Source organism: Lycium barbarum, chromosome 8 (genome assembly GCF_019175385.1).
Source record: "Lycium barbarum isolate Lr01 chromosome 8, ASM1917538v2, whole genome shotgun sequence".
In the NCBI taxonomy this organism is placed as follows: domain Eukaryota; kingdom Viridiplantae; phylum Streptophyta; class Magnoliopsida; order Solanales; family Solanaceae; genus Lycium; species Lycium barbarum.
The window spans coordinates 75,137,913-75,426,270 of record NC_083344.1 but is presented as its reverse complement, the minus strand read 5'-3'; positions in this window follow the sequence as shown (position 1 = coordinate 75,426,270).

Below are 288,358 nucleotides of genomic sequence, written 5' to 3'. Positions count from 1 at the left end.
TGGCATGAAGAGAGACATAGCGGAATTTGTAGCGCAGTGTCCAAATTGCCAACAAGTAAAGATTGAACATCAAAAGATAGGAGGCTTATTGCAAGCAATGGAAATCCCTACTTGGAACTGGGAAGTGATCAACATGGATTTTATTGTGGGGGTTACCTCGTTCCCGCGGCAGGTATGATTCTATATGGGTGATCGTGGATAGATTGATGAAAGCAACCCATTTTCTTCCAGTTAGGACTACCTACTCAGTCGAAGATTATACGAGATTATATCTCAAGGAAAATGTGCGCCTCCACGGTATACCATTATCCATTATCACAGATAGAGGAGCACAGTTTACAACCAAGTTTTGGAAGTCCTTCCAAGAAGGTCTAGGCACTCAAGTGAAGCTTAGCACAGCATTTCATCCGCAGACGGACGGGCAAGCCGAGCGTACTATTCAGACCTTGGAAGATATGCTACGAGCATGTGTGCTGGATTTCGGTGGAAGTTGGGACGATCATTTGCCGTTAATCGAATTTGTGTATAATAATAACTATCATTCCAGTATTCAAATGGCTCCATATGAAGCTTTATATGGAAGGAAATGTAGATCTCCAATCGGATGGTTCGAAATAGGAGAAGCACAACTAGTAGGTCCTGAATTGATTCAGCAAGCGGTGGAAAAAGTTAACGTGATCCGAGATCGATTATTAACAACCCAAAGTCGCCAAAAATCTTATGCAGACAATCGCCGACAAGACTTGGACTTTCAAGTTGATGATTGGGTATTTTTGAAAGTATCGCCAATGAAAGGGGTGATGAGATTTGGCAAGAGAGGGAAGCTAAGATCTAGATACATTGGACCCTATAAAATTATCCGCAAGGTGGGTCATGTAGCTTACGAATTGGATTTACCCTCAGAGCTTGAATCAGTCCATCCAGTCTTCCACGTCTCGATGCTCCGCAAGTGTGTTGGAGATCCCACAAGGATTATCCCGATAGATGATGTGCAAGTAACAGAAAAGTTAACCTATGAAGAAGTGCCTATTGCTATTCTAGACAGGCAAGTACGAAGACTTCGAAATAAGGAAGTGGCTTCAGTCAAAGTATTGTGGCGAAACAATAACCGAGAAGAAATGACTTGGGAAGGAGAAGAAAGTATGAAGTCCAAGTACCCGCATTTATTTCAACCCCCAGAAGAGACTCAAGACGGAACGCCAACAATATAAGGTAAGTATGCAATAAATGAAGTGTAATAATTAGAGTATCTGAATACCTCTATTTCCATCATTACTCAGATATTATATCCCCTGCTTTCGAGAGCTTTCGTAAGTCTTTCTTAGAATTTTATTGTGTTGTGGCCCTGTGAGGCAATGATATTATGGGTTGTTGTGATAGGATGGTAGTGCCGCATTACAGAGGAAACTCTGGTGAAATTTTCGTAGTATCCCGAGTGTTTAACATTCGAGGACAAATGTTCCAAAAGGGGGGAGAGTGTGTTACACCTCGTAAATTTCCCCGTGAACGTACCACGAATAGACTAACGAAGAATACGGGTTTATGATGTTTTAATGAGAAGGGAATGACGTTTGACGACCTTAAGTAAGATTTCAAAGGCAATGGGAATAAGAGATAGGTTATGCTCCACAATGACTAATTATAGTTTTTGAAGTCTTGAAAGTCGCAGATTTGCACTTTGGCCCAGTCGACCGTAAAGTGAAATACGGACCGTAAAGTGGTATACGGCCCGTAAACCACCATGTCGTATTCCAACTTACCAAACTTCAACTTTCTGTCAAATGTTTAAATGGTTAAATACGACTTGGAATACGGACCGTAAATTGAAATACGGCCCGTAAACTGCGGTCGTAATCACCATGATCCTCAGCATACCTTTCTGGTTTTGATATGCTTAAAGACGACCACGATATACGGACCGTAAACTGGGTTTACGACCACTGTACACTTCAGCTACTGTTCATTCCGGATCAGATTTTAAGTCATTAAAAGAGGACCCAAGCTTATTAAATTCATTTCATCTCCACGACATTTCTCTCTAGAAACCTCTAGAGTACTCTCTACTATTCATTACAAGAAAATCAAAGGAAATCCATGATCAATAACACCAAATCCATGAGACAAATTGTGTGAAACCTAGCTAAAGTTCATCTCTCTCAAGAAAACCCAAAGGAAGTGAAGTAGGGTTTTGATGCTAGAGGAGTAATTCCATCCAAGGCTTGTTAAACCATCATCTAAGGTAAGTTTCATGACTAAACCATGTTGTTTAAGGTATTGGAAGGTTAAGATACTTGAATTGTAAAAAGGCATAGGAAATGGGTCATTCATGAGTGAATAGTGTCATGGTTGGATGGTAGTTGGGTTGAATTATGAATGTTGGGGTGTTGTGATTATGAATGACTTATAAATGACATTTAGACCATGAAACAAGTATTATATATAAGGAAAACGCGATAGTAAGCTATAACCATAAATGTGGAGGAATTGAAGAGAAATGGTGGATTGTGGTCAATGTATATGAATGATGATTGTTGATTGCGATATTGTGAATGTTGTTGTGAACGTGTGGGAGTTGATATAGAATATGGGAAAAGTAGTATAAACAAAGGAAGGGCTGCTCAATTTTCCCTAGAAATAGTCACGCGTTTTTATAGTCGAATTGACTAACGTTTGTGCGAATTCTGTCTTGAAGGTAGAAACGCGATATCGAAGGAGAACAAGCAAGCGATAGCTTAGTTAAACGTCAAAGGTATGTGAGGCTAGTCCCTTTCTTCTAATGGCATGAATCTTCTAGCATGATTTTCCTTCCTCTTCATGAGTCCCTATATCCTAGAAAGCTAAAAGCCTATGTCTATGAATAGCTATATAAGATAGAAGATATGACATGATGATTCTGTAATGTTGATGATGTTATTTATTGCTTACACTCACCTTATGTGCTAATTCCTTCAAGGTGTGGCAGAATGTCAATGATTACTGCATAATGAAATCGGGGGAAATCACGACCTTACTGTCACGACCCAACCCCGTAGACCGTGACTAGTGCCCGAGCTGGACACTCGTATACACCTATTAACTATAATCATCCACAGCTAGCATAATAGAGAACTTATATATATAAAAAGACAAGACGTCGTCTTAAAACTGTCGCATATATGCATATCATAGCCACCTGTCTCCTGAATAGTTACAACTTTCAACAGATAGCATCGCACATAAGCCGACAAGGCTGCCATGATATAGGGGAACGTCCCAGCTATACACGAGCCAACAAGGCTACCATAATATACAGCTTCCAGAACATATATATATATATATATATATATCTACGCAAGCCGACAAGGCTGCCACTACGAATGGGAACGTCCAAAACATGATTCATATAGACACGACTGAACAGTAGCTATATACAACCCACACATATGTCTACAGACCTCTAAGAGTGACAGCAGTATCATATGATGGGATAGGGCCCCGCCGTACCCATGGATAAACACATATAAGCAACAAAAGGATCTGTACCAAAAGCTAGGCTCCGGGACAAGGGAGCACTCCAAGATAGCTTAATAGATACCCTAAGCTGGCGGATCACCAAAACGAGTGTCTGTATCTGCGGGCATGAAACGCAGCCCCCCGAAGAAAGGGGGTCAGTACGAGATATGTACTGAGTATATAAAGTATAGAATATCATAAGAAAGATCATAACTGAAGTAGAGGTTCCAGGAGATAAGTATGATAATCAAGAAGTCACTATACCTGATCCTTATGAAACATAATCATGCATATCATTATCATATACCGTACCCGGTGTTATATCCCGTATTTTTGAACGTCGGATTATTTGTAAGCTGAGGTGGGGCCCACACGTCAAGATTTTTTTTTGGAACATGTGACAAGTTATATGAATCATATATGTAAAATTCAACACAACTCATGAAGGACCCTTGGGCCAAATCAAAGTGGAAGCCCTCCAAACTAATATTTTTAAGAAAACGTTTTCGGGTGACCTGACTTTGAGGGGCAAAAACGGTATTATAAGTTTGGAATTTGGAAAAATACCAAGAGATATAAGTTATAGATAATTGAGTTAGCTTTCCAACCATAGGTCGTAGGTTCCCAGGTGACGTCGGTACAAGGAGATATGGACGTTTTAAGGTCGAAAGGTAAGTGGGCTAGGCCCAACTCGGGACCAACCGGGTTAGGCCCAAAAAAAAGAAAGAGAAGATCAAGCCCAAAAGAGAGGGGTGGCCGGCCATCTTATGGCCCAAGTCCACAAAATTAATAAATTCTCCATGTGCCAAATTAATATAAGGATCATTATCCTTAGAAACTTCAAGAAAATTAGAAGAGGAGAAAAACAAAAGATGAAGAGCAAAAGAAACAAGGCATTCGGCCATGCCCTTCAATTTTTGCCCCTTTGAAATCTTCCTCCAAAAATTATTTTCTTATGGTATTCCTACTAATTCAAGGGTCCTTTACAACTTGGTGTAGTTATTTTGGAAGATAGAGAGCTTGTTTCATCAATTTGACAACTTGGTCAAGTGAAGAAGATTGGAGAAAAAAGTAAGAATTAATTCCTTTTTATTATGTTATGAAGGTTTGTTTATGTTGTAGTATGTAGAAATGAGTAGAATTTATGGAAATATGGAAGTTTGCAAAGTGGGTGTGTATATATGTAGGTGGCCGTATATATGTATTGTTGTATAGACAATATGAGTTGAATTTTGTGTAGTATTCTAGTTGTGGTTATGATGGACTTTATATTGGAAATGAAAGTTGAATGAATTTGGTTGAAGTTGGAAATATAGCGTGTTGGCCGTCTGGTGTGTGGAAGTAGAAAGGAAATGGATTAATTTTGTTTAATATGTTAGTTGCGTTGTTGTGATCCTTATGATGTAAATGAAGGTTAAATGGTTTAAGTTGGCATTGAAAGTGATTATGGAAGATTATGTCATTTTAGTATGATTTTATGATATTATGGAAATGAAGTTGTTTAAGTGTGGATTGTTGTTGTTGGTTATGAATTTGTAAGTAGAAAATGTGTTGTGATGGTTTTGTTGCATATGTAGAAATTTTGGGTGGAATATGTAATTGATGGAATTGTTGAATATTGAATATATGGCTTGGAATGTTCTTGGCCTATGTTTAAATGGTCTTAAATTAGTGTATGAATATGGAAATATTGATATTGATTTGAAAGTGTAAAGTTGGATTGGAAGTTGTTGCACTATTCGGAAAAGAAGACAATTTATGTTAGAATGCGTTTCAAATCGAATGTTGATGTTATTGGTATTGTTGTTGGTATGGTTGTTGATATTTGAGCCGAGTTAAATCTCGGGGATGTTGTATATATAGGGGAGGTGCTGCCCAAATTTATGTAGACAAGTATTGGTTAAGATTGAATTCTTAAAATCTTATGATTAATATTTGGTAAATGTGACCAATTGTAGATTTTTGGCGAAACGGGATTCGAATTTGGAGAAGCGTAAGGAGCGAATAAGGTATGTAAAGCTTTGCTTTTCATTCTCTTGGCATGTCCTAGGTATGATAGGCTTGGATACGAGCCCTGAGGACGACTCTACTCTTAGAAATCCGCACCTAAATTTGCCCTTTTTTCATTCAGTAGAATTGAATTGAAAATGTTATGAATAAATAGAAAAATTGCCTAAACATCTAGAACTTGCACAAATAGGACCCGATTACTTTAAAACTCTCATAAGTGATGTTATGAAGTGTAACATACGCAAATTAGGTACGCCACCTCATTTGACCCGAGGTGGGCCCACTATTCCCGGATTTTTTCTGATTTGTTCCGTTTGACTTATTTTGAAGTAGAATTCAAAGGAAACTCTTGGCTACTCGTCTAACTACTATATGGCATTTGTTTGAATTATTTTGATAAGTCCCATAATGTATTTTGAAACATGAAATTTTCAGAAAGCTTATTTTGACATATACTATTGTGATATCCGAAAGGCATACACTATGATTACTGCTCCGTTTCTGTTATATGGTTTGTCATCTAAGTTATGCTATTGAGTCTCCGTAAATGTGTTATATTTCATATTGCATTAGTTTCTCACTACTCCATTCGTGGATGCCTCAATGTTTCTTTCACTGAGCCCGGGCCAGGATATGTTATCACACGTATTCCACTGCATTGTTCGCCGTGCCTCGATGTGAGGGGGCAGGTATACATGTACATGGGTTGTGGAGTATGTTGTGCCATGTACACACATTCTGATATATGATGATATGATATGATATGTGCACACTCTGATATTTGATATGATATGGCCATCTGATATGTTATGATATGTTACGGAGATATTCCCTACTCTGGATTTATGCTGTGTTGTGGCGCCAGTGACGGGGTGGCGACCACGTTCTGTTCACCGAGTCCCATAATGGGGCCGGATATGGCATATGTTTTGACATGCATTACCTATGTTGTATGAGTAAGCATTTTTGATACTCCGGTTACTACATTTATTTTCTGTATCCTCTGTTCAGATTATGATTCTGTTTATTGCACCTTATGCTTTACATACTCAGTACATATTCCGTACTGACCCCCTTTTCTTCGGGGGCTGCGTTTCATGCTGCGCAGGTACACCCAGACGATGTGAAGTTATTGTAGAGGATGTTCCAGCAGAGTTGGCAAGCTCCATTTGCTCCTGGAGTGTTGCCGAGTCAGAGTTTGTATGCTATGATTTTCTGGATTGATGTTAGAGACTTTGCAGACAGAGTCGTGGGTATAGTATGTCAGTTGTGTATGCGGCTTCATCAGCCGATATGTCATTCTGTATTATGTGTTAAATTCTGTATGATTATAGATTCTGTTTGATTCGGAAAGCATCGAACAAGCATATTTTGTGAGTTTATTATATATTTTATTTTTATCTGATTTAAAAAGTCTACTAAGATTATGAGTGTCCCAAAGGTCTGTGGGTTTCGCTCGGCTTCGGATATGTGGCCGGGTGCCCATCACACCCTAGTGGAATTAGGGTGTGACACCCGGCCCCTTATGGGACTCGGTGGATAAAATCATGTCATCATGTCAGCATACTATCATATCATCATATACATATACCGTACCCGACCCTCTAGTGAGGGACTCGGTGAATAAAGTTGTGTACACGTATACCGTACCCGGCCCATCATGGGACTCGGTGCCATAATCATATATCACATCATCACATCATCATATCATCATATCATCATATCATCATACCATCATATACCGTACCCGGCCCTTTAGTAAGGGACTCGGTGAATAATGCAGTGACACTGTGCACGATAACATACCCGGCCCGGGACTCGGTGAAAGATGTAACAACTGTATGCACGAGCAGAGTAATGAGTAACCACACACATATAAATCATCTTTTAAGACTCAATAGATAAGTAGACTATTCAGCTCTCGAGTATCAGGATAATAGCCATATTAAGTTATCTCTAAATGTCATTAAGAACTACATTAAGGAAAGTCTCAGGGATCGTAGACATGTATCAAATCAATACGAGATAGCTTATGAAAGTCAAGGACACCACTCATTATAGAATTCTTTAAGAATAGGAAATTTTATACATCATATACTAGCCAATCATATAAAAGACTCGAGGGCAATAGCTCGACTATCCTGAGAGTTCTAACATCAAGAAACGAATAAGAATCATAAATCATGCTCGAAACTAGTGAATAGAATTACCTCAAGGCTCATATCATATCTTAATTACATCTAGGACATGCCAAAAGAAAGAAGGGATAGGCTTTACATACCTTTAGCGTTTATTCGCAACACAACACGTATACGCTGCCCAATAGCACTTCAACCTATATTAAGATGTCAAGAACTACGGTTACGCTACGGGAAGATTCAAAACGTATTCTAACGTTAATAACCCCTTTCTAAACAATTAGACGACGTTTCGTTCGTATTCAAATCAACTAATACAACCAAGCCAATATCACTAGTCATGCATTCAAGTATCAACCCGAGACTATTCAAATATGACTCGAGGACACTTCGGACAGCCCGTACAATATTCAAAACAGCCCGACCAACATACCATACAACCCGCAATCTTTCAAACTCAACAAACACCACAACAACACATTCTTTTCTTCTAATTTCACAAATCCTACCAACAATCAAACGTTTAGCAACATCATTTATATAATCGCAAGGAACTATATTAACGACATACTAACTTCTACAACAGCCCACAACGACTTCAACTCCAATTTTTAACCCTCATATATCCTCATTCTTACTATAGAACCCATGACAATAACAAGCAACATTCAAGGTAAAATTTATCCATCATTTTTCTTAAAACAGTCCACGGCTTGGACTGTTTTCCAACATCAACATATACAATTTTTTTTACACATCCAATTCACGTTTATACATATTCACAACGCATCCAACTCACCATAAAACATATGAGAAGTGATCAATTCTTACCTTGGCACTTAATCCTTCAATCGGCTAGAATCTACAATTAAGATAACACTTGTTCTTGTTGCCTTAATGAATACTTCCACATCACAATTGTCCTTCTAATTCAGCTAGAACACCTTGAAAATTAATTTAGGATCAAGATCACAAGCTTGCAAAAAGCTTAGCCATGGCCGAGAGCCATGCTCTCTCTCTATCTCTAAGTTTTCCTAAGTTGAGAAGATGAAAATGAGTTGGATAGTTGATGAATGAATCATCAATTTACTATATATAGGAAGCTCATGGGCTGGACATGTGTCCCACCCAATGTTTAGGCCAATTACACTTGGCCATGTCACGGGTGGGGCCCACACGACAACTTATGGCTTAATTAGTGAATAATTAAACTTTTAATCCCACTTAATAATATAATCATGGTTAATTAATCCCTAATCTCCATTAATATTTCTATACCAAGTAAAATTTATAAGCAACTTGTGTACTAAAACAAAATCGGAGGTTAAAAGTCTCTACTTCGTACCCCCAAAATAGTCTTGTCCTTAACTTGTCGCGATTAGCTTGAAGTATCCCAATGTACAAAAATACGGGATATAACACTTATGTCACCCCGATAAAGTAAAGTTGTTCATAAGAATTATGCATGTATTATGATAAGTGTATGATGATATAACACCGCGCCTATTTGGCCGGGCAGTCACCGCTAAGGCGGGTAGCTATACGATACACCATGGCCAAATGGCATGGGCAGACACCACTAGTGGGCGGCATGAGATGACACCCTGGACGCGGGAGGCCCAGACGCAGGATAATGTTATGATTATCACACCGATCCGATATGGATGGGCAGCTTATATATTACTACACCGTACCTATATGGGCGGGCAGCTTATACATTACGCATTTATGACATGATGATGATTATGAGTAAGAGCATACATTATTTCTTTTACACTTGACAGTCAGATACAGTTATTCCATATTGATACTTCATTTATATCATTGCCTTATTTCTTTGTTTATGCCTCTCGTACTCAGTACAATGTTCGTACTGACGTCCGTTTTCTTTGGACGCTGTGTTCATGCCCACAGGTAGATAGGGAGGAGAGCTCGACCCAGATTCGTAGTAGCCTTCAGCTGATTTGAGAGCACTCCATTGTTCCGGAGGTGCTTATGATTATTATTTTGTGTATATTCATATATATGTATTTTTGGGCATGACGGGGTCTTGTCCCGTCCTTATATGTAGCACTCCAGTAGAGGCTCGTAGATGCGCAGTGTGGGTTAGATGGTCTCACGAGATGCTATTATAAGTATATATTATTTTGATGGCCGAGAGGCATATGTATATAAAAGTATTTATGTTTCCATGTACAATATGATTTTCCTACAATTTGAGTATAAAGTTGATAAAAGAGCATTAAATGAGTAAGATGGGTAGTAGAACGAGTGGTGCTCGGTGGCTAGCCCCGGGTACCCGTCACGGCCCCTAGTTGGGTCGTGACAGTTACGATGGTACTAAGTTGCTCATATGATGAGTGTTCCTATAAGGATTGATGATAGTGATAACGATAATGATAACGACGATAATAGTGATGACGATAACGATGACGATAATGATAGTGATGAAAATAGTAAAGATGCTTATGAGCTATTATGTATATGTATCTATGTATGACTATTATGGAACCCCGAGCTTATCTAGCCGGGTAGAATATGTATATATTTATTTAGGTAACCTTGAGCCTTGGTTGGCCAAGTATGTATGAAACACCGAACCTTTGTGGTCGGGCATGCTATGTAAATGTTATGTATATGCTATGGATATGTATATGAATAACAATATGTATATAAATACGACTATGCATACGAAATGTAAATGAGTACGGATATGAGTATGGATACGAATACGAATGTATGTACAAAATCTCGCAATAGAAATGGAAAGTCCCTATGAAAGGAAAGTAAGTGCTTATGACGTTGATACTGCTATCTCCCCTCTTATGCTATTTCTCATGTTGCGTATTATGCTTCTATATTGATATTGATCATGCTTTACATACTCAGTACATTCTTCGTACTGACGTCCTTTTGTTTGTGGATGCTGCGTCATGCCCGCAGGTGCCCGAGGAGACATAATTGATTCATAGCTACATTACTCAGGGACTATATAGCGGAGCTCCATTTCTTTCGGAGTTAAAGCTTTTGGTACTTATTATTTTGTGTATATAATTATGGGCATAGCGGGGTCCTGTCCCGCCTATACGATATGATATACTCTTCTTAGAGGCTCATAGACATGTGTATATGGTTAGATGTGTTTAGCCTTGTCGGCCTATATTTTGGATTTCATTTTGTTAGCCTCGTCGGCTGATGTATATTGATATGGGCATAGATGCCAATGATGATATAATGGTATTGTTTTCCAATGGGACTTGTATGATTGATGAATGGAAATGTACGATTTAGTATGTGGCTCACCTAAATGTAAGTGTCATGGTACACTAAAGGGTGCCCGAGTGGGCTAGCACCGGGTGCCCGTCGCGGCCCTCCGGTTGGATCGTGACAAAAGTGGTATCAGAGCCAGGTTCTGTCCTAGGGTGTGTCTATGAGTCGTGTCCAGTAGAGTCTTGGTTATGGGTGTGTTGCGCGCCACACTGATAAACAGGAGGCTGCGGGCATTTTAGGAATGATTGACCTTCTTTCTTCATAACATCGTCCGATAGAGATGCGATATAAGAACTTCCTTCTCCTTAACCGCGTATTGTGTATTTTAGAGATGCCTATAAAGAGAAAGGATACAACAGCCCAAAAGGGCAAGACAGCGGCAGAAAAGCGGGCCGAAAGAGCACCGCCAACAGTTGTAGAGGAAAGTGAGTCCCAGAATGCGGCGTAATCTCAGTCCTCCCAGACAGTGCCTATTTCTGAGGAGCGTGAGGGAGCCTCAGCTCCAGTTCCAGCACCTCCAGCTCCTCCACCAGACGCTTCAGGCCAAGATGTAAAAGAGGCCATTCATTTACTTACTCAAGTGGTTGCTGCTCAAACTCAGCGGCAAAGTACATGGAAAGGTGATAGGGCTGTTAGTGCAAGGGCCCGTGACTTCATTAGCTTGAACCCTCCGGAATTCCTTGGATCAAAGCCGAATGAGAATCCTTAGGACTTTATTGATGGGATGTTGAGGACGCTTCAGTTGATACATGCTTCGGACACCGAGTCGGTGGAGTTAGAGTCCTATAGATTGAGGGATGTCTTGATCCATTGGTACATGGTTTGGATGGATTCATGGGGAGCCAATGCACCTCCCCCGGTATGGCAAGATGCTTTCCTCCGACACTATATGCCTCCAGAAGTTCGGTGAGCTAGAGTCGATAAATTCTTGAATTTGAAGCAAGGTAGCATGAGTGCTCTAGAGTATAGTCTCCGCTTTAACTCTTTGGCTAGGTATTCTTCGGCCATGGTAGCGGATATGGGCCACCGGGTACACCGATTTGTGAAAGGCCTAGGGTCACATTTGATGGATAGGTGCTTGACTGCATCCCTTCAGGACAATATGGATATTTCTCGCATTCAGGCCCGTGCTCAAAATTTAGAAGAAAGTCTACAACAGTAAAGAAGTGAACGTGAGCATGATAGGGGATATAACAAGAGGCCTAGATCTTCGGGTCTGATGAGTGATTATAGAGGGGGCACTGAAAGCAACTTTCTAGGCATTCAGGCTATTCTATGACTAGTGCGCCTCCGCGGTTTTCATGCCAGAGATTTTATAGATCTACTCATTTCGAGCCAATTCAGAGCTTTTCGGGATCTCAGTTTAGAGGTGATTCGGGTCAAGCAAGGTCGCACGTGCCACGATGTTTATAGTATGGGAAGTTGCATTAGGGTCCATGCCGATTGGGTTCAGAGGTTTACGATTCATGTGGTCGACCAGGCCATATTATGCGTGATTGCCCCTCAGTTCATGGTAGAGGTAGGACCCAGCCTTCAGGGTCAGTAGCCGGATCTTCAGCATCTGTACACCCAATGGGGCCAGGTTCACGTGCGCCAGTCGGCCATGGTAGAGGCAGAGGGAGAGTCCCCAGTTCTAGAGGTCCTCAGCACCGTATTTATGCTTTGGCTGGATGCCAAGATCTTGAGTCTTCTACTGATGTGGTCACAGGTATATTATCTTTATTTTCTCATGATGTATATGATTTGATTGATCCAGGATCCATATTGTCATATGTTACTCCGTATATTGCGGGCCGATTTAGAGTCGAACCAGATACGATCAAACCTTTTGAGGTGTCTACACCTGTTGGTGAATCGGTAATAGCTAGCCGAGTATATAGAAACTGCATAGTTGTGATTTTCATGATTGACTTGCATGAGCTAGAAATGGTAGATTTTGATGTTATTATGGGCATGGATTGGTTGGCTTCTTGCTATGCCAATGTTGATTGTAGAATGAAAGTGGTTCGTTTCCTATTTCCGGGAGAACCACTTTTAGAATGGAAAGGGAATACTGCATCACCAAAAGGTAGGGTTATTTCCTTTCTAAAGGCAAGAAAAATGATCACAAAAGGATGTATGTATCATCTAGTTCGGGTTCAAGATGTAGAAGCTGAATCGCCAACTTTTCAGTCAGTTCCCGTGGTGAATGAATTTCCGGATGTGTTCCCGGAAGAGCTTCCAGGCCTCCCTCCTGAGCGGGAGATTGACTTTGCTATTGATGTGTTGCCAGATACTAAGCCTATATCTATTCCTCCTTATAGAATGGCACCCGCAGAATTGAATGAGTTGAAGGAGAAATTGAAAGACTTGCTTGAGAAAGGCTTTATTAGGCCTAGTTCATCCCCGTGGGGAGCACCCGTGTTGTTTGTCTGAAAGAAAGATGGCTCCTTGAGAATGTGTATTGACTATCGGCAATTGAATAAGGTGACGATTAAGAACAAATATCCTCTTCCAAGGATTGATGACTTATTTGATCAATTGCAACGTGCCAAATGGTTTTCAAAGATCGATTTGAGGTCCGGGTATCATCAAGTGAGAGTTAGGGAGAAAGATATCCCTAAGACAACCTTCAGAACAAGATATGGCCATTTTGAGTTCCGGGTAATGTCATTTGGGTTAACTAATGCACCGACAGTATTTAGGGAATTGATGAACAACGTGTTCAGGCCCTACTTAGATCTATTTGTGATCGTATTCATCGACGATGTCTTGGTGTATTCTAGATCCGAGGTAGAACATGTGGATCACTTGCGTATTGTCCTTAGAGTTCTTCAAGCTCGAGAGCTGTTTGCAAAATTTTCTAAGTGTGAGTTTTGGTTGAACTCAGTAACATTTCTGGGGCACATTGTTGCAGCCAATGGTATTCGGGTAGATAGTCAAAAGATTGAGGCCGTGAAGACTTGGCCGAGGCCCACAACTCCTACGGAGGTTCGTAGCTTTCTGGGCTTAGCAGGTTATTACAGGAGATTTGTGAAAGGTTTTTTCTCTATTTCTGCACCACTCACAAAGTTGACCCAGAAATCAGCAAAGTTTCAATGGACAGATGCTTGTGAACATAGTTTCCAAGAGTTAAAAGATAGATTGACTTCTGCCCCAGTCCTGACACTTCCAGAGGGATTGGAAGGATATGTTGTTTATTGCGATGCTTCAGGTGTTGGGCTGGGTTGTGTGTTGAAGCAACATGGTAAAGTGATTGCGTATGCTTCAAGGCAATTACGGAGACATGAGAAATATTATCCAACCCATGATCTAGAATTGCCTGTAGTGGTTCATGCTGTCACACCCCGACTTTAATAGGGTGTGATGGGCACCCGACCCTATATTCGGAGCCGAGCGAACTCGCTGACTCTTATTACATGCATAATATCTTTGGACTCTTAAATCGAATAAGACTGAAATACATAGTAAGCTTTCAGAATCTTTCTTTTCCCTCGTACTCAAATCAAATGGAATCTGTAATCACATGGACTTTATAACATAACATAAGATGACACATCGGCTGGTGGAGCCGTTTACAATACCGACACTCTATACCCACGACTCTGTCTGCAAAGTCTCTAACTTCGAACAAGACATCATAGCATAGTACTCTGACCTGGCAACACCCCAGAGCAAATGGAGCTTGCCAACTCCGCTGGAACATCTTCTATAATAGCTTCTACTCATCTGGGTGTACCTGCGCGGCATGAAACGCAGCCCCCGAAGAAAGGGAGGGTCAGTACGAGCAATGTACTGAGTATGTAAGGCATGAATAGTAACATAGTAAGGGATATAAATATCAATAATAACAGAATGGAAATATAGAGCATATCATGAGGTCGAAGAGTAACCTGTACATATGAGTGCCTCTTAGGGCGGATGCCATGCATGCTTATCTTTCCTTTGAAAACATTTCTTTTTCATATACATGGAAAATAGAACATGTCATACCGCCGAACGACGTCGGCTCCCCCACATACGTCCCGCGTCCGGGATGATAAATTACGCCAACTGACCAGGTGGCAATGTGTCTATAGCGCAACATATGTCCCTTTTCCCCATCTTCCCCATATACATATACATATACATATATCATATAAGCAGCATGCAGGAGAGCCCAAAGAAAGTCATGTATCTATCGGAGTGACGTAAGGTCGGTATCCTCTGATTATATTATGAAATAATCATCATGACTTTGTCTCACCTTGAAGGAACAATTATTATAAGGTGAGACTAGCAACGAATAGCAACGTTAAGACTCGATGGGTACGTACATAAATCGACACATGAAGGCTCAGAAACAAGTTTCGGGTCAATCGACTTAGTATAAGAAAGTTATGAGCGTTTGAAGTACGAAACCTTCTACGAACGTTTCGGAAGCCATTTTTGGAAAATCAAAACAATAATCATATCAAGTACTTTTCGAACATGAAATCGTTCTTATCATAGTTATCATAGAAAAATTATCATCCTTGACATCATCAACGTCATTGTAAAACATATCCATCGTTATTGTCATGAGATCTTATAAAATGATAAACCTCTGTTTCAGTAGAATACAGACACTTTGAAAAAAAAAAACATTTACGAGTTATCGGGAAGAGAGTCATGCCTTGGAATCATAAACATCTAACTTTTGAAAAACAAGTAAGATATGGAAACAATTTTGAAATCATAACATCGGGATCATGCCTTTGAAAGAAAGGGACAAGCCTTAACATACCTGTTCCACGTCCTATTAGCTACGCTTAATTGTCCAAGCTCGTTATCGCTAGTCTACATTCAAGAAGATTGACGCAATCATTAGATTCATCATCATATACTTGTCTTAATCCTTCAAATGAATTCATTTATAATCTGCCGAAATTTCGGCAGCATCTCCCCTGTAATTACACCATCCCCAAGAATCTAACTCGGCCCAAATCATCAATCAACAATCCGAGAATTCAACTCGGCCAAACTATCGACAACAATACCAATAATCATGCCAACAACATCAACAACCAATTCAAGACGCATTCTAACATTAACAACCTTTGACATACAATTCAACGAAATTTCATTTATATTCAATTCAATCGCATATAATCAAGTTAACACCAATGATCCCACATTCAAGTATTAATCCGAAATCTTTCTAACATGATTCAAGAATACTTCAAACAATTCACATAACATTCAAACAACCCAACCAACCTACTACTTCACCCGAACCCTTCCAATTCCGACAAAAACAATAACAACCTATTTCCTTCTTTCAAATTCAATCACAACAACCCAACTTACAATATTCCAAACAAATGTCTCACTTCCAAATTCATGAATTCCGCCAACATTTTACATTAACAACTTCATTTATACAAACATAAGAATTCATGCTAGTGTCACATTAGCTTCCACAACGACACCACAACGATTACAACTTCATTTCAAGCCATTAAATCCTCATTTTACATCATGGAATCCATACCACAACAATCAACTACTAAATAAAATCAATTCATCACATCTCACCCACCTAGCTACTATTCGGACAACACCCACACACATATATATTACATGAATTTCATCCATTTCTTCATACAACAACATGCATAAACCACCCATAACATATGTAAAAGAGGCTTGAACACATACCTTTCTCACCCAACTTCTTTACTCGGCTAGGGCTTGTGAACTACACAAATAAAGGCTTTGCTTCCTCCAACAACTCCTTCATGTTAATGAGGGCCTTCAAATTTGTTGGAATACTAGAAGAAAATATTTTTTCTTGATCAATTCCATGGACTCAAATTTTTGGCACCATGGCCGAACACTACTATATTTCTCTTCTTTCTTTTCCTTCTTCTCCAAACTTCTTGTCTTGAAACATGATTATGTATTATTTGCCGCCACCTATTTATATATATATATATATACTTAGCCCTTCCAATACCAAGTGGCCACCTACCCTTCTTCTTGAAGCTTCTTTAAATTAAAATAAAGATGACTAATGTCTTGCCTTGTAAGCTTTGGTCTATACACATAATTTAGCTCCACCAAATAAAAATATGGACACATATTCCCTCACATGTCACACGGCCCTAGTAACTTCATGACCATTTTTTTTAAATTCCCCATTTTGCCACTAGCCTTCCACAATATTACCATGAGCCATTTTGTGAATTTTCCTCTTTACCCTTAACCTTTCTCAATATTTCCATATTAATAAACAACTTGTACATTAAAATAATTTTGAAAATAGTCCTACCCTTAACTTACCACGACTTCCTTTAAATATCCGAATGTACAAAATACGGGCTATAACATTCTCCCCCCCTTTAGAACATTCGTCCTCGAATGTTCAACTGGTCTTATGGGGTCTTGTAGCACTTCGGGGGGTCCCTTTTTATAGTTATCCTTTTCTTCATGCCCATTACTTATCCTTTCCCCTATTTTCTTTAGCATCGAACTCCTCGGTTTTTACATGAATCTTCATTCCGTGTCATGGGTTTTCTAATCCACTGCACCAACTCGTTTCTACTTCTTTCATGTATCCTCTTGATATGCTGATATGTTTTGAACCCTGGCCCTGAACTAATAAATTTCCTTTTCTGGCGCTTGAAATTGTTGTGATTCCTTTTTAAGCCTAATATAATATGGTGTCCCCCCCCCCCCCCCCTTTAAGGGGCTCCTTATGTGCCAACAGTCCTTTTGTGAAGTCTTCATTTATACCTTACTCCTCATCTTTCTTCCCAACTCTGTGCCTAACATATCGAAAACTTCTTATCCTACGTTTTTCTTTTACTTTCTGCCTATGTTATCATTTTGTCCACATTTCGCAAGCGTTCCGCTACTTTTGTTCTTAGCACAGAATCCTTACAATTTTCACTCTCCCTATCCTTATTCTTTCCTTGATGCGTAATCGGATTCCTATTATTTTATCCCAAACGTTCTCCTCCTCCTTCGACTAATATGTTAGTATACTTTTCCTATTTTCATCCTTAACCCTCCTCGGGTTTCTTCCTACTTGAGCACTTTTCTCCCTTTGCCATTTGTGGCATCGGCCCTGAAGTGCGCAATTCCGCTCTACTCTTAAATTGTCCTCTTGGAAAGCTCTCCCATGCTCGAGGCAGCCATATTAATCTTATCCTACGCTCTGTTCTTTATATACCTCTCAAGGGCCTAAATCTCCTAACATCGTCACAAGGTCTAAACATTCTTTTCTTGCTTCACATCCCTCGTTATGGTCACTATTCCCTTGGCCCTACTTATTGGAATCGGTTCTCGAACTCCACACATTCCTCCTTTGGTTCATATGACTACACTTTATCCTTTTCACATGCCTATCTTTGAATTTTTGCTCAAGTCGTCCTGTGCTTTGTCGGTAGTTTCTCTCGGGGCTTCTCTCACTGAGGTTTCTTACCTTTCACCTTCTTCCGACACTTGATCTCTTTATTTTCCATCTACTTACTCACTTTCTTTCCCAAATATCATTGCATTAGAATTTTCCAATCTTAACCTGTAGTGAAAGTGACATCAACTTACCTTGTAACACTTGTACTATTTATTTTGCTGTCACTAGAACTTCGATACCCTTCCTCGATCAATGCCTTCTTTGCCGTAGCACCGGCTGCTGAGACATACACCACATGCTCGTCGATACCATCCCATATGAGATATCATACGCATTTATATATAGATACATAATTACTATCAACTAGCCCACAAAATACTTCCAAACGCTATTCAAGCCTATCCTAATTCCAAACCTGTATTGCACTTTCTTTCTCTTTACCGATCTAGTCTGTCTCGTCCTACGCGACCTCTCATGGCCTCTAGCCATTCCGTATACTCTAGGTTCCCTTAGGTTACTCTATCTTCTCATTTGTCTCTTATGTCTGGATATATAGAATTTCTTGCATACTTCCCAGGGGGTCACCCATCCTAAAATTGCCCCTACCTTAGCACGCTTAACCTCGTAACTTTGATGAAATCCGGTGCCTTACTGCTGATATAACCGCGTCCACTTCCTCGCATGACCTTTATTACATGATCTGGAGCAAGTCGAGGTCTTATAGATTCCGAGACATTCCCATAACACGTCCTTCCCTTTACAATTACTATTTTACCCTTCACCTTCGTCGCCATTATTTACGCATACCCGATTATCAGCCAGTTCGGACTTCCACTCACCATCCTTACCTAATAATCCACAGCAAAACTAATTGCCAACTTTCTCTGAATCCTTTAGCAGACCTTACTCCTACTAAGCCTCAAACGTTATCCATTTTAATCCTCTGGGCTGCTAATCGTCTTTCTCACTATTGTTCTTCGTGTCATACCAAATCCATAACCTTTCTGAAACAACTCATCCCACTTATCGTCCGTTTACGATATTTCCTTTCCACGCTTCCTTCTATTAGACGTACTTAACTAAATGACCTGATTTTTGAACAATTCCGACAGAATCTCCTTTGCAATCCTTACTATTCCAAATCTGTACGCAGCAAATATCAACAATACCTTACAGGGCATACATATGTATACGACGCATCTCAGCCATCCAGAGCCTCCAGTTTCAGGTAACAGAACAGAATATCAATACTTACCCCTGTGACTTTCCATATCGCTTCTCACCTTCTTCCGTCGTAGGTAAGGCTTGTATAAGGAATTCCATTTTCCTATGACTTGGCTCTATCGTACAATCTAAGACAGAAAGAAGGTCAACAATCCCTAGATGCCCCGCAACCTCCTGTTTATAAATGTGGCCGGCTTCACACCCATAAACAGGACAGTACTGGACACAACTTTGCAGACAACCCATAGAACGACCTGCTCTGATACCACTTTGTCACACCCCGACTTTACTAGGGTGTGATGGGCACTCGACCCTATATTCGGAGCCGAGCGAACCCGCTGACTCTTATTACATGCATAATATCTTTGGACTCTTAATTCGAATAAGACTGAAATACATAGTAAGCTTTCAGAATCTTTCTTTTCCCTCGTACTCAAATCAAATGGAATCTGTAATCACATGGACTTTATAACATAACATAAGATGACACATCGGCTGGTGGAGCCGTTTACAATACCGACACTCTATACCCACGACTCTGTCTGCAAAGTCTCTAACTTCGAACAAGACATCATAGCATAGTACTCTGACCTGGAAACACCCCAGAGCAAATGGAGCTTGCCAACTCCGCTGGAACATCTTCTATAATAGCTTCTACTCATCTAGGTGTACCTGCGCGGCATGAAACGCAGCCCCCGAAGAAAGGGAGGGTCAGTACGAGCAATGTACTGAGTATGTAAGGCATGAATAGTAACATAGTAAGGGATATAAATATGAATAATAACAGAATGGAAATATAGAGCATATCATAAGGTCGAAGAGTAACCTGTACATATGAGTGCCTCTTAGGGCGGATGCCATGCATGCTTATCTTTCCTTTGAAAACATTTCTTTTTCATATACATGGAAAATAGAACATGTCATACCGCCGAACGACGTCGGCTCCCCCACATATGCCCCGCGTTCGAGATGATAAATTACGCCAACTGACCAGGTGGCAATGCGTTTATAGCGCAACATATGTCCCTTTTCCCCATATTCCCCATATACATATACATATACATATATCATATAAGCAACATGCAGGAGAGCCCAAAGAAAGTCATGTATCTATCGGAGTGACGTAAGGTCGGTATCCTCCGATTATATTATGGAATAATCATCATGACTTTGTCTCACCTTGAAGGAACAATTATTATAAGGTGAGACTAGCAACGAATAGCAACGTTAAGACTCGATGGGTACGTACATAAATCGACACATGAAGGCTCAGAAACAAGTTTCGGGTCAATCGACTAGGTATAAGAAAGTTTTGAGCGTTTGAAGTACAGAACCTTCTACGAACGTTTCGGAAGCCATTATTGGAAAATCAAAACAATAATCATATCAAGTACCTTTCGAACATGAAATCGTTCTTATCATAGTTATCATAGTAAAATTCTCATCCTTGACATCATCAACGTCATTGTAAAACATATCCATCGTTATTGTCATGAGATCTTATAAAATGATAAACCTATGTTTCAGTAGAATACAGACACTTTGAAAAAAAAAACATTTACGAGTTATCGGGAAGAGAGTCATGCCTTGGAATCATAAACATCTAACTTTTGAAAAACAAGTAAGCTATGGAAACAATTTTGAAATCATAACATCGGGATCATGCCTTTGAAAGAAAGGGACAAGCCTTAACATACCTGTTCCACGTCCTATTAGCTACGCTTAATTGTCCAAGCTCGTTATCTCTAGTCTACATTCAAGAAGATTGACGCAATCATTAGATTCATCATCATATACTTGTCTTAATCCTTCAAATGATTTCATTTATAATCTGCCAAAATTTCGGCAGCATCTCTCCTGTAATTACACCATCCGCGAGAATCTAACTCGGCCCAAATCATCAATCAACAATACGAGAATTCAACTCGGCCAAACTATCGACAACAATACCAATAATCATGCCAACAACATCAACAACCAATTCAAGACGCATTCTAACATTAACAACCTTTGTCATACAATTCAACGACATTTCATTTATATTCAATTCAATCGCATATAATCAAGCTAACACCAATGATCCCACATTCAAGTATTATTCCGAAATCTTTCTAACATGATTCAAGAATACTTCAAACAATTCACATAACATTCAAACAACCCAACCAACCTACTACTTCACCCGAACCCTTCCAATTCCAACAAGAACAATAACAACCTATTTCCTTCTTTCAAATTCAATCACAACAACTCAACTTACAATCTTCCAAACAAATGTCTCACTTCCAAATTCGTGAATTCCGCCAACATTTTACATTAACAACTTCATTTATACAAACATAAGAATTCATGCTAGTGTCACATTAGCTTCCACAACGACACCACAACGATTACAACTTCATTTCAAGCCATTAAATCCTCATTTTACATCATGGAATCCACAACACAACAATCAACTACTAAATAAAATCAATTCATCACATCTCACTCACCTAGCTACTATTCGGCCAACACCCACACACATATATATTACATGAATTTCATCCATTTCTTCATACAACAACATGCATAAACCACCCATAACATATGTAAAAGAGGATTGAACACATACCTTTCTCACCCAACTTCTTTACTCGGCTAGGGCTTGTGAACTACACAAATAAAGGCTTTGCTTGCTCCAACAACTCCTTCATGTTAATGAGGGCCTTAAAATTAGTTGGAATACTAGAAGAAAATAATTTTTCTTGATCAATTCCATGGACTCAAATTTTTGGCACCATGGCCGAACACTACTATATTTCTCTTCTTTCTTTTTCTTCTTCTCCAAACTTCTTGTCTTGAAACATGATTATGTCTTATTTACCCCCACTTGTTTATATATATTCTTAGCCCTTCCAATACCAAGTGGCCACCTACCCTTCTTCTTGAAGCTTCTTTAAATTAAAATAAAGATGACTAATGTCTTGCCATGTAAGCTTTGGTCTATACACATAATTTAGCTCTACAAAATAAAAATATGGACACATATTCCCTCATATGTCACACGGCCCTAGTAACTTCATGACCATTTTTTTTAAATTCCCCATTTTGCCCCTAGCCTTCCACAATATTACCATGAGCCATTTTGTGAATTTCCCTCTTTACCCTTAACCTTTCTCAATATTTCCATATTAATAAACAACTTGTACATTAAAATAATTTTGAAAATAGTCCTACCCTTAACTTACCACGACTTTCTTTAAATATCCGAATGTATAAAATACGGGCTATAACACATGCATTAAAGATATGGAGACATTATTTATATGGTGTCCATGTAGATATTTATACAAATCATAAGAGTCTTCAGCATATCATCAAGCAGAAAGAATTACATTTGCGGCAACGATGATGGTTGGAATTGCTAAAGGATTATGATGTTGATATCCTATATCACCCCGGAAAGGCAAATGTTGTGGCCGATGCTCTTAGCTGTAGATCTATGGGAAGTTTGTGTGATGTACGACCAGAGAATAGAGAAATGGCTCGTGAACTCCAGCAGTTAGCTAGCCTAGGAGTTCGAGTAGTTGACTCGGGTAGCAGGGAAACTATCATTCAGAATTCAGCAGTCTCGTCGCTAGTAGCGGAAGTGAAAGAGCGACAATACGAAGATTCTATGCTAATGCATTACAGAGATACACTCCCTCAGAAGGAAGAGTCATTATTTGAGATTTCAGAAGACGAAGTTCTTCGTTGTCAACAGGTTATGTGTTCCCGATGTGGCAGGTTTACACCACCAAATATAGAGAGAGGCTCATTGTTCCCGTTATTCTGTTCACCCCGGAGCAATGAAAATGTACCATGATCTTAAGTCTATATATTGGTAGAATGGGATGAAGAAAGATATAGCGAAATTCGTAGCTCAATGTCCCAACTGTTAGCAAGTAAAAATCAAGCACCAAAAGCCGGGCGGATTGTTGCGAGCTATAGAAATTCCAACTTGGAAGTGGGAAGTAATTAACATGGATTTCATTACAGGCTTACCCCGTTCTCGACGTAAGTATGATTCTATATGGGTGATTGTGGATAGACTCACGAAGTCGGCTCATTTCTTACCGGTCAGAACGACATATGTGGCGGAAGATTATGCAAAGCTTTATGTCAGAGAGATTGTGCGACTCCATGGTGTCCCAGCATCTATTATCTCTGATAGAGGGACTCAGTTTACAACTAATTTTTGGAAGTCTTTCCAAGTGTGTTTAGGGACCCAAGTGAACCTTAGCGCGACATTTCATCCGCAGACCGATGGACAAGCTGAACACACCATTCAGACTCTTGAAGATATGTTACGGGCATGTATGATAGATTTTGGAGGTTATTGGGATGATCACTTGCCACTCATTGAATTTGCTTATAACAATAGTTATCATTCTAGCATTCAAATGGCACCGTATGAGGCTTTATATGGGCGAAAGTGTAGATCCCCAATTGGATGGTTTGAGGTAGGAGAGACTAAGTTGATAGGGCCAGACTTGGTCCAGCAAGCCATAGAAAAAGTCAAGCTCAAACAAGATAGGCTATTAGCAGCCCAAAGTCGTCAAAAGTCCTATGCGGATAACCGTCGAAGGGACTTAGAGTTCCAAGTGAAAGATTGGGTATTCTTGAAAGTGTCACCAATGAAGGGTGTAATGAGATTTGGCAAAAAGGGAAAGCTTAGTCCCCGGTACATTGGACGTTATGAGATTGTACGCAAAATAGGCAAAGTGGCCTATGAGTTAGATTTACCTTCGGATTTGGAGTTAGTTCATCCAGTTTTCCATGTCTCGATGCTTCGTAAATGTATTAGAGATCCTAGTAGGATCGTGCCAGTAAATGATGTTCAAGTGACGGAAAAGCTGACTTATGAAGAGGTACCCATTGCCATACTAGATAGGCAAGTACGGAGGCTTAGAAACAAAGGAGTGGCCTCAGTTAAGGTGTTATGGAGAAGCAATAAATGAGAAGAAATGAAATGGGAAGCGCAAGAAAGTATGCGATCCATGTACCCACATTTATTTCAGCCCTTAGAAGAAATCCAAGATGAGACGTCAAGATCATAAGGTATGTATGTTTTCCTTTTTATGCTTTTGGGTCGTGTGTGGCCAAATGCTATTGCTGTTATGTTGTGCCCCTGTGAGGAATTGTTCTTGTGGGTTTTTATGATAGATGGTGGTGCCATATTACAGGGGAAACTCTGGCGAAATTTTCGTAGAATTCCCTAGTATTTAACATTCGAGGACGAATGTTCCAAAAAAGGGGGGGGGGGGGGGGGGAAGAATGTTACACCTCGAAACTTTGGGTTGCCGAGTGGTGGATGGACTAATGTAAGTTAAGGTGTACATGATGTCCCTACAAGTAAGAAGGGATGCTTAATGATTCTAATTAAGATTCCAAAGAAGTTGAGGCAAGGGAGAAAAGTTCGTCAAATGAGACTTCACTGTAGAGCTGCGAAAGGGGGGTTCGACGGTCGTTCTTTGTACCGTCGGACGGATCGACGCTTCGTCGATTGTGTCGTAGAATTGAATTAGCGCGAAGATCATTCGACGGATCCTATCGACGCTCCGTCGATCAGTTCGACGGACCGTCCTTCTCACTGTAGAATGAAAGGAAACGAAAGGCTACTCACTGGAAATTTAACGACTTCGACGATCAGATCGATGCTCCGCTAATCCGATCGACGCTACGTCGATCGTACCGTATATCTCGTCGGGACAGAAATGGGTGTATTATATGAGGGATCAAGTCTTATTTCATTTATTCAACAAGAATTCAAGAGGTGTTAGTGATCAACAACATTAACTAAGTGAATCATGTGTAAGAAAACCCATTAAAGATCATCCAAGTCAAGAAATCTCATTAGAGATGAACTAGGCTTTTTGCTCAAGTGAAGTATTTCTACCTAATGCTTGTTCCCACAACATCTAAGATAAGATTTATGGTATTTCCATGTTATTTAAGGTGTTTGAAAGTTGAAATACTTGGATTGTAGAAGGATATAGAGAAATGGGTCTTGAATGTGGAATAGTGCCATTTTGAGTAATAGTTGGAATTGAGTCATGATTCTTGCTGTGTTGTGATATGGGTATGTTATAAATGATGTTAAGAACGTGAGATAGACATTGTATATGACCATGGATATGGACAATTGAAGTGAATTGAGAGGTATGGATAATGTGGATGAATAGAGACTATTGTTAGGTTATTGTGAATGTGTTATTGACGTTTGAGAGTTGATATCCGATATGGAGGAATGTCATATAAATAAAGGAGATGCTGTCCGATTTTCTCTAGTTTTAGTCGTGTATACTAGCTATTGATTTCTAATGATAGTATGACTTTAATAAAGGTAGAACGTGAGCGTTGAAGGAGAACGTGCAAGTGGTAATATAAGTTACATCCCGTATTTTTGAACGTCGGATTAATTGTAAGTTGAGGTGGGGCCCACACGTCAAGATTTTTTTTTGGGACATGTGACAAATTATATGAATCACATATGTGAAGTTTAACACAACTCATGAAGTACCCTTGGTCCAAATCAAAGTGGAAGCCCTCCAAAAGAATATTTTTAAGAAAACGTTTTCGGATGACCTGACTTGGAGGGGCAAACACGGTATTATAAGTTTGGAATTTGGAAGAATACCAAGAAATAGAAGTTGTAGATAATTGAATTAGCTTTCCATCCATAGGTCGTGGGTTCCAAGGTGCCGTCGGTACAAGGAGATATGGACGTTTTAAGGTTGAAAGGTCAGTGGGCAAGGCCCAACTCGGGACCAGCCGAGTTGGCCCAAAAAAATGAAAAGAAAAATTTAGGCCCAAAGTGAGGGGGTGGCCGGCCATACCTGGTCCAAGCCCACCAAATTGATTAATTTTCCATGTGATTGAATTAGTATATAGTGGTCTTTATCTCATAGAATGTTCAAGAAAAATAAGACAAGGAAACAAACACAAAGAAGAGCAAGAACAAGAGCAAAAAAAAAAAGACCATTTCGGGTTGGCCATAAAAAAAAAATCACCCTAAAAAATCTTGACTCTAAAATTATTTTCTTGTTGAATTCCTACTAATTCAAGGGTCCTCTACAACTTGGTGTAATTATTTTGGAAGAAAGGACACTTGTTTCATCAATTTAACACCTTAGCCAAGTGAAGAAGTTTGGAGAAAAAGGTAAGAATTAATTCCTTTTTATCATATTATGAAGGTTTGTTTATGTTGTAGTATGTAGAAATGAGTAGAATTTATGGAAATATGGAAGTTTGCAAAGTGGGTGTGTATATATGTAAGTGGCCATATATGTATATTGTTGTATAGGTAATATGGGTTGAACTTTATGTTGTATTACAGTTGTGGTTATGGTGAAATTCATATTGGAAATGGAAGTTGAATGACTTTGGTTGAGGTTGAAAATATGAAATATAGCCATGTGGTGTATGGAAGTAGAATGGTGAACCTTATGATGTAAATGAAGGTTAAAGAGCTTAAGTTGGCATTGAATTAGAATGTAGAAGATTATGTCACTTTAGAATGATTTTGTGATATTATGGAAATGAAGTTGTTAAGATGTGAATTATGATCATGGTTGATGAAATTGGAAGATGGAAATATATTATGAATATGTATGTTGAAGATTAGAAGTTTTGGATGGATTATGGTTTGGTGGAAAATATGTATATTTTGTGAATATTTTGTAAAATGATATGAAATATTTCCAAATTGTATTATAATGATCTTGATTAGTAAATGAATATGAGAAGGTTGGTATTGATTTAAAAATGTGAAGTTGGAATGAAAACTATTACACTATGTTGGAAAGGAGACTAGTTATGCTATATTGTGTTTTGTGATGATTGTTGGTGTTGTTGTTGAATTATTTTGACCGAGTTAAATTCTCGGGGGTGCTATATGTATAGGGGAAATGCTGCCCAAATTTTTGTAGAAAAGTATAAGTTAAGATTCAAGTTCTAAAGGTTTGAAATTGATAATTGGTAAAAGTGACCAATTGCAGATTTTTGACGAAACGGGAATTGAATTTGGACTAGCGTAAAGGGCGAAAAAGGTATGTAAAGCTATCCCGATTCTTCTTTTGGCATGTCCTAGGTGTACTAGGATCGGATTTGAGCCTCGGAAAGTACTCTGTTCATCGGAATCCGCATTTGAAAATATCCCTTTATCATTCAGTGGAATTGAATCCTTTAAGGATATTTTGGTTGAAAGAATCACGTAAACTTTTACAAATTTTCTAGAAAGTTATGGAATGTCCCTAGGACCTCTATAGGTGATTCCATAGGCATAATATACGTAATTCGCGCCCTTCGCTTCGGTTGTCCCGAGGTGGACCACTATTTCCGATTTTACCCTTTTGTATCTATGATTTGTCTTCGAGCGGTTCTAAAGGAAATATTTTAACTACTCTTATAACTACTAAATAAAAATTGTTTTAAATGCTCCCTTAAGTCTTATAAACTATTTTGGAACATGGAAACGATCGTAGAAAGGTTATTTCTTCATAATCCATTATGACATTCGAAATACACTCACTATGATTCTGTCTGATTTCATTATTTCGATTTGTCATCCGATAGGTCTTATTGAGTCTCTGGAAATATATGACATTCGTTTGAATTATTTTGATAAGCCCCATAATGTATTTTGAAACATGAAAATGATTACAAAAAGCTTATTTTGACATATGTTATTGGGATATCCGAAATGCATACACTATGATTACTGCTCCGCTTCTGTCATACGGTTTGTCATCTGAATTATGCTACTGAGTCTCCATAAATGTGCTATATTTTATTTTGCATTAGTTTCTCACTACTCCATTCGTGGATGCCTCAACGTTTCCCACACTGAGCCCGGGCCAGGATATGTTCTCAAGCGTCTTCCACTGCATTGTTCGCCGTGCCTCGATGTGAGGGGGCAGGTATACATGTACATGGGTTGTGGAGTATGCTGTGTCATGTACACTATTCTGATATGATATGATATGATCTGATATGGCCATCTGATATGATATGTTATGTTACGGGGTTATTCCCCTTCTCTGATTCCTTATGAGTTGTGGCACCAGTGCCGGGGGGGTGACCACGTTCTGTCTGCCGAGTCCCCTGGCAGGGGCCGGATATGATATGGCATATGTTTCTGTACACACTTTTCATGTTTTGAAAATATGCATTTGATACTCTGGACATCTCACTCACATTTATGTACGTTCTGTTCCGGTTATGATTTTGTTCCGTAATGGGACCAGGTATGACATACGTTTCCTGTAAGTACTATTTATGCTTTATGATCAGCATTTTGCTAATCTGGATATTCCGTTCATTTTCTGTATCTCTTGTTCCGATTATGACTTTGTTTACTACGTTCCATGCTTTACATATTTCGTACTGACCCCTTTCTTCGGGGGCTGCGTTTTCATGCCGCGCAGGTACAGACTACAGATTTGCTGACCCACCTGCCTAGGACACCTATTCTGCTATTCTGGAGCGCTCTTTTGTCCAGAGCCTATACTCTGGTACAGTCTGCTGCTGTTGTATATATGTACGCTATTCAGGGGTACGACGGGGCCCTATCCCGTCTTATGATTCTGTTATGTTCTGTAGAGGTCTTTAGACATACATGTGGGTTTTGTATATGTTTTGGGCTGCTATGATTTGTGATAGCCTTATCGGCTTCCATGTGCTATATATGTTCCTCTGTGACACTAGTAACGTCGACTGACTTTTATATTTATATAATCTGCTAGTCTGCTGGTTTGGGTTATTGGGTACGTTTGGGTGTCCAGCACGGACACTAGTCACGGCCTACGGGGTTGGGTCGTGACAAAAGTGGTATCAGAGCAGTTCGTCCTCGGAATGTCTATAGGCAGTGTTAAGTAGAGTCTTGTTTATCGGTGTGTTGTGCACCACATATATAAACAGGAGGCTACAGGACATTTAGGGTGTTACCTTTCTTTGACTCTTAGATCGTGCGATAGAGCGGGTTGTAGGAAATGAATTGCTTTTTACTAACCTCTGATTTCAGCTGGAGAACGGTATCGACGTAAGACAGCGACTGATGATATTGGAAGCTACACAGTACACAGGTAAGCAATGGAACGAAAGACGCATTCTGGGTAAGGTATTTGAAGTACGAATGACACATAAAGTTGAATATCGAAAGGGAAAGTAAACATAAAAGTGTAGCAGGTGCAGTTTGAGCTGGGCATGTGAGGTAAGCCTCGGCATCTTTATACTTTTATTTGAAATTGTTAGCCGTGTGTGGCTATGATGTGATATGATATGATATATATATACGTATATGTGTTGGCCCTGTGAGGCATGGTTGGCATTTCCTGTGCGCAGGTTTTGGGATAGTAAGAAATACAGAGGAACCTCTGCCCAAATTTTTCTAGAAATACGGAGAGGAAAATGAGATATAAATTCTTAACGTGTCTTGAAGGTCGATACCGGTAGGGTAAATCTATTATGTTGGATTAAAGTTTAAGAGATACCCTCCATGTCATTTGTAAGAAGCATTATCCCTATTTTGAAAATTTTATCTCGAGAAATCATTTATGAGTAGCAAATTCTCAATTTATTTAAACGGACTGGAAATATGTTCCAACCCCATTTTGCTTTAGAACAGCCTAGGTTGAGGGGCAAAAATATGTGTAAGGGCAAAGATGCCCAACGGTTAAGTTTCCTCTAATTGGAAGAATACAAAGTGTATGACAGGCAGTTGAGGATTGAGTGGTCCGCTTACGACTCAAAAATATATATATACAAATATGGAGGTAATTATGTGAATTAAGTACTAAAAGATTCTGCGAAGTTCGTCGGACTCTAGTTTTCTTTTGGTGGTGGTCGGAAGATGCCTTACAGTAACATTCCATCAGTTTTCATCGACTGATTGGAGGTGGAATTTGTGAAATAAAAACTTAAACTCGTGGGCTGTCTAGAATTATATATATATATATATATATATATATATATATATATATATATATATATATATATATATATATATATATACATGAAGGTAAATATTGAGGATTTACAGGGGGCGACATGGTAACTATAGAGTCAGAAAAGTAAAAGAATCCCCTCTAAGTCGGGGTGGGACCCGCTACGAGGGTGTTTTGAAAGTTGTTAAGACCCCGATTTGCCTTAAATTACGTGACCAAGGTCGCGCGGGGCTGTTGACGTGATTATACCGGCCTTAACGCACCTAAATGCATTAAAGTTGTAAGGTTAAGCGTGCTAGGGCCAGAGCAATTCCGGGATGGGTGACCCCCTGGGAAGTAAACTAAAATTTTCACAAGTATAGGAATAAGGGACGAATGGGAAATTTGGGGTAACCTAAAGGAAATTAGAATATGTGGAATGATTATAGACCTTAAAGAAGTCGGGGAGACTAAGGCAAAATAAGCCGGAGAAGAAGAAGATAGCGCAATGCAGCATGGGAATAAGAATAAGTTTGAATAAGCGTTTGAGAATTGTTTTGTAAGCAAAATGGTAGTAAATGTGTATGTGTGCATATGACACCCCATTCATGACTGTACCGACCGACAGGTGGACCTCAGCAGCCAGTGTCGCGAGGTATGAAAGATATTAACTGAACATAATTTGAGAAACAAAGCGAAAGACATGGTACAGATATTACAAGTAAACTAACACTAGTTCCGTCGCCAGCTAAGGCCGGGACGTTCCAGCACAACGATGTTCGGAAATAGAAAAAAAGGGCGAGTACGTAAAGGGGGACAGTAATAGTAACGTTTGGGAAATTTTGAAGGCAAGAAAGAGACCTCTCCGACATATTATAATACTCCATAAGGCTAGTTGAACATTCGAGGACGAATGCTCTAAAGGGGGGGAGGATGTTACATCCCGTATTTTTGAACGTCGGATTAATTGTAAGTTGAGGTGGGGCCCACACGTCAAGATTTTTTTTTGGGACATGTGACAAATTATATGAATCACATATGTGAAGTTAAACACAACTCATGAAGTACCCTTGGTCCAAATCAAAGTGGAAGCTCTCCAAACGAATATTTTTAAGAAAACGTTTTCGGATGACCTGACTTGGAGGGGCAAAAACGGTATTATAAGTTTGGAATTTGGAAAACTACCAAGAAATCGAAGTTGTAGATAATTGAATTAGCTTTCCATCCATAGGTCGTGGGTTCCAAGGTGATGTCGGTACAAGGCGATATGGACGTTTTAAGGTCGAAAGGTCAGTGGGCTAGGCCCAACTCGGGACCAACCGAGTTGGCCCAAAAAAATGAAAAGAAAAATTTAGGCCCAAAGTGAGGGGGTGGCCGGCCATACCTGGTCCAAGCCCACCAAATTGATTAATTTTCCATGTGATTGAATTAGTATATAGTGGTCTTTATCTCATAGAATGTTCAAGAAAAATAAGACAAGGAAACAAACACAAAGAAGAGCAAGAACAAGAGCAAAAAAAAAGACCATTTCGGGTTGGCCATAAAAAAAAAATCACCCTCAAAAATCTTGACTCTAAAATTATTTTCTTGTTGAATTCCTACTAATTCAAGGGTCCTCTACAACTTGGTGTAATTATTTTGGAAGAAAGGGCACTTGTTTCATCAATTTAACACCTTAGCCAAGTGAAGAAGTTTGGAGAAAAAGGTAAGAATTAATTCCTTTTTATCATATTATGAAGGTTTGTTTATGTTGTAGTATGTAGAAATGAGTAGAATTTATGGAAATATGGAAGTTTGCAAAGTGGGTGTGTATATATGTAAGTGGCCATATATGTATATTGTTGTATAGGTAATATGGGTTGAACTTTATGTTGTATTCTAGTTGTGGTTATGGTGAAATTCATATTGGAAATGGAAGTTGAATGACTTTGGTTGAGGTTGAAAATATGAAATATAGCCATGTGGTGTATGGAAGTAGAATGGAAATGGATTAATTTTGTTTAATGTGTTAGTTGTGTTGTGGTGAACCTTATGATGTAAATGAAGGTTAAAGAACTTAAGTTGGCATTGAATTGGAATGTAGAAGATTATGTCACTTTAGAATGATTTTGTGATATTATGGAAATGAAGTTGTTAAGATGTGAATTATGATCACGGTTGATGAAATTGGAAGATGGAAATATATTATGAATATGTATGTTGAAGATTAGAAGTTTTGGATGGATTATGGTTTGGTGGAAAATATGTATATTTTGTGAATATTTTGTAAAATGATATGAAATATTTCCAAATTGTATTATAATGATCTTGATTAGTAAATGAATATGAGAAGGTTGGTATTGATTTAAAAATGTGAAGTTGGAATGAAAACTATTACACTATGTTGGAAAGGAGACTAGTTATGCTATATTGTGTTTTGTGATGATTGTTGGTGTTGTTGTTGAATTATTTTGACCGAGTTAAATTCTCGGGGGTGCTATATGTATAGGGGAAATGCTGCCCAAATTTTTGTAGAAAAGTATAAGTTAAGATTCAAGTTCTAAAGGCTTGAAATTGATAATTGGTAAAAGTGACCAATTGCAGATTTTTGACGAAACGGGAATTGAATTTGGACCAGCGTAAAAGGCGAAAAAGGTATGTAAAGCTATCCCGATTCTTCTTTTGGCATGTCCTAGGTGTACTAGGATCGGATTTTAGCCTCGGAAAGTACTCTGTTCATCGGAATCCGCATTTGAAAATATCCCTTTATCATTCAGTGGAATTGAATCCTTTAAGGATATTTTGGTTGAAAGAATCACGTAAACTTTTACAAATTGTCTAGAAAGTTATGGAATGTCCCTAGGACCTCTATAGGTGATTCCATAGGCATAATATACGTAATTCGAGCCCTTCGCTTCGGTTGTCCCGAGGTGGACCACTATTTCCGATTTTACCCTTTTGTATCTATGATTTGTCTTCGAGCGGTTCTAAAGGAAATATTTTAACTACTCTTCTAACTACTAAATAAAAATTGTTTTAAATGCTCCCTTAAGTCTTATAAACTATTTTGGAACATGGAAACGATCGTAGAAAGGTTATTTCTCCGTAATCCATTATGACATCCGAAATACGCTCACTATGATTCTGTCTGATTTCATTATTTCGATTTGTCATCCGATAGGTCTTATTGAGTCTCTGGAAATATATGACATTCGTTTGAGTTATTTTGATAAGCCCCATAATGTATTTTGAAACATGAAAATGATTACACAAAGCTTATTTTGACATATGCTATTGGGATATCCGAAATGCATACACTATGATTACTGCTCCGCTTCTGTCATATGGTTTGTCATCTGAATTATGCTACTGAGTCTCCGTAAATGTGCTATATTTTATTTTGCATTAGTTTCTCACTACTCCATTCGTGGATGCCTCAACGTTTCCCACACTGAGCCCGGGCCAGGATATGTTCTCAAGCGTCTTCCACTGCATTGTTCGCCGTGCCTCGATGTGAGGGGGCAGGTATACGTGTACATGGGTTGTGGAGTATGCTGTGCCATGTACACTATTCTGATATGATATGATATGATCTGATATGACCATCTGATATGATATGTTATGTTACGGGGTTATTCCCCTTCTCTGATTACTTATGAGTTGTGGCACCAGTGTCGGGGGGTGACCACGTTCTGTCTGCCGAGTCCCCTGGCAGGGGCCGGATATGATATGGCATATGTTTCTGTACACACTTTTCATGTTTTGAAAATATGCATTTGATACTCTGGACATCTCACTCACATTTCTGTACGTTCTGTTCCGGTTATGATTTTGTTCCGTAATGGGACCAGGTATGACATACGTTTCCTGTAAGTACTATTTATGCTTTATGATCAGCATTTTGCTAATCTGGATATTCCGTTCATTTTCTGTATCTCCTGTTCCGATTATAACTTTGTTTACTACGTTCCATGCTTTACATACTCAGTACATATTTCGTACTGACCCCTTTCTTCGGGGGCTGCGTTTTCATGCCGCGCAGGTACAGACTACAGATTTGCTGACCCACCTGCCTAGGACACCTATTCTCCTATTCTGGAGCGCTCTTTTGTCCAGAGCCTATACTCTGGTACAGTCTGCTGCTGTTGTATATATGTACGCTATTCAGGGGTACGACGGGGCCCTGTCCCGTCTTATGATTCTGTTATGTTCTGTAGAGGTCTGTAGACATACATGTGGGTTTTGTATATGTTTTGGGCTGCTATGATTTGTGATAGCCTTATCGGCTTCCATGTGCTATATATGTTCCTCTGTGACACTAGTAACGTCGACTGACTTTTATATTTATATAATCTGCTAGTCTGCTGGTTTGGGTTATTGGGTACGTTTGGGTGTCCAGCACGGACACTAGTCACGGCTTACGGGGTTGGGTCGTGACAATATAGTTGAACGGAAAGGTATGTAAGGCTAACCCTTCTTTCATAAGGCATGGTTCTTTGGCCAATCTTCTAAATCTTCTATAAGTTTATGATGTCCTTCAAATGATTCTATCTTCAAAAGGTACTAAGCTTATGATTCTCGATATGTTACGATGGTACTAAGTTCCTCATATGACGAGTGTTCCTATAAGGATAGATGATAGTGATAACGATAATGATAACGACGATAATAGCAATGGCGATAATGATGACGATAATCATAGTGATGAAAATAGTAAAGATGCTTATGAGCTATTATGTCTATGTATCTATGTATGACTATTATGGAACCCCGAGCTTATAAGGCCGGGTAGAATATGTATATATTTATGTAATGCGCGCACACCTCTGCAGATGGTACGGATAACCCTGAATGCCTTGGTAGGGCCAGGTTTGTGTAACCTTGAGCCTTGGTTGGCCAAGTATGTATGAAACACTGAACCTTCGTGGTCGGGCATGCTATGTAAATGTTATGTATATGCTATGGATATGTATATGAATAAGAATATGTATATGAATACGACTATGGATATGAAATGTAAATGAGTACGGATACGAATACGGATGTATGTACAAAATTTTGCGATAGAAATGGAAAGTCCTTATGAAAGGCAAGTAAGTGCTTATGACGTTGATACTGCTATCTCCCCTCTTATGATATTTCTCATGTTGTGTATTATGCTTCTATATTGATATTGATCATGCTTTACATACTCAGTACATTCTTCATACTGACGTCCTTTTGTTTGTGGACGCTGCGTCATGCCCGCAGGTGCCCGGGGAGAAAGACTTGATTCATAGCTACATTACTCAGGGACTACATAGTGGAGCTCCATTTCTTTCGGAGTTAAAGCTTTTGGTACTTATTCTTTTGTGTATATAATTATGGGCATAGCGGGGTCCTGTCCCGCCTATACGATATGATATACTCTTTTTAGAGCCTCGTAGACATGTGTATATGGTTAAATGTGTTTGGCCATGTCAGCCTATATTTTGGATTTCATTTTGTTAGCCTCGTCGGTTTATGTATATTGATATGGGCATAGATGCCAATGATGATATAAAGGTAATGTTGTCCAATGGGACTCGTATGATTGATGAATGGAAATGTACGATTTAGTTTGTGGCTCACCTAGATGTAAGTGTAAAGGTACACTAAGGGGTGCCCGTCGCGGCCCTCCGGTTGGGTCGTGACAAGTTCTTTATAATTCATTATGATTATTGAGAATCTGTCTGTAATCCATGAAAACCCATACTTTGCATTCCATGGGTTCTTACATGCAGGTTGTAATTTATTATGTCGATTTTCAAGAAAATACTCTACATGTTTTACATGTTTTCATGCAAGAATACTATGAAGTGATATCCATGTACATGCAAGTTATGATTTATGAAAACCATGGGCTCAAGTGCTACCTACTTTCCGTGTTCATGTTTTGGGAGTTGCACAGATTACCGAGAAGGCTTCAAGCAGGCTGAAACTACGTTAGCCACCGTATGATAAGGATCGCTCCGCCCATGTTTAGGATGATTCCTTAATAATGATTGGATACTTTCATGTTATATTTATATCTCATATCCATGGAAAGGTATGGGAGCTCTGCTGGTAGGGTGCAAGTACCAGAACCATGGTGTCGGTTATATTTATGCTCTTCCTACTTATAATATTTTTACTCATGTTATATCTACACGTATTCATGTTCATGACCAGACTTCAGTTTCAGTTTTATTTCTAACATGTTATTTCATGTGCCATGTCTATTTCATTTAGTTGCTTTACATACCAGTACATTCAATGTGCTGACGTCCCATTTTATTACCCGGGAGCCTACATTTCATGATGCAGGTATGGATTTACAGGACGACGCATCTGCTCAGTAGGATTTGCTCGTATCAGCCTATTGGTGAGCCCCATCTCCTTCGGGGTTTAGTCATTCATTTATCTTATAGTAGTTGTGCATTAAAGGTATGCTGGGTTCCTTGTCCTAGCAAGTATGATTTTCCCTTTCAGACTCACGATAGAGGTTTCATAGACTAGACTAGTCAGTTAAGTCATGTCAGATATTCAGAGTTGTATAGCCATCTTTGGATCATTCATGTTATTTCCGCACTCATGTTTAAACAAGTATTTTATTAAGTGTTATGACTTATTATGTTTTATAAAGGTTCATCATGCATTCACGTTATATTCCGGTTATGCTATGCCTCATAATGATTCTACAAGCCATGTGGTTCGCTCGGTCACATGTCATAAGGCACCGAGTACCGTGTTTCGCCCAGGCCATGGTTCGGAGCGTTACAATAGTTTCTTTTGTATTCTGTATATTGGGGGATTCTTCAGTTTCTTAATGTTCATGCCTTTCTGTCAGGCCAATTTCTATGTCTTCATTGTTGTCATATTGGGTACCTATATCTTTTGGTCCGTCTGATTCAATGAAGGTTACATGAACACTTTCTTCTATGCGCTCAGTCCATATATTTAGAACTTTGTATGCCCTGTTGCTTGATGCATACCCAAGGAAGATTCCTTCTTCACTTTTTAAATCAAATTTTCCAAGGTCCTGTTTTCTATTATTGTGGATGTAGCATTTTGATTTGAATGGCCTGAAGTGTGTGATGCTGGCTTCTCTACCTTCAATAATTTGTATGGAGTTTTTTCTAGTATTGACCTTATTAGGCATCCATTGTAATATAACATGCAGTGTTAACAACTTTGTCACGACCCAACCAGAGGGCCATGACGGGCACCCGGAGCTAAGCCACTGGGTACTTCTTATCATACTTTCACAATCATATCTAGGTGAGCCACATGGCTAACTCGCAATTCCCGTGTATCAATAGTACAAATCTCATCGGGCTAAGGTACTTTTATATCAACATCATCGACTATGCCCATATACATATACACAAGCCAACAAGGCTAACAAAATGATATACCAAAAATATGAGCCGACAAGGCTAAGAGACATCTAGCTATAGACAACTGCCTACGAGTCTCTAGAGTGAGTATGTAACATCATAAAGACGGGAGAGGACCCCACCATGCCCATGTATGTACACAAAAGAATAGTACCAACAGCTGTAGCTCCGAATCAAATGGAGCTCCTCTAAGCAGTCTCTAATAAAGCAACCTAAGGGTCGAGTCTGTCCCCCTGTCTACCTGTGGGCATGATGCAGCATCCACAAACAAAAGGACATCAGTACGAATAATGTACTGAGTATGTAAGGCATAAGTAATAACATGACAAAAGCATGAAGGATAACATGAGATAGAAGAGCCATTTACACCTCTTGAGACGTTCATCATATTTGCTTACCCTTTTTCTAATGAAAACCTTTCATACATACACATATACATATAGTAGTACTATACCCGACCATGTAGGTTCGGTGTCATACATACCAGGCCATAACAAGGCTCGGTGTTATACATACCCGGCTATAACAAGACGGGGTGTTATATGTACCCAGCTGTAGCGGTGTGCGCGCAGTAGATACTATACCCGGCCACATAAACTCGGTTTTACAAAATAGCCATACATATATTTATACACACATAGGAGTACGTGGGTATCATCAACATCATCATCATCATCACTATGGCTTTCCTTAGAGAGGCAACTATCTTAGGATGAGATCAATGGTATCATAGGAGTATCAATACGTTTTTGTATTTCTATGAGAAGCTCGACAGAACCCACGATTCCCAGTAGTAAGTCGTCGGCATATCGCGCGTAACAAATCCTTATTAATTAATCAGTTTTTAAGGCCGAAGCCTTCGAAGTATCTTTTTGATAGGTGCCTCTATTTGTATGGGGAATTTGCTGCTGATAGATCTCGCCCAGTGTCCCCCTCCTTCCCCTTTATGAGCTTTAGCATTTCTAGAAATGGGAGCGCCATAGAAGACATAGTAAATTTCATGAATAGGTGTACAACAATGGAATCATGCCTTAAGAAAGAAGGGTTAGCCTGACATACCTTTATGTCTTTTTAACTACTTCAGGTTTACCTCCAAAGCCCGAGAAATCTACATTCAAGAGGGATCACACTAAGGTTAGTCTTCAAGGACACTCTCAAGTCCAACTAGTATAATTCGTAAGCTAGCGAAATTTGGGAAGCATTTTCCCTTTTTCATCGACTTCTACCATATTCCAAAACAACTCCCAAACAATAATAACAACATCCACAATATCGTAATCAAGTAGTTATATTCAATTAAGTCTCAAAATTCATTCTCACAATCAATTTACATGAACAACTTCAACACAACCCTTTTGTACACTTGTGCACAATGCTTCCTCATTATCATTACCAATATCCATAACAATACTATACTCATAACATGCCAAAGATTATAACTTAAGTTAATTTATAACTCAAACCCTTGAACTCTATTTTCATTCTTCTTCCTTCAACCAAATGGTACAATTATCAAACAACCTTAACCATATGCAAGAGATGTAAAAACTTACTTTAATCACACTAGAACAAGCCTTGGATCAACTTACTCCACTAAAGTGAAATTTCCATTCATCAACACCAAAGGAAATCTTGAGCTTCAGAAACCCTAGTAAGCTTCTTAGCAATTGAATCTCTTGATTCTCTTGGATTTAGCTTGGATTAGTTTATAGACTTGGAGAGAGGGTTTTGGAGAGCTCTAGGATCTGCTTTGGGGAAATAATGAATCCAAATGAGGTGAAACAAAATATATAAAGCGTAACTTAAAAACCTGTCGGGCATTTTGACGGACCGTCAATCTGGCCAGCCCAACATGCCTCACTGTGACTGTTTCACGGTGGTGGCTCCACCATTTGATGGGCCGTCAAACCCCCTACGGTCCATCAAATGGTCCGTCAAACTGTCCCTCTTCGATAAATTGCTCCCTTCAATTTGTTTGACTTCTAATACTTATGGAACCTTCTTGTCACTTGTGTAACATTTCATTAACCATCTAAGGGGCCCTATGGCTCCTCCTTAAGTCATTACTAAAAAAAAAGTATAATTGAATCATTGCAAAATCTTCCCGAATATGACTCAAATTCTACTTTACATACCTGAGGATAATGGCGTCTCTGCGTGAGTCTCTTCTGGGGGTGGAAATAATGTGGATACCTGAACTTCATATCTTCCTCAGCTTCCCAGATCATTTCCTTTCTATTATCGTTTCTCCATAATACTTTTACAGAAGCTACATCTTTGGTTCCGAGTCTCCGAATCTTCGTATTTAGAATGGCAATAGGAACTTCTTTGTAAGACAATAGCTAGGTGACTTGGACATCATCTTCCAGTACAATTCTGGAAGGATCTCCAATGCACTTGCGAAACATCGATACACAAAAAATCGAATGGATCGACTCCAAATCCGAAGGTAGATCTAATTCATAGGCCACCTGGCCTACCTTGCGGATAATCTCATAAGGACAAATATACCTGGGGCTGAGCTTTCCCTTTTTACCAAACCTCATGACGCCCTTCATCAGTGACACCTTCAAGAATACGCAGTCCTTCACTTGGAACTCCAAGTCTCATCGATGGTTATCTGCATAAGATTTCTGATGACTCTGAGCTATTAATAATCGATCCTGTATAAGTTTGACCTTTTTTCTATGGCTTGCTGGATCAAGTCTGGCCCAATTAATTTGGTTTCTCCCACTTTGAACCACCCAATTGGCGATCTGCACCTGCGCCCATATAAAGCCTCATACGGGGCCATTTGGATGCTAGAATGATAACTGTTGTTGTAAGCAAACTCAATAAGCGGTAAGTGATCATCCCAACTACCTCCAAAATCCAACAGACACGCCCGAAACATATCCTTGAGAGTCTGGATAGTACGCTCAGCTTGCCCATCAGTCTGCGGATGAAATGCTGTACTACGGCTCACCTGAGTCCCTAAAACTTCTTGAAAAGATTTCCAGAGGTTGGCTATAAAACGTGTCCCTCTATCGGAAATAATAGATACTTGGACACCATGGAGTGGCACTATCTCCTAGACATAAAGCTTTGCATAATCTTCAGCTGCGTATGTAGTTCTGACTGGTGGGAAATGAGCTGACTTCGTAAGTCTATCCACAATTACCCATATAAAATCATATTTATGCTTAGAACGAGGTAAGCCTGCGATGAAGTCCATATTAATCACTTCCCATTTCCAAGTTAGAATTGTCATGGCTTGCAACAATCCGCGAGGCTTTTGATGCTCAATCTTCACCTGCTGGCAGTTAGGACATTGAGCCACAAATTCCGCTATGTATTTCTTCATTCCATTCCACCAATATATGGATTTAAGATCATGGTACATTTACAGAATAAAGGGAACAATGGGCTTCTTTCAAAACCTGATGACATAATCCTGCAATATCGGGAACACACAACCTGCCTCGACATCGGAGAACTCCATCTTCAGAAATCTCAAAGGATGAATTTTTCTTCTGAGGAATTGTATTTCTGTAATGAACTAGTATGGGATCCTTATACTGGTGCTCTTTCACCTCAACTACCAGTGACGAAACAGCTGAATTCTGGATGGTGGCTCCTATATTGCCCGGGTCTATTACACGAACTCCGAGGCTAGCTAACTGCTGGAGCTCACGAGCTAACTCTCTTTTCTCTTGCTGAACATCACATAAGCTACCCATAGATCTACGGCTAAGAGCATTGGCCACAACGTTCGCCTTCCCAGGATGATATAGAATGTTAACATCATAATCTTTCAATAACTCCAACCATCGGCTTTGCCGTAAATTCAACTCTTTTTGCTTGAAAATATACTGAAGGCTCTTGTGATCTGTATAAATATCAACATGAACACCATACAAATAATGTCTCCACATCTTCAACGCATGAATCACCGCAGCTAACTCAAGATCATGGGTTGGATAGTCTTTCTCATGTTTCCGCAATTGTCTCGAAGCACAAGCAATCATAGTACCATGCTGCATCAACACACATCCTAACCCAATGCATGAAGCATCACAATAGACGACATAGACTTCCGCTTCTTCTGGAAGCATCAGAACTGGGGCCGAAGTTAATCTATTCTTTAACTCTTGAAAACTCCATTCATAAGCATCCGTCCATTGAAATTTAGCTTCCTTCTGAGTCAGCTTTGTTAGTAGTGCAGAATAGAAGAAAAGCCTTCTACAAATCTTCTGTAATAGCCTGCCAAGCCCAAAAAACTATGAACCTCCGTAGGTGTTTTAGGCCTTGGCCAAGTCTTTACAGCTTCAATCTTCTGGATATCCACCCGAATATCATCAGCTGAACTAACATGCCCCAAAAAGGTCACCGAATTCAACCAAAAATCACACTTTGAAAATTTCACAAATAGCTCCCGAGCTTGAAGAACTCTAAGAACAATATGTAAATGATCTGCATGCTCTGCCTTAGACCGAGAATATACCAGGATATCATCAATGAACACAATCACAAGCAAGTCTAGGAAACGACTGAACACATTGTTCATCAAATCCATAAATACTGCCGGCGCATTAGTTAGCCCAAACGCCATTACCCGGAACACGAAATGACCATATCTAGTTCTAAAGGTCGTCTTAGGAATATCTTCCTCCCTGACTCTTACCTGATAATACCCGAATTTCAAGTCTATCTTTGAAAACCATTTGGTACCCTGCAATTGATCAAATAAATAATCAATCCTTGGAAGCGAATATTTATTATTGATTGTCACCTTATTCAGTTGTCTGTAATCAATACACATTTGCAAGGAGCCATCTTTCTTTCTTACAAACTGTCATGACCCAAACCAATGGGCCATGACTAGTTCCCGAACTGGACACCCGTATACGAACCTGCTCGATATGATCAGACCGAAACTGGAAACAATATGGCAATCTGTCAAAGCACGCTGTAAACTCATCATATCATACATCAAAAAGAACCTGTCTCTTGAAAAGCCACAGCTAACCAAACATAACAAAATATGCAAGCCGATAAGGCTGCCACTATGCACGGGAATATCCAAAACGAACTACATCTGCATAGCTGATCAAACTGTATATACGCAACCCACAAATGTCTACAGACCTCTAAGGGTATAACAAAGCCCATGTCAAAGGATCTGTACAAAAACGACTCGAGCTTCAGAACACAAGAGCCCTCCAAACAGCTGAGCTGAAGTCCTAAACCAGAGGATCACCAAACTGAGTGTCTGTACTTGTGGGTATGAAACGCATCCCGCAAAGAAAGGGGGTCAGTACGAATAGTGTACTGAGTATGTAAGGCATGAAATCAACATGTACAAAAAATCCTAGCAAACATTTGAGACATGTCAACGAATGGGAAAAAAAATGCGTCAGTATAGCTATATCAAAGAAACACATATATCCATAGAAATATCACAACAAAGGACACAACGTCACCCCCTGTCAATTGTGCCATCTATATACACACCACCACAAAGGCCACAACGTCACCCCCTGTCAACTATGCCATACATATACACATCACAACAAAGGCCACAGCGTCACCCCCTGTCAACTGTGCCATACATATACACATCACAACAAAGGCCGCAGCGTCCCTCCCTATCAACTGTGCCATATATACACACAACAAAGGTCACAGCGTCACCCCCTGTCAACTGTGCCTTATATATATATACAACAAAGGTCACAGCGTCACCCCCTGTCAACAGTGCCTTATATATATACAACAAAGGTCACAACGTCATCCCCTGTTAATTGTGCCTTATATATACATGAAGAATGAAAATGAGTGCAGTGCATAACCAAAATGAAATAATAGAACTCTGTAATGTCACATAGTAGCTATATACATATATTATACACATGACATGCATAGGAGTTCAACTAAAAACTATCGTTCTATCCCATCTTGAAGGAACAATTTATAAGGTTAGATAAACAACAATGAAATTAATCGAGAAAATCATGAAATATCTTAACATTTTTTACATCATTGTTGAAATCATATTTGAGACCTTTAAGCATAAAATCATCCTCAACGTAATCCTCATAAAAACATTCTCATTTTTAACATCATAAGAAGCTTTAAGAGTCATAAACTTCTAGCTTTTGAAATCAAGGAGGTTATGGAAACACTTATGGACTCATACCATAGGAATCATTCGTTTGAAAGAAAGGGACGAGCCTTAACATAACTTTCGGTCACCTTAGTCGTTCAACGTTTATCCTTCCGAGCTCCTACATCTACATATAAACCATTCATACTATTATTAGGCTCAATGTCATAAGCTCATCTTAGGCCTTTAATTTAATTCCGTTTAGAATCTGCCGAAATTCGGGCAGCACCTCCCCTGTTTATATGCCTAGCCCGAAATCACAATCCAACAACCAACAACAACAACAACAATACCAACATCACAACAATATTATCAACACCAATAGGCTCCACAAAACATCCCACACGATGTTTTTCAAATTTCTCAACTAACCATAACAATATCCATAATACCATAATCAAAGAATTATATTCAATTTAATCTCAAATTAATCCAAAATCTCCTTTCAAATTCATTCCATAGTCATCGTCTTCACTTTAATAATTTGCAACTTCTATACTATGATTCTCTTCTTGCTAAACCTTCAAATAGGATGGGGACTTGCTAAACCTTCAAATCAACTTAATCATGAGAAATAGGATGGGGAACATACCTTACACTAGAAGAACTTCACCCCACTCAACTTCTTCCAAGACCAAATTTATCACAACATTAAGTGGAGACAAGAACAATCCTTCTCCATGACTTAGCTTGGGGCTTTGGAGTTTAATTCTCTTTTGTGATGGTATCGAATGTTTCAGAATGGTGGAGAGCCTTCAAGAATATTCTTGTAGTGGAGAGAGAAGTGTGGAAAATTCTAGAGAGGTGTGGAGAGGTTAGGGGGGGTTCTAGAGGATTATGGAGTTGAAGAAAAATGGCTAAAATGAAGTGTAGAGGCCCTTTTATAGGTGCCAAATTCGTATTGGGCCGGGTCAAAACATAAGTGGGCTTTTAAGTGGATTTTCCGGATTCCCGCCCAGGTTCGGGTTCCTCTGACTGTCCATTTTAAAATGCCCATAACTCCCTACTCCGATGTCGGATTGATGAACGGTTTATTGCATTGGAAACTAGACTCGATGAACTTCATTTTAGGCTTTTCAAAAACCTTAAAACTCTTCATATACTCGGAGATATACCCCTCCAAAGTCGACCCAAAATTCTGTCCAGAATTCTGCCAACTTTTTTTTTCTAAATTTTCGACAAACTTATTTTCTTCGCTTTGCTTGGTCCCAGAATCTTCTAAAACTCTCTATACATGGTATTTATAATTAATAATACTTGATAATTGTCATTTCCTTTGGTTTCAAGGCTGTACTTCCCGGTTACGACTTATGAGATCGTAATTCATCATTTACTTCATTGTTACGAACTTCCCATGGCTTGTACCTTCCAAAACTTCATGGAACGTCTCCGATACTCCATTAATATGGTGAAGTACGTGGAATGTTCATGCTCTAAGAATGCGAGGTGTAACATCCTTCCCCCTTAGGACCATTCGTCCTCGAATGTTGTAGCTTGCGAGCTTACGACGCTTTTATTAGTTTCTTGAAATGGTTGACCTCCTTTAGTTCCTGATCTCCATGCTCTTATCCTATGGGCTCATTAGTATTCTTTCATATCCTCCAAATTCTCTATCGAACGCATTCATTAGTTCCATATCCTCATGTTCTTATGTATGTTCTTAGTGGTCAACTGATATCTAGTTACTATCCCGGGACCTGTTGCCATTAAGATGGTCTTAACTCATGATTGCTATGGCTCCCTGCCAGTCTATGAGCACTCTAAATTGTTGTACTCTTTTGCCTTGCTCCTTATTTCTCTACTAGTAGACAAATTCCCTTGTTCAGATATGACACTCTTCCTTGCGTGCTTCTTGGTGCTATTTTCGATTATCCCTTTTTGTACTCGTCGACCTTATATACGTACCACATCATCTCCTTTTTAATTCCTTGGTCGAACTCTTTAATTCCTTACAATATCATCCTATTCATACCTGAACTTTTCCTACAATTTCCCCTCCTCAGTTTTAGCATAATTGTAATATAAACTCATAAACATAGAACTAAGATAAAATCCTACTTAATCATAACTTCCTTTTGATACGAGTATGGTTTCTTCTTATGTCCTTGATTCTTTTGTACCGGTGATCATTTGAGACTTAAATTAGCTGATGTTCTTCTTTGACTCCCTATCGTTGTTCTTACACCATTTTTGTCGGCTATTGCATTAAGACGATTGTCTATATGGTTCTATAACATATACTCTCACATTTGATATGACCAGCGACTTGTGACTCCACGACTTGCGAGGTACTTTCTAATCTTAGGTAGCACTGCTGTCTTGCTATTCATAGGCACACTATCTCCTTTTCCTTTGGAGATCATTGAACTCCCTATACTTATTCCTCTTGCTAAAACTGTCATCTCTTCTAGTGCTAAGATTTCCCTTTCTTGAGCTTTGGAATATTGTAGCTCATCTTAGAACTGAATTTGTTCTCCCCCCCTCCCCCTTTTAAAGGATGTTTTCATATACTATAACCTTTGAGTGTTAACCGTCTTTGATAGTCATCTATCCGACCTTAGCGATCCTTCAACTCCTCTATTCCATATAACGCCGGAGTTCTTTTCATCGCATGGTTTAACTTGTTTTCCTTTTTGCTAGTTGAGTTCTTGTATCAAATCAAAATGGTTATACATATCGGATACAATCCAAATGCATTCTTTATTGTCTTTTCACTTCTACCTCTCATGACTAGTAGTCCCTTAGGTTAATGAATTAATGGGGACATCGGAATTCATTAAGCCCCTTATGGACTGTCCGACTATACCACGCTCTTTTAGCCGTAGTCTTTCTCCACGACTAGCTTCTTAATATCCTTGAAATTCTCTTTGCTCTAGGTTCCGAATTTCTATTTATGTCTATATTATACCATTGAAAGTTGATATTCAACACCATCCATTCCCACGACTCGTCCTTTCATTATCTTAGCTCATTTGCCCCGCAATTCTCCTTAACTACTCGTTTGCATCGCAGCTATGCATCATAGTCCTTCTAGTGTTCTGTCAGCTCTTGTTCTTAACATGAAATCCTCACAAAGTACACCTTTTCCTTTCTTCGTTCGTCGAGACTTCATCTTCCTTTATGACACTACAACTTGTGCACACACATATAGATATATAACTAAAAAAAAATCGGTTTTCTTCATGATCGCATATTTTGCATCTTTCACATAACTATTATCTTATAATTTCAATTTGTTTTCCCTTGGGCAAGCCTACTGATTCACTAACCTTCTCCTTGTTGTCGGCGGCTACATAATTCCCTTTAACCATTTCATTGACACCTTCCCCTTCCTTTAGTCCTCATAGTTTCTTTTACTTGTACAATGCCTATTTCCATTAGTCATCCTTTATGCTTAGGTTAGGAAACTTTGGAGTGTTTCGTTACGAGTGTGAATCCCTTTTAACACTGAAAATCTCTTTTTGCCCTAAGTTCTCCTTCCATTTAGGTCTATACCGTACCATCCCGTCACTATTCCATGCCCTTCCATCTGCTGTTAGTCCTTCCACCCGTTTAGCTCATTTACTCGCAATTCTTCCTAACTATGTGTTCGTGTTACAGTCGTACATCAAGTTTTCCTAGTATCCTACTACTTCTTGCTCTTAGCACGGAATTCTTACAGTTTACACTCTCTTCATGCTTCATTCATTGAGCCTTTATCCGTCTTTCTAACGCTACGGCCGAGTTGTCTTCTATACACGTTCCTTACATTTCATTCTACTCCCTCTATGATCGAATCTCTCGGCTTCTACTGGAATTCTTGTCCCATGCCATTAATTTTCTAATCATTTGTGTCGTCCCATCATTCTCGTTCTTATTTTGATGATTGATCGGTTTCTTACAGCTAAATCATTAAAGCATCCTATGTACCCTCGGGGTTAAAGATTTCCAGTTACTCTCCTCCTTTCCTCATATTATAACATTGACCCTAAAGTTCATAGAATATCCTTTTAGAGTTGCAGATCTGTTTTATTTCCAAATCATCTTTTAGGAGGGCTTCCTCCCTTTCCAAGGTGATTATGTCTGCTTGGCCGTGCCTTTAGTTCCTCAATTGCTTCTCAAGAACTGGGAATCCCCTAACATTGATACCGAACCTGCTTAATCTTCCTCACTTCCCCTTCCTCTTCGTGGTTACTTCCCTTCAGTCCTACTTACTAGTATTTGTTCTCCTAATTCTGTACGTTCATTTCCTGTCCGTACTATCATACCCTATTCCTTTCACACACCTACTCCTAAATTTTATCCAAATAGTCCATTGCTTTGCCCGTCATCTCTCTTGGAAGCTTCACTCACCCTCATTTCTCACTTCTCTCTTCTTTTCTCAAGACATTCTAATCTCTTCTCTTCATATATATACTCACTTTCTTCCTTTCCCCGATGTTATTGCATTAGGACCTTTCACTGTAGTAAGAATAACATTAACTTACCTTGTAACATTCGTACCATTTTTGCTACTTGAACTTCGTTACCTTATTCGATTAATGCCTTCCATATACTGCAACGTTGGTTGCTGGGATACACATACCCGTTGGTACAACCACATATGATATATCATACGCATACACATATATTTTCAAACGCCTTGCTCACAAGTACATCCCAATACTTTTCAAACCTATCCTAATCCTAAAACTATGATGCGCCTTCCTTCTCTTTGCTGATCTAGTCCACCTAATTCTTCACGATCTTTTAGAGTTTCCAACCACTCCGCATACTCCATTTTCCCTTAGGCTACTCTAGCTTCTCATTTGTCTCTTATGTCTAAATTTATAGAACTTTTAGTACGCTTCCCAAGGGGTCACCCATCCTAGCATTTCTCTTACCCCAGCATGCTTAACCTTGAAACTCTGATAAAATCCGGTGTGTTAGTGCTGATATAATTGCACCCACCTTACTGCATGACCTTCATCACCTAATCTCGAGCAAGTTGAGGTCTTAACAGATTCCAAAACATTCTCGTAACGCATCTCCCTCCGAATTAGAAAGGATCTCTTACTCTTCCGACTACACAATTACTACCTTGGCCTTTTTAATCCTCAATATCCAACTTTCACCTGTATGTATGACTACTTTCCATCCTAGATTTCGAAATTCCCCATGGTGACGAAAACACCTTGGTCGCCGTTACTTATAAATACTTGGTTGTTGGCCCCTTTTGATTTCCGCTCGCCACTATTAAGTAATAATCTATAGTGAATACACATAGACATGAAATTCCAATAAAGGCTTATATACCTGTAGTCGATCGGTCTCTAGCCTGATCTGGTGGACTATAAGGTGAAGTGTGCTCCTCGTTATCGTCTACCCACTATCCGCTCATCTGGCCTTTATCATCTCTCTCATTTGAGTCCGAGGAATGTAGACAACCGGGCAACTCCTGGTTTACCAACGACCAGGATAGGGGGCTGGAGTAATCCTTAACACTTACCGGGGAAGCTGGTGTGACGTAGTACTCTACCATAGGAGTAGCTGGTACAACCTTGGGGATCTTCTCCTCTGGTGTCCCAGACGAATACTCAGACAAATCTGTGTCATAATTGTCCTCTGGGGGGTCCTCCTCCCTGGGAGTCAAAAACTCTGGAGGAATCGTCGATGGGTTCTCCGAGGGATCCGTCTTAATGGAATAACTGAGGCTCCTCCGACTCGGTCCTAGAGCCTAGGGTTCTGGATCTACTCTAGGGGCCTTCTTAGCACCCCCACTATCTGAAGCTAGTCTCTTCATCTCTCGTCAGTCTGCACTTACCTGCAGAAAAAAGGATCAGAAGCGGTCTTTCCTACACTCTAGCTCTATCGCATGATCTAAGATAGAAAGAAAGGTCAAAGATTCCTAAATGCCTCCTTGTTACATCCGACATTTTTGCTTATTCGAAAAATTCGAAATAACTTGACTTGCAATGAACAAGGCCACATTTGGACCTTGCTTGATATGAATGTGTAGGTTATGAATACGTTGGTATGGAAATACGAGATGAGGCCAAGGGCAAAATAGGAATTTTGAAAATTAGTCTTGGGAATTACAAAATAAGAATCTTGATGAATTGGGCTCACAAAATAATAAGGAAAATGAGGCCCAAAGAGATAAGGTGGCCGGCCATATACAAGGCCCAAGCCATGGTTTTTAATTAAAAATTTCCATGTGCTAAATATAAGATAAGATCTATATATTCATCTATATCCCTTGGAAGCTTCAAGAGAAAGGAAACAAGAGCAAACAAAAAAAAAAAAAAAAAAGGAGGTTCGGGTGAGAGCAAGAAAAGAAAGGAAAGAAAGAAAAAAAAAATTGGCGCCTAATCTTGGATTCAAAAATTCATTTCTTGTGAAATAACTACTAAGTGCAAAGTCCTCTACAACTTGGTACAATTAGTTTGGCAAGAGGACAAGTTTGGTGGCAAGTGAAGAACTTGAGGAAAAGGTGAGAATCAATCTATTTTCTTATGCTATGAAGTGTGATTTATGTTGTAGTATGTAGAAATGAGAAGAACTTGTAAAAATATGGAAGTTTGCAAGTAGGTGTGTTGCATGTATATGGGCCGAATGCATGCATATGTTACATGTCAATGATGCTTTGAATTCATGTTGGAATCTAATTGTAGTTAATGTAGAAATTATATTGGGAGTGAATATTGAATGAATTGTGGAAGTTGGAAAATATTAGGTTGTGGCCGTGTGGTGTTGTGTGGTGATGGAATATGAATTTAATCTTGTTAGTATGTTAAGTGTGTTATGGTGAAATGAATGGAAAAATAATAGTCCTTGTTGTCATGGAAAAATGGTAACTAAGTTGTTGAAGGAAATTATGCAACCTTGTTATGGTTTATGTAAAAATGGAAATGAAAGTATCAAAAGGCAATTATGATTAATGTTGATGAATTTGGAAGATGGAAATGTGTTATGAACTTGTATGTTAAAGATTACGAGAATTGGGTAAATTGTGGCTTTGATGGAAAGTTTGTATGTTTGTATATCTTATGTATATCGTGTGAAAATGGTAGGGTATGCCTCCGATGTATGTTGTAATGACTTTGATAGGTGATGAACATCAAAAATAATATGTTTGGTTTGGAAGTGTAAGGTCGGAACGGAAAATGTAGGTTATGACGAAAAGTTGGCAAATTGTGCCCTATTATGTATTTTGAGCTACTTGTCGTTATTATGAATATTGTTGTTGGGTTGTGTTGATTGTTTGGCTGTGTTTAACTTTTGGGGATGTCATATATACAGAGGAAATGCTGCCAAAATTTCGGTAGGCAAGTATGTGTTAAGGTTGGACTATTGAAAAGTTTGGAACTAACAATTGGTAAACTTGACCATTTCTAGATTTTGGACGAAATTGGAATCGACGCCAAGCGAGCGTAAGGCGCTATCGAGGTATGGAAAGCCTTCCCCTTTATTCTTAGGCATGTTCTGGAGGTGATAGGCTCGGCCGCGAGCCTTAAGTACGACTCCGTTCCTCAGAATTCGAGATGGAAATCCGCTCCAATTCCTTCAGTACAATTGAAACCCTTTTCTTATAAAATGCCTTCAAAGTGAACTTTTGCACAAAACCTTCCCAAACGGAGTCGGAACACTTCCAAATTGTTATGGATGACCTCATAAGGTCTATTATCGGTAATTTACGTAAGTCGCCTCGAGTTGGTCCGGGGCGGGCCCACGAGGCCCGATACCTTCTGTATGATCTTAATTACTTTAGTTCTATCCGATTTTCTCAGAAAACATCTGGACTACTACTCTGATCATGATATGACTGTTTTTATACAAATCTCACAAAATAACTTTTGACATCTGGTTATAATCTGTCGTGCCTCCCCAAGTGACGTGTAGGCGCGTAGTTTGAAGACTATCCGAATACTTTGGTTCGATCGGCCAGTTGGCCTACTTCTGTTCTGTTGAGTATGTATGACGATCTGTCTGTATGTGGTTTCTTATTAATCAGTCCGTGCACATGTTATGATTCCTTTCACCGGATCCCGGGCCGGTACGTATATCGTGCGGTGGGCCGCCGAGCCCCATATGTGAATTCCGAAGTATGACGTGTCCGGTTCTGGGGTACTGTGTTATATGTCCGTCCCCGGTTACCGAGGATATATTACGAAGTATGATGTGTCCGGGCTCAGGGTGCTGTGTTATCTGTCCGCCCCCGGGTACCGTGGTTATGTTATGATGTGTGACGGAGGTCGGAGAAGAATTTCTGATATCTGACGTGTTGTGGTGCCAATGGCAGGAGTGGCGACCACGTTCCTGCACCCTATGTGTGATTCTTTCTGTCTGTATGACTTATGCTTCTGTATGTCCGTCTGGATTATCGGATCGACGGGTTATGCTTCTGTATGTCCGTCCGGATTATCTGTCCGACTGGTTATGATTCTGTATGTCCGTCCGGATTATCTGTCCGACTGGTAATGATTCTGTATGTCCGTCCGGATTATCTGTCCGACTAGTTATGATTTTGTATGTCCGTCCGGATTATCTGTCCAACTGGTTACGATTCCGTCTGTCTGTCTGGATTATCTGGCCGACGGGTTCCGATTCTGTATGTTCGTATTGATCTCGATTCCGTATGTCTGTATGAATTCTGATTCTGTCTGTCTGGACCATGATTCTGTCCGTTTATCGGGACTATGACTCTGTCCGTCCGGCTTATGAGCCTGTCTATTAAATTTCTGTGCTTCCGGTCCAGATCATGATTATGTTTGATATATTTCTGCTTTACATACTCGGTACATTTTTGTACTGACCCCCGTTTCTTCGGGGGCTGCATTACATGCCCGCAGGTACAGGCGCACTTGGTGATACGCCGCCAGTCTAGGGCTCGGATTCTGCTATTCTGAAGAGCTCCTTCGATCCAGAGCAAATACTTTTGGTATATATCTTCTGTTATCTGTAGACTCTGTATGTATGGTATTTTGGGGTACGGCGGGGCCCTGTCCCGTCATCTGATTCTGTATGTCTGTAGAGGCCTGTAGATAGATGTGTGGGTTACGGGTTTCATCTGTTTGGTAGGTACGAACGATTTTGTGACTCCGTCTGTATGTTAGCCTCATCAGCTTATCTGTAAATTTCTGTATGTTCAGGTACCAGTCGCGGCCACGGGGTTGGGTCGTGACAGAAGTGGTATCAGAGCGGTTAGTCCTCGGAATGTCTACAGGCCTTGTCTAGTAGAGTCTTGTTTATCGATGTGTTGTGCACCACATCTATAAACAGGAGGCTACAGGGCATCTAGGATGTTACCCTTCTTTGGATCTTAGATTGTGCGATAGAACTGTAGTAGTAGGATGATCCTCTCCTAACGATCTGTTATGTTTTCAGCGATGCCTCCGAAGAAAGCAACAGCTGCCCAGAAGGGCAAGGCGGGGGTTGAGGCAGGAGAGACCAGCCGGGCCCAGAGAGTTACCAGGGCCAGTGCGCAGCCTGCACTTGAGGATGTGCCCCCATCATCTGGATCTGTTACACCCCCCTTGCCGGAGGATATCGGAGCAGCAGAAGCTGCTGATCAGGAGACGGCTCCACCGCGAGATCCCGAGGTTCCAGTGCCCGAGCCTCCAGCTCCACAGGCAGGGGCGGAGGGCAGGGCTATGCGAGATGCGGTCCAGTTGTTGACCACGCTGATGGCAGAGCAGGTTCGTAGACATGGATTTAGGGGTGGTCATGCGGACAGATATGAAAGCTCCAGGGCTCGTGAGTTCTTGACATGTAATCCTCTAGAATTCTCCGGGACAAAACCTGAGGAGGACCCCCAGGAGTTTATTAGAAAGATGGAGAGCACGATACGGTTGATTAAGGCTTCGCCGACTGAGTCCGTTGAGTTGGCTTCGTATCGGTTATACGAGGTAGCGGCGAACTGGTATGAGTCTTGGCAGCTCTCCAGGGGTGACGGAGCTCCCCCAGCAGTATGGGCCGAGTTTACTAAGGCCTTCCTTGAGCATTTTCTACCTCCAGAGCTACGGAAAGCCAGGGTTGATCGATTCTTGCATCTGAAACAGAACGGTAGGAGTGTTCGAGAGTATAGCCTGGAGTTCGACTCATTGGCTAGGTATGCACCCGCTATAGTAGCAGAGATGGCCGACAGGGTGCACCGGTATGTGATGGGGCTAGACCCCTATTTGATTGATGGTTGCCTGGCGATGGCTTCCCAGCCAGGGATGCATGTTGCCCGGGTACAGGCATATGCCCAGGGCATGGAGGACCGGCGTAGGGAGCGTCGGCCTGATAGGGGTCCCGACAGGGGCCGGCCTAAGAGAGCCAGATCGGCCGGGTATTCAGGGGGATTCCAGGGCGAGTTTTCTCAGTGGCAGGGTAGCAGGTATCCGTCCCAGCCAGCATACAGTACGCCCCCACAGTTTTCGGGACAGAACTCCATGGCTTCGAGTTCGCGAGTAAATGGGAGTTTCAGTCAGATGGGGCCATCCGTACCTCGGTGTCCTCATTGCAGGAGGCGCCACCCCGGTGAGTGTTATCGTGCCACTGGTGCCTGCTATTCTTGTGGCCGGCAAGGCCATACGATGAGAGAGTGTCCATATAGGGGTGGTCCAGGTGGTTCAACCCAGCTTACCGGGTCAGTTGCTGGCTCATCTCCTCCTTTGGCAGCCATACGCCCCACGGGGCGAGGGGCACCAGCACCATCACCAGCGCCAGCAAGTCGTGGCAGAGGTCGTGGTGCAGCTTCTGGTTACAGCGGTCCTTCGAACCGCGTATTTGCTTTAACCGGCCGGCAGGACCCAGGAGCGTCTTCTAGTGCACACCCAGGTATGCTACTGATCTCTTTTGAGGGATGTGTGTATGAACAAGTCTGTATTTTGTTACGTCATGTGATTTCCTTCTTCCGGGTACTAGTAACGGTAAGGTAATGTCTAACTCGATAGACACCGAGGATTCGGAAGGGCAAAATGATAATTGTACGGTTTAGCCCGGGGTGGGACCCACTATGAGAATTTTCCGAAAATGTGCCAAGATCCCGATTTGCCCTAAATTACGTGACAAAGGTCGTGCGGGGCAGTCGACGAAATTATACTAGCCGTAACGCATCAAAATGCATGAAAATTTCGAGGTTAAGCGTGCTAAGGCTAGAGTAATTCTGGGATGGGTGACCCCCCTGGGAAGGATACAAAAAAAAAAAAAAAAACTGTGGTATAATTGTCGGGATTAATAATGAAATATCGATAAGGGAAATTTTCATAAACCACTGGAGCCTTAATAAGAGTGGTCCGATCCTGATCAAAACTCTGTATGTTATACTTCTGCACTTCTGATTCTGAATACGTTTCTGTTTGACATACCTCTGTACGACTGACTCTGATTACGAATCTGCCTGACACGCCTCTGTATGTCTGACTCTGGATGTGGATCCGTCTGATACATCTCTGTACGTCTGGTTTTGATCACGCGTCTGTCTGATACATCTTCGTATGTCTGACTCTGATACGAATCTGTCCGCTACATTTCTGTATGTCTGATTCTGACTACGAATCCGTCTGATAAATCTCTGTACGTCTGCCTCTGATCTCGGATCTGTCCGATACACTCCCATACATCGTATTTTGACCACGAATCTGTCCGCCATAGCTCGGTATACCTGACTTGATTACGAGCCTGTTCAATACACTTCTATGCGTCCGATCCCAGTTATGAATCCGTCTAGTGTGAGGTATTTGGTATGAAGTGCTATTATGATAACACGGCAAAGAATCTAGGAGTGGAACAAGAAATGATGTTGATTATGATGTCTGAAAAGCATCCGTCTGTTACGAGAATATAGTTTATGGTCCGATGATTATGTGGGGTATGAGGAAATACATTATGAAGGCATTTGAATCAGTGACGTGAAGAATTACCCCATCATGTTGGTAAAGAAGCCATGACGGAAACTCAACAAAGGACGACTATAAAAAGAGCCCTCCCGAAATGGTATAACGCCCCATAAGGCTGATTTAACATTCGAGGACGAATGTTTTAAAGGGGGGGAGGATGTTACATCCGACATTTTTGCTTATTCAAAAAATTCGAAATAACTTGACTTGCAATGAACAAGGCCACATTTGGACCTTGCTTGATATGAATGTGTAGGTTATGAATACGTTGGTATGGAAATACGAGATGAGGCCAAGGGCAAAATAGGAATTTTGAAAATTAGTCTCGGGAATTACAAAATAAGAATCTTGATGAATTGGGCTCACAAAATAATAAGGAAAATGAGGCCCAAAGAGATAAGGTGGCCGGCCATATACAAGGCCCAAGCCATGGTTTTTAATTAAAAATTTCCATGTGCTAAATATAAGATAAGATCTATATATTCATCTATATCCCTTGGAAGCTTCAAGAGAAAGGAAACAAGAGCAAACAAAAAAAAAAAAAAAAGAGGAGGTTCGGGTGAGAGCAAGAAAAGAAAGGAAAGAAAGAAAAAAAAAATTTGGAGCCCAATCTTGGATTCAAAAATTCATTTCTTGTGAAATAACTACTAAGTGCAAAGTCCTCTACAACTTGGTACAATTAGTTTGGCAAGAGGATAAGTTTGGTGGCAAGTGAAGAACATGAGGAAAAGGTGAGAATCAATCTATTTTCTTATGCTATGAAGTGTGATTTATGTTGTAGTATGTAGAAATGAGAAGAACTTGTAAAAATATGGAAGTTTGCAAGTAGGTGTGTTGCATGTATATGGGCCGAATGCATGTATATGTTACATGTCAATGATGCTTTGAATTCATGTTGGAATCTAATTGTAGTTAATGTAGAAATTGTATTGGGAGTGAATATTGAATGAATTGTGGAAGTGGGAAAATATTAGGTTGTGGCCGTGTGGTGTTGTGTGGTGATGGAATATGAATTTAATCTTGTTAGTATGTTAAGTGTGTTATGGTGAAATGAATGGAAAGATAATAGTCCTTGTTCTCATGGAAAAATGGTTACTAAGTTGTTGAAGGAAATTATGCAAGCTTGTTATGGTTTATGTAAAAATGGAAATGAAAGTATCAAAAGGCAATTATGATTAATGTTGATGAATTTGGAAGATGGAAATGTGTTATGAACTTGTATGTTAAAGATTAGGAGAATTGGGTAAATTGTGGCATTGATGGAAAGTTTGTATGTTTGTATATCTTATGTATATCGTGTGAAAATGGTAGGGTATGCCTCCGATGTATGTTGTAATGACTTTGATAGGTGATGAACATAAAAAATAATAAGTTTGGTTTGGAAGTGTAAGGTCGGAACGGAAAATGTAGGTTATGACGGAAAGTTGGCAAATTGTGCCCTATTATGTATTTTGAGCTACTTGTCGTTATTATGAATATTGTTGTTGGGTTGTGTTGATTGTTTGGCTGTGTTTAACTTTTGGGGATGTCATATATACAGAGGAAATGCTGCCAAAATTTCGGTAGGCAAGTATGTGTTAAGGTTGGACTATTGAAAAGTTTGGAACTAACAATTGGTAAACTTGACCATTTCTAGATTTTGGACGAAATTGGAATCGACGCCAAGCGAGCGTAAGGCGCTATCGAGGTATGTAAAGCCTTCCCCTTTATTCTTAGGCATGCTCTGGAGGTGATAGGCTCAGCCGCGAGCCTTAAGTACGACTCCGTTCCTCGGAATTCGAGATGGAAATCCGCTCCAATTCCTTCAGTACAATTGAAACCCTTTTCTTATAAAATGTCTTCAAAGTGAACTTTTGCACGAAACCTTCCCAAACGGAGTCGGAACACTTCCAAATGGTTATGGATGACCTCATAAGGTCTATTATCGGTAATTTACGTATGTCGCCTCGAGTTGGTCCGAGGCGGGCCCACGAGGCCCGATACCTTCTGTATGATCTTAATTACTTTAGTTCTATCCGATTTTCTCAGAAAACATCTGGACTACTACTCTGATCATGATATGACTGTTTTTATACAAATCTCACAAAATAACTTTTGACATCTGGAAATCTGGTTCTGGTTATAATCTGTCGTGCCTCCCCAAGTGACGTGTAGGCGCGTAGTTTGAAGACTATCCGAATACTTTGGTTCGATCGGCCAGTTGGCCTACTTCTGTTCTGTTGAGTATGTATGACGATCTGTCTGTATGTGGTTTCTTATTAATCAGTCCGTGCACATGTTATGATTCCTTTCACCGGATCCCGGGCCGGTACGTATATCGTGCGGTGGGCCGCCGAGCCCCATATGTGAATTCCGAAGTACCGTGGTTATGTTATGATGTGTGACGGAGGTCGGAGAAGAATTTCTGATATCTGACGTGTTGTGGTGCCAATGGCAGGAGTGGCGACCACGTTCCTGCACCCTATGTGTGATTCTTTCTGTCTGTATGACTTATGCTTCTGTATGTCCGTCTGGATTATCTGACCGACGGGTTATGCTTCTGTATGTCCGTCCGGATTATCTGTCCGACTGGTTATGATTCTGTATGTCCGTCCGGATTATCTGTCCGACTGGTTATGATTCTGTATGTCCGTCCGGATTATCTGTCCGACTGGTTATGATTCTGTATGTCCGTCCGGATTATCTGTCCAACTGGTTACGATTCCGTCTGTCCGTCTGGATTATCTGGCCGACGGGTTCCGATTCTGTATGTCCGTATGGATCCCGATTCCGTATGTCCGTATGAATTCTGATTTTGTCTGTCTGGACCATGATTCTGTCCGTTTGTCGGGACTATGACTCTGTCCGTCCGGCTTATGAGCCTGTCTATTATATTTCTGTGCTTCCGGTCCAGATCATGATTATGTTTGATATATTTCTGCTTTACATACTCGGTACATTTTTGTACTGACCCCCGTTTCTTCGGGGGCTGCGTTACATGCCCGCAGGTACAGGCGCACTTGGTGATACGCCGCCAGTCTAGGGCTCGGATTCTGCTATTCTGAAGAGCCCCTTCGATCCAGAGAAAATACTTTTGGTATATATCTTCTGTTATCTGTAGACTCTGTATGTATGGTATTTTGGGGTACGGCGGGGCCCTGTCCCGTCATCTGATTCTGTATGTCTGTAGAGGCCTGTAGATAGAAGTGTGGGTTACGGGTTTCATCTGTTTTGTAGGTACGAACGATTTTGTGACTCCGTTTGTATGTTAGCCTCATCGGCTTATCTGTAAATTTCTGTATGTTCAGGTATGTATATGTTCGCGCGCGTGCCGTATCTGTATCGGCCTGATTTTGTAAACATCTGTTTGAAAAACAAAATCTGTATGGTACGAAGTTCTGTCAGGTAGGTATGTACGGGTACCCAGTTAGGGTACCAGTCGCGGCCACGGGGTTGGGTCGTGACACTCCTGTTTATAAGTGTGGCCGGCTTCACACCTATAAACAGGACTCTACCGGACACGGTCTGTAGACAATCCCTAGGATGAACTGATCTGATACCACTTTTCTCACGACCCAAACCGATGGGCCATGACCAGTGCCCGAACAGGACACATGTATACGAACCTGCTCGATATGAACAGACCGAAACTTGAAACAATATGGAAATCTGTAAAAGTAAACTCATCATATCATACATCAAAAAGAACCTGTCTCCTGAGAAGCCACAACTAACCAAACATAACAAAATATGCAAGCCGATAAGGCTGTCACTATGCACGGGAATATAAAAAACGAACTACATCTGAATGCTGATCAAACCGTATATATGCAACCCACATATGTCTACAGACCTCTAAGGGTATAACAAAGCCTATGTCAAAGGATCTGTACCAAAACGACTCGAGCTCCGGAACACTAGAGCCCTCCAAGCAGCTGAGTTGAAGTCCTAAATCGGAGGATCACCAAACTGAGTGTCTATATCAGCGGGCATGAAACGCAGCCCCCGAAGAAAGGGGGTCAGTACGAATAATGTACTGAGTATGTAAGGCATGAAATCAACATGTACATAAAATCCTAGAAACCATTTGAGACATGTCAATGAATGGGCAAAATAAATACATCAGTACAACTATATCAAAGAAACACATATATCCGTAGAAATATCACAACAAAGGCCACAGCGTCACCCCTTGTCAACTGTGCCATATATATACACACCACCATAAAGGCCACAATGTCACCCCTGTCAACTGAGCCATACACATATACATCACAACAAATGCCACAACGTCACCCCCTGTCAACTGTGCTATACATATACACATCACAACAAAGGCCACAGCGTCACCCCTTGTCAACTGTGTCATATATACACACAACAAAGGTCACAGCGCCACCCCCTATCAACTGTGATTTATTTTTATATATATATATATATATATATACAACAAAGGTCACAGCGTCACCCCCTGTCAACTGTGCCTTATATATATATACAACAAAGGTCACAGCGTCATCCCTGTCAATTATGCCTTATATATACATGAAGAATGAAAATGAGTGCAGTGCATAATCAAAATGAAATAATAGAACTCTGTAATGTCACAAAATAGCTATATACATATATTATACTCATGGTATGCATATGAGTTCAACTAAAAACTATTGCTCTATCCCACCATGAAGGAACAATTTATAAGGTGAGATCAACAACAATGAAATTAATCAAGAAAATCATGAAATAGCTTAACATTTTTTACATCATCGTTGAAATCATATTTGAGACCTTTAAGCATAAAATCATCCTCAACGTAATCCTCATAAAAACATTCTCATTTTTAACATCATAAGAAGCTTTAAGAGTCATAAACTTCTAGCTTTTGAAATCAAGGAGGTTATGGAAACATTTATGGACTCATACCATAGGAATCATGCCTTTGAAAGAAAGGGACGAGCCTTAACATACTATTCGGTCGCCTTAATCGTTCAACGTTGATCCTTCCAAGATCGTAAATCTACATATAAGCCATTCATACTATTATTTGACCCAAAATTCTGTCCAGAATTCTGCCAACTTGTTTTTCCAAATTTTCGACAAACTTATTTTCTTCGCTTTGCTTGGTCCCGGAATCTTCTAAAACTCTCCATACATGGTATTTATCATTAATCATACTTGATAATGGTCATTTACTTTGGTTTCAAGGTTGTCCTTCCTGGTTACGACTTACGAGATCATAATTCATCCTTTACTTCGTTGTTACGAACTTCCCAAGGCTTGTACCTTCTAAAACTTCATGGAACGTCTCTGATACTCCTTTAATATGTTAAAGTACGTGGGATTCTCATGCTCTGAGAATGCGAGGTGTAACACAAACAACATGGGCGCCCCCCACGACGATGAACCAGGTCTAATAAAGCCTTTCTCGAGCAAGTCCTTTAACTGTTCTTCCAACTCTTTCAACTCTGCAGGAGCCATCCTATAAGGAGGAATAGATATGAGCTTAGTATCCGGTAGCACATCAATAGTAAAATCAATCTCTCGCTCTGGGGGAAGGCCTAAAAGCTCAGCCGAGAATACATCTGGAAACTCATTCACTACGGGGACAGACTGAAGAGTCGGCGATTCGGCTTCTATATCCTGAACCCGGACTAAATGGTAAATACAACCTTTGGCCATAATTTTCCTTGCCTTGAGATAGGAAATAAACCTACCTTTCGAGGACGTTCACCCGAAAACTGGAAGCAAACCATTTTGTTCTACAATCAACATTGGCATAGCAAGAAGCCAACCAATCCATGCCCATGATAACATCAAAGTCCACCATTTTCAACTCATGTAAATCAGCCATAGTACGATGATCACAAATCACAATTACATAATTTCTATATACTCGACTAGCTATCACCGGTTCACCAACGGGTGTAGATACCTCGAAAGGTTTGATGGACTCCAGTTTTACCCCAAATCGACCAGCAATATAAGGAGTAATATATGACAATGTGAAGCCTGGATCAATCAATGCATATACATCATGAGAAAATACCGATAATATACCTGTGACAACATCAAGGGAGGACTCAAGATCCTGTCACCCTGCCAGAGTATAAACACGGTGCTGAAGACCACTAGAACTGGTTGCTCCACCTTTACCTCTATCACGACTGAATGGTGTCTGTGAGCCTTGCCCCAGAGGGTGTATAGATGATGAAGACCTAGCTGCTGACCCTATGGCTTGGATCCTACCCTACCACCTATCGATGGACAATCATAAATGATATGGCCTGGCTGATCACAAGCATAGAAAACATCTGAACCTAATCGGCACTGTCCCTAATGTAGCTTCCCGTACTGAGAACATCGTGGTAGGGGTGGTCTTGCCTAGCTCGAGTCACCCTTGTAATGAGAACCCGAAGCTCTGAAACTCTGACCCGGTCTGGAGTGGATAGGTCTATCAAATCTCTGGCCCGCAAATCATGGAGGCGCACTAGTCATGGAATGGCCTGAATGCCTAGAAAGCTGCTATCTTTGCCCTCCTATGAACTCACTAGTCGAACCCAAAGATCCAGCCCTCTTACTATAGCTCCTATCATGCTTACGCTCACTCCCTTGTTGTTGCTGTCGTTCTTCTAGATTCTAGACATGGGTCTGGATGCAAGAAATATCTATACTATCCTGAAGTGCGGCAGTCAAGCACTTATCCATCAAATGTGACCCTAAGCCACTCATAAACCGGTGCACATGATCTCCCATATCCGCTACCATGACGGAGCATACCTAGCTAAAGAATTGAAGCGGAGGCTATACTCTAGGGCACTCATACTTTCTTGTCTAAGATTCGGGAACCTGTCAGCTCTAGCCCGCTGAACCTCGGGTGGCAAGTAGTGTCGGAGGAAAGCATCGACAAACTCTTGCCATATTGTTACATCCGACATTTTCGCTTATTCGAAAAATTCAAGATAAATTGACTTGTGATGAATAAGGCCACAATTGGACCTTACTTGCTATGAATGTGTAGGTCATGAATTCAATGGTGTGGAATTACGAAAGGTGGCCAAGGGCAAAATTGGAATTTTGGAAACTTGCCTTATGAATTACAAGATGTAACCACCAATTTGGGCTCAACAAAATTAATAAAACAAGGCCCAAAAGGGGAGGTCCAACCAGCCATGCTATGTAAAAAAAGGGGGCCCAAGTCCATGATTTTAATTAGGTAATATTATATAGGGTTATACATATCCATAGAAGGTTCAAGAAAGCAAGAAAAATCAAGAAAAAGAGAACAAGACCATTTCGGGTTTGAGAGGAGAAAAAGAAAGAAAAGAAAGAAAAAAATTGGAGCCTAATCCTTGAGTTTAAAATTCAATTCTTGTGGGAATACTACTAAGTGCAAAGTCCTCTACAACTTGGTACAATTAGTTTGGCAAGAGGACAAGTTTAGTGCCAAGTGAAGAACTTGAAGAAAGGTAAGGATTTTATGCTTTTGATATGTTATGGAAGGTATATGTATGTTGTAGTATGTGTGAATGAATGAAAAACATGGAAATTTTGTGTGTTGAAAAATATGCATGTTGGCCGAATACATGTATATGTATTACATGTCTTGGATGATTTGAATTCATGTTGTAATTTAATTGTAGTGTGGTGGAAATTGTATTAGAAATGGAAGTGGAATGAATTAGTGAAAATTGAAGAATGTAGGAGGTGGTCGTGTGGTATGGTCATGTGTTGATGGAGTATGAATTTGATCTTGTTTGTATATTAAGTATGTTATGGTGAAGTGAATGGAAAGATAACAATTTTTATTGTCTTGGAAAAATGGTTATCAAGTTGTTGTAGGAAAGTATGCAACTTTGTTATGGTTTATGTAAAAATGGAAATGAAAGTATCAAGAGGCAAATTATGATTATTGTTGATGAATTTGGAAGATGGAAATGTATAATTAACTTATATGTTGAAAGTTAGGAAAAATTGGACAAGTAGTGGCTTAATGGAAAGTTGGTATGTTTTGCATATCTTGTGTATATTGTGTGGAAATGGTATGATATGCCTCCGACGTATGTTGTAATGGTTTTGTTGGATGATGAATATGAAAATGATAAGTTTGGTTTGGAAATGTAAGTTTGAAACGAAAGATGTTTCGTTATGTCGAAAGATGGCTAGTGATGCCATAGTGTATGTTTTAATGTCTATTGTTGTTTTGATGTCATTTTGGGTTGTTGTGTTGATGAATTGAGCCGAGCTAAGTCTCGGGGAGGTCTTATATACAGAGGAAATGCTGCTGAAATTTCGGTAGGCAAGTATGTGTTAAGTTGGATTATTGAAAAGTTTGAAACTAACAAATGGTAAACTTGACCATTTCTAGATTTTGGACGAAATTGAAGTCGACGCCAAGCGAGCGTAAGGCGCTGTCGAGGTATGTGAAGCATTTCCCTATGTTCCTAGGCATGTTCTGGATGTGGTAGGCTCGGCCGCGAGCCTTAAGTACGACTCCGTTCCCCGGAATTCGAGGCGGAAAACCGCTCCAATTCCTTCAATTCAATTGAAGCTATTTTCTTACAAATTTCCTTTAAAGTGAATTTTTGTGCAAAACTTCCCTAAACGGAGTCGGAACACTTCCAAACGATTATGGATGACCTCATAAGGTCTATTATCAATAATCTACGTATGTAGCCTCGAGTTGGTCCGAGGCGGGCCCACAAGGCCCGATACTTTCTGTATAATTTTAAATACTTCCGTTTTGGTCCGATTTTCTCTAAAAATTTCGGGACTATTATTTTGTGTATGATATGGCTATTTTTGTGTAAATTATACAAAATGATTTCTGAACATCTGAGAATCCGATTCTGATGATAATCTGTCGTGCCTTCCCAACTAGGACATAGGCGCGTACTATGCATACTATCTGGATATTCTGATTTTGGCTCGCCGTTTGGCACCCTTCAGTTTGATTGAGTCTGTATGTTGAGGCTGTATGTAAGTAGTTTCTCATTTATCGGTTCGTGTCTGTCTCAATGCATTCTTTCACTGCGACTCGGGCCAGGTTCTGTTATCGTGCATATTTCTCTACATTGTTCACCGCGTCCCTCGGCGTGCGGGCCGGGATCTGTATGTCTGTATGATATTATGATCTGTGTATGGGGATGGCGGCCAGGATGGCATATGATCTGATCTGATTCTGTCTGTCCACCGCGTCCCGTACTAAGAGGGCCGGGTTCTGTTACCGCGCCCCCAGACAGGGCCGGGATCTGTATGAATGTATGCGTGTGCCATCTATATTTATATAAGCACATGCCTCTGTATGATTCTGTATGACTCTGTACTACTCTGTATGCATAATTCTGTCCGACATACTTCTGTCTGTCCGTCTGAATTACGACTATGTCTGTATGTCCGTATGGATTCTGATTCTGCTCGTCTGTCCGTATTATGACTCCATCTGTCTGTCCGGACCATAATTCTGTTTATTTGAATGGAACACGATTCTGTATGTCTGTCTGGATCATGACTCTGTCCGTCAGTCTGATTTATGGTTCTGCCCGTTATGTTTCTGTGACTCCGGTTCGGACTACGCTTATATCTGTTATATTTCTGCTTTACATACTCGGTACATTTTTCGTACTGACCCCCGTTCTTCGGGGGCTGCGCTACATGCCCGCAGGTACAGACACGCCAGGTGATACGCCGCCAGTATAGGTTTCTGATCCAGCTGTTTTGAAGAGCTCCTTTGATCCGGAGCGTACATTTTTGGTATATATCTTCTGTCTTCCGTATACTCTGTATGTATGGATATTCTGGGTACGGCAGGGCCCTGTCCCGTCATATGATTCTGTATGTCTGTAGAGGCCTGTAGATAGATGTATGGGTTACGGGTTTCGGCTGTATGTTAGCCTTATCGGCTTATCTGTAAATGTATGTATGTTCAGGTATATATATATGTTTGCGCGCGTGCCGTATCTGTATCGGCGTACTTCTGTAACATATGTTTTAAAAAACAAAATCTGTATGATTCGAAAGTCAGTCGGGTAGGTATATACGGGTACCCAGTTAGGGTACCAGTCGCGGCCCACGGGGTTGGGTCGTGACAAAAGTGGTATCAAAGCGGTTAGTCCTCGGAATGTCTACAGGCCGTGTCTAGTAGAGTCTTGTTTATCGATGTGTTGTGCACCACATCTATAAACGGGAGGCTACAGGGCATTTAGGATGTTACCCTTCTTTGAATCTTAGATCATGCGATAGAGCCAGCTGTAGGAAATGAACTCCTATCGACTAACTTTTAATTTCAGCCAAAGGATGGCATCGACAGAAGACTATGGCTGATGATATTGGAGGCCGCACAGTACTCAGGTAAGCAATAATACGAAAGCTATGTGTCGGAGAAGTTGTTTGAAGTATGGCAGAAATATAAAGGTAAAGATCGAACAGAAAAGTGAACAGGAAAGTGCCTCCGACGCCGTTTGAGTTGGGCTCGTGTGGTAAGTGTTGACGACGTACTAATTCTTATTTGAAGTTATCAGCCCCGTGTGGCTGCGATACGATATGATATGATATGTATGTGTGTATATATGTGTTAGCCCTGTGCGGCATGGTTGGTATTTCTAGTGTACAGGTTTCGGATAGTAAGAAATACAGAGGAAACTCTGCCCAAATTGTTCCAGGAATATGGAGGTAAACATGTAGATTAAGTACAAAAAGGTCCCGCGATACTTGTCGGACTTTAGTTTCTTCTGTCGGTGGCCGGAGAACACCTTGCGGTGACATTCTATCAGATTCCACCGACTATATGGAGGGGGAATTCGTGGGACGAAGACTTAAATCCGTGGGTTATCCGTAATCATCTGTATATGTGTATGAAAGTGAATGTTTAAGATTCAGAAAGGCGAAATAGTAATTGTACGACTTAGCCGGGGGTGGGACCCGCTACGAATTTTTTTTTGAAAATTTGCTAAGACCCCAATTTGCCCTAAAATTACGTGACAAAGGTCGTGCGGGGCAATCGACGAAATTATATTAGCCCTAACGAGTCAAAATGCATGAATGTTTCGGAGTTAAGCGTGCTCAAGCCAGAGTAATTCTGGGATGGGTGACCGCCTGGGAAGTGACACAAAATTTTTCACAAGTGTAAGTATGATAAGTATAAATGGAAATTGGGGTAATCTAAAGGAAAAGAGAATGTGTGGAGTAATTAGTGCCCTTACAGAAGTCGCGCAGACTGATGTGGACTAAATGGGCGAAAAATAAAAAGGTGCAATACCGCTCGGGAAATTGAGCGGATTCGAGTAACAGTCAGAGACGTTCGCCAGTAAGATATTAGTAAATATATCTGTATGTGTGTATGTGTGTGTATGATTTTCGTCTGGTCCCCATATGGGTCAAGAGCCGAGTCCCGACAACTAAAATTGTGATAGACGAAAGGTTTTACTAAACCGAATACATGAAGCGAAGCAGGGACAACAACCTGAATGTTGTCAAGGGGTAGAAAAGCCCCGATTACATCGTAATTTAGTCTGGTATGACGATGTCAAAAAAAAAATGAGTATGGATGGTAGGAAAGATGAAGGATAAGAAGTGTGAATAAGCGGAATCTCTGAAAGAGTCGATAAGCGACACGCGAGACGATTTGGATGATAACTTGGCTAACCAGGTTACCAATAAGGGGATTTTCCATAAATCACTGGAGCCTTACTAAGAGTGATCTGATTCGGCTTCAGATTCTATCTGTTATACTTCTGCACTTCCGATTCCGCTAAGGCTCTGTCTATTACGCCTTTGTACTTCTGAACTCGATTATGTTTCCAATCTGATAAATCTTTGTATGTCTGATTCTGAATATGTTCCTGGTTGACATACCTCTGTATGATCGATTCTGAATACGTTTCTGTCTGACATATCTCTGTACGATTAACTCTGATTACGAATCAGTCTGACACACCTCTGTATGTCTGACTCCGGATATGAATCCGTCTGATATGCCTCTGTACGTCTGATTCCGATCGCACGTCTGTCTGATACATCTCCGTATGTCTGATTCTGATTCCGACTCTGTCCGATACATTTCTGTCTGGCTGACTTTGGTCACGATTTTGTGTGATACAATTCTGTACGTCTGATTCTGATTTCGAATCTGTCTGGTATCTTTCCGTACGTCTGACTCCGATCTCAGGTTTGTCTGACATACTTCCGTACATCTGACTTCGACTACGAATCTGTCTGATACATTTCTGTATGTCTGATCCTGACTACGAATCCGTCCGCCATGGTTTAGTACGTCTGCCTCCGATTACGAATCAGTACGATATGCTTCTACGCGTCCGGTTCTAGTTCTGAATCTGTTGGTATGAAATGTCTGGTATGAAGAGAGATTACGATAACGTGGTAGGGAACTCAGGAGTGTAACAAGAAATGATATGGACTATGATGTCTGGAAAGCGTTCGTCTGTTACAAGAATATAGCTTATGGTTCGACGATTACGTGGGGTACGAGAAAATATATTATGAAGGCATTTGAATCAGTGATGTGAAAAATTACCCCATAATGTTGGTGAAGAAGCCATGTCGGAAGGTCAACAAAGGACAACTATAAAGAGAACCCTCCCGGAGTAGTATGACGCCCCATAAGGTCAATTTAACATTCGAGGACGAATGTTTTTAAAGGGGGGGAGGATGTTACATCCGACATTTTCGCTTATTCGAAAAATTCAAGATAAATTGACTTGTGATGAATAAGGCCACAATTGGACCTTACTTGCTATGAATGTGTAGGTCATGAATTCAATGGTGTGGAATTACGAAAGGTGGCCAAGGGCAAAATTGGAATTTTGGAAACTTGCCTTATGAATTACAAGATGTAACCACCAATTTGGGCTCAACAAAATTAATAAAACAAGGCCCAAAAGGGGAGGTCCAACCAGCCATGCTATGTAAAAAAAGGGGGCCCAAGTCCATGATTTTAATTAGGTAATATTATATAGGGTTATACATATCCATAGAAGGTTCAAGAAAGCAAGAAAAATCAAGAAAAAGAGAACAAGACCATTTCGGGTTTGAGAGGAGAAAAAGAAAGAAAAGAAAGAAAAAAATTGGAGCCTAATCCTTGAGTTTAAAATTCAATTCTTGTGGGAATACTACTAAGTGCAAAGTCCTCTACAACTTGGTACAATTAGTTTGGCAAGAGGACAAGTTTAGTGCCAAGTGAAGAACTTGAAGAAAGGTAAGGATTTTATGCTTTTGATATGTTATGGAAGGTATATGTATGTTGTAGTATGTGTGAATGAATGAAAAACATGGAAATTTTGTGTGTTGAAAAATATGCATGTTGGCCGAATACATGTATATGTATTACATGTCTTGGATGATTTGAATTCATGTTGTAATTTAATTGTAGTGTGGTGGAAATTGTATTAGAAATGGAAGTGGAATGAATTAGTGAAAATTGAAGAATGTAGGAGGTGGTCGTGTGGTATGGTCATGTGTTGATGGAGTATGAATTTGATCTTGTTTGTATATTAAGTATGTTATGGTGAAGTGAATGGAAAGATAACAATTTTTATTGTCTTGGAAAAATGGTTATCAAGTTGTTGTAGGAAAGTATGCAACTTTGTTATGGTTTATGTAAAAATGGAAATGAAAGTATCAAGAGGCAAATTATGATTATTGTTGATGAATTTGGAAGATGGAAATGTATAATTAACTTATATGTTGAAAGTTAGGAAAAATTGGACAAGTAGTGGCTTAATGGAAAGTTGGTATGTTTTGCATATCTTGTGTATATTGTGTGGAAATGGTATGATATGCCTCCGACGTATGTTGTAATGGTTTTGTTGGATGATGAATATGAAAATGATAAGTTTGGTTTGGAAATGTAAGTTTGAAACGAAAGATGTTTCGTTATGTCGAAAGATGGCTAGTGATGCCATAGTGTATGTTTTAATGTCTATTGTTGTTTTGATGTCATTTTGGGTTGTTGTGTTGATGAATTGAGCCGAGCTAAGTCTCGGGGAGGTCTTATATACAGAGGAAATGCTGCTGAAATTTCGGTAGGCAAGTATGTGTTAAGTTGGATTATTGAAAAGTTTGAAACTAACAAATGGTAAACTTGACCATTTCTAGATTTTGGACGAAATTGAAGTCGACGCCAAGCGAGCGTAAGGCGCTGTCGAGGTATGTGAAGCATTTCCCTATGTTCCTAGGCATGTTCTGGATGTGGTAGGCTCGGCCGCGAGCCTTAAGTACGACTCCGTTCCCCGGAATTCGAGGCGGAAAACCGCTCCAATTCCTTCAATTCAATTGAAGCTATTTTCTTACAAATTTCCTTTAAAGTGAATTTTTGTGCAAAACTTCCCTAAACGGAGTCGGAACACTTCCAAACGATTATGGATGACCTCATAAGGTCTATTATCAATAATCTACGTATGTAGCCTCGAGTTGGTCCGAGGCGGGCCCACAAGGCCCGATACTTTCTGTATAATTTTAAATACTTCCGTTTTGGTCCGATTTTCTCTAAAAATTTCGGGACTATTATTTTGTGTATGATATGGCTATTTTTGTGTAAATTATACAAAATGATTTCTGAACATCTGAGAATCCGATTCTGATGATAATCTGTCGTGCCTTCCCAACTAGGACATAGGCGCGTACTATGCATACTATCTGGATATTCTGATTTTGGCTCGCCGTTTGGCACCCTTCAGTTTGATTGAGTCTGTATGTTGAGGCTGTATGTAAGTAGTTTCTCATTTATCGGTTCGTGTCTGTCTCAATGCATTCTTTCACTGCGACTCGGGCCAGGTTCTGTTATCGTGCATATTTCTCTACATTGTTCACCGCGTCCCTCGGCGTGCGGGCCGGGATCTGTATGTCTGTATGATATTATGATCTGTGTATGGGGATGGCGGCCAGGATGGCATATGATCTGATCTGATTCTGTCTGTCCACCGCGTCCCGTACTAAGAGGGCCGGGTTCTGTTACCGCGCCCCCAGACAGGGCCGGGATCTGTATGAATGTATGCGTGTGCCATCTATATTTATATAAGCACATGCCTCTGTATGATTCTGTATGACTCTGTACTACTCTGTATGCATAATTCTGTCCGACATACTTCTGTCTGTCCGTCTGAATTACGACTATGTCTGTATGTCCGTATGGATTCTGATTCTGCTCGTCTGTCCGTATTATGACTCCATCTGTCTGTCCGGACCATAATTCTGTTTATTTGAATGGAACACGATTCTGTATGTCTGTCTGGATCATGACTCTGTCCGTCAGTCTGATTTATGGTTCTGCCCGTTATGTTTCTGTGACTCCGGTTCGGACTACGCTTATATCTGTTATATTTCTGCTTTACATACTCGGTACATTTTTCGTACTGACCCCCGTTCTTCGGGGGCTGCGCTACATGCCCGCAGGTACAGACACGCCAGGTGATACGCCGCCAGTATAGGTTTCTGATCCAGCTGTTTTGAAGAGCTCCTTTGATCCGGAGCGTACATTTTTGGTATATATCTTCTGTCTTCCGTATACTCTGTATGTATGGATATTCTGGGTACGGCAGGGCCCTGTCCCGTCATATGATTCTGTATGTCTGTAGAGGCCTGTAGATAGATGTATGGGTTACGGGTTTCGGCTGTATGTTAGCCTTATCGGCTTATCTGTAAATGTATGTATGTTCAGGTATATATATATGTTTGCGCGCGTGCCGTATCTGTATCGGCGTACTTCTGTAACATATGTTTTAAAAAACAAAATCTGTATGATTCGAAAGTCAGTCGGGTAGGTATATACGGGTACCCAGTTAGGGTACCAGTCGCGGCCCACGGGGTTGGGTCGTGACAAAAGTGGTATCAAAGCGGTTAGTCCTCGGAATGTCTACAGGCCGTGTCTAGTAGAGTCTTGTTTATCGATGTGTTGTGCACCACATCTATAAACGGGAGGCTACAGGGCATTTAGGATGTTACCCTTCTTTGAATCTTAGATCATGCGATAGAGCCAGCTGTAGGAAATGAACTCCTATCGACTAACTTTTAATTTCAGCCAAAGGATGGCATCGACAGAAGACTATGGCTGATGATATTGGAGGCCGCACAGTACTCAGGTAAGCAATAATACGAAAGCTATGTGTCGGAGAAGTTGTTTGAAGTATGGCAGAAATATAAAGGTAAAGATCGAACAGAAAAGTGAACAGGAAAGTGCCTCCGACGCCGTTTGAGTTGGGCTCGTGTGGTAAGTGTTGACGACGTACTAATTCTTATTTGAAGTTATCAGCCCCGTGTGGCTGCGATACGATATGATATGATATGTATGTGTGTATATATGTGTTAGCCCTGTGCGGCATGGTTGGTATTTCTAGTGTACAGGTTTCGGATAGTAAGAAATACAGAGGAAACTCTGCCCAAATTGTTCCAGGAATATGGAGGTAAACATGTAGATTAAGTACAAAAAGGTCCCGCGATACTTGTCGGACTTTAGTTTCTTCTGTCGGTGGCCGGAGAACACCTTGCGGTGACATTCTATCAGATTCCACCGACTATATGGAGGGGGAATTCGTGGGACGAAGACTTAAATCCGTGGGTTATCCGTAATCATCTGTATATGTGTATGAAAGTGAATGTTTAAGATTCAGAAAGGCGAAATAGTAATTGTACGACTTAGCCGGGGGTGGGACCCGCTACGAATTTTTTTTTGAAAATTTGCTAAGACCCCAATTTGCCCTAAAATTACGTGACAAAGGTCGTGCGGGGCAATCGACGAAATTATATTAGCCCTAACGAGTCAAAATGCATGAATGTTTCGGAGTTAAGCGTGCTCAAGCCAGAGTAATTCTGGGATGGGTGACCGCCTGGGAAGTGACACAAAATTTTTCACAAGTGTAAGTATGATAAGTATAAATGGAAATTGGGGTAATCTAAAGGAAAAGAGAATGTGTGGAGTAATTAGTGCCCTTACAGAAGTCGCGCAGACTGATGTGGACTAAATGGGCGAAAAATAAAAAGGTGCAATACCGCTCGGGAAATTGAGCGGATTCGAGTAACAGTCAGAGACGTTCGCCAGTAAGATATTAGTAAATATATCTGTATGTGTGTATGTGTGTGTATGATTTTCGTCTGGTCCCCATATGGGTCAAGAGCCGAGTCCCGACAACTAAAATTGTGATAGACGAAAGGTTTTACTAAACCGAATACATGAAGCGAAGCAGGGACAACGACCTGAATGTTGTCAAGGGGTAGAAAAGCCCCGATTACATCGTAATTTAGTCTGGTATGACGATGTCAAAAAAAAAATGAGTATGGATGGTAGGAAAGATGAAGGATAAGAAGTGTGAATAAGCGGAATCTCTGAAAGAGTCGATAAGCGACACGCGAGACGATTTGGATGATAACTTGGCTAACCAGGTTACCAATAAGGGGATTTTCCATAAATCACTGGAGCCTTACTAAGAGTGATCTGATTCGGCTTCAGATTCTATCTGTTATACTTCTGCACTTCCGATTCCGCTAAGGCTCTGTCTATTACGCCTTTGTACTTCTGAACTCGATTATGTTTCCAATCTGATAAATCTTTGTATGTCTGATTCTGAATATGTTCCTGGTTGACATACCTCTGTATGATCGATTCTGAATACGTTTCTGTCTGACATATCTCTGTACGATTAACTCTGATTACGAATCAGTCTGACACACCTCTGTATGTCTGACTCCGGATATGAATCCGTCTGATATGCCTCTGTACGTCTGATTCCGATCGCACGTCTGTCTGATACATCTCCGTATGTCTGATTCTGATTCCGACTCTGTCCGATACATTTCTGTCTGGCTGACTTTGGTCACGATTTTGTGTGATACAATTCTGTACGTCTGATTCTGATTTCGAATCTGTCTGGTATCTTTCCGTACGTCTGACTCCGATCTCAGGTTTGTCTGACATACTTCCGTACATCTGACTTCGACTACGAATCTGTCTGATACATTTCTGTATGTCTGATCCTGACTACGAATCCGTCCGCCATGGTTTAGTACGTCTGCCTCCGATTACGAATCAGTACGATATGCTTCTACGCGTCCGGTTCTAGTTCTGAATCTGTTGGTATGAAATGTCTGGTATGAAGAGAGATTACGATAACGTGGTAGGGAACTCAGGAGTGTAACAAGAAATGATATGGACTATGATGTCTGGAAAGCGTTCGTCTGTTACAAGAATATAGCTTATGGTTCGACGATTACGTGGGGTACGAGAAAATATATTATGAAGGCATTTGAATCAGTGATGTGAAAAATTACCCCATAATGTTGGTGAAGAAGCCATGTCGGAAGGTCAACAAAGGACAACTATAAAGAGAACCCTCCCGGAGTAGTATGACGCCCCATAAGGTCAATTTAACATTCGAGGACGAATGTTTTTAAAGGGGGGGAGGATGTTACATCCGACATTTTCGCTTATTCGAAAAATTCAAGATAAATTGACTTGTGATGAATAAGGCCACAATTGGACCTTACTTGCTATGAATGTGTAGGTCATGAATTCAATGGTGTGGAATTACGAAAGGTGGCCAAGGGCAAAATTGGAATTTTGGAAACTTGCCTTATGAATTACAAGATGTAACCACCAATTTGGGCTCAACAAAATTAATAAAACAAGGCCCAAAAGGGGAGGTCCAACCAGCCATGCTATGTAAAAAAAGGGGGCCCAAGTCCATGATTTTAATTAGGTAATATTATATAGGGTTATACATATCCATAGAAGGTTCAAGAAAGCAAGAAAAATCAAGAAAAAGAGAACAAGACCATTTCGGGTTTGAGAGGAGAAAAAGAAAGAAAAGAAAGAAAAAAATTGGAGCCTAATCCTTGAGTTTAAAATTCAATTCTTGTGGGAATACTACTAAGTGCAAAGTCCTCTACAACTTGGTACAATTAGTTTGGCAAGAGGACAAGTTTAGTGCCAAGTGAAGAACTTGAAGAAAGGTAAGGATTTTATGCTTTTGATATGTTATGGAAGGTATATGTATGTTGTAGTATGTGTGAATGAATGAAAAACATGGAAATTTTGTGTGTTGAAAAATATGCATGTTGGCCGAATACATGTATATGTATTACATGTCTTGGATGATTTGAATTCATGTTGTAATTTAATTGTAGTGTGGTGGAAATTGTATTAGAAATGGAAGTGGAATGAATTAGTGAAAATTGAAGAATGTAGGAGGTGGTCGTGTGGTATGGTCATGTGTTGATGGAGTATGAATTTGATCTTGTTTGTATATTAAGTATGTTATGGTGAAGTGAATGGAAAGATAACAATTTTTATTGTCTTGGAAAAATGGTTATCAAGTTGTTGTAGGAAAGTATGCAACTTTGTTATGGTTTATGTAAAAATGGAAATGAAAGTATCAAGAGGCAAATTATGATTATTGTTGATGAATTTGGAAGATGGAAATGTATAATTAACTTATATGTTGAAAGTTAGGAAAAATTGGACAAGTAGTGGCTTAATGGAAAGTTGGTATGTTTTGCATATCTTGTGTATATTGTGTGGAAATGGTATGATATGCCTCCGACGTATGTTGTAATGGTTTTGTTGGATGATGAATATGAAAATGATAAGTTTGGTTTGGAAATGTAAGTTTGAAACGAAAGATGTTTCGTTATGTCGAAAGATGGCTAGTGATGCCATAGTGTATGTTTTAATGTCTATTGTTGTTTTGATGTCATTTTGGGTTGTTGTGTTGATGAATTGAGCCGAGCTAAGTCTCGGGGAGGTCTTATATACAGAGGAAATGCTGCTGAAATTTCGGTAGGCAAGTATGTGTTAAGTTGGATTATTGAAAAGTTTGAAACTAACAAATGGTAAACTTGACCATTTCTAGATTTTGGACGAAATTGAAGTCGACGCCAAGCGAGCGTAAGGCGCTGTCGAGGTATGTGAAGCATTTCCCTATGTTCCTAGGCATGTTCTGGATGTGGTAGGCTCGGCCGCGAGCCTTAAGTACGACTCCGTTCCCCGGAATTCGAGGCGGAAAACCGCTCCAATTCCTTCAATTCAATTGAAGCTATTTTCTTACAAATTTCCTTTAAAGTGAATTTTTGTGCAAAACTTCCCTAAACGGAGTCGGAACACTTCCAAACGATTATGGATGACCTCATAAGGTCTATTATCAATAATCTACGTATGTAGCCTCGAGTTGGTCCGAGGCGGGCCCACAAGGCCCGATACTTTCTGTATAATTTTAAATACTTCCGTTTTGGTCCGATTTTCTCTAAAAATTTCGGGACTATTATTTTGTGTATGATATGGCTATTTTTGTGTAAATTATACAAAATGATTTCTGAACATCTGAGAATCCGATTCTGATGATAATCTGTCGTGCCTTCCCAACTAGGACATAGGCGCGTACTATGCATACTATCTGGATATTCTGATTTTGGCTCGCCGTTTGGCACCCTTCAGTTTGATTGAGTCTGTATGTTGAGGCTGTATGTAAGTAGTTTCTCATTTATCGGTTCGTGTCTGTCTCAATGCATTCTTTCACTGCGACTCGGGCCAGGTTCTGTTATCGTGCATATTTCTCTACATTGTTCACCGCGTCCCTCGGCGTGCGGGCCGGGATCTGTATGTCTGTATGATATTATGATCTGTGTATGGGGATGGCGGCCAGGATGGCATATGATCTGATCTGATTCTGTCTGTCCACCGCGTCCCGTACTAAGAGGGCCGGGTTCTGTTACCGCGCCCCCAGACAGGGCCGGGATCTGTATGAATGTATGCGTGTGCCATCTATATTTATATAAGCACATGCCTCTGTATGATTCTGTATGACTCTGTACTACTCTGTATGCATAATTCTGTCCGACATACTTCTGTCTGTCCGTCTGAATTACGACTATGTCTGTATGTCCGTATGGATTCTGATTCTGCTCGTCTGTCCGTATTATGACTCCATCTGTCTGTCCGGACCATAATTCTGTTTATTTGAATGGAACACGATTCTGTATGTCTGTCTGGATCATGACTCTGTCCGTCAGTCTGATTTATGGTTCTGCCCGTTATGTTTCTGTGACTCCGGTTCGGACTACGCTTATATCTGTTATATTTCTGCTTTACATACTCGGTACATTTTTCGTACTGACCCCCGTTCTTCGGGGGCTGCGCTACATGCCCGCAGGTACAGACACGCCAGGTGATACGCCGCCAGTATAGGTTTCTGATCCAGCTGTTTTGAAGAGCTCCTTTGATCCGGAGCGTACATTTTTGGTATATATCTTCTGTCTTCCGTATACTCTGTATGTATGGATATTCTGGGTACGGCAGGGCCCTGTCCCGTCATATGATTCTGTATGTCTGTAGAGGCCTGTAGATAGATGTATGGGTTACGGGTTTCGGCTGTATGTTAGCCTTATCGGCTTATCTGTAAATGTATGTATGTTCAGGTATATATATATGTTTGCGCGCGTGCCGTATCTGTATCGGCGTACTTCTGTAACATATGTTTTAAAAAACAAAATCTGTATGATTCGAAAGTCAGTCGGGTAGGTATATACGGGTACCCAGTTAGGGTACCAGTCGCGGCCCACGGGGTTGGGTCGTGACAAAAGTGGTATCAAAGCGGTTAGTCCTCGGAATGTCTACAGGCCGTGTCTAGTAGAGTCTTGTTTATCGATGTGTTGTGCACCACATCTATAAACGGGAGGCTACAGGGCATTTAGGATGTTACCCTTCTTTGAATCTTAGATCATGCGATAGAGCCAGCTGTAGGAAATGAACTCCTATCGACTAACTTTTAATTTCAGCCAAAGGATGGCATCGACAGAAGACTATGGCTGATGATATTGGAGGCCGCACAGTACTCAGGTAAGCAATAATACGAAAGCTATGTGTCGGAGAAGTTGTTTGAAGTATGGCAGAAATATAAAGGTAAAGATCGAACAGAAAAGTGAACAGGAAAGTGCCTCCGACGCCGTTTGAGTTGGGCTCGTGTGGTAAGTGTTGACGACGTACTAATTCTTATTTGAAGTTATCAGCCCCGTGTGGCTGCGATACGATATGATATGATATGTATGTGTGTATATATGTGTTAGCCCTGTGCGGCATGGTTGGTATTTCTAGTGTACAGGTTTCGGATAGTAAGAAATACAGAGGAAACTCTGCCCAAATTGTTCCAGGAATATGGAGGTAAACATGTAGATTAAGTACAAAAAGGTCCCGCGATACTTGTCGGACTTTAGTTTCTTCTGTCGGTGGCCGGAGAACACCTTGCGGTGACATTCTATCAGATTCCACCGACTATATGGAGGGGGAATTCGTGGGACGAAGACTTAAATCCGTGGGTTATCCGTAATCATCTGTATATGTGTATGAAAGTGAATGTTTAAGATTCAGAAAGGCGAAATAGTAATTGTACGACTTAGCCGGGGGTGGGACCCGCTACGAATTTTTTTTTGAAAATTTGCTAAGACCCCAATTTGCCCTAAAATTACGTGACAAAGGTCGTGCGGGGCAATCGACGAAATTATATTAGCCCTAACGAGTCAAAATGCATGAATGTTTCGGAGTTAAGCGTGCTCAAGCCAGAGTAATTCTGGGATGGGTGACCGCCTGGGAAGTGACACAAAATTTTTCACAAGTGTAAGTATGATAAGTATAAATGGAAATTGGGGTAATCTAAAGGAAAAGAGAATGTGTGGAGTAATTAGTGCCCTTACAGAAGTCGCGCAGACTGATGTGGACTAAATGGGCGAAAAATAAAAAGGTGCAATACCGCTCGGGAAATTGAGCGGATTCGAGTAACAGTCAGAGACGTTCGCCAGTAAGATATTAGTAAATATATCTGTATGTGTGTATGTGTGTGTATGATTTTCGTCTGGTCCCCATATGGGTCAAGAGCCGAGTCCCGACAACTAAAATTGTGATAGACGAAAGGTTTTACTAAACCGAATACATGAAGCGAAGCAGGGACAACAACCTGAATGTTGTCAAGGGGTAGAAAAGCCCCGATTACATCGTAATTTAGTCTGGTATGACGATGTCAAAAAAAAAATGAGTATGGATGGTAGGAAAGATGAAGGATAAGAAGTGTGAATAAGCGGAATCTCTGAAAGAGTCGATAAGCGACACGCGAGACGATTTGGATGATAACTTGGCTAACCAGGTTACCAATAAGGGGATTTTCCATAAATCACTGGAGCCTTACTAAGAGTGATCTGATTCGGCTTCAGATTCTATCTGTTATACTTCTGCACTTCCGATTCCGCTAAGGCTCTGTCTATTACGCCTTTGTACTTCTGAACTCGATTATGTTTCCAATCTGATAAATCTTTGTATGTCTGATTCTGAATATGTTCCTGGTTGACATACCTCTGTATGATCGATTCTGAATACGTTTCTGTCTGACATATCTCTGTACGATTAACTCTGATTACGAATCAGTCTGACACACCTCTGTATGTCTGACTCCGGATATGAATCCGTCTGATATGCCTCTGTACGTCTGATTCCGATCGCACGTCTGTCTGATACATCTCCGTATGTCTGATTCTGATTCCGACTCTGTCCGATACATTTCTGTCTGGCTGACTTTGGTCACGATTTTGTGTGATACAATTCTGTACGTCTGATTCTGATTTCGAATCTGTCTGGTATCTTTCCGTACGTCTGACTCCGATCTCAGGTTTGTCTGACATACTTCCGTACATCTGACTTCGACTACGAATCTGTCTGATACATTTCTGTATGTCTGATCCTGACTACGAATCCGTCCGCCATGGTTTAGTACGTCTGCCTCCGATTACGAATCAGTACGATATGCTTCTACGCGTCCGGTTCTAGTTCTGAATCTGTTGGTATGAAATGTCTGGTATGAAGAGAGATTACGATAACGTGGTAGGGAACTCAGGAGTGTAACAAGAAATGATATGGACTATGATGTCTGGAAAGCGTTCGTCTGTTACAAGAATATAGCTTATGGTTCGACGATTACGTGGGGTACGAGAAAATATATTATGAAGGCATTTGAATCAGTGATGTGAAAAATTACCCCATAATGTTGGTGAAGAAGCCATGTCGGAAGGTCAACAAAGGACAACTATAAAGAGAACCCTCCCGGAGTAGTATGACGCCCCATAAGGTCAATTTAACATTCGAGGACGAATGTTTTTAAAGGGGGGGAGGATGTTACATCCGACATTTTCGCTTATTCGAAAAATTCAAGATAAATTGACTTGTGATGAATAAGGCCACAATTGGACCTTACTTGCTATGAATGTGTAGGTCATGAATTCAATGGTGTGGAATTACGAAAGGTGGCCAAGGGCAAAATTGGAATTTTGGAAACTTGCCTTATGAATTACAAGATGTAACCACCAATTTGGGCTCAACAAAATTAATAAAACAAGGCCCAAAAGGGGAGGTCCAACCAGCCATGCTATGTAAAAAAAGGGGGCCCAAGTCCATGATTTTAATTAGGTAATATTATATAGGGTTATACATATCCATAGAAGGTTCAAGAAAGCAAGAAAAATCAAGAAAAAGAGAACAAGACCATTTCGGGTTTGAGAGGAGAAAAAGAAAGAAAAGAAAGAAAAAAATTGGAGCCTAATCCTTGAGTTTAAAATTCAATTCTTGTGGGAATACTACTAAGTGCAAAGTCCTCTACAACTTGGTACAATTAGTTTGGCAAGAGGACAAGTTTAGTGCCAAGTGAAGAACTTGAAGAAAGGTAAGGATTTTATGCTTTTGATATGTTATGGAAGGTATATGTATGTTGTAGTATGTGTGAATGAATGAAAAACATGGAAATTTTGTGTGTTGAAAAATATGCATGTTGGCCGAATACATGTATATGTATTACATGTCTTGGATGATTTGAATTCATGTTGTAATTTAATTGTAGTGTGGTGGAAATTGTATTAGAAATGGAAGTGGAATGAATTAGTGAAAATTGAAGAATGTAGGAGGTGGTCGTGTGGTATGGTCATGTGTTGATGGAGTATGAATTTGATCTTGTTTGTATATTAAGTATGTTATGGTGAAGTGAATGGAAAGATAACAATTTTTATTGTCTTGGAAAAATGGTTATCAAGTTGTTGTAGGAAAGTATGCAACTTTGTTATGGTTTATGTAAAAATGGAAATGAAAGTATCAAGAGGCAAATTATGATTATTGTTGATGAATTTGGAAGATGGAAATGTATAATTAACTTATATGTTGAAAGTTAGGAAAAATTGGACAAGTAGTGGCTTAATGGAAAGTTGGTATGTTTTGCATATCTTGTGTATATTGTGTGGAAATGGTATGATATGCCTCCGACGTATGTTGTAATGGTTTTGTTGGATGATGAATATGAAAATGATAAGTTTGGTTTGGAAATGTAAGTTTGAAACGAAAGATGTTTCGTTATGTCGAAAGATGGCTAGTGATGCCATAGTGTATGTTTTAATGTCTATTGTTGTTTTGATGTCATTTTGGGTTGTTGTGTTGATGAATTGAGCCGAGCTAAGTCTCGGGGAGGTCTTATATACAGAGGAAATGCTGCTGAAATTTCGGTAGGCAAGTATGTGTTAAGTTGGATTATTGAAAAGTTTGAAACTAACAAATGGTAAACTTGACCATTTCTAGATTTTGGACGAAATTGAAGTCGACGCCAAGCGAGCGTAAGGCGCTGTCGAGGTATGTGAAGCATTTCCCTATGTTCCTAGGCATGTTCTGGATGTGGTAGGCTCGGCCGCGAGCCTTAAGTACGACTCCGTTCCCCGGAATTCGAGACGGAAAACCGCTCCAATTCCTTCAATTCAATTGAAGCTATTTTCTTACAAATTTCCTTTAAAGTGAATTTTTGTGCAAAACTTCCCTAAACGGAGTCGGAACACTTCCAAACGATTATGGATGACCTCATAAGGTCTATTATCAATAATCTACGTATGTAGCCTCGAGTTGGTCCGAGGCGGGCCCACAAGGCCCGATACTTTCTGTATAATTTTAAATACTTCCGTTTTGGTCCGATTTTCTCTAAAAATTTCGGGACTATTATTTTGTGTATGATATGGCTATTTTTGTGTAAATTATACAAAATGATTTCTGAACATCTGAGAATCCGATTCTGATGATAATCTGTCGTGCCTTCCCAACTAGGACATAGGCGCGTACTATGCATACTATCTGGATATTCTGATTTTGGCTCGCCGTTTGGCACCCTTCAGTTTGATTGAGTCTGTATGTTGAGGCTGTATGTAAGTAGTTTCTCATTTATCGGTTCGTGTCTGTCTCAATGCATTCTTTCACTGCGACCCGGGCCAGGTTCTGTTATCGTGCATATTTCTCTGCATTGTTCACCGCGTCCCTCGGCGTGCGGGCCGGGATCTGTATGTCTGTATGATATTATGATCTGTGTATGGGGATGGCGGCCAGGATGGCATATGATCTGATCTGATTCTGTCTGTCCACCGCGTCCCGTACTAAGAGGGCCGGGTTCTGTTACCGCGCCCCCAGACAGGGCCGGGATCTGTATGATGTATGCGTGTGCCATCTATATTTATATAAGCACATGCCTCTGTATGATTCTGTATGACTCTGTACTACTCTGCATGCATAATTCTGTCCGACATACTTCTGTCTGTCCGTCTGAATTACGACTATGTCTGTATGTCCGTATGGATTCTGATTCTGCTCGTCTGTCCGTATTATGACTCCATCTGTCTGTCCGGACCATAATTCTGTTTATTTGAATGGAACACGATTCTGTATGTCTGTCTGGATCATGACTCTGTCCGTCAGTCTGATTTATGGTTCTGCCCGTTATGTTTCTGTGACTCCGGTTCGGACTACGCTTATATCTGTTATATTTCTGCTTTACATACTCGGTACATTTTTCGTACTGACCCCCGTTCTTCGGGGGCTGCGCTACATGCCCGCAGGTACAGACGCGCCAGGTGATACGCCGCCAGTATAGGTTTCTGATCCAGCTGTTTTGAAGAGCTCCTTTGATCCGGAGCGTACATTTTTGGTATATATCTTCTGTCTTCCGTATACTCTGTATGTATGGATATTCTGGGTACGGCAGGGCCCTGTCCCGTCATATGATTCTGTATGTCTGTAGAGGCCTGTAGATAGATGTGTGGGTTACGGGTTTCGGCTGTATGTTAGCCTTATCGGCTTATCTGTAAATGTATGTATGTTCAGGTATATATATATGTTTGCGCGCGTGCCGTATCTGTATCGGCGTACTTCTGTAACATATGTTTTAAAAAACAAAATCTGTATGATTCGAAAGTCAGTCGGGTAGGTATATACGGGTACCCAGTTAGGGTACCAGTCGCGGCCCACGGGGTTGGGTCGTGACACATATCGGGGGAGGTGCATTGACTCCCCTAGAAGACATCCAAACCGTATACCAATGAACCGCAATATCCTATAGTCTATAGGAGGCCAACTCTACCGATTCGACGTTCGAAGCATGCATTAACCGAAGTGTCCTCAACATTCCATCAACAAAGCTCTGAGGGTCCTCATCAGATTTTGACCCGAAGAATTTCGGAGGGTTCAAGCTAATAAAATCACGGGCTCTACCACTCACCACCCTATCACCATGACCCGTACCCTGCTGCTGAACCTGAGCGGCAACTAACTGAGTCAACAAATGGATGGCCTCTTTCACTTTTTGGCGTGAGAAATCCGGTGGAGGAACTGGGAGTGTCGGAGCTGGGGTTGAGGCTCCCTCATGCTCCTCTGAAACAGGTGGTGAGTGAGAGGACCGAGATGGAGCCTCATTCTTTGACTAACCCTCCTCTATATCTGTTGGCGGTACTCTCTCAGCCCGCCTTCGTGCCACTTTCTTGCCCTTTTGGGCTGCTGTAGTTTGTCTCTTTATAGGCATCGCTGAAAAATATAACACACGGTTAAGAAAAAGAGAAATCCTTATATCATGGCTCTATCGCACGATCTATGATGAAAAGAAGGTCATTCATTCCTAAATGCTCGCAGCCTCTTAGTTATAAGTGTGGCGCGCAACACATCCATAAAAAGACTTTACTAGACACGGCTCGTAGACACACACCCTAGGACGGAACTACTCTGATACCACTTCTGTCATGACCCAACCAGAGGGCCATGATGGGCACCCGGAGCTAAGCCACCGGGCACCTCTCACTAGCACCCGGAGCTAAGCCACCGGACACCTCTCATCATACTTTCACAATCATACCTAGGTGAGCCACATGGCTAACTCGCAATTCCTGTGCATCAATAATACAAGTCTCATCGGGCTAAGGCACTTTTATATCAACATCATCGACTATGCCTATATACATATACATAAGTCGACAAGGCTAACAAAATGATATACCAAAAATATGAGCCGACAAGGCTAAGAGACATCTAGCTATACACAACTGCCTACGAGCCTCTAGAGAGAGTATGTAACATCATAAAGACGGGAGAGGAACCCGCCATGCCCATGTATGTACACAAAAGAATAGTACCAATAGCTGCAGCTCCGAATCAAATGGAGCTCCTCTAAGCAGTCTCTGATAAAGCAGCCTAAGTGTCAAGTCTGTCTCTCTGTCTACTTGCGGGCATGACGCAGCGTCCACAAACAAAAGGACGTCAGTACGAACAATGTACTTAGTATGTAAGGCATAAGTAATAACATGACAAAAGCATGAAGGATAACATGAGATAGAAGAGCCATTTATACCTCTTGAGGCGTTCATCATATTTACTCACTCTTTTTCTAATGAAAACCTTCCATACATACCCATATACATATAGTAGTACTATACCCGACCATGTAAGTTCGGTGTCATATATAACAGGCTATAACAAGGCTCGGTGTTATACATACCCGACCATAACAGGTGCGGTGTTATACGTACCTAGCTGTAGTGGTGTGCAGTAGATATCATACCTGGCCACATAAGCTCGGTTTTACAAAGTAGCCATATATATATATATATATATATATATATATATATATATATATATATATATATATATATATATATATATATATATACAGACACACATAGGAGTACGTGAGTATCATCAACATCATCATCATCATTATGCCTTTCCTTAAAGGGTCAACTATCGTAGGATGAGATTAATGATATCATGGGAGTATCAAGGCTTATGAGCTTTACCATTTCTAAAATTGGGGGGTGTCATGGAAGACATGGTGAATTTCATTAATAGGTGTACAACAATGGAATCATGCCCTAAGAAAGAAGGGTTAGTCTTACATACCTTTATGTCTTCTTAACTACTTAATGTTCACCTCCAGAGCTCGAGAAATCTATATTCAAGAGGGTTCATACCAAGGTTATGTTTCAAGGACACTCTCAAGGCTAACTAGTATAATTCGTTAGCTAGCAAAAATTGGGCAGCATTTTTGCCTATTTCATCGACTTCTACCATATTCCAAAACAACTCCCAAACAACTCCCAAACAACAATAACAACATCCACAATATCGTAATCAAGTAGTTATATTCAATTAAGTCTCAAAATTCATTCTCATAATCAATTTACATGAACAACTTCAACACAACCCTTTTGTACACTTGTACACAACGCTTTCTCATCATCATTACCAATATCCATAACAATACTATACTCATAACATGCCAAAGATTATAACTCAAGTTAATTTACAACTTGAACTCTCTTTTGATTCTTCTTCCTTCAACCAAATGGTACAATAATCAAACCTTAACCATAAGCAAGAGATGTAAAAACTTACCTTAATCACACAAGAATAAGCCTTGGATCAAATTACTCCACTAAAGTGAAATTTCCATTCATCAACACCAAAGAAAAGCTTGAGCTTCACAAACCCTAGTAAGCTTCTTAGCAATTGAATCTATTGATTCTCTTGGATTTAGCTTGGATTAGTTTATAGACTTGGAGAGAGGGTTTTGGAGAGCTCTAGGATTTGATTTGGGGAAATAATGAATCCAAATGAGGTGAAACGAAATACATAAACTTGGTCCCTTATTTAATAACCCAAAAATCTGATCTTAAGTGAACACCTCAGTGGTCGTAAAGCGGGCGAGAGCCGTAACTTGCACCGTACTTGAGTACGAATATAAAATAAAAGGGAAATATATAGCTACAAACTAAAAGGTATAGTTATAACTAAGTAATTGTGTTGTTGTAGTTGATGGACTATGGTGTATTTGTGTTGAATTAGTTATATTGCTATGAAATTATTACCGCAGGGGTTAATCAAGATGACGATCATGATAAAGGATTTATAACAATAGTGCAAGAAGAGTCTAAGATAAAGGAATTATCAAGTTGGAAACAATAAAGTCGACACCAACGATAAGGCTTGAAATTGACTATAAGAAAAGGATGAGAGTAGAAACACTTGGTCTAAGGTAAGCTCATATGACCACAGTACTTTTATACCCTGGGGCAATCTGTGATGGACTATGATAGACGGGCATTGTAACACAAAGATTGAAGTCCAAGAGCGGTGTATAGGAGGTCATGTACCCTGTACATTTTCATGACTAGCTTCACGACTGGATGGTTCAGAGGGGTATGCGAATTAAGCGATTAAGGAAGGTGGCTATTGCTAGCAAAGGGTTCTAAGCTTTATGAGGAGAGGAAAGAGCCCACTACCATTTAACGACTTGGGGTACAATAACTATTCAGGAGGAGCATAAAATCATGGAACAGTATGGAGTGGAAGGAAATGTATCGAGGGACCTGGAAAGGTTACCTGTGTAGTGTGCTTTCTGATTATGTATAGGTTGGGATAAAGACAATGTTACAAGTAAACCTTGGACACTTATCATCAGGATATAAGTGTTACCTAATTAAGAATTTGGAACGATTACAAGTGCTAAATAATTATTGATTGGAGTGAGTGGAATGTGGCCTTGGATAAGTTGCTACATGGGTTACATTACTCGAGTACATATGGTCAGATAAGATTTTGTACTATATATAGAAAGGGTCTCGTCGCTTCATGATTTTTTTAAGGTTTCGTACGTGGATAATCAAAGTTATAAATTATAAAGAAAGACATGGATATGGTACAGTATACCAAGTGAATTGGAAAGAAGATCGGATGAATTTGAGATTGGAAATAGGGACATAGGGCAGAATATAAACGGGTAATGGTATATGCATACCCTTAAGGGGGGAAGCGGGTGAGAGAAATGTAGGTATAAGATGGAAACAATTGACACTACAATATATTTGATATGGATGCTTAAACTTTAAGTGAGATCCCTTGCTGAGACAAGTTAGTAAGATCCGAAAGTCAGCAATGAATGGATAGAAGTCAGGATGGTATTTGAGACGGTGCGGAGAAGCTTCTGTAAAGAACTTGAATGATATGGCATTACAAAGTGGGTGCTTATAAAAAGAAAGAGTACGACAAAAGAATGGCAATATGTTGCGACTTATAAGTAGCAAAGGGAAGGGATAGAAAATATCCTATAGTAGGATATGTGAAAAAGCAAAGGGGTGAATAAAGGAAGGGAAAGGAGTATGATAAGATAGACTACGAGCGAGTTTTAGCACGGATGAGTTATGTAAATCATAATGAATCAGGAGAAGGAAAGACTATGACTAGGATTGGATATATATTATACAAGTTGTACAAGAATAGTTACGCAACCTACGAATATTTGTATGCTAAGAATGAGACTAAGTGAGTACTTGACAAGAAGAGTAAGGATCCAGTAATAACAATGCGGTTGTGATATTTTTGGCGCATTAAGGAAAGATGTAAAAATGGTTGAGCCAAATTACCGAGATAGAATTAGTACTGAGGGCAAATAGGACATAGCCATAGTTGAGCCCCGATACCACTGAAAGATACGAGAGAAGAATGCAAGGTAAAGCATAAAGACTAGTGAAACGACGCTAAGGTATTTCTCGAGCTAATTTGAGCACCTTCGCATATCCTTGTAAAGATTGCAATCAGATCAAGCTGGTTACTGGACGATAGTGAATTTATATGTCAAATCAAAAATTCTTTCAGAATTATACCAGTTAATAATAGACAGATCATAGAGCAGCTATGTAAAGTTATAATATGAGGGAACTCTAGCGCTACTTAATAGCCAACTCAAAAGATCGAGATTAAGAGCTAAAAGCAAAATGACAGTTAAAGAAGTCGAGAAATGATACATGATACTGAAGATTCCAGAGTATGGACTGTAACAACAGAGCAATGTGAGGTTATTGAAGCAAAATAATGTTACACCAAGGGAAATTTCATCTTATTCGTAGAGTCTGTGAAGGGTCTACAAGTTACCAGAGGCATGAAATACTCTAGGGATTGTAAAGTCTAATAAATCGACAAGGGACGTCTACGCGTGAGAGGTAAGATGAAGTGAACGATACGTCTTAAAGGAGTAACTATAGAAGAAGAAAGAGTCGAGTTAAGACTAAGTGCACCAGGGAGAGAGTAAGATTTCAGGGGAAGAACTCGCAATACAATCGTCAACCAACTGCGAAATGAAAAAGAGAGTAAAGACAACGGCGTGGAATTATCACCTCGAGAGGCAAGAGCAAGAACAAATATTACAGGAATGGTTACTTAGAGGTCTGGAATGCGTTATAGTAAATTTAAGACTAGTTTAACATTCGAGGACGAATGTTCTAAAGGGGGGAAGGATGTTATACCCCATATTTTTGCACGTTGGATTATTCGTAAGCTAATCGACATAAGTTCAAGGACAATATTTTTTTTTTTTTTAGATTTAAGACAAGGACTTTTTAATCCCTATTTTAATAATACACAGTTTGCTTGTTAATTACAATTGGTGGAGATATTAGTGAAGATTAGGGATTAATTAATCATGATCAGATTATTAAGTGGGGATTAATGATTAATTAAGTTAATTAGACCACTAAGTGGGCCCCACAACACGTGGCTGAATCTGATTGGTGTTTAAATTGAATGGGACACATGTCATGAGGGTGGGCACGTGTCCCATGTATGGGCTGCCTATAAATATAGCAAGTGATGACTGATATTTGCTTCCTTCTCCACAAAGATGTCCAATTTGAAGCTAGAACTTGGACAACCATGGCTGCCACTGCTCACGGCCAGCCATGGATATAAATTTATTTTTTCTCTAGATTAAATCTCCAAGGTGATTTAAACGTCCCAAAGGAGGCAACAAGTTAGAATATTGAGTTGAGGAAGCGAAGTGGTGCAATTGGTGCAAGTGATCGTAGGATCTGTCCTAACTAATTCGAGGTAAGATTTCTTCTTCTTGTAATGTAATTAGAGTTAATGATGTTGTAATAGAGAGATTAAAGTGTATTAGACGAAATTGGAAGGGAGAAAATTGTATGGTTTCGTTGATATTGTATATTGGGCTGAATTATATTTGCCCCAATTCAATTGAGTTTGATTGTTGTTGTTGTATTGTATTTGAGGGTAATTTGTTTATGTTGAAGGGGCTGGAAAAATAGTTATATGTATGTATCGGTGTTGTTGTTCATGGTAATGCTATACTGTTTTCCGTGTGTTGGTAATTGTGCGAAGTAAAGATCGAAAATCGTATTTTGATGTCGTAGTTTTGACGGGCTGTTTCGAGCTTGTATTAAAATGATATCGAAGTAGTTGTATTGTATATGGATGGTGGTCGATGTTGTTGTCGTGTTGTTATTAATATGGTTCATAAATTTGGAAGGAAACAAGAGTATAACGTATCATATACGAAATGTATATTGGGCTGTTTGATGTATACCCTTGTATATGGATGATTTTAGTTCAAAGGGACCTAAATGAGGTTGTTGTTGTTATTGCGGGCTGCTGGTTACGTTATAGTGATTAAAGAATAGGGGGAACGCTGCCCGTTTCATTTTAGAATCGAATTATCATTTGATATACATAATATACTAGCGTTATCTAAGTTCATATACGCATTCCCTTGTTATAGGATTGGCGTAAGCATTAACGAGTTCATTGTTGGTTCATTTTGGCGACTTAAGGTATGTAAAGCTAACCTTTCTTTCTTTTTGGCATGATTTTTATGAAACAAACAGACGACGTATATATGACTCCAAAGAAGTTCCTATTCTTAGAGCCACTAGGATGGCTAATGTCTTTGATTTCCAGAACCTATTTCATTATGTCTTGATACGTGTCTATGATTCCGGAAGTTCTATTTGATATGATCCATAATGACATTCGAAGGGTACTTGATATGATTATTGTCTTGATTTTCAAATGTTAGTTCATTTTGATTATTCTATCGAGTCTCAGATATGACTTAGTTTGCATATGGCTGCTCACTACTCTGCTCGTGCATGCCTCAATGTATCTTTCACCAAGTCCCGGGCCGGGGTACGTTTTCGTGCACAGTTTCGCTGCATTGTTCATCGAGTCCCTCACTAGAGGGCCGGGATACGATATATATATATATATATATATATATATATATATATATATATGATATGATATGATGATGTGATTATGGCGCCAAGGATGGTATGTGATGACTTTATTCACCGAGTCCCATAATGGGCCGGGTATGATATATGATATTGATATGCATGATTTACATTTCATAAGGCAAGTGTATTGGTATCTTGAATGTCATACTTGTCTCCTGTGATCTCTATTTCAGTCATGATCCTCTTTATTGTATTTCATGCTTTATATACTCAGTACATATCTCGTACTGACCCCCTTTCTCCGGGGGGCTGCGTTTCTTGCCCGCAGGTACAGATACTCGATTTGGTGATCCTCCAGCTTAGGATTTCTATCCAGCTGTCTTGGAGAGCTCCATTGTCCCGGAGCCTAGACTTTTGGTACAGATCTTTTGATGTATATATATGCTTATCCAGGGGTACGGCGGGGCCCTGTCCCGTCATATTTCACTATTGATACTCTTAGAGGTCTGTAGACATATGTGTGGGTTGTGTATAAGTTTTGTTCAGCTGTGTCTATACGATGTGGTATAGATATGTTCGTCTGTTGTGGCAGCCTTGTCAGCTTGCGTATCATATTGACATGTAGTGGCAGCCTTGTCGGCTTGCGTACCATATTATGTTTTGATTAGTTGTGACTCCTCGGGAGACAGTTTATGAACCTTTGGAGTTCTTTTGCAAGTTTCCATATTGTTCTTAGATTCAGTTGACTATATCTAACAGGTATGTATACGAGTGTCCAGCTCGGGCACTAGTCATGGCCCACGGGGCTGGGTCGTGACAGCTGGATGGGCATTCTCCCATCTAGATAGCTCCCAAGTCTCATACCACTGAACAACAATATCCCGTAGTCTGTAGGAAGCCAACTCCACTGACTTAGTCTACCTAGCGTGCATGACCCTCAGGGTACTCTGCATCCTATCAATAAAATCCTGCAAGTCCTCATTCTGATCAAATCCAAAGAACTCTGGAGGGTCAAAATTTATAAAATCACTGACCCTTGCACTGACAGCCCTATCAGCAACATCAACACCCGCACTCTGGTGTCGGACCTGAGCGACTACTAATCGAGTCAACAACTGAATAGCATCCCGCATCTCTTGACCAGGTGCATCAGGTAGAGGAACTGGGGGTGCTGGAGCTAGACCTAGTGTTGGGACTGGAGCTCCTATATGCTCCTCTGGAGCGGTCGGAGTATGAGAGGTCCAAGATAGAACCTCATTCAGGGACTCGCCCTCCTCGACATCTACAGGTGGTACCCGATCGGTTCTCCTACCTGCCACTGACTTGCCCTTCCGGGCCGCTGAAACATTTCTCGTCACAGGCATTACTGAAATCACAACACATGGTCAGAAAAAGGAAATTATCATAACATGGCTCTATCGCATGATCTAGGTAAGATGGAAAGACAACCACCCTAAATTCCATGCAGTCTCATCTTTATAAGTGTGGTGCACAACACACCCATAAACAAAACTCTACTAGGATGAACTGCTCTAATACCAAGTTTGTCACGACCAAAACTGGAGGGCCATGACAGGCACCCGGGCCCTACCAGCCGAGCACCGCTAAACATACTTTTCTACTATGATCATGAACAAGAGTGGACCTCAGGGTCACCAGATGAAAGTCTACTAAATCATATGAGAAATATACTGAGAAAGGGATGAGCCCAAAGAGACGTAATATGCAACTATGCTTGTCAAAAACTGAGCAAGCCAACAAGGCCACTGTGAAGTACTATATAGCGAAAATATGGGCCGAAAGGGCCATATAAAATCTAGCTAAACCATGACTGTCTACAAGCCTCTATTGGAGTACCTGACATAAAGAGATCGGGATAGGGCCCCGCCATACCCGTATGTACATAAAAGAATATCGTACCAAAACTAGACCGCAACTCCGAAAGGAGAGGAGTGCTCCAATGTCAGCCGAACAACAACCTATAGGGGCGGATCGTTAACCTGTCTACCTGAACCTGCAAGCATGAAACGCAGCGCCCCCAGGAAAGGGATGCCAGTACGGACAAAGTACTGAGTATGTAAGGTATGAAAGTAACATAATAAATACATGAAAGTAACATCAGATAAGAGAGAGTCAACTTGTACATCTAGATGCCTATGAGAGCGTATGACATGCATGCATTCTTTTAAAAACATATATATATATATATATATATATATATACATATATATATATATATACATATATATATGTATATATATATACACATATATTAGCCACACTGTGGGGCTGCATCATCATCATTAAGCCACTCTTTGGGGCTATCATCATCATACCATACCCAACTGCAGTGGTGTGCACAATAGGTGCCGTACCCGATCGATAATAGCGCGGCTCAGTGTAGTAAAATAGATACATATATATATAATGCATGCATGAGAGCACAAAGAGGTGTTACCACTTTATCAGAGTGACGTAAGGTCGTTACACCTCCGATTATCATTATGGAACTATCATCATCAACATAACTTACTTTGGAGGATAAATAACCACAAGATAACATCAATATCATCATAAAGAGATCAAAAACATAAGCGTCTAATATATCTTAGGGTAGAATCGTTATGGAATGACTTTCATTTACGTTTCGTTTCATTATAGATCATGCCAAAATGAAAGAAGAGTTAGCCTTAACATACCTCATCGTCTACTTAACCACTCAAAATTTACCTTCCTGAGCTTGCAAATCTACATTCAAGATGATTCACACTAAGGTTAAGTTGTTTAAATACTTATAAGGTCAAGTTAAACTAGTAGGTGAGTTAACGAAATTTGGACAACATCTCCCCTATATTATCTACTTCCGCCCAGTTCTAAAACAACTCCAAAACATCAATAACAACATCAACAACAACATAGCAAAGAGGTTACATTCAAACTAGAACAAATCAGTCCAAGAAATCCTTCAAAAATTAGTCCATAGCCCATAACTTCAACACAACACCTTATGACCTTTCCACCATGATTCTCTTCACTTTTAAGACTTGTTAAACCTCCAAATAAACTCAACATAAAATATAGAATGAAGAACATATCTTATAGCTTGAAGAACTTCAGCCCACACAACTTACCTCAAGATTAATTTACCATAACTTCAACTAGAAGCAAGAACAAACACCCTCTATGAACTAGTTCAGGTTTTGAAGCTTGATCCTCTCTTGTAATGAGTTGGGATGATTATGGATGACTTGGGAGAGCTTAAAAGGTCACTAGGGTTCAATTTTTATGAAATAAATGAGCCCAAAGTCGTGGAAATCTATTTATATGCCAAGGAAAATTCTCCACCGACTCAAAGTGCGGCCTCCATGTACGATCACGTACTTGAAATTGACATTATGGAAATTGACATCCCAGGTACAGGATGCAAGTACAGGACGTACAAAAATGTGCGAGTCATACATTTTTGTATGTCCTGTACTTTCATTCCGTACATAGGATGTCAATTTCCATAATCTCAATTTCAAGTACGTGATCCATCCTCCAAAAAGTACGGGCCGTACCTTTTTGTACGGGTCGTAACTTGCTTCTCGGATTTGCAATCTTTCAGTTGCATTGGAAAGGAAACTCTCTGAACCTGAATTTACATAAGTAATGCATTCCATAACTCCTCATATACTCAGAGATATACCTCTCTCAAGTTGGACCAAAAATCGTGTCCAGAATTCTGCCAAGTTCTCCCGAAGTTTCGACAACCTAAATTTGTTTGATTCGTTTAACCTCTAAGCTTTCCAATACTTGAAAATAATTGTTTGAAACTCCCATATACATAAGGTATACATGCCTAGGCTCTTACATTCCCCGATGTCCAAGACTAGGGCAACTAAGATACGGCGAATTCGACGAGCAAAACTACGAGGTGTAACATGTGTGTCTGGGCTGGTCCAAACATGCGAGCTGTTTTCCACAGGCACGGGACATCCCCAGCAGCTATTCCATCACCCCTGCGTGTTTGGTCATCAAAGCGCATATTGCTCCTGTGGGACTTTCTCCACAGGTGCAAGCGCGCACCAGTGAGGAAATGTCTGCAGAAGCAAAAATCACTGGTTCAGAACCTCATTCTCAACTCGAACCTCAATCATCCCAAACACATTTTTAGACCCAGGGAGCTCGTTATTAGGTGATTTTGAAGGGGGTTTTCAAGAATCTTCATTGGGTAAGTTTCTTATCACCTTATTATGATTATATCATAGAAGTTTCATTCTAGAAACCGTGTTTTAAAATGGGGATTTTATGGGTTATGAACCCTAAGTTGAAAATGAAGTTTCTCTAATAAATTATGTTGTGTTTTGAGTAAATTCTCTAGATCTGGCTTGTTTAAGCTTGGGTAAACTAAGTCTAACATGAATTTTAAATTCAAAAACGGATTTTCAAATGACTTGATTTATGGGTTATGACACAAAATGGGATTTTGGAATACTTCATGAAATTAGAGGCTCAATTGGGGTTAGAATTCCATGAGACTTAGGATTATGACTAGCTAGACTATCGGTAACATGTTTCTAACTTTAAATTTTGATTTTGTCTTTATGGGTCCGGGGTTACTTTTTGGGTTGGGTTTTTGGATTCCTTGTGGAATTATACCAATATGGGTGTCCATAGAATCGTATACTAACATAGAATGCACATTTGTTAGACTTTGGTCATTCTGAGGCTCTCCAAAAGGGAAGGGCGTTGGCTTGAGGTTCGTGGCACCTGTTCAGCCTTCGAGGTAGGTTATGGCTTATCTTAGTAGACTTCGATTAGAGAAGCGTATATAGCTTGTTGATTTTGAAGGGGAAAATACGATAGGCCTTTGGGCATAGTTGTGGTGATGAATCCACTGATTTGGTATGGATGTTGCTATGTGGTCTTATCGCCATGTTTGCTATATTCGTGAGTATTGGCTGAATCTATCCTTGTCACTTGATATCTCATGTAACTCATGAAAAAGGGAAAGATAATATAAACGATTTGGGTTGCGATCAGTATTGGAATGTATCTATTGATTCTATGATTTGTGATGTTGTTGAAATTGACTCAATGCATTGCATGCCTTCCATACTTTATATATAATTGTCATTATGGTAAGGTGAGTAATATCCTCTGAGGTCTTTTCTGGAGAGCGAAAGTGATTGATAGCTTCCGAGGTCTTTGTCGGAGAGCAAGAGTGACTGATAGCCTACGATGTCTTTATCGGAGAGCGAGAGTGGTACATGGACTTCGCAGGTCCCCCATGGGTCATGACTTTGAGGCATTGGCCTTAGAATGCGTGTACGGTAGTGGAGAGTTGGCCAGATCATTGCATTGCATTACATTCATTCATCCACTCATAACTGCTTATTTGGTGATCTACATACTCTTTCTGAACTGTTACTTGAAGTTTGATTTCGTGACTGTACTTGAATGCCTCATCTTCTTTACTTTTTTATTTCTATATTTTATATGCGTTATCTAATCGTTGTTGGCCTATGATGCCTAGAGTACTAGTGTTGTGCTCATTCTACTCTTGCTGCACTTTTGTTGAGTGCAGAGTTTGATCCTGTTCCTGTTCGAGACCTCGCGAGTGATCCTGAGGCTATCCATCAGAGGCGTTAGGGTGAGCTACTAGTCGGACCTATAGGCCTAGATCTCTTCTTATGATTACTCTTTCTATTTATGTTTCTACAGACAGTATTCTATTCAGTATTTTGAGACTTGTATTCCAGTATTTATGAAATTATAATAAGCATTAGAAGCTCTTGTACGAGTTAAGACCAGATTTGGGGGCTGTAATTGTTAAGTATCATCCGCACTTATGATATTTATATATATGGGAAGACTATTTAGTTAACCTTCTATATTTACTTCCATGTTCTTTCGAATAATCAAATATGTTTTTGGGTAAGGTTCGCCTACCTGGGGGGATTGGGAAGGGGGGGGGGACAATGTAGGTGCCATCATGATTCACGAATTGGGTCGTGACAAGTTGGTATCATAGCTCCAGGTTCACCGGTCTCATAAGTACAAGAGCAATGTCTAGTAGAGTCTTGCGGATTGGTACGTAGACATCCTTACCTATCCTCGAGAGGCTATAGAACATTTAGGAAACTTCCATTCTTTCACTCCTTTCGTGCTACTTTATTTAAATTGGTATCTAATTTCACTTCTTATTCTCTCACAGATGGTGAGGACACGTGTGACAACTGCTAGGGATGAGGTGCCACTACCTGCTGCCAGGGCCGTGACATGAGGCCAAGGTAGTGGCCGTGGGGCAGCATCAGCTAGGGGTAGAGCACTTGTGGCTGGCCAAGCTTGAGCTAGAAGATTATCACCTGAGCCAGAGATAGAGCATGCGAACGAGCCTATAGAGAAGGAGGAGCTGGGACTAGCCCAGGGTTATGCCACAGATGTCGAGTAGGCAAGGATTCAGGCTCATGGTAGAGGTGACAACAAGATAGTTTGCAGGTTTGTTAGATTCAGTGGTTCTTCTTCTAAGGGTGGGGGCCATCTTGGCAAGAGTCTTCAGTATCATTCTAGCCGCCCCATTCAATGAGCACTTCAAATTTCAGCTGGTGGCCCTTCTGGGCTTAGTGAGTTCAAATCTGGGAAGACTTCTCGAGGTTGTTACACCCAATTCTCAGATCATGGAGGGTATTCTAGTTCTTCTGTATCAGTGTCATAGCCCAGGGATGGGAAAGACTTTCTTTGAGTGTGGTGACATAGGGCATTACGCGAGGGAGTGTCCTATACCCAGACAGCGTGGAGCTCAGCAAGGCTCTTGATTTTGGACACCCATAACCTCAGCACCATCGGTTAGGGGAGGTGGATCTTTTGGGGGAGGTGGATCTTCCAGTAGAGGTGGTTTGCAATGGGTAGAGGCAGTTATGAGTTAAGGAAAAGAGGTCATCAGCCCGGTAGGGGTAATTCTCAGTCAGCGAGGGGTGGAGCTCATTCTAGCCATGGTGGCCATGGAAGTACATAGTCCGAGGGCAGAAGAGTTCATTGCTATGTTTTGCTTGGTAGTCCAGAGGCAGAGGCTTCTGATACGGTTATCATATATACTATTTTGGTCTGTCATCGGGCAGCTTGAGTATTATTTGTTCCAAGATCTACTTTCTCGTATGTTACGGGTCTAAATATGATTTGTGATCTACTTGATGTGCCTATTTGTGTCTTTACTCCTATCGAATATTTTGTGGTAGTATATCGTGTCTATAGATCTTGTCTGGTTATATTCATGGGTTACGATACTTGGGTAGATTTGGTGATCCTAGGTATGGTGGATTTTGATATTATCTTAGGCCTAGATTGGTTATCTCCTAATCACGCGATTCTAGATTGTCATGCTAAGACAGTCACATTGGCCATGCTCGTATCCCAAGGTTAGAGTGGAAGGGTACTCCTAGCCCTGCACCTAAAAAGATTATGTTATTTCTTTGGACGAAGAAGTTGGTGGATAAAGGGTGTTGATCCTACTTGGCTCATATCCGAGATATTAGTGTGGATTCTCCTTCACTAGAGTCGGTACCATTAGTTAAACAGATTTTCCTGGTATGTCACTTGATCAAGATATTGACTTTTGCATTGATTTGGAGCTAGGCACTCGACCTATTTCTATTCCGTCCTATCGTATGGTTGTAATAGAGTTGAGGAATTTGAAGAAGCAGTTGCAGGACTTGTTGAGCAAGGGATTCATTAGACCTAGTGTTTCTCCTTGGGGTGCTTCCATTTTGTTCGTGAAGAAGAATAAACAGACCAGAGAAGCTGTTACGAATGAAGAGACAAATAAAAGGATTAAAAATTCCCCACCTTGGGGTCTTGGATGGAAAAAGGCCATGAAGATTGCATGGAGTTCAAACTTTAATGAAGACACTGAGGGTGAAGCTAATCTCATGGATTTTGTGGCTATTGGAGACTCAGAATGAAATACGGATGAAGACTCAAAGGTAAATGTTCTTGAGCTGAAAGATAAACTGGAGGTATTCTCAAAGAAAAGGCTCACTTCCTTAATGAGTACTCTAACTGAAGAATATCAAGATATGAGCACAAAAAGGGTTCAGCTACTAAATACCTATACGAGCCTGAAGCACGAATCTATTGGTTAGAGGCTAGTAAAATAAACGTTAAAAAGGAGATCAGCTTACTAGAAGAATAGGTTAGTCAACATGATACCTTGGTCACGTCTCTTAGGATAGAAATCCATAACCTAAAGGAGATAACAACTGGAAAATCTGTAATTAGAGAGGAGCAACTGGAGGTGGAAGCTGAGTACGGAAGGATGAAAAATGAGGTGTATTCTGAGAGAGAAAAATCCAGAAAATTGTGCCATGACTTAGAAAGAATGAGAAAAGATCAAGAGAGAGTCAGTCGCTGGACACAATCATCACAGATGCTCTCAAATCTTACGAGTCAAACACGTAATGTAATCACTGGTCTAGGGTATAACAAGGAACAGGCAAGAAGAGATTACCAAAAGAAATATCAAATCTCCTAAAACAAATGAAATAGGAGACGAGAACAGGCTTCCCTATATGCCTTCTCATAGAAGAAGAAGAGAAGTAACCCACCCTCTTAGCCAAAAGAAAGAGCTCACATCAAGATATAGGAATACTAAGCCTCTCAAGACCAATGATACAAGAAAAGGGAACTGGGCTCTTTATGTTTTCTCAAGATGGATAAAAAGATATGTGTTTCATCCTACTGGAAATAAGATTGGGATGAGGCCTGTTGATAGAAGGATGATATTTACAAAACTGACTGTAACAGGTATAAAAAAAATTCTTCAACAGCAGTAGGAAACAGATTCACTTGGGCTATGCCAGAATGGACAAAGAAAGACTTGATTCACCCTTTTGTACAACGAAAAGACCTAAGCTGGTATGGGTTCCTAAAACTAATCTCTAATTACATAGAAGGTGCAGTGAAAGGAAGCAAGAGCAAACAACACTAACTCAAAGCTTACTCAAGATACAGAGATGATTCATATAAAAGCTCCTTTCACTTGCAGCATTTTGAAAAGAAAAAAAAAATAGGGAATTCTAAATTAAGCAGATGACAAGAAGTAATCAGACATACTGACACTCAGATAGGGGAAATCTATAAGGAATCATGCAGAGGAAATGGATTCATCATCACATCTATCAACCTGGTGAAAATCACACTGACATGGGGAAAATAAGGTTCAGTAACTATGGGAGATAAAGCTCAAGGAATGGCCTCATAAGCATTGTAGAAGAAACATATTGAGGAACCTATTCGAAGAAATGAAGAAAAAAAAGGATATGAGGGGAATAGGTAGTTAGAACAGGTCCAGACTCAAGGAAGCAGGCAATTTTCAAATGACCTCAAAATTAAATATTCCTATGATGACAGTCAAAAATTGAGCTACCGACAATTGATAATAGTTTCATGATCTCAGAAAAGTGCTGCAAAGTATTCTGTCCCAAAAACTGAGTTGTAAATCAAGGTTGCACAAGGTTAATTATTATTACTTCAGGTATGTATTCCTTCCTTTGCAATTAATTATACATTTAGATCATGAAACAACTTAGACAACCTATTCTACCTAAACAAATTAGGTCCTATGCATCATTAAAAGAGCCTTGAGAAGAGAGAAAAATAGTCATAATGACCCCTCCTAAAACATGGCAGCAAATCAAATCATTCCTCCTCCTAAAAATTGACTCTTCACCTCTTCTGTTCACACCGCCTATTCTTCTCACCTCGTCTCTACTTAAACCATCCACAAACCCTCAAAATATCACCCAAGTCTCTCTCTCTCTCTCTCTCCTATTACAACATCAAATCGAAAAAGAGAAATGATCTTTCCCTCCACCTTCTCCGATAGTCCTAGGCCTCATATTCATTATTATGACTCAACCAACCCCTGCTTCACACTACATCTCACTATCATTAACCATCCATTCCCTTCAATACTAATCTACTCATCTGGAAAGATAAAAAGGGAAGGAAGAATGAGTGGGGCTTATAGAAAGGGGGAAATTTCTAAAGATCCTAGAACCGGGGCTAATATGAAAGTAATTAGTGTCACAACAACTCTTTGTAAACATGAGTTACTGGACATTACGAGTTCAATCAAATTTAATATCAGAGGTTTAATGGGAAAACCAAATGAAGGAGACATAAGGGTTTGTGAAGTAATAAGGAAGGAGAAATCAAAAAAGAACCCTCCACTATCTGGGAAAGAAGAGCAGTCCGAATTTTTATCTTCATAGGAAAAACCGGTGGAAAACGATGGTGGGTCTTCTTGGGGGAGAAAGGTGGACAAATATGGTGGTTCTTGAAGAAGCTAGCCAACAAAGATTATGCCACCACTCTTCTTCAAAAGACACTGCTATCAGCTCACCTTAGGATTCCATTGTCACTAGACTTAGAGTATAGAATTCACCCCGGTCACAATCCCTAGTAAAGTGACCAGGTTCCTTAAGTTGTTCCTCAAAACGTTGTTTTCTAGTTGTCTAAGATCCAAGTTTCTAAATTGATGTATATGTACAGTTGTAACCAAGGGACTAGAATTGTAATTTATGAAGTTATATAAAAAAACCAGTTGCTTATCTTATGAAATTATGCCTAAATTGTGTGATTTGAATATCTTCAATATGAACTTGCTCTGGTTGTATGCATTTGTGAGACAGCCCCAGTGGCCATAAGTATTGTACTGAAAACTCGAATTGAACCTTAAGTAATTTGAATTAACTTTTGAATGGTTTCAAAAAGGGGAAAATGAAATGTGTAATATGCATATATGCTGTTTGAATGCTAACCTAGTTTATTATAAGAAAGTTATGGATTACACATGTACAAAACAGGTTACACAGTTGGTGTTTGTTATCATCAAAAGGAGGAATTTGTTGGCATAAAGCCATGTGTGAAATTTTGATAATTGACAAAGTGAATGCACAAGGCACAAAAACTAGGTCTAGAACAGGTCCATAGACATGTTCCACTGCAACAATGTAATAGAGGAAAATGCAGACATAAGAACACAAACGCAGATTGCAAGATATGTATCTGTAAATGCAAAGACAAGTATGCAATGAAGAGATTAGAGGAACAGAGATAATGAAGATGAGGAGAGGAGGTGAAGTGACTAAGACTCAAAAGACAATATTCAGAAAGAAATTGTTCAGCTAAAGAGTTTGCAGACAAAGCATGTGAATCAGGTTAACAGATGAACCAGGTCTGCAAATGTGTTCCAACACAGAGCAAGAACACAATCAGAGTCAAAAAAGTGATCATATGCAGATGAGGGATGATCACATGTCATTAGGTACAATGGATGAATGACCTAGCAGTGATTAGTGGTGAAGGAGTGGAGAAGACCAGTTGCAAACACAAACCTTACAGTTATATGAAACAGGTCTGTCAACATATTCCAGCCAAGATCTTAAAAGCAGTTCAATGGCAGATGAAGGAAAAAAGAGATTGGTGGAATAGGTACATGAATATGTTCCAGTTCAACAGTGCAGATATTCAGGTATGGACGAATACGGTAGATGAAGCAGGTTTGTGAACATGTTCCAAACAAATCATGCAGCAACAAGGATTTGTGGAAGAATTATGAAACAAACTTGGCAGTCTAGTATGAAAGATTCCTTGATATATTTATAAGGATTACTACTACACAAACCCTACATGCGTGTAATTAACCGACTACGAAAGGGCTTGGTGTTCATCGACCTGCAAAGTATAATGTCATAAATACCCAGGTCTTTTCAAGAAGAAGTTTTGCATACCCACAAAGAGAGAATTCAGAATATCGAGCGAAGAAGATATATCCAAGAATATTCAAGAATCCGGGGTTTTTTCCCTAGTGCACATAAAAGGATCGATGAAGCTATTTTACTGAATAATGTTTCCCAGTTCTGAAGTTCAGATTAGTGTATTAGGTTTGGTTGATTGAGTTATATCTTTATCAGCTTAGTTAGAAGTATAAAAAGTAGATACAAAACATTATAACTCGAAGTAGAAAGTTTACTACTTGGAGATAGCTTGCTAGACAGAGGTTGGGTAGATGGGGTTTAAGGGTTAGATTACAGAGGTTGTAATTTGTAACGCGCAGTTGGCTCATTGTTGTAGTGAATTTGTTGGGGAAATCCTAAAAGTCAGTAGGTTGTGTTTTTTATCACCCTTTGAGCCGGTTAGTTTCCACATAAATATTGTGTGTTCTTTATTTACTTGTTGATTAAATTCTGCAAGACGATCACATAAAACATGTAGAGAACATGTTCCATCCTATAAGCAAGAATAAGGTACGCATAAGATAGGAAGTAGGTCGTGCAACCTAATAGGGGTTCTCATCTATTGCTTCCTACTTGAATCGGTTGACTCAGAAGAATGCAGCTTTTCAATGATCTGATGAGTGTCAAGGGATTTTTCAAAAGCTCAAGGCTGTATTGATTTCAGTCCCGATTTTGGCATTACCTGTGGAAGGAAAATAATTTATTGTATTTTATGATGCTTCTCAAATTGGGTTGGGTTGTGTGTTGATGCAAGAAAGAAAGGTGATATCATATGCTTCGAGGCAATTAAAGGTGCATGAGAAGAACTATCCCACTCATGACTTAGAGTTGCTGGCGGTAGTTTTTGCCTTGAAGATTTGGAGGCATTACCTATATAGAGTTCATTGTGAGCTATTAATGGATCATCGTGGTCTTCAACATGTGTTAAATCAGTGATATAAATTCAAGGCAACATAGATGGACGGAGTTTCTCAAAGACTATGACATCACCATTTTTATCATCCGGGCAAGGCTAATCTGTTAACGGATGTGTTGAGCCAAAGGCAGTGAGAATGGGTAGTTTGGCGCGTTTACTTGTTGCGTAGCATCCCTTAGCTATAAAGGTTTAATCTTTGGTTAATAGTTTGGTGAGGCTTGATATTTCGGAATCGGGCAAGGTTCTGGCTTGTGTAGAGGACAGGTTATCGCTTTTAGACCAGATTAAGACTCAATAGTTTGAGGATGTGAAATTGTGCAAGATTTGAGACAAGGTGTTACGAGGGGAAGCCAAGGAGGCGATTCCAGATGATGAGGCTATTTTGAGGATAAACGTGCACGTCTGCATTCTTCGTGTGGGTGGTTTCATTAGGTTGATTATGGAAGAGGCTCATAGTTCCAGGTATTCTATACATCCTGGTGCTACAAATATGTACCGTCACTTGAGGCAACATTATTGGTAGGATAGCATGAAGAGAGATATAATGGAGTTCGTATCCTAGTATTTGAATTGCTTGCAGGTTAAGTATGAACATCAAAGATCGGTTGGTATGACTCAGAGGATGCCCGATCTAGAATGGAAGTGAGAAAGAATAGATATAGATTTCATGGTAGGTATCGATTTCATGGTAAGTCCACCAAAGACTTTGGGAAAATTTGATTCTATATGGGTTATCGTCGATAGGTTGACTAAGTCCGCGCACTTCATTTTTGTTCAGACTACCTACAATTCGGAGAAGTTGGCAAAGATCTACATTAGGGAGATTGTCTAGTTGCATGAGGTGCCCATTTCTATCATTTCAGATAGAGGCACTCAGTTCACTTCCTATTTTTGGAGGAATTTATAGAAGGAATTGGTGACTAAGTTGAATCGTAGTACAACATTTCACTCGCAGACAGATGGTAAATCCAAGAGGACTGTTCAGATCTTAAAGGATATGTTACGGGCTTGTGTGATTGATTTTAGTGGTCATTGAACCAGTTCTTTCCCTCGGTAGAGTTTGCTTACAACAACAATTATCTCATTTGAAGCAAATTAAGGCACAATAGTTTGAGGATGTGAAATTGTTCATGATTTGGATAAGGTTTTGAGTGGGGAGGCCAAGGAGGCGATTCTTGATGGAGAGGGGGTTTTGAGGATTAAGGGGCGCGTTTGAGTTCATCGTGTTGGTGGTTTGATTAGATTGATTTTGGAGGAGGCTGACATTTCTAAATATTCCATCTATCCTGGTGCTACAAAGATGTACCATGACTTAAGGCAACATTATTGGTGGGGTAGGATGAAGAGGGATATAGTGGAGCTTATTTCCTAGTATTTTAATTGCAAGCAGGTTAAGTATGAGCATTAGAGATCGGGTAGTATGACTCAGAGGATGCCCATTCTAGAGTGGAAATGGGAGAGGATAGCTATGGACTTGGTGGTAGGTCTACTGAAGACTTTGGGTAAGTTTGATGCCATTTGGGTTATCGTGGATAGTTGATCAAGTCTGCACATTTCATTTTAGTTCAGACTACCTACAATTCAGAGATGTTGGCTAGGATTTACATTACAGAAATTGTAAGATTTCATGGGGTGCCCATTTCTATCATTTGGGACAGAGGCAGTCAGTTCACTTTCCATTTCTGAAGGACCTTGCAGAAGGAATTGGGGACTCAGTTGGATCTTAGTACAACATGTCACCCGTAGAAAGATGGTCAGTCTGAGAGGATTATTCAGGTGTTAGAGGATATGTTGCGGGCTAGTGTTACTGATTTTGGTGGTTATTGGGACTAATTCTTGCCTTTGGCAGAGTTTGCTTACAACAACAGTTACCACTCGAGCATTTACATGGCTCCATTTGAGGCTTTGTATGGTAGGAGATGTCGTTCTCCGATTGGTTATTTCAATGCTTTTAAGGTGAGGCCTTGGCGTACTAATTGGTTGAGAGTCTTTGGATAAATTAAAGTCGATTGAGGAGAAGCTCCTTGCGGCTCAAAGTAGACAAAAAGAGTATGCGGATCAACAGGGTCGCAATATGGAGTTCATGGTTGGTGATTAGGTTCTATTGAAGGTTTAGCCCATGAAGGGTGTGATGAGATTTAGGAAGAAGGGCAAGCTAATCCCGAGGTTCATTGGTCCTTTTAGATTCTTCGACATGTTGGTGACGTAGCCTATGAGTTGGCATTGCCACAAGGTTTAGCAGGTGTTCACCCTATGTTTCATGTTTCTATGTTGAAGAAATACCATTCTGACGGATCTTATATAATCCATAGGGAATCGATGTTATTTGATCAAAATCTATCCTTCGGGGAGGAGCCGGTGGCAATCTTGGTTAGGCAAGTTTGGAAATTGAGATCAAAAGAGATCGCTTCAGTAAAGGTGCAGTGGAAGCACCGCCCAGTTGAGGAGGCTACCTGGGAGACCGACGCGGATATGCGGAGTAGATACCCCAAGCTCTTTATCAATTCGGGTACTTTCCCTTCGTTTCCCTTCCATTCGAGGACGAACGTTTGTTTAATTGGTATCTGATGTAAGGACTTGTTTGGTCATTTTAAGCATTTTACCTTTTCTTTCCCAAATTACCCTTTCTGTAGTTTCATTTCGGGTTTATAACTTGCGGCGATGGGTGTTGTGGTTCCTGAGGCAATCGGGCGGGTTTCGGTTGGTTTGAAAAATTTAGATATTTCTAAGTTGAAGAAGTGAAAAGGGTTGATCAATAGTTGGCTTATAGGTTAATGGGTTCGGAATTGAATTTTTTATAGTTTCTTTAGGTCCGGAACGTCATTTTTTACTTAGTCGAGTAGTTGGTTCGGGTCCTAAGGCGTCCGTTTGTGTTTTGGGTCATTGGTTGGAAATGTTTGTTTTAGTTGGGTTGGAGTTGACTTGAGTCAACACTGGGTCAAGGCGACCTCTTTTGGGAGATCTAGTGTGCGAACGAGTTCGTAGTGGGTTTTATAATAGACATGCATATTTGGTTTGTTTTCATGGGGTTCCGAACGAGTTTCGAGGATTGGATCAGATTTAGTGAAAACCAGATTTTTTTGTTGTCTGGTGAAATTGTACCTGCGAGAGTGTGACCACAAATGCGGGCCCGATTTTTCGAATTTTAGCCCGCTGGCGATATGTTGGGTGGGTCTGGGTTGGTCCACCCCTGCGATGCGTTTTCCGCAGGCGCGGGACCAACCCAGCAGCTTTTCCTCCACCCCTGCGTGTGTGGTCTTTTAAGTGAAGACCGCTCCTGCGGCCTTTTCTGCGCAGGTGCGAGCCCACACCTATGCGGAAAGGTCCGCAAAAGCAGAAATCTCTAGTTTAGAAAACCCCTTTTATTTCTCTCTTTCTCAACTCGAACCTCCATCACCCCAAACACATGTTTAGACCTCGGGAGCTCCGTATAGGGTAATTTTGAAGGGTTTTTTTAAGAATCTTCATTGGGTAAGTTTCTTATCATCTTACTATGATTATATCCTTGATTAGTTAGAAGTTTCATTCTAGAAACTATGTTTTAGAATAGGGATTGTATAGGTTATGAACCCTAAGTTGAAAATGAAGTTTCTCTAATAAATCATGGCGTGTTTTGAGTAAATTCCCTAATTTTGGCTTTTTTAAGCGTGGATAAACCAAGTCTATCACGAATTTCAAATTCAAAAACTAATTTTCAAATGACTTGATTTATGGGCTTTGACACAATGGGATTTTTGAATACTTTATGAAACTGGAGGCTCAATTGGGGTTAGAATTCCATGAGACTTAGGATTATGACTATCTAGGCTATGGGTAACATGTTTCTAACTTTAAATTCCATTTTTTCCCTTGTGGGCTCGGGGTCACTTTTTGGGTTGCGTTTTCGGAGTTTGTTTAGAAGTATAATGTTACATCTTGGGAATTTTGAGCTGTTGCATTATGAGTAAACTAACGTAAGCCTAAAGTGGACATGAAGTCCTTATGAGATTAAGGATAGTATTTGATAACTTTAAGTGCGTACCATAAGATTTTGAAGTCATATGAATTGGTGGAATTAAGTTCGTCGAAGGAAGTAGAATGTGAGTCATGTTTGGGAAGGTTTCCCAACAATTGAGTTATATTGTGTTTATTAATGGCTTGAGAAGGAGCTATAGGGCCCCTTAGATGGTTAACAAAGTGTTATACAAGTGCCAAGGAGGTTCCATAAGGATTGGAAGTCAAACGACTCGAAGGGAGCAACTTATCGGATAGGGCTAATTTGACGATCATTTGACGGATCGTAGGGAATTTGATGGCCCGCCAAAGGGTGGAGCACCACTGTGAAACAGTCACAGTGAGGCCTGCTTGGCTGGAATGTTTAACGGTCCATTTTGACGGACCGTAGGAAGTTTGACAGTCCGTCAAAGTGGTCGTCAAAATGCCTGACGGATTTTTAAGCTACGCTTTATATATTTCGTTTTACCCCATTTGGATTCATTATTTCCCCAAATCAGATCCTAGAGCTCTCCAAAGCCCTCTCTCCAAGTCCATAAACTAATCCAAGCTAAATCCAAGAGAATCAAGAGATTCAAGTGCTAAGAAGCTTACTAAGGTTTGTGAAGCTCAAGATTTCCTTTGGTGTTGATGTTGGAGACTTCACTATAGTGAAGTAAGTTGATCCAAGACTTGTTCTTGTGTGATTAAGGTAAGTTTTTACATCTCCTGCCTATGGTTAAGGTTGTTTGATTTTTGTACCATTTGGTGGAAGGAACAAAAATGAAAATAGAGTTCAAGTAGGAATTTTAGGATGTTATGAGCTACAAGTTAACTTGAATTATAATTCTTGGCATGTTATGAGTACAATCCTGTTGTGGGTGGTACTAATGATGTTGAGGAAGTATTGTATATAAGTGTATATGGGGTTGTGTTGAGATTATTATTATGAGTGATCTTGAAAAGGAGTTTTGGGGATTGAATGAAGCCTAACTAGAATGAAGTCTCTTAATTATGGTATTCTCAATAATGTCATTATTGTTTGGGAGTTGTTTTGGAATTTAGTAGAAGTAGATGAAATGGGGGAAATGCTGCCCAATTTTCGCTAGCTTATGAATTATACTAGCTTGGACTTGAGAGTGTCTTTGAAACCTAACCTTTGTATGAACCCTCTTGAATGTAGATTTCTCGGGCTTTAGAGGTGAACGTTAAGTAGTTAAGAAGACATAAAGGTATGTAAAGTTAACCCTTCTTTCTTAAGGCATGATTCCATTATTGTACACATATTCATGAAATTCGCCATGTCTTCTAGGACGCCTCCATTTCTAGAAGTGCTAAAGCTCATAAGTCTTGATACTCTCATGATATCATTGATCTCATCCTACGATAGTTGACCCTCTAAGGAAAGATATAGTGATGATGATGGTGTTGATGATACTTATGCACTTCTATGTGTATACATATATGTATGGCTATTTTGTAACACCGAGCTTATGTGGCCGGGTATGATATCTACTGTTTGCACACAACTGCAGTTGGGTACGGATAACACCGAGCCTTGTTAGGGCCGGGTATGAATAACACCGAGCCTTGTTATGGCCGGGTATGTATGACACAGATCCTACATAGTCGGGTATGGTACTACTATATGTATATGTGTATGTATGGAAGGTTTTCATTATAAAAAGGGTAAGTAAGTGTGATGTAACATCTTAAAAGGTATAAGTGGCTCTCCTATCTTATGTTAACCTTCATGCTTCTACAATGTTATTACTTATGCCTTCCATACTCAGTACATAGTTCGTACTGATGTCCTTTTGTTTGTGGACGTTGCGTTCATGCCCGCAGGTGGATGGGAGACAAACTTGACCCTTAGGTTGCTTTATCAGAGACTGCTTAGAGGAGCTCCATTTTATTTGGAGCTGGAGATGTCGGTACTATTCTTTTATGTACATACATGGGCATGGCGGGGTCCTCTCGCGTTTTTATGATGTTACATACTCTCTCTAGAGGCTCGTAGACAGTTTTGTATAGTGAGATGTCTCCAAGCCTTGTTGGCTCATATTTTTGTATATCATTTTGTTAGCCTTGTAAGCTTGTGTATATGTATATGGGCATAGTTGATGATGTTGATATAAGAGTGCCTTAGCCCGATGAGATTTGTATTAATGATGCATAGGAATTGTGAGATAGCCAGGTGGCTTACCTAGATATGATTGTGAAAGTATGATGAGACGTGCCCGGTGGGTTAGCTCCGGGTGCCAGTCATGGCCCTCTGGTTGGGTCGTGAAAAAAGTGGTATCAGAGCAGTTCCGTCCGAGGGTGTGTCTACGAGCCGTGTCCAGTAGAGTCTTGTTTATGGGTGTGTTGCGCGCCACACTTGTAAACAGGAGGCTGCGGGCATAAAGGAATGAATGACCTTCTTTTCTTCATAGATCGTGCGATAGAGCCATGATATAAGGATTTCTCTTTTCCTAACTGAGTGTTATGTTTTTTAGCGATGCCTATAAAGAAAAAAGCTACAGCAGCCTAAAAGGGCAAGACAGTGGCAAGAAAGCAGACCGAGAAAGTACTATCGACAGATATTGTCCCACTCCACCCTAGGTAAGGCGTGATTGGCACCCGACACCTTGCGGAAATCGAGCGAACCAACTTACAACTCCTGTCCTCAATGTATCGAATGGCAATAATAAGATCAACAGGCTAAATATGAACATAATATCATGCATAAGTATATGTACAATAGACCCATGATGCCGACATTACTACTGTCACACTATGACTAAGCTGTATACAGAAACTGTCTGAAAAGCCTCTATGAACATGACTGAGGTATACAAGTCGGGATAGGGCCCCCAACGTACCCTTAACACAATTCATATATATGTATATAGACTCAGACTCGGCAATGCTCTAGGAAGAAGAGGAGCCACCACTCAAGAACAGTACCTGAAGACAACCTACGATGAAAGATCCTCGTCTAGTCTATCTACACCTGCGGGCATGAACACAGTGTCCACAAGAAGGGACGTCAGTGTCACGACCCAGCCCCGTGGGCCGCGACTGGCACCCTACCTGGGTACCCAGACCGAATCACACATTCATTTTCGAATCCAAACTTATTTCATAATTTTTCGAAATCATACTGAACATAATTTATATCAATTATGTCTCAAGCGGTCGTGTCAAATCGAAATATCATATCAAATACAAACTGAGCGGTGGAATAGACATCGCCGGTCAAAAGTACAAATATAAGCATAGGGGCCATTTGGGGCCATCATAACAAACGAACCGCTTTAAGACCAGAAAGCAAAATCAGACCAACATATACAGGACCCTCACCCCACATATATGACTACAGGCCTCTACGAGTTCGAAACAGAAACATATGGCGAGACAGGGCCCCGCCGTACCCAAATAGTCAAACATACCAATTATATACAAAGCAAAAGGAGTCTGTACCAAAAGTGGACTCCGGATCAAATAGGAGTACTCCGGAATAGCAAGAAGTGAAGCCTACTGCGGAGGATCACCGATATCTGCACCTGCGGGCATAAAACGCAGCCCCCGAAGAGAGGGGGTCAGTACGAAATATGTACTGAGTATGTAAAGCACGGAGTACAGAAATATGGATCAAAACCGAAAGCAAATCAAATGTCAAAGTGGAGAACAAATAGGTATGTCAAAATCTGTATCGAAATCATATACGTATACATAATGCAATTGAAATCATGCAAACGCTTAGGAACGTGGTCGCCACTCCGACGCTGGCGCCACACACAGCATAACACCAGAAGGTTTCAAATCTCCGTACATCCCCGAACACAAACATAATCATCAGTGAGCGTATCGCATCACGAGCCATATCACAGCATAACTCCAAACGGAACCCGGCCCTATGGCGAGGCCTCGGGAACCGTAACACAGCATACGGCCGAATTGTCATAAGGCGCACGAATCAAAACCGGCCCGGGAACCGGTGAACGAAGTCATCATAAGGCACGAGCGGAGTCGTGAGCAAGCAAATGCAAATCATACTTCAAAATAGTCTCCCAAAACGAAGTAAACCCATGAGTCATATCAAAATGCAAAATAGTCGGAAACTTAGCCGATATAAAGTTTTATTTATCAAAACTTTTCCAAAATAATATGTGTAGTTCAGAACGTAGCTTAACATATCGTAATTGTCGAAACATATCCCATAGACGGGAATTCCAACATCGAAAGTGCCATTCCAAACGTTATTCAAAAGGACAGCCCAATAAGACAAATAGGGCGTCTCGGGGTTAGCGGGCCCACCTCGAGTCAAAGTGAGGTGGCGAACATATTTTTACGAACATTTATATGCCAAAGGTCATACATAGTCATTTCTAGGTTACCCGACCACATTTCGATAGGTTTCGGACGAGTGGTGGCATTCTAGCCAAAATAGAGCCCTTAGGCTTCAATCGAATTGAATGAATAGTAACTTTTCTGTGGATCGGGTTTCGAGGAGAAAAAATGCTCCGGAAGGTCTCATATTCGGCTAACATACTAGGATATGCCAAATGAAGGAGTGGGACGCTTTACATACCTTACAGACGTCGTATGCTCTTCCAAAAGTCCAATCCCGTTTCGTCAAAAATCTGCAAATGGTCAAAGTTACCAATTGAGATTCTTAGGCTAAAAAAATGCCTTTAACTTCATTTTTGCCTACCAAAATTTCGGCAGCATTTCCCCTATAAATCTAACATCCCCGAGGCATAGCTCGGCTCAAAATACATCAACCACAACAGCCCACACGTCAACAAACAACATAAACAACAATCAAACCATTCTAGCTTCAAAGTTCTACTTTGTTATCTAAGTTGGCAACTTTCATTCAAACTTTCAAAACTCCAATTCTACATCTACATAATTGTATTCATTTTCACATTCAAACTTATACAATCACATCCTAACTACAATCCAAGCCATACACGAAATTGCACCAAAATCCATTATTTTCCATAATCCTTCAAAACATCAAAAATTCACGACGAACATTCTAACTCACGTCATTTCATTCCGAATTCATTAACATCATTATAGATTCGTATCTAAAGTCTCTAGCACCTTAAATATACAATGATATACATAATGATACCGAAGGTATACGCTTTCCGATAATATCAAAAATCATTTTTCAACGCCAATTTCATTCATCAATTAATCATTTACGACATAAGGGTCACAACAACACATTATACCAACTTAACCAAGATCAATTCACATCAATTTTCCTCTCTATGGCTCACGGCCAATACACACTATACACACACACCCACGACTTTCTATTTACATCAAAATTACGGGATCTCCATCTATTTCCAATCCTTAACATATTCACATCAATTCTATAACATAAAAGGGGCAAAATTCTTACCTTTCCTTGAAACCCCGACTTGTCGCAAACGTCGTTCTTGCGCCAAACTAATTATACCCCGTTGAAGAGGGCCTTGAGTACTTCCCAATTATGTAGAGACTATGATTTTTGGATCAACAACAAGCTTGGAATTTTTTTCTTTCTCTTTTCTCTTGGTCTCGGCCGAACCCCTATTTTGTGTGGTGTTCTTGAAATGATTTTTGATCTTGAAAATTACTAAGTATAAGTGATATATATCCACCTAAATGACCATGTGCATAGCACATGATCACTAAGGAAAGGGCTTGGGCCTTGTACATGGCCGGCCACTTCCCTTGGTTGGGCCTCAACTTTGGGTTGCATCTTTCCTTGGCCCATTTCATAAAATGCCCCGTTTTGTAATTCCCGAAACTAATTTCCGAAATTCCAAATCTACCCTCGGCCTTTCCCGATGTCTTGACATTAAGAATTCCATAACCAACATGGTCATATCCACTAAAATTAAATTATGTCCTTCTAACCCACAAGTTGTAATTATTTCTCGATTTCCAATTATACGAAAACACGGGACATAACATTCTCCCCCCTTAAGAACATTCGTCCCCGAATGTTAAATAAATCTTATGAAGACTCACAAGCATGACGGGAAAACCATTTTATATATAACACACATGGTCCATCCGTTCATTGGTACAACAAATACAAAAGTCTAGATTACAGGAGGCGTAGGGAATAAATGGGGGAATCTCTTCTTCATCTCATCCTCCGCCTCCCAAGTCATCTCTTCCCGGTTGTTATTGCGCCACAGAACCTTGACAGAAGGCACCTCCTTACTGCGCAATCTCCTCACCTGACGATCCAGAATAGATACCGGCTGCTCGTCATACGACAGCTGCTCCGTCACCTGAAGATCATCTACTGGGAATATCCTGGAAGGGTCACCAATACATTTCCGCAGCATAGACACATGAAACACCAGGTGCACGGACTCCAAATCGGATGGCAAGTCTAGCTCGTAGGCGACTGCGCCTATCCTCCGAACAATCTGGTATGGCCCGATGTACCGCAGACTCAACTTACCCTTCCTGCCAAATCTCATAACGCCCTTCATGGGCAACACCTTCAGGAATACCCAGTCACCAATCTGGAACTCTAACGGTCGACGTCGTCTATCAGCATACGCTTTCTGTCGACTCTGAGCAGCTAACAGTCGCTCCCGAATAAGCTTCACCTTATCTACAGCCTCCTGGATCACATCTGGCCCAATCAACTTAGTCTCGCCCACGTCAAACCAGCCAATAGGAGACCTGCATCTCCTGCCATAAAGGGCCTCATATGGAGCCATCTGAATGCTGGAATGATAACTGTATAAGAGGCAAATGATCATCCCAGCTGCCCCTGAAATCAATAACGCAGGCCCGCAACATATCCTCGAGCGTCTGAATAGTGCGCTCGGCCTGCCCGTCGGTCTGAGGATGAAAAGTTGTACTGAGGCTCACCTGAGTCCCTAATCCCTCCTGAAATGACCTCCAGAAATTAGCTGTAAACTGGGCACCTCGGTCAGTAATAATAGATACAGGGACTCCGTGAAGTCTGACTATCTCTCTGATATATAATCTGGCATAGTCCTCAGCCGAATATGTAGTCCGGATCGGAAGGAAATGGGCTGATTTCGACAGCCTGTCCACAATAACCCAAATAGAGTCGTACCTGCGTAGCGTACGCGGCAACCCAACAATGAAGTCCATATTAATCATCTCCCATTTCCAGGCTGGAATCTCCATCTCCTGTAACAATCCACCGGGCTTCTGATGCTCGATCTTGACTTGCTGACAGTTCGGGCACTGACTAACAAACTCAGCAATGTCTTTCTTCATGCCGTCCCACCAATACAAACACCTGAGATCCCGATACATCTTAGTGGAACCAGGATGAACAGAATACCGGGCATAGTGTGCCTCGCCCATAATCTGCCGTCGTAAGATCGCAACGTCCGGTACACAGAACCTGCCGTCGTACAATAATACTCCTTCAGGCGAGATTTCAAACTGGGTCTTTGTTTTATTAAGGGCCACATCTCTGTACTGAATCAAAAGAGGATCCTCAAACTGGCGCTGCTTTACCTCCTGAATAATAGATGACTCAGCAACCGGGCGAACAGAAATCCCAGAATCTCCAGAATCTGCCAAACGAACTCCGAGGCTTGCCAGCTGATGAATATCACGAACCAAATCTCTCTTATCAGATGAGACACCGGCCAGACTGCCTACGGACTTGCGGCTCAGTGCATCAGCTACCACGTTAGCTTTCCCTGGATGGTACAGAATATCGACGTCATAATCCTTTAGTAGCTCAAGCCACCTCCGTTGCCGCAAATTTAGCTCCTTCTGCTTAAAAATATACTGGAGACTCTTATGGTCCGTATAGATATCAACGTGGACCCCATATAAATAATGCCGCCAAATCTTCAAAGCATGAATCACCGCGGCCAACTCAAGATCATGAGTGGGATAGTTTCTCTCGTGCGGTCTGAGCTGCCGGGAAGCATAGGCTATGACTCGACCGTGCTGCATCAATACACACCCTACCCCAATACCAGAGGCGTCACAATATACAACATACCCATCAGATCCCTCTGGAAGAGCCAAAACTGGTGCTGTAATCAATCTCTCCTTCAGCATCTGAAAGCTGCGCTCACAGGCATCTGACCACTGAATTTCGCTGCTTTCTGGGTAAGCCTCGTCAGTGGTGCCGCAATAGAAGAGAAATCCTCCACGAACCTGCGATAATACCCAGCCAATCCCAGAAAACTGCGCACCTCTGTCGGTGTAGTAGGCCTGGGCCAATTCTGCACAGCCTCAATCTTCTGCGTGTCGACCCGAATACCGTCTGCGCCGACAATATGGCCCAAGAATGCCACAGAAGTCAACCAGAACTCACATTTAGAGAATTTAGCATATAACTTCTGCTGACAGAGGATGCCAAGTACCGTCCTCAAATGATCTGAATGCTCCTCGGCTGATCGCGAGTAAATCAGAATATCATCGATAAACACAATAACAAACATATCCAGAAAAGGCCGAAATACCCGGTTCATCAGATCCATAAACACCGCTGGAGCATTAGTCAGCCCGAAAGACATAACTCTGAACTCATAATGCCCGTACCGGGTCCTGAAAGCAGTCTTCGGGATATCTGACTCCCGCACTCGCACCTGATGATAACCAGAGCGCAGATCTATCTTTGAAAAATGTCTAGCACCCTGCAGCTGGTCAAACAAATCATCAATCCGGGGGAGGGGATACTTATTCTTAATAGTCACCTTATTCAGCTGCCGGTAGTCAATACACATCCGCAACGACCCATCCTTCTTTCTGACAAACAATACCGGCGCTCCCCAGGGTGATGTGCTGGGCCTGATAAATCCCTTATCCAGCAAATCTTTCAGCTGCTCCTTCAACTCCCTCAACTCCGCTGGTGCCATCCTGTACGGAGGAATAGATATAGGCTGCGTATCCGGCATCAACTCAATAGTAAAATCAATCTCCCGCTCAGGCGGAAGGCCAGGAAGCTCGTCAGGAAAAACATCTGGAAACTCGCTGACGACCGGAACAGACTGAAGGGTAGGTACCTCCGCGGCAGTATCATGCACACGAACCAAATGATAGATATAACCCTTCTGGATCATCTTCTTAGCCTTGAGGTATGAAATAAACTTACCCCTCGGCGACGCAGTAGATCCGAACCACTCTATGACTGGTTCCCCTGGAAACTGAAAACGGACTACCTTTTTCTGGCAGTCGACATTAGCATAACAGGAAGACAACCAGTCCATGCCCATAATGACGTCAAACTCGAGCATGTCTAACTCTACCAAATCAGCCTTAGTGCTACGATCATAAATGGTCACAGAACAATCCCTATAGATCTGTCTCGCTACAATAAAATCCCCAACTGGCGTAGCTATCTCAAATGGCTCTATAGGCTCAGACACTATCCCAATCTTACTAGCAACGAGCGGGGAAATATATGATAAAGTAGAGCCAGGGTCAATCAAAGCATATACAGATCTGGAGAAAACCAGTAATGTACCTGTGACAACGTTTGGCGAAGCCTCCTGATCCTGGCAGCTGGCCAAAGCATATATGCGGTTCGAGGGACCGCTAGAACCTGAAGCGCCACCGCGTCCTACCGGTGCTGGAATACCCCGCTCTCCAGGGCGTGCAACAGATGGAACAGATAAAGAACCGGCAGCTGACCCTGTTTGCTGAGCAGCACTACCAGAACCGCTAGCCAATGGACAGTCTCTCATAAAGTGGCCCTGACCACCACAAGAAAACAAGCTCCAGTCGCTCGGTAACACTCCCCGGGATGAGACTTCCCGCAATGAGGACAACGGGGTCTGGGTGGTCTGGCCTGGCTGGGACCCCTAGATACCTGTGAACCTGCCACTCTGACTGGCCCCAGACGGTCCCACACTATCAAATCTCCGGCTGCCTGACTGAGTACTCCGGCCGGAGGGAGGAAGATATCTATCAGACTGCTGCTGCTGAGGCTGTCCGCCTCGAGAATCTCCAGAATACCCTGTGGACCTAGCCCTCTTGGGCGGCCTCCTATCTCGATCTCTGCCAGCAGGATCAGACCTGCGACGGTCCTCCATACCCATCGCATAGGCCTGAATTCGGGAAATGTCCATGTCTGTCTGCAATGACACGGCCATACAACTGTCTACCAAATACCGGTCCAATCCCATAACATATCGGTGCATCCGATCGGACATATCTGCTACCACGGCCGGTGCATATCGGGCTAGAGAATCAAACTCAAGGCTATACTCGCGAACACTCCGACCCCTCTGCTGCAGACGTAAAAATCGATCAGCCCGTGCCCGCCGTAACTCTGGTGGCAAAAAGTGGCGGGTGAATGCTGTCACAAACTGATCCCAAGTGGCTGGAGGGGCACCCTCTCCCCTAGACAGCTCCTAAGTCTCGTACCAGTGGGTAGCCACATCTCGAAGCCGGTGCGAAGCCAGCTCCACTGACTCGGTCTCAGAAGCCCTGACCAGGTCCAGTGAGCGTCGCATCCCCCGAATAAAGTCATGGGGGTCCTCATCGGGCTTAGACCCGAAAAACTCTGGAGGGCCACATAACAGAAACTCCCGAACTCTCAGGCTATCCCGCCTGTCATCGTCATCATCATCCCTCCGCCCGCGCCTGCGAGCCTGTCCTGCTACCAGTATAGTCAACAGCTGTACAGCCTCCCTCAGGGTCCTATCCTCCGCCCCTGGCTGAGGAGCTGGAGTCTCAGGTGCGGGTACACGGACCTCTGGAGGTGCTGAAGGTCCTGCTCCAGGCTGTACTAGTGGGGGTGTAGCAGACCCCTCAGAATGAGGCACATCCTCAGGCAAATCATAAACACGAGCCCGGGTAGCTCGCTGTGCCTGGCTAGTCTCTCCAATCCTCGCCTTGCCCTTCTGGGCCGCCGTTGCCTTCTTCGGAGACATCACTGCAAACACGAAGGCGAGTCAGATCAAAATCATCCTAATAGCACAGCTCTATCGCACGATCTAAGATTTCAAAGAAGGTAACATCCTAAATGCCCTGTAGCTTCCCGTTTATAGATGTGGTGCACAACACATCGATAAACAAGACTCTACGAGACACGGCCTATAGACATTCTGAGGACAAACCGCTCTGATTCCACTTTTGTCACGACCCAGCCCCGTGGGCCGCGACTGGCACCCTACCTGGGTACCCAGACCGAATCACACATTCATTTTCGAATCCAAACTTATTTCATAATTTTTCGAAATCATACTGAACATAATTTATATCAATTATGTCTCAAGCGGTCGTGTCAAATCGAAATATCATATCAAATACAAACTGAGCGGCGGAATAGACATCGCAGGTCAAAAGTACAAATATAAGCATAGGGGCCATTTGGGGCCATCATAACAAACGAACCGCTTTAAGACCAGAAAGCAAAATCAGACCAACATATATAGGACCCTCACCCCACATATATGACTACAGGCCTCTACGAGTTCGAAACAGAAACATATGGCGAGACAGGGCCCCGCCGTACCCAAATAGTCAAACATACCAATTATATACAAAGCAAAAGGAGTCTGTACCAAAAGTGGACTCCGGATCAAATAGGAGTACTCCGGAATAGCAAGAAGTGAAGCCTACTGCGGAGGATCACCGATATCTGCACCTGCGGGCATAAAACGCAGCCCCCGAAGAGAGGGGGTCAGTACGAAATATGTACTGAGTATGTAAAGCACGGAGTACAGAAATATGGATCAAAACCGAAAGCAAATCAAATGTCAAAGTGGAGTACAAATAGGTATGTCAAAATCTGTATCGAAATCATATACGTATACATAATGCAATTGAAATCATGCAAACGCTTAGGAACGTGGTCGCCACTCCGACGCTGGCGCCACACACAGCATAACACCAGAAGGTTTCAAATCTCCGTACATCCCCGAACACAAACATAATCATCGGTGAGCGTATCGCATCACGAGCCATATCACAGCATAACTCCAAACGGAACCCGGCCCTATGGCGAGGCCTCGGGAACCGTAAGACAGCATACGGCCGAATTGTCATAAGGCGCACGAATCAAAACCGGCCCGGGAACCGGTGAACGAAGTCATCATAAGGCACGAGCGGAGTCGTGAGCAAGCAAATGCAAATCATACTTCAAAATAGTCTCCCAAAACGAAGTAAACCCATGAGTCATATCAAAATGCAAAATAGTCGGAAACTTAGCCGATATAAAGTTTTATTTATCAAAACTTTTCCAAAATAATATGTGTAGTTCAGAACGTAGCTTAACATATCGTAATTGTCGAAACATATCCCATAGACGGGAATTCCAACATCGAAAGTGCCATTCCAAACGTTATTCAAAAGGACAGCCCAATAAGACAAATAGGGCGTCTCGGGGTTAGCGGGCCCACCTCGAGTCAAAGTGAGGTGGCGAACATATTTTTACGAACATTTATATGCCAAAGGTCATACATAGTCATTTCTAGGTTACCCGACCACATTTCGATAGGTTTCGGACGAGTGGTGGCATTCTAGCCAAAATAGAGCCCTTAGGCTTCAATCGAATTGAATGAATAGTAACTTTTCTGTGGATCGGGTTTCGAGGAGCAAAAATGCTCCGGAAGGTCTCATATTCGGCTAACATACTAGGATATGCCAAATGAAGGAGTGGGACGCTTTACATACCTTACAGACGTCGTATGCTCTTCCAAAAGTCCAATCCCGTTTCGTCAAAAATCTGCAAATGGTCAAAGTTACCAATTGAGATTCTTAGGCTAAAAAAATGCCTTTAACTTCATTTTTGCCTACCGAAATTTCGGCAGCATTTCCCCTATAAATCTAACATCCCCGAGGCGTATCTCGGCTCAAAATACATCAACCACAACAGCCCACACGTCAACAAACAATACAAACAACAATCAAACCATTCTAGCTTCAAAGTTCTACTTTGTTATCTAAGTTGGCAACTTTCATTCAAACTTTCAAAACTCCAATTCTACATCTACATAATTGTATTCATTTCCACATTCAAACTTATACAATCACATCCTAGCTACAATCCAATCCATACACGAAATTGCACCAAAATCCATTATTTTCCATAATCCTTCAAAACATCAAAAATTCACGACGAACATTCTAACTCACGTCATTTCATTCCGAATTCATTAACATCATTATAGATTCGTATCTAAAGTCTCTAGCACCTTAAATATACAATGATATACATAATGATACCGAAGGTATACGCTTTCCGATAATATCAAAAATCATTTTTCAACGCCAATTTCATTCATCAATTAATCATTTACGACATAAGGGTCACAACAACACATTATACCAACTTAACCAAGATCAATTCACATCAATTTTCCTCTCTATGGCTCACGGCCAATACACACTATACACACACACCCACGACTTTCTATTTACATCAAAATTACGGGATCTCCATCTATTTCCAATCCTTAACATATTCACATCAATTCTATAACATAAAAGGGGCAAAATTCTTACCTTTCCTTGAAACCCCGACTTGTCGCAAACGTCGTTCTTGCGCCAAACTAATTATACCCCGTTGAAGAGGGCCTTGAGTACTTCCCAATTATGTAGAGACTATGATTTTTGGATCAACAACAAGCTTGGAATTTTTTTCTTTCTCTTTTCTCTTGGTTTCGGCCGAACCCCTATTTTGTGTGATGTTCTTGAAATGCTTTTTGATCTTGAAAATTACTAAGTATAAGTGATATATATCCACCTAAATGACCATGTGCATAGCACATGATCACTAAGGAAAGGGCTTGGGCCTTGTACATGGCCGGCCACTTCCCTTGGTTGGGCCTCAACTTTGGGTTGCATCTTTCCGTGGCCCATTTCATAAAATGCCCCGTTTTGTAATTCCCGAAACTAATTTCCGAAATTCCAAATCTACCCTCGGCCTTTCCCGATGTCTTGACATTAAGAATTCCATAACCAACATGGTCATATCCACTAAAATTAAATTATGTCCTTCTAACCCACAAGTTGTAATTATTTCTCGATTTCCAATTATACGAAAACACGGGACATAACAGTCAGCACGAGCAAAGTACTGAGTATGTAAGGCATGAATAGTAGTATGATACCAGAATGAAGATAACATAAGATAAAGTAAGTAATTATACCTCGTACACTTCCTGAGACTTTTGTCATGTAAATTAACTTGTCTATCGGGAAAACATTTCATACACATCCATACACAATACACACACTTGTGTTCATATACATTTACTATACTTACTTCTGTCATATCCGTATCCGGCCCTGTCGGGACTCGGTGTCATCCGTACCCGGCCCTTTCGGGACTCGGTGTCATCCGTACCCGGCCCTTTCAGGACTCGGTGTCATACCCAACTGATCAGTGGGATGCAGTGCATACATACATATATATACATAAGAATACATAAATGAAATCAACATCATCATTAGCATTATCATTATCACTATATCATTCCTTAGAGGATCAACCATTGCAAGATGAAATAAATAGTGTCATGAGAGTATCGAGAACCACGAAGTTCGATAGCATTGGAAATAGAATTATTATCTTCGCTATATCTCACCTCGAAGGAATGAGTAACATGAGGTGAGACCATCAACAATGAGTAAGATCAAGGGATTCATGGAATGGCTCAATAATCTCATAATGCCCTCAAATCATAGTTTCAGAATTTCTAGAATAGAATCATTAGCATCGTCACAGCCAATATAGAACTTTTTACATTTAACATCATAAGAGCTTTTGAAATCTTGAACTCTTACTTTTGGGAATAAGAACGGCATAGAAATATAGAAGGAATCCGAGCTCAAGAATCATGCCTTTGAAAGCAAGGGACTAGCCTTAACATTCCTTTCGGTCGCCTTAGTCGTTCAACGTTTATTCCAAGCTCGCAACTCTACACATAAACCATCCATGTTATCATTAGGCTCAATATCACACACTTGTCTCAAGCATTCAAATGAAATCTTTTTAGAATCTGTCGAAATTCGGGCAGCATCTCCCCTATATTCTTTACCTCATCCAAATACCAAAACAACTCCCAAACAATACCAACAATATCAACAACAATATCAATACCAATATATTCCATAATACATCCGACACAATGTTTCTCCAATTTTCAAACCAACCATAACAACATCCATAATACCATAATCAAAGAATTATATTCAATTTAGTCTCAAATTAGTCCAAAATTGTCTTTCAAACTCACCTCATGGTCATCAACTTCAATTCAACTCTTTATGATTTTTCTCCTATGATTCTTTCCTCTGTAAGAATTGCTAAACCTTTACATCATCTTAATCATGTAAATAATAGCAAGAACATACCTTATAGTAGAAGAACTTCACTTTATTCACCCCTTTTCAAGATCAAGTTCAACACCACCTTAAGGAGAAACAAGAACAATTATCTTTCATAAATTTTCCTTAAGGTTTTGATGTTAATATTCTCTCTTGATGATTTGGAAAGGTTATGGAAGATTAGGGAAAATTATAGAAAGTTATGGAAAGTTATAGAACTCTTTATAAGAGTGGAGGATGAGAAAATTGTGAAATATGATGAAAATTAATGTGTTAGAGAGGTATTTATAGGTGTGGTTCGTGTCGGGTACTATAGCACCCTGTTACTGTAGCAGTGTTTTTCGGCTTCGTCCGCCTAACTTGTAATGTCGATAACCCCCTACTCTGATGTTGTATTGACAGACGGTTTATTGCGTTGGAAACTAGACTCGAAGAAATTTATTTTATGCTTTTGAAACACCTTAAAACTCCTTATATACCCGGAGATATACTCCTCCAAAGTTGATCCAAAATTCTGTCCAGAATTCTGCCAACATTTTTTTTTTCCGAATTTTGGACAAACTTATTTTCTTCACCTTGATTGGTCCCGGAATCTTCCGAAAATCTCCATACATGATATTTATCATTGATCATACTTGATAATAGTCATTTCCTTTGGTTCCAAGGTTGTGCTTCCCGGTTACGACTTACGAGATCGTAATGCATCCTTTACTTCGCTGTTACGTTCTTCTTATGGCTTGTGCCTTCCAAAACATCATGGAATGTCTCCGATAATCCATTAATACGTTGAAGTACGTGGCATACTCATGCTCTAAAAGTGCAAGGTATAACATCCTTCCCCCCTTGGAAACATTTGTCCTCGAATGTTGTAGCTTGCGAGCTTACGGTGATTTCATTAGTTTCTTAAAATGGTTGGCCTCCTTTAGTTCCTGATCTCCATGCTCTCATACTATGGGCTCATTAGTCTTCTTTCATTTTCTTCCAATTCCTTGTCGAACTCATTCATTAGTTCCATATCCTTATGTTCTTATGTATGTACTCAGTGGTCAACTGATATCTAGTTACCGTCCTGGGACATGTTGTCATTAAGATGGTCCTAACTCATGATTGCTATGCCCCCCCCCCCCCCCCGATTTGTGAGCACCCTTAATATTTGTACTCTTTTGCCTTGCTTCTTATTTCCCTACTAGTAAACAAATTCTCTTGTTCAGATATGACACCTTTCCTTTCTTACTTCTCTGGTGCTATTCTAGATCCTTCCTTTTTGTACTAGTCGACCTTATATATACCATATCACCTCCTTTTTATCCCTTGGTCGGACTCTTTAATTCCTTACAATACCATCATAGTTCCACCTATGGTAGCGTCCAGATGATTTGCAATACCATTTCCTTGCTAGTGACTTATTATTCTCCTTGATTTGCTAAACCTTTATCATCTTGTCATGCTTTGTTTTTCACATTTGTCTCATAATATACTTGCATTTAGTCCATCCTCACTTTTCTTTAGTGCATTCTTGATATATTGGTTCATCTCGAAATTTGGCTCCTTTAGGCTAGTACATTTCCCCCTATGAACTTGGGAATATTGTAACTCAACTTAGAACTGAATTTGTTCTTTCTTTGTCTGTAACCTCCATTCCTCCCCCTTTTTTAAGGGAAGCCATTATTTTTGTTTTTCCACGAGGGTTCATTGTCACCAGCTTATTTCGACCAAACGCAATATCCTTTGATCATTTCCTTTGGGGTTCTCCCTTCGCTTTTGACCTTTTCCTTACTCTCACTTGATAAGTCTAATCATTTCCTTTGGGGTTCTCCATTCCTCCCCCCTTTTTAAGGGAAGCCATTATTTTGCTTTTTCCACGAGGGTTCATTGTCACCAGCTTATTTCGACCAAACGCAATATCCTTTGATCATTTCCTTTGGGGTTCTCCCTTCGCTTTTGACCTTTTGACCATTGTTAGGTGTCATAATTCCTCCAATACCTAGTCAGTCCTCGTGCTCGTACTCAAGCTTACTTGCTTCCTCCCTTAAAGGTTTTACCTTATTGTGTTGTATTTCATTGCCATTCTCGATCGAAATTTATGGGGATACTCGAAATAATGATGTGCCCAACTATTTGTGCAGCTAGAATAGTACTTTTGATTCCAATAACTAATGCCCGATGTCCACTTGTAGCGTCATCTTTATTTTAGCATCCCATATCAACTTGTCCTATACTTTCCTTTAATCAATCTATAGCAATCATAGATGTATAACCTTTGTTATCTCTGAAGTCTTTGGTCCTCGTCCTTAAATTTTAGGAAAATTTGGACAGAGTTTCCCCTATATTTCGTACTATCCAAACCTGCACGCAGCCCAAAAAATACGTGCAATGCCTCACAGGGCCCTCAATATCGAACAGGAATGCAAAGATGATAAAACTTACCTCATGCGTCACAACTCAGAATATACTTGAACTTTTATCAATTGTCCTTTTATATTTCCCTGGTCACTTTCTCTTCCATTCATTGGCTATACATTTCAATAATACTTGCAACATTCTTACCATATCTGACTTATAATCCTTTTTACCATTACTTACCTCTATACTGATTCCTTCAACTTCTGTCGTCTGCAATCTTACAGCTCAACTTATCATTAAATTCTACATGTAACTAATTCCCCTGCTTTACTATACAATCAGCTTATCTTGATTATGACCAATTCATTCTCATAGAGGATGCACATTTTGATGACGTAGTTTCAGCAAAGTGACTTACCTGTGTAATCCCAATATCATCATCCACTTCCTTTGTCAACACCATTCTTCCGTTGAAATCAAGGGTTAGTACAAGGAATTTCATTTCCTATGACTTGGCTCTCATCGCACGATCTAAGATAAGAAAATAAGGTCAATCATTCCTAAATGCCTTGTAGCCTCCTGTTTATAAGTGTGGCTGGCTTCACGCCCATAAACAGGACTCTGCTAGACATGGCTTGCAGACAACCCTAGGACAGAACTGCTCTGATACCAATTTGTCACACCCCACCCTAGGTAAGGCGTGATTGGCATCCGGCACCTTGCGGAAACCGAGCGAACCAATTTACAATTCACATCCTATATGTCCCGAATGGCAACAATAAGATTAAGAGGCTAAATATGAACATAATATCATACATAAGTATATGTACAATAGACCCATGATGCCGACATTACTACTGTCACACTATGACTAAGCTGTACACAGGAACTGTCTACAAAGCCTCTATGAACATGACTGAGGTATACAAGTCGGGACAGGGCCCCCGACGTACCCTTAACACAATTCATATATATATATATATAGAGAGAGAGAGAGAGACTCAGACTCGGCAATGCTCCAGGAAGAAGTGGAGCCACCACTCAAGAACAGTACCTGAAGGCAGCCTACGATGAAAGATCCTCGTCTCGTCTATCTACACCTGCGGTCATGAACACAATGTCCACAAGAAGAGACGTCAGTACGAGCAATGTACTAAGTATGTAAGGCATGAATAGTAGTATGATATCAGAATGAAGATAACATAAGATAAAGTAAGTAATTATACCTTGTACACTTCCTGAGACTTCTGTCACGTAAATTAACTTGTCTATAGGAAACACATTTCATACACATCCATACAAAATACACACACTTGCATTCATATACATTTATTATACATACTTCTGTCATATCCGTACCCGGCCTTGTCGGGACTCGGTGTCATCCGTACCCGGCCCTTTTGGGACTCGGTGTCATACCCAACTGATCAGTGGGATGCAGTGCATACATACATACATATACATAAGAATACATAAATGAAATCAACATCATCATTAGCATTATCATTATCACTATATCATTCCTTAGAGGATCAACCATTGCAAGATGAAATAGATAGTGTCTTGAGAGTATCGAGAACCATGAAGTTAGATAGCATTGGAAATAGAATTATTATCTTCGCTATATCTCACCTCGAAGGAACGAGTAATATGAGGTGATACAATAAAAAATGAGTAAGATCAAGAGATTCATGGAATGGCTTAACAATCTCATAATGCCCTCAAATCATAGCTTTGGAATTTCTAGAATAGAATCATTATCATCGTCACAAATAATATAGAACATTTTACATTTAACATCATAAGAGCTTCGGAAATCTTGCATTCTTAATTTTGGGAATAAGAACGTCATAGAAATATAGACGGAATCCGAGCTCAAGAATCATGCCTTTGAAATAAAGGGACTTGCCTTAACATACCTTTCGATCACCTTAGTCGTTCAACGTTTATTCTTCCAAGCTCGTAACTCTACACATAAACCATCCATGTTAACATTAGGCTCAATATCATCCACTTGTCTCAAGCATTCAAATGAAATCTTTTTAGAATCTGCCGACATTCGGGCAGCATCTCCCCGATATTCTTTACCTCCTCCAAATACCAAAACAACTCCCAAACAATACCAACAACATCAACAACAATATCAATACCAATAAATTCCACAAAACATCCCACACAATGTTTCTCCAATTTTCCAACCAACCATAACAACATCCATAATACCATAATCAAAGAATTATTTTCAATTTAGTCTCAAATTAGTCCAAAAATCTCTTTCAAACTCACCTCATGGCCATCAACTTCAATTCAACTCTTTATGATTTTTCTCCGATGATTCTTTCCTCTCTAAGAATGGCTAAACCTTTACATCATCTTAATCATGTAAATAATAGCAAGAACATACCTTATAGTAGAAGAACTTCACTTTATTCACCCCTTTTCAAGATCAAGTCCAACGCCACCTTAAGAAGAAACAAGAACAATTATCTTCCATAAATTTTCCTTGAGGTTTTGATGTTAATATTTTCTCTTGATGATTTGGAAAGGTTATGGAAGATTATGGAGTATTATAGAAGATTAGGAAAAATTATAGAAAGTCATGGAGAGTTATGGAAAGTTATAGAACTCTCAAGAGTTCTTCGAAGAACTCTTTCGAAGAGTGGAGGATGAGAAAATTGTGAAATAGGATGAAAATTAATGGGTTAGAGGGGTATTTATAGGTGTGGTTCGGGTCGGGTACGGTAGCACCCGGTTACTGTAGCAGCGTTTTTCTGCTTCGTCCACCTAACTTGTAACGTCCATAACTCCCTGCTCCGATGTCGCATTGACAGACGGTTTGTTGTGTTTGAAACTAGACTCGAAGACATTCATTTTAGGCTTTTGAAACACCTTAAAACTCCTTATATACCCGTAGATATACTCATCCACAGTTGACCCAAAATTCTGTCCAGAATTCTGCCAACTTTTTTTTTTTCCAAATTTTGGACAAACTTATTTTCTTCGCCTTGCTTGATCCCAGAATCTTCTGAAACTCTCCATACATGACATTTATCATTGATAATAGTCATTTCCTTTTGTTCCAAGGTTGTGCTTCCCTGTTACGACTTACGAGATCGTAATGCATCCTTTACTTCGCTGTTACGTTTTTCCCATGGCTTGTGCCTTCCAAAATTTCATGGAACATCTCCGATACTCCATTAATACGGTGAAGTAAGTGGCATAATAATGCTCTAAAAGTGCGAGGTGTAACATCTAGATGAGGGTGAGTCTCATAATGAGGTTCTATCTCGGTCCTCTCATTCAGCACCTGTTTTGACAGGAGCATGAGGGTGCCTCAGCCCTAGCTCCGACACTCCCAATTCCTCCACCAGATATCTTAGGGAAAGAAGTGAATGAGGCCATCTATTTGCTGACTCAGTTTGTTGCCGCTCAGGTTCAGCGGCAGGGTATAGGTTATGATGATAGGGCTGTGAGTGCTAAAGCCCGTGATTTTATTAGATTGAACCCTCTGAAATTCTTCGGGTCAAAACCGAATAAGGACCCTCAAAGCTTTATTGATGGAATGTTGAGGACACTTCAGTTAATGCATGCTTCGGACGTCGAATCGGTAGAGTTGGCCTCCTACGGGCTACGGGATGTTGTGTTTCATTGGTATACGGTTTGGATGTCTTCTAGGGGAGTTAATGCACCTCCCCCAGTATGGCAAGAGTTTGTTGATGCTTTTCTCCGACACTACTTGCCACCCGAGGTTCGGCCGGCTAGAGCTGAGAGTTTCCTGAATTTTTGTCTTAGACTCATCATCATCATTCCATATTCACAACGCATCTGTTATCTTTATTTCATGAGAAGCTCTTAATAATCATAGACTCATAATTTCCGGAATATGAGAAAATCATAGAAAGTTAAAGGAAGTTGTATTATAGGAGTCATGCCTTAGAAAAAGAAGGGACTAGCGTCACATACCTTTGTGTCTCGCTAACTTTATCAACTAAACACTTCCCTCCAATGTTCACTTCTACATTCAAGAGAGTTTGTACTAAAGTTAGATAACCGGAAGCATACTTAGGCTTAAGCTAAAGCTAATGAAAATTGGGTAGCATCTCCTTTGTTTCTACAACTTTCTCTATATAATATAACAACTCCCAAACATTAACAACACGCCCACAATATCATAATCAATAAACTTCGTTAATTTAGTCATTATTCAATTCCCAAAATTCCCTCTCAAAGTCATTCATAACCATAACCATAATACAACACCACAATCCTCCTCATATAATACTTCTTTAACACCATATATATCATTTATAACAAGATTTTATTCATAACATATCAAGAATCATGATTTATGCCAAGTTACCATTCAAGAATACCATTGTTTCCACCTTTGAGCTCCATATTCCACTTTCTTCCCCAATCTAAGTCATTCAACCCCTCAATACTCTTAATAACATGAAATAAACATGAAACTCACCTTTGATCATGTAGGAATGGGTTTTTGATGGAAATTCTTCACTTGGAGAAAACCCTAACTTCAATTCCAAAGGGATTTCTAGCTTCCATCAACCCTAATTAGCATTCTTGAACTTGATTCTACTAGTTTTTGGTGTTTGATCTTTGATTTATTTCCTTGGATATGTGTTGGTATGGTGTGGAGAGAGTTCTAGAGGTTTTGAGAGTGTTGGAGAGCAATGGGAAATGAATTTGGGGCCTCCTTATATAAAATTTAAAAACTGCATGTCGACTGTTATACGGGCACATATACTGTCTGTATAACTTATACGGTCCGTATGTGTGACCGTATAATACTTCTAGTGGAGGACTCTTCTCTGGAAAGGTTATACGGTCCCTCATACAGACCGTATAAATTATACGGGCCGTATAAGTTGGCCGTATAACTCCCAGTTTCCGAAGTTGCTCTCGTCGTTCGTTTGATCTCCGATCCTTATGGAACTTTCTTGACACTCATTTTACACTTCATTAACAATCCAAGGAGCCTTATAACCTCTCTTCATAACCTTACTAAACAATCCTTAGCTTGATAGTATACGGAATCCTCTCCTAAACATATTTATACTTCACTTGCCTTTGACAAACTTGGTTTCACCAATTCATATTGCTTCAAAATCTTTATCGTATGAAATTTAATATTATTAGGTACCTTTCTTATAGTCATGAGAGCTTCAAGTTCACCTTAAGCTCGCGTTAGTCTACATACGACACAATTACACAACGACACAAAATTTTGAGGTGTAGCAGATGTGGCACATGGACTTTGCAAGTCCCCCATGGGTCATGACTTTGAGGCATAGACCTTAGAATGTGTGTATGGGATTTCAGAGGTGGCATGGGGGCTTTGCATTGCATTACATTCATTCATGTACTCATTGACTGTCTTACTTAGCATTTTATACACTCTGGCTGATCTTATACTTGCACATGTCTCGTGACTGTACTTGATTTCTTATATGTTGTACCTGCTGATTTCTTCCTATTTATATGTGTTATCTAATCATTGTCAGCCTATGATGCCTACAAGTACTAGTGTTGTACTTATACTACTCTTGTTGCACTTTTTATTGAGTGCAGAGTGTGAGCTAGGATCCAGTTCGCGAGCTCAAGAGTGATTCCGAGGATTTCCTTTTGAGGACTTAGGGTGAGCCACTTGCCAGATCCTACAGCCCCGGATCCATTCTTGTGATTAGCTGTCTACTTCTGACTCTATAGACTGTTTCTATTATTTACTTTTGAGACTTGTATTTCTAGTATTTCGGATGTTGTATTTGTATTAGCGCTCTTGTACGAGACCAGACCAGGTTTTGGGGTGTTAGTTGATGTTACTTCCGTACTTACGCTATATATATGTTATATATGTTGACTTGGGATAATTTCTTTTTTTGTTCTGCATGCATTTCTTTAAATAATGGGATTAAGGGAAGGGTTCACCCACCAGAAGGGATAGTGTGGCTGCCCTCATGACTCGTTGGTTTCATAGACCTAGGTTCATCGGTCTTATGAGTATAAAAGCAATGTCTAGTAGAGTCTTGTGGATCGGCACGATGAGCTCTGTACCTATCTTCGAGAGGCTATAGGAAATTTAGGAAACTTCCATATTTTCACTCTTTTTGTGCTATTTTATTCAAATTGGTATCTAGTTTATTAAAATTAGTATCTGACTTCACTTGTATTTTCTCACAGATGGTGAGGACATGCACAAGAGTCGCTATAGATGAGGTACCAGTATCGGCTACTAGGGCCGTGGCACGAGGCCTAGGCTAAGGTCGAGGTAGCGACCGTTGTAGAGGTAAGGGCCGTGGGGCAGCACCGACCAGGGGTAAAGAACCCGTGGTTGGCCAGGCCTGAGCCAAATCATTATCGGCCAAGCTAAAGTTAGAGCATAAGGATGAGCCCATGGAGGAGGAGGAGTTGGGACCAGCCCAGGCTTAGCCCGAGGTAATTGCTATACCGATACTTCAGGATGCTATGGTACATATCTTGAGTTTTCTTGAGAGGTTTATCCAGGAGGGCGTCCTCTCAGCTACTTCAGACGGATCTTAAACCAGAACAAGAGGTCAGACTCCTGACCAGTTCCTTACCCAGCGGCATAGCCTGCTGCGTTGCTCCCCGTATTGATAAGGTTTCGACACTTGTTTTTTTTCCTAGACCCGTTGCAGGCCCAGTTATGACTCACGAGGAGCAATATTTGTTTGAGAGGTTTACCAAGATGAAGCCTCCTAGTTCTAATGGTACTCCTAAGGAGGATGCATATGAGTTCATCATTGATTGTCATAAGAGGCTTCACAAGTTAGGTATAGTGGAGTCGCATGGAGTTGATTATGTTTCTTTTTTGTTGCATGGTGATGCGAAGATGTGGTGGAGATTGTACATTGACTGCGGACCATCTGGATTGGCTTCTTTGTCTTGGACTCAGTTCTATTAGTTTTTCTAGAGAAGTATGTTCCTCAAACTTTGAGAGACAGAAGGTGAGATGAGTTCATAGCTTTGGAGCAGAGAGGATTATCTATCGCGGAGTATGAATCTAGGTTTCATGCGTTGGCTCAATATGCAGGATAGTAGCTGCCCACCGATGTAGAGATAGTGAGACGATTCATCAAGGGTTTGATCCTTCCGTTGAAGGTAGCTACTTTACAACTAGTAGCTTCTGGAGCTTCATTTCAGGCCGTGGTAGATCATGCAACAGAGGTTGGGTCAACGAGACTTCAGGCTCATGGTAGGGTTGATGATTAGAGGATCCGCAGGTTTGGTAGCTTCAGTAGTTCTTCTTCTAGGTGTGGGGACCATTTTGACAAGAGTTACCAGTACCAGTCTAGCTGCCCCATTCAGTAAGCTCTTAAATTTCAGCAAGTGGCCCTTCTTGGCATAGTGAGTTCAGTTCTGGGAAGATGTCTCGAGGTTCTTACACCCGACACTCAGATCGTGGAGGGTATTCCGGTTCTCCTGTATCAATTTCTCAGCCCAATATTGTTAGGGCTTGCTCTGAGTGTGGTGACCCAGGGCATTTCGCGAGAGAGTGTCCTAGACCTAGACAGGGAAGAGCTCAGCAGGGTTCTCAGTTTCAGGAACCCAGGGATCTAGCACTAACGGTTAGTAGAGGTGGTTCGCTGCCTAGCAGAGGCGGTTAACAGTCTGGTAGAGGTTGTCATCAGCCCGTTAAGGGCAGTTCATAGGAAGCAAGAGGTGGAGCGAAGTCTGTCCATAGTGGTCGAGGAGGTACACAGTTCGAGGGTAGACGAGTTCATTGCTATGCCTTTCCCGGTAGGTCTGAGGCAGAGGCTTCTAATGCAGTTATCACAGGTACTCTTTCAATCTGTCACGAGGGAACTTCGGTATTATTTGATCCGAGTTCTACTTTCTCGTATGTTTCTACATATTTCTCTGTGGGTTTGGATATGATTTTTGATCTACTTGATGTGGCTATTCGTGTATCTACTCCTATTAGAGATTCTGTGGTAGTAGCTTGTGTGATTACATTTATGGGTTACGATACATGGGTAGACTTGGTGATCCTCAGTGTAGTAGATTTTGATATTATCTTGGGCATGAATTGGTTATCTCTTATCATGCGATTTTATACTTTCATGCTAAGACGGTCACATTAGCTATGCCAGACATTCCGAGATTAGAGTGGAAGGGTACTCCTAGCCCTTCTCCTAAGAAGATCATATCGTTCCTTCGGGCGAAAAAGTTAGTGGAAAAGGGGTGTTTGGCGTACTTGGTGCATATCCAGGATACGAGTGCGGATAGTCATTCCATAGAGTCGGTATGGGTAGTTAGTAAGTTTTCATAGATTTTCCCCGCTAATTTACCTGGTATGCCATGTTACATCCCGTATTTTTGTGTGTTAGAAAGCGTACAGGTTAAATGACATAAGCAGCAGAAAATTAGGTTATCCCCAAGTTTATAGGTAGTTAGAATGATAGTACAGATATGTCGTAAGGATTTGAAGTTAAACGAATCGAAGAAAATAAGTTTCGTCGAGGTTCGACATTTATTTGAATGAAACACGGTCTAAACTATAATACCCCATATTATTGGACTATGAAATTGAACCGTCTAACATGAGAAAATCTACCTGAGCCCGGAGGATTTGGTCATTTTCAAGCATGCAAATCTAGAGCTTGGTGTATAAAAGAATGAAGTCCCGAAATGATTTAAGACAGAAAAGTGTGACGACTATAATTGGCAATAATATTTTATGTGTGGTAAATGAGGCTATGGATTAGTCCTATATCACATGAACATAATAATGAGAATATGAAGTATGTTAAAAATAGTTATTATTTAAGTGAATTGAGATCAAGAAGTTAATTATGTGTGTAATTGATTAAATATTGGATTGTAGTGGAGATAGGAAAATTAAATAAATCAATGGATGAGTGGTGACTTAACACCAACTCTTCCATGTGGCTGCATCTAGGTAAGAGTCAACCTTGTGACATGATTCATTAAGATATAAGAATATGAGGGGTCCCACATGTATAAGGATAAGTTCACATATGCGTACCTCTTTACATATATATACACACACATGTTACACGTTTATGTTAGTACAAAAATATATATATACTCCCCTTTATTTCTTTCCACCCTTTATTTCAATGTGTAAGTCCTTTGTTTAAATGTGTAAGTTGCTGATTTTCTATTCAACAAGTTCCATTTATTTTTATGTGTAGAAGAGTAACTAACTCCACAATCTCACCCTCTTTGAAGATTATTTTCATTCTCTTATAAAACATGGAAGCAATGTTTTCCCATTAAGGAAGTCAGAGTACTTCAAAGTAAAGTAAGGTAGAAGAAGAGCGGTTCTTGACATATAAGTTAAGGGTTTTTCCCCTCTCCATGTATATAATGTTCTATGAGCTCTAGATGTTCTATTTCCCCGGAGAACATACGAAATGGTGACAAGAAGTAGTAAGTTAGTTATTGGATGTTGTTGTGTTGTATTGTTGGGATTGTTCATGTTATCTTAGATGGCTAAGGCATAGAATTGATGGCGTATGTGTGTTGTTATAGGTGTTGTCAAGTTGGGGAAAATAGTATAAACAGGGGAGATGCTGTCTGATTTGTTATAAAAACAAGTTTGTCACTTGATATACGTGATATACCAAGTATATCCTTAGCGTAACGAGAAGCGTTATCGTTATTATAGATTGGAACGCTAGACAAGCTGCAGGGTCGGATTATCAGGAGAGCCAACAAGGTATGTAAGGTTTTCCCTTCCTTTCTTTCGGCACGAATCTAACGGCACTAACATAATGAAAGTCCCTCATAAAAAGGAACTCTGCTCTAATAAATGAATGATTTATGATTCTTCATTCTCTTATTTTTTTACTTGGTTCATGATACAGCTGATCTCTAGTTTCCTATTGAATTATATGTTGATGGTATATTCTGCTTCTTATGACATCATATGTTGACAAGTTAGCTTACATAATGTATTCGGAGGTTTACCGACCTTACGTCACTCCGAAAGATTCAGAATGTTATTCTACGAGTCTATCATGCATTATATATATTGTTGACACCTAATTTTTTACCTCCCGTAATTTTATTTAATTGCCCAGAATTCTCGGGTTTTAAAAGGAGTGAAGTTTGTATTTTTATGAGCCTAAATGATTTTTACAAAATTATTTTCATAACATTTTTCCATTTCGTTTGGCAAAATAAATGCAAATATATATTGTAAGTCATTTAAAATATTTTATATATTTTTACTAGATATATTAAAGTGCTTGCTAAATTAATCAGAAAATAACACAAAAAAACAATTATTCAAATAATTAAATTACCATGCGTCAAATCAACAAATATTTTACTCCTTTTTAATTTGATCAATTAAATAAATAATTATTTTACCTCTCAGTTTTTTAAATTTTCATAATCAATGTGCAGTGGAAATTTTTAAAGCTAGTCATAATTAATTAATAGGCTTAATTATTGTTTGTTATGTGGTTAATTACGGCTACAATTGAAATAATCAATTGTTTGTTAATTATGGTCCTAATTGAAATATCAAATTTCATGGTTCAAGTCAATTGAGGCTATATTTGCAATAATGGTCTTTTTATGCATGTGGTCATATTTTAAGATGGAAATTAACTAGTTAATTGATTGCAATTTGGCCATATTTTAAAGGTTTAATTAACAGATAACTTTTAATCTTGGCTATTTGTTAAAATTGGAATATGTTTCCCCTCCAAGTATACACATGTATACACGTATATTCACGAGTATACATGTATATACGTATATACCATGTATATAGGTAAGTATGTTTGGCCCCCTCTTTTTCCTTTCTTATTCAGACCGAGTCCAGCCCAATAAAGGCCAGACCCAGCCCAAACCCTTCAATAACAGACATATACACACACCAAATGACCCCTTACGCTTCATTTCGCAAAAGACCCAGGTTTTGTATTGACAAAACCTAGCCGCCATGAGGCGAATTCTCTCTCTTCGTCATCTTCAACGCTAAAATGGCAAAAATACAGTGTACGTTTTCTTTGTTTCAATCATTGCTCAACCATTTTGGGTGAAGCAACTAATGTTTTACCCTCTCTCCATCGAGACACCACCAAACAAGGTATAATCTTTCTTTTTCTTTGCTTTTTCTGCAATACATGGTAAAAATTTGAGAAAGCCTTACTGATTTTTGTGTTATATATTTTCAAACTCGCTAATTTCTTTGGTTCACGAAAACCGGATGGATTGACCTAACTTGGGTCAAATCTTACCCTTTATACGTAGCTTTGTCTAAATCTTAACCGTTGATACTTGAATTGAAGGAAAATTTACAGAATTTTGTTTAAGTCCCACATCGATATTTTTAGGGTTTACATCAATTTTGGGGTTCTATAAGTAGAACCCCCCAATTCACATGACACACAGACCTAGACATACGCATAAAGCCCCAATTTTGAGCAATAGACTCGAGATTAAGGCTTTATAGTTAAAATTTTAACTTGGCTTTTTAAGTTAAGTCCTCAGTTCAAATTTTAATTGCCTTGTTCTTATTTGGTGTGGCTGAGTTTGGTTTTGGAAGCACAAAGGACTCCAGATTCAATCTTGAAGCCGATTACACTAAAAAAAGGTAACTATTTATCTTGTTATTGCTTTCTTTTAATTTTTAGTTTAAATGTTAGTAGCATCCTGTGTAGTTAAGTATTATGCTTAGTTTAAGTATTTGTTTAGTTAATTTCCTGTTTAGTTTGGCTTTGTTGTTAGCTGATTAGCTTTGCATTTATTTGTTAATCTTGAGGATTTGGCCTAAATGTGATATGCTTAGCCTGTGTCTGTTTGGTTTTGATCCTTGATGTTCTGCTTACACAAAGAAAACATGGATTAGTCAAGAGGTTCTAGAGTTAAGGGTAAGACTGGAAATAAAAGGTTAAACTTCAACTTTGGCTATGGTTATAGTAAATAGCTTAAAATGGTTTGTCAACTTGCAATTTGGTGTTATAAGACTATAATATTGTTACACCTCGATTTTGTTTTTGCGTCATTTGCATCGTAGGTTAAAACTAACATAAGCCTGAGAGGTCATGGAACCCTTATAAGGTTAAGGAAGACTTTTAACAAGTGCTAAGAAAGTGTCTAAATGTTCCGGGATCAAGCGAATTGAAGAAATTAAGTTTGTCGAAACTTTGGGAAAACTTGGCAGAAATTTGGACATGAATTTTTGGTCCAACTTGATAGAGGCATATCTCCTAGCATATGAAAAGTTATGGAATGCATAACTTATGTAAATTCAAGTTCAGCGAGTTTTCTTTCCAATGAAACTGGCGGATCGCAATTCTGAGAAGTACGGGATAAAGTACGGCTGGTACAAAATTGTACGTCCCGTACCTCATTTCCAGAATTTTCCAGATCTAAGTATTGGCTAGAAGTATTGGATGTACCTTGAAGTACGTCCAATACATTTTGGACGTATTTTAAGGTCGATGGACAGTTTCTTTTTGGCCTATAAATTGATTTCCACGACTTGGGGCCCTTTTTTTTTCTCCATCAAAACAGATCCCTAGTGTCTCTCTAAGCTTTCCCTAACACCCATAACCATTCCAAATCAAATCAAGAGAAGATCAAGCCATAAAATCCTCAACTAGTTCATGAAAAGTGATTGTTCTTGCTTCTACTTGATGTTGTGGTGAGTTTGGTCTTGAAGCAAGTTGTGTGAGTTGGAGTTCTTCAAATATAAGTCATGTTCTTCATCTTATCTCTTATGTTGAGTTGATTTGAAGGTTTAGCAAGTCTTAAATGTGAAAATAGTTATAGAGGAAAGTTCATAAAGTGTTGTGTTGTAGTTGTTGAGTTCATGAACTGTTTGGAGCATGTTGTGGCTGTGTTGTTGAGCTAATTTCCATGCATATGGATGGTATCTAATGTTGTTGGTGTATTAATGAGATTATGCTCCTTGATTGGGAAGAAAGAAAGGGTATGTTATTATTGTATATTGGTATACTTTGGGTTGTTTGGTGTACATTCTTTGTATGGGTAGTGAAAGGAGTATTTAATGACTTTTGTAAGCTTATTGTTGTTATTGTGGGTTGTTGTATATGTTGCGGTGATTGGAAAGAAAGGGGAAATGCTGCTCTTTTTACTTTAGAATCAAGTTATCGTTGATATATGTGATATACTAGCGTCATCTAAGTTTGCATATGTATTCCTTGTTATAGGATTGGCGTGCTAGTTTTGATTAGCTCAATTGTTGGACTGCTTGGATGACTGTCCCTTTCTTTCTTATGGCATGATCATATTGATACATGCTGCAATGACCCGTTTGGTCGTTATAGTTCTTTCGGATTCTTCGCCCATTCCCGAGCATTAATTAGCTCACTTGTGACCCGAAGGGACAGTTGAAATACTTCCTGAGGTGTGTAGACCGGATTCGGGTAACTTTTGTGAAATTATAGGCTTAAAGTAAAAAATGATTGACCCAAAGATGACTTTTGGGAAAACGAACCTTTTTTGAATTTTTGTTCCGAGAGGTCCAGATGGTTGTTTAGAACTTGTATGTGTATTTGGTTCGGTTCCCAATGCACTTGGATGCATTTTGGGACTTGGGATGGGAAATTGGAATTAGGTATCGGGGGTTGACTCGGTCAACGAGACCTCCATTGCAAATTTTGAGGCCACAGGCACGTTCGTAGCGCATTTTTATGTGGGACTATGTATTTGGTATGTGAGCAGATGGCCTCGGGAATAACCTGGGATTTCAATTGAAGACTTAGAAAATTTGGGGGTTGTGGTGTCTGGTGCCCGCAATGGCGGCACCGCTGTTGCGGTGTGTTGGTCGCTGGGGCGGCCATGTATATTGTTGGCCATACCGCTGTGGCGGTCTCCCAGCCGTCGTAGCAGCGCCGCCGTAGGGGCATCTCTACCACCGTGGCAGTGACGAGCAATTATTTTTCATTAAATGTGTCTTAAATAAGTCTTAAACCCTCATTATTTCCTATCTCGACATTTCAGCTTGAGGAAACTGTTCTTAGAGATAATTTGGAGAAATTCTTAGAGGTAAACCTTGCCCAATCCTTTACTATTCCTTAATCACAATCATCTTAGATTTTCCCCTTCCCTTTAACAATCCCTTAGAGATGGAATTCGAAGGAAGGTTTTGGGGAACTTTCCCTTAGGATCATGTATGATAAATTGATGATGGTTATGCTAAAATTTGATGAATCTAAGCTTATTAATCATGTATGGCAAAATATATCAAATAACCCCTAAACTATACCCAAAATGTCGATATCACACTCAAACTATACAAGTGACCTATTACACCCCCAAACATCTTAAAAGTGAATTATCTTACCCCAAACTACACTCGCCCGCCACGTAGGCGCCACGTCAGCGTCACCTCAGAAAGTGAATTATTTTACCCCTTTTTCCTTTTCTTATATTTTCTCATTTCTTTCTCTTTCTTCCTTCTTCTTCAGCTAATAGTTTCCTCCATTTTCGACAGATGTGCTCACCTTGAGTTACCATTTTGAGATACAGAAAAAAAGAATAAAAATTAAGAGCATTAATTATCATCTTCTTTAATTTTTCAATTCATCTCCTTAAAATCACAGGTCCTAAACATAATAAAAAAAAAGATTTAATAAGTGAACGATTCTCTTACTTTAGACGAATAGATCAATTCAACTAAATTTGAATCTTATTTTCTAGTTTTGAAATCTCCACCTCTAACCCGTTATATTTTCAAACCCAATTGATCTATTTTTAAAATTTAGCTATGAATATGTTGTTTTTTTGACCTAAAAAGAAAAGAAGAATAATATTTAGCTATGAATATGGTGGTGGTGGTGGTGGAGGAGCTCCGGCAGAGGTGGAAGTGAAGAAGAAAATGAGGGATGGGGTGGGGTTTACAAAAAATAAAATTTTACAATTAAAAAGAAAAAGAAAAAATGAGGGATGGATGGAGGCATGAGGGTGTGCAGATGAACGAGAAAGGGAGACGAACTCATAAGAGCTCCGACAATGGCGGAAATGGAATGAGTTCGTGAGAAGGGGAGAATGATGAAGAAAGGGAGGGGTTTGGGGGTGGGGGTGGTGTGGCGTGAAGATGGAGGAGAAGAGGAGGGACGAGGCGGCAGTGTGGAGGGGGATAGAGTAGGCGTGAAGAGAGGAGAGGGAGAATGAAAAAAAAACAGAGCTGGGGTGAAGGGTGCAAGGATGAAGAAGAAAGAGAGATGGGTGGGTTTGGAGTGATAGAGATGGGGGGTGGGGGGCTACAAAAACATTTATTTTAATAAAAAATGAAATAAAAAAATAATTTTTTATAAAAAACGCGCCACTTATTAATTATTTTTATTTATTTTGTACCACGTCAGCTTGTAAGGTGGTATTAAATTCACTTTTTAGATGTTCACTTTGTGCCATTTTGAGTATAGTTCAGGGGTCATTTGATGTATTTTGCCAATCATGTATCTTCCACTTTTAGCATTGAATTTCAAATTTGGAGATTTAGGGTTTATACCCAATTTGGGGGTTTTCCTTGAAATCATAATTTAGACTAATCCTTGAGCTAAATCAACAATTAGTGGTTGGATTATGATTACCTAGTACTCAATTTGGTATTTTGCACCTGAATTTCCCGTTTTGCCCTTGTGGGCTCGTTTTCCCAATTTCTAGGGTTAGAATTGACCAAATTGAAATCATAGCAATATTAGTATCATTCTTCATGATTTCTAATATAGAATTCGATTATGCTTAGACTACTTTGGTTCTGAGCTTTACCGGAAGGGCAAGGCAAAAGAGTGAGTTGTTGGTGTTGTGGTTCGGCAGTCCAGGTAAGTTATGGCTTACCTTTGGTGAGACTTCGTATAGCGAAGAATATATTTAGATTATGATGTCGAAGATAGCATGTGAACCTTTTGGTATGAAATCAGGTTGGATATTGCCTTAGGTTAGGCCTTGTTGTGTGTTGGGACTAGCCACCCCGTTATGTGTGTTGTTTGTTCCATTGTGATGGTTTGATGCCATGAGTAGTTGGTCGATATTGAAATCTGTGTTATTGTCTTTACTGAGATAGGATTGATATACCGTTGTTGGTATTTGAACTATGATACATTATTGGCGTACCCGTTGTTGGTGCTTGTGATATTGATATACTGTTGGCATACAACTGTTGGTATTATGATAGGATTCATTGTTAGCATACCCCTTCGTTGGTACTTGTGATATTGAAGTTGATTGTTGATAATTGATATACGCATTGCACGCATTCTCACACATTCATGATGCATGGCCGATACCCAGTGAAGATCCGGTATCATTGATTGTATGAAACTGATATTGATAAACTCTTTTACTTGAGTGATTATGAAAAGGCCGATGTCCGAAGATCAATTCCAGAATCGTTGATTGTATGAACTGATATTGATAAACTCTTTTACTTGAGTGATTATGAAAAAGCCAATGTCCGAAATTCAATTCCAGAATCGTTGATTATGTGAGACTGATATTTGACAAACTCTTTTACTTGAGTGATTGTGAGATGGCCGATGTCCGATGATCTGTTCCGGCATCGTTATTACATGGCCGATTCCAATGATATCCCGGAATCGTTGTTAGTACATGGACTCTGCGGGTCCCCGATTGTGGTGCCGGTAAGATTCCCCTTGTGAGAAATTAGCCAGGGTCCCGTCTGTCTGTTGGGAAAAGATCTGGGAGGGGTGGCAGTTAGAATTCCCGAGTCACGCTGGGCTGTGCTATCGAGACGTCGATATTTCCGTCCGGAGTACATGTGTACACCTCATCTACATGGCGTTACATTGCATTCATTCCATTATTACACTGCATTGCATTATGACTTGATTGAGATTCTTAGTGATTAGATTGGATCAGATATATTCTGACTTGACGTACTTGGGTTTAGATGCTTTACATAGGCGATGACGGATACTTGGTTGTGATCATATTGTCTTATGCCTGTTAGATTCCTTGCTTATCTGCTTTATTTTCTGAATTGTGTTAACTATGCTTAGTCGGCCGATGATGCCTACCAGTACTGTTGTTTGTACTGACCTGCACTTGCTGCATTCTTTTATAAATGCAGAGTACCAGGTCGAATCTACTTCTTTGACCCGTGGCTGATCGATCTTCAACTTCCTCTTGAGTTTCCAGGGTGAGCATGGCGTCCGCTGACCTTGAAGACTTTCCGATCATGTGTCTTAGTTTTATTTCAGAGACATAGAAATTTATGTGTTAGTATTCCACACTGTACTATTCTCCTTAGATGCTCTTGTATTATTTAGACTAGACCCTGGGGGTATTTATTGTCTTCCGCACTTTTACTACTACTTATATATATATGGATATATCGTGAGACTTACGTATTTGTTCTATTCCGCTGTTTTAAATTCATTATTCATGTATTCAATTCATTGTTGGGTTGCGGGTTCACTTACCAAAGTGGGAAGGTAAGTGCCAGCACGGCCAAAGCAAAATAGGTCGTGACACGAGCGTATACAAATGTCCTTCATAATGACTCTAATCCTACAAATATTGGAAGCTTATGTTCTTGATCTTCTTATGATGTTATTGATCTTATCTTATGATTTTTGATCTCATCTTATAGTCATTGATTCCTTCAAGATGAGATATACCGATGATGAAAGATCTATAAAGATAATCGGAGGTATAACGACCTTACATCACTCCGATGGATTCAGAAATGTGTTCGCAAGGAATGTTTTGTAAGACATGTATAGTATGCTCGTTATAAGATCCCTAATGAGGTACTTAATGCTGGAAGAAAGGATTATGATGCATCTAGGAATTGACTAAGGTTTAGTTAATCGGGAAGAAGTCTTAATGGCCCAGAAATGTGCTTATAAATCTTATGTAATCATGTAAGCATTAATGGACAAGTGATGATCATGAGAAGTGCATAGAAAGTACCCATAGAGGTCTGGTTATGATGTTGATTATATTTACCACTAGTCTACGGCTAGTTGAGCAGATTATGTATCATTATTTACCACCATGCTATGGCTGGTTGGGCAGATATTACCATCGAGCTACGACCGATCGGGCAGACATGTATTTACCACCATGCTACGGCTGGTTGGGCAGATATTACCACCAAGCCCAATTGGGCAGTTACCACTGATCAGTCGGGGCAATTATGACATGCGATCTACCATCAGCGATAATCGGATGGGCAGTTACCATCGAGTTATGGCCGGTCGAGCAGTTACCACTGATCAGTTGGGCAGATAGCACCAGGATAATAAGTACGTCAGGACCACAATATTGTACATAGATTTAGTTAAGCACAAGAGAGTATAGAGAGACATACATGCTAGATTCTCATTGGTAAGTCAGAAACGCCAGGTTGATTCTTATCTTTCTTCTTTGCAGTATATGTTTATTATGTTACATTTTCCGCCTTACATACTCGATACATTATTTGTACTAACGTCCCTTTACCGGGGGCGCTGCGTTTCATGCCTGCAGGTTTTGATATACAGGTTTACGGCTCTCCCAGTAGGATATCAACTCAGCAGACAGTGTTGTTGCACTCCACTTGTTCCGGAGTTGCTCTGTGAGTCAGCATGGTTGTATATGCATTTGCATAGGTATGGTGGGGCCCTGTCCCAGCCACGTTATGTCACGTACTCAAGTAGAGGCTTGTAGACAGATATGCACAGTTAGATGTCTTATGGCCATCTCGGTCTATATTTTGTTGTATCATTAATATGGATAGCCTTGCCAAACATATGTACTTGGGATTAGCTTGACGACGTATGTATATTATCTTTTGGGCTTGTGTCCTATACAGCTTATGGTATCTACGAGTTAGCATTGTGACCCACTTAGGTATGATTAAGTGATACACATATGTCGTGCTCGGTAGGTTAGCTCCGAGTGCCCGTCATGGCCCTCCGGTTGGGTCGTGACAAGTATCATCTAGCTAAAGCTTGCTTATATTACTTAATCACATATACTTTTAGACAACCACAGACTCAAATGTTTTGTTTGAACTAGGTTTGCCTTTGACAATTTAACTTGATAGTATTAATCTGAGTTCAAGAAGCTAAGAGTGGAATTGCTATGAATGTTGAAGCCTATTTTTATCTACATTGTTTCCCCTATATTGCATTCATCCAATTTAGCTTGATCTTCTTACTGATTTGAGGCATCCTTAGCAAGACTTTGATATGTGGCTTTGATTTGTCTCAACTGTTATTATGGACTGCTTGTAGCTGCCTATGAAAAGTGCTATTTAAATGTTTAAATCCATGATTAGAAGTGATGAATTAAGGAAGGACAAGTGGTGTCTTTATCTTGTCTCAACCAGTTAAGGGGATGCTTTTTCTTTAAGTATGAAACTGCTCATGTATATATTTTTCTAATAAAGGTAAACTTGTGACTGTCTGAATATGAAGGGACAACTAAGAGATTAGAGCCTTAAGGAAGAGAATAAAACAGTTGTTGACACCTAATTTTTGACCTCGCATAATTTATTTTAATCACTCAGAGTCCTTGGATGATAAATAAAATGAGCTATGCACCTTAAAGGGTTTAAATGATTTTTATATAAATTGTTCAAGTCAATATTTTACTCCTTTAAATTGGTAAAAAGATTTTTATTACATTACAAAATATTTAGAAATTAATTGGTAACTTTTATGACATTTATGAGATACTTGTTAGATTTAATCAAAGAAAAGAGGGCATTTTGTTTAAAAATACTAATCATTTATTTAATTATTTAAATTGTCAAAAAATAAAAATTAGCAAATACTTTATTTCCTTCAATTCTTGGAGTTTGATTAATTAAAATAACTAACCATTTCATCCCTTAATCCCTAATTTTGTATAATTGTAATTTGTCAAAATTATTTATAATTGTCTATAAATGTTTTAATTAGGACAATTAATCAATTAGGTGGTCATTATTACAAATTTATTTTTTAATTATTTAATTATATTTTTATGGCCACAATTAAATTAATCAATTCACGGTTTAAGTAAATTGGGGTCATTTTTGTAAAATTAACATCTTGATGGCCTTAATTGAGATAACCAAATTCATTGGCTCAAATTAATCAAGGTCATTAATGCAATTTAATTTTAAAATTTGCTAATTGGGCCAAATATGGCCATAATTGAAATAATCAGATAGATTAAAATCAATTAGGGCCATATTCGCAAAATTAAGCCATTTACACAGTTGGCCACTTTTAAATTATTTAATAGGTTAATTATGTCCTAATTTGTTTATAATTGAAATATTATGACCAATAATCAATATTTTAGTTTTTGTCTGTTTATTAAATTACCTACTTTACTCTATATATACGTGTATACATTAGGTATATATATATATATATATGTATACACTATATACATAAAAAGGGCCAGCCTAATTTTTTTTTATAACTTGGAGGAAGTCCAATCCAAAAATGGACAGACACCCGACCCAACCTTAAGTCTGCATCAGCATTAAGGGGATAATCCCATTTTCTTAAACATTATCGTTCATACCAAACGACCCCTATATCCCCCTCCCTTCTCTCTCTTCCCTTTTCTTGCAAACCCTAGGAGCTGCCGCTACTTCCTCTTTCTCTCTCGTCCCAAATATGGTAAATTCGCAGAGTGAACATAAAATACACAGCTTTTGTAGCATTATTTGCATGAAACAAATTAATTCCAAGGTTTATTTTACCAAGATCTTTCCCAAATCGGTAATAGACTTTTCTTTTTGAAATTATTCGGTCAAAAGTCGATTATTGTTGTCTTATTTGTTGTACTGTGTTCATTTTGCTCGATTTTCATTAGTTGGGCATGAGTGGGTTAGATCGAGTCCAACAAGGCTTAGATTTGACCATTCATTTGTTGTTGCAATCGTTTTGAGCCATAGATTTTGTTTTGCAAGGTTAATTTCTGGGAGAAATTAATTGTCCCACATCGGTATTTTTGAGGGTTTTGAACAATTTTGGGGTCCTATAAATAGAACCCCACCCTTACCATGAAAACAGGTCGAAAAAGTTGGAAAAACATAAAGAGGCTAGAAACATCGAGTTCAGGCCTCTCAGAATAAAAATTTAAAACTTTGACTTACGTTGAGGTTTTTCTTAGTTCTAAAATTCATTTTCTTGCTTGTTTTGTGTCTGGTGTGGCTGAGTGTGGGATTTGGAAGCACAAAAAGGCTTTCAAATTCAATCTTGTCTACGACTGCACCTAAAAAAGGTAACATTTTAATCTTGTTACTCATTTTTTGTTATTTTTCAGTGGCTTTTTGTTATGTGATAATGCTTTGTTTGTTATTAGTTTGTTTTTAGATTGTGTTGGGTTCAATTATTGGTAATGTGTAGTAATGCTTAAAATTCATTAGGAGCTTGAAACATAAATCACTTTCTTGTCTTCATAAATGATACACTTAGCCTTAATAGTTGGTGGTTAATATAAACTGAATGTGTGTGCCTAGATATTTTTTATTGATATTGCTCCATTGATAGAGATGTACAGACTGTTGATTCTTTATTAGATGCTAAAGTTTTCTGCTTGGCTGCTCATTCTTTAAACATGATAAAATATGGTCATGTGATTAATAATAGTAACTTGAGTTATCTTCTAGACTAATATCAATCCTGTTTGAATGTAAGAAACTGCTAGAGAACTGTGATGATCCATCTTGAGTAGTTTAGGGTAGTTGCTAGCTTTCTTGATGAGTTTATGTTATCCTGGAATCTTCGATCTGCTTTCCTGAGTCTAAATACTTTGTTTATGTCACACTTATTGGTATAAGACATGATTAGGATAAGTAAAGGATCATGATTGGACTAAAACAATGCTTAAAGAGTCTAGGCATACTTATATGAGTCTTATGATGTGGTCAAGGTACTAGAACAGGATTGAATGAGGTTTAATTGCAATTGAATAGCCCTAATGTCACGACCCGACTAGGGGCCGTGACGAGTACCCGATACTTGTACCGAGCACCTCTTATCTATCATATTACCCTTATCTCTTAGCAAGCCGTATAGACAGTGCCATTTGTTTTTCGACCATTAAAGAACATTAATATTAGCAGCGTCATTATGAACATAGACTAGTAAATTTCGTTATCACTTTATACAACAACCATGCCAAACACCATATATCTAACTGTACCTGACTGACTGCACATATCTGTCTACGAGCCTCTAGACATAGTACACTTATACATAGAAAGGGCCGAGTACTGTCGTGCCCGAATATATATACACAAAATAGTACCACTGGAGTGAGGCTCCGAAACAACTGGAGCGCTGTCAAGTGCGGCTGGTAGGGCTTCTAAGGATCATGTCCACCTATCTGCTGACCTGCGCGGCATGAAACGCAGCGTCCACAAGAAGGGACGTCAGTACGAATAATGTACCGAGTATGTAAGGCATGGAAGATAATACATGTAGTAACATAGAGTACAATTAATAGTATCATGGAGTCGGAGGACGTACAACAAGGTAAAAAAGTAACCTGCACTTAGGGAGGCCCCTTTTCAGGCTGGCTGTCATGTAGGCTTGTCCTTTCTTTTCTCTTTTGTTTTCTTTGAAACAGTTCTTTGTCATAAACATGGAAAATGGGGTTTAAATCATGTTATGTTTTTATCATATTACATTCTGCACTATCATAGCATGTCGTATCATATCATATCGTAGCATATCATGTCATGGAAGTATTATATCCTAGCGTATCATGTCACAGCATAGCTTGTCATATCATAACATGGCTTATCATATTATAGCATGGCCTGTCATATCATAGCATAGCTTATCGTATCATAGCTTGTCATATCATAGCATATCATAGCATATCATGTCATAGCAAAGCTTGTCATAGCATTCCTTATCATAGCATCGCGTTTCATAGCGTATCGGGTCATATCATAGCATAGCCTGTCTGGTCATGACATGGTAGGTCATATCATAGCACCGAACAATGTCGGCTCACCCACATAGCGCCGATGTAGATACGCACCGGCTCACCCATATATCCCGCGTCCGGGCACCCCGCGTCCGGGATGATAAGCCAGCTGATCAGGTGGCAGTGAAACATATTTCCCTTCCCATTCCCCCATGTATCCCTTCCCCCCAGCCCAGGTTCATATACATAGCTTGCATATATGTACTCTGTATGCATATACACATCTTTTATATGTAGACATATTTTTGTATTCATATACATAGCTTGTATACATATACATGTCTTATATACCTTTATTTATCTTATATACATATACATATACATATTTTATATACTTATACATATCTTGTATACATATACATGTTTTATACATATATATCATATAAGCACACAAGGGAGCCCAAGGAAAAATCATGTAGCCATCGGAGTGACGTAAGGTCGGTGACCTCCGATTACATTATGGAATACTCGTGATCGCTCTTGTCTCACCTCGAAGGGACGAATAATTTAAGGTGAGATGGTCAACGGAGAATAGTAATAAGGTAAACGTAGAATGAAATCGTGGGCGTCGTAGATGACAGTTCATAGGTTTGGGAATCTTTAGAAAATAAAGTCATAGCTAGGGGATATAAATAAGATTCAGGAATTAGTTTATCACTTTCATATTCACATAGAATACTTAGCTTATAAATCTTAGTCATAGGATCGTTCCGGTAGTACTTATCATTGGCATATCCTCTTGTCTAACATCATTGTTATCATTATCATCATGGAAGTCTCCTCGTTGGAGTACTTACAATACTTATCATTTAGTAACGAAATCGGGATCAAATGATTCCCTTGGATTCAACTTCTAGTAAGTACAACAAGACTATAAGGAAAATCCGAGAGTAATGGGCCCACCTCGGCCGGATGAGGTAGCGTATGCTATTTGTATATGATACATGTCGTAACGTTACTTGTGAGGGTTCTAGGGTAATCGGGTCCCATTTGTACAAGTTCTAAGGGTGTAGGAGGTTTTTCCAACAATTGGCACACTTTCTAGTTCAATTTTAATGAACAAAAAGTGGAAAACTTTAGGTGCGGATTCCGGGAAACCGAGTTGTCCCCGAGGCTCGTACCCAACTTATTACAACTAAGACATGCCATAGAAAGAAGGTTGAAGCCTTACATACCTCTTTCCGCTCCTTTTGCTATTCCTAATTCACGTCGCAATCTCGTCAAAATCTGCAAATTGGTCATGTTTACCAAAACTCTTATTAGGATTCTTAGAGTTAGAATCTTAAGGAAACACTTGGCTACCGAAATTTCGGCAGCATTTCCTCTGTAAATACACCATCCTCAATATTCAACACAACCAAATTCTCATCAATCACAATCCGGGAATTCAAACCCGGCCAAACTATTAACATAATTCAACAATCACACTAGCAATTCACATATTCCATTCAATATGCATGATCTCAATTTACTACTTTCTTCAAAACCTTCCGACTTCAATGAACACCATAGTAACCTTACAATATATATTCCATCAACATCATGCTAATATCATTACATGCTATCCATGCAAGAACATTATTTTTTTTTCAATATACACAATCTTCCAATTGCCAATGCTTCACCAACTTATCAAGTCTTTACTTACAAATGTGAAATCTACAACACAACAACTAAAATATTAAATATAACTTGCTCATTATTTCTCAATAATTCAACACATATACATGGTTACATATGCCATATACACGGCCACATACACCATGCACACACACACGGCTCCAACATGTACACACCACTACAATCTCTCCAAACTCATTCAACTTCCAATTTCCACATATCATTCACACCAATAACAACCAAACACTAATTAAAATAATTGAAGCATGTCTCCTACACATAAATATGTATGCACGGCCATGTAATATATTTCTCTCCTTCATGAATTTCATCTATTTTAGCATACTACAACACATATAAACCATGTATAACACATAAAACAAGATTAGAGTTCACCTTTCTTCTTCAACTTCTCACTTGACCAAAACTTGGTAACTTGAATGATTGTGAATCTTTCTTGCTCCAACAACAACTCCACCTTGTCAAGCACCCTTTACTTGGTAGAAAATGATTTTTGGAGAATTTTTGCAAATCTTTCTTGGGAATTTTCTCTTGGCCGAAATGCCCTAGTTGTTTTTCTCCTCTTTCTCTTGTTCTTGCTTGATCTTGAAATTTCTAGAGAATGCTAGCAAAAGATGACTTAGTCATCTATTTAATTTCCATGAATTAATTTAACTTGGGCCTAGCCCATGCCCTATGGCCGGTTGGGCCTTTGGCTTTCTTGCAAATTTTTCAAGCCCAATTATTTTGGCTAATTCTTGTAATTCATGAAAACAATTTTTCCGAATTCCAAAGTTGCCCTTCGTCTTTCCTCCATATTCCCACGAGTCATATTGCGAATTTCCCTTTATGCCCTTGACCTTCCTCATTAATTCCGCTTCTAAATTTTTCATAAGTAACTTGTACACCAAACAAGATCAAAATTGTATCTTGCCCTTAATCTCCTGCAATTACCTTAAATTATCCGAATGCGAAAAATGCGGGATATAACATCCTCCCCTCCTTTAGAACATTCGTCCTCGAATGTTAAACTAGCCTCATAGTGTACCGTAACACTTCGGGGAGGTCTCCTCTGTAGATATCTCACATATCGCTTAACATATCCATTCTAGGAGCTTAGGTTGCCTTCAAATCATAGGCCAATTGATTTAACTCCGAATGCTGGCTCTGCGTTAACAAGTCCCTCTTGTTCGTTCTTGAATAGTCATAGTCCATTTCAGGTCTAACATGTCCGCCTCTTCTGCTAGCCTAGTCCATCTCCGCCTACATGGCTTCTATAGGGTTCCTGACCACTCCACACACTCTAATTTACATTAGACTACCCAATTTCACAGTCGTCTCTTGTTCCCACATTTATGAAATTTTCAGCATATTTCCCAGGGGGTCACCCATCATGAAATTACTCCCACCTGAGCACGCTTAAGCTTGAAACTTCAATGCATTTCAGTGTCTCGGTATTAGTATTTTTACCTCCGCTTTCCCGTACTACCTATATCACATAAAATGGGGCAAGTTGGGGTCTCGACAATGTTCAGAACGCCCTCGTAACACATCTTTCCCTTTTAATGACTATTTTAGCTTTCGTGGTCACTAATATTCACTTTGTACTCGTGTATATGGTTGCTCTTGTCCTGAATTTTCCTGAATTCTTTATATGTTCCATAATATAAGGGACGGTGCAAGATAAAGTAAAATCCAATTCAATTTATCATCCATCTATTATAGAAAAGATGTCGGAAGTGTACCTGCGGCCGCATCGGTGGAAGGTCCAGGATCCTGTCGTCTTGTCAATGCGTATATACGGTGTGGAGGGCCGGCTGAACTGGGTGTCCCTCCTCTGCCTCGGCCACGGCCTGCTGGAGCCTGGGAGGCCTGTCCTGGAGGGCGCACGGACGGTGAGGAACTCACTGCTGACCCGGCGGGCTGAGCTCTGCTCCTCTCATTCCTTAGCGGACAATCTTGCATCAAGTGGTCAGTCTGTCCGCAAGCATAGCACGCACCTGTATCCCGGTAACACTGTCCCGAGTGTAGCCTGCCACACCGGGTACACCGTGGCGGGGGTGGCATCATCCTGCTGGATTCAGCTCTATACTGAGACCCCGATACTCTAGTGTCCTGACCTGCTCCCGAATAAGTAGAACAATCAAATCCCCTATCCGCAAATCGAGGAGGTGCACTGGCCGCTGATTGGTCTGAATGCCTAAATTGCTCCTGTGCCTGTCCCCCTCTGTACTCGCTTCTAGCCCTGGAAAATCTGCCCCTTTTTCTGGAACCCCTATCTGGATAACCCTCCTCTCTCCGTGCCTGGTACTGTTCTTCCAGGTTTTAGGCGTGGGCCTGGATTCGAGTGATAGTCATCCCTTCCTGGAGTGAAGCCGTCAAGCACTCCTTAACCAAGTGTGGCCCTAGCCCACTCACAAATCGGTGCACATGATCTCCCCTATCAGCTATCATGGCTGGGGCATACCTGGCTAACGAATTAAAACGGAGGTTGTATTCTCGAACGCTCATATTTCCCTGTTTCAGGTTCAAGAACATATCGGCTCGAGCTCGTCGAACCTTTGGCGGTAGGAAATATCGTAGAAATGCCTCAGTAAATTCCTGCCAAACCGGAGGGGGCGCATTTGCTCCCCTCGAAGATATCCAGCTATTATACCACAGAACTGCCACATCCCGCAGCCTGTATGAAGCCAACTCTACGGACTCCGTATCCGAAGCATGTATGATCCCTAGAGTCCTCAGCATCTCATCTATAAAACTCTGCGGGTCCTCCTCTGGTTTTGATCCATAAAACTCTGGAGGCTTCAGGGTGATAAAGTCGCGGGCCCTTGCACTTACCGCTCTGCCTCCCAGGTCTACATCTTGCCGCTGAGCCTGTGCGGCAACGAGCTGGGTCAATAGCCGGATGGCCTCTGCCATCTGCTGGCCCGGAACTGCTGGCGGTGGAACTGGAGGTGCGGGGGCTGGAGCTGGAACTCTTTCCTGCTCTGCTGGCGCAGGGGGAGCAGGAACAGTCTGAGGGGGAGCCTCATTATGAGATTCTTCTTCTTCTAGCTCCCGTTCAACTCTGCTGGCCGCCACCCTCTTGGATTTCTCGGCCATCGCAGCCTTTTTCTTCGGCGGCATTACTGAAACCATAACACAGGTTTAGGAAAAGGAATATGGAAGCCTGGCAACTTAGCTCTATCGCACGATTTCAGAATGCAAAGAAGGTCACATTTCCTAAATGCCCTGTAGCCTCCTGTTTATAAGTGTGGTGCGCTACACACCCATAAACAAGACTCTACTGGACACGGCTCGTAGACAAACCCTAGGACCGAACTGCTCTGATACCACTTCTGTCAAGACCCGACTAGGGGCCGTGATGAGTACCCGATACTTGTACCGAGCACCCCTTATCTATCATATTACCCTTATCTCTTAGCAAGCCGTATAGACAGTGCCATTTGTTTTTCGAACATTAATGAACATTAATATTAGCAGCGTCATTATGAACATAGACTAGTAAACTTCGTTATCACTTTATACAACAACCATGCCAAACACCATATATCTAACTGTACCTGACTGACTGCACATATCTGTCTACGAGCCTCTAGACATAGTACACTTATACATAGAAAAGGCCGAGTACTGTCGTGCCCGAATATACATACACAAAATAGTACCACTGGAGTGAGGCTCCGAAACAACTGGAGCGCTGTCAAGTGCGGCTGGTAGGGCTTCTAAGGATCACGTCCACCTATCTGCTGACCTGCGCGGCATGAAACGCAGCGTCCACAAGAAGGGACGTCAGTACGAATAATGTACCGAGTATGTAAGGCATGGAAGATAATACAAGTAGTAACATAGAGTACAATTAATAATATCATGGAGCCGGAGGACGTACAACGAGGTAAAAAAGTAACCTGCACTTAGGGAGGCCCCTTTTCAGGCTGGCTGTCATGTAGGCTTATCCTTTCTTTTCTCTTTTGTTTTCTTTGAAACAGTTCTTTGTCATAAACATGGAAAATGGGGTTTAAATCATGTTATGTTTTTATCATATTACATTCTGCACTATCATAGCATGTCGTATCATATCATATCGTAGCATATCATGTCATGGAAGTATTATATCCTAGCGTATCATGTCACAGCATAGCTTGTCATATCATAGCATGGCTTATCATATCATAGCATGGCCTGTCATATCATAGCATAGCTTATCGTATCATAGCATGTCATGTCATAACATATCATAGCATATCATGTCATAGCATAGCTTGTCATAGCATTCCTTATCATAGCATCGCGTTTCATAGCGTGTCGGGTCATATCATAGCATAGCATGTCTGGTCATGACATGGTAGGTCATATCATAGCACCGAACAATGTCGGCTCACCCACATAGCGCCGATGTAGATACGCACCGGCTCACCCACATAGCGCCGATGTAGATACGCACCGGCTCACCCATATATCCCGCGTCCGGGCACCCCGCGTCCGGGATGATAAGCCAGCTGATCAGGTGGCAGTGAAACATATTCCCCTTCCCATTCCCCCATGTATCCCTTCCCCCCAGCCCAGGTTCATATACATAGCTTGCATATATGTACTCTGTATGCATATACACATCTTTTATATGTAGACATATTTTTGTATTCATATACATAGCTTGTATACATATACATGTCTTATATACCTTTATTTATCTTATATACATATACATATTTTATATACTTATACATATCTTGTATACATATACATGTTTTATACATATATATCATATAAGCACACAAGGGAGCCCAAGGAAAAATCATGTAGCCATCGGAGTGACGTAAGGTCGGTGACCTCCGATTACATTATGGAATACTCGTGATCGCTCTTGTCTCACCTCGAAGGGACGAATAATTTAAGGTGAGATGGTCAACGGAGAATAGTAATAAGGTAAACGTAGAATGAAATCGTGGGCGTCGTAGATGACAGTTCATAGGTTTGGGAATCTTTAGAAAATAAAGTCATAGCTAGGGGATATAAATAAGATTCAGGAATTAGTTTATCACTTTCATATTCACATAGAATACTTAGCTTATAAATCTTAGTCATAGGATCGTTCCGGTAGTACTTATCATTGGCATATCCTCTTGTCTAACATCATTGTTATCATTATCATCATGGAAGTCTCCTCGTTGGAGTACTTACAATACTTATCATTTAGTAACGAAATCGGGATCAAAAGATTCCCTTGGATTCAACTTCTAGTAAGTACAACAAGACTATAAGGAAAATCCGAGAGTAATGGGCCCACCTCGGCCGGATGAGGTAGCATATACTATTTGTATATGATACATGTCGTAACGTTACTTGTGAGGGTTCTAGGGTAATCGGGTCCCATTTGTACAAGTTCTAAGGGTGTAGGAGGTTTTTCCAACAATTGGCACACTTTCTAGTTCAATTCTAATGAACAAAAAGTGAAAAACTTTAGGTGCGGATTCCGGGAAACCGAGTTGTCCCCGAGACTCGTACCCAACTTTTTACAACTAAGACATGCCATAGAAAGAAGGGTGAAGCCTTACATACCTCTTTCCGCTCCTTTTGCTATTCCGAATTCACGTCGCAATCTCGTCAAAATCTGCAAATTGGTCATGTTTACCAAAACTCTTATTAGGATTCTTAGAGTTAGAATCTTAAGGAAACACTTGGCTACCGAAATTTCGGCAGCATTTCCTCTGTAAATACACCATCCTCAATATTCAACACAACCAAATTCTCATCAATCACAATCCGGGAATTCAAACCCGGCCAAACTATTAACATAATTCAACAATCACACTAGCAATTCACATATTCCATTCAATATGCATGATCTCAATTTACTACTTTCTTCAAAACCTTCCGACTTCAATTAACACCATAGCAACCTTACAATATATATTCCATCAACATCATGCTAATATCATTACATGCTATCCATGCAAGAACATTTTTTTTTTCAATATACACAATCTTCCAATTGCCATTGCTTCACCAACTTATCAAGTCTTTACTTACAAATGTGAAATCTACAACACAACAACTAAAATATTAAATATAACTTGCTCATTATTTCTCAATAATTCAACACATATACATGGTTACATATGCCATATACACGGCCACATACACCATGCACACACACACGGCTCCAACATGTACACACCACTACAATCTCTCCAAACTCATTCAACCTCCAATTTCCACATATCATTCACAACAATAACAACCAAACACTAATTTAAATAATTGAAGCATGTCTCCTACACATAAATATGTATGCACGGCCATGTACTATATTTCTCTCCTTCATGAATTTCATCTATTTTAGCATACTACAACACATATAAACCATGTATAACACATAAAACAAGATTAGAGTTCACCTTTCTTCTTCAACTTCTCACTTGACCACAACTTGGTAACTTGAATGATTGTGAATCTTTCTTGCTCCAACAACAACTCCACCTTGTCAAGCACCCTTTACTTGGTAGAAAATGATTTTTGGAGAATTTTTACAAATTTTTCTTTGGAATTTTCTCTTGGCCGAAAGGCCCTAGTTGTTTTTCTCCTCTTTCTCTTGTTCTTGCTTGATCTTGAAATTTCTAGAGAATGCTAGCAAAAGATGACTTAGTCATCTATTTAATTTCCATGAATTAATTTAACTTGGGCCTAGCCCATGCCCTATGGCCGGTTGGGCCTTTGGCTTTCTTGCAAAATTTTCAAGCCCAATTATTTTGGCTAATTCTTGTAATTCATGAAAACAATTTTTTCGAATTCCAAATTTGCCCTTCGTCGTTCCTCCATATTCCCACGAGTCATATTGCGAATTTCCCTTTATGCCCTTGACCTTCCTCATTAATTCCGCTTCTAAATTTTTCATAAGTAACTTGTACACCAAACAAGATCAAAATTATATCTTGCCCTTAATCTCCCGCAATTACCTTAAATTATCCGAATGCGAAAAATGCGGGATATAACACCTAAGTATACCTAAGTTTGTTTAAGTATGTCTGGATTGGCCTAAAAGGACCTTGAATAGTTGTATCTTATATACTGAAGGTAAGTATAAAACAAACAACACTCTAGAGCATGATATAGAAGTTCTAAAAATGAAGGTTGAGACCAAGGTTATTTATTTGGTACAATATGCTCCCAAATATAGGCTTGTGAAACTGTAAAATCACCTAAGATGAGTCAGGACATTTAGATATTACTAGGATGATTATGTGTCATCATTGTTCATTTAAAATAAAACCTAGTCTTGATTTTTTGTCACCAGACCCTTCCCCCTTTCTATATATGATCCATGCTTCAGTCTTCAAGGGGGTCTAATGACACTGAAATGGTAACTGAATCCTAATATGCTCTTTGATTGCTAAAAATGATCAATCAACCAATGAAAAGGAATTGCTTGAGTCTAGGTATTGGTGTTCAGTCTAAACTTAAGTTTATAAGGATTAAGGTGTCATGTTTTTTTTAAAGAAGTGATATCTAAAAGGAATTCAATACAACTTTCATAGTAGGCTGAGTTGATTGAAACTGCTAACTTGTGTGGTCAACTAGGTGTTTAGTTGGAATTTGATCTAAAGGCAGTGTTAAACTAAACCTTAACCATAAGGTCTTGGTGGTTGTCACTGGGCATGAGGATGAGGTAAGGAGTTGAGGTTGCCTTAAGAGATTAAAAGATGAGCTTAGGTATGAACTGGAGGTAATGACCAGTGGGGCCTTTGTTCCTTTTTTTACTAAAATCAAGACTCATGAAAGAGATGGGGAGGTGATGACCTCACCCTACCCTGTTTCTCTTTCAGGACCCTAAGGTTCCCTTTTTCTCCTAAACTCATTCCCATGGCAGTGGGATTCACAGAGGTCTTATGTTTGGTTAGGAGAAGTTTACCATGCATGGGGGGATCTTTGAGATGTTATGCTATCAATACCCAGTTAGAATAAAATATGAGGGTCTGTCACATTCTCTGTCATAATTAAAGGGATTAAAAATTGTAGTGTTGACTAAAATTCTGGGAGCAAGTAATGTATCAGGACTTGGATTCATGCCTTAGAGTTCAAAATTTCTTGCTTTGTGTTGTTTAAAAATGGATATGTTCAATAAAAACCTATATGTCATATTTATGCTTGAACTGTCTGTGTTGTTGTCCTAGACATAGTTTGAATCTGGGAAGAGGATATTTGAATTAAAATAAGATTGGTGGGAATTCTTGCTTTTGAACTTGAACTGTTACATTTAGATCTTACTATGCATTATGGTGTAACTTGGATTGAGAAGATAAGGTTGTACTCTATTTAATGAGGTTTGTATTTATATTGTTGGTGTGTTTAAAGTCATATTAGGATTATAACTGTAGAATGAAATAACTAAGCATTGAGTTTGTGTTAAAAGGTCTATAAGTGGTAAACTAGAGTTGGTCTAATGTTTTTGTTAAGGATGTTATGGGTGTTCTCAGGCAGCTTGTGAACCACTTGGCATAGAATGGTCTTTTCAAAGACACCTCAAAAAGAGAGCAAGGAAAAGTCAAGCTTAGCTTGATTCATAATACCTACCCTCCAAATGAGGGGTGTCATGGCACACTCTATGAACCCATGGGGGGAATCCCTGTCATAAGAGTGCTTTGATTCTTTAAACTTTACCATTTTATCAAAGGTCTGAGATAGAGAAAGAGGCAGGGAAAATTAACCTGTCTGGATGGCATAAGTACATAGGAACTAAGAAAAGAAGCTAGTTGTTTTCAATAAGTTGACTGTTGCTTTCCTTCTAAGGGAGATAGATAAATTTGAGGTTGTTAGTAAAAAGTGTTCTTTTGAGAAGTTAAGAAAACACTGAATCATAAAGAGTCATTTGGGATCTTGTGTCATTCTTGTAATAAACATAGCTGCTCTTTTTCCTTTTTCACTTAAATGGATACTCACATGAATTTTGCGAATATACATGCTCCTATTACTGTTAGTGATTAAAATAGAGGCTCATTTCTGTGTGTTCTATAGGAATTTAAATCTGCTTAGTTTCAGCTCATTTAGTGTTGTTTCAACTCAGACTTCTTGGTGTTTCAACCCTTCTTTGTGATCACAAGCTGTAATATGTTTGATTCTTTTTACCTGCATCTCTTTATTGTGCTTTGTTATTGACTGGCCTCCTAAATAAGTATTAATCAGTCCTCACATTTGTGGTTATGAGGGCTGCTGATAGATGAACTTGATGTGAATCACTACCTGACCTGTATAGGAGTTAAGTTGAACTTGAACTAGCTTCAGCCTTAGATTTGAACACTGCTCTAAGAAATAGGAAATAATTAGGTGAATAAAATGATTATGAGTCTAAGATTTAAACACAAAGAGTGTAAATATACAGGGGATATGCACAGGTTAGTGAAAAGGGAGAGGTACATACATATAGTATACACTTGATATACACATCATATGTGTATATCATAGTATACTATGTGTATATGAAGGATCAGGTCAGCTATAGCTAGGGTGTATGTGAATGAATAGAGGGGATAAAAACCCACTTATGCACTAAATTGTCAAATGAACCTCCCTTTTTTTTTTAGAAAGCAGTTGGGCTTAGCCCAATTCAGATTTAATTAAAAAATGGGCTAGATTTCACTAGGCCCTAAAGGTATAGAAAAGAGGATGATTTTGTTTGGACCATCTATTGATTAAGTGTCTTGAAGTGGCTATGTTATTTTCATATCATCACATTGTAATATCTGTTTCAGTCCCCGATTATGACTTTGAGTTTATTTTTCATGATTGTTTGTAATTAAATTATTCCCATATGTAGTGATACTTGTGCATGATTATGGGACTATGATTTTTTTCTATGGCAATACTGGTTTGGGGAGTTAATGTGATTTGGGAGGGGGAACAAGTCTTAGCCATTCTCCAATGTCCAACCATGCTTGGGGTTCATGAAACCCCTTGGAACTTGTGCGGCATCGGGAATACGAGTGGTGACAACCTTTTTCCTTGCATGATATAAGTCCCAAATCAGTGAGGCTAATAGTATACAATCGAGTGCCTTAATTGTGTACCTTGTAAAAAATATATATATATATATATATACATGTGATAGGTTCAGTAAATATAGACTAACCTAGATCCTTTTTCTTTTCCTCCTCTCACTGCATGGCCATTTGGGACGAGGTCTAGCCGTCCTATTGGGCCAAAGACCCAATAGGAAAATTCTTTTAAAATATTATTGAGTCCGAGAAAAGAAAGAGAAGCTAGTATATATTAAAGGTCCAATCATGGGTGAAAATGACATGAAGACCCAACCATGAGTAAGAATGGTTAACTAGGGGTTTGGTACACCCCTAGTATATCCCTCTTCTGTTATTTATTTTATTCCAGTTTTTGTTGAAATGTTGTATTATATTTGTATTTGTAAAAAACTCACATTATTATTGGAATCAGTTATGGTTTGAACTAGACGTCTTAGGCAAACGGTACATATGTCGTTTAGTGACTTTAGGTCCTCACACGATTTTCAAAACCCAGGCTTAGTATAAACAATGTTGAAAAAAAATAAAAATGGCTAAGTAGGTAAAATAGTAAAAAGAATGAAAAGGGATTACTTCATTTACGAAATATTGTTATCACCTTCTTGAAAAGAAAAGACCAAGTTGGCATTTTTTTTTAAATATGTTTCCCTTGAAATTTAGTCTTTTTTAAGTTGTCTTTTGGACCAAAAACCTAATCAAAAAAACGATTTCAGTTTGTATGTATACATAGTGTATGCATACACCTAGCACAAGTCTTTTTCTGGGGGAACTTACACAATTACTAACAAATAAGTATTAAATTATGTAATCTACAACTATTTTCTAATTTACAGAATCTACCATATATACCCTATAAATGAGTAAAGGAGAAAATCTTTAGATATGGTAATTTTCCTATAAATAAGGTAATTAAATTTGATAGATTATATTTTTTTTCCTAAATTTAAGTAATCTATCCCTACAACTACCTATCAATAAGGAAACATTATCATCAAAGCCTTGAAAAACTCTATTAATAGACGATAGAATTTGCTCATACACTCCATCTTCTATAAGGTATATTGTAATGGTGTGTACTGCATATATATATTATACAGAAGGTATTATTATGTTATATACTGTTTATAATATACAAACTTAAATATATTAATTTCTACTATTATACCCACAAATATTTTATTATCATCTTTTCAATTACACTTACCAATTTGAATATACCATATACATGGTATCATTACATTATATACGATATATAATATAAAACTTAAATATACTGATTCTCATCTTTTCAATTACACTTACCAATTTGAATATAACATATACATGGTATTATTATATTATATACTATATATAATATAAAAACTTAAATATACTGATTCTTACTATTATACCTACAAATATTTTATTACCATCTTTTCAATTACACTTACCAATTTGAATATACCATATACATTTTTAGAATTTACCCTTAGAAACAAAAATAATGTGAAAAAGCGGTAACACATGCTTAGAAGTTTTTGTTTTTTAAAAAAAACCTGAAAAGCTTAAGTAAAAAACTACAAATAGTGCAGATCAGAAGACTTTGAATATGTATATAAAATCAAAGCTTGAAAATTTGTATTTCTAGGAGCTTGAGGAAATGAATATGGAAGGGAGAGCACATGAAATTGAAAATTAGAGCACCTTTTGATTGATAAGGTAAGTTTTTAGGTGATAAAATTACATTTTATTGTGTATTTAATTAGGAGAGATATTTTAGGGATATGAAAGATTGTATATAATGTAATAAAAAGTTAAAATATTAGAATAAATTGTATTAATGTAATTTTTTAAAGTAGTTGTAACTTTTGAAAATTCCTTTTTTAAATCTTGTGTTTGTGTGACTTTCCCCTTTTTCTGGACTCAGCCCATTAGGAAAAATGAGAATTTTTGGGCTAAAGCCTTATAAAAATCGCATTTTTAAAGTCCCACTTGACAAAAAATTTCAGAAAAAAGGTGCAAAGACATGTCTTGGGCTGAGTCCAGTAACAAAAGAAAAAATGAGATTTTAGGGCTAAAACCCAACAGATCTAAACACTCAATTGATTTTTTTTAGAAAAGGCATAAAATTTTGGCCAAACCCACATAAAAATGTTATCTTTTATTTTACAAATATTGGACTTTAAGTTTAAAATTCCAGGACTAAGAAAGTTAGTTTGGTTTTATAAGAAACTCCTTAAATTAAACATAAATCATTTGTAAACATAAACTTTTAGATAAGGACATTCTAAAAACGTATTAAACGAATTAACCCGGACCATGTATGAGTCAAGCATGAATAAAAATCATTTATCCCATACTTTAAACAATTGAACTTTCTATCTTTACAAAAACTACTACTATCCTTGTATATAAAAGGAACTAATTGTACCCGAATATTACAAGTCCGAACCAAAATACCCTGTACATAAAGGAGAAATACTCAAATTATTTTCAAAGAATGATATGCAAAAATGACAGATTTTACAATACGGGAAATAAACACCAAATAAACAGTTCATGCAAATACTCATACATTGGAATTCGAAGGTCAACCGTATAGTACAGATCCTTAATACTAGGATGCCTAACACCTTTCGTAGGGAATCACCAGAACCCTTACTTAGAACTTTGGATGAAGAAGAATTTTTCACGGTGTATGAATAAACTCTTCAAAACTGGTTTTCCTAATTTCCTAAAAATTAGGTGGCGACTATTTTAAAACAAAGTCCGAAAGAGCACCAACGAGTTCGAAGTAACTTTGCAAGCGCTAACCCCGCTCGCAAAATGCGAACCATTACAATAACTTGGTAAAGTCTTTAGATAACAAGATAGAGTGATTTTAAGGATAGTACTAACCTTATCCTAGTCCTAAAGGTCTGTAGTGGTTGTCACTTGGCTATAGGTGGGGTAAAGGGTTGAGTACACTCCGAGGGGGAAAGACTGGCATAGAACAGGTTAGGGGTAATGACCAACTTGGACTGCCTTCCCTTCTCTGAGGGCCTAGCAAAAAGGTTGGGGTCATGACTAGCCTTGTACTGCTTTCTCTCTACTAAGGTGAAGGTCTAGGAAAAGGGTTGGGGTGATGACCAACCCTTTACTGCTTCTCCTTAAGTCCTTAGAGTCTCCCCTGAGTCTCATATTTAGGGTCATGGAACATATTAAAACCTTTGTTTAATTAGGAAGAGATTAGTAACATCCAAGGGAATTTTGGTTAAGCTGCCTCCTTAAAATCAAACCAGATTAAATAAGCAAGGTCGTTCAAGTTCTGCCTAGTGTAAAAGAGATTGGAATAGTTTCCTTTTGGATAGTCTTAAGCTAATATGGTTTTATAAAACTTTCTTACTTTTAGTTTAATTGATCTAATGATAGTATGAAGAGTTTATGTGTATGAATGTGCATGTTATAAACCACTTAACATGGGAAGTCTTTTTAAAAACACCTTGGAGAGAAGGAGATTTGGATAGAATCAAGTGTAACTTGATTCAAGCACTGCTCTATCTCAAATAAAAGGCTGTCATGACAGGACCTACAAGTTCATGGGGTGAAACTTGCTACATTCATGCACTAACCTAATTCTTTCTCTCATTAGAACAAGGGATTTGGTCCAAGAAGTGAATCTGTTTTCTTTAAAATGGTTTTCAAATGATATTTGTTCCAATAAGGTTGGTCCTAATTCACTTGTAGTGTCTGATCTCCAAAACAAGAAAAATTGGTAGTAAGAGTCTTGTGTAGATTTGACATTAGTTCAACATAGGGCTGTGGGTTGATTCAAGGTCTTCTCCGGTTGTTCATGACATGGCATTATGTATTTAGATTGCAAAAATGGTATTGAGTGCCCTTGTTGATAGCTGAATGTGTGATTGCATGTTATGATACCTATTTGAGTTTGTGTTCACCTATTTAGCCTTATTAAATGTTATAGTTGTTGCTATGGTTATTTGCATCAAGTTCTAGGACCTGTTTGCCTCATTTGAGACTGTACATTCACACTATACAATTCTGAAGTAGCTTGGGCATCCTGTTGGTTATGTTGGAGTCTAAATTAGGACTTAGGTCTTGTTTGGCATCAAGGTGATAAATGAGAATGGATTAGGTGGTTAATGGAGTCAAAGGCTTAAAGGAAACTTGGAAAAAACTTGGAGTTTCTTGCAACCTAGTTCAGTATAGTTAACTTCAGTTAATGATTGATAATGCTAATTGAATCATAGGACTAAGATAATACTTGGAGGGATTTGAGTTGTTTTGACCCAGTCTAGTGTAACTTAATCAGGATAAGAAAAAGAATTTGAATTAGATTGGTTGAAGTAGGCAGTTTAGTTAATACTTAAGTTTTAAAAATAAAGGTGTATACATGATATAGACATGGGCTTTACAAGACTTAGTCCTTTATGTAGGTGATAGTTGGGTTTGTCAGATGTATACCAGGTATACACATCTGATATACATGTCAAAGTGTATATCGAATGGTATATCATACGCATATACATGTCTACCAGGTTAAAATCAGATAGGATTCGCATGGGCTTTAACACTTGGAGTCTGTCAGCTTAAATATAATGTCCAAACTTCTAAAATGAACATAGAAAGGCCCATTTTAGCCTTAGGTTAGCGCAAAGGGGATAAAATTCTGAACTGTTTCCTTGGGCTGAGTAGGAGTTTAAGATATGTGTGTGATTTGGGGCTTGCCAGGCCCACTTCTTGAATTTGTTTTTTTGGCAATATTGCAATCTGATACTGTTATATGCTTTGTGATATATGTGTATACATACACTTGTGTTTGGTTTCATTTTTGAAAATGATAAGTCTAGTAAATAAATTCTAACCGGGTTCCTTTTTCTCTCGTCTCCTCTTCTCTTCACCTTCCTTGGCCACTTGGGCCCGTGTCAAGCCAAACTGTTTGGCCAAGGCCCAATAGATCTTTCCTTCTTTCAAAGCAGTCGAGATGAAAGGGAAGCTAATATATATATGCGTGGATGATAGAAGGCCCAACCATGGGTGAAAATGGTTAACTAGGGGCCTGGTACGCCCCTAGCCTAACTTTCCTTTTTTAATACTATTAAAGTTGTAATTATTTGTAAAAACACATTGTATCTATTGAAACCTTTATGGTATGAACTTGCTGTCTTAGGAAAACGACGCCTATGTCGTTTAGTTTTTTGACTTTAGGTACCCTCAAACGATTTTCAAAAACTTGGGATAGAACCCTTCTTTCTTTTAGAAATTAACGAGTAATAAAGCGAAACTGATTTTTAAAACACATACTTAAGTACGAAACTAACTCTTTTCAACATCACAAACTCATTTTCAAGTGCAATTGACAATAATTTTTTTTTAATAATATAAACTGAAATAATTTCTCTTTAAAACCAAGCATGAAATGAATTTTTCTAGATATGAGAAACATTTTCTGGACATAGACAAAGCCCATAATTCAGGAGGAAATTAGAGGAGATTTTAGGCCAAGCCCACCAAGTTTGAACAAGACATAAATAAACAGTTTTTGGGTTAGAGCCCACCTGAATGAAATAGATTTTTGGGCTAGGCCCAACGCGGTAAAAGACAATTTTTTGACAACATAATAAAGGGTATAAAGAAAAGATATTTTAAAGACTAAACCCTATTACAACAAAATCAGACTTATCCAAAAATCATATTCGTGACTTAGAAATTCTAGAAAGGTGTTTGGAAACGGTATATGGTTGAACCAACGGGTTTCGATGTGGACAATGTATGAATAAAGGGATATACATAGACATATATACATTTTCTAATATATAAAACATGGCATTATTTTAGACGGGATATACCCGATGTACATTATCCTTATAAATGAAAGGACAAAAAACTACTTTTATCTGGATATTTTAAATCCGAATTTAAAGTACCCATAGTTAAAGGGCATTTCTTTAACTCTTTCTCAAGAAACAAAAAAAAAATAAAAAATAATATGGCATAATAGTTTTTTATATGGGAAACTAAACAAAACATAAACAGTTCATCCAAAATCACACATTGAAGCTCAAAGATCAACCGTATCTTACAGATTCTTAATACTACAGTGCTTAAAACCTTCCCTAGGGGATCACCAGAACCCTTACCTAGAACTTTTGTCAATGGCTTTTTCACGGCGCTTTGAATAAATCCTTTGAACCTAATTTTCCTAGTTTACGCATAAATTAGGTGGTGACTCTTTTTCAAATTAAAATCCGAAAGAGCACCAATAACCTCCTAGTAGCTTTCAGAGTGCTAACCGTAACAGATGGCGACTCTGTTGGGGACATTTAGGTTCTATCTATAAGGGTTTCAATACAATGTGATTATTTGTATAAACTGTTTATGTGTTTACTTTCCTGTATTTATAAACTATCATTACATGCATTTCATAAACTTCACCACCCCTGGCAACGGTTACTTGCATGGTTTCAAAGGTGACTTCGCGGAGTACGCGATCGATCCTTCACTAAAAATCCAAATTTATTTCTTTGGAACCGTTGAAAGGCGAGGTTGTTTCAAGGTCATCCAACAGCCCCAATGGTTCAACCCCAGTAGTCCGCTCGGGTACCATGGTCATTTGTTACAAGTCCACTCTAGTGATAACTAGGATAGAGCGAAGCCAGATCTTACTAAACTAGCGCATTCATACCTAGACGAACCTTGGGTATTTTAGATGTACCTAAAGCTCATTAAGGAGACTACCCTGTGTCAAGACGATCTACCACCCGAAGAAACCGCATCTCATTTATATGCTAATTTGAAACATGTTTTTGCCTATGAGTTGAACCATTAGTCCTATGGGAGGGGGGGGGGGGGGGAACATTAACAGTGTTTTTTTTAGATGGAAAAGAATATCAAGTTCGACATAGTCCTCAAGGCACCCGAACTACTCAAGATATGGTGGGGATGATTGGGTGAATTCCACTGAAGAATATTAACTAGTTGCTTAGGGCACCTCCCATCTATAATGACCATGAAGGGTAGTCGAGAGTTGATGGAAGTATTGGTCGGGTATTGGGATAATAAGGAAATGTTGTTCAGATTTGGAGACATCGAGATGACCACAACTTTAGAAGAGCTCAGGGATGCCATAAACAGCAATGGAACCTGCCTAAGGAGAAGAACCAAACCCTATCACAACCTTCTCTTACCTCAAAAGACTACCATTAATCAGATCCAAAAATACTTGGTGTTAACCGAAGCACCCTGGGTAGACGGCCCCACTATAGCCTTCAGAGAGTTGTATTTCCGGTTTAGGAGTTAGAGGGGATTTACTGCATATCCAAGAGAGTCAAAGAGTTAAGAGGAATGGGAGGCTACTCGACCTTTAGCCTTCGCCATATGTTTGCTGGGCACAATGGTATTCCCAAAGGATGAATCTCTTGCTATAGACACCAGGGTCATCTCAGTTGCTTATGCCATCTTCCACGGCATAACCAAGGATAGGCAGACCCGGTACTTTGACATCATCCCCATCATCTTAGCAGATATGTACCGAGCTTTGGACTTGTCTCGTAACTATTTTACGTATTTCCAAGGGTGTAACCTTTTATTACAATGGTGGATGATCAAACACCTAAATCTGGTAGAAAATACCCAATACCTTAGTAACACCAACCGTGTAGACCGTCTTAGGGATCGCTATCCGAACATTGGGGACACAACTAAAGAAAGTTGGGTTGCATTTTTTGCCAGGCTCCAAGATGGGCAGATTCTGTGGATGTTTCAAGAATTTATCTCCGATAGGGTCATGGTCCGAGGCCGAAAATGCCCTTTCCTACTAGTTGACGGGATTCGAGGGATTTCCTCTTATTCTCCGTCTCGAGTTCTGAGACAGTTTGGGAGGAAACAAGTCAATCCTCGGGTAGGAGATATGGAGGAGTATATAAGTGAATATACCGATCAGAGGCTCTGGAATGCTAGAGAGATACTCAGAGAGTGGAATGGTCGTCTAATGTGGGGTCCAGACATTTTTCCTCCCGACAGGTTCAGGGCGGGATGCGACCTAGGTTATCAGATATAGCTACAGGATCACTTCGCTGGCACTGCATCTTCAGAACCAATACTCTACCCCTGTGTTCAGGATTGGTCTTCCCAGGTCGAGTCCAGGGTTCGTTTGTGTCACGACCCAAACCAATGGGCCGTAACAAGTGCCCGACCACTACTGATCAAGCACTCCTATGCTTGCATTTATTTCTCACTGACTATCCTGGGCCCGCACACAACCTGTATTTGAGCTGTACTGTCTCCCGGACAATCAATGGAAGAGATACCTTATCGGAAACTCACGGCCAACGTTTACATATACACATGCATACTGAGAGTAACAGCGCAAGCCGATTAGGCCACTATACATATACATATACTGTACAAAAAAATGAGCGCCGATGAGGCTGCATAACATCATGGATACACATCACTGTCTACAGACCTCTATGGAAAACAGACTGTAGAAAGGACAGGACAAGGCCCTGCCATACCTCTATATGTACAAAATAGAATACCAAAAAGGTTGCAGCTCCGGATCAATGGAGCGTACTAACTGCCGCTGAGTGGAGGTCCTACTGCTGTGAATCGTTTGGCTGGATACCTGAGCCTGCGGGCATGAACGCAGCATCCACAAGAAGGGACGTCAGTATGAGGAATGTACCGTGTATGTAAGGCATGAATAATAACATAGTAAGGGATACAAAGCATGAATAATAACAGAATGGAAATATAGAGCATATCGTGAGAAAAAAGAGTAACTTGTACATCTGAGTGCTCTTTAAGCGGATACCATGCATGCTTAGTGATGCGGAACTGTTACACCTCAGACATTTCTCCGTGACCGTACAATGAATAGACCAGCGAAGAGTATGAGTGTACAATGTTTTATTAAGAAGGGGATGACTACTTATGAGTTTTGAAAATGTGAAAGTTGCAGATTTTCACTTCGGCCCAGTTGGTCGTAAAATAGAATACGACCCGTAAAGTGATTTACGGACCGTAAACTGCTATCATCTTTCAACATTCCAAAACTTCAACTTTCTGCCAAATGTCTAAATGGTTAAATACGACTCAGAATATGGACCGTAAACCACCATGACTCCAGCCAACCTTTCTGGTTCTGTTAGGCTTAAATACGGTCGTGAAAGACGGACCGTAAACCAGAATATAGCCCGTAAACTGGGTTTACAGCCACTGTGCACTTCGACTACTGTTCACAAAAAATCAGATTTTAAGTTAAGTATAAGGGACCCCTTTTCATTCCATTCATTTCATTTTCACTCCACACTTCAAGAAACATCTAGAATGCTCTCTAATATTCATCCACAAGAGAAACAAAGGAAAATCAAGATCCACAACACCAAATCCATGAAATTAAAAGTGTGAAACTCATCAAAGTTCATCTACACCAAGGAATTGCAAAGGAAGTGAAGTAGGGTTTTTGGTATAGAAGAGTATTGCTACTCAAGGCTTGTTCCTACCACATCTAAGGTAAGTTTTATGAATTTCTCATGATGATTGAGGTATTTATACATTTAAACACTTGGATTATAGAAGAGTGTAGTAAATGGGTCATAAAATGTGAATATTGCCATAGTTGAATGATAGTTGGATTGAATTATAAATGTTGATGAGTTGGGAGTATAAATATGTTATAAATGACGTATAGATCATGAAATAGGTGTGATGTATGAGAAAATGTGATGATGAGCCAAAACCCATAAATGTGGAGAAATTGGAGAAAAATGGTGGAATGTGGTAAATGTAGATAAATGACGATTGTTGATACAATAATTTGAGTGTTGTTGTAAATGTTTGGTAGTTGGAATGAAACATGGGAAAAGTAGTAGAAACAAAGTAAATGTTGCCCAATTTTCCCTTGAAATAGTAGTGCGTTCTTCTCGTCGATTGACTAACGATGGTACGAATTCTCTCTTGAAGGTAGAGACGTGATATCAAAAGAAATCAAGCAGACGATAGCATAGTTAAATGACAAAGGTATGTGAGGCTTATCTTTTCTTTCGAAAGGCATGAATCCTTCAAGTCTTATATAATCTTTCTACAAAACGAAGCCTATGAGTCCTTCAATATACTGAATTACATATGAATATGATGGTGATGATAATGAGCTAGAGTATAGCGATTCAAGAAATTGTGGCATGATGTTCCTATAAGGCCAATGATGTTATCTTTGTTAACGCTCGCCTTATGCTCTCTTTCCTTCAAGGCGAGGCACGATACTCATAAACGTTCATAATATAATCGGGGGTTCATGACCTTACGTGACCCCGACATAGTGTGGTTGCCCTTAAAGCTTAACGTAAGCTCTTAATGCTAATGTATGATATGTCTATAAAGTGATTAAGAATGCTAGTTGAAATACGATGATGATATGTATAAAATACCAGGAAATGATAAGAAAATGCTATGTTATGAGATTTGTAATAGTGATGTGTTATGAATGATTTTGTGATGAAAAGATTCCACCGTGCCTATTTGGCCGGGCATGTCACCGCGAATGCGGGCTGCGTATGATTCCACCGTGCCTATATGATCGGGCATGTCACCGCTAATGTGGGCTGCTATGTTTACACCGAGCCTAGAGGGCCGGGCATGATCACCACTAGTGGGCGGCATATGAAGATTACCCGGACGCGGGTAATGATGCGGAGTACGATGTGACGATGTACGTGATGAAGTATGTGATGATGTATGTGATGATGAATGTGATGATATATGGGACAGGACAAAACATATGCTATGATGATGTAAAATATGATATATTTAAAAAGTATGTTGCTTATAACACTCAAGCAGGTTATATCTTTTCTTATGATTCATGATGCTTCTATGACATAGTTTATTTCATTCCTGCCTTACATACTCAGTACAATGTTCGTACTGACGTCCGTTTTCTTTGGACGCTGTGTTCATGCCCACAGGTAGACAGGGAGGAGATCTTGCTCCGGACTCTTAGACGCCGTTAGCTGACTGAAAGCACTCCCTTGCTCCGGAGGTGCTTATGATGAATCTTTTGTGTACCGTTGTATGTGTAATCCAATAGAGGCTCGTAGATACTCAATGTGGGTTATGTGGTTTCACGACGTGGATATTGTGTAAACATATTGATATATGTTATTGTATAAAAGCATTATGTTTTGTAATGAAAAGCAGTTTCTTTTGTAAAATGAGCATAGAATCGATAAACGATTGTTGAATGACTCTAAGAAGTAATAGTACGAGCGGTGCTCGGTGGTTAGCCCCGGGTAACCGTCGCGGCCCTTAGCTAGTTCATGACAAAAGTGGTATCAGAGCAGTTCGTCCTAGGAAGTGTCTACGAGCCGTGTCTAGTAGAGTCTTGTTTATGGTGTGTTGCGTGCCACATCAATAAACAAGAGGCTATAGGGCATTTAGGAAAAATGAACATCTTTATTCTTATGAAATCGTGCGATAGAGCCGTGTATAAGATTTTATCCTCCCTAATAGTGTGTTATGATTTTAGAATGCCGCCAAAGGGAAAGGCTACAGCCGCTCAGAAGGGCAAGACTACGGCAAAGAGGCGGGTAGAAAGAGAGCCTCCGATGAATATAGAAGAAGGCGAATCGCATAATGAGGCCTTGTCTAATACTTCCTCTACCCCGCCTAATGTGGAAGAGCAAGGAGGAGCTCCAGCTCCAATTCCTCCACCGGTTGCTTCGGGTCAACAAATGACCGAGGCCATATATCTATTGACACAGTTGGTTGCCGCTCAGGCACAACGACAAAATGTGAGTTCAAGTGATCAGGCAGCAAGTACCACAACCCGTGATTTTATGAGTCTAAATCTTCTGGAGTTCTTCGGGTCAAAGCCGGATGAAAACCCGCAGGGTTTCGTTGATGAGGTGTTGAGGACATTGAAGATTGTCCATGCCTCCGAAACTGAATCCGTAGAGTTAGCCTCTTATAGACTCCGGGATGTGGCAGTCTTATGGTATAATAATTGGGTATTATCAAGAGGAGAGAATGCGCCTCCACCCGTATGGCAGGAATTTGTGGATGATTTTATTCATCACTATTTACCACCCGAGATTCGCCGAGCTAGGGCGGATAGATTTCTAAATTTGAAGCAAGGAAGTATGAGTGCCCGGGAGTATAGTATGCAATTTAATTCTTTGGCCAGGTACGCCCTCGGCTATGGTGGCTGACATGGGAGATCGTGTTCATAGATTTGTTAGTGGTTTGGGACCACATTTATTCAAAGATTGTTTGACGGCTTCATTGGAAGATGGGATGGACATTTCCCGTATACAGGCCCATGCCCAGAACTTAGAGGGGCGATAGCAACCATCGAGGAGTGATCGTGATATGGACAGGAGGCAAAGCAAGAGGGCTAGATCTATGGGAGTGAGCAGCGAGTACAGAGGGGGATCGAGGCAGAATTATTCTAGGCAGTTAGGCTAGATGGCGACTAGCGCACCTCCCAGATTTCCAGATAGAAGATTTGCCGCTCCTTTCGCTCGGGATAGGGTCAGAGCTCGAGGGCTTCAGGTTCCCAGTTTGAGGGTAATTATAGTCAAGGGAGACCCCCCAGTTCCACGATGTAGTCGGTGCCACAAATTACACTCAGGGCCATGTCGCCAGGACACAGATGCCTGTTATGTTTGTGGACAGACTGGGAATATGATGCGAGATTGTCCCTCACAGTCTGGTAGAGGTGGGGTTCAGCCCATGGGCTCAGGTAGAGGCAGGGGGGCAGCATCTACTTCAGGTGCCACCCAACCCCGCGTATATGCTTTAGCAGGACGACAGGATCTCGAGTCCTCCCCGGATGTGGTTACAGGTATATTGTCTATATTCTCCCGTGATGTGTATGCATTGATAGATCCCGGTTCTACATTCTCTTATATTACTCCATATGTTGCTGGTTGTAGTGGGTGAAACCCGAGTCAATTAAACCTTTTGAGGTACTCACCCCGGTTGGTGATCCCGTGATAGCAAGGCAAGTGTACAAAAATTGTGTCATTGTGATATGTGATCGTCAGACCAAAGCTGATTTGATTGAGCTGAAAATGATAGATTTCGATGTAATCATGGGTATGGATTGGTTGGCCTCGTGTTATGCAAATGTTGATTGCCACACAAAAGTGGTTCGATTTTAATTCCCGGGAGAGCCCGTACTTGAATGGAAGGGTAACACGGCATCCCCAAAAGGCCGGTTTATTTCCTACCTTAAGGCGAGGAAGATGATAGCCAAGGGTTATATTTATCATTTAGTTCGGGTTCATGACACCGAGTCAAAGCCACTAACTTTTCAATCAGTTCCGGTAGTGAATGAATTTCCGGATGTATTCCCAGATGAACTTCCAGGTCTTCCCCCGGAAAGAGAGATTGACTTCGCCATTGATGTGTTGCCGGACACCAAGCCTATTTCTATTCCTCCTTATCGAATGGCTCCGGCAGAATTGAAAGAGTTAAAGGCACAGCTGAAAGACTTGCTTGACAAGGGGTTTATTAGACCCAGTTCATCGCCGTGGGGAGCACCAGTCTTGTTCGTGAGAAAGGACGGTTCCCTACGAATGTTCATTGATTACAGACAGCTGAACAAGGTGACGATGAAGAACAAATATCCTCTTCCGAGGATTGATGACTTGTTTGATCAGCTGCAGGGTGCCAAGTGGTTTTCAAAAATCGACTTGAGGTCGGGTTATCATCAAGTAACAGTTAGAGAAGCGGATATTCCCAAGACTGCTTTCAGGACAAGATATGGCCATTATGAGTTTCGAGTAATGTCATTTGGGTTGACTAATGCTCCGGCCGTGTTTATGGACTTGATGAATAATGTGTTCAGGCCACTCTTGGATTTATTTGTAATAGTATTTATTGATGATATTCTGGTATATTCTCGCACAGAATCAGAGCATGCAGATCATTTGCGAATTGTTCTTGGCATTCTTCGAGCCCGGGAGTTATATGCGAAATTTTCAAAGTGTGAGTTCTGGCTGAATTCTGTAATATTTCTGGGCCATGTCATTTCAAATGATGGTATTCGAGTCTATACTCAGAAAATTGAGGCTGTGAAGACTTGGCCAAGGCCTACGACACCTACAGGAGTCCGTAGTTTTCTGGGGTTGGCAGGTTATTATAGAAGGTTCGTAGAGGGGTTCTCATCTATTTCAGCCCCATTGACGAAGCTAACCCAGAAGTAAGCAAAATTTCAGTGGAACGATGCTTGTGAGTGAGGTTTCCAAGAGTTGAAAGACCGATTGACCTCAGCTCCAGTATTAACACTTCCAGAAGGGCCGGATGGCTATGTGGTGTATTATGATGCTTCCAGAGTGGGATTAGGATGCGTATTGATGCAACATGGGAGAGTTATTGCATATGCTTCGAGACAACTGCAGAAACATGAAAAGAATTATCCGACTCATGATCTTGAATTGGCTGCAGTGATTCATGCGTTGAAGATATGGAGACATTATTTGTATGGTGTGCACGTCGATATCTATACAGATCACAAGAGTCTCCAACATATTTTCAAGCAGAAGGAGTTGAACCTGCGGCAGAGGCGGTGGCTAGAATTGTTGAAAGATTATGATGTGAACATTTTGTACCACCCCGAAAAAGCGAATGTAGTAGCCGACGCGCTTAGCCGCCGATCCATGGGTAGTCTATGTGAAGTTCCTTCAGAAAGGAAAGAAATGATTCTTGAGCTCCATCAATTAGCTAATCTTGGAGTACATGTAGTCGACTTAGGTAGTGCGAAGGTCAGCATTAACGACCCTGCAGTTTCATCTTTGAATGTAGAAGTGAAGGAGCGACATATGAAGACTCCCAATTGTGCCATTACAGAGACCTATCTCATGAAAAGGAGAAGTCTCCATTTGAAGTTTCTATTGATGGAATTCTTAGGTACCGAGGCAGACTATGTGCGCCGAATGTGGTAGAATTACGCCGGCGAATTCTAGAGGAAGTACATTATTCTCGGTATTCCATTCATCCAGGTGCGACCAAAATATATCATGATCTCAAATTGATATATTGGTGGAATGGCACGAAGAGGGACATAGCAGAATTTGTAGCGCAGTGTCCAAATTGCCAACAAGTAAAAGCCGAACATCAGAAGCCATGAGGCTTATTGCAAGCAATAGAAATCCCTACTTGGAAATAGGAAGTGATTAATATGGATTTTATTGTGGGATTACCCCGTTCACGAGGGAAATATGACTTCCCTATAAGTACTCTCCTTTTCTCGCTCCTTGTTTCCTTGTTGGTGACCCACTACATTTCTCATATACGGTGCCCTTTCTACGTTTATCCCTTTGGTACTATCTCGGGCTACTCTTTTTGATATATGTCGATCTTAGATATACATTTTACCGAGTCTTTGTGTTATATCCCGTATTTCGTACGTTCGGATATCACAAAGTAGTCGTGACGAAGTAAAGGGAATGGCCATTTTCAAAAATTTATTATAATGTATAAGTTGTTGTGAATATTATTTACGAACATTGGTAGTATGGAAATAGTGAGGAAGACTAAGGGTAAAAAAGAAAATTCGCGAAAAGGGTTCATGGAAAATATTGCGAAGGACTAAGGGCAAAATGGGAATTTCACAAAAAATATCAAGAATGTTCTTGAAGGGCCCTTGGCCGTGTGGCATGCCCCTATATGTCCACATTTTTATTAATTAATAAGGGCTAATGGTAAATTATAACAACATAAGGGGCAAAGCTTGCCAAAGAAGACATTAGTCTTCTTTGTTAAAATTTCAAGAAAACTCTAGAAAAAAAAATGACAAATAAGTCATCTTTTCCACCAAATTAAGAAGAATCTAGAGATGGATAGGTGGCCACATAATATTGGAGGAGACTATATATATATATAAAAGGAGAGGACTAATTCATCAATTTGGAGAGTTGAAGAAACAAAGAAAAAAGAAGACACTTTGGAAGAAAAACAAAGGGCCAATTTCGGCCAAGCTTGGAGGAAACAAGAACCTTGGAAAAATTTCTCAAAAATTACTCTCTACTAATTGGAAGGTCCCTAGCACGGAGAATAGGTTATTGGAACAAGTAGAACATTTATTGTTGCAAGATCAACATTCTAGCCAAGTGGGAAATTGAAGAAAAAGGGTAAGAACTTAATCTTCTTTTATATTTTATGTATGGTTGTATATGTTGTGGTGTGTGGGAGTGAATGGAACTCATGAAGATTATGAAAATATGGATGTTGAATAGTTGTCCGTGTATATGTAGTTGTGGCCGTGTGGTCATAGTGTGATTTGGAAGAGAATGGATTAATTCTATGTAGTATGTTAGTTGTTGTTGCAATGTATGGAAAAGGATGGAAATTCATGAAAATAGGGGTGTAGTTGTTGTGGCCGAGAATGTTATTGTGTGGTAAGCTATGATGAATTGATTTCATGTAATATTCTAGTCGATGTCGTTGCGGATTCTATGATATTATATGAAGGTTTAAAGGGTTGGAACGAAATGGAAATTGGTTGTAGATTGGTGGAGAAGTTAATGTAATATTAGTATGCTTCTTTATGTTTGTATGAATATGATGTTAGCAATGCATGGTTTTAATGTGGGTTATGAATCTAGAATAAAAATGTGTAGTTACACTTTTGTTGAAGTTTTCGGGTAGCAATGCATGGTTTCCCGTTCACCGAGTGACAAGTACTGTAACTATGCTAATGAGGATACTTCTATGATGACAATGATAATGATGATGTTAAGAAAGGGAATATGCCTATGATTAGTATGACAAAGATGATTCCATGACTAAGATGATGAATATGATCTTATAATGATAACGATGTAGTCCAAGATGAGAAAATGCCTACGGTAGATGTGTTGGCAAAATGTTCTGCTATGAAAAGGAAAATATGGAAACGTTAAACTAATTCTTGATATCTCAGCTCTATTACAGGTAATGACTACTCTAAAAGGTCCTATGTATATGAAACTGTACCCTATGACCTTATTTGATGTTTTCCTCATAATGACACTTTTCATTGGTAGTCTCGCCTCATAATACTCGTTCCTTCAAGGTTAGACAAAGCGACTATGGTTGTTCCATAATGTAATCGGAGGCTACCGACCTTCCGTCACTCCGATGGACACATGGCTTTCTTTGAGCTCTCATGCATGCCAATGGTATGACATATGTATATGAATGTGAATATGTATATGTATATGTATATGGGGAAAAGGGAAAGGGCCACTGTTATATCACCACCTGATTCAGCTGGATTTCGTCCCGGACGCGGGATGCCCGGACGCGGGATATGGGAGAGCCGGATACGGCGTCTGTATATGTGATATATATATATATATATATATATATTTATATATAATATGTTGGGACACTTTTGGGGAGGGGGGTGGGAGAGCCGATGTACTCGGTGGCTGTAAATGTGAATAAAGGATACCATTTTCTGAAATGTTCTGTTTTATGTACATGTAAGTAAGAAGTACTGTTTTTCTGAAAAAGGGACTAAGCATGCATGGCATCTGCCTGAAAGGCATTCACATGTACATGTTACTTCTGTCCAAGATAATCTCCATATGTCTATTCCGTTATTAATCATACTGTATATTCCTTTATTATGTCACTATTCATACCTTACATACTCAGTACATTACTCGTACTGACCCGTCTTCTTCGGGGGCTGCGTTCATGCTGCGCAGGTACACCAGATGAGCCACAGCTATCATAGAAGATGTTCCAGCGGAGTTGGCAGGCTCCACTTGTTCTGGAGTGCTGCCGAGTCAGAGTGTCTGAGCCATGATGTTTGTTTGATGTTAGAGACTTTGCTGTTATATCCCGTGTTTTTGCACATTTGGAAAATTTGAAATAATCTTGACTTGTATGAAATAAGGTCATAATTGATTACAACTAGCACATGAGTTGTTTGTGAAAGAATATTAATGTGGAAGTGTCGAGGGAGAATAAGGGCAACTTTGAAATTTTGAAAATTAGTTTCGGGAATTACAAAATAAGAATTTTGACCAATTGGGCTCAAAAAAATAAAATGAAAAGCAAGGCCCAACTTGGAGAGGAGTGGCCGGCCAAGCTCTTGGTCTTGGCCCATGCCCACTTAGTTGATCATGTGCTTAGTCATGTGATCAACAAGTATTGACTTGGATAAAGACTAAGATAATTCTACCACTTAGAAGACAAGAAAAACAAAGCAAAATAAGAAAGAAAGAAGAGAAGAGGGTTTCGGGTTTGGGGAGCAAAAATTAGCCACCAAAAATCTTGCTTCAAAAATTTATATTTTGTGGTTTTCCTACTAAATTGGGTAGCCTCTTCAACTTGGTGTAGTTGTCTTGGAGGAAGAAGCACTTGGTTCCTCAATTTGATCACTTGTTCAAGTAAAGAAGCCTAGAGGATAAGGTAAGAATTCATCCCTTATTCTTGTGTTGTGAAGTCTTGCTTGTGTTGTAGTATGTAGAAATGTGTTGATTGTATGGAAAAATGAAAGTTGCAAAGTGGGTTTGGAATATGGGGTTGTAGCCGTGAGGTATATGTGTGGTATACATGTATGAGTGAATTTTATGTTATATTCTAGTTATGGTTATGATGAAATGCATATTAGAATTGGAAGTTGAATGAATTTAGTTGAAGTTGATAAAATGGGCATATGGCCGTATGGTATGTGGACTTGGAATGGAAATGAATTGAGTTGTTTAGTGTGTTATTGTGATGCTTTCAATGTAAATGAAGATGGGATAATATGAGTTTGTATTGAAATGGAATGTAGAAACTTATGTCGTTTTAGTATGATTTTCCGACATTAGGAATATGAAGTCATTTGGTTGTTAGTTGTGTTGATCATTGATGAATTTGGAAGTTGGAAACATGTTATTAATATGTATGCCAAAGATTTGATGTTTTGAACAAGTTATGACTTTGGCGGAAAGTTGTATATTATGTATATCGTGTGTATAACTTGAGGAAACGATATGAGATATTTCAAAAACTATATTGTGATGATCTTGATTGATAATGAATGTGAAATCATCGATATTAGTTTGAAGATTTAGGTTGGGGTGAAGGTTATATCATTTTGTTAAAAAGATGGCTAGTTGAAGGATATTGTGTTTCTAATGGTTGTTGTTGATGTTGATGTTGTTGTTTGGGTTGTTGTTGATGGTTTTTAGCCGAGTTGAATTCTCGGGGGTGCTATATGTATAGGGGAAGTGCTGCCGAAATTTCGGTAGGCAAATATGCATTAAATTGAATTTATGGCATCCATAACTCATAATTGGTAAATGTGACCATTTGCAGATTTTTGACGAAACGGGAAGTGAGCTTGGATAGACTTAAAAAGCTCAAAAGGTATGTAAAGCTACCCCGATTCTTCTCTTGGCATGCCTTAAGTGTGTTAGGGCCGAATTCGGGCCTCGGAAGATTTTCTGGCCATCGGAATCCGCAAGTGAAAATATCACTTTTTCTTCCAGTAAGATTGAACTCTTTTGGTGTGCTTTCTCGGAAATTATGCAAACTTTCTCTAAACTCCTTGGAAAGCTATAGAACGTCCGTAGAACCTTTATAGGTGACCCCATAAGCTTAAAGGGCGTGATTTGAGCCCACCGTCTTGCTTGTTCCGAGGTGGGCCCACTATTCCCGGTTTTGCCCTTATTGTACTTAAGTCTTAATTTCGAGCGATTTTTTTTAAAGAAATGTTTTGACTACCATTCTAATTACCTAACCATCATTGTTTTAAATATTCCATTAAGTCTAATAAATTGTTTTGACACTCGAAACGACTTCAGAAAGGTTATACTCTGTAATTCAGTATGATGTCCGAAACTCATTTACTATGATCCCTTCCTACTTCATTGGATCGATTGTCTTTGATATGCCTCATCGAGTCTATGGAAACATTTATGATATTTTAATTGCATTAGTCTCTCACTACTCCACTCGTGGATGCCCCAATGTTTCCCACACTGAGCCCGGGCCAGGATATGTTGTCAAGCGTGATCCTCTGCATTGTTCGCCGTGCCTCGATGTGAGGGGGCAGGTATACGCGTACATGGGTTAGTGGAGTATAATGTGCCATGTCCGCTTGTTCTGATATTATTTGCTATGGCCATTTGATATGACATATTATGCTACGGGGTTATGCCCCTATTCTGATTCTTCTGTGTTGTGGCACCAGCGTCGGGAGGGTGGCCACGTTCTGTCTGCCGAGTCCCTTGGCAGGGGACGGATTTGATATGACATATGTTTCTGTACACACTCTGCATGTTTTGAAAATATGTATTTGATACTTTGGATTTTCTGCTCACTTTCTGTACGTTCAGTACCAGTTATGATTTTGTTTCTGTAATTCAGGCTTTACATATTCAGTACATATTTCGTACTAACCCCCTTTCCTCGGGGGCTGCGTTTTCATGCCGCGCAGGTACCGACGACAGGTTTGCCGATCCGTCCGGCTAGGATATCTTTTCTGTCATTTGGAGCGCTCTTTTATTCAGAGCCATCTTTTGGTACAGTCTGTCACTTCTATATATGTATATTCTCGTTCATGGGTACGGCGGGGCCCTGTCCCGTCATATAATTCTGTCAGTCTGTTTAGAGGTCTGTGGACATGTGTGTGGGTTGGGGTCTTTCTGTACAGTTGTGTGCTTATGTTGTGTTTGGGCGATCCCATTCGCCGCGGCGACCGGTCCGCATATATTTAAATGTTGCTTTGTTGGCCCTGTGCGGCCTTTGTTGGTATTTTCTGCGTGCAGGGTATATGGGATAGTCCGTAAAACAAAGGAAACTCTGCCGAAATTTTTCTGGAAATTATCTAAATTTGAAATAAAGCCTTGTCGGCTTCTGCCATATACTAGAATGCGTTTGAGTGCCCAGATCGGGCACTGGTCACGGCCTACGGGGTTGGGTCGTGACATTTGCAGACAGAGTCGTGGGTATAGAGTGTAGATAATATGTTGTATCATAGAGTCCATGTGATTGCAGATTCTGTTTGACTTGAGTACGATGGAAAAAAAAATCTCTTGAAAGTTTTACTATGTTTTCCATTTTTATTGATATAAGAGTCTAAGAAAGTTAAGTATGTAACAAGAGTCAGCGGGTTTGCTCGGCTCCAGATATGGGGTCGGGTGCCCATCACACCCTAGTAAGGTCGGGGTGTGACACTTTGTAGTTCATTAGTTAGGCTCTCTAATCCTTACATCCTTTTCGCAATCTCTCTTACCCTTACATTCCAAATGTTTATCCAACATGACTTTGTCGCTAGTGAGCATAATGGTTATGTTCCTTTCCAAGGCCAGTTATATCAATATCTGAAATACGTATATACGTAATATTTCTTCGCCATTTATTATCCTTCGCAGTATAGTTACACTTAAGGAAAACTTATATCCGAGTTCAAACTAAATTCGTAGCTGACAACATCTTTGAGCTCCTGCCACAATTGTTTCTTTAACCTTCTTCCTTCAAATCTTGCAATACAACACAGAAGCATAGGACTACGACAATTCTTATTCCATTACGATTCTCTTGTAATGTAAATATATTTGTCTTTGATTCCCTTGTTGCGGCGATCACTTCGTCAATCATTATTCCATGTTGGATTTTCGATGTGACTTTCTTGCAATTGTAGTTAGGCATAACTTTACGTTGGTGGTTCATATAATTCCATAGTATATGCTCTTATGTTCTGTATAATTAGTGATCCGTGGGATGTTTTCTAATATTCGGTGGTATAGCTCTCTTTCCATTCATAAGAGTAGCATTCTTCCTTTCCTTCAAAAATTTCCAACCTACCAATCGTTGTTCCTTTTATTACAATTGTCATCCCCTCCGGTGCTAAAATTCCCTTTTTGTTGTCATCCCAAGTGTCCATTGGATTCTTTATCCTCTCCATCATCCTTTATGAACTTAGCTTGAAGACCTTTCTTGCCCTGTTTATTACCCCTTAGGACACATCGCTGCATGCTTAGGTGTTACACCTCGAAAATTTTTCCGTTGATGCACAGTGAATAGACTAATGAAGAGCACAAAGTATATGGTATTTCAATAAGTAAGGAATGATATTTGATGACCCCAATTAAGATTTCAAAGACATTCGAGGTAAGAGCAGAAAGTTTGCCAAGGGAAGGCAAGGCATACGATAGGTATAGAAAAGGAATTACGAGTAACAAGTTAGTGATGATTTAATGATATTTTGGAGAAGAGTTATAACGTCCCTTAGATTGTTGATGAGGTAATAAACAAGTGTTAAGAAGGTTCCATAAGGATTAGAGATCAAACGAGTCGACGAGAATGAGTTCGGAAGAACTGGGCATTATACGACCCAACATACTGGTCGTATAAATTATACTGGCTGTATGTTTGGCTGTATAATCAGCCCAGATGGCCAGCCTCTCTGGACCAAATCTACGGCCAGACATACGGTCAGTATAATTTATACGGACCGTATGTTGGTCCGTAGAAATTGGTTGGGACAGATGGAGTATTATTAATAAGGGATTAAGTTTATTTCATTTCATTTTCCCTTCACTCCCCTTCTCTCTATAACATTTCTCTACACCTCTCCCACAAGCATTCAAGGGATATTAGTGATCAACAACATCAAACTAAGTGAATCAAGTGTAAGAAACCCATTAAAGTTCATCCAAGACAAGGAATCCAAGTGAAGTTGAAACTAGGGTTTTGCTCAAGTGAAGTGTTTCCACCCAAGGTTAATTCGCACACCATCTAAGGTAAGTTTTATGTTATTTCCATGTTGTTTAAGGTATTGAAAAGTTGAAACACTTGGATTGTAGAAGGATATAGAAAATGGGTCATGAATGTGGAATAGTGTCATTTTTGAGTAGTAGCTTGGATTGAGTCATGATTCTTGATGTGTTGTGATTATGGTTATGTTATAAATGATGTTAAGAACATGGGATGGACATTCTATATGAGTGAATGTAATAGTATGCTATGACCATGGATATGGATGACTCGAAGTGAATTGAGGAATATGGATAATGTAGGTGAATAAAGACCATTGTTATGATGTTGTGAATGTTATTATCGATAATTGGGAGTTGATATATGATATGGAGGAAGTCGTATAAATAAAGGAGACGCTGTCCACTTTTCTCTAGCTTTAGTCATGTATGCTATCAATTTTCTAATGATAGTATAACTCTAATGAAGGTAGAAACGTGAGCATTGAAGGAGAACGTGCAAGTGATAGAATAGTTGAACGGAAAGGTATGTAAGGCTAACCCTTTTTTCATGAGGCATGGTTCTTTGGCCAAATATCTAATCTTCTATAAGCCTATGATGTCCTCCAAATGATTCTATCTTTAAGAGCTACTAAGCTCATGATTCTCGATATGTTACGATTGTACTAAATTCCTCATATGACGAGTAATCCTCTAAGGATAGATGTAATGAACGACGATAGTAATGATGCTTATGAGATTTTACGTAAATGTGCTTATGTATGGATATTATAAAACCCCGAGCTTATATGGCCGGGTAGAATATATATATATATATTGCGCACGCACCACTACAGTTGGGTACGGACAACCCTGAGCCTTGGTAGGGCCAGGTATGTATGACCTTGAGCCTTGGTAGGGCCAGGTATGTGAAACACCGAACCTTCATGGTCGGGTATGCTATGTAAATGCTATGTACATGATATGGATATGTATACGATATAAATATGAGTATAAATACGAATATGCTATGCATACGAAAATGGATACGAAATGTAAATGAGTACGGTTATGAATACGGATACGAATATGGATGTATGTACACAATCACGCATTAGAAATGGAAAGTCCCTATGAAAAGCAAGTAAGTGTTTTTGACGATGATACTACTATCTCCCATGTTATGCTACTTCTTATGTTTCTTATTATGCTTCTATAATGATATTGATCATGCTTTACATACTCAGTACATTCTTCGTACTGACGTCCTTTTGTTTGTGGACGCTGCGTCATGCCCGCAGGTGGCCAGGGAGATAGGCTTGATCCATAGCTATACTTCTTAGGGACTACATAGCGGAGCTCTATTTCATTCGGAGCTATAGCTATTGGTATTGATTCTTTTGTGTACATATTTATGGGCATAGCGGGGTCCTGTCCCGCCTATATGATATGACATACTCTCCTTAGAGGCTCGTAGACATGTGTATATGGTTAGATGTGTTTGGCCTTGTCGGCCTATATTTTGGATATCATTTTATTAGGCTCGTCGGCTTATGTACATCTATATGGGCAATATTATTGATGATGATATATATGTATCGTTGCCCATTGGGATTAGTATGAATAATGGATGGAAAATATGATTTAGCTATGTGGTTCACCTAGATGTAAATGTGAAAGTATGATAAGATGTGCCCGGGTGGGTCAGCACCGGGTGCCCGTCGCAGCCCTCTGGTTGGGTCGCGACAAAAGTGGTATCAGAGCAGTTCTGTCCTAGGGTGTGTCTACGAGCCGTGTCCAGTAGAGTCTTGGTTAGGGGTGTGTTACACTCCACACTTATAAACAAGAGGATGCGGGCATTTTAGGAATGAATGACCTTCTTTCTTCATAAGATCGTGCGATAGAGCTATGATATAAGAACTTCCTTCTCCTTAACCGTGTGTTATGTATTTCAGAAATGCCTATAAAGAGAAAGGCTACGACAGCCCAAAAGGGCAAGACAGTGGCAGAAAAGTGGGATGAAAGAGTACCGCCAATGGTTGTAGAGGAAAGTGAGTCCCAGAATGCGGCTCAATCTCAGTCCTCCCATTCAATGCCTATTTCTGAGGAGCGTGAGGGAGCCTCAGCCAGCTCCAGCATCTCCGGCTCCTCCACCGGATGCTTCAGGCCAAGATGTAAAAGAGGCCATTCATTTGGTTACTCAATTACTTACCGCCCAGACTCAGCGGCAAAGTACAGGGCAAAGTGATAGGGCTGTTTGTGTAAGGGCCCGTGATTTTATTAGTTTGAACCCTCGGGAATTCTTTGGATCAAAGCCGGATGAGGACCCTTAGAATTTTATTGATGGAATGTTGAGGACGCTTCGGTTGATACATGCTTCGGACACCGAATCGGTGGAGTTAGTATCCTATAGATTGAGGGATGTTGCGATTCATTGGTACACGATTTGGATGGCTTCACGGGGAGCCAATGCGCCTTCCCCGGTATGGCAAGAATTTGTAGATGCCTTCCTACGACATTATTTTCCTCCAGAAGTTCGGTGAGCTAGAGCGGATAAGTTTTTGAATTTGAGGCAAGGAAGCATGAGTACTTTAGAGTATAGTCTCCGCGTCAATTTTCTGGCTAGGTATGCTTCGGCCATGGTAGCGGATATAGGTGACTGAGTGCACCGATTTGTGAAAGGCCTAGGGCCCAATTTGATGGATAGGTGCTTAACTGCGTCCCTTCAGGACAATTTGGATATTTCACGCATTCAAGCCCATGCTCAAAATCTAGAAGAAAGCCTAAAACAACAAAGAAGTGAGTGTGAGCACGATAGAGGGTATAACAAGAGGGCTAGATCTTAGGGTCCGATGAGTGAGTATAGAGGCGGGCATAGACAGCAGTTCTCGAGGCATTCAGGCCATTCTATGACTAGTGCGCCTCCATGATTTTCAGGCCAGAGATTTGATAGGTCTACTCATTCCGGATCAAGTCAGAGCTTTTCGGGATCTCAGTTCAGGGGGTGATTCGGGTCAGGCGAGGCCACCAGTGCCACGATGTTCGCAGTGTAGGAAATTACATTGGGGTCAGTGTCGATTGGATTAAGATGTTTGCTATTCATGTGGTTAACCAGGCCATATTATGCGTGATTGCCCCTCAGTTGGTGGTAGAGGTAGGACCCAGCCTTTAGGGTCGGTAGCCAGATCTTCATCATCTATACGCCCTATGGGGCCAGGTTCACATGCGCCAGTCGGCCATGGTAGAGGCAAAGGGAAAGTCCCTAGTTCTAGTGGTCCTCAGCACTATACTTATGCTTTGGCTGGACGCCAAGATCTTGAGTCTTCTCCTGATGTGGTCACAGGTATATTATCGGTATTTTCTCATGATGTATATGCTTTTATAGATCCGGGCTCCACATTGTCATATGTTACTCCGTATATTGCGGGTCGATTTAGAGTCAAATCAAAGTCGATTAGACCTTTTGAGATGTCTATACCCGTTGGTGAATCGGTAATAGCTAGCCGAGTATATAGAAACTGTATAGTTGTTATTTGTGACCATCGTAGTATGGTTGACCTACATGAGTTAAAAATGGTGGATTTTGATGCTATTATGGGCATGAATTGGTTGGCTTCTTGCTATTCCAAAGTTGATTGTAGAATGAAAATGGTTCGTTTCCAATTTCCGGGAGAACCAGTTTTAGAATGGAAAGGGAATACTGCGTCACCAAAAGGTAGGGTTATTTCCTATCTTAAAGCCAGGAAAATGATCATAAAAGGTTGCATTTATCATCTAGTGCGGGTTGAAGATGTAGAAGCTAAACCGCCGACTCTTCAGTCAGTTCCCGTAGTGAATGAGTTTCCGGATGTATTCCCGGAAGAGCTTCCAGGCCTCCCTCCCGAGCGGGAGATTTATTTTGATATTGATGTGTTTCCAGACACCAAGCCTATATCTATTCCTCCTTATAGAATGGCTCCCGCAGAACTGAAAGAGTTGAAGGATCAATTGAAAGACTTGCTTGAGAAAGGCTTTATTAGGCCTAGTTCATCCCCGTGGGGAGCACCCGTATTGTTTGTCCGAAAGAAAGATGGCTCCTTGCAAATGTGCATTGACTATCGGTAATTGAATAAGGCGACGATTAAGAATAAATATCCACTTCCGAGGATTGATGACTTATTTGATCAATTACAAGGTGCCAAATTATTTTCAAAGATAGATTTGAGGTCCAGGTATCATCAAGTGAGAGTTAGGGAGAAAGATATCCCTAAGACAGCCTTCAGAACAAGATATTGCCATTTCGAGTTCCGGGTGATGTCATTTAGACTAACTAATGCACCGGCAGTATTTATAGATTTGATGAACAATATGTTCAGGCCCTTCCTAGATCTATTTGTGATTGTATTCATCGACGACATCTTGGTATATTCTAGATCCGAGGCAGAACATGCGGATCATTTGCGTGATGTCCTTAGAGTGCTTCAAACTCGAGAGTTATTCGCCAAATTTTTTAAGTGTGAGTTTTGGTTAAATTCAGTGACATTTCTGGGGCACATTATTTCAGCCGATGGTATTCGGGTAGATAGCCAAAAGAAAGAGGTCGTGAAGACTTGGCCAAGGCCCACAATTCCTACGGAGGTTCGTAGCTTTCTGGGCTTAGCAGGTTATTACAGGAGATTTGTAAAAGGCTTTCTTCTAATTCTGCACCACTCACAAAGATGACACAGAAATCGGCTAAGTTCAATGGACAGATGCTTGTGAACGTAGTTTCCAAAACCTAAAAGATCGATTGACTTCTTCCCCAGTCCTGACACTTCCAGAGGGATTGGAAGGTTATGTTGTTTATTGCGATGCTTCAGGCATTGGGCTAGGATGTGTGTTGATTCAACATGGTAAGGTGATTGCATATGCTTCAAGGCAATTACGAAAACATGAGAAAAATTATCCAACCCATGACCTTGAATTAGCTGCAGTGATTCATGCATTAAAGATGTGGAGACATTACTTGTATGGTGTTCATGTAGATATTTACACAGATCATAAGAGCCTTCAGTATATCTTCAAGCAAAAAGAGCTGAATTTGCGGCAACAACGATGGTTGGAATTGCTAAAAGATTACGATGTCGATACCCTATATCACCCCGGAAAGGCAAATGTTGTGGCTGATGCTCTTAGCCGTAGATCTATGGGAAGTTTGTGTGATGTACAACCAGAGAAGAGAGAAATGGCTCGTGAGCTCCAGCATTTAGCTAGCCTAGGAGTTCGAGTAGTGAACTCAGGTAGCATGGGAACTACCATTCAGAATTCAGCAGTCTCGTCGCTAGTAGTGGAAGTGAAAGAGCGACAATACGAAGATCCCATGCTAATGCATTACAGATATACGCTCCCTCAGAAGGAGAAGTCATCATTTGAGATCTCAGGAGATGGAGTTCTTCGATGCCAAGGCAGATTATGTGTTCCTAATGTGGCAGGATTACGCCACCAAATATTGAGGGAAGCCCATTGCTCCCGATATTCTATTCACTCCGAAGGAACGAAAATGTACCATGATCTTATGTCTATATATTGGTGGAATGGGATGAAGAAAGATATAACGGAATTCGTAGCTCAATGTCCCAACTGTCAACAAGTGAAAATCGAGCACCAAAAGCCAGACGGATAGTTGCAAGCTATAGAAATTCCAACTTGGAAGTGGGAAGTAATTAACATGGACTTTATTACAGGCTTACCCCGTTCTCGACGTAAGTATGATTCTATTTGGGTGATTGTGGATAGACACACGAAGTCAGCTCATTTCTTACCAGTCAGAACTACATATGTGGTAGAAAATTATGCAAAGCTTTATGTTAAAGAGATAGTGCGACTCCATGGTGTTCCAGTATCTATTATCTCTGATAGAGGAACTCACTTTATAGCTAATTTTTGGAAGTCCTTCCAAGAGGGTTTGGGGACTCAAGTGAGCCTTAGCACGGCATTTCACCCGCAGACAGATGGACAAGCTGAACGTACCAGTCATACTCTCGAAGATATGTGTCACGACCCAGCTAGGGGCTGTGACGGGTACCCGGGGCTAACCACCGAACACCGCTCGTGCATCACTTATTAAGCTTATTTAGTAGGCATTTATCCGATTCATGCTAAATATATAATAAAATCCATTTTCATGTAGAACGAAATGCTTTTATATATACGAGCCCTTAGGCTAGCAAAATAATGTACACACATATATATATACATAATGACCATGCCATGAAACCACACGACCCACGTCAAGTATCTACGAGCCTATAAGAGATGACATCTACAACTGTATACAAAAGAATCATCATAGGCACCTCCGGGACAATGGAGGGCTTTCAGTCAGCTAGCAGCCTCTAAGAATCCGGAGCGAGATCTCCTTCCTGTCTACCTGTGGGCATGAACACAGCGTCCATAGAAAAAAGGACGTCAGCACGAATATTGTACTGAGTATGTAAGGCAGGAATGAAATAAATAAATAGAATAGAAAGATCATAAGTCATGGGACAAAGATATAACCTGCACACATGTCATAGGCAATCGTATTATTATCATATTTCACAGTTTACACAATCATAGTACCTATGTTATCACATCCCATACATCATCACATCATAATCTGTATCGTTACCCACGTCCGGGTAACCCTCATATGCCGCCCACTAGTGGTGATCATGCCCGGACCTCTCGGCTCGGTGTAAACATCGCAACCGCATTAGCGGTGACATGCCCGGCCATATAGGCGCGGTGGAATCATACGCAGCCCGCATTAGCGGTGACATGCCCGGCCATATAGGCGCGGTGGAATCATATCATCATAACATCAATCATAACACATCATTATTATACATCTCAAGCCATAGCATCATGTTATCATTTCTTAGTGTCCCATGTACCCCATAGTATTACAAGTTAGCATTACTTATCATCTTATTGTCATAATATACATTAGCATTAAGAGCATTCATTAGCCTTTAAGACAACCATACTATGTCGGGATGACGTAAGGTCATGAACCCCCTATTGTATTATGGACATTTATGAGTATCATGCCTCACCTTGAAGGGAATAAAACATAAGGCGAGTGTTTACAGTAATAACATCATTAGCATTGTAGGAACAACATGCCACAATTTCTTGAATCTCTATACTCTAGCTCATTGTCATCACTATCATGCTCATAGAGGATTTAATATATGGAAGGGCTCTTAAGCTTCATCTTATAGATGGATTTATGAAAAGCTTGAAGGATTCATGCCTTTTGAAAGAAGAGTTAAGCCACACATACCTTTTTTGTTTAAGCAATTTAGCGTTTGCTTATTCTCCTTCAACGTCATGCCTCTACCTTCAAGAAGAGGATTCATACTAACATTAGTCAATTAGCCATAAGAACGCATTACTATTTCTAGAGAAAATTGGGCAGCACTTCCTTTGCTTATACTACTTCTCCCATCTTCCGTATCAACTCCCAACACTTACAACAACAATCACAATATAGCAATCACCAATCATTTTCTATATACTTTAAACAAAATCCACTATTTCTCCCCCTTTTTCCCGTATTTATGGTTTTAGGTTCGCTATCGTATTTTCCACGTATCACACTTATCTCACGGTCTACATGTCATTTATAACATATTCATTCTCACAACACACTAGCATTCATGATTCAATTGCACTATCATTCAAGGTGACACTATTCACCCATTCAAGACCCATTTCCCATGTCTCTCTACAATTCAAGCTTCTTAGTCTCCTAATACCTTAAACAACATGATAAATTCATGAAACATACCTTAGATGATGGTTGAACAAGTCTTGAGTTGAATTACTTTACTTGCACCAAACCCTAGTTCCACCTTCTATGGAATTTCTTGACTGAAATTACCCTTTGATGTGTTTCTTACACTTGGTTTTAGTGGATTGATATAGTTGATCTTAATTCTTCACTTGAATTCTTGGTTTGGAAGAGTTTGGAATGTTCTAGAGAGAGATGGGGTCGTGGAGTGAGAAGGAGAAATGAATAAAATGAATTTGGATCATATTTTTATAAATACAAAACCAGTCCCGATGCTATTATGCGGTACATTATACAGCCCGTATAAATTTATACGGTCCGTATAATTGACCGTAAAACTAACTCAGTGATTACCCCTTTCTGTGTCAACTTGACGGTTCATTTGACGGGCCGTATAATTTTATACGGTCCGTATAATTTACCGTAAAACCCACTTTTCTTCAACTTCTTTCTGTGACACTTTAACGGTTCATTATACGGCCGTAAAACCATTATACGGTCCGTATAACCTACCGTATAATTCGCCAGTTCAATGAGTTTTATTTTGTCACTTCGTTTAATCTCTGATCCTTACGGGACCTTCTTAACAATTGTTCAACACCTCGATACCAATCAAATGAATGTTACCACTCATCTCCACAACATCGTATACACTATATCCTTCTTAGCCTATTCACTGTACGCTTAACGGGAAAATTTCCGGGGTGTAACATTCTCCCCCCCTTTTGGAACATTCGTCCTCGAATGTTAAACACTCGGGATTCTATAAAAATTTCGCCAGAGTTTCCCCTGTAATCTGGCACTGACCTGTCACAGCAACCCATAATATCATCGCCTCACAGGGCTACATCACAATATCAACACATCTATGGCCACACACGACCAAAAACATAATAATAAAGCATACATACCTTATATCGTCGACGTTTCATCTTGAATCTCTTCCGGGGATTGGAACAAATGGGGGTACATGGATCTCATCTTCTCCTCTGCTTCCCAAGTCATTTCTTCCCGGTTGTTGTTCCACCATCGAACTTTGACTGATGCTACCTCTTTATTCCGAAGCCTTCGCACTTGCCTATCTAGAATAGCAATAGGCACCTTTTCATATGTTAGCTTCTCAGTCACTTGCACATCCTCTATCGGGACAATCTTTGTGGGATCTCCGATTCACATACGGAGCATTGAAATATGTAATACTAGATGGACTGATTTAAGCTCCGAAGGCAATTTTAATTCATAGGCTACCTGACCCACCTTACTAATGATTTCATAGGGTCCGATGTATCTAGGGCTTAGCTTCCATTTCTTGCCAAATCTCATCACCCCTTTCATTGGTGATACTTTCAGAAACACCCAATCGCCAGCTTGAAATTCCAGGTCTCATCGGCGATTGTCTGCATAAGTTTGGCGGATTTGAGCTGTTAGTAATTGATCTCGGATCACCTTAATTTTTTCCACCGCTTGTTGAATCAATTCGGGGCCTATCAATTGTGCTTCTCCTATTTCAAACCATCCAATTGGAGATCTACACTTCCTTCCATATAAAGCCTCGTATGGAGCCATCTGAATGCTGGAATGATAGCTATTGTTATATGCAAACTCAATTAGTGGCAAATAATTATCCCAACTACCACCGAAATCCAACACACACGCCCGTAACATATCTTCTAAGGTTTGAATGGTACGCTCGGCTTGCCCGTCAGTTTGTGGATGAAATGCCATGCTAAATTTCACTTGCATGCCCAAACCTTCTTGAAAAGACTTCCAGAACTTAGCTGTAAACTGTGCTCCTCTATCCGTGATAATAAACAATGGAATACCATGGAGTCGCACAATTTCCTTGAGGTATAGCCTTGCATAGTCTTCTGCTGAGTACGTGGTTCTAACTGGAAGAAAATGGGCTGCTTTTGTCAATCTATCCACGGTCACCCATATAGAATCATATTTACCACAAGAACGAGGTAATCCCACGATGAAATCCATGTTAATCACTTCCCATTTCCAAGTGGGTATTTCTATCGCTTGCAACAAGCCTCCTGGCTTTTGATGTTCCGCTTTTACTTGTTGGCAATTTGGACATTGGGCTACGAATTCTGCTATATCTATTTTCATGCCATCCCACCAATACATCATCTTGAGATCATGATACATTTTGGTTGCACCTGGATGAATAGAATACTGGGAACAATGCGCTTCTTCTAGGATTCGTTGGCGCAATTCCGCCACCTTTGGTACACATAACCTGCCTTGGTATCTAAGAATCCCATCAATAGAAACTTTAAACGGGGACTTTTCTTTCTCATGAGATGTGTCTCTATAATGACATAACTGAGGATCTTCACACTGCCGTTCTTTCACTTCCATATCCAAGGATGAAATTGTGGAATCTTTGATACTAATACCCGCATTACCTGAGTCAATTACACGCACTCCAAGATTATTCAATCGATGAAGTTCTTGAACCATCTCTTTCCTTTCCGGAGGGATTTCACATAAACTGCCCATTAATCGGCGGCTAAGTGCATCGGCTACTACATTCGCCTTCCCGGGGTGGTATAAAATGTTAACATCATATCTTTTAATAATTCTAACCACCGCCTCTGCCGCAGGTTCAACTCCCTTTGCTTGAGGATGTACTGGAGGCTCTTGTGATCTGTATAGATATTAACATGCACACCATACAAATAATGCCTCCACATTTTCAGGGCATGAATAACCGCAGCCAATTCAAGATCATGCGTCGGATAGTTATTTTCATGTTTATGCAATTGTCGCGAAGCATATGCAATAACTTTACCATGCTGCATCAACATGCATCCTAATCCCATACCGGAAGCATCACAATACACAACGTAGCCATCTGGCCCTTCTGGAAGTGTCAACACTGGAGCTGAAGTTAATCTGTCTTTCAACTCTTGAAAGCTACGTTCACAAGCATCACTCCATTGGAATTTTGCCTACTTCTGGGTTAGCTTCGTTAATGGGGCTCAAATGGATGAGAAACCCTCTACAAACCTTCTATAATAGCTTGCTAAACCCAGAAAACTACGAACTTCCGTAGGCGTCGTAGGCCTTGGGCAAGTCTTCACTGCTTCAATTTTCTGAGTGTCGACTAGAATACCGTCATTGGAAATAACATGGCCCAAGAATGTCACCGAGTTCAGCCGAAATTCACATTTTGAAAATTTTGCATACAACTCCCGAGCTCGAAGAATACCAAGAACGATCCTCAAATGATCTGCATGTTCTGATTCTGTGCGAGAGTACACCAGGATATCATCAATAAACACTATCACAAACAAGTCCAAGAGAGGCCTAAATACGTTGTTCATCAAATTCATAAATACAGCCGGAGCATTAGTCAGCCCGAATGACATCACTCGAAATTTATAGTGGCCGTACCTCGTTCTGAAGGCTGTTTTTGGAATATCCGCTTCTCTAATCCTCACTTGATGGTAACCCGACCTCAAATCTATTTTTGAAAACCACTTGACACCTTGCAATTGATCGAATAAATCATCAATCCTTGGGAGAGGATATCTGTTCTTTATTGTCACTATGTTCAATTGCCTGTAGTCGATACACATTCGTAGAGATCGGTCTTTCTTTCTCACAAACAAGACCGGTGCTCCCCACGGTGATGAACTGGGTCTAATGAATCCCTTCTCGAGCAAGTCTTTCAGCTGCACCTTTAGCTCTTTTAATTCTGCCGGAGCCATTCGATAAGGGGGAATAGAAATGGGCTTTGTGTCCGGCAATACGTCAATAGCGAAATCAATTTCCCTTTCTAGTGGAAGACCTGGAAGTTCATCTGGAAATACGTCTGGAAACTCATTCACCACCAGAACTGACTGGAAAACTGGTGGCTTTGCCTCGGTATCATGAACCCGAACTAAGTGATAAATATAGCCCTTGGCTATCATCTTCCTTGCCTTGAGGTAGGAAATAAACCTACCCTTCGGGGCTGCTGTATTACCCTGCCATTCGAGCACGGCATCTCCTGGAAATTGGAATCGAACCACTTTTGTGCGACAACCAACATTTGCATAACACGAGGCCAACCAATCCATACCCATGATTACATCGAAATCTACCATTTCTAACTCAATCAAGTCAGCTTGGGTCTGACGATTGCATATCACAATAACATAATTTTTGTACACTTGTCTTGCTATCACAGGATCACCACCTGGAGTGAGTACCTCAAAGGGTTTAATTGACTCGGGATTTACCCCGATACAACCAGCAACATATGGAGAAATATAAGAAAATGTAAAACCCGGATCTATCAACGCATACACATCACGGGAGAATATAGACAATATACCTGTGACTACATCCCGAGAGGACTCGAGATCCTGTCGTCCCGCTAAAGCATATACACGGGGCTGAGTGGCACCCGAAGTAGATGCTGCCCCTCGACCTCTGCCTCAGCCTGCTGTCATCTGAGAAGTCCGCCTTGCGGGGCGTGCTGATGAGGAATCCACAGCTGAGCCTGTGGGCTGAACCCCACCTCTACCATATCGCGAGGGACAATCTCGCATCAAATGTCCAGTTTGCCCACAAACATAGCAACCATCAGTGTCCTGACGACATGACCCTGAATGTAATTTGCGGCACCGACTACATCGGGGAACTGGTGGTCTCCTCTGACTGTAATCACCCCCAAACTGAGAACCCGAAGCTCTCGAGCTCTGACCTTGCCCCGACGGGAAAGAGCGCTCAAATCCCCTGTCTGTGAACCGGGGAGGTGCACTAGTCGCTGACTGGCCTGAATGTCGGGAATAGGCCTGCCTTGAACCCCTTATATAATCACCACCTGTGCCCTCAGATCTAGCCCTTTTGTTTTGCCTCCTATCATTGTCGCGATCGCCCCTTGGTTATCGTTGTCGTCCCTCTAAGTTCTGAGCATGGGCCTGTATCCGGGAAATGTCCATCCCGTCTTGCAAGGAAGCCGTCAGACAATCTCTGAATAGATGCGGTCCCAGACCACTCACAAATCTATGTACCCGATCTCCCATGTCGGCCACCATAGTCGGAGCATATCTAGCCAAGGAATTGAACTGCATGCTATACTCCCGGGCACTCATGTTTCCTTGCCTCAAATTCAGAAATCTATCCACTCTCGCCCGGCGGACCTAGGGTGGTAAATAGTGGCGAATGAAAGCATCTACGAACTCTTGCCAAACCGAAGGAGGCGCGTTCTCTCCTCTTGATAATAACCAATTGTTGTACCACAACACCGCCACATCCCGGAGCCTATAGGATGCCAACTCCACGGATTCGGTTTCGGAGGCATGGAAAATCTTCAACGTCCTCAATATTTCATCAATAAAACTTTGGGGGTCTTCCTCCGGCTTTGACTCAAAGAATTCCGGGGGATTTAGACTCATAAAATCACGGGCCTTTGTACTTGCTGCCCGGTCACTGGAACCCACATTTTGTCGTTGTGCTTGTGCGGCAACCAACTAGGTCAATAACTGAATAGCCTTGGTCATTTGTTGACCCGAAGCAACCGGTGGAGGGATCGGATCTGGGGCTCCTCCTTGCTCTCCCACATCGGGCGGGGTAGAAGAAGTATTTGACAAGGCCTCGTTATGTGATTCACCTTCCTCTACATTCACCGGAGGCTCTCTTTCTACCCGCCTCTTTGTCGTAATCTTGCCCTTCTGGGCGGCGATAGCTTTTCCCATTGGCGGCATTCTGAAATCATAACACACTATTAGGGAGGATAACATCGTATACACGGCTCTATCGCACGATCTCATAGAAGAAAGATGGTCATTTTTCCTAAATGCCCTGTAGCCTCCTGTTTATTGATGTGGCGCGCTACACACCATAAACAAGACTCTACTAGACACGGCTCGTAGACACTTCCTAGGACCGAACTGCTTTGATACCACTTTTGTCACGACCCAGCTCGGGGCCGTGACGGGTACCCGGGGCTAACCACCGAGCACCGCTCGTGCCATCACTTATTAAGCTTATTTAGCAGGCATTTATCCGATTCATGCTCAATATATAATAAAATCCATTTTCATTTAGAACGAAATGCTTTTATACATACGAGCCTTTAGGCTAGCAAAATAATGTACACACATATATATATACATAATGACCATGCCATGAAACCACACGACCAACGTCGAGTATCTACGAGCCTCTAAGAGATGACATCTACAAATGTATACAAAAGAATCATCATAGGCACCTCCAGGACAATGGAGGCTTTCAGTCAGCTAGCAGCCTCTAAGAATCCGGAGCGAGATCTCCTTCCTGTCTACCTGTGGGCATGAACACAGCGTCCATAGAAAAATTGACGTCAGTACGAATATTGTACTGAGTATGTAAGGCAGGAATGAAATAAACAAACAGAATAGAAAGATCATAAGTCATGGGACAAAGATATACCCTGCACACATGTCATAGGCAATCGTATTATTATCATATTTCACAGTTTACACAATCATAGTACCCATGTTATCACATCCCATACATCATCACGTACGTCATTATATACCTCATCACATCATAATCTGTATCGTTACCCGCGTCCGAGTAACCCTCATATGCCGCCCACTAGTGGTAATCATGCCCGGCCCTCTCGGCTCGGTGTAAACATCGCAGCCCGCATTAGCGGTGACATGCCCGGCCATATAGGCGCGGTAGAATCATACGCAGCCCGCATTAGCGGTGACATGCCCGGCCATATAGGCGCGGTGGAATCATATCATCATAACATCAATCATAACACGTCATTATTATACATCTCAAGCCATAGCATCATGTTATCATTTCTTAGTGTCCCATGTACCCCATAGTGTTACAAGTTAGCATTACTTATCATCTTATTGTCATAATATACATTAGCATTAAGAGCATTCATTAGGCTTTAAGACAACCATACTATGTCGGGGTGACGTAAGGTCGTGAACCCCCGATTGTATTATGGACATTTATGAGTATCATGCCTCGCCTTGAAGGGAATAAAACATAAGGCGAGTGTTTACAGTAATTACAACATTAGCATTGTAGGAACAACATGCCACAATTTCTTGAATCTCTATACCCTGGTTAATTGTCATCACTATCATGCTCATAGAGGATTTAATATATGGAAGGGCTCTTAAGCTTCATCTTATAGAAGGATTTATGAAAAGCTTGAAGGATTCATGCCTTTTGAAAGAAGAGTTAAGCCTCACATACCTTTGTTGTTTAAGAAATTTAGCGTTTGCATATTCTCCTTCAACGTCACGCCTCTACCTTCAAGAAGAGGATTCATACTAACATTAGTCAATTAGCCATAAGAACGCATTACTATTCCTAGAGAAAATTGGGCAGCACTTTCTTTGCTTATACTACTTCTCGCATCTTTCGTATCAACTCCCAACACTTATAACAATAATCACAATATAGCAATCACCAATCATTTTCTATATACTTTAAACAAAATCCACCATTTCTCCCTCTTTTTCCCGTATTTATGGTTTTAGGTTCGCTATCGTATTTTCCACGTATCACACTTATCTCACGGTCTACATGTCATTTATAACATATTCATACTCACAACACACTAGCATTCATGATTCAATTGCACTATCATTCAATGGTGACACTATTCACCCATTCAAGACCCATTTTCCATGTCTCTCTACAATTCAAGCTTCTTAGTCTCCTAATACCTTAAAAAACATGATAAAGTCATGAAAAATACCTTAGATGATGGTTGAACAAGTCTTGAGTTGAATTACTTCACTTGCACCAAACCCTAGTTCCACCTTCTATGGAATTTCTTGACTTAAATGACCCTTTGATGTGTTTCTTAAACTTGGTTTTAGTGGATTGATAAAGTTGATCTTAATTCTTCACTTGAATTCTTGGTTAGAGTTTGGAATGTTCTAGAGAGAGATGGGGTCATGGAGTGAGAAGGAGAAATGAATAAAATGAACTTGGATCATATTTTTATAAATACAAAACCAGTCCCGATGTCATTATACAGTCCATTATACGGTCCGTATAATTGACCGTAAAACTGACTCAGTGATCACCCCTTTCTGTGTCAACTTGACGGTTCATTTGACGGGCCGTATAATTTTATACGATCCGTATAATCTACCGTAAAACCCACTTTTCTTCAAGTTCTTTCTGTGACACTTTAACGGTTCATTATACGGCCGTAAAACCATTATACGGTCCGTATAACCTACCGTATAATTCGCCAGTTCACTGAGTCTTAATTTGTCACTTCGTTTAATCTCCGATCCTTACGGGACCTTCTTAACAATTGTTCAACACCTCGATACCAATCAAATGAACGTTACCACTCATTTCCACGACATCGTATACACTATATCCTTGATAGCCTATTCACTATACGCTTAACGGGAAAATTTCCGGGGTGTAACAATATGTTACGGGCATGCATGTTATATTTTAGAGGTAATTGGGATGATCACTTACCCTTTATTGAATTTACTTATAATAACAGTTATAATTCTAGCATCCAAATGGCACCGTATGAGGCTTTATATGGGCGAAAGTGTAGATCCCCAATTGGGTGGTTCGAGGTAGGAGAGACTAAAGTGATAGGGCTAGACTTGGTCCAGCAAGCCATAGAGAAAGTTAAGCTCATACAAGGTCGACTATTAGCTGCCCAAAGTCATCAAAAGTCCTATGCGGATAATCGTCGAAGGGACTTAGAGTTCCATGTGAAAGATTGGGTATTCTTAAAAGTGTCACAAATGAAGGGTGTAATGATATTTGGCAAAAAGGGGAAGCTTAGTCCCCGGTACATTGGGACTTATGAGATTGTGCGCAAGGTAGGCGAAGTGACTTACGAATTAGATCTACCTCCTGATTTGGAGTCAGTTCACCCAGTTTTTCATATCTCGATGCTTCATAATGTGTTGGAGATCCTACTAGGATCGTGCCAGTAAATGATGTTCAAGTGATAGAAAAGTTGACTTATGAAGAGGTACCCATTTCCATATTAGATAGGCAAGTACGGAGGCTTAGAAACAAAGAAGTGGCCTCTGTTAAAGTTTTATGGAGAACCACTGACCGAGAAGAAATGACATAGGAAGGGAAAGAAAATATGAAATCCAAGTACCCGCACTTATTCCAACCCCCGGGAGAGATCCAAGATGAGACATCAAGATCATAAGGTATGTATGTTTTCCTTTTTATGCATTTGGGTCGTGTGTGTCCAAAATCTATTGCTATTATGTTGTGGCCCTGTGAGGCATTGTTATTATGGGCTATTGTGACAGGATGGTAGTGTCATATTACAGGGGAAACTCTGGCGAAATTTTTATAGAATCCCCGAGAACTTAACATTCGAGGACGAATGTTCTTAAGGGGGGAAGAATGTTACACCTCGAAAATTTTCCGTTGATGCACAATGAATAGACTAAAGAAGAGCACGAAGCATATGATATTTCAATAAGTAAGGAATGACATTTGATGATCTTAATTATGATTTCAAAGACATTCGAGGTAAGAGAAGAAAGTTTGCCAAGAGAAGGCAAGGCATACGATAGGTATCGAAAAGGAATTACGAGTAACAAGTTGGTGATGATTTAATGATATTTTGGAGAAGAGTTATAACGTCCCTTAGATTGTTAATGAGGTGATAAACAAGTGTTAAGAAGGTTCCATAAGGATTGGCGATCAAACGAGTCGATGAGAATGAGTTCGGAAAAACTGGCATTAGATGGCCCAACATACTGGCCGTATAAATTATACTGGCCGTATGTTTGGCCGTATAATCAGCCCAGATGGCCAGCCTCTCTAGACCAAATCTACGGCCAGACATACAGTCAGTATAATTTATACGGACCGTATGTTGGTCCGTAGAAATTGGTCGGGACATATGGAGTATTATTAATAAGGGATCAAGTTTATTTCATTTCATTTTCCCTTCACTGCCCTTCTCTCTAGAACATTTCTCTACACCTCTCCCACAAGAATTCAAGGGATATTAGTGATCAACAACATCAAACTAAGTGAATCAAGTGTAAGAAACCCATTAAAGTTCATCCAAGACAAGGAATCCAAGTGAAGGTGAAACTAGGGTTTTGCTCAAGTGAAGTGTTTCCACCCAAGGTTCATTCCCACACCATCTAAGGTAAGTTTTATGTTATTTCCATGTTGTTTAAGGTATTGAAAAGTTGAAACACTTGGATTGTAGAAGGATATAGAAAATGGGTCATGAATGTAGAATAGTGTCATTTTTGAGTAGTAGTGTTACACCTCGGAAATTCCATATGTGTTGCCTTGTGGATAAGATAATGTGAGATTAAGGTGATTATGAAATCCCTGCGAGGTTAAGCGAAGGATTAGATAGCTTGAGGTTCATCCAATAAGATTTTGAAGTTCTGTGAATATGTGAAGTTTAGTTTGTTGAAGGGAGCGAAACGTAAGTCGTGTTCGGAAAGGTTCCGCTATGATTGAGCTAATGTTTATGTGGTGATGTTTTAAAGGGCTGATATAGAGCCTATTGAATGGTTAATGAAGTATTATACAAGTGTTAAGAAGGTTCCATACAGATTGGAGATCGAACAAAACGATGGAAACCATTTCAGGGAAGTGGAGTTATACGACCACTTATACGGTCCATATAACTTTATACAGTCCGTATAAGGTATCCGTATAACTCCCAGCATGGATTTGATTTGCTGGTTGGTGAACCACGACCACTTATACGGACCGTGCAATACTATACGGACCGTATAAGTGTCCGTGGAAGTCCCGACGGGAAGATTTTTAATGTTTGTATAAATAGATGCCTTGAGTTCTTTTATTCCATTTTTCATCTTCTACAAGTGTTGAGAGCTCAAAAACCCTCCTCTAAGCATATTCCACTCAAGTTTAAGAGAACACAAAGATCAAAGACTAGAATCAAGTGTTTATGTGTTAGAAAGCTTCCAAAGGTTAGAGGACTACAAAATATTCCATTGGAGGAGGACTAGGGTTTGGTTCAAGTGAAGTATTTCCACTCAATATTCATTGCCACACCATCTAAGGTAAGTTTTATGGTATTTCCATTTTGTTTAAGGTATTTGAATGTTGAAACACTTGGATTGTAGAAGAATATAGAAAATGGGTCTTGAATGTGGGAATAGTGTCATCTTTGAGTAATAGTTTGGATTGAGTAATGATTCGTGATATGATATGATTATAATCATGTTGTAAATGATGTTAAGAACATGGGATAGGCATTGTATATGAATGAACGTAATCGTGTGTTATGACCATGGATATGGTTGACTTGAAGTGAATTGAGAAATATGGATAATGTAGGATGAATAAAGACTATTGTTATGATGTTGTGAATGTATTATTGATGTTTGGGAGTTGATATATGATATGGAGGAAGTCATATAAACAAAGGAGATGCTGTCCAGTTTTCTCTAGCTTTAGTCATGTATGCTAGCTATCGATTTTCTAATGATAGTATAACTCTAATGAAGGTAGAAACATGCGCATTGAAAGAGAACGTGCAAGTGATAGAATAGTTGAACGGAAAGGTATGTAAGGCTAAACCTTCTTTCATAAGGCATGGTTCTTTGGCCAAATATCTATTCTTCTATGAGCCTATGATGTCCTCCAAATGATTCCATCTTCAAAAGCTACTAAGCTCATGATTCTCGATATGTTATGATTGTACTAGATTCCTCATATGACGAGCCATCCTATAAGGATAGATGTAACGATGACGACGATAATAGTGATAACGATAATGATGACGATGATAACAGTAATGATGCTAAAGATGCTTATGAGCTTATATGTATATGTCTCTGTATGACTATTATGGAACCCCGAGCTTATATGGCCGGGTAGAATATATATATGTATGTAACACGCGCGCACCTCTGCAGGTGGGTACGGATAACCTTGAAGCCTTGGTAGGGCCAGGTATGTGTAACCCTGAGCCTTGGTTGGCCATGTATGTATGATAACCGAGCGTAGCCATGGTCGGGTATGTGAAAAACCGAACCTTCGTGGTCAGGTATGCTATGTAAATGCTATGTATATGATATGGATATGTATATGATATGGAAATGAGTATGAATACGAATATGAATAAGAATATGTATATGAATACGACTATGGATACGAAATGTAAATGAGTACGAATATGAGTACGGATATGAATACGGATGTATGTACACCATCTCGCATTAGAAATGGAAAGTCCCTATGAAAAGCAAGTAAGTGCTTATGACGATGATACTACTATCTCCCATCTTACACTACTTCTTATGTTGCTTATCATGGTTCTATAATGATATTGATCATGCTTTACATACTCAGTACATTCTTTGTACTGACGTCCTTTTGTTTGTGGACGCTGCGTCATGCCCGCAGGTGACAAGGGAGACAGGCTTGATCCATAGCTATACTTCTCAGGGACTACATCGCGGAGCTCCATTTCATTCGGAGCTATAGCTATTAGTATTGATTATTTTGTGTACATAATTATGGGCATAGCGGGGTCCTGTCCCGCCTATATGATATGACATACTCTCCTTAGAGGACCATAGACACGTGTATATGGTTAGATGTATTTGGCCTTGTCGGCCTATATTTTGGATCTCATTTTGTTAGCCTCGTCGGCTTATGTACATTGCTATGGGCATTGCTATTAATAGTGATATGTATATATGTATTTTTGCCCAATGTAAATAGTATGATTGATGGATAGAAAGTATGATTTAATATATGGCTCACCTAGATGTAAATGTAAAGGTATGTTAAGAGGTGCCCGGGTGGGCTAGCACCAGGTGCCCGTCACGGCCCTCCAGTTGGGTCGTGACAAGTAGCTTGGATTGAGTCATGATTCCTGATGTGTTGTGATTATGGTTATGTTATAAATGATGTTAAGAACATGGGATAGAAATTGTATATGAGTGAATGTAATAGTGTGCTATGACCATGGATATGGATGACTCGAAGTGAATTGAGGAATATGGATAATGTAGATGAATAAAGACCATTGTTATGATGTTATGAATGTTATTATCGTTATTTGGGAGTTGATATATTATATGGAGGAAGTCGTATAAATAAAGGAGACGCTGTCCACTTTTCTCTAGCTTTAGTCATGTATGCTATCGATTTTCTAATGATAGTATAACTCTAATGAAGGTAGAAACGTGAGCATTGAAGGAGAACGTGCAAGTGATAGAATAGTTGAACGGAAAGGTATGTAAGGCTAACCCTTCTTTCATGAGGCATGGTTCTTTGGCCAAATATCTAATCTTCTATAAGCCTATGATGTCCTCCAAATGATTCTATCTTTAAGAGCTACTACGCTCATGATTCTCGATATGTTACGATTGTACTAAATTCCTCATATAACGAGTAATCCTCTAAGGATAGATGTAATGAACGACGATAGTAATGATGCTAAAGATGCGTATGAGATTTTATGTAAATGTGTCTATGCATGGCTATTATAAACCCCGAGCTTATATGGCCGGGAAAAATATATATATATTGCGCGCGCACCACTGTAGTTGGGTACGGACAACCCTTAGCCTTGGTAGGGCCAGGTATGTGAAACACCGAACCTTCATGGTCGGGTATGCTATGTACATGATATGGATATGTATACGATATAAATATGAGTATAAATACGAATATGCTATGCATACGAAAATGGATACGAAATGTAAATGAGTACGGATATGAATACGAATACGAATATGGATGTATGTACACAATCACGCATTAGAAATGGAAAGTCCCTATGAAAAGCAATTAAGTGTTTGTGACGATGATACTACAATCTCCCATCCTATGTTATTTCTTATGTTGTCTATTATGCTTTTATAATGATGTTGATCATGCTTTACATGCTCAGTACATTCTTCGTACTGATGTCCTTTTTGTTTGTGGACGCTGCGTCATGCCCGCAGGTAGCCATGGAGACAGGCTTGATCCATAGCTTTATTACTCAAGGACTACATAGCGGAGCTCCATTTCATTCGGAGCTATAGCTTGTGGTACTTATTCTTTTGTGTACATATTTATGGGCATAGCGGGGTCCTGTACCGCCTATATGATATGACATACTCTCCTTAGAGGCTCGTAGACATGTGTATATGATTAGATACGTTTGGCCTTGTCGGCCTATATTTTGGATATCATTTTGTTAGCCTCGTCGGCTTATGTACATCTATATGGGAATTGTTATTGATGATATATATGTATCGTTGCCCTATGAGATTAGTATGAATAATGGATGGAAAATATGATTTAGCTATGTGGCTCACCTAGATGTAAATGTGAAAATTTGATAAGAGGTGCCCGGGTGGGTTAGCACCGGGTGCCCGTCGTGGCCTTCCGGTTGGGTCGTGACATTAGGTACGGCACAAATCATTTCCCGATATGAGGGATTCAAACCATGGTCTAGAAATATTATAGTTCATGTCGGCGTGATCCATTCTCTTGAGTTGTTTTCCATACTTTCTTTCTATACCTGCTCATGGAACACTTATTTTCAATTTGTTTCTGCTTTCTTCTGATACCTTCTTGATATGTCAATACTCCCAGAGCTTGGCCTCAAGCTAATAAATTTCTTCTTCTAGAGCTTGAGAACGTCATAGTTCCTTTCAAGTCTAATATGCTCTTCCCCCCTTTTAAGGAGGTCCTTATACACCAATAGCCTTCGAGCATCTATCGTCTTCGATAATTATCTGTCGTCCTTCACGATCTCCTTAATGCCGGAGTTTCTTCCTCGTATGGTCTGACTTATCTATCTTTTGCTAGTTACAGTCTTGTATCCAATCGGAATACTTATAAGGGTTAGATCCAATTCCAATGCCTTATTTTCCATCTTTTCACACCCCTGACTTTTATGACTAACGGTTTTCCGGACCCGCAAGTTAATGGGGACATCGAGATTCACCACGTCCTTTATGAAGTCTTCGATTATACCTTACTCCTCATATTTCTTCCCGACTTTGCTTATAACATATCTAAAACTTCTTACCCTGAGTTCTTCTTCCTTCTCTTGTTATTTATAGTATCGACCCTGAAGTTCGGGAAATATTCTTTTAAAACGTGCAAATCCATTCTATTCTTAAGTCATCCTTTAAGAAAGCTTCTCTATGTCCGAGGAAACCGTATCAATATGACTACCCATTTGTCCTTTTATATATACCTTTCGAGAGCTGAAAATCTCTTAGCATCGTTGCAAGACATGATCATCCTTTCTCTTACTTCACATTCCTCGTACTGGTCACAATCCTTTTAGTCCCACCTATCGAAGTTCGTTTTCTGACCCCACACTTTCCTCTCTTGTCCCATACTACCACACTTTATCCCTTTCACATGCCCATCTTCGAATTTTTACCCAAATAGCCCCGTGCTTTCCCTTCATCACTTTTGGAGGCTTCACTCACTCATGTTTCTTACTTTTTTTTCCCTTACCTTCCATACACTCACTGTCTTTATTTTCCAGATGTCATTGCATTAAAACTCTCCAAACTTAACCTGTAGTGAAAATAACATCAGCTTACCTGGTAACGTTTGTCACTTGAAATTTACTGCCCTGTTTGATCAATGCATTCAATATACCGCAACGTCAGTTGCTGGGATACAAATACCCGCTGATACAGCCATATATGGGATATCATATGCATACATACATATATAATTACTAACACTTCGCTTACAAAATATTTCCAAACGCTATTCAAACTCACCCTAGTTCTAGAGCTGTGATGCCCTTTTTTTTCTCTTCACCGGTCTAGTTCGCCTCGTCCTACGCGACCTCCTAAGGTTTCCAACCACTCCGCATACTCCAATTTCCTTTAGGCTACTCTAGCTTCTCATTTGTCTCTTATGTCTGAATTTATAGGACTTTTAGTGCACTTCCCAAGGGGTCACCCATCCTAGTATTTCTCTCACCCCAGCATGCTTAAACTTGGAACTCTGATGAAATCCGGTGCGTTGATGCTGGCATGATCGCATCCACCTCACCGCATGACCTTCACCACATAATCTAGGGCAAGTTGAGATCTTAACAGATTCCAAAACATTCTCGTAATACATCTCCCTCCAAATTAGAAAGGGTCTCTTACTCTTCCAACTACGCAATTACTATTTTGGCCTTTTTAATACTCAATATTCATCTTTCATCTGTATGTGTATGACTACATTTCATCCTAGATTTCCAGATTGCCAATGGTGGCGAAAACACCTTGGTCGTTGTTACTTATAAATACTTGGTTATCGGCCCCTTTGGATTTTCGCTCGCCGCTATTAAGTAATAATCTACAGCAAATACACATACATAAAAAATTACAATAAAGGCTCATATACTTATAACTGATCGGTCTCTAATCTGATCTGGTAGACTATAAGGTGAAGTGTGCCCATCGTCATCGTCTACCCACCATCTGCTCGTCTGGCTTTCATCATCTCTATCATCTGAGTCCGAGGGATATAGCTAACCGGGAAATTCCTGGTTTACCGATGGGCAGGATAGGGTGGCTAGAGTAATCTGTAATACTCACCGGGAAGGCTGGTCTGACGTAGTGCTCAGCCATAGAAGCAGCTAGTACGGCCTCGGATATCTCCTCCTCCGATGTCCCAGACATTAATTGTATGGTGTGCACATCAATATCTATACATATCACAAGAGTCTCCAGCATATCTTCAAACGAAAGGAGTTGAACCTGCGGCAGAGGCGGTGGTTAGAATTGTTGAAAGACTATGATGTGGACATTTTGTACCACCCCAGAAAACCTAACGTAGTAGCCGATGCGCTTAGCCGTTGATCAATGGGTAGCTTATGTGAAGTTCCTTCAGAAAAGAAGGAGATGGTTCGGGAGCTCCATCGATTAACAAGTTTTGGAACACGTGCAATTGATTCGGGTAGTACAGGCATCAGCATTAATGACCCCACAGTTTCATCCTTGAATATAGAAGTGAAGGAATGGTAATATGAAGATTCTCAATTAAGTCGATACCGAGATCTATCTCGTGAAAAGGAAAAGTCTCTATTTGAAGTCTCCGTAGATGGGGTCCTTAGATATCGAGGCAGGCTATGTGTACCGGATGTGGCGAAATTACGCCAGCGAATTCTAGAAGAAGCCCATTATTCTCGGTATTCTATTCATCCTGTGCAACTAAAATGTATCTGACCTCAAATTGATATGATGGTAGGATGGCATGAAGAGGGACATAGCAGATTTTGTAGCACAATGTCCGAATTGCCAACAGGTAAAAGCCGAACATCAGAAGCCAGGGGGCTTGTTGCAAGCAATGGAAATTCCTACGTGGAAATGGGAAGTAATTAACATGGATTTCATCGTGGGATTACCTCGTTCCCGTGGCAGGTATGACTCTATATGGGTGATCGTGGATAAGCTGACGAAAGCAGCCCATTTTCTTCCAGTCAAGACCACGTACTCAGCAGAAGACTATGCAAGGTTGTATCTAAAAGAAATTGTACGACTTCGTGGAATTCCTTTGGCCATTATTACAGACAGAGGGGCATAGTTTACAACCAAGTTTTGGAAGTCCTTCCAAGAAGGTTTGGGTACTCAAGTTAAGCTCAGCATGGCATTTCATCCACAGACTGACGGACAAGCCGAGCGTACTATTCAGACCTTGGAGGATATGTTACGAGCATGTGTGCTGGATTTTTGTGGAAGTTGGGACGATAATTTGCCGCTAATTGAATTTGCATATAACAACAACTATCATTCCAGTGTACAAATGGCTCCATATGAAGCCTTATATGGAAGGAAATGTAGATCTCCAATTGGATGGTTCGAAATAGGAGAAGCACAACTAATGGGACCTGAATTGATCCAACAAGCAATAGAAAAAGTCAAGGTGATCCAAGGTCGGTGGTTGACAACCCAAAGTCGCCAAAAGTCTTATGCGGACAATCGCCAACGAAATTTGGAATTTCAGGTTGATGATTGGGTATTTTTAAAAGTGTCTCCCATGAAAGGGGTGATGAGATTTGGTAAGAAAGCGAAATTGAGTCCCCGATACATTGGACCCTACAAAATCATCCGCAAGTTGGGTCAGGTAGCCTATGAATTGGATTTGCCTTCGGAACGTGAAGCAGTTCACCCAGTCTTCCATGTTTCAATGCTCCGCAAATGTATTGGAGACCCGACAAGGATAGTTCCGGTTGATGATGTGCAGGTGATAGAGAAGTTGACCTATGAAGAAGTACTTATTGCTATTTTAGATAGACAGGTGCGGAGACTTCGAAATAAAGAGGTAGCTTCGGTTAAAGTCTTATGGCGGAGTAGCAATCAGGAAGAAATGACTTGGGAAGCAGAAGAGAGCATGAAGTCCAAGTACCCACACTTATTCCAACCCCCGGGAGAGATCCAAGATGAAACACCGATGATATGAGGTATGTACGCTTCATTTTTATGCTTTTGGTCGTGTGTGGCCATGGATATGTTGATATTGTGATGTAGCCCGGTGGGGCGATGATATTATGGGTTGTTATGACAGGCTGGTAGTGTCAAATTACAGGGGAAACTCTGGCGAAATGTTCATAGAATTCCGAGTGTTTAACATTCGAGGACGAATGTCCCAAAAGGGGGGAATAATGTTACACCTCGGAAAAGTCCCCGTACATGTACAATGATTAGACCAACGAAGGGAATGAGTGTGCAACATTTTACTAAGTAGGGAATGACGATTCATGAATTTTTGGGAATAAGAAAGTTGTAGAATTTCAATTCAGCCAGTGGTCGTAAAGCAGAATACGGCCCGTAAAGTGATTTACGGACCGTATACTGCCATCGTTCCAAAAATTTCAACTTTCTGTCCAAAGTTTAAATGGTAAAATACGACCCAGTTTACGGACCGTAAACTGAAATACGGCCCGTAAACTGTGGCCGTAAACCATCATGACCTTTAGCAAACCTTTCTGTTTTGATATGTTTAAATACGACCACGTTATACGGCCCGTAAACTAGTATACGGTCCGTAAAATATGGTTTACGACCACTGTACACCCGAAGACTGTTCATTAAAAATCAGATTTTAGCTATTAAAAATGAGGGACCCAAGTTCATTTTCTCATTTCATCTTCACGAAATTCCTCCCTAGAAATCTCTAGAACACTTCAACCACAAGAATACCAAGGAAATCAATGATCATCAACACCTAATCTATGAAACAAAGTGTAAGAAACCTAATTGGAAGTCATCTCCTTCAAGAAATTCCAATGAGGTGAAGAAGGGTTTTGGTGCTAAAGAAGTGATTCCACTCTAGGCTTGTTCCACCATCATCTAAGGTATGTTTCATGACTTTATCATGTTATTTAAGGTATTGGAAAGCTAAGATGCTTGAAATGTAGAAGAACATAGAAAATGGGCCATTACTGAGTGAATAGTGTCACAATTGAATGATAGTTGAATGTAATCATGAACGTTGATAAATTGTGATGATGAGCTAAAACCATTAAATGTGGAGAAATTGGAGAAAAATGGTGGATTTTGCTAAATATAGATAAGGGATGAATGTTGATACGATATTGTGAGTGTTTTGTAAATGTTGGGAGTTGAAATAGGACATGAGAAAAGTAGTAGAAACAAAGGAAACGCTGCCCAATTTTCTCTAGAAATAACGATGCGTTCTTATGGTCGATTGACTAACTATAATGCGTATTCTCTCGTGAAGGTAACAACGTGATATTGAAGGAGAACAAGTGAACGATAGCTTAGCTAAACGACAAAGGTATGTGAGCCTAGTCCTTTCCTTTCTATGGCATGAATCCCATGACATGATTCTTCTTCCTTTTCATGACTCTTCTATATCTCGGAAAGCCAAGAGCCTACGATCATGACTAGTTATATATATATATATATATATGAGACAAGAACTATGCTATGAACTATGCTATGAGCCCAATAACAATATAATGTTTCCATAAAGTAGATGATGTTATTCGTTGTGTACACTCACCTTATATACTAATCCCTTCAAGGTGAGCCAGGATGTTCACAAATGTTCATAATGGAATCTAGGGTTCACGACCTTACGTCACCTCGATAAAGGATAGTTGTTCTAGAGTCTTTATGCATGTACTATGATAAGCATATTATGATGACATTACACCGTGCCTATAAGGCCGGACAGCACCGTTAAGGCGGGCGGCTTTCAAATGATTACACCGTGTCTATATGGCACGGGCAGCACCACTAGTGGGCGGCATGAGATGATAATAAGCATAAAGGTAAGTCAGTATGCATTGCTTTTCATATGATTCCCAGTCAGGTACAGTTGCTCCATACTTGATGCCCCCTTTACTTTCTTGATGTGTTCTTTTTGTTCATGCCTCTCATACTCAGTACAACATTCGTACTGACGTCCGTTTTCTTTAGACGCTGTGTTCATGCCCACAGGTAGACAGGGAGGCGAGCTCGATCCGGATTCTTAGGAGCTGTCAGCTGATTGAAAGCACTCCATTATTCGGAGGTGCTTATGATTATCATTTTGGTACATATGTATATTTTGGGGCATGACGGAGTCTTGTTCCGTCTACATGTATAGTATGTCAGTAGAGGCTCGTAGATGCGTAGTGTGGTTAGATGGTCTCACAAGTTTATTATAGCATGCCTGTATATATTATATATATTATTTTGATGGCCTAATGAGGCATTTGTATATATATATAGACTAATTGTGTTTTCCACCCAAAAATGATTTTCATACAATCATGAATGATGAAGAAGCATAAATGACTATGACAAGTGAGAAAATAAGGGGTGCTCGGTGGTCAGCCTTGGGTACCCGTCACGGCCCCTAGCTGGGTCGTGACAGCTGGTGTTCCTACTCCGGGGGGAGGTTCACAGACTAGAGTTGGGGCACAAACCAATTAGCAGAGATCTATTCGTGTAGCACATCCCGCTGCGGTTATGGTTCCTCGGATTGATGCAATACCGTCCCCGGGAGATGATCTTAGACCCATGGCGGGCCCTATTATGACCTTAACTGATCAGGACCTAGTTGGAAGGTTTAGGAAATTGTAGTCGTCGAGGTTCTCGGGTACTTCTGGAGAGGACGCATATGAGTTCATCTTGGATATGCATGAGTTGTTACATAGGATGGGGATCGTAGAGTCCCATGGAGTTGACTATGTGTCCTACCAGTTTTGCAGAGACGTAAAGACTTGGTGGAGGTATTTTCCTGTTCTCCTCCACTGACTTGGACACAGTTCTATTGGGCTTTCCTTAAGAAGTATGTGCCCCGGGAAGTGAGAGAGGCGCGTAGGGAGGAGTTTCTACATCTACAGCAGAGGGGATTGTATATGGAGGCCTATGTGACTTGCTATCTGTATCTGGCCCGTTATTCAGCTCCCTTAATCCCTGCTGAGCCTCACCGGATTCGACGCTTTGTTGGTGTGCTCGTTGGTTCTCTTTAGATTCCTTGCCTTCAGATGGAGGCTATGGGGGGCTTTCAAATGATTACACCGTGTCTATATGGCACGGGCAGCACCACTAGTAGGCGGCATGAGATGATAATAAGCATAAAGGTAAGTCAGTATGCATTGCTTTTCATATGATTCCCAGTCAGGTACAGTTGCTCCATACTTGATGCCCCCTTTACTTTCTTGATGTGTTCTTTTTGTTCATGCCTCTCATACTCAGTACAACATTCGTACTGACGTCCGTTTTCTTTAGACGCTGTGTTCATGCCCACAGGTAGACAGGGAGGCGAGCTCGATCCGGATTCTTAGGAGCTGTCAGCTGATTGAAAGCACTCCATTATTCGGAGGTGCTTATGATTATCATTTTGGTACATATGTATATTTTGGGGCATGACGGAGTCTTGTTCCGTCTACATGTATAGTATGTCAGTAGAGGCTCGTAGATGCGTAGTGTGGTTAGATGGTCTCACAAGTTTATTATAGCATGCCTGTATATATTATATATATTATTTTGATGGCCTAATGAGGCATTTGTATATATATATAGACTAATTGTGTTTTCCACCCAAAAATGATTTTCATACAATCATGAATGATGAAGAAGCATAAATGACTATGACAAGTGAGAAAATAAGGGGTGCTCGGTGGTCAGCCTTGGGTACCCGTCACGGCCCCTAGCTGGGTCGTGACAGCTGGTGTTCCTACTCCGGGGGGAGGTTCACAGACTAGAGTTGGGGCACAAACCAATTAGCAGAGATCTATTCGTGTAGCACATCCCGCTGCGGTTATGGTTCCTCGGATTGATGCAATACCGGCCCCGGGAGATGATCTTAGACCCATGGCGGGCCCTATTATGACCTTAACTGATCAGGACCTAGTTGGAAGGTTTAGGAAATTGTAGTCGTCGAGGTTCTCGGGTACTTCTGGAGAGGACGCATATGAGTTCATCTTGGATATGCATGAGTTGTTACATAGGATGGGGATCGTAGAGTCCCATGGAGTTGACTATGTGTCCTACCAGTTTTGCAGAGACGTAAAGACTTGGTGGAGGTATTTTCCTGTTCTCCTCCACTGACTTGGACACAGTTCTATTGGGCTTTCCTTAAGAAGTATGTGCCCCGGGAAGTGAGAGAGGCGCGTAGGGAGGAGTTTCTACATCTACAGCAGAGGGGATTGTATATGGAGGCCTATGTGACTTGCTATCTGTATCTGGCCCGTTATTCAGCTCCCTTAATCCCTGCTGAGCCTGACCGGATTCGACGCTTTGTTGGTGTGCTCGTTGGTTCTCTTTAGATTCCTTGCCTTCAGATGGAGGCTATGGGGGGCTTTCAAATGATTACACCGTGTCTATATGGCACGGGCAGCACCACTAGTAGGCGGCATGAGATGATAATAAGCATAAAGGTAAGTCAGTATGCATTGCTTTTCATATGATTCCCAGTCAGGTACAGTTGCTCCATACTTGATGCCCCCTTTACTTTCTTGATGTGTTCTTTTTGTTCATGCCTCTCATACTCAGTACAACATTCGTACTGACGTCCGTTTTCTTTAGACGCTGTGTTCATGCCCACAGGTAGACAGGGAGGCGAGCTCGATCCGGATTCTTAGGAGCTGTCAGCTGATTGAAAGCACTCCATTATTCGGAGGTGCTTATGATTATCATTTTGGTACATATGTATATTTTGGGGCATGACGGAGTCTTGTTCCGTCTACATGTATAGTATGTCAGTAGAGGCTCGTAGATGCGTAGTGTGGTTAGATGGTCTCACAAGTTTATTATAGCATGCCTGTATATATTATATATATTATTTTGATGGCCTAATGAGGCATTTGTATATATATATAGACTAATTGTGTTTTCCACCCAAAAATGATTTTCATACAATCATGAATGATGAAGAAGCATAAATGACTATGACAAGTGAGAAAATAAGGGGTGCTCGGTGGTCAGCCTTGGGTACCCGTCACGGCCCCTAGCTGGGTCGTGACAGCTGGTGTTCCTACTCCGGGGGGAGGTTCACAGACTAGAGTTGGGGCACAAACCAATTAGCAGAGATCTATTCGTGTAGCACATCCCGCTGCGGTTATGGTTCCTCGGATTGATGCAATACCGGCCCCGGGAGATGATCTTAGACCCATGGCGGGCCCTATTATGACCTTAACTGATCAGGACCTAGTTGGAAGGTTTAGGAAATTGTAGTCGTCGAGGTTCTCGGGTACTTCTGGAGAGGACGCATATGAGTTCATCTTGGATATGCATGAGTTGTTACATAGGATGGGGATCGTAGAGTCCCATGGAGTTGACTATGTGTCCTACCAGTTTTGCAGAGACGTAAAGACTTGGTGGAGGTATTTTCCTGTTCTCCTCCACTGACTTGGACACAGTTCTATTGGGCTTTCCTTAAGAAGTATGTGCCCCGGGAAGTGAGAGAGGCGCGTAGGGAGGAGTTTCTACATCTACAGCAGAGGGGATTGTATATGGAGGCCTATGTGACTTGCTATCTGTATCTGGCCCGTTATTCAGCTCCCTTAATCCCTGCTGAGCCTGACCGGATTCGACGCTTTGTTGGTGTGCTCGTTGGTTCTCTTTAGATTCCTTGCCTTCAGATGGAGGCTATGGGGGGCTTTCAAATGATTACACCGTGTCTATATGGCACGGGCAGCACCACTAGTGGGCGGCATGAGATGATAATAAGCATAATGGTAAGTCAGTATGCATTGCTTTTCATATGATTCCCAGTCAGGTACAGTTGCTCCATACTTGATGCCCCCTTTACTTTCTTGATGTGTTCTTTTTGTTCATGCCTCTCATACTCAGTACAACATTCGTACTGATGTCCGTTTTCTTTAGACGCTGTGTTCATGCCCACAGGTAGACAGGGAGGCGAGCTCGATCCGGATTCTTAGGAGCTGTCAGCTGATTGAAAGCACTCCATTATTCGGAGGTGCTTATGATTATCATTTTGGTACATATGTATATTTTGGGGCATGACGGAGTCTTGTTCCGTCTACATGTATAGTATGTCAGTAGAGGCTCGTAGATGCGTAGTGTGGTTAGATGGTCTCACAAGTTTATTATAGCATGCCTGTATATATTATATATATTATTTTGATGGCCTAATGAGGCATTTGTATATATATATAGACTAATTGTGTTTTCCACCCAAAAATGATTTTCATACAATCATGAATGATGAAGAAGCATAAATGACTATGACAAGTGAGAAAATAAGGGGTGCTCGGTGGTCAGCCTTGGGTACCCGTCACGGCCCCTAGCTGGGTCGTGACAGCTGGTGTTCCTACTCCGGGGGGAGGTTCACAGACTAGAGTTGGGGCACAAACCAATTAGCAGAGATCTATTCGTGTAGCACATCCCGCTGCGGTTATGGTTCCTCGGATTGATGCAATACCGGCCCCGGGAGATGATCTTAGACCCATGGCGGGCCCTATTATGACCTTAACTGATCAGGACCTAGTTGGAAGGTTTAGGAAATTGTAGTCGTCGAGGTTCTCGGGTACTTCTGGAGAGGACGCATATGAGTTCATCTTGGATATGCATGAGTTGTTACATAGGATGGGGATCGTAGAGTCCCATGGAGTTGACTATGTGTCCTACCAGTTTTGCAGAGACGTAAAGACTTGGTGGAGATATTTTCCTGTTCTCCTCCACTGACTTGGACACAGTTCTATTGGGCTTTCCTTAAGAAGTATGTGCCCCGGGAAGTGAGAGAGGCGCGTAGGGAGGAGTTTCTACATCTACAGCAGAGGGGATTGTATATGGAGGCCTATGTGACTTGCTATCTGTATCTGGCCCGTTATTCAGCTCCCTTAATCCCTGCTGAGCCTGACCGGATTCGACGCTTTGTTGGTGTGCTCGTTGGTTCTCTTTAGATTCCTTGCCTTCAGATGGAGGCTATGGGGGCATCCTTCCAGTCCATCGTTGAGCATGCTTCTTTAGTCGAGGCCGCTAAGGCCGGTGCATTTTGAGGGGGTAGTGAGAGGACGCCGCGACAGTTTTGGAGTTATGGTAGTTCCAGCTCGAGGGGTGCCGGTCAGTCTTCTAGGTCGTATCATCCATATTCAGGCCGCCCTGTACATTCATCTTTGCAGGCTTCCTCTAGTGAGCCACCCAGACAGAGAGCTTCTGAGATCTCGTTTTCTAGACTAGTAGACAAGGTTGTTCCAGCCGGGTCCTCAGCTTCAGTCTATCAGTCTCCACCCTCTAAGGGGTGTTTTGTGTGTGGAGAGTTCGGTTATTATGCAAGGGGGTGTCCCCGATCCAGACAGGATCATCAGTCCTAGAGGACTCCGGTATCGTCAGGTAGTCTAAGAGGGGCGATCCTCAGTCAGGCCTTGGCGGTTCTCAGTTTTCTAGTGGTGGATCCCAGGTTGGTAGATGTCACAACCCAGTTAGGGGCCGCGACGGGTTCCCGAGGCTGACCACTGAGCACTCCTTATTTCCTCACTTGTCATAGTCATTTACGCTTCTTTATCATTCATGATTGTGCGAAAATCATTTTTGGGTGGAAAACACAATTAATCTATATATATACAAATGCCTCATTAGGCCATCAAAATAATATATATAATATATACATGCACGCTGTAATAAACTTGTGAGACCATCTAACCCACACTACGCATCTACGAGCCTCTACTGACATACTATACATGTAGACGGAACAAGACTCCGTCATGCCCAAAATATACGTATATACCAAAAGGATAATCATAAGCACCTCCGGACAATAGAGTGCTTTCAATCAGCTGACAGCTCCTAAGAATCTAGATCGAGCTCGCCTCCCTGTCTACCTGTTGGCATGAACACAGCGTCCAAAGAAAACGAACGTCAGTACGAATGTTGTACTGAGTATGAGAGGCATGAACAAAACAACACATCAAGAAAGTAAATGAGGCATCAAGTATGGAGCAACTGTACCTGACTGGAAATCATATGAGAAGTAATGCATGCTGACTTACTTTTATGCTTATCATCATCTCATGTATGCATATCATATGTATATATATCTAAACTACCCGACCATATAGGTGCGGTGTGATAATCAGTAACATTAGCCCGCGTCCAGGCCTCCCGCGTCCGGGGTACCATCTCATGCCGCCCACTAGTGGTGTCGGCCCATGCCAACTGGCCATGGTGTATCGTATAGCTGCCCGCTTTCGCGGTCACTGCCCGGCCAACTAGGCCCGGTGTGATGCAATCATGACATGCTCATCATAAAATATTTATAATGATATGCTTATCAAAATATACTTATCATCATACATGCACAAGGACACTAGAACAACTGTATTATATCGAGGTGACGTAAGGTCGTGAACCCTCGATTCCATTATGAGCAATTATGAACATTCTGCCTCACCTTGAAGGGATTAGGATATAAGGTGAGTGTGTTCAAGGAACAACATCATTTACTTTATAAGAACGTCACATCATATATCTTGACTTATGTAGCTATGCATGATCTTAGGCTTTTGGCTTTCCAGGATATAGGAGAATCATGAAAAGGGAGAAGAATCACATCACGGGATTCATGCCATAGAAAGGAAAGGACTAGCCTCGCATACCTTTGTCATTTAGCTAAGCTATCGTTCACTTGTTCTCCTTCAATATCACGTTGTTACCTTCACGAGAGAATACGCATTATAATTAGTCAATCGACCATAAGAACGCATCGTTATTTCTAGAGAAAATTGGGCAGCGTTTCCTTTGTTTCCACTACTTTTCTCATATTCTATTTCAACTCCCAAACATTTACAACAACACTCACAGTATCGTATCAACATTCATCACTTATCTATATTTAGCAAAATTCGCCATTTTTCTCCAATTTCTCCACATTTAATGGTTTTAGCTCATCGTCATAATTTTGCTTACTTCACACCTATTCCATGGTCTATACGCCATTTATAACGTATTCATCATCACAACACATCAACGTTCATGATTCCATTCAACTATCATTCAATTGTGACACTATTCACTCAGTAATGACCCATTTTATATGTTCTTCTACATTTCAAGCATTTTAGCTTTCCAATACCTTAAATAACATGATAAAGTCGCGAAACATACCTTAGATAATGGTAGAACAAGCCTAGAGTGGAATCACTTCTTTAGCACCAAAACCCTTCTTCACCTCTTTTGGAATTTCTTGAAGGAGATGACTTCCAATTAGATTTCATACACTTTGTTTCATAGATTTGGTGTTGATGATCATTGATTTCCTTGGTATTCTTATGGTTGAACTGTTTGGAGTGTTCTAGAGATTTCTTGAAGGTTATAGATGAAGTATGAATGAAAATGAATGAGAAAGTCACTTATAATAATCACAAAATCTGATTTTTAATGAATAGTCGTCGGGGTGTACAGTGGTCGTAAACCACAGTTTGCAGACCGTATACTAGTTTACGGGCAGTATAACGTGATCGTATTTAAGCATATCAAAACAGAACGGTTGGCTGGAGGTCATGATGGTTTACGACCACAGTTTACGGGCCGTATTTCAGTTTACAGGCCGTAAACTGGGTCGTATTTTACCATTTAAACTTTGGACAGAAAGTTGAAATTTTTTGGAACGTTGGAGGACGATGGCAGTATACGGGTCCGTAAATCACTTTACGGGCCGTATTCTATTTTACGACCACTGGCTGAATTGAAATTCTACAACTTTCTTATTTCCAAAAAAATTCATGAATCGCTAGTCCCTACTTAGTAAAACGTCGCACACTCATACCCTTCGTTGGTCTATTCATTGTACATGTACGGGGACTTTTCCGAGGTGTAACATTCTTCCCCCCTTTTTGGAACATTCGTCCTCGAATGTTAAACACTCGGAATTCTACGAAAATTTCACCAGAGCTTGCCCTGTAATTTGATACTACCAGCCTGTCATAACAACCCATAATATCATCACCTCTCAGGGCTACATCACAATATCAACATATCCATGGCCACACACGACCAAAAGTATAAAAATGAAGCGTACATACCTCATATCGTCGGCGTTTCATCTTGGATCTCTCCCGGGGGTTGGAATAAGTGTGGGTACTTTGACTTCATGCTCTCTTCTGCTTCCCAAGTCATTTCTTCCCAATTGCTACTCCGCCATAAGACTTTAACCGAAGCTACCTCTTTATTTCGAAGTTTCCGCACCTTTCTATCTAAAATAGCAATAGGTACTTCTTCATAGGTCAGCTTCTCTGTCACCTGCACATCATCAACCGGGACTATTCTTGTTGGGTCTCCAATACATTTGGGGAGCATCGAAACATGAAAGACTGGGTGAACTGCTTCAAGCTCCGAAGATAAATCCAATTCATAGGCTACCTGACCCACCTTGCGGATGATTTTGTAAGGTCCAATGTATCGGGGACTCAATTTCCCTTTCTTACCAAATCTCATCACCCCTTTCATGGGCGACACTTTTAAAAATACCCAATCATCAACCGAAAATTACAAGTTTCGTCAGCGATTGTCCGCATAAGACTTGTGGCGACTTTGGGCTGTCAACAACCAATCTTGGATCACCTTGACTTTTTCTATTGCTTGTTGGATCAATTCAGGGCCCATTAGTTGTGCTTCTCCTATTTCAAACCATCCGATTGGAGATCTACATTTCCTTCCATATAAAGCTTCATATGGAGCCATTTGTATACTGGAATGATAGTTGTTGTTATAAGCAAATTCAATTAGCGGCAAATGATCGTCCCAACTTCCACCAAAATCCAGCACACATGCTCGTAACATATCCTCCAAGGTCTGAATAGTACGCTCAGCTTGTCCGTCAGTCTGTGAATGAAATGCCGTGCTAAGCTTCACTTGAGTGCCTAGACCTTCTTGAAAGGATTTCCAGAATTAGGTTGTAAACTGTGCCCCTCTGTCTGTAATGATAGATAATGGGATTCCATGGAGTCGCACAATTTCTTTGAGATACAACCTTGCATAGTCTTCTGCCGAGTACGTGGTCTTGACTGGAAGAAAATGGGCTGCTTTTGTCAGCCTATCCACGATCACCCATTTAGAGTCATACCTGCCACGGGAACGGGGTAATCCCACGACGAAATCCAGGTTTATCACTTCCCATTTCCATGTAGGGATTTCTATTGCTTGCAACAAGCCCCCTGGCTTCTGATGTTCGGCTTTTACCTGTTGGCAATTCAGATATTGTGCTACAAAATCTGCTATGTCCCTCTTCATGCCATCCCACTAGTATATCAATTTGAGGTCATAATACATTTTAGTTGCACCGGGATGAATAGAATACCGAAAATAATGTGCTTCCTCTAAAATCCGTTGGCGCAATTCTGCCACATCCGGTACACATAGCCTGCCTCAATATCTAAGGATCCCATCTATAGAAACTTCAAATGGAGACTTTTCCTTTTCACTAGATAGATCTCGGTATCGGCTTAATTGAGGATCTTCATATTGCCGTTCCTTCACTTCTATATTCAAGGATGAAACTGTGGGGTCATTAATGCTAGTGCCTGTACTACCCGAATCAATTGCACGTATTCCAAGACTTGTTAATCGACGGAGCTCTCGAACCATCTCCTTCTTTTCTGAAGGAACTTCACATAAGCTACCCATTGATCGACGGCTAAGCGCATCGGCTACTACGTTAGCTTTTTCGGGGTGGTACAAAATGTCCACATCATAGTCTTTCAACAATTCTAACCACCGCCTCTACCGCAGGTTCAACTCCTTCTGTTTGAAGATATGCTGGAGACTCTTGTGATCTGTATAGATATCGACGTGCACACCATACAAATAATGCCTCCATATCATTAAGGCATAATTAACCGCGGCCAATTCAAGATCATGAGTTGGATAATTCTTCTCATGCTTCCGTAACTGTCTCGAAGCGTATACAATCACCTTCCCATGCTGCATCACAATACACAACATAGCCATCTGGCCCTTCTGGAAGTGTTAGTACTGGAGCTGAGGTCAACCTGTCTTTCAACTCTTGGAAACTACCCTCGCATGCATCGTTCCACTGAAATTTTGCCTACTTCTGGGTTAGCTTCGTCAACGGAGCTGAAATAGATGAAAAGCCCTCTCCAAACCTTCTATAATAACCTGCCAAACCCAGAAAACTACGAACTTCCGTAGGCATTATAGGCCTTGGCCAAGTCTTCACAGCTTCTATTTTCTGAGTGTCAACTCGGATGCCATCATCTGAAATAACATGACCTAGGAATGCCACAAAATTTAGCCAAAACTCGCACTTTGAGAATTTTGCATATAATTCCCGAGCTTGAAGAATGCCAAGAACAATTCTTAGATGATCTACATGTTCTGTTTCTGTGTGAGAATACACTAGAATATAATCATTGAATACTATCACGAAGAGATCCAAAAATGGCCTGAACACATTATTCATTAGATTCATGAACACTGCCGGGGCATTTGTCCACCCAAATGACATCACTCGGAACTCATAGTGGCCATACCTCGTTCTGAAGGCTGTTTTGGGAATATCTTCTTCTCTAATTCTCACTTGATGATAACCAGATCTCAGATCTATCTTGGAGAACCACTTAGCACCCTATAATTGGTCAAACAAATCATCAATTCTGGGGAGGGGATACTTGTTCTTTATTGTTACCTTGTTCAGGTGTCTATAATCGATGCACATCCGTAGATATCTGTCCTTCTTTCTCACGAACAAGACTGGTGCTCGCCACGGCGATGAACTGGGCCTTATAAACCCCTTTTCGAGCAAGTCCTTCAACTGTGCCTTCAGCTCTTTCAATTCTGCCGGAGCCATTCGATAAGGAGGAATAGAAATGGGCTCAGTGTCCGGCAATACATCAATAGTGAAGTCAATTTCCCTCTCAGGAGGAAGACCTGGTAGTTCGTCTGGAAAAACATCTGGGAATTCGTTCACTACCGGAACAGATTGGAAAGCTGGCGACTTTGCCTCGGTGTCATGAACCCAAACTAGATGGTAAATATAGCCTTTAGCTATCATCTTTCTTGCCTTAAGGTAGGAAATAAACCTACCCTTTGGGGATGCCGTATTACCCTTCCATTCAAGTACGGGCTCTCCCGGCAATCGACATTAGCATAACATGAGGCCAACCAATCCATACCCATAATTGCATCGAAATCTATCATTTCAAGCTCAATCAAATCGGCTTTAGTCTGGCGATCACATATCACAATGGCACAATTTTTGTATACTTTCCTCGCTATTACCGGATCACCAACCGGAGTGAATACCTCAAAAGGTTTAATGGGCTCGGATTTAACCCCTATACAATCTGCGACATATAGAGTAACGTAAGAGAAAGTAGAACCCGGATCGATCAAAGCATATACATCACGCGAAAATATAGTCAATCTACCTGTGACAACATCTGGGGAAGACTCAAGATCCTGTTACCCAGCTAAAGCATATACGCGGGGCTAAACGACACCTGAGGTAGATGCTCCCCCTCTGTCTCTGCCTCTATCTGCTGTAGTCTGAGGAGTCTGTGCTGTCGGGCGTACTGAAGAAGACCCACCTGCTGATCCCGTAGGCTGAGTCCCAACTCTACCCCTTGCTGAAGGGCAATCTCTCATCATATGACCAACCTGCCCGCAGGCGTAGCAAGCATCCGAACCCTGACGGCACTGTCCGGAATGCAGTCTACCGCACTGGCTGCACCGCGGTACTGAGGGTCTCCTCTGACTAGAATCTCCCCTAAACTGAGAATCTAAGGCCCTCGAACTCTGGCCCTGTCCTGTCTGAAAAGAACGATCAAAACCTCCTATCTGAGAATCTGGGAGGCGCACTAGTAGCTGACTGACCTCAGTGCCTAGAATGCATCTATCTCGGTCCCCTCTATATTCACTACTCGCTCCCATAGATCTAGCTCTATTACCTTGCCTTCTGTCATTATCACGATCACTTCTCTGCAGCTTTTGTCGTTCCTCAAGATTATGAGCATGTGCCTGTATTCGGAAAATATCCATCTCGTCTTGCAAAGAGGCCGTCAGACAATCTCTAAACAAATGTGGCCCCAAACCACTCACAAATCTGTGTACGTAATCGCCCATATCGGCCACCATGGTCGGGGCATACCTGGCCAGAGAATTAAACTGCATGCTATACTCTCGAGCACTCATGCTTCCTTGCTTCAGATTCAAGAACCTGTCCGCTTTAGCTCGGCGGACCTCGGGCGACAAATAATGGCGAATGAAAGCATCAACAAACTCTTGCCAAACGGGGGGAGGTGCATTTTCTGTCCTCGATTCTATCCAGTTGTTGTACCACAATACCGCCACATCGCGAAGTCTATAAGAACCCAACTCTACCGACCCGGTCTCAGAAGCATGCATAAGTGTCAACGTCCTCAGCATCTCTTTAATGAAGCCTTGTGGGTCCTCCTCCGGCTTCGACCCGAAAAATTCCAGAGGATTTAGAGTCAGGAAATCACGGGCTCTCATACTGGCGGAACGATCACTCGGGCCCGCACTCTGCCGCTGTGCCTAGGCGGCAACCAATTGCGTCAATAGATGAATAGCTTCGGTCACTTGTTGACCCGAAGAAACTGGTGGAGGAACTGGGACTGAGGCTCCTCCTTGCTCTTCTTCATTGGGCGAGGCCTCATTTTGTGATTCGCCCTCCTCTACATGCATCAAAGGCTCTCTTTCTGCCCGTCTTTTCATCGTAGTTTTGCCCTTCTGGGCGGCTGTGGCCTTTCCCTTTGGCGGCATTCTGAAATCATAACACACTTTTAGGAGGGATATAATCTTAGGCATCGCTCTATCGCACAATCTCATAAGAAGAAAGACAGTTATTTTCCTAAATGCCCTGTAGCCTCTTGTTTATTAGCGTGGCGCGCAACACACCATAAACAAGACTCTACTAGACACGGCTCGTAGACACTTTCTAGGACTGAACCGCTGTGATACCACTTCTGTCACGACCCAGCTAGGGGCCGCGACGGGTACCAAGGCTGACCACCGAGCACTCCTTATTTCCTCACTTGTCATAGTCATTTACACTTCTTTATCATTCATGATTGTGCGAAAATCATTTTTGGGTGGAAAACACAATTAGTCTATATATATACAAATGCCTCATTAGGCCATCAAAATAATATATATAATATATACATGCACGCTGTAATAAACTTGTGAGACCATCTAACCCACACTACGCATCTACGAGCCTCTACTGACATACTATACACATAGACGGAACAAGACTCCGTCATGCCCAAAATATACGTATGCACCAAAAGGATAATCATAAGCACCTCCGGACAATGGAGTGCTTTCAATCAGCTGACAACTCCTAAGAATCCGGATCGAGCTCGCCTCCCTGTCTACTGTGGGCATGAACACAGCGTCCAAAGAAAACGGACGTCAGTACGAATGTTATACTGAGTATGAGAGGCATGAACAAAAACAGCACATCAAGAAAGTAAAGGAGGCATCAAGTATGGAGCAACTGTACCTGACTGGAAATCATATGAGAAGTAATGCATGCTGAAATTTTTTTCGTTGATGCACAGTGAATAGACTAACGAAGGGTACAAAGTATGCGAGGTTTCAATAAGTAAGAAATAGCATTTGATGATCCCAATTGAGATTTCAAAGACATTCGAGGTAAGAGGAGAAAGTCTTCCAAGAAAGGCAAGGTATACGTTATGAATTGGAAAGGATTTAAGAGTAACAAGTTAATGATGACTTAATGATGTCCTGGAGATGAGTTATAACGTCTCTTATATTGTTAATGAGGTGTTAAACAAGTGTTAAGAAGGTTCCATAGGGATTGGAGAGCAAACGAGTCGACGAGAACGAGTTTCGGAATAACTGGGCATTATACGGTCCAACATACTGGCCGTATAAAATATACTGGCCGTATGTTAGGCCGTATATTCTGCCCAGAAAAGCAGCCTTCACTGGACCAAATCTACGGCCAGACATACGATCCATATAAATTATACGGACTGTATGTTGGTTCGTAGAACTGGGTCGGGACAGATTGTGAGTTATTAAAAAGGGGACCCAAGTTCATTTCATTTCATTTTCACTCCCCTTCTCTCAAGAACTCTCTAGAATATTTCTCCACACCTTTTCCACAAGAACTCAAGAGAAATTGATGATCAACTTCATCAAACCAAGAGAATCAAGTGTAAGAATTTCATTAAGGTTCATCCAAGACAAGAAATCCAAGTGGAAGTGGAACTAGGGTTTTGCTCAAGTGAAGTGTTTCCACCCAAAGTCCATTCCTACACCATCTAAGGTACGTTTTATGGCCTTTCCATGTTGTTTAAGGTATTGAGAGGTTGAAAGACATAGATTGTAGAAGGGGATAGAAAATAGGTCATGAATGTGAGAATAGTACCATTTTTTAGTAGTAGCTTGGAATGAGTCATGATTCTTGATATGTTGTGATTATAGTTATGTTATAAATGATATTAAGAATATGGGATAGACATTGTCTATGAGAAATTGTAATAGTGTGCAATGACCATGGATATGGATGATTTGAAATGAATTGGAAAATGTGGATAATATAGGTGTGTGAAGATTGTTGCTTATGATGTTATGAGTGCTATTATAAACGTTTGGGAGTTGATATACAATACGGAGAAAGTTGTATAAACAAAAGAGATGTTGCCCCATTTTCTCTAGCTTTAGTCAAGTATGCTAAGCTATCGATTATCTAATGTTAGTATAAACTCCAATGAAGGTAAAAACATAAGCATTGAAGGAGAACGTTTAAGTGATAAAATAGCTAAACGAAAAGGTATGTAAGGCTAACCCTTCTTTCAATAAGGCATGGTTCCTTGGATATATATCCATCCTTTCATGAGTCGATAATGTCCTCCAAATGATTCTATCTTTAAAGCTACTAGAGCTCATGATTCTCATTATATTACGATTCTACTAAATTCCTTATATGATGAGTGATCTTCTAAGGATGGATGTAATGAAACGATGATAGTAATGATGCCAAAGATGCTTATGAGCTCTTATGTATATGTGTCTATGTATGACTATTATGTAACACCGAGCTTGTATGGCCGAGTATGATATGTATTGCACGCACACCACTGCAGTTGGGTACGGATAACCCTGAGCCTTGGTATGGCCAGGTATGTATAATCACTGAGCCTTTCCATGGCTGGGTATGTGAAACACCGAACCTTCATGGTTGGGTATGCTATGAATATGAATATGGCTATGAATACGAATATGAATACGATTATGAATATGAATATGGATATGAAAATGTATATAAATACGGATACGAATACGGATACGGATATGGATGTACGGATATGTACATGTGTATGTACACAAACACGCATTAGAAATGGAAGGTCCCTATGAAAAGCAAGTAAGTGTTTATGACGATGGTTCTACTACCTCCCATCTTATGCTATTTCTTATGTTGTCTATTATGCTTCTATAATGATGTTGATTATGCTTTACATACTCAGTACATTCTTCATACTAACGTCTTTTTATTTGTGGACGCTGCGTCATGCCCGCAGGTGGCCAGGGAGATAGGCTTGATCCATAGTTTTATTACTCAGGGACTACGTAGCGGAGCTCCATTTCATTCGGAGCTACAACTTTTGGTATCTATTTTTTTGTGTACATACTTATGAGCATGGCGGGGTCCTGTCCTGCCTATATGATGTGACGTACTCTTCTTAGAGGCTTGTAGACATGTGTAGATGGTTAGATGTTTTTAGCCTTGTCAGCTTATATTTTGTATATCATTTTGATAGCCTCGTCGGCTTATGTGCATTGATTTGGGAGTAGTTATTGATGGTGATATAAATATATTGTTGCCCGATGAGATTAGCATGAATGATGGATAGAAAGTATGATTAAGCTATGTGGCTCCCGTAGATGTAAATGTGAATGTACGTTAAGAGGTGCCCGGGTGGGTTAGCACCGGGTACCCGTCATGGCCCTCCGGTTGGGTCGTGACAAAAGTGGTATCAGAGCAGTTCTGTCCTAGGGTGTGTCTACGAGCCGTGTCCAGTAGAGTCTTTCTTATGGGTGTGTTGTGCGCCACACTTATAAATAGGAGGTTGCGGGCAGTTTAGGAATGAATGACCTTCTTTCTTAATAAAATTGTGCGATAGAGCCATAACATAAGGATTTCTCTTTTCCTTAACTGTGTATTGTGTATTTCAGAGATATCTGTAAAGAGAAAAGCTACGGCAGCCCAAAAGGGCATGACAGTGGCAGTAAAGCGGGCTGAAAGAGCACCGCCAACGGTTGTAGAGGAAAGTGAGTCCCAGAATGCGGCTCAATCTCAGTCCTCTCATTCAGTGCCTATTTCTGAGGAGCATGAGGGATCCTCAGCTCCAGCTCCAGCACCTCCAGCTCCTCCACCGGATGCTTCAGGCCAAGATGTAAAATAGGCCATTTATTTGCTTACTCAATTGGTTGCCACCCAGACTCAACGGCAAGGTACAGGGCAAGGTGATAGGGCTGTTAGTTCAAGGGCTCGTGATTTTATTAGCTTGAACCCTCCGAAATTCTTCGGATCAAAGCCGGAGAGGACCCTCAGAATTTCATTGACGGGATGTTGAGGACACTTCAGTTGATACATGCTTCGGACATCGAATCGGTGGAGTTAGCATCCTATAGATTGAGGGATGTTGCGGTTCATTGGTACACAGTTTTGATGGCTTCATGGGGAGCCAATGCACCTCCGGTATAGCAGGAATTTGTAGATTCCTTCCTCTAACATTACTTGCCTCCAGAAGTTCGGCGGGCTAGAGCCGATAAGTTCTTAAACCTTAGACAAGGGAGTATGAGCGCTTTAGAGTATAGTCTTTGCTTCAATTCTTTGGCTAGGTATGCTTCGGCCCTGGTAGCAGATATGGGTGACCGAGTGCACCGATTTGTGAGAGGCCTAGGGCCACATTTGATGGATAGGTGCTTGACTGCGTCCCTTCAGGACAACATGGATATTTCACGCATTCAAGCCCATGCCAAAAATTTAGAGGAGGGCTAACAACAACAAAGAAGTGAGCGTGAGCATGATAGAGGGTATAACAAGAGGGCTAGATCTTCGAGTCTGATGAGTGAGTTTAGAGGCGGGCACAAATAGCAGTTTTATAGGCATTCAGGCCAATCTATGACTAGTGCACCTCCACAGTTTACAGGCCAGAGATTTGATAGATCTACTCATTCCGGGCCGAGTCAGAGTTTTTCCGGTTCTCATTTCAGGGGTGATTCGGGTAAGGCGAGGCCAGCCATGCCACGATGTTCCCAGTGTGGAAAGTTACATTGGGGCCAGTGGCTATTAGGTTCAAAGGTTTTTTTATGCATGTGATCGGCCAGGCCATATTATGCGTGATTGCCCCTCGGTTGGTGGTAGAGGTAGGACCCAGCCTTCAGGGTCGGTAGCCGGATCTTCGTCATCTATACGCCCTATGGAGCCAGGTTCACTTGCGCCAGTCAGCCATGGTAGAGGCAGAGGGAGAGTCCCTAATTCTAGCGGTCCTCCGCACCGTATTTATGCTTTGGCTGTACGCCAAGATCTTGAGTCTTCTCCTGATGTTGTCACAGGTATATTATCGGTATTTTCTGATGATGTATATGCTTTGATAGATCCGGGCTCCACATTGTCATATGTTACTCCATATTGCGGTTCGGTTTGGAGTCAAACTAGAGTTAATCAAACCTTTTAAGGTGTCTACACCCGTTGGTGAATCGGTAATAGCTAGGCGAGTATATAGAAATTGTGTAGTTGTGATTTGTGACCATCGTACTATGGTTGACTTTCATGAGTTAAAAATGGTGGATTTTGATGTTATCATGGGTATGGATTGGTTGGCTTCTTGCTATGCCAATGTTGATTGTAGAACGAAAATGGTTCGCTTCTAATTTCCGGGAGAATCAGTTTTCGAATGGAAAGGGAATACTGCATCACCAAAAGGTAGGTTTATTTTCTATCTTAAAGCAAGGAAAATGATCACAAAATGTTATATTTACCATCTAGTTCGGGTTCAAGATGTAGAAGTTGAACCGCAAGCTCTTCAGTCTATCCTCGTAGTGAATGAGTTTCCGAATGTGTTCCCGGAAGAGCTTCCAAGCCTCCCTCCAGAGCGGGAGATTGATTTTGCTATAGATGTGCTGCCGGATACTAGACCCATATCTATTCCTCCTTACAGAATGGCTCCCGCAGAGTTGAAAGAATTGAAGGAGCAATTGAAGGACTTGCTTGTGAAAGGCTTTATTAGGCCTAGTTCATCCCTGTAGGGAGCACATGTGTTGTTTGTCTTGAAGAAATATGGCTCCTTGCGAATGTACATTGACTATCGGCAACTGAATAAGGTGACGATTAAGAATAAATATCCTCTTTCGAGGATTGATGATTTATTTGACCAATTACAAGGCGCCAAATGGTTTTCAAAGATAGATTTGGGATCCGAGTATCATCAAGTGAAAGTTAGGGAGAAAGATATCCCTAAGACAGCCTTCAGAACAAGATATGGCCATTTTTAGTTCCGGGTAATGTCATTTGGGCTAACTAATGCACCGGTAGTATTTATGAATTTGGTGAACAATGTGTTTAGGCCTTTCCTAGATTTATTTATGATTGTATTCATCGACGATATCTTTGTGTATTCTAGGTCTGAGGCAGAACATGCGGATCATTTATGTACTATCCTTAGAGTTCTTCAAACTCGAGAGTTATTTGCCAAATTTTCTAAGTGTGAGTTTTGATTGAACTCAGTGACATTTTTAGGGCACATTGTTTCAGCCGATGGTATTCGGGTAGATAGCCAAAAGATTTAGTCCGTGAAGACTTGGCCAAGGCCCACGACTCCTACAGAGGTTCATAGTTTTCTGGGCTTAGCAGGTTATTACAGGAGATTTGTAGAAGGCTTTTCTTCTATTTCTACACCACTCACAAAGCTGACCCTGAAATCAGCAAAGTTTCAATGGACAGATGGTTGCGAACGTGGTTTCCAAGAGGTAAAGGATAGGTTAATTTCTGCCCCAGTCCTTATACTTCCAGAGGGATTGAAGGTTATGTTATTTACTGTGATGCTTCAGGCATTGGGCTAGGCTGTGTATTGATGCAACATGGCAAGGTGATTGTGTATGCTTCAAGGTATTTATAGAAACATGAGAAAAATTGTCCAACCCATGACCTTGAATTGGTTGCAGTGATTCATGCATTAAAGATGTGGAGACGTTATTTGTATGGTGTCTATGTGGATATTTATACAAATCATAAGAGCCTTCAGTATATCTTCAAGCAGAAAGAGTTGAATTTACGGCAACGACGGCGGTTGAAATTGCTAAAAGACTATGATGTTGATATCTTGTATCATCCCGGAAAGGCGAATGTTGTGGTTGATGCTCTTAGCCGTAGATCTATGGGAAGTTTGTGTGATGTTCGACCAGAGAAAAGAGAAATGGCTCGTGAGCTCCAGCAGTTAGCTAGCCTAGGAGTTCGAGCAGTGGACTCAGGTAGCATGTGAGCTACCATTCAGAATTCATCAGTCTCGTCGCTAGTAGTGGAAGTGACGGAGCGACAAGACGAAGATCCCATGCTAATTCATTACAGAGATGTACTTCTTCAGAAGGAGAAGTCATCATTTGAGATCTCAGGAGATGGAGTTCTCTGATGTAGAGACAGATTATGTGTTCCTGATGTGGCAGGTTTACGCCACCAAATATTGAGAGAAGCTCATTGTTCCCGTTATTCTGTTCACCCCGGGGCAACGAAAATGTATCATGATCTTAAATCTGTATATTGGTGGAATGGGATGAAGAAGGATATAGCTGAATTTGTAGCTCAATGTCCCAACTGTCAACAAGTGAAAATCGAGCACCAAAAGCCGGGCGGATTGTTGCAAGCTATAGAAATTCCAACTTGGTAGTGGGAAGTAATTAACATGGACTTCATTACAGGCTTGCCCCGTTCACGACATAAGTATGATTCTATATGGGTGATTGTGGATAGACCCACGAAGTCAGTTCATTTCCTACCAGTCGGAACTACATATGTGGCAGAAGATTATGCAAAGCTTTATGTTAAAGATATAGAGCGACTTCACGGTGTCCCAATACCTATTATCTCTGATAGGGGGACTCAGTTTACAGCCAATTTTTGGAAGCATTTCCAAAAAGGTTTGGGGACTCGGGTGAGTCTTAGTACAACTTTCCACCCACAGACTGATAGACAAGCTGAGCGTACCATTCAGACCCTTGAGGATATGCTACGGGCATGTATGTTGAATTTTGGAGGTAATTGGGATGATCACTTACCACTTCTTGAATTTGCTTATAACAATAGTTATCATTCTACACCGTATAAGGCTTTATATGGGTGAAAGTGTAGATCCCCAATTGAGTGGTTTGAGCTAGGAGAGACTAAACTGATAGGGCCGAACTTGGTCCAGCAAACTATAGAGAAAGTCAAGATTTTACAGGATCGATTGTTGACAGCTCAGAGTCGTCAAAAATCCTATGCAGATAATCATCGAAGAGACTTAGAGTTCCAAGTGAAAGATTGGGTATTCTTAAAGGTGTCGCCAATGAAGGGCGTTATGAGATTTGGCAAAAAGGGGAAGCTTAGTCCCCGGTACATTGGGCCTTATGAGATTATACGCAAGGTAGGCCAAGTGGCTTACAAATTAGATCTACCTCCTGATTTGGAGTCAGTCCATCCGATTTTCCATGTCTCAATGCTCCGTAAGAGTGTCGGAGATCCTACTAGGATCTTGCAAGTAGATGATGTTCAAGTGACCGAAAAGTTGATTTATGAAGAGGTACCCATTTCCATATTAGATAGTCAAGTACGGAGGCTTAGAAACAAAGAAGTGGCCGCAGTTAAGGTTTTGTGGAAAAATAACAACTGAGAAGAAATAACTTGGGAAGCAGAGGAAAATATGAAGTTCAAGTACCCGCACTTATTTCAACCCCCTGGGAGAGATCCAAGATGAGATATCAAGATCATGAGGTATGTATGTTTTCTTTTTTATGCATTTGGGTTGTGTGTGGCCAAACTTTACTGCTATGATGTTGTGGCCGTATAAGGCATTGTTATAATGGGCTGTTGTGACAGGATGGTAGTGCTATATTACAGGGGAAACTCTGGCAAAATTTTCATAGAATTCCCGAGCACTTAACATTCGAGGACGAATGTTCTTAAGGGGGGAAGAATGTTACACCTCAGAAAATTTTCCGTTGATGCACAGTGAATAGACTAACGAAGGGCACAAAGTATGCGAGGTTTCAATAAGTAAGAAATTGCATTTGATGATCCCAATTGAGATTTCAAAGACATTCGAGATAAGAGGAGAAAGTATCCCAAGAAAGGCAAGGTATACGTTATGTATCGGAAAGGATTTACGAGTAACAAGTTAATGATGACTTAATGATATCCTGAAGATGAGTTATAACGTCCCTTACATGTTTAATGAGGTATTAAACAAGTTTTAAGAAGGTTCCATAAGGATTGGAGATCAAACGAGTCGACAAGAACGAGTTTCGGAATAACTGGGCATTATACGGTCTAACATACTGGTCGTATAAAATATACTGGACGTATGTTAGGCCGTATATTCTGGCCAGAAAAGAAGCCTTCACTGGACCAAATCTATGGCCAGACATACGGTCCATATAAATTATACGGACCGTATGTTGGTTCGTAGAACTGGGTCGGGACAGATTGTGAGTTATTAAAAAGGGGACCCATGTTCATTTCATTTCATTTTCACTCCCCTTCTCTCAAGAACTCTCTAGAATATTTCTCCACACCTTTTCCACAGGAACTCAAGAGAAATTGATGATCAACTTCGTCAAACCAAGAGAATCAAGTGTAAGAAACTCATTAAGGTTCATCCAAGACAAGAAATCCAAGTGGAAGTGGAACTAGGGTTTTGCTCAAGTGAAGTGTTTCCACCCAAAGTCCATTCCTACACCATCTAAGGTACGTTTTATGGCCTTTCCATGTTGTTTAAGGTATTGAGAGGTTGAAAGACATAGATTGTAGAAGGGGATAGAAAATGGGTCATGAATGTGAGAATAGTACCATTTTTGAGTAGTAGCTTGGAATGAGTCATGATTCATGATATGTTGTGATTATAGTTATGTTATAAATGATATTAAGAATATGGGATAGACATTTTATATGAGAAATTGTAATAGTGTGCAATGACCATGGATATGGATGATTTGAAATGAATTGGAAAATGTGGATAATATAGGTGTGTGACGATTGTTGCTTGATGTTATGAGTGCTATTATAAACGTTTGGGAGTTGATATATGATACGGAGAAAGTTGTATAAACAAAGGAGATGCTGCCCAATTTTCTCTAGCTTTAGTCAAGTATGCTAAGCTATCGATTATCTAATGTTAGTATAAATTCTAATGGAGGTAAAAACGTGAGCATTGAAGGAGAACGTTCAAGTGATAGAATAGCTAAACGAAAAGGCATGTAAGGCTAACCCTTCTTTCAATAAGGTATGGTTCCTTGGCTATATATCCATCCTTTGGTGAGTCGATAATGTCCTCTAAATGATTCTATCTTTAAAGATACTAAAGCTCATGATTCTCATTATGTTACGATTCTATTAAATTCCTTATATGATGAGTGATCCTCTAAGGATAGATGTAATGAAACGATGATAGTATGATGCCAATGATGCTTATGAGCTATTATGTATATGTGTCTATGTATTACTATTATGTAACAACGAGCTTATATGGTCGGGTATGATATGTATTGCGCGCACACCACTGCAGTTGGGTACGGATAACCCTAAGCCTTGGTATGGCCAGGTATGTATAATCACCGAGCCTTGCCATGGCTGGGTATGTGAAACACCGAACCTTCATGGTTGGGTATGCTATGAATATGAATATGGCTATGAATACGAATATGAATACGATTATGAATATGAAAATGTATATAAATACGGATACGAATACAGATATGGATATGGATGTATGGATATGTACATGTGTATGTACATAAACACGCATTAGAAATGGCAGGTCCCTATGAAAAACAAGTAAGTGTTTATGACGATGGTTCTACTACCTTCCATCTTATGCTATTTCTTATGTAGTCTATTATTCTTTTATAATGATGTTGATTATGCTTTATATACTCAGTACATTCTTCGTACTGATGTCCTTTTGTTTGTGGACGCTGCGTCTTGCCCGCAGGTGGCCACGGAGACAGGCTTGATCCATAGCTGTATTACTCAAGGGCTACGTAGCGGAGCTCCATTTCATTCGGAGCTACAACTTTTGGTATCTATTCTTTTGTGTACATACTTATGGGCATGGCGGGGTCCTGTCCCGCCTATATGATGTGACATACTCTTCTTAGAGGCTCGTAGACATGTGTATATGGTTAGATGTCTTTAGCCTTGTCGGCTTATATGGGCATAGTTGTTGATAGTGATATAAATGTATTTTTGCCCAATGAGATTAGCATGAATGATGGATAGAAAGTATGATTAAGCTATGTGGCTCACCTAGATGTAAATGTGAATGTGCGTTAAGAGGTGCCCGGGTCGGTTAGCACCGAGTACCCGTCATGGCCCTCCGGTTGGGTCGTGACAGTAGTTTTGTAGGTTTGGCCAGTTACTATTGCTGATTTGTGAATAGTTTTACTTTTATTGCCTCGTCTTTGACCAGACTGACTCAGAAGGATGTTCCCTTCCAATGTTCCGATGATTATGAGGAGAGCTTTCAAAAGCTCAAGACTCTTTTGACTTCGGCCCCGATTCTTGCATTACTCGTGGAGGGTAAGGATTTCGTGGCCTATTGTGATACATCTCGTATGGGTTTGGGTGTTGTATTGATGTAGGAGTGTAGAGTCATAGCCTATGGTTCCCGTCAGTTGAAGATCCATGAGAAGAATTACCCTACCCATAATTTGGAATTATTGGCCGTGATCTTTGCCTTGAAGATTTGGAGGCATTACTTGTATGGTATCTATTGTGAGGTTTTCACCGATCATTGTAGCCTTCAGCATGTGTTTACCTAGAGAGATCTTAATTCCAGGCAGCGCCAATGGATGGAGCTCCTGAAGGACTATGAAATTTTTATTCTTTACCATCCAGGGAAAGACAATGTTATTGTTGATGCGTTGAGTCACAAGGCGGTGAGTCTGGGGAGTTTAGCTCGTTTGATTTTTTCCGAGCGTCTGTTGGCCATGAAGGTTCAGACTATGGCCAACAGTTTTGTTCTTCTTGATATTTCAGCCCCAGGCAGAGTTTTGGCTTGTGTAGAGGCGAGATCATCCTTATTACATCAGATCAGGACTCATCAGTTTGAGGATGCGCAGTTGAGCAAGATTCAAGATAGGGTTCTGAGAGGTGTGGCCAAGGAGGCCATGGTTGATTCTGAGGGCACTTTGAGGATTAAGGAGCGTGTGTGCGTTCCTCGTGTTGGTGACTTGATTCATTTGATTTTGAATGAGGCCCATAGCTCTCGATATTTCATTCATCTAGGGGCGACTAAGATGTGTCGTGATTTGAGGCAGCATTATTGATGGTGTCAGATGAAGAGGGATATAGCCGATTTTGTGGCTAAGTGTGGTAATTGTCAGCAAGTTAAGTATGAGAACTAGCGACCCAGTGGTGTACTTCTGAGGATGGTCATTCCACAGTGGAAGTGGGAGAGGATTGCCATGGATTTTGTTGTGGGTCTTCCAAAGACCCTGGGTAAGTTTGGCTCGATTTGGGTGATAGTTGATCGATTGACTAAGTCAGCTCATTTCATTCCAGTTCAGATTTCTTATAACGTGGAGAAGTTAGCCAAGTTGTACATTCGTGATATTAGGAGATTGCATGGGTTTCTTATTTCTATCATATCTGCTCGGGGTACTATCTTCACTTCCCATTTCTGGAGAGCTTTTCATGAGGAGTTGGGTACCCGATTGGATCTTAGTACATCTTTCCACCCCTAGACCGATGGGCAGTCCTAGCAGAACATTCAGGTGCTCGAGGATATGTTGAGAGCTCGTGTTATTGATGTTGATGGTCATTGGGATCGGCACTTGCCATTGGCACAGTTTGCATACAACAATAGTTATAACTCGAGTATCAACATGGTGCCTTTTGAGGCTTTGTATAGTAGGAGATGTAGATCTCTGGTTGGTTGGTTGATTCATTTAAGGTTCAACCTAGGGGTATGGATCTATTGAGAGAGTCTCTTGAGAGAGTGAGAGTTATTCAGGCCAAGCTTTTGGTAGCTCAGAGTCGACAGATGATGTATGCGGATCGGAAGGTCCGAGATTTAGAGTTCACTGTTGGTAACCAGTTCTATTGAAGATCTCACCCATGAAGGGTGCTATGAGGTTTGGGAAAAGAGGCAATTTGAGTCCAAGGTATATTGGGCCATTTGAGATTCTTGACCGTGTGCGCGATGTTGCTTATGAGTTGGCCTTGCTGCCAGGCTTGGCAGGAGTTCATGCATTTTTTCATGTGTCTATGCTGGGATTCGATATGGCTTGATGAGAATTTGACCTATGAGGATGAGTCTATAGTGGTTTTTGATAGGCAGGTTTGAAAGTTGAGGTCCAAGGAGATTGCTTCTGTGAAGATGCAATGGAAGCATCGTCCTATTGAAGAGGCCACTTGGGAGACTGAGTCTGACATGTGTAGCAAATATCATCAGTTGTTCGCTGATTCAGCTACGTCTCCATTCCGTTTCCTTCATCGCTCGAGGATGAGTGATGGTTTAATCAGTATCTAATGTAACGACCCGCTTGGTCGTTATAGTCCATTCGGCACTTTTTGACTTTTTTTCGAGCTTGTTAGCTCACTTTTGATCAGAAGGACCGTTAACATGCTTCCCGAGGTGTTCGGAGTTGATTTGGGTGACTTTTTGGGAAATTGGGCTTTAAGTGAAAAACAGTTTACTTAAAGTTTACTTTTGGGTACATAGACCTTTTTAAAAAATCTATCGATTTGGAGAGGTTTGGATGGTCATTTAGAACTTGTGTGCATATCTGGTTTGGTTCTTAATGCACTCGGGTGCATTTTGGGACTTGGGTCGGAATTGAGGTATTAGGGGTAGACTCGGTCAGTGAGACCTCCATTAGGAATTTCGTGGCATGTTTTTATGTATCTCTGCAGATTCGGTATGAGAGCAGATGGCCTCGGGAGATAGTCAAAAATTCGAGTTGAGTTGTGAAAACTTGGGATTATTTAGGTGTCTGGTGCCCGCTTTGGTGACAGCAGCACCGTGGCAGCAATACTGCTATAGCGGTCACCCTGCCACTGAAGTGGCCTATGCATTTTGGGGATGACCGCTGGGAGCGGTCATGGGACCATTGAAGCGGTAACGCTGAAGCGGCCTGCTGGTCACAGAAGCGGGTGCCGGCCAGTTAGTTCATTAAATGAAGTGTTGAAAGCCCTAAGTCTCTCATTAATTACTGTAACATCCCGTAAATCTGTATAGAGTGCGAAAGCATTGTATGAGTCCTTTGGAACCTTATATGTTGGGTTACGTGCATAACTTTAGGCTAAAGACCCAAGAGGAGATAGTCAAAATGAAAAGTCTCTACAGTTTTGCGAAACGGAGGTTTGACGGTCGTCCTTTGTACCGTCGTTCTGTTCGACGCTCCGTCTTTTGCACCGTCGATTCTGAGGAAGAGAAAGTTGCTCACTGGATATTTCATGCCTTTGACGGAGCTGATCGACGCTCCGTCGTTTGTACCGTCGAATTGACCTAGCACAAAGACCATTCGACGGAGCAGATCGACGCTCCGTCGTTCTGTTCGACGCTCCGTCCTTTGTACCGTCCTTTGTGCCTTGCGGGCTGAAATTATATAAGTTACAAAATTTTAGTCTTTCTTCCATTCTTTTCACTCTCAAAAACCCTAAGGACTAAAATATCTCTCTAGGGCTCCAACACTAAGGTAAGAACATATTAATCATTGATTATCAATCCTAACATCAAACACATGATTCTTAACATGATTCTTGTGACTAAAACCTAGGGTTTGCAACAGAATTCTTTCAAAAGTGATTCAAGCTAGGGTTTGGGTGTTCTTCACTAGAAAAGTGAATTGTTAAACTTTGTTTAACACACTAAGGTATGTCTCTCTTTTAAAAACCTCATCATGGATATATGTTTTCTTCTCAAAGGTTCTTTATTGAATAAAGAGGTGAACAAACCCTAATTCATATCTTTGAATGTGGTTGATGTGCGTGAGGGGACAAGCCCACATTAAACATTTATTGTATTATCCTCTATATACGTATATGAAATCATAATCGTTTTCTTCTATAAGAGATGGAGAGTGATGATGGTTAATTGTTGGTATTGATGATTTTACAAAGAAACTAAGACAAAGGAATCTTGTTTAAAGAAGTGGAAACGTTTTCAGGATTATCTATGAAACTATGAATTTTTGTAATGGCATAATGAACTTTAATGCTATTTGATGGTGTGACTACTCTGAGATAAATTGTGAATCGGCTTCTATGCTATGAACTTTGTTGTTATGTTTGGCCTAGCTACTCGGGAGGAAGGGTAGCCACTATGGATCCTAGTGTGATAATGCCTAGCCATTCGGGAGGAAGAGTGGCCACTTCCGGCTTCACTACCTGGGGTGTGATTATGCCTAGCTATTCGGGAGGAAGAATAGCCACCGCCGAATTTCATATTCCGGTGTGGTGCGCTGTGACAAGAGAACCTCTACGGTCACCCCTTCGATGTGCTTGATTCTTGGGCCTATATTGGCATGTGTGATATTCTTATTTTCTCATGAAATTTTTGTTGTTAACTATGATCAATTGAAAGGCATATTTGAAGTTGTACCTTGAAAAGAGGCCTTATAATCGGTTTTGATAATTCTTATTGAGATACACAAACCGAATAAATGTTCTTATATTGGTTTTCACATGATTTTCAAGACTGATATCTTTATGTATTATTGTACTTTATTTTCATATGATTTGTTGTCCCTGAGGCACTCACTGAGAACGAAGTACTCAGGCATACCATTGTTGTTTTTTATGGTATGTTAGGTAACGGTGAAGAGCAGGTTCTTGATACTCCAGGCGTTTAGGAAGGACTTGCGGTTTCTGCTGATTGGGTGAGCCCCCACATTCATTCGTGGGACACCCTACTTATTTAATTCTATTTATTTATATTAGTTTTCGGGCTGTGTCCTGATGAGTTAGAAATTTATTCCCTATTCTTAGAAGCTCCTTAGTATACATTCGAATGTGGGTAGAAGAAGAGTTGTTGCTTAACTCTTTCAGGCACACTATCATGTTTTGGTTGAATTATTTAAATTATAAAGACTTTCGCTGATTTAACTCTTATATTCATGATCTGTTTGCATTTATTTTATTAAACTGTTGGAGGCGAATGTTGAACCTGGCGGGTTCAAGTGTTATTATTGCATCATTTAGGTTCTTCCGATGTTGTTCATGACGTCGGATGCCGGCCACGTCTAGGGTGGGTTTTGGGGCGTGACAAGCTTGGTATCAGAGCCTAGGTTTAAATACTTCATAGGATTATTGTCGGTGTCTGTGGAGCTGTGTCTTGTGGAGTTTTCCTTGTGCAGCCTGATCGCCTGCATGACCGAGAAACTCCCAGGACATTTATAGGTGTTTTGTTATTCTTCTTGATTCTAGATTATGCTGTAGAGCTTCAAGTCTTTTTAGGATCGTTCTAATTCGCTTGTTAATTCATGCCTTGCAAAAATGGCTTTGACGCGATCCAAAAATGGTAACCGAGCACAACCCGTGAGAGCTAACCGAAATCTTGGGGGCACGAATGTTGTTAATGCAAACAATGCTAGAAATCAAGCACCACCCCCAGCACCACTTGCTCCTGCTATTCCTATTGCGGGTGTACCTGAGATTGGTACTATACAAACGACTATTCAAATGTTAACTGCATTGGTTACGACTCAGCAGCAGCGTGGAGGTGTGGGACCTCGTGGTGGAGGCAGACTTAAACAATTCCTAGACTTAATGTCACTAGAGTTCTTTGGGTCACGAGAGGTGGATGACCCCCAACATATTTTAGATGAGACCTTCAAGGCATTGAGGGCAATGGATGCCCAGGATTCAAAAGTTGTGAGGCTTGCTTAGTATCAGTTGAAGGATGTTGCTCACGTATGGTTTGAGATGTGGGAATCTAAGAGAGGTGACGCTGCTTTAGCTCCGACGTGGGCTGAATTTGAAGAGGCGTTCATGGAAAGGTTCTTGTCTGATGAGGAAAGAATTGCTATGGCTACAAAGTTTGAAAAGCTAGAGCAAGGTAACAAGTCGGTTCGTTAGTATAGTTTAGAGTTCACTCGTCTGTCAAAGTATGCTTTATACATAATTCCGACTGAAAAGCATAAGTTGACTCGTTTTGAGAAAGGCTTGGTACCACGTATCATGTCTGCATGTGCTGTTGTTGCTATGTCCCCTACTTGCACTTTCTCATCTCTGGTTGGGTTTGCTGAACAACAAGAGAGTTCGAAAAATGAAAAGAGGGTGGATCAAGATCAGTACAAGAAGGCCCGATCAGCGGGTCGTTTCAGTGGTAATAATTATTAGGGAGGGCAGAGTAAAAGGTATTCTACACCTGCTCAGTTTGGCGCTTACTCCCATGCTAGTGTGGCTTCTGGTAGGCAAGGCCAGAAAAAAACAATAATAATAGTATGTTTTCGCAGGGAAGTAGTCGTCCGCCAGTGTGGGAAGAGCGGATCTGTCATCATTGTGGGATTAGAGGTCACATTAAAAGGGAATGCAGAAAGTGGCTATGTGAGATGGCTGCTATGAATAACCAAAAGAATGATTCGCTTGCTTCTGCATCTGTTAGAAATCCGCCTGCTGGTAATGCTAACAATAATAATCAGAATGCTCGTAACAACGACAAAGGAAAGGAAGTTGCTAATACTTCTGGTGGAGGGACAACTCGACTTTATGGGCTGACTCGTAGGGTGGAAGCTGAGGCTTCTGACGCTGTGGTTACAGGTATCCTTACCATCTGTTCTCATGATGCTTACTCATTGATTGATTTGGGTTCAAATTTATCCTATGTGACTCTTTATTTTGCTCTTGATATGGGTATGAAACCCGAACCTTTGTTGGAACCTTTTGCAGTTGATACACTTTCTGGTGTTCCTGTTATTACTTCTAGAGTGTATAGAACTTATGTTGTTGTGATTAAGGGACGTGAGACCGTGGCTGATTTGTATGAACTTGAGATAGTGGATTTTGATGTAATTATGGGGATGGACTGGTTGTCTGCGTGTTATGCTAGTGTGGATTGTCGCTATAAGTTAGAGTGTTTCATCTTTCCCGATGAGCCTGTTATTGTGTGGGAGGGTGAAATTGCTAAGCCAAATGGTAGATTTATTTCCTACCTTAAGGCTCATAAGATGATTACTAAGGGGTGTATTTACCATCTGTTTCTGTTAATGATATAAAAGCCGTAGTACCCGAATTTGCATCTGTTCCCATAGTCAGTGATTATCCCAAAGTATTTCCTGAAGATCTTCCTGGTATTCCTCCTGATAGAGTTATTGATTTTGGGATTGATGTTATCCCTGACACCCAACCTATTTCTATTCCACCTTATCGTATGGCTCCAGCGGAGCTAAGGGAATTAAAGGATCAATTGAAGGACTTGTTGGATAAGGGTTTCATCCGACCAAGTTCCTCACCTTGGGGTGCTCCAGTCTTGTTTGCTAGGAAGAAGGATGGTTCCCTTAGAATGTGTGTTGACTACCATCAGCTTAATAAAGTGACCTTTAAGAATAAAATCCCTTGCCTAGGATAGATGATTTGTTTCACCAACTTCAGGGTGATAAGTTCTTTTCAAAAATTAACCTGAGGTCTGGATATTATCAATTGAAGATAAAGGAGGAGGATATCCCGAAAACTTCTTTCTGTAATCGTTATGGGCACTTTGAGTTTCTAGTTATGTCATTTGTCTTGACTAATGCGCCTGCTGCATTCATGGATTTGATAAACCGTGTTTTTAAGCCGTACCTACACCGATTCATTATTGTGTTAATTGATGACATTTTGGTGTACTCTAAGAATCGTGAGGATCATCCTAACCATTTGAGGATAACTTTGACAACACTTGAGGAGAACGAGCTGTATGTAAAATTCTCTAAGTGTGAATTCTGGCTTGATTCTGTGGCTTTCTTGGGTCATGTGGTGACTGGTGACGGTATTAAAGTAGACCCTCAGAAAATTTCAGCGGTGAAGGATTGGCCTAGACCCACTAGTATGACTGAAATTCGTAGTTTGTTGGGTTTGGCAAATTATTACCGAAAGTTTGTGGAAGGTTTTTCATCAATAGCCTCTCCATTGATTAAATTGACACAGAAGACTACTAAGTTTTAGTGGTCCGAAGCTTGTGAAAAGAGTTTCCAAGAGCTTAAGACAAAGTTGACTTCGGCTCCTCTTTTGACTTTACCTTCTGGGTCTAGTGGATATGTGGTGTATTGTGATGCTTCTAGAATTGGTTTGGGTTGTGTATTGATGCAGAAGGTGATTGCTTATGCTTCACGTCAGTTGAAGAAGCATGAGAAGAATTATCCGACTAATGACTTGGAGTTGGCTGCTATGGTATTTGCTTTGAAAATTTGGCGTCATTATCTGTATGGTGAGCATTGTGATGTTTTTACTGATCACAAGAGTCTACAATATATCTTCAAGTAGCGAGAGTTGAATCTCAGGCAGAGGAGGTGGTTGGAGTTGTTGAAAGATTATGACTTAAATATCTTGTATCATCTTGGTAAGGCCAATGTGGTTGCTGATGCTCTGAATAGAAAATCTATGGGCACGTTGGCTTATTTGCGTGCACATGACATGCCCATGGGGAAGAAAATTCGAAGACTTGCTAGTCTTGGGGTCAGACTTGATGAAACTAAAGATGGAGAGTTAGTGGGAATCACGCCATCACAGTCTGACATGGTGGAAAGGATAAAATCCAAGAAATATGATGATGAACTTTTGGCTAAGCTAAGAGATGGAGTGGAAAGGGTGAGTACACTTCATTTACTGTTGGTACTGGTGATAGTGTTTTGCGCTTGCAAAGGCGATTGTGTGTTCCTGATGTTGATGGTCTTCGACAAGAATTAATGATGGAAGCTCATAGTTCCAAGTATTCGGTTCATCCGGGATCCACCAAAATGTATAAGGATTCGAAACAACACTATTGGTGGAAGACCATGAAGGTTGATATTTCTAACTTTGTGGCTAAGTATTTAAACTGTCAACAGGTGAAGGCTGAACATCAAAGGCCTGGAGGCCTGGCTCAAAAGATTGAGATTCCGTAGTGGAAGTGGGAGGAGATCAATATGGATTTCGTTGTGGGGTTACCCCGCAGAAAGGCCAAGTTTGACTCGATTTGGGTTATCGTGGATAGACTCACAAACTCTGCCCATTTTCTCCCTATGAAGACGTCATATACTGCAGCGGAGTACGCCAAGTTATATCTAAAAGAGATAGTTATTTTGCATAGTGTTCCGACATCGATTATATCTGATAGAGGTACGCAATTTACGGCTCATTTTTAGACATCCTTTCAGGAAGGGTTGGGAACTAGAGTGAAATTGAGCACTGCCTTTCATCCTCAAACTGACGGGCAGGCAGAGAAAACTTTTCAGACTTTGGAAGATATGCTACGAGCTTGTGCAATCGACTTTGGAGGAAGTTGGGATGAACACCTACCTTTGGTGGAATTCGCTTACAATAATAGCTATCAAGCGAGTATTCAAATAGCTCCTTATGAGGCTCTTTATGGGAGGTGTTGTCGATCTCCAATTGGTTGGTTTGAACCAACTGAAGTGGAATTTTTGGGTCCGGATTTAGTTCATGAAGCAATTGAGAAGGTTAATCTTATTGTGCAACGGCTCAAGATAGCTTAGAGTAAACAGAATTCCTATATGGATATGAGGCGACGCGAGCTAGAGTTTTCTGTTGGTGACAAAGCGTTCTTGAAAGTATCGCCGATGAAGGGAGTAATGCGGTTTGGTAAAAGGGGGAAACTTAGTCCTCGTTTTATTGGCCCTTATGAGATTGTTAGGAAAATTGGGACCGTGGCTTATGAGTTGAAGTTATCATCTGATATGGCCATGGTGCATCCTGTGTTTCACGTTCCGATGTTGTGGTTGTACAAACCTGATCCTTCCCATGTGTTGAACCATGAAGAGATTGAAATTAATGGAGGGTTAACCTATGAAGAAAAACCGGTTCAGATTCTAGATCGTCAAGTTAGAAGGTTGAGGACGAAGGATGTGGCATCGGTTAAAAGTGTTGTGGCGAAACCATAATACTGAGGAAGCTACTTGGGAAGCGGAAGAGGACAATAAAATGAGATATCCCCACTTGTTCCCAATGGCAGGTATGAGCTAGAGTTTTAAATTACTCATGGGTGAATCATTGTGTTTGTTCGAAGCAACTTGTGGTTTAGTGAATTCTTTTCTAATCAATTATTCTCATTCGAGGACGAATGAATCTTAAGGGGGGATAATGTAACATCCTGTAAATCCGTATAGAGTGTGAAAGCATTGTATGAGTCCTTTGGAACCTTATATGTTGGGTTACATGCCTGACTTTAGGCTAAAGATCCAAAAGGAGATGGTCAAAATGAAAAGTCTCTACAGTTTCACAAAAATAAGGTTTGACGGTCGTCCTTTGTACCATCGTTCTGTTCGACGCTCCATTTTTTGCACCTTCGATTGTGAGGAAGAGAAAGTTGCTCACTGGAAATTTCATGTGTTTGACGGAGTAGATCGACGCTCCGTCGATCTGTTCGACGCTCCGTCGATCTGTTCGACGCTCCGTCGCTTGCACCGTCGAATTGACTTAGCACAAAGACCATTCGACGGAGCAGATCGACGCTCCGTCGTTCTGTTCGACGCTCCGTCCTTTGTACCGTCCTTTGTGCCTGGCGGGCTGAAATTATATAAGTTAAAAAATTTTAGTCTTTCTTCCATTCTTTTCACTCTCAAAAACCCTAAGGACGAAAATATCTCTCTAGGGCTCCAACACTAAGGTAAGAACATCTTAATCATTGATTATCAATCCTAACATCAAACCCATGATTCTTGTGACTAAAACCTAGGGTTTGCAATAAAATTCCTCCTAAAGCGATTCAAGCTAGGGTTTGGGTGTTCTTCACTAGAAAAGTGAATTGTTAAACTTTATTTAACACACTAAGGTATGTCTCTCTTTTAAAAACCTCATCATGGATATATGTTTTCTTCTCAAAGGTTCTTTATTGAATAAAGAGGTGAACTTCTCATGCAAAACCATAATTCATGTCTTTGCTTATGGTTGATGTGGGTGAGGGGACAAGCACACATTAAACCTTGACTGTATTATCCTCTATATACGTATATGAAATCATAATCGTTTTCTTCTATAAGAGATGGAGAGTGATGATGGTTAATTGTTGGTATTGATGATTTTACAAAGAAACTAAGACAAAGGAATCTTGTTTAAAGAAGTGGAAACGTTTTCAGGATTATCTATGAAACTATGGATTTTTGTAATGGCAAAATGAACTTTAATGCTATTTGATGGTGTGACTACTTTGAGATAAATTGTGAATCGGCCTCTATGCTATGAACTTTGTTGTTGTGTTTGGCCTAGCTACTCGGGAGGAAGGGTAGCCACTATGGATCCTAGTGTGATAATGCCTAGCCATTCGGGAGGAAGAGTGGCCACTTCCGGCTTCACTACCTTGGGTGTGATTATGCCTAGCTATTCGGGAGGAAGGATAGCAACCGCTGAATTTCATATTCCGGTGTGGTGCACTGTGACAAGGGAACCTCTACAGTCACCCCTTCGATGTGCTTGATTCTTGGGCCTATATTGCCATGTGTGATATTCTTATTTTCTCATGAAATTTTTGTTGTTAACTATGATCAATTGAAAGGCATATTTGAAGTTGTACCTTGACAAGAGGCCTTATAATCGGTTTTGATAATTCTTATTGAGATACACAAACCGAATAAATGTTCTTATATTGGTTTTCACATGATTTTTATGACTGATTTCTTTATGTATTATTGTACTTTATTTTCATATGACTTGTTGTCCCCGAGGTACCCACTGAGTACGAAGTACTCAGGCATACCATTGTTGTTTTTGATGGTATGTTAGGTAACGGTGAAGAGTGGGTTCTTGATACTCCAGGCGTTTAGGAAGGGCTTGTGGTTGCTGCTGATTGGGTGAGCCCCCGCATTTATTCGTGGGACACTCTACTTATTTAATTCCATTTATTTATATTAGTTTTCGGGCTGCGTCCCAATGAGTTAGACATTTATTCCTTATTCTTAGAAACTCCTTAGTATACATTCGAATGTGGGTAGAAGAAGAGTTGTTTTTTAACTCTTTCAGGCACACTATCATGTTTTGGTTGAATTATTAAATTATAAAGACTTTCGCTGATTTAACTCTTATATTCAGATCTGTTTGCATTTATTTTATTAAACTGTTGGAGGCGAATGTTGAACCTGGCGGGTTCAAGTGTTATTACTGCATCATTTAGGTTCTTCCGATGTTTTTCATGACGTCGGATGTCGGTCACGTCTAGGGTGGGTTTTGGGGCGTGACAATTACTATTCCAAAATCTGAGTTATTGGGAGCAATTCTAGGTGATTCTTGGAGGAAATTCTTGGTGGTAAGTTCTTCTAATTCCTTTACTATTCCATTGTCCTTAATCACCTTAGAATTCCTATAACTTGATAGTTCACTAAGTGATTGAAGATTAAAAGAGGGTTCCATGAGTTCTTCTTTCGAGGCTTCTAAATCATGATTTATTGGTTGGGTTAGCTTCTTTGAGCATTGAATTGATGATTAGAATCTATTATTTCATAATTTCTTCCTCATTAGTTGCTAATTTATGAAATTTGAAGTTAGGGTTTATACCCAAATTTGGGGGTTTTGCCTAGAATTTGAATTTGAGTAAATTGTTGATTCTTCTAGCTTGATATTGATAGGAATTGATCACCTAGAGCTTTAATTTCATGTTGGGACCTTTATATTCCTAATTTCACCCTTCTAGTTCATAAAACTCATTCTATAGGTTGGGGATTTGGGTCTTGAATAGAAGTATGGTTCGTTCGATGATTTTCTTTATTCTAATTACTTGATTCGAATGTTCCTAGACTTTCTTTATCTCGAGGCTCAAAGGAAAGAGAAGTCTAAGGAGTGATTGTTGGTGATATTGTAGTTCGGCTTTCTAGGTAGGCTACCGTTTATCCTATGGCGAGACTTCGTTTAGTGGAGCATATTTTTAGACAATTTTGTCGGAGGAAGCATGTAAACCTTTGGGTATAAAGTTGGGTTGGATATTGTCTTAGGTTGGGCCCTGTTGTGTGATTGGGGTTAGCCACCCCGTTGTGTTGTGACTTATCTTATTCTATTGTTGTTGGCTTGATGCCACGTAGAGATGGTAGATATTCGAGACTATTGATATATCTTGACCATGATATTGTAGTATCTTAGTTATTGACGTTTGATACGAGGATTGTGTTCTATTATGTCTTTTTGTGTAGCTTTTTCATGATATTATTGGTATGCCCATGTGCGGTACTTGTGATATTGATTTGATTATTGCCATTGAACTCATACATTGCAAGCATTCTCATCCTTTATGATATACTGTTGATACTTTGATGGTGCTTGAGGAAATACTATTATGAGCTAGGCTCAGTTGGATGAGAGTGACGTGAGAACCGATGTCCGATGTTTATCCTAGAATCGAGGTATGAGTGTAGCGATTGCTGAGGTTGTTGCCGGAATCGTGTGGTAGTGGTTGCCGAGGTTGTTGCCAGAACCGTGAGTAACATGGACTTCGTGTTACAGCTCGAAAAATTCATGTTGCTGCATAGTGAATAGACTAACGAGGGCACGATGTATGAGATGATTCTATAAGTAAGAAGTAGCATAAAATGATTCTAATTAAGATTCCAAAGACGTTTGAAGCAAGAGAAGAAAGTTCATGGAGAAAGGCGATGTATACGATGTGTTGGGGAGAGATTTTCCAAAGTACCAAACTAATGATGTCTTAGAAGAAGAGGTATAACGTCTCTTAGATTGCTAATGAAGTGTTAAATAAGTGTTAAGAAGGTTCCATAAGGATTGGGGATCAAACGAGTCGACGAGAACAAGTTTCGAAAAACTGTGGATTGTACGGTCCACTATACGGACCGTATAAAAGATACTGGCCGTATGTATGGCCGTAAAACCTGTCCAGAGAAGAGCCTCTGCTGGAACCATTATATGGTCACACATACGGACCGTATAAATTGTACGGATCGTATGTGTGTCCGTATAAATGTGTCGGGATAGCATTTTGAGTTTTAAATAAGGGACCTAAGTTCATTATTTTCATTTTCCCATCTTCTCATTTTCCTCTCCTCACCTCAAGAACTCTCTAGAACACTCTCCACACTTCATCCACAAGAACCCAAGAGAAATTTATGATCAACTTCATTCAACCAAGAAAACCAAGTGTAAGAAACTCATTCGAGTTCATCCAAGTCAAGAAATTCCATGGGAAGTGAATTAGGGTTTTGGCTCAAGTGAAGTATTTCCACTCAAAGCTCATTCCTACACTATCTGAGGTAAGTTTTATGATCATTCCATGTTGTTTAAGATGTTGAGAGATTGAAAGACTTAGATTATGAAAGGAGATAGAAATTGGGTTACAAGGATGAGAATAATGAGATTTTGAGTTAATGAGTCATGATTCTTGATATGTGGTGATTATTATTATGTTATAAATGAAATTAAGGACATGGGATAAGCATTATATGTGGGTAAATGTAAAAGTGAACTATGACCATGATTATGGGGGAATTGAAGTGAAATTGTGAAATGTGGATAATGTAGAGTAAATGAAGATTGTTGGTTATAATATTGCGAGTGTTATTATAGATGTTTGGGAGTTGATATATGATATGGGGAAAGTTGTATAAACAAAGGAAATGCTGCCTAATTTTCTCTAGCTTTAGTTAAACATGTTCATGTGATCGATTAGCTAATGTTAATATGAACTCTCTTGAAGGTAGAAACGTGAGCATTAAAGGAGAATGAGCAAGCGATAGAATAGCTAAACGAGAAGGTATGTAAGGCTAGTCCTTTCCTTCTAAGGCATGACTCCTATGGCATGAATCTTTCTATTTTTCCATCACTTTCCTATGTAACGGAAATGAAGAGTCTGTGACTATAAAGAGCTATATAAGTATGAGATAAAAAAAAAGGATAAAACACGAGCATGATAATGATGATGGTGAGTTTAAGTATAAAGAATCCTAAAGTAAGGTACAATGTCCATGAGGTTAATCATCCTAAGTATAGTTCCATTGATGTTGTTCCTTGTGTACACTCACCTTAAATGTTAGTCTTCTCAAGGTAAGATATGATGAATATGATCACCCCATAATGCAATCAGGGGTTCACGACCTGATGTCACCCCGACATACCTATAGTTGCCTTTAAGTTCTAATGCATGTTTTATGATAAATGTATGATGATGATAAGTTTATGACGAGTGTATGATGATATGATTCCACCGTGCCTAATTGTTCAGGCATGTCACCGCGAAGGCGGGCTGCATACGATTCCACCGTGCCTAATTGGTCGGGCATGTCACCGCTAAGGCGGGCTACTTATGATTACACCGAGCCTAGAGGGCCGGGCATGACACCACTAGTGGGCGGCATATGATGGTCACCCAGACGCCGGTTAACGACGATGGTATATGTGATATGATGACATATGTGATACGATGAGATATGTAATATGATTAAAATGCACACTCTTAAAAGTTAAGCAGGTTATATCTTTACCTAATGTCTTATGATTTCTCTATCATGTTCATTTTATTCATGCCTTACATACTCAGTACAATGTTTGTACTGACGTCATTTTTCTTTCGACGCTGTGTTCATGCCCATAGGTAGACAGGGAGGTGATCCACACTCGTAGGAGCTATTAGTACGCCTTGAGAGCACTCCATTGTTCCGAAAGTGCCATTGATTTATTCTTTTGTGTATATATGTTTTGGGCACGACGGGGTCCTGTCCTGTCCATATGTCTAGTACTCTAGTAGAGGCTCGTAGAAACGCATGTATGGGTAGTATGGTCTCACGGTTTCCCATTTTATATATGTATTATTTTGATGGCCAAAGGGCTTATGTACATAAAAGATACTTATGTTTCGAAATGAAACATGGTTTTTCTATGATTATGAGCATAAGATAAATGAATGAACGTAGAATGAGTAATAGAACGAGTGGTGCTCGGTGGTTAGCCCCGGGTACCCGTCATGGCCCTAGTCGGGTCGTGACAAAAGTGGTATCAGAGTAGTTCAGTCATAGGAATTGTCTACGAGCTGTGTCTAGTAAAGTCTTATTTATGGTGTGTTGCGCGCCACGCTAATAAACAAGAGGCGACAGGGCATTTAGGATGGTTACTTCTACTAACCCTTTATTTCAGCAGAAGAACGGTATCGACAGAAAAGAGTGATGGATGATATTGAAAGTTACAGTGGTAAGTCACTTCGTTGAGGATACGTTATCAAAATATGTATTTATGTGATAATGAAATGAATCAGTACAAAGGCAAGCAACTATACAAAAGATGTATGTCGGGCAAGGTAAGAATATTAAGGTGTTATTGAAATGCAAAGCTGAAGAATGAAAGGGAAAGTAAATAGGAAGGCATAACAGGTCAGATCGGTAAAGGATCAGGTACATCTCGAGGTGTGATATATGAGGTAAGTTTCGACACCTTTATACTTTTACTTAAAATTGGGAGCCCTGTGTGGCTGACATATGTCATATATATATATATATATATATATATATATATATATATATATATATATATATATATATATATATATATATATATATATATATATATATATATTAGCCCTGTGAGGCATTGTTGGTATTTGCTGCGTGCAGGTTTTGGATAGTAAGAAATATAGAGAAAACTCTGCCAAAAGTTTCCTAGAATTTAAAGGAGATATAAGCTAGTCATATTAGGGAAAAGATGTTGAAAAAAAATTAGGACTGGATTAAGTTAGGGGTATCGTTGACAACTACAAGAGATGAGTTAAATGCTGTTGAGTTGATAGTAGCGGTAACTATAAGATCGACATTGATATGGTGAAGAGAAATGCTAGAGTAAATTAGGGAGAAGGGTAGTACTAAAGCATGACATAGAAAGAGAAAGGGTAACTTCAATAGAGTGTGATACGGGAGTACTAGTTGGATGGATAAGCACAAGTAGGATACGACAAGTCTATTAGCAAATAGAGTAACAACCTGACTGAGACAAGGGTACGAAGTACGAAGGGTTATAACGAATGAAAATACCTTGGTAAGATGACTTATGTGGTGAGTGTAATAGGGCTGATCAAAAAGAATAATAGGTTAAGTATGCTTACTCCATGAGGTTTATTCCATTTTATACGCAGGCATGCGAATGAGATCAAGAAGTGGCGCTCTATAGAGATGATTGCGATCAGGATATAATGAGAACATAGCAAGAATATTGATACAAAGTAAGTAAAGTATAGCGAAGAAACGACTAAAGATGCGACATGTTCTATACGAATAAGAGTGAATGCAAGTGTGAAACCAACTAGCAAGCCATGGGGCAGTAGATAAGAAAGCTTATAAGACCTTGTTAAGGGAAGAATCCAACATAGAGGGTTCGCAATGACAAAAATGATAGCAAGCAAAAGGAAAAAGAAAGTCAACTTGAAAAAGAAATCAGAGAAAAGTGATATGGCAAAGTAGTAACAGTTTATGATTTGTATAATCGAGATCACAAGTGATATCTTTGGTTGGATGTAAAAGACCAAGACTACGGAATGATGAATAACGAAATAGAATGATTGTTAGTAAAAGGATCAGCATAATAAGGATGATAGGGGATGATTAGAATAAACAGAATAAGATTTGGAAGCGAAGAATGGATTGTATGGAAGTAATATATCCTAAAGGACAAAGCGGTGTTGAGTTAAGAATAGGTTTCCTTGTGTGAAGGACAAATGATTGATTATAAACGAAAAGTAACAAAATAAATTGAGGCGGAAAGAATGTAAAGAATAAGTATGGGTATAGAAAGGAAAGGAAATATGCGAAGCACGCGCGCTTAAGAAGGAGTCGTATTATGAGAAAAAGGAAGATGCATCTCCTACGAATATCCTATATCAAGACAGAGCGAATAAAGCATGTAAAGGACTAAGTTGAAGAGAAAAATGTGGCCATGAGTTATGAGTTTACCGTACGGCGATAAAACGATAAAGCAAGGCTATCATCCACAACAAATGTGATATGATTACGATTGGTTTTGAAATCGATGCTGACTGCAACACGAGAGTAAAAGAGTATAAGGCATAAAGGGTAATAGTGTGCATGAGAATTAGATCCTTGAAAACAACGATGGCGGGTTCAAGGGAAAATGCATTTATGGTTACTATAAGTCGATTATGGGAAGGATGATGCTATAAGTGAACTCTGAGTATCGAGAATGGGATAAGTGCCATTGCATGGATGGTATGGACAACTAGACATACTACTATTTTGAGTATCCCTATGGGACGGAAGTCGTCAATTGGAGTGGATGTAGAGATTAACTCATAACAAGCGGTTGAGCTAAATAAAACACATCCTTCTTTGGATTGCTACGTTGGTTGTATTACTTGATTACAGAACTGCAAGATGAGTATGTTAAGACTTCACACATGAATTACCGTAGCTATAAATTATGGGAAATGGCATGAATATGATTCGGTATAATAAGGAAATTGAGGAAAGGGATACATGAATTCAAGATTTGAAGTGAGAAAACGGATTATAGAATGGTAGATGTAAGACCCTTAAAGGGGGGAAGCGAGTAAGGAAAGTACCAGTGTAGAGATTGAAACGATGAACCCTAAGATGTGACAGATATAGGCTCTAAAAAAAGTAAGAGTTATGCGGAAAGGAATCTAATAGCTAGTAAATAAATGAACAAGAATTGAGCGGGCATCTGAGACTGTACTAGAAATCATTCGTGAAGACCTTGAACAACATGACATTGAGAGCAAATAGCTCAAGGAAAATGGTAAAGGATAGCGATGCTATACTGGAAGGGAGGCAAAGGAAATGACAGTAGAGTCGTTTGTTAATGATATTGTGATTTATGAGTGACAAACAAGAAAGGACATAAAGTTTTCTATAGTAGAACATAAGATGTGATAATCAAGGGACAAATAAAGGAAAGAAGAGAGTATGACAAGATAAGTTACTACAGATAGACAAAAGAGTTTTGGTATGTATGACACCGAGCCTTGTCACGGCCGGGTATGCGAAACCACCGAACTTTCAAGGTCGGGTATGCTATGGATATGAATATGGACAAGAATATGTATACGAAAACGGATACGAATATGGATACGGATAGGGATATATGTATATGTGTAGATATGTATGTACACGAATCACGCAACAACGGTTATGCAACTTGCAAGTATTTACATGTCGCAAATGAAACCAATTGGGTACTTAAAAAGAGGAGTAAGAGGTAAGCAAGCATAGTGTAGTCATGATACTCCGGGTCAGTTGAGGAAAAATATATGGTAAATTGATAACGTTGAGTTGGAATTATCATTAAGGAAAAATGGGAAAATTACTCTGAATATGATATAAGTACATGTTATATGTTTCCTACGGTAGCCCTGGGGTGTGTTAGATTGCTTACGAATTCAATAAGACCATTGAATAAGGGGGTTCTGCCAGAAGAACATTACACCTTAGAACTTTCATTCTTGCATCATTATGGTTATAGCGAAATTTAAACAGTTACTAGAGGGTTATGAAATTCTTGAAAATTATGAGGCCTTTGATGGGTCGACGACGGACACCTATGACAGGACACCTCAGACTGAATTTATCTAGACTCTACAGATGTGAATCAATACCATTATCATGGTTATATTGAAGAAAGAGAGTGGAAAAGATTTGCAAACCATGTGAAACTTAATACCATTATGGGCAAGAAAAAAAGGATTGACGAGTCCGAGTATCAACGAGGATCATATCAGGAAAGTGACTCACTTATATCTCTTGGAAGGATATTTCTGAGGAATCGGTGGAGTATTGCAACCGATAGTCATTATTAAGAAGAAATATCGTTTGCAACTACTCAAAAGGAATGTTATAGATAGTGCACGTCAGAGGATTAAAATGATGACTCCTAGAACAGGTTCAAGATGAAACGCTATTGCCCCAGGTATGCAATGCAATGCTTTACTTTTAATGCTTTTGGTCGTGTGTGGCCACATTGTGTGTTGTGATATTGTAGCCCTGAGTGGAAGTGTTATTTTGGATTGTTTTGATAGTATGGTAGTGCCATATTATAGGGGAAACTCTGGCGAAATTTTTGTAGAACTCTCGAGAACTTAACATTCGAGGACGAATGTTTTAAAGGGGGGAAAAATGTTATACCTCGGAAAAATTCATGTTCCTGCATAGTGAATAGACTAATGAGGGCACGAACTATGAGATGATTCTATAAGTAAGAAGTATCATGAAATGATTCTAATTAAGATTCCAAAGACGTTTGAAGCAAGAAAAGAAAGTTCATGGAGAAAGGCGATGTATACGATGTGTTGTGGAGAGATTTTCCAAAGTACCGGACTAATGATGTCTTAGAAGAAGAGTTATAAAGTCCCTTAGATTGCTAATGAAGTGTTAAATAAGTGTTAAGAAGGTTCCATAAGGATTGGGGATCAAACGAGTCGACGAGAACAAGTTTCGGAAAACTGTGGATGGTACGGTCCACTATACGGACCGTAAAAACGATACTGGCCGTATGTATGGCCGTATAACCTGTCCAGAGAAGAGCCTCCGCTGGAACCATTATACGATCACATATACGGACCGTATAAATTGTACGGACCGTATGTGTGTCCGTATAAATGTGTCGGGACAGCATTTTGAGTTTTAAATAAGGGACCCAAGTTCATTATTTTCATTTTCCCATCTTCTTATTTTCCTCTCCTCACCTCAAGAACTCTCTAGAAGACTCTCCAAACTTCTTCCACAAGAACCCAAGAGAAATTTATGATCAACTTCATCCAACCAAGGAAACCAAGTGTAAGAAACTCATTGGAGTTCATCAAAGTCAAGAAATTCCATGGGAAGTGAATTAGGGTTTTGGCTCAAGTGAAGTATTTCAACTCAAATCTTATTCCTACACTACCTAAGGTAAGTTTTATGATCATTCCATGTTGTTTAAGATGTTGAGAGATTGAAAGACTTATATTATGAAAGGAGACAGAAAATGGATTACAAGGATGAGAATAATGAGATTTTGAGTTGTAGCTTGGAATGAGTCATGATTCTTGATATGTTGTGATTATGATCATGTTAAAAATGATATTAAGGACATGGGATAAGAATTATATGTGGGTAAATTTAAAAGTGAACTATGACCATGATTATGGGGGAATTGAAGTGAAATTGTGAAATGTGGATAATGTAGAGTGAATGAAGATTGTTGGTTATAATATTGTGAGTGTTATTATAGATGTTTGGGAGTTGATATATGATATGGGGAAAGTTTTATAAACAAAGGAAATGCTACCCAATTTTCTCTAGCTTTAGTTAAACAAGTTCATGTGATCGATTAGCTAATGTTAATACGAACTCTTTTGAAGGTAGAAACGTGAGCATTGAAAGAGAACGATCAAGCCATAGAATAGCTAAATGAGAAGGTATGTAAGGCTAGTCCTTTCCTTTTAAGGCATGACTCCTATGGCATGAATCTTTCTATTTTTCCATGACTTTCCTAAGTAACGGAAATGATGAGTCTATGACTATAAAGAGTTATATAAGTATGAAATAAAGAAAAGGGATAAAACACGAGCATGATAATGATGATTGTGAGTTTAAGTATAAAGAATCCTAAAGTAAGGTACGATGTCCATGAGGTTAATGATCCTAAGTATGGTTCCATTGATGTTGTTCCTTGTGTACACTCACCTTAAAAGTTAATCCCTTCAAGATGAGATATACTGAATATGATCACTCCATAATGCAATCGGGGGTTCACGACCTGATGTCACCCCGACATAGCTATAGTTGCCTTTAAGTTCTAATGCATGTTTTATGATAAATTTATGATGATGATAAGTTTATGACGAATGTATGATGATATGATTCCACCTTACCTAATTGGCCGAGCATGTCATCGCTAAGGCGGGCTACTTATGATTACACCGAGCCTAGAGGGCCGGGTATGACACCACTAGTGGGCGGCATATGATGGTTACCCGGATGCGGGTTAACAATGATGGTATATGTGATATGATGACATATGTGATACGATGAGATATGTAATATGATTAAAATGCACACTCTTAAAAGTTAAGCAGGTTATATCTTTACCTCATGTCTTATGATTTCTCTATCATGTTTATTTTATTCATGTCTTACATACTCAGTACAATGTTCGTACTGACGTCCTTTTTCTTTGGACACTGTGTTCATGCCCACAGGTAAACAGGGAGGTGATCCAGACTCGTAGGAGCTATTAGCAGGCCTTGAGAGCACTCCATTGTTCCGGATGTGCCATTGATTTATTCTTTTGTGTATATATGTTTTGGGCACGACGAGGTCCTGTCCCGTCCATATGTCTAGTACTCTAGTATAGGCTCGTAGATACGCATGTGTGGGTAGTATGGCCTCACGGTTTCCCATTGTATATATGTATTATTTTGATGGCCAAAGGGCTTATGTACATAAAAGATACTTATGTTTCGAAATGAAACATGGGTTTTCTATGATTATGAGCATAAGATATATGAATGAACGCAGAATGAGTAATAGCACGAGTGGTGCTCTGTGGTTAGCCCCGGGTACCCGTCATGGCCCTAGTCGGGTCGTGACACTTCGCGGGTGCCTCATGGATTGTGCTGCCAAGATGTGATGTTCCATCATCGGAGTACATGTGTACGGTGTATATGCATTGCATTCACATTTCATACATTATTGCATTGGATTGTACTATGCCTTCTATTGTGATATTCTTGTGATGTACTTGTGATATACGGATTTAGACTGAGTACTTTGAGACTTGGCACATTTGGGTTTAGATGCTAAACATAGGTAATGATGTGTACTTGGATTCTGGCTAGTGTTTGACTTATGCCTTGTTGATTTACCTATTTATCTAACTTTATTGCCTTGATATATGTTAGCTAAACTTAGTCGGCCTATGATACCTACCAGTACTTGTTGTTTATACTGACCTGCATTTGTTGCATTCTTTTATGAATGCAGCGTTCCAAGTGGGATCGACCTCTACTTCTCGTGGCTGATAATGGTACGAGAGTTGCTATTAGAGTCTTACAGGGTAAGCACAGGGACGTCCGCCACCTTGAAGATTCTTCTTTTATTTTATGACTCACTTGATATTCCGAGACATATTCATACTATTGATGTATTATTGTTATTTCCATACTTGTAGATTCTAGTTAGTTGCTCTTGTATGACTAGACAGATTTCTGGGGTGGTTTGATGTACTTCCGCATATTTCTATATCATTATCGTAAGGCTTACGTAATTTTTATCTCTTCCACTTGTTTATTTATTTAATTTATGATTTTACAATTATTGGGATAAGGGTTTGCCTACCGAGGTGGGAAAGGTAGGTACCTGTGCGACTTAGCTAAATTGGGTCGTGACACCGAGCAACCAGAAGAGTCGGAACCCATGGAAATGGAATCCGCACAACCCGTAGAGTCTGAACCTGTAGAAATGGAATCCACACAACCCGAAGAATCTGAATCTAAGGAGATGGAGTCCGACCAATTGCTTCAAGATGAAGAATCAATACTATGAGCTTGCACCTGAAATCACAACACCTGCTTCTATTGTCGTTTTAGAGGATTTTAGGGGAGGACACCCTCAACCACCTGCCTAGTGGGTAGTCAATCTCAGGGCCCACTTTTGCCCCTTTAGAGTTGCTTCTCGACTAGTCACTGCAAGGATGTGTTTGAGAAGATGAAAACGGCCGGAATCCCGTGCACTAGCCGTGATAGCTCCCGGTCCCAAAACCGGGGTACGCCTACAAAACATGCAAGTTCCACCAGAACCAGTCTGGCCACACAGTGAATGAGTGTTTAGGCTTGCGGAGAAGGATTGTTAGGCTGATAGATGACAAAACTATCCGATATCTGTGGGGGCCACACAACCTGTTGGTCCATGTGCTAATCATACCAAGGAAAGAGTCACCATCGATACCTAGATTTGGCGCTATGACTTTACGGTGTTTGAAAAGACTTATGCTCGTACCTTCACAACATTGGCAACCATAGGAAAGGTCAGCCCAGTCGAGCCCATCCATGAAACCCTTCCCATGGGCTCGAATCGAGGAAAAATATGTGTGTTCAACACAGGAGCCTTGGTACACGACATCGAAAAGTGCAAAGCATTCAAGTTTGAACTTGAACATCTGATCCAGATGGGAGAAGTCCTGATCGTTCTTCCCTCACAACTTTGAAAAGGAAAGAGACAAAGAGAGCGCGGACGCGTAGGGACAACAACTCGCCGGAAGATATTTTTGAGTAGAAAATAGATGTTCCCTTTTTGAAAGGTAATTTCCCCTTCCCTAAATATTTAAGGAACCACGCCGACCTGATGTCCCTAAGGAGGGACACGTGGGAAGCCCTCATCGGGTCTGGTCCAGGAAACTTTCAGATAAGATAGTCTAAGGATATATAAATAAATGTCCTCCTATGTAAGTTGAACTACGGAAGGGGCTGATTTCTTGCAGAGGGATACATAGGCTGGCTACATAAGACTCGGCCCCTATATTACATAAAATATTAGTCCCCCCATATTTTTTATAGGATGACGAGTTGAGTATGGTCAAAGTAAGTCAACCACAAAAACCATGAAACTAGGATCTAATAAAACTAAATCCCATAATGCCCCAACCTTTAGAACAAAGGATCGATCAAGTTTTCAGGCCAAAAATGCATGAATTTGTATGCCTTTATGTGTTTTACATGTGATATATGTGATGTCTTGCTTTATTTTTATGACCGACGACTAACTTCATCCGCCTTTGAGTTATTTTTTCTCTTATAGAAAGAGACTAATTAGCATAGTCACGCAAACGGGCATACTTCACGAGGTCCAAAGCTGCACTAGCATCTCTGTCAGAAGTCGATAAAGTGAAGGATAACATGACTAGTACACCAGAAAACGAACGTAATCAAAGTGAGCTCGTGATTCGCGAAGAGGATACCCCAGAACCCAAAGAGATACCACCCCATTATGATGTAATTTCAATATTGCTCAGCACTGTCTCTGACCTGCAAGAAAGGGTCGCCAAAGCTGAGATGGCTAATGCTGCCAAAGACATTGTTGCGGAAGCAAGAAGGCCTCCTCCTGCCTTCCCCTCGCTCAGGTCCCCAACGCCTGACCATTTCCCGACCTATCCATCTAAAAACATCCCGCCTCCATAAAATCTCTCTGAAGCTCATTATGCTAGTATTTCTTACCACACTCCTCCAATCGCCAAAGCTACTCAGATGCCCGGAACCACTCATTCAGTTCCCTTTTACCAGGCTCCTCAGCCTACTTACATTAATCCGATTATTCACCCAAGCACTGTTACTTTGCCTACTGTTACACCTTGGAAAATTTCGCGCTACCGAGGTCGTAGCTAGCTTAATATGGGTCTGAGGAAGAGAAACTTTATGCGAGGATTAAGGAGAAAGGTTATATTATAAGAGTGTAATAACGGTATACATATGACGTTTGGAGACCATATGGGTTGAATTGGTTCATATGTCACTGCCGAAAAGCCCTCGTTGCTGTAATCTAAGTGGGGCCCACACGGCGAAATTTCATAAAGGACATATGAAGAGATATAAGAGTAGTACATGGAAATTTGAGCAAGTCCTATGAAGGACCCATAAGCCAAATATAGGCATAAGCCATCCAAAAGGACGATTTAAGGAAACATTTTCGGATGATCTGACTTGGAGGGACCAAAACGCGATTATAAGTTTGGAATTTGAAAAAATACTAACACTGAAAGTGTTAGAGAATTGAAAGCACTTTTCAACCATAGGTCGTGGGCCCACACACGATATCGGGATCAAGAGTTATGATCTTTTTACTGAACGAAACGACGCACACAACTTCGGAAAAAGCTGTGAGTTCCACGACCCCTTTCACGGACCGTGAAACCTTCCACGGACCGTATATTGGTCCGTGGAATACCCAGCAGAGATTATGACTAGCCAGTGGTGAACCACGACCAGTTCCACGAATCGTACAATGTTCCACGGACCGTGAAAGTGTCCGTGGAAGTCCCGACGAGCTGAACGAGTTCTGGTTATATAAATGTGTTCCCTCTTCATTAAATTCATTTTCCCACATTCCTTCATATCTCTCAATACCTCTAGAAGGTTCCATACATTTCATCCACAATAATTCAAAGGAAATTGATGATTAACTTCATCAAACCAACAAAAATCAAGAGTGTGAAGCACATTAAAGTCATCTAAGCCAAGAAATTTCAAGAGAAGTGAACTAGGGTTTTGGTGCAAGAAGAGTAATACCACTCAAGGCTTGTTAGTACAATACCTAAGGTAAGTTTTATGATATTTTCATGATGTTTAAGATATTGAGAAGTTGAAACACTTGGATTGTAGAAGAATATAGAGAATGGGTCATAAATGTGGGAATAGTGCTATTGTTGAGTAGGAGTTTGGAATGAATCATGAATATGGATATGTTGTGATTGTAAGTAAATTATGAATGACATCTAAATCATGGAATGATCATTATACGTGAAAGAACGTAGTAGTGAATTATGACCATGATTATGGGGAAATTGAAGTGAAGTTGTGAAATGTGGATATTGTAGATAAATGATGATTGTTAATTATGGTATTATGAGTAATGTTACGGATGTTTGGGAGTTGATATGGAATATGGAGTAAATCATATAAACAAAGGAAATACTGCCCAATTTTCCTTAGCTTCAGTAAGCACGTTCTTATAATCGTTTAGCTAATGTCAATGCGAATTCTTTTGAAGGTAAAGACGTGAGCATTGAAGGAGAACGACCAAGAGGTAGAATAGCTAAAGGAAAAGGTATGTGAGGCTAGTCCCTTATTTCTAAGGCATGAATCCTATAGTATGATGTTCCCTCCTTCTTCATGATTTTCCCTATGTATCAAAAACTATGAGTCTACGATTATAAAGAGCATCAAGATAAAGAAAAGGGATATGTTACGAACATGACGATACCGATGATGAATATAAATCTAGAAGTTCTAAAGCTAGGATACGACATTCTTACGGAACTAATCATCCTTATGTAACTTCTATGATATTATGTTCCCTACCTCTCTATGACTTTCTTATATTCCGGAACTACGAGTCAACATTGATAGAGATCTTCTTATGAGATAAAGATGAGGAATGCGTCATGAATATGATAATAATGATGAGCTTAAGCCTAAATATTATAAAGTCTATCATACGATACTTATACGAAGTTCACGCTACGAATATGGTATGGTTTTCCATAGATTGTCTTTAAATTCAAATGTATGTCTTATGATAGGTTACGATAAGCCTATGATATGTATGCGATGGTAATGATGATGATGAAATATACCGAGTCTTGTTATGATGCATGTGATAATGTCGAGCCACTACTTGGGCGAATACGGATAATGTCGAGCCACTACGTGGCCGAATATGGATAATGTTTTATGTGTATGAGCAGATACGGTACTACGACGATGACTTATATGACATGATGATGTATACGCTATGATGATTCATGTACGGCGACTATGTATATATGATATATGTATGAAATGTATTCATCCTTAAAGGTCGCGCAGGTTTTGCCTTCACCTTATGACTTATGATTCCCCTATCATGTTTATTTCATTCATGCCTTACATACTCAATACAATATTTGTACTGACGTCCGTTTTCATTGGATGCTTTGTTCATGCCCACAGGTAGACAGGGAGACGGCGCAGACTTTAGGAGCTATCAACAGATTTGCAGGAGCACTCCATTTTTCCGGATGTGCTAATCGGGTTTATACTTTTGTGTGTGTATATATATATGTATTTTGGGCACGGCGGGGTCTTTTCCCGTTCATATGTCTAGAACTATAGTAGAGGCTCGTAGATACGTATGTGTGGGTAGTATGGTTTCACGATGCAACTATGGTGTATATATTGCTATTTTGATAGCCGAAGGGCGTATGTATATAAGATTAATTACGTTTTCCAAATGAAAAATGGTTGTCTTATGATTATGAGTATATGAATGATAAAGAATTTCATAATGACTATGACGAGTAAGGAAATGAGTGGTGCTCGGTGGTTAGCCCCGGGTACCCGTCACGGCCCCTAGTCGGGTCGTGACAAAAGTGGTATCAGAGCAGTTCAATCCTAGGAAGTGTCTACGTGCCGTGTCTAGTAGAGTCTTGTTTATGGTGTGTTGTGCGCCACATCTATAAACAGGAGGCTACAGGGCATTTAGGAAAAATGACCATCTTTCATCTCTATGATCGTGCGATAGAGCTAAGTCATAGGAAACGAGATTCCTTATACTAACCCCTGATTGCAGCAGAAGAATGATAATGATAGAAGAAAGTGATCGATGACATTGAAAGTTACGGAGGTAAGCCCCTTCGTTGAGGCTACGTTATCGAAATATGTAATTCTATGATGATGAATTGATTGTTGTGAAAGTAAGTCAGTGTTCATATGATAGAAAAATTGATTAAATGTGCCTCTTGATGATAAGTTCAGCTATAAGTTGAGAACCAAGCAAATTGAATGAATCAGAACCAAGGTAAGCAACGGTACGAAAGATGTGTGTCGAATAAAGTATGAATATTGAGATGTGGTTGAAATGTAAAGCCGAAGAATGAAAGAGAAAGTAAATAGGAAGAGGTAACTGGGCAGATCGCTACAGGATCAGGTACATCTCGAAGTGCGATGTATGAGGTAAGTTTCGACATCTTTGTGCTTTTACTTGAAAGTGGGAGCCCTGTGTGGCTGAGATATCTGTGCGATGTATGAGGTAAGTTTCGACATCTTTGTGTTTTTACTTGAAAGTGGGAGCCCTATGTGGCTGAGATATGTCGTGTATATATATATATATATATATATAGATATATATATATTGGCCCTATGAGGAATTGTTGGTATTTGCTGCGTGCAGGTTTTGGGATAGTAAGAAATATAGAGGAAACTCTGCCGAAATTTTCCTAGAATCCAAAGGAGATAAGATATAAGCTTGTAATATGTCCTGACAAGAAAAGATGATGTGCAAAAGAGTAATGGCAGAATGAGATTAAGTTAGGAGTATCATTAATGACTACAAGAGTTGAGTTAGATACTATTGAATTGATAGTAATGGCAGTTATAAGAGCGACATTGATACGGTAAAGAGAAATCTAGAGTAAATTAAGGAGATTGGTAGCACTAAAACATGACATGGAGGGGAAAGTGTAACTCTAATAGAGTGCGATACTGGAGTAGTGATTGGATGTATAAGCACGAGTAGATACGATACGTTTATTAGCAAAATAAAGTAACAGCGTCACGGAGACAGAGATACGAATATGAAGGGCTATAATGAATGTGAATACATTGGTGAAATGACTTATGTGGTAAGTGTAATAGGGATAATCAGAAAGAGTAACAGGTTAAGTATGCTCACTTCGCAAGGTTTAATCTATTTTATGAGCAAGATTTGCGAATGAGACCAAGAAGTGTCACTCTATAGAGTTGATTATGATCAGGATATAATGGGGACATAGCGAGAATTGGGATACAAAGTAAGTAAAGTATAGCAAGGAAACGACTAAAGATGTGACATGTTCTATATGAATAAAGAGTGAATGCAAGTATGAAACCAACCGGCGAGCCATGGAGCAGTAGATGAGAAATCTTATAAGACCTTGTTAAAGGAAAGTCCAGCATAGAGGTTCTTCAATGACAAGAAATAATAGCAAGCAATGACAAAAAGGGAAGTCAACTTGAAAAAGAAATTAGAGAAAAGTGATATGGCAAAGTCGTAGTAGTTTGTGATTGGTATAATCAAGAGTAAAAGAGAATGAGGCATAAGGGGTATTAGTTACGCATGAGACTTAGACCCTCGAGAGCAAAGATGACGTTACAATTGAACTTTGAGCACCGAAGAAGAGGGCAAGTGACATTATATGGATGGTATGGATAACCAGACCTACTACTATTGTGAGCATCCCTATAGGGGAAAACGTTGTGATTGGAGCGAATTTAGACATTGACCTATAACTACCAAATGAGCTAAGTAAAATACATTCTTGTTCGGATTGCTATGCCAGTTGTATCACTCGATTACAAAACTGCAAGATGAGTATGTTAAGACCTCCCATATGAATTATCGTAGTTATAAATTATGGGAAACAACATAAATGAGATATAGTATAGTAAGGGATATATGAATTAAAGATTTGAAGGTGAGGCAACGGATTTGAGAATGGTACAAGTAAAACCCTTAAAGGGGGGAAGCGAGTAAAGAGAATGTAAGTGTAGAGATTGGAATGATGGACCCTAAGATATGACAGATATAGACTCTAAAACAAAGAGTGAGACTTGTGCAGAAATAAGTCTAATGACTGGTAAATAAACGAATACGAATACGGATATGAATACATGTATATGTATAGATGTGTATGTACACGAATCACGAAAGAACGATTATGTAACTTGCAAGTATTTATGTGTCGCTAATGAAACCAAGTGGGTACTTAAAAAGAGGAGTAAGAGGTAAGCAAGAATAAGTGTGGTCATGATACTCCGGGTCAGTTGAAGGAAAATATATGGCGAAATTTTCGTAGGATTCCCGAGTGTTTAACATTCGAGGACGAATGTTCCAAAAGGGGGGAAGAGTGTCACACCTTGGAAAATTTCGTGCTACCGAGGTCGTAGCCAGCTTAATATGGGCCTGAGGAAGAGCAAAGTTATGCGAGGATTAAGGAGAAAGGTTATACTATAAGAGTGTAATAATGGTATACATATGACGTTTGGAGACCATATGGGTTGAATTGGTTCATATGTCACTGCCGAAAAGCCCTCGTTGCTGTAAGCTAAGTGGGGCCCACATGGCAGAATTTTATAAAGGACATATGAAGAGATATAAGAGTAGTACATGGAAATTTGAGCAAGTCCTAAGAAGGACCCATAAGCCAAATATGGGCATAAGCCATCCAAAAGGATGATTTAAGGAAACATTTTCGGATGATCTGACTTGGAGGGACCAAAACGCGATTATAAGTTTGGAATTTCGAAAAATACTAAGACTGAAAGTTGTAGAGAATTGAAAGCGCTTTCAACCATAGGTCGTGGGCCCTCACTGTAACGACCCAACTCCGTAGGCCGCGACTAGTGTCCGTGCTGGACACCCAAACGTACCCAATAACCCAGACTAGCATATCAGCAGAATATTTTTAAATGTAAAAGTCAATTGGCGTTAGTAATCATCATAAATGAACCGACATAGTACATGGGAGCCGATAAGGCTGTCACAGATCATATTATCCCAAAACATATACAAAACCCACACAAGTATGTCTACAGACCTCTACAGATTATAACAGAATCATAAGACGGGACAGGGCCCCATCATACCCCTGAATAGCATACATATATACAATAGCAGCAGACTGTACCAACATATAGGCTCTGGACAAAAGAGCACTCCCAAAATAGCAGAATAGATGTCCTAGGCAGGCGGGTCAGCAAATATGTCGTATGTACCTGCGCGGCATGAAAACGCAGCACTCGAAGGAAGGGGGTCAGTACGAAATATATATTGAGTATGTAAAGCACGGAACGTAGTAAACAAAGTCATAATCGAAGCAGAAGATACAGAAAATGAACTGAATATCTAGATTAGCAAAATGCTGATCATATAGCATAAATAGTATTCGCTGAAAACATATGTCGTACCTGGTCCCATTACGGAACAAGATCATAACTGAAACAGAACTTACAGAGAAGTGAGTGTAACATCCGAAGTATCAAATGCATATTTTCAAAACATGAGGAGTGGGTACAGAAACATATACCATATCATATCCGACCCCTGCCAAGGGACTCGGCAAATAGAACGTGGCCACCCCCCGACGCTGGTGCCACCACACATAAGGAGCAGAATAGGGGATAACCCCGTAACATAACATATCATATCAGATGGCCATATCAGATCATATCATATCAGAATGTGTGTACAGGGCACAGCATACTCCATAACCCATGTACATATATACTTGCCCCCTCACATCGAGGCACGGCGAACAATGCAGTGGAATACGCTTGACAACATATCCTGGCCCGGGCTCAGTGGGGGAAACATTGAGGCATCCACGAATGGAGTAGTGAGAAACTAAATGCAATAAAAATACCATATATTTCCAGAGACTCAATGAGGCATATCGGATGACAAATCAAACCAATGAAATCGGACAGAATCATAGTAAGTGTATGTCGTATGTCATAATGAGTTACGGAAGAATAATCCTTTTGGGATCATTTTCATATTCCAAAATAGTTTACCAGACTCGAGGGAATCATTAAAACAATTTTCCTTAGTAGTTAAAAGGATAGTTAAAACGTTTCATTTTATATTGTTCGAAAATAAGGCAATAGTACACTAAAAGGCAAAGCGGGAATAGTGGGAGACTAAATGAGACACAAAATATCATACCTTTACAGAGATTCAATAAAGTATTTAGAATAAATATCATTGGTAGTTAAAAGAGTAGTTAAGGTGTTTCCTTTAGAACCGCTTGAAATTAAGTTATAAACACAAAAAGGGTAAAGTCGGAAATAGTGGGCCCACCTCGGGACAACCGACGCGGTGGGCTCAAATTACGTATATTAAGCTTATGGAGTCACCTACGGAGGTCCTAGGGACATTTCATAACTTTCTAGACAATTTGCGGAAGTTTACTCAATTCTTTAACAAAGCATACTTATAGGGTTCAATTCCAGTGAATGAAAAAGGGACAATTTGAAACGCGGATTCCGAAAGACAGAATATTTCCCGAGGCTCGAATCCGATCCTAGTACATCTAGGACATGCCCAAAGAAGAATTGGGATAGCTTTACATACCTTTTATGCTTTTTACGCCTTTCCAAGTTCACTTCCCGTTTCGTCCAAAATCTACAAATGGTCACATTTACCAAATGTTAACCCTAAGACTTTAGGACTTAAATATCAAATCAACACTTTTCTACAGAAATTTGGGCAACATTTCCCCTATACATATAGCATCCCCGAGAATTCAACTCGGCCAAAACAATCAACAACAACCCAATAACAACACTAACAACAACAACAATAACTACAAGACACAATATGGCACAACTAGTTCCCTTTCTAACATAGTGCGATACTTCCATTTCAACTTCAAATTTCCAAACAAATCTCAAGGGTTTCACATTCATCATTAATCAAGATCATCACAATATAATTTGGAAGCATTTCATATTAATTCCACAAAATATTCACAAGATATACACAATATACAAGCTTTCCACCAAAGTCATAATTCCACCAAAACTTCTAATCTTTAACAAACATTTTCATAACATGTTTCTATCTTCCAACTTCATCAACAATCATCATAATTTACACCTTACGACTTCATTTCCACAATATCATAAAATCATATTAGAGTGACATAACCTTTTACATTCCATTTCAATGCCAACTTAAATCATATTACCTTCCTTTACATTATAAGGATCACAACAATACAACCAACATATTAAACAAAATTAATTCATTCCCATTCTAATCTCCATATACCACACGGCCAATACCTATATTTCCAACTTCAACCAAATTCATTCAACTTTCATTCTCAATATGAATTCCATCATACTCACAACTAGAATACAACATAAATTTAACTCACCATAGGTATATAACATTCATACACACACGGCTACATGCCAACTTACATACCCACTTTGCAAACTTCCATATTTCCATACTTTCTACTCATTTCTACATACTACAACACAAACAAACCTTCATAACATAATAACATGGAATGAATTCTTACCTTTTTCTCCAATCTTCTTCACTTAACCAAAGTGCGGAAACGATGAAACGGATGAACCCTCTTCCGAAATAATCATACCACGTTGTAGAGGGTACTTGAATTGGTAGGAATACTACAAGAAAATAATTTTTGGAACAAGATTTAAGGTACTCAATTTCCATGGGTCTTGGCCGAAATGGCCCTTTGTTTTTTGTTCTTCATCTTTTGTGTTTCTTGAAAATTCTAATGGATAAAGTGATAAGATATGGTCCCTTTCATCTATTTTAACACATGGAAAAATTCATTAATTTTTTTGTGGGTTTGGGCCATGGATTTGGCCGGCCACCCTCTTAAACTTGGGCCTCATTTTTTTTTTCTTTTCATTTTTCTTGGGCCAAACCGGTTGGTCCCGAGTTGGGCATAGCCCACTGACCTTTCGACCTTAAAACGTCCATATCTCCTTGTACCGACTTCACCTAGGAACCCACGACCTATGGTTGGAAAGCTAATTCCATTATCTATAACTTCTATCTCTTGCTATTTTTCCAAATTCCAAACTTATAATACCGTTTTTGCCCCTCCAAGTCAGGTCACCCGGAAACGTTTTCTTAAAAATATTCGTTTGGAGGGCTTCCACTTTGATTTGGCCTAAGGGTCCTTCATGAGTTGTGTTTAACTTTACATATGTGATTCATATAGCTTGTCACATGTTCCAAAAAAAATCTTGACGTGTGGGCCCCACCTCAACTTACAAATAATCCGACGTTCCAAAATACGGGATATAACACTCACACGATATTGGGATCAAGAGTTATGATCTTTTAACTGAACGAAACGACGCAGACAACTTCGGAAAAAGTTGTGAGTTCCACGACCCCTTTCACGGACCGTTAAACCTTCCACGGACTGTATATTTGTCCGTGGAATACCCAGCAGAGATTATGACTAGCCAGTGGTGAACCACGACCAGTTCCACGAACCGTAAAATGTTCCACGGACCGTGAAAGTGTCCGTGGAAGTCCCGACGAGCTGAACGAGTTCTGGTTATATAAATGTGTTCCCACTTCATTAAATTCATTTTCCCACATTCCTTCATCTCTCTCAAGACCTCTAGAAGGTTCCATACATTTCATCCATAATAATTCAAAGGAAATTGATGATCAACTTCATCAAACCAACAAAAATCAAGAGTGTGAAGCACATTAAAGTCATCTAAGCCAAGAAATTTCAAGAGAAGTGAACTAGGATTTTGGTGCAAGAAGAGTAATACCACTCAAGTCTTGTTCGTACAATATCTAAGGTATGTTTTATGATATATTAATGATGTTTAAGATATTGAGAAGTTGAAACACTTGGATTGTAGAAGAATATAGAGAATGGGTCATAAATGTGGGAATAGTGCTATTGTAGAGTAGGAGTTTGGAATGAATCATGAATATGGATATGTTGTGATTGTAAGTAAATTATGAATGACATTTAAAACATGGAATGAGAATTATATGTGAAAGAACATAATAGTGAATTATGACTAAGATTATGGGGAAATTGAAGTGAAGTTGTGAAATGTGGATAATGTAGATAAATGATGATTGTTAATTATGGTATTATGAGTAATGTTACGGATGTTTGGGAGTTGATATGGAATATGGAGGAAATCATATAAACAAAGGAAATGCTGCCCAATTTTCCTTAGCTTCAGTAAGCACGTTCTTATAATCGTTTAGCTAATGTCAATGCGAATTCTTTTGAAGGTAAAGACGTGAGCACTGAAGGAGAACGACCAAGCGGTAGAATAGCTAAAGGAAAAGGTATGTGAGGCTAGTCCCTTCTTTCTAAGGCATGAATCCTATAGTATGATGTTCCCTCCTTCTTCATGATTTTCCCTTCGTATCAAAAACTATGTGTACGATTGTAAAGAGCATCAAGATAAAGAAAAGAGATATGTTACGAACATGACGATACCGATGATGAATATAAATCTAGAAGTTCTAAAGCTAGGATACGACATTCTTACGGATCTAATGATCCTTATGTAACTTCTATGATATTATGTTCCCTACCTCTCCATGACTTTCTTATATTCCGGAACTACGAGTCAACATTGATAGAGATCTTCTTATGAGATAAAGATGAGGAATGCGTCATGAATATGATAATAATGATGAGTTTAATCCTAAAGATTATAAAGTCTATCATACGATACTTATACGAAGTTCACGCTACGAATATGTTATGGTTTTCCATAGATTGTCTTTAAATTCAAATGTATGCCTTATGAAAGGTTACGATAAGCCTATGAGATGTATGCGATGGTAATGATTATGATGAAATATACCGAGTCTTGTTATGATGTATGTGATAATGTCGAGCCACTACGTGGCCGAATACGAAAGACATGTATGTGATAATGTCGAGCCACTACGTGGCCGAATGCGGATAATGTCGAGCCACTACGTGGCCGAATACGGATAATGTCGAGCCACTACGTGCCCGAATACGGATAATGTTTTATGTGTATGAGCAGATACGGTACTACGACGATGAATTATATGACATGATGTTGTATACGCTATGATGATTCATGTATGGCGACTATGTATATATGATATTTGTATGAAATGTATTCATCCTTAAAGGTCGTGCAGGTTTTGCCTTCACCTTATGACTTATGATTCCCCTGTCATGTTTATTTCATTCATGCCTTACATACTCAGTACAATATTCGTACTAACGTCCGTTTTCTTTGGATGTTGTGTTCATGCCCACAGGTAGACAGGGAGACGGCGCAGACCTTTAGGAGCTATCAGCAGATTTGCAGGAGCACTCCATTATTCCAGAGGTGCTAATCGGGTTTATACTTTTGTGTATATATATATATATATATATATATGTATATGTATTTTGGGCATGACGGGGTCTTGTCCCGTCCATATGTCTAGAACACTAGTAGAGGCTCGTAGATACGTATGTGTGGGTAGTATGGTCTCACGATGCTACTATGGTTTATATATTGCTATTTTGATAGCCGAAGGGCGTATGTATATAAGATTAATTACGTTTTCCAAATGAAAAATGCTTGTCTTATGATTATGAGTATATGAATGGTAAAGAATTGCATAATGACTATGACGAGTAAGGATATGAGTGGTGCTCGGTGGTTAGCCCCGGGTACCCGTCACGGCCCCTAGTCGGGTCGTGACACCTACCATGCAAATAGCTCATATCCCTGAAAACCGTGCCACTAAGCAAACTGTATCCTTACATGCTCCCACCCCTCCAAATAGGTTCTTTCCGGATCACCGAGAATTAGACCATTATGAGGAAATGGAGAAGGCTGGGAGAGCTGAACAAGATAAGCGCGACAAGGACATTGACCAGAAAATGGAGAACAGAGTTGTAAGGAAGTCTATGGGTCTAAGTTATGATGACCTGTGCATGCACCCAGACTTGGACCTGCCAGAAGGATTTAAGATACCAAAATTTGAGATGTTCAATGGTACAGGGAATCCCAAATCCCATCTTCACTCTTATTGTGACCAACAGGTAGGTGTCAAGAGAAACCAAGCTCTGAGCATGAACTATTTCGCCACAGTTCGACTGGAGAGGCCGTTGAATGGTTCACGGCCCAAGATATGCGCCGATGGCTCATATGGGAAGACATGGCCGAGGCGTTCATGGAAAGATTTTGAGTCAATGTCGAGACTATGCCAGACAGACACTATCTAGAGAAGGTAAAACAAAAGTCGTCAGAAAACTAACGTGAGTTTGCTAGCCGTTGGCGGGCCGAGGCCGACCATGTCTAACCACCAATGAGTGAGGAGGAGCTAGTCTCTGTATCCATCCAGGCCCAAGACCCGGATTTCTATGACCGCGTGCTTTCTATGGCCGGGAGGCCATTCTCATAATTAGTTAAAATGGGAGAGGCTATAGAAGATGGCCTAAAATCAGGAAAGATCATCAGCGTGTTCAACAAGTCAACGAGCCAGAATACTATGGGACCCTAATGTAAGAAGAAAGAGGACGTGACAAGTATATCCCACACACCTAGTAAAAATACTAAAAGACGAGAAGGACCACTGTCTCCTATTGAAATTTATGGAACTCCAACTCCCACCAACTACCCGACTTCACCATAAAGTCATGTGCCTATCTTCTACGAGCAGCCCAACTTCTCGGCCCCTGCCCCAACATATTCGACTCCACCATCAAATGTCCAAGTGCCCGCTCCTACTTATCAACCACCACCACAAAATTTCCAAACAATGGCTCCTGCCTATCGTCCACCACAAAATAACCCACCACAAAACTACCAAAATAATCCACCACCAAATTACCAAAACCAACCACCTCCTCCGACCGATAACTTGCCACGTTTGACTTTTGAAAGGAAGCCAACTCGAGTGTTTACTCCGCTAGAAGAGTCGAGAGCCCAACTCTTCGAGAGGCTGTACGTCGCGGGCCTTATCCAGACCATTCCTCTGAAGCTGGCTCAACCAGGGAGTCGCTTTTACAGGGCGGATCAGACTTGTGCTTACTATTCATGAGGTAGTGGTCACAACACCGAGGATTGCATTAACCCGAAGCACAAGATTCAAGATCTGATTGAAAAAAGAGAGATCACACTTTAGACGGTAGTACCAAATGTGAACACAAGCCCGTTGCCAAATAATGGGAATAATGTTATCCACATGATTGAGAAAGAAGAACATTGGGTGGCTTGTAAAGCCTTGGTCCCAGTTCTGTCAAAGTAATAGAGCAAACAGTGGCCTCACTCATGCTCCAAGAGCGCCCAAGTTTCAAAGTACTAGTTCTGGCGCCAGCGATAGCCTAGGTATCCCAACAGACAATGCCGGCACCAAGAAAAGAATTTGTGATCAAAGTGGGTACTGCACAGGGAATGACCCACTCGGGGAGATGTTATACCCCAGAAGAATTGGCATAGAACACACTAAGGAGAGAAATAACTCAATAAAGAGCAATCACTGAAGGCGAAGTAGAGGACTTTTGGTGGCAAATTCAACCGAAAGAATGTTCTATTGTGGAACACTTGAAGAAGACACTAGCTCAGATGTCTGTGTTAGCGCTGTTAATTAATTCCCAGCCGTACAGGCAGGCATTAATAAAAGTGTTGAATGAAGCGCATGTGCCGGCGGTCATGGGCAGCGAAGACTTGGCTGGACTGGTAGCCCATGTGATTGGAGAGCACAAGATTTCTTTCACTAAGCAGGAATTACCAGAAAAGGGGACTACTCACAACAAGGCACTCTATATTTCTCTGGAATGCCGAGAGAAGGTAGTAGAACGAGTACTTGTTGATAACAGGGCGGGATTGAACATTTGCCCCGCAACCACTCTGAGGCAGTTGGGATATGATATGGGCAAGATTCTCCAAAGTTGAACCAATGTAAGAGGTTTTGATGGCTCTCAGTGTGATTCATTAGGAGAAGTGGACCTCCACATCTAGATACGACCCGCCTCATTCATGGCTGAATTCCAAGTCATGGCAAACACCGCAAACTACAACTTACTTCTTGGGAGACCTTGTATGCACGTAGCCGGGGCAGTACCATCAACCTTGCTTCAGGCTATGAAGTTCGAATGGAACAGTCAAGAGATTATAATTCAAGCTGAGAAGGATACCCAACGGCATCCTTACAACTGTGATTGAAAGAAGTCCCAAGGGATCAGACTTCCACGTAGTGGAATATGTAGGAGTAACACATGGGGAAGAAATAATACACAAGCCAATGCCTTCGGTCTACAAGATGATCGCATCCACCATGCTAAGAAGCAGGTTTGAGCCTGGGAAAGGCTTAGGGAAAGACCTGCATGGCATAGCAGAGCTTGTGCCAATTCCTGAAGAGAACTACCATTTCGGTTTGGGGTACACTCCTAGTGATGACGAGCTCATGAAAGCTATCAAGAAAGAACCAAGGTTCAGGAAACTTCACCAGCCAATTCCAAGCTTATACCAGAAATTTCCCATTCGAATGTCAACGCCCGTAGATGGACAGGTCGATGAGAGCCTAGAGATGCTGTTAAGAGAAAAAGATTGCCACGTGGTTCTGGAGCAATGAGATAAAGCACCCACTATCTGTAGCCTGAGGCCGAGAGAGCACCTGAACAACTGGACTTCCATCCAACTCTTGGCTCCTCAGTAGAGAAATGATGGGTTTTTAGGTTTTTCTTTCAAATTGGTGCAATCGACCGAGGCCCGATTAATCACCCTTTTAAAGTTTCCTCATAATGTTAAAAAAAGGAATGGTCTGATTTTGTTCCGGACTAGGACCACAATTTGTACTTATCTGTTCGGATTAATGAAAGGCCTCGTCTTACGTGAAAACTCTATTTACAACTAGTAATAAAAAACCTAACTTTACTTTTCCTCGATTTTTCAGTAATAATAATAATAAAACAACTGCATAACGTCATGACATGTCGCAAAATAAATTAGACGAATGATGAGAAAGAGTTCGAGGAGTATGATGAGGAGACAATGATGCCAGAAGGCCTTGTGGATGAGATGGAATAGTTGGAAAATAGGGAGAAACTCAACCTGGACGAAACTGAAGTAGTTAACCCTGGGGACGAAGAAACCGTCAAAGAAACACGGATAAGTGCACACCTAGAGGCACCACAGAAAGAGGAACTGGTGGTGCTACTAAGAGAATATGTGGACGTCTTCGCCTGGTCATACGCTGATATGCCAGGGCTAAGCACCGACATAGTAGCCCACATACTTCCTATCAAGGAAGGTTTCACCCCAATCAAGCAAAAGACCAGGCAGTTCAAACCAGACTTAAGTATTCGAATAAAAGACGAAGTCGAAAAGCAAATCAAGTCTAAGATAGTGGAGGTAACGTCCTACCCCACATGGCTAGCCAACATAGTGCCGGTAACCAAGAAGGATGGGTAGCTACGAATCTGTATGGACTATCGTGATCTCAATCGAGCTAGTCCAAAAGATAACTTCCCTCTCCCGAACATCCACATCCTTATCAATAATTGCGCCAAGCACGAACTGCAATCATTCCTAGATTGTTTCACTGGGTATCACCAGATACTCATAAGCGAGGAGGGCACCGAGAAAATAGCTTTCATAACCCCTTGGGGAGTCTACTATTACAGGGTGCCACATACATGAGGGCAATGACTACCTATTCCACGATATGATACATCGGGATATTGAAGTCTATGTTGAAGATGTCATCATTAAATTGAGAGAAAGCTCAGAGCACACTGCCCACCTGCGAAAGGTCTTCGATAGACTTCGTGTCACGACCTAACCCCGTAGGCCGCGACTCGTGCCCGAGCAGGGCACCTTACGTACCCAAAAATCCCAAACCAACATGCAAACTAAATACACATATATAAAAGCCAAACGGAATCGCAAACTATCGTACATAAGCAGATGTAGCGCACAAAAGCCGATAAGGCCGTCACAAAATACATATTCCCAGAAGATATATACACAACCCACATATGTGTCCACAGACCTCTACGAACAATAATAACAGAAACATAAGACGGGACAGGGCCCCGTCATACCCCTGAATAAACATATACATATGTGATAGAAAAGTCTATACCAAAATGTGGCTCCGGACAAAGGAGCACTCCAAAATAGCAGAGCAGATATCCTAAGCGGGCGGATCTCTGAAGCGGGTATCTGTACCTGCGCGACATGAAACGCAGCCCCCCGAAGAAAGGGGGTCAGTACGGAATATGTACTGAGTACGTAAAGCATGGAGTACAGTAAATAAAATCATAACCGGAATAGAAAGTACAGAAAATGAGTGCAAAGTCCAAAACATCAAAATGCACACTTTCAAAACATAAATAACGCATGCAGAAACATATGTCAAATCCGGCCCCAATATGGGACTCGGTGAGCAGAACGTGGCGCCACCCCGCAACTGGCGCCACAACACATCATACTTCAGAGTAGGGAATAGCTCCGTAACATATCATAACATATCAGATGGCCATATCATATCATATCATATCGCCAACATCAGAACATAGATGTACATGGCACATCATACTCCGGACCCATGTACATGTAATACCTGCCCCCTCACATCGAGGCACGGCGAACAATGCAGTAGAATACGCTTGATAACAAATCCTGGCCCGGGCTCAGTGGGGGAAACATTGAGGCATCCACGAACGGAGTAGTGAGAAACTAAATGCAATAAAAATATCATATATTCCCAGAGACTCAATGAGGCATATCGAATGACAAATCGAAATGATGAAATCGGACAGAATCATAGTAAGCATATTTCGGATGTCATAACGGGTTGCAGAGACATAATCTTTCTGAGATCGTTTCCAAGTTCCAAAACAGTTTATAGGACTTAATAGGATATTTAAAACCATTTTTATTTAATATCTAGAGGAGTAGTTAAAACATTTCATTTTATATTACTTGAAAATAAGACAATAGTACCATAAAGGACAAAACGGGAATAGTGGGGCCCGCCTCGGGTCAACCGAGGTGGCGGACACAAATTAGGTATAATAAACTTTATGGAGTCGCTTATGAGGGTTTTAAGGTAATCGGACTTTATTTACACAAGTTCTAGGTACTTAGACAACTTTCCTAACCATTTACAACAGAATTAGTTCAATTCCACTAAATGGAAAAAGGGCAAATTTAGACGCGGATTCCGAAGAATAGAGTAGTCCCCAAGGTCCATATTCAAACCTAATACATCTAGGACATGCCAAGAGAAGAAAAGGTGGAGCTTTACATACCTTTCTTGCCTTTTACGCTCGCCAAACCTCAAACCTCGTTTCTTCCGAAACCTACAAATGGTCACATTTACCCAATGTTACTATAAGGCTTTTGGCATCCAATCCTGAATTAGTACTTGTCTACCGAAATTTTGGCAGCACCTCCCCTATAACTACGACACCCCGAGAATTCAACAACAAACCAACAACAACAACAACAATCAATACAAGTCACAATATGTCACCACTAGACTTCTTTCCAACATAATGCAATAACTTTCATTCCGACTCCACATTTTCCAATAAATACCAACATGCTCATATTCATTACTAATCAAGATCATTACAACATAAGTAGGAAGCATTTCATATCATATCTACAAAATATTCATAAGATATACCAAATATACAAACTTCCCTCCAAAGCCATATTTCATCCGAAGCTTCTAATCTTTAGCATATTTATTCATAACATGTTTCCATCTTCCAAGTTCGTCAACAATCATCATAATTTGTACCTTAGCAACTTAATTTCCATAATGACATAAAATCATACTAAGACGACATAAGCTCCTACATTCCATTTCAATGCAAACTTACCTCATTTTACCTTCATTTACATAGCAAGCATCACAACAACACAACTAACATGTTAAACAAAATTGATTCATTCCCATTCCTTTAAGAGATACCACACGGCCAAACCCCATATCTCCAACTTCAACCAAATTATCTCAACTTTCATTTCCAATATAAATTCTATCATAACCACAACTAGAATACAACACATCTTACTTATAAAACCATGCTCACTCACGGCTACATACATATATACATACCCACTTTGCACATTTCCATGTTTCCATAAAATCTACTCATTTCTACTTTCTATAGCATCAACAAGACCTTTACAACACATAAAAAGGGATTGAATCATACCCTTTTCTCCCAACTTCTTCACTTGCCTCAAGGTTGTCAATTGATGAACCAAGCTCTCTCTCCTCCAAAATAGCTACACCACGTTGTAGAGGACCCTTAATTTAGTAGGAAAACCACAAGATAATAATTTTTGGCTCAAGATTTGGAGGGGGGAAAAATTTGGGACATGGCCGAATGGCCTAGGGTTTCTTGCTCTTCTTTGAGTTTGTTCTCTTCTCCACAATTATCTTGAATGTTCTAATGATTATGTGGCCCTTTTATTTAATTATTCCTCACATGGATGAATTACATGGGTTGGGCCCTTAATTCTTGGGCCATACTCCCTTAGTATTGGGCCTCATTTTTCTTTCCATTTTCTTGAGCCCAAATGGTTAAAATTCTTATTTTGCAATTCCCGAAACTAATTTCCAAAATTCCAATTTTTTTCCCTTGGCCTTCCTCCGTATTTCCACACCAATATTTTTCATGAAGAACACACATATATAAATTCAAATCAACACATGACCTTGTTTCTTACAAATCATGATTATTTCGAATTTTCCGAATATGCGAAAGTATGGGGCGTAACACTTCGCAAGTTCATTTGAAGTTAAACCCGGCAAAATGCGCATTTGGAGTGCCTACTGGAAATTTTTAGGGCTTATAGTCAGCCGAAGAGGTATTGAATTTGACCCCATCAAGATCAAGGAAATTCAAGAGTTGCCGCCTCCCAAAACCAAGAAAGAGGTCATAAGCTTCTTAGGGAGATTGAATTACATTAGGCGGTTCAAAGCCCAGTCGACCGTGATCGTCGAGCCGATACTTAATTTGTTAGAGAAAGATGCTCCAACCAAGTGAACGGAGGCATACCAGCAAGCCTTCGACACAATTAAGAGATACCTCTCTAATCCTCACGTCTTAGTGCCGCCTAGGACCGGGAGCCTTCTGTTGCTATACTTGTTCGTACATTGGCCCAGCATGACGAGGGTGGAAAGAAGGAACATGTCATCTGCTATCTGAGCAAGAAGTTCACATCCTGTGAGGCAAGGTACACCCTTATAGAAAATATGTGTTGCGCCTTGACGTGGGTCGTCCAGAAACTGAGACATTATCTGTGGGTGTACACCACCCACCTCATTTCCAAGATGGATCCTCTGAGGTACATCTTCCGGCAACCGATGCCCATAGGAAAGTTAGCCAAGTGGCATATGCTACTAAGTGAGTTTGACATTGTGTACGTGGCACTGAAAGCGGTTAAGGGACAAGCATTAGCCAATTTTCTAGAAGAGAGTCTCGTCGATGAAGAATTCAAACCGTTACAACCCTTCTTACTAGACGAGGAAGTGCTAGTCGTAGAAGAGGAATTAGTCGAGCCATACTCAGGATATAGATTGTTCTTCGACAGAGTAATTAATTATAATGGATCAGGAATAGGAGTAGTATATGTCACGACCCAACCCCGTAGGCCATGACTAGTGCCCGATCTGGGCACTCAAACGCATTCTAGTATATGGCAGAAGCCGACAAGGCTTTATTTCAAATTTAGATAATTTTTAGAAAAATTTTGGCAGAGTTTCCTTTGTTTTACGGACTATCCCATATATCCTGCACGCAGAAAATACCAACAAAGGCCACACAGGGCCAACAAAGCAACATTTAAATATATGCGGACCGGCCGCCGCGGCGAATGGGATCGCCCAAACACAACATAAGCACCCAACTGTACAGAAAGATCCCGACCCACAACATGTCCACAGACCTCTAACAAACCGACAGAATCATATGACGGGACAGGGCCCCGCCGTACCCATGAACGAGAATATACATATATCGAAGTGACAGACTATACCAAAAGATGGCTCTGAATAAAAGAGCGCCCCAAGAATAGCAGAATGAGATCCTAAGCAGACGGATCAGCAAACCTGTCGTCGGTACCTGCGCGGCATGAAAACGCAGCCTCCGAAGAAAGGGGGTCAGTACGAAATATGTACTGAATATGTAAAGCCTGAGCTGCAGAAACAAAATCATAACTGGTGCAGAACATACAGAAAGTAAACGGAAAATCCAAAGTATCAGATACATATTTCCAAAACATGCAGAGTGTGTACAGAACATATGTCATATGAAATCCGGCCCCTGCCAAGGAACTCGGCAGACAGAACGTGGCCACCCTCCAGACGCTGGTGCCACAACACAGAAGAATCAGAATAGGGGCATAACCCCGTAACATAATATGTCATATCAGATGGCCATAGTAAATCATATCAGAACAAACGTACATGGCACAGCATACTCCACAAACCCATTTACGCATATACCTGCCCCCTCACATCGAGGCACGGCGAATAATGCAGGGGATTACGCTTGACAACATATCCTGGCCCGGGCTCAGTGTGGGAAACATTGGGGCATCCACGAATAGAGTCGTGAGAAACTAATGCAAGTAAAATATCATAAATGTTTCCATAGACTCGATGAGGCATATCAAAGACAAACCGATCCGATGAAGTCGGAAGGAATCATAGTAAATGAGTTTCGAGCATCAAAACAATTTATCGGACTTAATGGAACATTTAAAACCATATTAGTTAGGTAATTAGAAGGGTAGTCGAAACGTTTCTTTCAAAAATCGTTCAAAAAGGGGACTTTAGTACATTAAGGGCAAAACCGGGAATAGCGGGCCCACCTCGGAACAAGCAAGGCGGTGGGCTCAAATTAAGCCCTTTAAGCTTATGGGGTCACCTATAAAGGTTCTACGGACATTCTATAGCTTTTCAAGGAGTTTAGAGAAAGTTTGCATAATTTCAGGAAAAGCATATCAAAATGGTTCAATTCTACTGAAGGAAAAACTGAGATTTTCTCTTACGGATTCCGATGGCCAAGAAGGTCTTTTGAGGCCCGAATCCGATCCTAAAACACGTAGACATGCCAAAAGAAGGATCGGGGTAGCTTTACATACCTTTCAAGCTCCTTACGCCTTTCCAAACTCACTTCCCGTTTCGTAAAAAATCTGCAAATGGTCAAGTTTGCCAATTGTAAGTTATAGATGCTACAAATTCAATTCAACTCTTATTTGTCTACCGAAATTTCGGCAGCACTTCCCCTATACATATAGCACCCCCGAGAACTTAACTCGGCTTACGATCATCAACAACAACCCAAGCAACAACATCAACATCAACAACAAACATTAGAAACACAACATGGCAACACTAGTTCTACTTGCCGACATAATGTCATAACCTTTACTTTAACCTTAACTTTCAAACTAATATCAATGATTTCACACTCATTATCAATCAAGGTTATCACAGTATAGATTTAGAAACATTTCATATCCTTTCCTCAAGTTATACACACGGTATACACAATATACAACTTTCTGCCAAAGTCATAACTTGTTCAAAACATCAAATCTTTGGCATACATTTTAATAACATGTTTCCAACTCCCAAATTCATTAATGATTAACACAACTAACAACCAAATAACTTCATTTTCCTAATGTCGGAAAATCATACTAAAACGACATAAGTTTCTACATTCCATTTCAAAGCAAACTCATATTGTTTTACTTTCATTTACATTGCAAACATCACAATAACACACTAACACACTAAGCAAACTTAATTCATTTCCATTCCAACTCCAACACACCACACGGCCATGTGCTCTTTTTATCACTCCAACTCAATTCATTCCACTTTCATTTCCAATATGCATTTCACCACAATCACAACTAGAATATAATACAAATTCAATACATTATGGCTATACAACATATACATTCACACGGCCATACACTAATAACACATACCCACTTTGCAAACTTCCATTTCTCCATACACTCAACACATTTCTACATACTACAACACAAACAAGACTCCAAAACACAATAATAAGGGATGAATTATTACCTTCTCACTCAATCTTCTTCACTTGGCTATATGATCAAGATGATGAACCAAGGGCTCTTTCTTCCAAACCAACTACACCAAGTTGAAAAGGGACCTTGAATTAGTAGGAATTCAACAAGAGATTAATTTTTAGAGGGAGATTTTTTATGGTGATTTTCCAATACCAAACCCGAAACCCCTTTTTGTTTTTGCTCTCTCTTCGCTTGTTCTTTCTCTTCTAATTTTTCTTGACTTTCTAATGCATATAATGGTCCCTTAATTAATTTGTCACATGGTTACCATGTGACTTGGGTTTGGGCCAAGTATGTTGGCTGGCCACCCCATTTGAGTTGGGCCCAAATTTTTCCTTCAATTATTTGGGCCCAATTGATTATAATTCCCGTTTTGTAATTCCCGAAACTAATTTTTGAAATCCCAAATTTGCCCTTAGCGTTCCTCGACACTTCCATATTAATATTCTTTCATAACAACTCAAGGGTTACATAAATTCAATTATGACCTTATTTCATACAAGTCCAAATTATTTCCAATTTTCCAAAGGTGTGAAAACACGGGATATAACAGTATTGATATCAGAATCAGGGAAACACTACCCAATGGCTACGAAGCTCAACTTCCGATGTACTAACAACATGGCCGAACACGAAGCATGTATTCACAGTCTCAGGATGGCAGTAGACATTGGCGTTCGAGAGTTTTTGGTAATAGGAGATTTTGATCTACTCATCCATCAAGTAAAGGGAGATTGGGCTTCGAAGAATGACAAGATCCTACCATATGTGAACCTGGTACAAAGGTTATGTGGGAGGTTCGAGAAGATTGACTTCAAACATACTCAGGTTCGAGAAGATTGACTTCAAACATACTCCTAGGGCTCAAAATGAGTTTGTCAATGCTTTAGCCACAATAGCATCAATGATTTAACACCCCGAGAGTTGTCACACGACCCACTAGAGATAAGTTTAAAGTAGGAACAGGCTCACTGTGCCCACATCGAGGCAGAGTAAAGGGATAATAACCACAGGACAGCATGGGTAATCAAAAGAAAACAATCAGAAGGTTAGCTAATGGATTTTTCCTGAACAAAGAGGTACTGTACAAGAGGACGCCCAACCTTGGTCTACTCAGATGCGTAGACGCCAGAGAGTCCACGAAGCTACTGAAGGAGGTACATGCTGGGGCCTGTGGACCCATATGAACTGATTCATCCTGGCCAAGGAGATCTTGAGAACAGGATATTACTGGATGACCATGGAGCACGACTGCTGTAAGTTCGTACAAATATGTCACCAATACCAGATTCATAGAGATCTAATTAAGGTGGCTCCAACCGAATTACATGCTATGAATTTGCTTTGGCCGTTTGTGGCATGGGGTATGAACGTCAACGGACCTATCGAGCAATCAGCATCCAATGGACACCACTTCATCCTAGTCGCCATCGACTACTTTACCAAATGGGTGGAAGCTACATCCCACAAGTCAGTAACGAAGAAAGTGGTGGCCGACTTTGTGAAAAATTACCTCATATGCCGTTTTGGCAAATCGGAATCATATCATTACAGACAACAGAGTGAATCTGAATAGCCATTTGATGAAGCGTATCTGTGAGCAGTTCTGCATAACTCACCGGAACTCCACCACTTATCGGCATCAGATGAACGGAGCTGGGGAAGCAGCCAATAAGAATATCAAGATGATCGATAATTACAAGAATTGATATGAGCAGTTTCCTTATCCATTGCTGTGGTACAGAACCACTACTCGGACTTGTACTGGAGCAACTCTATACTTGCTTGTCTACGGTACCGAAGGAGTCATACCCCCTGAGGTAAAAGTTCCCTCACTCAAAATTATTCAGGAAAAAGAGCTAGCCACTGCAAAGTGGGTTCAAAATCGATATGAGCAACTGGCTTTGATAGATGAAAAGAGAATGGTCGCAGTGTACCGCGGTTAGCCATACTGTCAAAAAATGTCTCGCGCTTTCAACAAGCGGGTCAGAACTCGGCTTTTTCAAATAGGACAATGTTACATCCGACATTTTTGTTCATTCGAAAAATTCAAGATAAAATGACTTGTGATGGATAAGGCCACAATTGGACCTTACTTGGTATGAATGTGTAGGTTATGAATGCAATGGTGTGGAATTACAAAAGGTGGCCAAGGGCAAAAATTGGAATTTTGGAAACTTGTCCCATAAAATTACAAAATTAGCCAAGTGGGCTCAAAAAAAAAAAAGGGAGAAAATTAGGCCCAAGTGGGAAGGCCCAACCAGCCATGTACATTGATCCAAAGCCCATGGAATTAATTAATTCCCATGTGCTAATATATAGCATCCCTATCCTTAAGAATATTCAAGAAAGAAATCAAAGAGAAGCAAAAAAAAGGGGAAAGAAGCCATTTCGGGTTTTGGAGAAAGAAAGAAAGAAAATAAAGAAAAAAATTTTGGAGCCAATCCTTTGGTCTAAAGAGTTCAACTCTTGAGAGATTATTGCTAAGCACAAGATTCTCTACAAGTTGATGTAAGCATCTTGACAAGGAAACAACTTCAACCCCAAGTGAAGAACTTGAAGAAAGGTAAGGATTTCATGATTTTGTTGTGTTAAAAATGATGTATGTATGTTGTAGTGTGTGTGAATGAATGAAAAATATGGAAATTTGGTGTGTTGGAATTTTTGGATGTGTGGCCGAATGCATATAGGGTTATTGCATGATTTTAATGGTTTGAATTCTTGTGTAAGTTAGTTGTAGTGTGGTGGAAATTGTATTAGAAATGAAAGTGGAGTGAACTAGTGAAATTTGGAAAATATAGCATGTGGCCGTGTGGTGTGTGTTGGTGTTGGAAGGTGAATTGAATCTTGTTAGCATGTTAATTATGTTGTTATGGAAGATTGGTTATTAAGTTGTTGAAGGAAATTATTGAACTTTGTTATGACTTGTGTATAAGTGAAAATGAAAGTGTTAAGAGGCAAATTATGCTTATGACAATGAACTTGGAATATAAAAATGTGTTGATGAGTTTGCATGTTGAAAGTTAGGAAGGGATTGGAAAAGTAGTGACTTAATGGAAAGTTGAATGTTTGTGAATTTTATGAATATCTTGTGAATATTATGTGAACATGTTATGGATGCCTCCGATGTATGTCGTAATGATTTTGATGGATAATGGCTATGAAAATAATAAGTTTTGGTTGGAAATGTAAGTTTGAAACGAAAGATAATTCGTCGTGTCGAAAGGTGGCTAATAATGCCATAGGGTATGATTTAGTGTTTATTGATGTTTGTTGTTGTTTGGATGTCTCCTCTGGGTTGTTGTGTTGCTAAATTGAGCCGAGCTAAGTCTCGGGGATGTCGTATATACAGAGGAAATGCTGCCGAAATTTCGGTAGGCAATTATGTGTAAATTTAGAATATTGAAAGAATGGAACTAACCAAATGGTGAACTTGACCATTTCCAGATTTTGGGCGAAATTTGGATTGACGCCAAGAGAGCATAAGGCGCCATCGAGGTATGTGAAGCACTTCTCTACGTTCCTAGGCATGTTCTGGATGTGGTAGGCTCGGCCGCGAGCCTTAGGTCCGACTCCGTTCCCCGGAATTCGAGACGGAAAACCGCTCCAATTCCTTCAATTCAATTGAACCTATTTTCTTACAAATTGCCCTTAAAGTGAGATTTTGTACAAAACTTCCCCAAACGGAGTCGGAACACTTCCGAATGAGTATGGGTTACCTCATAAGGTCAACTAGCAATAATTTACGTATATAGCCTCGGGTTGGTCCCAGGTGGGCCCATAAGGCCCGATACTTCCGGTACGATTTTAAATACTTCTGTTTCGGGTCCGATTTTCTCTAAAAACTTCTGAATTATTATTTTGTGTATATTATGGCTATTTTTGTGTAATCTATATAACATGCTTTCTGAACATCTGAGCATCCCATTCTGATAATCTGTCGTGCCTTCCCAAGTAGGTTATAGGCGCGTACTATGCATACTATCTGGACATTCTGATTTTGGCTCGCCGTTTGGCACCCTTCAGTTTGATTGAGTCTGTATGTTGAGTCTGTAGGTAGGTGGTTTCTCATTTATCGATTCGTGTCTGTCTCAATGCATTCTTTCACTGCGACCCGGGCCAGGTTCTGTTATCGTGCACATTTCTCTGCATTGTTCACCGCGTCCCTCGGCGTACGGGCCGGGATCTGTATGTCTGTATGATCTGTGTATGGGGATGGCGGCCAGGATGGCATATGATCTGATTTGATTCTGTCTGTCCACCGCGTCCCGTACTAAGAGGGCCGGGTTCTGTTACCGCGCCCCCAGACAGGGCCGGGATCTGTATGAATATATGCGTGTGCTATCTGTACTTATAAAGCACACGCCTCTGTATGATTTTGTATGACTCTGTGCTACTCTGCATGCATAATTCTGTCTGACATACTACTGTCTGTCCGTCTGTGCTTCGACTATTTCTGTATGTCCGTATGGATTCTGACTCTGTATGTCCGTATGGGTTCTGATTCTGCCCGTCCGTTCGTATTATGATTCCGTCTGTCTGTCCGAACTATAATTCTGTTTATTTGTATGGAACACGATTCTGTATGTCTGTCTGGATCATAACTCTGTCCGTCAGTCTGATTTATGTTTATGATCTGTGTATGGGGATGGCGGCCAGGATGGCATATGATCTGATTTGATTCTGTCTGTCCACCGCGTCCCGTACTAAGAGGGCCGGGTTCTGTTACCGCGCCCCCAGACAGGGCCGGGATCTGTATGAATATATGCGTGTGCTATCTGTACTTATAAAGCACACGCCTCTGTATGATTTTGTATGACTCTGTGCTACTCTGCATGCATAATTCTGTCTGACATACTACTGTCTGTCCGTCTGTGCTTCGACTATTTCTGTATGTCCGTATGGATTCTGACTCTGTATGTCCGTATGGGTTCTGATTCTGCCCGTCCGTCCGTATTATGATTCCGTCTGTCTGTCCGAACTATAATTCTGTTTATTTGTATGGAACACGATTCTGTATGTCTGTCTGGATCATAACTCTGTCCGTCAGTCTGATTTATGGTTCTGTCCGTTATATTTCTGTGACTCCGGTTCGGACTATGTTTATATCTGTTATGTTTCTGCTTTACATACTCGGTACATTTTTCGTACTGACCCCCGTTCTTCGGGGGCTGCGCTACATGCCCGCAGGTACAGACGCGCCAGGTGACACGCCGCCAGCGTAGGTTCTGACTCTGCCATTCGAAGAGCTCCTTTGACTCGGAGCATATCTTTTGGTATATATTTTCTGTCTTCTGTGTACTCCGTATGTATGTATATTCTGGGTACGGCGGGGCCCTGTCCCGTCATATGATTCTGTATGTCTGTAGAGGCCTGTAGATGGATATGTGGGTTACGGGTTTCGTCTGTATGTTAGCCTTATCGGCTTATCTGTAAATGTCTGTATGTTCAGGTATATGTATATATATATGTAAGTTACGCGCGTGCCGTAATTGTATCGGCCTACTTTTGTAATTTCTGTTTTAAAAAAAAAAAAAAAAAAAAAATCCGTATGATTCGAAATTCGGTCGGGTAGGTACGTATGGGTACCCCGTTAGGGTACCAGTCGCGGCCCACGGGGTTGGGTCGTGACAAAAGTGGTATCAAAGCGGTTAGTCCTCGGTATGTCTACAGGCCGTGTCTAGTAGAGTCTTGGTTATCGATGTGTTGTGCACCACATCTATAAACAGGAAGCTACAGGGCATTTAGGATGTTACCCTTCTTTGAATTCTTAGATCGTGCGTTAAAGCTGTATGGTTAGGATGATTCTCCCTTACGAATTGCTGTATCTACAGCGGGGCTCCAAAGGAGCAGAAGTGTCGGTATTCGGGAAAATGTTTCTGACCCTCTCCTTGCAGGTAGTTGTAGGTTGGTAACGAATGAAGAGGACGGCTTCCGACGATGAGGATGGGGGTGCCAAGAAGGCCCCCAGGTTGTCACCGGGGCCGAGTAGGCAGGGCCCCAGTTACTCGATCGAGACGGATCCTTCGGAGGATTCCCCGGAGGATAGCTACGATACGGATCCGTCGGAGGACCCATCTACAACTCCTCCAGAGTCCCCGAACCCTGGAGCAGAGGATCCCGTGGAGGATGGCTACGATACAGATATCTCGGAGGATTTGGCGATGACCCCTCCGGAGCTTCTTACCTCTGAGGAGGAGGATAGTCATGAGGCAGGCCCGACGGAGCATTCTTCTGGGATGACGCAGGAGGAGATTTTCAAGTATGCACCAGCTCTTATTATTAGGGAGAACCTTGATAGCCCGGCCACCTCGGAGAGCGCTATGGATTTCTCCTGTTCTTGGCCTGGGTCACCAGTGGGCCAGGATTTGTTTGATCGTCCATACCCCTCCGATTTAGATGCGGGTGATAATGGAAACCGGGTAGGTAGGGAGCAGACAGGCGTGGATGATAGTGGGCATACCTCTCACGGCAGCTCCCCAGGTCAGACTCGATATTGATTATTTATAAGTGTATGAGTTTTTAGAACTTCCTATGTGTGTATGATATTTGTAAAGACGTTGTTCTATGAAGACGACGGAAATTTAAAGGAATTAGAGACCTAGTGACCCAAGGCAAGGGCGACGGAGATGTCCCCACCGTCAGTGTGAGTCTAGAAATCCTGGATGAAAGTAAACAGGAAGGTGCCTCCGATGCTGTTTGAGTTGGGCACGTGTGGTAAGTGTCGACGACATTATAATTCTCATTTGAAGTTATCAGCCCCGTGTGGCTGCGATACGACATGATATGATATGTATGTATGTGTATATGAGTTGGCCCTGTGAGGCATGATTGGTATTTCTGGTGTACAGGTTTTGGATAGTAAGAAATGCAGAGGAAACTCTGCCCAAATTTTTCCAGGAATATGGAGGTTAACATGTAGATTAAGTACAAAAAGGTCCCGCGATACTTGTCAGACTTTAGTTCCTTCTGTCGGTGGCCGAAGAACACCTTGCGGTGACATTTTATCAGATTCCACCGATTATTTGGAGGCGGAATTCGTGTGACGAAGACTTAAATTCGTGGGTTATCTGTCATCATATGTATATGTGTATGAAAGTGAATGTTTAAGATTCAGAAAGGCGACATGGTAGTGGTACGACTTAGCCGAGGGTGGGACCCGCTACAAAAAATTTTCGAAAATTTGCGAAGACCCCGATTTGCTCTAGAATTTCGTGACAAAGGTCGTGCGGGGCGATCGACGAAATTATATCTTCCCTAACGCGTCGAAATGCATGAAAGTTTCGGAGTTAAGCGTGCTCAGGCCAGAGCAATTCTGGGATGGGTGACCCCCTGGGAAGTAATGCAAAGTTTTGCACAAGTGTAGGTATGACTGAGATAAATGAAAGTTTGGGGTAATCTAAAGGAAAAGAGAATGTATGGAGTAATTAGTGCCTTTACAAACACCACACAGTCCGATGCGGTACATGGGCAAAAAGCCAAGGGTGCGATACCACTCGGAAAATTTAGCGAATCTGGATAACAGTCAGCGACGACCCGAATGTTGTCAGGGGATAGAAAACGCCCAATTACATCGTAAGTTAGTATGGTATGACGATAGTTGTAAAAGGAAAAAGAGTATGGATAGTAGGGAAGGAGAGAGATAAGTAGAGCGAGTAAGCAGAATCTTTGAAAAAGTCGATAAGCGACACCCAATGCGATTTGTATGATTGACTCCGAATACGTTTCTGTCTGACATATCTCTGTATGATTAACTCCGAT